General features: G+C 40.7%; 4 protein-coding genes and 1 long non-coding RNA gene across 8 annotated transcripts; 3 read left to right on the top strand and 2 right to left on the bottom strand.

Annotated features, from left to right (window-relative positions):
- Positions 1–10366: 10366 nt before the first annotated feature.
- On the top strand, positions 10367–12624 carry LOC125880780 (uncharacterized). The gene is made up of 5 exons (XR_007448161.1): positions 10367–10447; positions 10676–10774; positions 11879–11939; positions 12285–12350; positions 12486–12624. It is a non-coding gene; the product is annotated as an uncharacterized LOC125880780 (long non-coding RNA).
- Positions 12625–15104: 2480 nt separating this feature from the next.
- On the bottom strand, positions 15105–56602 carry LOC125880794 (ras-associating and dilute domain-containing protein-like). The gene is made up of 18 exons (XM_049563527.1): positions 55799–56602; positions 54655–54848; positions 52775–52949; positions 48992–49224; positions 47590–48050; positions 44444–44740; positions 43865–44278; positions 41433–41470; positions 41120–41346; positions 40818–40930; positions 27482–27746; positions 25317–25489; positions 20977–21121; positions 20652–20836; positions 19331–19772; positions 19032–19240; positions 18631–18770; positions 15105–15951 (listed from the first exon to the last, which is right to left on the bottom strand). The coding sequence occupies exons 1-18, from the start codon at positions 55924–55926 to the stop codon at positions 15858–15860; spliced, it is 3933 nt and encodes a 1310-aa protein (XP_049419484.1). The 5' UTR covers positions 55927–56602; the 3' UTR covers positions 15105–15857.
- An 11239-nt stretch (positions 56603–67841) lies between these two features.
- Positions 67842–156129, top strand: abcc3 (ATP-binding cassette, sub-family C (CFTR/MRP), member 3). Of its 4 annotated transcripts, none has more exons than XM_049563516.1 (31): positions 67844–68148; positions 95538–95714; positions 97120–97245; positions 100570–100707; positions 106474–106632; positions 106884–106945; positions 110947–111078; positions 117732–117974; positions 120798–120975; positions 121200–121361; positions 122760–122852; positions 123132–123335; positions 124568–124714; positions 124800–124887; positions 125701–125767; positions 125869–125995; positions 127556–127732; positions 127960–128127; positions 129449–129632; positions 129738–129846; positions 130064–130220; positions 130612–130819; positions 134526–134839; positions 141566–141765; positions 144332–144458; positions 149276–149377; positions 149940–150086; positions 150173–150331; positions 150861–151027; positions 151131–151325; positions 155478–156129. In XM_049563516.1, the coding sequence occupies exons 1-31, from the start codon at positions 68113–68115 to the stop codon at positions 155587–155589; spliced, it is 4665 nt and encodes a 1554-aa protein (XP_049419473.1). In that variant the 5' UTR covers positions 67844–68112; the 3' UTR covers positions 155590–156129. The 4 variants fall into 4 exon arrangements, with proteins under 4 accessions (XP_049419475.1, XP_049419473.1, XP_049419474.1 ...); XM_049563517.1 differs by lacking the exon at positions 134526–134839 and adding an exon at positions 131320–131630 and having other exon boundaries at positions 67846–68148; XM_049563518.1 differs by lacking the exons at positions 141566–141765; positions 144332–144458; positions 149276–149377; ... (3 more) ...; positions 151131–151325; positions 155478–156129 and adding an exon at positions 131320–131630 and having other exon boundaries at positions 67842–68148; positions 134526–134813.
- An 8398-nt stretch (positions 156130–164527) lies between these two features.
- On the top strand, positions 164528–167602 carry LOC125880796 (WAP, Kazal, immunoglobulin, Kunitz and NTR domain-containing protein 2-like). The gene is made up of 2 exons (XM_049563529.1): positions 164528–165075; positions 165304–167602. Exons 1-2 carry the CDS (start codon positions 164890–164892, stop codon positions 166852–166854), a joined length of 1737 nt encoding a protein of 578 aa, XP_049419486.1. The 5' UTR covers positions 164528–164889; the 3' UTR covers positions 166855–167602.
- Positions 167603–248744: 81142 nt separating this feature from the next.
- On the bottom strand, positions 248745–252228 carry LOC125880797 (protein Tob1-like). Its single transcript, XM_049563531.1, has 2 exons — positions 251993–252228; positions 248745–250901 (listed from the first exon to the last, which is right to left on the bottom strand). The coding sequence occupies exons 1-2, from the start codon at positions 252020–252022 to the stop codon at positions 249714–249716; spliced, it is 1218 nt and encodes a 405-aa protein (XP_049419488.1). The 5' UTR covers positions 252023–252228; the 3' UTR covers positions 248745–249713.
- Between the last annotated feature and the right edge of the window lie 36130 nt (positions 252229–288358).

The following is a 288358-nucleotide window of genomic DNA, read 5'->3' on the forward strand; positions in this document are numbered from 1 at the left end:
AACTTCCATTCCGATGGCATCAAGTAACATTTCGAAGTCATCAAGTTCCATTCCGAAGTCATCAAGTTCCATTCCGAAGTCAAGTTCTATTCCGAAGTCATCAAGTTCCATTCCGAAGTCATCAAGTTCCATTCCGAAGTTAAGTTCCATTCCGAAGTCAAGTTCCATTCCAAAGTCATCAAGTTCCATTCCGAAGTAATTACGTTCCATTCTGAAGTCATCAAGTACCAGTCCAAAGTCATCAAGTTCCATTCCGACGTCATCAAGTTCCATTCCGAAGTCATCAAGTTCCATTCTGAGGTCATCAAGTACCATTCTGAAGTCATCAAGTTCCATTCCGAAGTCGAGTTCCATTCCGAAGTCATTAAGTTCCATTCCAAAGTCATCAAGTTCCATTCCGAAGTCATTACGTTCCATTCTGAAGTCATCAAGTACCAGTCCAAAGTCATCAAGTTCCATTCCGTAGTCATCAAGTTCCATTCCGAAGTCATTAAGTTGCATTCTGAAGTCATCAAGTACCAGTCCGAAGTCATCAAGTTCCATTCCGAAGTCATCAAGTTCCATTCCGAAGTCATCAAGTTCCATTCTGAAGTCATCAAGTTCCATTCCGAAGTCATCTAGTTCAATTCCGAAGTCAAGTTCTATTCCGACGTCATCAAGTTCCATTCTGAAGTCATCAAGAACCTTTCTGAAGTCATCGAGTTCCATTACGAAGTCATCAAGTTCCATTCCGATGGCATCAAGTAACATTTCGAAGTCATCAAGTTCCATTCCGAAGTCATCAAGTTCCATTCTGAAGTTAAGTTCCTTTCCGAAGTCATCAAGTGCCATTCTGAAGTCAGCAAGTACCATTTCGAAATCATCAAGATCCATTCCGAAGTCATCAAGTACCATTCCGAAGTCATCGAGTTCCAGTCCAAAGTCATCAAGTTCCATTCTGAAGTCATTAAATTCCATTCCTAAGTCATCAAGTACCATTCTGAAGTCATCAAGTTCCACTCCAAAGTCATCAAGTTCCATTCTGAAGTCATTAAATTCCATTCCTAAGTCATCAAGTTGCATTTCGAAGTCATGAAGTTCCATTCTGAAGTCATCAAGTTCCATTCCGACGTCATCAAGAACCTTTCTGAAGTCATCAAGTTCCATTCCGAAGTCAAGTTCCATACCGAAATCATCAAGTTCTATTTTGAAGTCATCAAGTTTCATTCTGAAGTCATCAAGTGCCATTCCGAAGTCATCAACTTCCATTCCGAAGTCATAAAGTTCAATTCCGAAGTCAAGATCCATTCCGACGTCATCATGTTCCATTCAGACGTCATCACGTACTATTCTCAAGTCATCAAGATCCATTCTGAAGTCATCACGTTCCATTCCGAAGTTATTAAGTTCCATTCTGAAGTCATCAAGTACCAGTCCGAGGTCATCAAGTTCCATTCCGAAGTCATTAACTTCCATTCCGAAGTCATCAAGTTCAATTCCGAAGTCAAGTTCCATTACGACGTCATCAAGTTCCATTCTGAAGTCATCAAGTTCCATTCCGAAGTCATCACGTTCCATTTTGAAGTCATCAAGTACCATTCCGATGTCATCAAGTACCATTCCGATGTCATCAAGTCCAATGTCGAAGTCATCAAGTTCCATTCTGAGGTCATCAAGTACCATTCTGAAGTCAAATACCATTCTGACGTCATCAAGTTCCATTCTGAAGTCATCAAGTGCCATTCCGAAGTCATCAAGTTCTATTCTGAAGTCATTAAATTCCATTTCTAAGTCATTAAGTTGCATTTCGAAGTCATGAAGTTCCATTCTGAAGTCATCAAGTTCCATTCAGAAGTTATTAAATTCCATTCTAAAGTCATCAAGTACCAGTCCAAAGTCATCAAGTTCCATTCCGAAGTCATCAAGTTCCATTCTGAGGTCATCAAGTACCATTCTGAAGTCATCAAGTTCCATTCCGAACTCATCAAGTTTCATTCCGAACTCATCAAGTTCCATTCCGAAGTCGAGTTCCATTCCGAAGTCAAGTTCCATTCCAAAGTCATCAAGTTCCATTCCGAAGTCATTACGTTCCATTCTGAAGTCATCAAGTACCAGTCCAAAATCATCAAGTTCCATTCCGTAGTCATCAAGTTCCATTCCGAAGTCATCAAGTCCCATTTCGAAGTCATCAAGTTCCATTCTGAAGTCATCAAGTACCATTTCGACATCATCAAGATCCATTCCGAAGTCATCAAGTACCATTTGGAAGTCATCAAGTTCCACTCCGAAGTAATTAAGTTCCATTCTGAAGTCTTCAAGTACCAGTCCAAAGTCATCAGCTTCCATTCCGAAGTCATCAAGTTCCATTCCGAAGTCATTAAGTTCCATTCTGAAGTCATCAAGTTCCATTCCAAAGTCATCAAGTTCCATTCTGAAGTCATCGAGTTCCATTCCGAAGTCAAGTTCCATTCCGAAGTCATCGAGTTCCACTACGAAGTCATCAAGTTCCATTCCGATGGCATCAAGGAACATTTCGAAGTCATCAAGTACCAGTCCAAAGTCATCAAGTTCCATTCCGAAGTAATTAAGTTCCATTCTGAAGTCTTCAAGTACCAGTCCAAAGTTATCAAGTTCCATTCCGAAGTCATCAAGTTCCATTCCGAAGTCATTAAGTTCCATTCTGAAGTCATCAAGCACCATTCCAAAGTCATCAAGTTCCATTCCGAAGTCATCAAGTTCCATTCCGAAGTCAAGTTCCATTCCGAAGTCATCAAGTTCCATTCCGAAGTCATTAAGTTCCATTTTGAAGTCATCAAGTACCCGTCCGAAGTCATCAAGTTCCATTCAGAAGTTATTAAATTCCGTTCTAAAGTCATCAACCACCATTCCGATGTCATAAAGTTCCATTCCGAAGTCATCAAGTTCCATTCTGAGGTCATCAAGTACCATTCCGAAGTCATTAAGTTCCATTCTGAAGTCATCAAGAACCATTCTGAGGTCATCGAGTTCCATCACGAAGTCATCAAGTTCCATTCCGATGGCATCACCTACCATTTCGAAGTCATCAAGTTCCATTACGAAGTCATCAAGTTCCATTCCGAAGTCAAGTTCCTTTCCGAATTCATCAAGTTCCATTCTGAAGTCATAAAGTTCCATTCCGAAGTCATCAAGTTCCATTCCGAAGTCATTAACTTCCATTCCGAAGTCATCAAGTTCAATTCCGAAGTCAAGTTCCATTACGACGTCATCAAGTTCCATTCTGAAGTCATGAAGTTCCATTCTGAAGTCATCAAATTTCATTCCGACGTCATCAACTTCCATTCCGAAGTCATCAAGTTCCATTCCAAAGTCATCAAGAACCATTCCGACGTCATCAAGTTCCATTCTGACGTCATCGCGTACTATTCTCAAGTCATCAAGATCCATTCTGAAGTCATCACGTTCCATTCCGAAGTTATTAAATTCCATTCTGAAGTCATCAAGTACCAGTCCGAAGTCATCAAGTTCCATTCCGAAGTCATTAACTTCCATTCCGAAGTCATCAAGTTCAATTCCGAAGTCAAGTTCCATTACGACGTCATCAAGTTCCATTCTGAAGTCATCAAGTTCCATTCCGAAGTCATCAAGTGCCATTCCGAAGTCATCAAGTCCAATTCCGAAGTCAAGTTCCATTCCGACGTCATCAAGTTCCATTCTGAAGTCATCAAGAACCATTCTGAAGTCATCGACTTGTATTACAAAGTCATCGAGTTCCATTCCAATGGCATTACCTACCATTTCGAAGTTATCAAGTTCCATTCTGAAGTCATCAAGTTCCATTCCGAAGTCAAGTTCCTTTCCGACGTCATCAAGTTCCATTCTGAAGTCATACAGTTACATTCCGAAGTCATCAAGTTCCATTCTGAATTCATCAAGTTCCATTCTGAAGTCATCAAGTTCCATTCCGAAGTCAAGTTCCATTCCGAAGTCATCAAGTTCCATTCCGAAGTCATGAAGTTCCATTCCAAAGTCATTAAGTTCCATTCTGAAGTTATCGACTACCATTCCGAAGTCATCAAGTTCCATTCCGAAGTCATCAATTTCCATTCTGAAGTCATCAAGTACCATTCTGAAGTCATCAAGAACCATTATGAGCTTATCAAGTTCCATTTTGAAGTCATCAAGTTCCATTCTGAAGTCAGCAAGTTCCATTCTGACTTCATCAAGAGCCATTCCGAAGTCATCAAGTTCCATTCCGAAGTCATCAAGTTCCATTCCGAAGTCAAGTTCCATTCCGAAGTCATCAAGTTCCATTCTGAAGTCATCAAGTACCATTCTGAGGTCATCAAGTTCCATGCTGAAGTCATCAAGTTCCATTCTGAAGTTATCAAGTTCCATTCTGAAGTGTATCAAGTTGCATTCTGAAGTCCTGAAGTTCCATTCTGAAGTCATTAAATTCCATTCTAATGTTATCAAGTACCATTCCCAAGTCATCAATTTCCATTCTGAAGTCCTCCAGTACCATTCTGAACTCATGAAGTTCCATTCTGAAGTCATCAATTTCCATTCTGAAGTCATCAAGTACCATTCTGATATCATCAAGAACCATTATGAGCTTATCAAGTTACATTCTAAAGTCATCAAGTTCCATTCTGAATTCATCAAGTTCCATTTTGAAGTCATCAAGTACCATTCCGACATCATCAAGATCCATTCCGATGTCATCAAGTACCATTCTGAGGTTATCAAGTACCATTCTGAAGTCATTAAATACCATACTGACGTCATCAAGTACCATTCTGAGGTCATCAAGTACCAGACATATATTCCAACTTTCATTCTATCCATTCCAGCTTGCATTCTATATATTTTAATTTTCATTCTATATATTCCAACTTTCATTCCATGTATTCCTACTTTCATTCGATATCTTTCAACTGTCATTCTATATATTCCAACTTTCATTCCATTTATTCCAACTTTCATTCTATATATTCCAACTTTCAATCCATGTATTCCAACATTCATTCTATACATTCCAACTGTCATTTCATATATTCCAACTTTCATTCTATATATACCGACTTTCATTTTATATATACAAATTTTCATTCCATGTATTCCAACTTTCATTCCATATATTTCATCTTTCATTCTATATAGCCTATTACGACTTTCATTCCATACATTCCAACTTTCATACTCTTCATTCCAGTTTTATGTATTCCAACTTTCATTCTCTACATTCCAGCTTTCATTCTATATATACCAACTTTCATTCCACGTATTCCAAATTTCATTCCATGTATTCCATCTTTCATTCCATATATTCCATCTTTCATTGTATATATTCCAAGTTTCATTCCATATAATCCAACTTTACTTCTATATTTTCCAACTTTCATTCCATTTATTCCAACTTTCATTACATATATTCCAACTTTCATTCCATATATATTCCAATGTTCATTCTATATATTTCACCTATCATTCCATGTATTCCCACTTTCATTCTGTATATTCCATCTTTCATTCCATGTATTTCAACTTTCATTCCATGTATTCCAACTTTCATTACATATATTCCAACTTTCATTCTATGTATTCCAACTTTCATTACATATATTCCAACTTTCATTCCTTATATTCCAACTTTCATTCCATGTATTCCAACTTTCATTCTATCTATTCCAACTTTCATTCCATGTATTCCAACTTTCATTCTATGCATGTCAATTTTCATTCCATGTATTCCAACTTTCATTCTATATATTCCAACTTTCATTACATATATTCCAACTTCCATTCTAGATATTCCAACTTTCATTCCTTATATTCCAACTTTCATTCTATATATTCCAACTTTCATTCCATATATATTCCAGATTTCATTCCACGTATTCCAACTTTCATTCTATATATTCCAGCTATCATTCCATGTATTCCAACTTTCATTCCATGTATTCCAACTTTCATTACATATATTCCAACTTTCATTCCATATATTCCAATTTTCATTATACGTATTCCAACTTTCATTCTATATATTCCAACTTTCATTACATATATTCCAACTTCCATTCTATATATTCCAACTTTCATTCCATGTATTCCAACTTTCATTCTATCTATTCCAACTTTCATTCCATGTATTCCAACTTTCATTCTATGCATGTCAATTTTCATTCCATGTATTCCAACTTTCATTCTATATATTCCAACTTTCATTACATATATTCCAACTTCCATTCTAGATATTCCAACTTTCATTCAATGTATTCCAGTTTTCATTCCTTATATTCCAACTTTCATTCTATATTCCAACTTTCATTCCATATATATTCCAATTTTCATTCTACGTATTCCAACTTTCATTCTATATATTCCAACTTTCATTCCATGTATTCCAACTTTCATTCCATGTATTCCAACTTTCATTACATATATTCCAACTTTCATTCCATATATTCCAATTTTCATTCTATGTATTCCAACTTTCATTCTATATATTCCAACTTTCATTACATATATTCCAACTTCCATTCTATATATTCCAACTTTCATTCCATGTATTCCAACTTTCATTACATATATTCCAACTTCCATTCTAGATATTCCAACTTTCATTCAATGTATTCCAACTTTCATTCCTTATATTCCAACTTTCATTCTATATATTCCAACTTTCATTCCATATATATTCCAGATTTCATTCCACGTATTCCAACTTTCATTCTATATATTCCAGCTATCATTCCATGTATTCCAACTTTCATTCCATGTATTCCAACTTTCATTACATATATTCCAACTTTCATTCCATATATTCCAATTTTCATTCTATGTATTCCAACTTTCATTCTATATATTCCAACTTTCATTACATATATTCCAACTTCCATTCTATATATTCCAACTTTCATTCCATGTATTCCAACTTTCATTCTATGCATGTCAATTTTCATTCCATGTATTCCAACTTTCATTCTATATATTCCAACTTTCATTACATATATTCCAACTTCCATTCTAGATATTCCAACTTTCATTCAATGTATTCCAGCTTTCATTCCTTATATTCCAACTTTCATTCTATATATTCCAACTTTCATTCCATATATATTCCAGATTTCATTCCACGTATTCCAACTTTCATTCTATATATTCCAGCTATCATTCCATGTATTCCAACTTTCATTCCATGTATTCCAACTTTCATTACATATATTCCAACTTTCATTCCATATATTCCAATTTTCATTCTATGTATTCCAACTTTCATTCTATATATTCCAACTTTCATTACATATATTCCAACTTCCATTCTATATATTCCAACTTTCATTCCATGTTTTCCAACTTTCATTCCATATATTCCAACTTTCATTCCATGTATTCCAACTTTCATTACATATATTCCAACTTTCATTCCATGTATTCCAACTTTCATTCCATATATTCCAACTTTCATTCTATATATTCCAACTTTCATTCCATGTATTCCAACTTTCATTCCATATATTCCAACTTTCATTCCATGTATTCCAACTGTCATTCCATATATTCCAACTTTCATTCTATATATTCCAACTTTCATTCCATGTATTCCAACTTTCATTCCATATATTCCAACTTTCATTCCATGTATTCCAACTGTCATTACATATATTCCAACTTTCATTCCATGTATTCCAACTTTCATTCCATATATTCCAACTTTCATTCTATATATTCCAACTTTCATTCCATGTATTCCAACTTTCATTCCATATATTCCAACTTTCATTCCATGTATTCCAACTGTCATTCCATATATTCCAACTTTCATTCTATATATTCCAACTTTCATTCCATGTATTCCAACTTTCATTCCATATATTCCAACTTTCATTCCATGTATTCCAACTTTCATTCTATATATTCCAACTTTCATTCTATACATGGAACCAGTCCTCCACTGCAGGAACAATACCATCTGTTAGTTTGTGGCAATTTAATTGTTAAACACACTACGGCTATTTTTTTTTTTTTTTTTTTTTACACCTGTGTGTGTTTTTTCTTTTCTGTATTCATGTGGACAGTTTTTCTTATTCAGCAGCCTCACTGACAATCTGTTTACTCAGCAGGCTTTTGGTTCTTCTTGATGAGGATATCATCATGTGAATTAATTAAGGTGTTTTCATTCAACGCTTTCTAGTCAGCTCGAGACTGTAATCGTCTGAATCTCATATCATACTGGTTATGTGGCGTATAGACAGTGTCTCTAAACATGGTAAAAAATAAATGCAACTGAGTGAAAACAGCAGTTTTGGGTTCCACTGGGCGCTTCCTCACTCTTTCAGCACTTTTCAATAAAGGCGCACTGCGCTTTTACGCATGACTAGTGACACTGTGGAGGAGATCAGAGAGCCATGAAGACCGTCAGTGTGTGAGCGTTGTGCTGCCACCACTACAAGAATTTGATCCTGGTGCCTGGTCTGTTGTTCTCTGTCTGAGGAGAAGCGACTCGGTGCCTGGAGGAGAATGGTGGCTTCACTCTTGATGGAGACCTCCGCCACTTTGTCGTGGCCACCAACACGGTTGATATTGCTACAGAGGAGAGGCTGTACCAGCTGAGCCAGCACCTGACTCTGGTCCAGAGTCTGACCCAGAGAGAGTTTTACCAGGTTTCTGAGATGGATGAGTGAAACGCAACTTTCAGTGTCAACATATTTCTGCCGTTTGTTGCGACTGAACCTCTGAGCAGCTGCGCTGTGATGCAGGGCTGTAATCACCTATTTAACATTGGGGGGACCATTGTAAATCACCAGTAACCCCCTCAGGTGAGATTTTTAGAAATCTACCAGAAACTGAGCATTTTACAGAAATTTGAAAGCAAAATCTTGGATCAGGAGTTTTCAGAGTTTAGATGGCTGAATGTCATTTAAAGGAGCCAGCATATGATTGAGAGGCGCACAGGAAAAGCACACAGTGTGGGCTCTAGTTTCGCAGACCCAGGCCAGGCGGATTTTGCAAGTTTGGCACACCGTGCGCACTGGCGCAGCTACACCTCCGTCCCTCCTACCTGCGCAAGTCGGAAAGAGGGAAGAGAGAAGGCGTGGAGTGGGTTTCACACAGCCCATTCACATCACACCAATCAAATGAGCCCCTCTCCTCGCCCTTAAATGTGCCGTGCGAACTTCTTCCAGGAGGAAACTAATGTTTTGGTCCGGGAGGTCCAAGCTTGCAGTGTCCAAATATATGGAACTGCGAGCAGACCTCCACGGGCTGATGATGCAAAGGTAGCCTGGGAGGAGGTCACCACAATTGTAAATCAATGTTGTGTTTCTCTCATGCGCACGTGCACTCTCTCTTTCTCTCTCACAGTCTCACTCTGTTTCTTTTCTTTTGACTTTTCTAAGATGACAGATGCTGAATATATACTCCCTATCTGATGCTGTGGCTGTTTGTGGTTGGCTGAGAGGGATGTGAACTTATTAGTTTGCAGCTGCGTTAATCAAATCAGGTTGGGTTTCCATTATGCGTGCCAAACGTGCCAAACGTGCCAAACATGGCAAACGGTGCCAGTCCGCTTTGATCTGACATCAGATGTGACGGGACAGTCGATATAGAGATACATTTATGTGCTGATTGCAGATAGTTGCATTGAATAGTGTTTTTTTGGGTATTTATTGCATCGTTAATGTGCCTGATATTCTGGAAACCTGCCTGTGAGGTTTTGGTGACGTGTGCGCACTGTCCGCCGGTCAGCCAAACTTTGACTTACACTGGCTGCGCTCCGTCTGCACTAACAGTAGACCTGGTTTCAGCTGGCGAGCTTTTAGCGCACCTTCGGTGAAGCCTTTTGGCACGAAACTGTCACTGCGCCAAGCTGGATCTGTCGACACCTCCCCCTGCTGCGCCGCCACACCCATCTCAGTGCACCTCGGTCTGCCAAACTACCAAACTGAGCACACCTTGGGTTGTGCTGCTCGAAACTAGCTCTGCGCGGGGTTCGCCACCCTGCACCAGGAAACTAGAGCCCTGTGACTTTTTATGTTATTTTTAGGCATGACATAATGAACTATGCTTTTTTATGAATATGACTTTTTAAAATTACATACCAATACTTTACATATACAATCAAAATGGACACTGATAAATATACCCTCTGATTCATATATCTGTGTTACCATATAGATAAAACAAAGCGCTGTTCACTGAGCTCACCAGTGATGGAGGTCATCCTCTAGAGACCTGCTGTTGTCATTTTGTAGTAAGCAATAACTGCATGCATTGTAGATTCTATTATGTTCAGCTGTACATTTCTCTGTCACTGTTATCTTTATGAATAGTTATGTCCTATTGTTGTTTGTAATATTTATGATTATTCTGTTCACTTGAAGCATTAATATTCCTATTATTACAGGTCATCAGTCACAAAATAACCACAGAGGATACAAATCAACCTCAAAGAGAGTCAACACTGGTGTGCTCAATGAGCTCAATTGTAAGTAGTTGTGGTTACAATTTTTTTTTACCCAAAATGAATGACAGGAGGCGCTGTGTGGCTGTTTACCATTTTAATGTTGCAGGGAAATCTTCTCGTGGAAGTTCATAGTGTGCTGCGCAAAGATTTGAAACTTTATGTGCAAATGTGATACAGTTTATCAACGGTTTAATTATTAAAAAACGTTTTTAATTATTTATTAACTGTATGTGTTTTTTCCCCTGACAGGGATTGCTCAGCACTTCTGCTATGGAGAACAGGGGACGCTCATAAGTTCATGCAGTACACAGTGGATGCCATGCAAAAGTCCTGCTTACCTGGAACCAAGTAAGTTTAATACATTTCCAAAACAGAACACAGCTCAGGATAATTTAATAACAATATAGTGTTAGAAATATTACTGGATTCTGTGAACTCTGTTTTGTGCTGAACCCTTGTGCAAAGGCCTTCCAGTCTAAATGTTGCATAAAAGCTGCATGTTGATGCACTTAAGTATCATTTTTTTCTGCTGAAATATATGAATTCGGAGTAGAGCCTTTGCCAATATGTACACATATGCAGCCAACATGTATGTTTTATAGATACACTGGGTTGGCCATTGTGGTTCTTAAAAGTAGTTTAAAGTATCAAGTTGATTCTTGTTCTGGAGTAACAGGTGGCTTCTCTTTTGATTGCTCTAATTCCACCTTTTCTCACTCCTGCTGTTTTATACAGACATTCCCAAAAGTATGATGCAGAGTAATATTTATATGCTTGTAGATGTCCTCCCTACAGAGTTAGCTTGCCTCCTCATGAATGTGACAGGTGCTCTAAACATTAACACCACCACTGCCCAAGAGAGGACTCTGAACATGACGGTTTGGATCCCCACCACACTGAGTCACAGTCACAGGAGGTGGCAGCAGGAGAGCTGAGAATCTTGGCCAGTAAAGGACAAGACCAACGGCAGGGAAAGGGGCTGTTATCTGTCAAAAGACAAGACTTCCTCACCTGCCACAGAACCAGAAATGTCCACAAAGCCAAAGAACTCACCCCCTCGAACTCATCTCTCCACGTTTGGATCAGTTTCAAACAGGGAGAATCAGAAGTGCGAGAGGTCTGCCGATCATCTGAGCAGAGAGAGGGATGACAGCTGTGAGGCCCACTGTTCTAAAAAAGAAAACTCAAAGGATAAAGACAGCACCCTTGCTAGACGGCACCAGAAATATTTGTCAGTTAAACCTATTAGTGTTTTATTCACGTATAAGGCCACTTAACTGTCATGCAGCCGGCTGCCACTAGTGAGTGCTACAGAGCTGTCAGACAGCAGTCCCCCTCCCCATAATGCTCGAATAGACTGGAGTTTTACAGGAAGGTGGGAAATTGGAGAGATGTCCTCTTGCAAAACCAGCACAGTAGTCTAGTCTACTCTTAATTAAATTTTTCATTCAGTCGACAGGGAAATTAGTCACCCATTAGTCGAATACCTCTAAGACAGACACCATGTGACCGGGTGAGTAATGTTATATTTACCTCCATGCTGCATCACAGCTCTTTGTGTAAATGTTTATATATTTCTTAATCATTTAATTTAATATCACTGTCAATTGTACTATCTGCCACTGCAAAGGGAATTGTGTCATGTCATTTTATTATTTTATTGTTTGAATGATTAGTCAATTAATCAGTTAGAAAAGAAAAATAATCAGCTATTTTGCTAATAATTGTTATAGTAAAAATTTCAAAGCAAGGTTTCAGCCCCTTAAATGTAAGGATTTGCTGCTTTTCTTTTTGTTAAATGTTGAAATACATGCTGTTGTGGAGCTTTTCAGTTTTTAGAGTTGATCCTGGTTTGCAGGAAATGGATTCAGCTGAACCCGTGGTGACTCATATGGATTCCCCAGTGGCTGTAAACATTGACTCTGTGAGTGAGCACCCCTTTAATGATTCTCACAGTACTCTCTGCAGTCAACAGAAGGAACTGTTATTGCAGGTGTAAATATTTTAGCTCATAGCTCTGCAAACACACTGTATAAAGGCCTCTTTTTTCTCATTTCAGGCACAACCAGCCAGGAGATAACCACATCCCAGATCCACAGTGGGGCCTCTAAGCCAAGAGGTTCCCCCTTTTAGACCCAAAATTTGCTCAAGGAACATTGCATCATAACAATGATTAATCAATGTGTCCTACTTAACCCTCCATGTTGGTTGTAATTTTGAGTCTGTATATTTTATTTTTTCCTCAATTAAAGATTTTAAGTGTTCAGCAAACTTTATAGCATTAATTTATTTGCTGTAATTCTTCCAGCTATGGTTTAAAAAAAACTGTCACCCATTGAACATTTATGATGAAAAATATTAAAATATACTTGTATGAACACAAACAAACCCTGGAGCTTAAACATCTCAGCTGCTGCTCAGCGGCACTCAGGATTTGAAAACTTAACATTCATGGCAGATATCCACCTGCTTTAAATAAGACTGAAACTAAAGTGAAGCGTGTCACCTCGGAGAAGAACTGTAAGGCATCATGTCGAAGTTTAAGATGTCACCATATGTACAGAGCTGCCATGTTTCTGAGTTTTTTCTTTGAAACCACTGGGAGTGGACAAACTAACGGAGGGAGATACTTATGAATGAGACAGACGAGTGCAGTGGTGGGAACAAGGCTTCACTGACTGATACCTCCACATGAACCCTGGAAAGACTTGAGGACATTTCCCAGCTTTTAGTTTTTCTTTAGGTTTTAATTTTTGCTCTGAAACTGAAGATTCACTCTTTGATTTTTAAACTTTTTCACAGACGCAGAGGTTTTTCTCGCCATCATGCCTCTCTCCATAGGCATTTCTAGCCCATTTTGGGGGGTGCTGATGCACCCCTAAATTGAATCCCACCACCCCTAAAATTTGAGAGAGTTTTTAATTTTTTTTTTTTACTGTATGTCCTTTTTTTAACAAGCTAGAAAAGTGTCAAAACCATACAGGTTGAAACATAATATTTTAACAACAAAAATACAGCAGCACCCCCCTTACCTCAAAAATGGTTTGATCCACCCCATCCCTCCCACTTTTCCCCGACTCAGGCTCTGAGCGCTCTATCTGCACAGAGCAATGCACTGCCTAAACCATGCCAAATATTACACACTGGCCCGTTAATGTGTTAATGTTACATGTTGTGCATTACATTTCAAATAAAAGTCCAAAAAATAAGTCCAAGGTCCATTTTTTGGTATTTTTGGTACTCACTATAGGGGGCTGGTTTACTCCAGAAACATAATACTGTTTATGTGTATGTTGAGGAGCTGCTGTATCAAAATGAGTTGTCTTCCCCCAGAAATTAGGGTAACGATATGTTCCTTTTATGATTCCAGTCCATTCGTCTTTTGCTGTGGCTCAGCATTTAAATAACCTTTATCAGATTTGATGGTTTAGTCACAGACTTTCCTAAACAGTGTTGTGCTTTTCTTTCACAAATGTGGGAATGAAATTGAGTTAAAATGTACAAAACAGTGAAATTTATCTTGCTTGGCCGGGCAGCTGTCTGGGTGCTCAGCACCCCTAAACCTCTGATCCTAGAATCGCCCCTGCCTCTCTCTCTCCGTCTCCTCTTATCACATTCTTTTTCTTTTAAAACATTAAAAAATACATCGAAAATGTGTTATCATAGCTGTGTACCATCTGTGTTTGCTTTTTAATGACAAATACAGTTTCTGTCGTCAATACTGTGAATTTAATTTTGAACTGTACTCTCATTTATTTTCATACATAAAAATCCTGTATTCAGTGGATGTTTTGTTTTGGGTTAAACCCTGTACATACTCCAAGAAATGTCATACTTCATGAGAAACTCAAGTGCAGAACTCCTGGGAAGTCCTCATTGGCCTCTCCCATTGCCGCATACGTCACATGCGCTAAGCACTGTGGGAGTCTGACAGAACAACAACAACAACAATGGCGGAGATGGCGGTTTTTGAATTGATGGAGGAGAAGGAGGAGGAGGAGGAAAACAATGTGTTTGAAGCGGAGGAGGAGGAAGATTTATTACTGTTGGCGATTGCCGAGGAGGTAGAAAAAAGAACATAGGTGGCATGTTCAACCACTCAATACGACCAGAGTTTAAGTGAAAATGCTATTAATAAGCTGATGGCACACTAAAATGTAAGTGAATTCCACCAGAGATGCAAACTCATAATGATACCGTTCTCATTCGGACCAAATGACTGGCCGAGCGTCCTGTCTGTCTTCCTCACGTGGAGGCCTTTGACTGAAGTAACCACTCGTGTAACACCCCCCTACTGCTTTAAGGGGTCAGAAGAACAGAGCTAATCTGGAACATCGATAACACATAATTCTCAAAGAAGACTCAGCTCAGTCACAAAGAGGCATGTAATGCAGGCCAGGGGGTTTATATGTAGCAACCTCATCATGCAGAAACCTGCTTCAGGTCATGTGGGAAAGTGATTTTAGAAGGCCTTGAGAAAAAGCATATTGACACTAAAACAAACTTTAACCCAAATTTGAATGTTCATATTTGAATACATAAGGAACACTACTGGGATGCTACAGAGTGAAATTTAAAAATAAATGAATTGATAAATAATATTGGACTTGCCCTTTAAAAGTTTATCATTATTTAAAGAAACCATCTGGTTAATGAAGAAACACAAAAATTTGACGTTTTTATGGTTCATTTATCATTCAGACTGGCACTTATCAACAACATGTAACAACTATCGCACATCAAATCAAGAGCATGAATAAAAAAAATTGATTCAAGAATTGCAATTACATTACACCTCAGTTGGTGCTTGTTATTTTTTTAAAAGACAAATGACAAATGACAGCACTGCAGCAATGTAATTTCAACAGCAGACTGCTATATCAGACTAACTACATGGGGTTAGACTTCTAACGTTTCCTCACTGAAGCTTCCAGAATATCATAAGTGCTCTCTTATCTCTGCAGCTCTTCTAGTGGTGGCATTTAGGGTGACTGTATGGAAGTATTCTTCAGCCAGTGGCTTTAAAGTTTAAATATACTGCTTGAAATTAGGTGTGGACTAACGTTTTAGTGTTTCCAGAAAGCAAATGGCTGCAGTGATGTTTTAATCCAACCATACAGTACCAAACGAGTTTAGAATATTCAAGGCAAACTCTTCTCAGTTTGGAATCAAAATGCTGTATTCACTGGAACAAAGCCTAAAATATACACACCATTAATTACTGTCATGCTATTACAATGTGAAAGCTGCAAAAATACACTGAGCAGCTCGAACCTGGTACTCAGCTCAGCCGGGACACAGTTCATTTTATAGTGCATTTCTGTCTTCAAAACACCCAAATCCTTCCATTAAGGTCCATGTCTGGAACTTGAATGTTGAACAAGCTCTTGTGCGCTCATGGTGCATTAACAGTTTTGGTTAAAAGAAGCCATCAGCATTCAGTCTGTATAGCCTTAGCCATCCATTCAGATCTGGCCACCAGTAACCTCGGTTTGTCACCCGATGACTGGATCAGATCCTTCCCACTAACAGAGACAAAAAAGAGACACAGAGGTAAAAGAGCTGTTAATAAAAATCAGTCCTGACATCTACCTCCGCCAAAGAAGTTATGTTTATGGTTGTTTGTTTGTTTGTTTGTCAGCAGGATTATAGAAAAAACTACCAATTTACCCGATTTTCATGAAACTTGGAAAGAACCCATTCAATTTTAAACACTAATTTGGTAACGCTGCAAGATGAGGCATTTGTACAGTGGCTCTCAAGGGCAAACGCACTACGACAATCCAAAATAGTTCCATTAGGAGCAATGTGCTGCAATTTAAGAAACAATGCCAATGAAAATCCAAACAAATATAACTAAGGACATGTCCTGCAAATGAAAAAGCATGCTGCAGAAAGCAGAAACAAATACATTAACAGCAAACACGCTGCAAACAGTCAAAAACAAATACAACAGAAGAATGTGCATATCCAGGCAACAACATAAGTTCTGCAGGCCTCTGGGGAAAGCATGAGGTGGAACGGAGGACCAGAGGAGAGTGTTCACTTCTGAAGTGGGAAGAAAAGTGGATTTAAGAGGTGACATAAAGAAGTAGCAATTCTTTTTATGGCCAGAGGCATTGTGTTTTGTTCATCCATCTGTCTATCCAGTTCTCATGAATGTGATATTTCAAGTATGCCTAGAGGAAATTTCTTTAAATTTGGCACAAACGTCCACTTGGACTCAATGATGAACTGATTAGAATTTGGTGGTTAAAGGTCACTGTGACTTAACAAAACATAGTTTTCGCAAGCCAAGTGCTAATTAATTCAAACTTTTGTACAAATTTCTTAATGGTATAGAATTAAGTGATGACACTTTATATCCAAAAGTACAAAGGTCAGCTTCATTGTGACATCATAATGTTCTGCAAAAACACTGCTCTGGTCATTATTCAATACCTTAACTTAACACCTTAAATCCATGTTTTAAAATTTGTAGCTGCTTTGCAGACACATCCATATTTGAAACACTGTCTACTGTCATGGTTACATATGAGTCTGGACAGACATGGATGTAAACTTGTAGGAGATTCAAAACAAACTGTTCAGCTTCAGCTTATCAAAAGTGCAGCTGCTTGGGTCCTGTCAAAAACTAGGAAGTATGTCCACATTACTCCAGTTCTAAAATCCTGACAATGGTTACCTGTCACTCAGTGAATTGATTTCAAAATCTTGCTGCTTGTGCATAAATCACTGCGGCTCAGCGCCCAAATATATCCCTGATATGTTTGTAACATATGATCCTTCTAGGACCCTGAGGACATCTGGGGCTGGCCTAGGACCGTTCCAAGTGTCAGATCAAAAATGGTGAAGCAGCGTTTTGTTATCATGCAACACACACCTGGAATAACCTCCCACATGATGTTAGACAAGCCCTGACTCTGACCTTTTGTCTATTTTTTCATTATTTTTCATTGCTCATTAAAGCACTGTGAGGTGCCCTGGTGTATGAAATGTGCTATACAAATAATGCTGCCTTGCCCTGCCTAAACTGCAGCTTGGTTTGCAGAGGCATACAGGCAGAAGTTCTAAGCTGAATCCAAATGTCCACCCTTTGGACTTGCATATTGAGCCCTCATAGACTTCAGTCATTCATGCTGTCATCACAAGTTCACCTTCATCACGTAAAGTCTGTCCCCACAGATGACAAGATATAAATCTCATGTATAGGGTTGTTTTGTGAGTGAACAAAACACATTTCTGTACAACAGACATACATATATACATACATACAAGGACCGAGCTATGACTTAATAAATCAGGTAGGCCCATTAGTTACATCAGAAGTTCTTTTTGTATTGTATTTCCGACAATATTCTAGCCTTTATATTTGGCATTACACTGCGCAACCTTTAGAGTAGGCTGCAGTAATACAATGCATTTAGATTCCCCTCTATATCCCGTATTTCTACATATTTCTGTGTCATGATGTTGTTGAATATTATATCCGGCCTACACGACTCATGTACTGTTTTGACAGGCTACATTAACGTTTTACATATACATTAGTTTTGTTTTTTAGTTGGCTATTGGAGAAAAAAAGTTACACACAAAACAAACGTCCGTATTGCAATGAATTGTGGGCAATTAAATTGGTGAAGTCTGCTGTAGTCTACATCCCAAGTGGACTCTCTGGAAGTCTGCAGAAAGTCCACTTGAGGCCCCTTGTGGACTGGTTGAATTGTGGATTTGGACAGCCCTAAGCACTTGCAGACTTTCTGGGAACGGGCCCGCAAAGTCCGAAAGTCTGCAAGTGTAGTGAAGTCTGGACATTTGGATTCAGCCCTGGTTTACATTTGGCCTTAATCTTAAAATTATAAAAGAGCAGCAGCTCCCCCTAGAGGCCTTGGGAACTTCCATTGTTTTTACTGAATATGCAGCATTTTTCTGTTGCATTCATGTTGTTGAAAGCAAAAACAAATAGTTTTTGCTTTCTGCAGCATGTGTTTTCATTTGCAACACGCTTCCGTTGTTTTTATTTTGGATTTTCTGTGTTTTGAATTGGCATTGCTACTAATGCTACAGCACAGTTCTAATGGAAATGTTTTGGGCCGCTGTAGTGCGTTTGCTCTTGTCGGTACCTTTGGCCTTGGCCAAGGCCTGCGCCCTCAGAGTGCCCTTCTAGGTAAATATGAGTTGGCTCAGATTTGAATCATTCTTACCTCTGGTAGTCCAGTTCAAGGAGACTGACCCCATTAACAGCCAGGATCCTGTCTCCTGGTACCAGCTTCTTACACCGAGCTGCAGGAGAGTCTGGGACCACTGCACGGATAAAGATGCCTTTCACGCTCAAGGAAGTGTCCTGGAAGATGAGGTGAAAATGTCCTTACCCAACAAAAATCACTAATGAAGACATTGCAGAGAATCTTTTTGATTTCTTCTTCTGTTTATAGTAGCCTTAAACGAGCACCACTTCCCATAAGCCCTGGACTGTCACAGGATGACGGTCACAGTTTAACAAAAGAGGAGAGTCCATGAGGGAGTTGAGGGGTCGTGGTGTGCTCAGATGTGTCTTTAATAACAGCAGAACAAAAAAACAAGCTTAAACATCTCTTTCACTCACCCTTGTGTCAACTAGAGCAAGACCAAGTCCTCTTTCTCCTCGCTCCAGCTCCAAGCTAAAAACCTCATCATGATTGCCATCGTAATGCTCCCCCGCCTCTTCTGCCTCCTCCTCTTCCTCTTTCAGTTCAACAAATCTTTTCATACTTTGGTAATCGGACTTCAAACGGTCTACTTTCAGTGCAGCCAGACATTCAAACACCAGTCCACCTAAAGAGAAAATGAAGGACATGCTCAGTTTTCTTCTACTGCAGACAAACATAAGAATACCAAGAATGGTGCTGTATGTCTGCACTGTACCTTCAGTTTGTGCATCTACACCAGAGGACCAGGAGAGTGTCTCACTGTCACCCTTCATCCATTTATCCTGATACGCCTTCACCAGATCAACAGGATCCATGATGTGGGGGGTATTGGGCGGGGTGAGGAGACAGGAGGGGTCCAGAGCCGACCTCCTTGTGTCACTGCTCTCTCTGCTCTGCAGCTCCAGATTTCTGAGCTTCTGGGACAGAAGGAGGGCACCACAGGAGCTGAACTCATCCAGGTATTCGGTTGAGGAAGGAGAGGGAGGTGATGGGGGTGATGGAGGTAAGGCACATGGGGTAGCAGAAGGGGACTGGTGGCCATGAACAGTTGCCTGAGATAGGACGATCTCAACTGGCGATGTATGCAAGGTTTCCAGACTGGCTTTTGAAAGGATATCTGTCTTCAATAGTTTAGCCTCCATGGGAAGGGTACCACCCTGGATGACAGATAGAACAATTAAGAACAATTTAAAATAACACATTTGAGAACTGGCACACTATAGAGGGGAACACCATTCATTTGGCAATACTTGGGCAGTACGGCAAATGTAAAAGAAGGCCCCATTGTGTCTTCAGAAATTTTGTACTCTGTAGTCTGAGTATTATTGACCATTCGCGATTTTGTGGCAGGTAAACAGTCCCAGTGGAGAGGAAAAGAGGCGTAAACATTGGCCAAAATGCATTGGCTCACCAAAACTAAAACCATAACTGATTTTCAGGACATAAATTATGCTGTTCAGGTATATAGGCTAGCTAAAAAAACAACACAGTTACTGGGAACAAGCCTTCTTCTCAAGTTTCGGGAAGACTCGTGGGTACCCATAGAACCTATTTTTTTACTCAGATGTCTTAAAGTGAGAGTTCAAGGGACCCCTTTGAAAATGGCCATGCCTGTTGTTCCCTCACCAAAATTTAGCCTAACTTGGGGCATTTTTTATCCCCCTACCCAAGAAGCTAAACTGACATGGTTGGTATTAGTGGATGTCTTAGGTTGTCTAGTTTTACAAGATACCACTACCTTTGCACTAGCTTAAAAAATGAGTGCACCACAGCCTTTGACCCAGTAATTTCAGTCTCTGATGGGGACCAGATATATCAGGGGGCCATGGCCCCCCCATGAGGGGTGCCACTGGTCACCAAACCAGTAGCCAATGGGCTCTGAGACTGCCATCAACCTTTATGGCGCCTGCTCTTTGTGGATTTATCACCTTGGCCAAGTGCAAATTTTACAGTCATCCTATTTTCCAACTTTATTCAGTATTATTTATTTTTGTTCAGTATACCTCTGTAACAATCAAAAGGTATGAATGTTGTACCTTTTGCTCCTCAGTAGCTGTGACCTCATCTGGCTGTGAGTCAGAAAGGGTGGACATGAACTCTTTGAGCTTGTCCAGCTGTTCCCTCAAGGCTGAATCTGTCACCTGGCCGCTCAGTTGGAACTGGTAACCCCCATCAGGCAGCACCAGAGGATGGTGGGTGTCAAAACTCTCCAGGATATCAGCTGAGGGGAAAAAAAGGGCCATTATGCATTGAAAAAAGGAAAGAAAATATGTATACAAGAAACTTGCAGATTATCATATTCATAATTGGTACTGCGTAGGAAGGCAGGGATAATAGCTGACCAGTATGTAGACCTCTCACCAGTATGGTGTGCTGCAGCCTGGTCATGAACAGATGGAGTCCAGGTGTGTCTGCAGGGAGAGGCTGGGCTGTAAAGACTCAGCAGGTGGTTCAGCTGGGCCGGACTCAAGGCAGGGTAGTCAGACCGCAAGGACACCCAAGATGTCTACGCACACACACAGATACATGCGCACTGATTACAATAGAGTGTTATAGTTATAACGCCATGGGAAAGCTGAATTATCTTGCAGCTTTTTTTCTGTGCAGGCACCAGACTGATCCAATACTCTACCTCTTTACAGAGGGACTATTTATCCATTTCACCTGATCATGCAACGGTAGTGAACTAACATTTTCACTGATATGTACAGTACAGGCCAAAAGTTTGGACACACCTTCTCATTCAATGCGTTTTCTTTATTTTCATGACTATTTACATTGTAGATTCTCACTGAAGGCATCAAAACTATGAATGAACACATGTGGAGTTATGTACTTAACAAAAAAGGTGAAATAACTGAAAACATGTTTTATATTCTAGTTTCTTCAAAATAGCCACCCTTTGCTCTGATTACTGCTTTGCACACTCTTGGCATTCTCTCCATGAGCTTCAAGAGGTAGTCACCTGAAATGGTTTCCACTTCACAGGTGTGCCTTATCAGGGTTAATTAGTGGAATTTCTTGCTTTATCAATGGGGTTGGGACCATCAGTTGTGTTGTGCAGAAGTCAGGTTAATACACAGCCGACAGCCCTATTGGACAACTGTTAAAATTCATATTATGGCAAGAACCAATCAGCTAACTAAAGAAAAACGAGTGGCCATCATTACTTTAAGAAATGAAGGTCAGTCAGTCCGGAAAATTGCAAAAACTTTAAATGTGTCCCCAAGCGGAGTCGCAAAAACCATCAAGCGCTACCACGAAACTGGCACACATGAGGACCGACCCAGGAAAGGAAGACCAAGAGTCACCTCTGCTTCTGAGGATAAGTTCATCCGAGTCACCAGCCTCAGAAATCGCAAGTTAACAGCAGCTCAGATCAGAGACCAGATGAATGCCACACAGAGTTCTAGCAGCAGACCCATCTCTAGAACAACTGTTAAGAGGAGACTGCGCGAATCAGGCCTTCATGGTCAAATAGCTGCTAGGAAACCACTGCTAAGGAGAGGCAACAAGCAGAAGAGATTTGTTTGGGCCAAGAAACACAAGGAATGGACATTAGACCAGTGGAAATCTGTGCTTTGGTCTGATGAGTCCAAATTTGAGATCTTTGGTTCCAACCGCCGTGTCTTTGTGAGACGCAGAAAAGGTGACCGGATGGATTCCACATGCCTGGTTCCCACTGTGAAGCATGGAGGAGGAGGTGTGATGGTGGGGGGGTGTTTTGCTGGTGACACTGTTGGGGATTTATTCAAAATTGAAGGCACACTGAACCAGCATGGCTACCACAGCATCCTGCAGCGACATGCCATCCCATCCGCTGCGTTTAGTTGGACGATCATTTATTTTTCAACAGGACAATGACCCCAAACACACCTCCAGGCTGTGTAAGGGCTATTTGACCAAGAAGGAGAGTGATGGAGTGCTGCGGCAGATGACCTGGCCTCCACAGTCACCGGTCCTGAACCCAATCAAGATGGTTTGGGGTGAGCTGGACCGCAGAGTGAAGGCAAAGGGGCCAACAAGTGCTAAACACCTCTGGGAACTCCTTCAAGACTGTTGGAAAACCATTTCAGGTGACTACCTCTTGAAGCTCATGGAGAGAATGCCAAGAGTGTGCAAAGCAGTAATCAGAGCAAAGGGTGGCTATTTTGAAGAAACTAGAATATAAAACATGTTTTCAGTTATTTCACCTTTTTTTGTTAAGTACATAACTCCACATGTGTTCATTCATAGTTTTGATGCCTTCATTGAGAATCTACAATGTAAATAGTCATGAAAATAAAGAAAACGCATTGAATGAGAAGGTGTGTCCAAACTTTTGGCCTGTACTGTACATGAAATGGGCGGCACGGTGGTTAGCACTGTCGCCTCACAGCGGGAGGGTTGCCGGTTCGATCCCGGGTGTGGGAACCGTTCTGTGCGGAGTTTGCATGTTCTCCCCCTGTCAGCGTGGGTTCTCTCTGGGCACTCCGGCTTCCTCCCACAGTCCAAAGACTAGGTTAATTGATAACTCTAAATTGTCCGTAGCTGTGAATGTGAGCATGAATGGTCTGTCTCTATCTGTCAGCCCTGCGATACTCTGCCGACCTGTCCAGGGTGTACCCTGCCTCTCACCCGATGTCAGCTGGGATAGGCTCCCCCCCCCCGCGACCTTCAAGAGGATGAAGCGGTTAGAAAATGAATGAATGAATGTACATGAAATATTTAAGGAAATTCTTCAGTCAAAGAGAATTTTGGAATAGAACAAATCATATCAACACAACTGAAATTGTTCTCGGCTGGTTTTAGAATTACTCCACAGAGGAAAGAGTTTAATCTCCTAAAAATATTAACATTCATAGGCGCAGTTAGATCCTGACTTATCTCTTACAGGCATGACCTCTGTTTCATATAACTCTTACATCCAAGGGATATTATGCTGACTATGTTTTGGATTGTGGAAAGGGAACTGATTACCACCTTCATAGACAGTGCAACAGTCAGCAGTCAGAGTTTAACCCTTTGGAGACTCTGCAGCGTCCCCTTTCAACCCACAACCTCCCTCAGAACTCCCATCCTGACACCTGATTTGTGATAATGGACATGACTGAGGCTGAGCCAGACATTAGCTGGCAGTCTTCCTCATGTCAGACACCAAGATCAAGGAGCATTCCTAGGGCCCTGACACACCAAGCTGACTGCCAGCCGTTGACAGGGGCGGACTGGGACTAAAAAACAGCCCTGGACTTTGACTTGGCCCAGCCCACAACAACCGGTGCGCATACAGTATGCGCTTCCTTCTTCTTCAATTTGATTGGCGGCCGGCCAGCTCATAGATATCTATGGGCCAGCTGGCGTCCTATTTAAAGGCTGCCACCTAGCGGACTGGACGTGGAGCAGTAGATTATCAGGGAGAAAAAGAAAAAAAAAAACAAAACCAAAAAAAACGGTGATGACTGCGTGGCGGCCACCGGCCGTCCTGGAGTACGGGCCGTTCTGTGATTCTCCAGAACCTCCAGATGGCCAGTCCGCCCCTGGCCGTTGAGCAATGTTGGGCTGTCGGTGAGCATCTGTCGCCCTAGCTTTTGCAGTGTGTCCCACACCGTTGGCACTAGTTGGTACTTATTAGCTTTTTAAAGGCTGATTCAGCATGTTGAATCAGTGGAGCCCATTTGTGAACAAAATCACTCTGATTGGCAGTTGAACCCAGTCCATGAGAAGAGAAACGGAAGTGAGGAATGTAAACAGACGACTAAAGTCAAGACAGAGTATGATCTAAAACAAACTTGTTATATTAGGTACAATTATTATGTCTTAGCCAATGAGCTCTTTAGCAGAAATGGTTCGTAATATTATTTGTTCTTTCAACATCTGTGTTATAAATGTGCTAACTGGCTAACTAGTATCAAGACAGATCACTAATTTCTCCTTTTGGGTGACGTTTTCAGTCTACCACCACCTGCTGGCGTGGAGTGTTATTTCCTCTAACGCAGGCAGAGAACCTACATGCTGGTTGGCTGCAGCATTTGAAATGTGTTTATTTCCACTAAATGGCTGAGAAAAGGGTGACATGAGGCGACATAACAGTCAGCCTTTGCCAGCAGTTCATTGATATCGGTTTGGTGTGTCTTGGTCTTAAGATGTTGCAGGGTCACAGAAATCCCAGTAAGACAAAATAACACGGCCAGAGAACGTAAAGTCGTTAAGCCTGACGCCAATGGTAAGGCTTGTTAAGGTGTTCTTCAGAAGTATACAGGAGCCTTTCAGCATTTGTTCTCCCATGATGAAGAGGAAAGAAATGTATTAGTTACTACATTTTTTATATAAATAACTGGATTTAATTTAAACAAATTACTTAAGAATGCATTTATTGTTTTGTTTTTACTAATTTGTTTCAAATGCATTTCTTCAGTATTCATTAGTTCTAGGTTGTGATGATAGACTGTATATAAAGGTATGAAAGATTTATACAGTCTTAACCAATCATACCCGCACAGTCCTGATGAAGCTGCTTAGCTGAATTTTTGACCATTAAACTCTTAATAAATAAAGCTAAGAACATTTTTTCAGAATTTTAACTTTGATTTTTGTGTATCTGTATTTAATTTTTAATGTTATACAGAAATACTTGAAACCACAAGTAACACCACTAAATCCTCAGCCAGTCTGGTGATTATTTATGGGTGGGTAAACCCAACTAGTGTTTGTTTGAGTAATACCTGCTGTAAATTCTTTCCAGGTGTAGCCAGCAGATTGATAGCCGATGAGAGAGTGTGTGTGTGTTCCAAGGCCAGTTCTCCCAGTCCAGCTGCATGGGCCCAGTCCAGGATTAAGTCGAGGTTGGCCCGCATGCATACGCCTCTGGACCACTGGTAGAAACCTGGCTCAGAGCCTGTGTACACATCAGGAGAGAGTCATTTTTTCTCAGCTTTTTTTCCACAGCAGATTAATGCAACACTCACTTTATACTTTGTTACTGAATCTCATGAAAAGAGCAAAATCAACCATGAATCTAACAAGTATTTTGTGTTTATTCAGCCAGCCAAGTGTTTCCATTTTTGTTACCATGAACACAGGCCATGTAGATGAGTCGGTCCTAAATACACTGTCTTTCTGGTGCACAAAATAAAATGTATATTAATCATAGACTGTATATAAAGATGGATGGCTTGACAGCTCCGCAAAAGTGAAGCCAAAATAGCTTGATTGCCACCTGGTGGGTGGCTGCAGTATAGATCATAAAGCCTGTCCACTCTATGTTGTTGGAAGGGACATGGGCCAAACTATATAAAATACATTTTCCCAAAGATAATTTCACAGTGATGTATGTTCAAGTGTTCATTTTTCTAACAAGTTTGCTCTGGCTCCAAATAACATCACAGCAGCCGTATCCAGGATACGGTAGCTTCACTTCCATTCAGTGGTGATAAATTGAGACACATTGTCTATCTTTATATACAGTCTGTAGTATTAATCCATGGCTGAAAGTAGTCCCCCACAAATACACATTTGATAAAAACCACTGCTGTGTTTCTGTTTGCTGAAATTGCTTAAAAAAAAATCATATTTTTGTGACAAGTCTTTAACCCTTCCACACACAGTGGTAACTACAAACCGCTATATAAAATCCATTTTCTTGTACATGCATGGCCAAGATGGCCAATGAAATGTGAGAAATGCTTCCTGTCTATAATAGGAGACCCTTGAGGGTAGATAAAATTTGGCTACATAAAGTAACAACTAAGGAGTAATACAGTTGTTATATTTTCCAAGTCACCTACTGATTTTATGTTGGACATCATGCATTGTGGCTATATTTCAACAGTTAATACTATAACTGCCTTTGGTCTTGACAATACTTCATCTGCAGTCACCTTTTTGGCTGTATATTAATCGATTCATATTATTACTTTGTAGAACATAACTTACACTTTTTGTATTAAAAATATTTTGTCAATATTTTCGCAGGAAATGTTTATTGGAAAAACAAACAAACAAACAAAAACACACTGTTCTATAGGAGGAGGTGGAGGCAGCCGAGGAGGGAAAGCCAAGAGCTGAGTGAGGGCAGAGTAGAAGGAGAGAGGAGTCAGGAGCAAGACTCAACAGTTTTCACATTTCTTATTGTTTTATTAATTGGTTTATATTTCTTCAATTGAAAACTTAGTGTGTACTGTCCACCTGAGTGGACATGTGAAAAACTCTTTGAAAAATGCATGTCTTTAAAAAATGAAGGGTTTTTTTTCATGCCTACAGAGGAATAAAAACACTCAGGAAAAAAACTTGACTGAATTGGTCATACTCCATGCATGGAATTTATGTCTCCTGCAAGAACAAATTGGCTTGAGGCTGAGTGCCACAAACAGGTTAGAGTGGTCAGAGAGTGTTGAGAGCTGGGCTGACACATTGCTGGTGTTGGTCTTTTCATGGAGTAGCTACACAGCAAGAAAAAACACGAAAATTATGTTTTCAATATGCATTCCGCAGGGGTCAGTCCTCACAGCTGAGTATTCTTACAAAAGAGAGAAATAAAATTGAAATGAAATGAATGGGTTTTTGTAGCCACTGCTATGTCTCTTGACGGCCACTAGGGAGCAGTGTCATAATTCCATACTTAGTACAAAACCTGGAAACAGTCTACCCATCTACCTTCCTACCTAACTTATTATACAAAAAGGTTGATAGAGAGGTACTTGGTATATAAAAAGGTGGTCAGATGGTAACCTCCAGATGTATCACAAATATTATTTCAGAGCTATCAGCCAGAAAAGTGAGCAAGTCAGTGAGTTAAGAAGTATCTACCCTCCAGTGATTGTAAGCCTCCGTACTCCTTTGTATACTAAGCTAATAAGCCTTCTCTATGTGGACACTTGTGCACTGGTACCTCTCTCCATGAGTGAGTTGAAGAGTGATGCATTGATGAAGTAGAAGAGGTAGCCAATGAGCTGTGAGGAAATCTCTGGGTGGAGCTGACAGTCACACAGCAGTCTCCAGCTTTCCGTCAGAACATCCACAAGATGCTGGATCTCGCCAGGGACCTGCAGTCCACTGCTACCCAGGACCCGAGCACTCCCACCAGTCACCTTCAGGTCAGGACTCTCCCTGAACGGGTTGCAGTCCAGAAGGCCCGGCAGGACGGGGTAGAGAACCTGATAAGACAGAATCAGTTAAATAAAGTGAACTGAGCAGCTCAGTATGAGAGTGACTCACTCATCCATGTGGATCCAGAGACTGTTGACAATTCCTGTGGGTCAATTTGAGGTTGGAAAAGTTAACGTTGTGTGGTAGATGTTCTGATCGCTGGGATAAACTAAAACATGTAACCCTCTAACCCAGATTTCAGACCACCCATACTGGCTCTGCACGTCTGTCTTTTTGTGTTTCTCACACTGCAACATCCGTGATATAAGATTAGACAGAGAAATCAGTGGACAGTTTGAAACATAGCTTCCTTTTTAGTCAAAGGTCCTCGCTGCTCCTCAGGGCGAGCCCAGACAACGATATCTTTGTTCAAGCTAATTGTACACAGACATCCCCTTTCCCCTCCAATCTCACTCTTACACCCACCAAGCTTCCGAGGCCAGCGCCGGCCGTAGATCCACATTCCTAAAAAGCTGAATATGGCTCATGTGGGCTTGGCATGGCGCTGCAACAGAACTGCTGAGTGAAGAGTTCTGAAGGAATCCACCCTGAGCAGATCATTTTACATTTATTGTAAGGCCCCGCAGCCAGAGCAGGCTGAACACGAACAGTAGAACATAACAGCCACGGCTCCCATCTCACATGAGACAATGGAAATGGGCAAACATTAAGCCAAATAATCCTGCAGTGTTTCTGGTTGGAAAATGTCGCTCAGCGGAGCCAAGCCAGAGGGGATTCATTCATCCTGGGATCACCACATGCATCCATGGCACGCATTATTCCAGAGTCAAAACATAAAGTGTGTATTCTGTGTCGTCTGCTTATTTGTGCATTCACTGTGATGGACAAGTAAACAGACCGTCTGCCCACAAGCCTGTTAAAGAGCGTCTGTATTCATTGTGACATGTCTTCAGTTGGATTAACTGCTCACCAGTGGCGCCTTTTGTTTTCCATCCCGCTGCTATTATCCTCACATCGGATGGATGAGCATGAAATAACCCAAAATAAATAGAGGTTTAAGATAATATTACCATAAAGCATAGTGGGGTTAGTGTCACTTTATGTTTTATTGAATGACTTTAAAGGGACAGTTCACCCCAAAATAAAAATACATATTTTTCCTCTTACCTTTAGTGCTATTTATCAATCTGGATAGTTTTGGTGTGAGTTGCTGAGTGTTGAAGATATCAGCTGTAGAGATGCCTGCCTTCTCTCTAATATAATGGAACTAGATGGCACTCAGCTTGTGGTGCTCAAAGCACCAAAAAAAAAACATTTGGAAAAACTCAACAGCAATGTCTCTTTTCAGAAATCATGACCTGGTTATTCAAAATAATCCAGACCTTGCTGTAAGCAGTTACATGAAGGAACTATTTTTTTTCAACCAAACTACACCTGCCAACCATATCACTGCACTGAAGGAAGTGTGCATCTACTGCTAGCTCAACTAGCACCAGAGGTGGGACCAAGTCACTATTTTGCAAGTCATAAGTAAGTCTCAAATCCTAAACTTTGATTTCCGAGTCCTTAGCAAGTCATAATGTGCTCTTACATGGAGTAATAATGTATTAAATTTACAAATTTATGAATGCTTATTAAAAATTGTATTTATTTATCAAAACAAGTTTATTAAAACAAGTGTGACTAAACTTAATGATTAAAAAAAGTAGTGCTCATTTTGCACTTTCATAGTACTATTAACTAGTACCACAGCAGAGTACTTTTTTTGTCCTTTCTTGTTTTAAACTTATCTCATGTTTAAAAAAATCCATTTCCATTTTCATCTGCTTATCTGGGGCTGGGTCGCGGTGGCAGCAAGTCAAGCAAAGCACCCCAGACATCACTCTCCCCAGCAACACTTTCCAGCTCCTCCTGAGGGAGCCCAAGGCGATCCCAGGCCAGATGAGATATGTAGTCCCCCCAGCGTGTTCTGGGTCTGCCCTGGGGCCTCCTACCAGTGGGACGTGCCTGAAACAGGTGCCCAGGAGGCACCTCAACTGACCCTTTCCAACATGAAGGAGCAGCAGCTCTACTCCGAGTTCCCTCTGGATGTTCAAGCTCCTTACCCTATCTCTAAGGCTGAGCCCAGCCACCCCACGAAAGAAACTCATTTCAGCCGCTTGTCCACAATCCACAATCTCATTCGTCTCTTAAAAAAATGTCTATACAAAATGTCTATTCTTTTCCCAAACTTGGCTTGCAGGAAGGTTGACCCAAGTCAAGTCTGAGTAAAGTCCCAAGTCATTGGTGTTTAAGTTCAAGTTGTATTGCAAATCTTTTTTGATTTTGTCAAGTCAGTCTAAAGTTATCAAATATGGGACTTAAGTCTGACTTGAGTCCAAATCATGTGACTTCAGTCTACATCTCTGTCAAGCACAACTGAGCTAGCTAACGTTACAGCTCAGCCGAGGAGGACACCATTACATCTTGCTCTGTCACAAGCCTCTCATCCATGAGTTGATACATGCTTCATTCTGCAGAGTGATAGGGTAGGCAGGTGTAGTTTGGTATAAACAAAATAGTTCCTTCATGAAATTGCTCACAGCAAGGTCTCTGGATCATCTTGAGTCAGAGAGTCATGAATTTGCTTTTGAGTTTTTCAAGTGGAGTGCCATCTAGTTCCATTATATTTGAGAGAAGGTAGACATCAGCTGATATCTCCAACACTCAGAAGCTCACACCAAAATGATCCAGACTGATAGATAGTACTACAGGTAAGAGGAAGAATATGTATTCTTGATTTTGGGGTGAACTGTCCTTTTAATAAAACAGTGAGCTAGGGGAAAAAAGAGGTCCAGCTCAGTTTTGTCTGCCTTGTTTCCACCCTGGAACATTAAAATCTCCCCTCCACAAACTGGTCCCTGGTTCAGACACTGAAGTGAAAACTGACATAAATCACTATGTCAACTCACTGCACCAGTGAACGGAAAGGATATATACCAGAGTAAATCATTAGGCCTTAGCCAGATTACACCTCAGCATTCCTCACAAAATCTGGTCTGTCAGTCCAGGAAAGATGTTGAGGCGAGCTTGCTGAGAAGTGACAGTCATGATGGATGACACGACACGCCTGGATTAACTGGCAAGTCCAAGGAAAACTGAGACTATGTCCACACTAGGCCAGCTAAATCTGAAAATGCTTTTTTTACTGGGAAAGTGTTGTGCTAGCACCACAATGGCATTTTTGTAGAGATCTCAAGCCACACTGAAATGACACACTGAATTCATCCTCTTTTGTTCAGAAAGCAACAAAACTGTGCATCAAAGCCAACATCTGAACAGCCCAAGCTGCATCAAGCTGCATCAAGCTGCGATCTGTTCCCTGCCAACCATGATCACCAAGACTTTGTTCTACAGTCTGTAGGTATGGTAGTTAATGTATCAGTTCATCAGTCAGTCAATTCATATCTCACTTAAACACGTGTGTAAAATGGGTTGAAAACCGTTGAAAACAGTGACATCAGTGGTCAAATTCTAGATTGCAGGGCTCACTTGCTCACCCCTCCCGTCAGGAAAATGACAGTGGCCTCGTAGGGACAAAAAGCCTTGCGCACACACGAGTTTTTCAGGAGTAGGTCTATCTAGCGACGAGGTAAATGTTTATTTAGAAATCTAAACCGCGTTACGATATTGTAATGAATCACTCACGAGCAGGAGACCAGAGGAGCATTCGGGAAAAAGGCCAGTTTATTTGAGCACTCCAAAAACTCCGGTAACACTCCAGGGGGTAAAAGACTCCATCCCAAACTCTGACTCTTCTGGCATAACACACACACTCCATACACACATACTCGTTTACCATACCTAGCGGGCACCCCCTCCCCTCTCTGCTCCACCAATCTCCAGCCCGCACACTGGCTGACAGAGTAGCCGGTAAACAGTGCTCAGCTGTTTATTTAGCCTAGCAATATCTCCAAACTATAGTAGCTGCAATGGACGACTTTGAACATGATTTTGAAGAGTTTCTTGTAGCGGACACAGACCCAGAGCCATACCTGTTTGAGCCGGAGCATACAGATGAGGAACTTGGATACTGAGCGGGCGAGAAGAGAGGCTGAATCTTCCGAATGGGATTCGGTGCTACCATCGTTGGGGAGATATATCATCGGGAGGAAAAGCGCCACAGAGAGTGCATCACAAGGAGTGAAGTTGCGTCTTCTTTTCCTCGCAGATGACGGTTCGGGTTCATTCTCTCCTGTTGCTATCAACGAACTACTAACACTCTCTGCTGTTTCCTCCTCCTTCTTCCTTCCTTCCTTCTGCTGTCTTCGTTGGTTTATTTATACACGCGAAACACATTCTCTGGCTGGCTGGATTGTCCGCTCGGTCTGCCGTACATACATGGTGGCACAAGATGCCAACCTCTCTAAAGCAAGGCCCTTGAGAGATATATATATATATATATATATATATATAAATATATAAAAGCATAATTATAAGGCTACGAAAACCAAACAAATTTTATTTTATAGCGATTATACCCTTATATAGACATATTAATGGGTAGAAGATTCAGATTCAGATTCATATTTGACAATAAACCATGCCAAATATTACACACTGGCGCTTTAAGACACCATAAAATGAAATTAAGCTAGGAGTCCAGTGTACATGTTTTTGGACAACTTTAAAACTAAAGAAAATGGAGCAAAGCAACAAAAGCATCATACATAATCAGAACATAAACAGAATTCATGGATCACTCACAAAGGATTTACCATGTAGCACTAAGAAAGATTAAAAACAAGGACTAATTGAACAAACTTTCTTGCCTTCTCCTCCAGGCTCTTGTGACAAAATTGCCAAACTTAAACACATCCAAATTAAATAACCATTCTGGCTTTTGTAAAATGAGCATCAGAAGAAGTCAGGGTTTAGACGAGCCATTTCATGGAACATTAACTCTCTGAAGTCATCACAGTTTGTGCAGTATAAAAGAAAATGGAACTCACTTTCCACTTTACTGAAATCCCACAACTCACACATTCCGTTTTCCTCCTGAATATTGTTATATCGCCCAACCTCAATGGCCAGAGGAAGAATACCAGGTCTCAGCTGTGCAACCAAAGATCTTTGGCATCACGATAAACGAGATGTTACATAATGGTGCAGGGCCAACCTTCTGTTTTATATGCTCACATGTCCTTAATTAGGGCATTGACTGAATATTTTCGAACCACTTTCAATCTCAGTAACAGTTTTTTTGATGGAGTTAACATGCAGCATAAGTTATTCCTGTACGTATACACCATGTCCACCTCCTCAAAGGTTGAGCAGAGCTCTTTTGCCCATGGAGAAGTGTGTGATCTACTCAACATAAACACCTTCTTATTTATTCTGCCCGCTGCCATTTTGATTAGACGATTCCATAATTTGGATCACTGTACATTTTTGTTTCACTTCACCTGGTGCCCAGCCAAAGTCTTCCCGAATTGCTGGACATACACTACAGGCCAAAAGTTTGGACACACCTTCTCATTCAATGCGTTTTCTTTATTTTCATGACTATTTACATTGTAGATTCTCACTGAAGGCATCAAAACTATGAATGAACACATGTGGAGTTATGTACTTAACAAAAAAAGGTGAAATAACTGAAAACATGTTTTATATTCTAGTTTCTTCAAAATAGCCACCCTTTGCTCTGATTACTGCTTTGCACACTCTTGGCATTCTCTCGAATGCTTTTATTTATTTATTTATTCACTCATTTTCGAAACTCAGAAATTAGTTACTCTCTGACCTCCTCCTCACAGCGTGCGTGCACACACACACACACACGCACGCACACACACACACGCACACACACACACACACACACACACACATACACACACACTCAACAGAGTGAAGTCAGACAACAGCAGAGAGGCCGCGGTGCAGATGAAGGGAATATAACCTCAAGATTACTCTAGTTGACGACAGCTATGCTTGTTACTGTATGTAAGTGCTATAAAACCTCTGCCAGCCAAGCCAAAACTTTATCAATACATGTGATCAGTATGTAGAAAGCCATATTTCAATCTGCTCAGTCTCTCATTCATTATGATTTATGATCGCGGTTGACACAAACACATCGCGCCGCGAGCTAACAGCAAAGTGTTAAAGACAAACTAAAATGAAAGCTGTCTGTATGTAGGCTAACACTTTGGCCTCTAGTGTCCCGGCGCGGCGCAGGGTGGCGCAGGGTGGCGAACCCTGTTTCAAGCAGTGCAACCCGAGGCGCGCTCAGTTTGGTAGTTTGGCAGACCGAGGTGCGCTGAGATGGGTGTGGCGGCGCAGCAGGGGGAGATGTCGACAGATCCAGCTTGGCGCAGTGACAGTTTCGTGCCTCAAGGCTTCGCCGAAGGTGCGCTAAAAGCTCGCCAGCTGAAATCAGGTCTACTGTCAGCGCAGGCAGAGCGCAGCCGGTGTAAGTCGAAGTTTGGCTGACCGGCAGACAGTGCGCACACGACCCACCAAAACCTCACAGGCAGGTTTCCAGAATGTCAGGCACATTAACAATGCAATAAATACCCAAAAAAACACTATTCAATGCAACTATCTGCAATCAACACATAAATTTATCTCTATATCGACTGTCCCGTCACATCTGATGTCAGATCAAAGGGGATTGGCACCGTTTGGCACGTTTGGCACGCGTAATGGAAACCCACCCTGATTTGATTAACACAGCAGCAAACTAATGAGTTCACACCCCTCTCAGCCAACCACAAACAGCCACAGCATCAGATAGGGAGTATATATTCAGCATCTGTCATCATAGAAAAGTCAAAAGAAAAAAAACAGAGTGAGACTGCGAGAGAGAAAGAGAGAGCGCGCACGAGAGAAACGCAACATTGATTTACAATTGTGGTGACCTCCTCCCAGGCTACCTTTGCATCATCAGCTCATGGAGGTCTGCTTGCAGTTCCGTATATTCGGACACTGCGAGCTTGAAACTCCCGGACACAAAACATCAGTTTCCTCCTGGGAGAAGTTTGGCCGTCTGACACTGCTGCTCTCTTCTGCCATGGCAAATTCAGTAAACTCTCATTACGCCTTCGCGCGGCGTATTTAAGGGCAAGGAGAGGGGCTCATTTGATTGGTGTGATGTGTGTAAAACCCACTCCACGCCTTCTCTCCTCCCTCTTTCCGACTTGCGCAGGTAGGAGGGACGGAGGTGGGAAAGAGGAGTAGCTGCACCAGCGCGCACGGTGTGCCAAACTTGCAAAATCCGCCTGGCCACACCCAGTTGGCGAAGCGCAGGTGCGCTGCGCTTCCGCCTCGCCCGGTCTGCGAAACTAGAGGCCTATATCTTAAAATGTACCTGAGGCAGCCAACCTGCAGACAGTAAGTCTCCTAAGTAGAGGGTAACAGCAGTAATAGGGGCGCTTTGGGGTTGCATTTTTGATGTATAAAAGGCGCTATATAAATAAAGTTTGACTGATTGATTGAACAGCGCCAGGTCACCATTGTTCGGGTATCCCTTCTCCTCTTTCAGCTCTCTCCAGCGTGTGAAAGCCGGGCCAATATTAATCCTTGTTCAAGCTCTTGTTTTATCGCTCTCCCGTTTTCTTTTCTTTGTCTCCTCGGACGACACCTTCACCTTCTTCCTTTTCTTTGTTGCTTCAGCCATGACAACCACGTCTAACTTCGTTCACCTCGGTTCAGCTAAGCTACTCTAAAGAGAGGAGGGGGATCTGACATTTGCCGTAAAGCAGCCAAATTTTCTAGTCCTTTTTGTGTCCGGGTTCCTACCCGAACCCCGAAACCGCATAATGCCAGTGCAAGCGAAACAGATGCTCTCAAGCAATGACGGAGGTGTCATCCAACCTATTGTGAGTTGATGTACCATCACAAGGATCTCGGATATATATTAAACAAGCATTGTGTTGCTTTAATATGCATGAGTGTCTTTAGTAATGGTTTAGATAGTAATATCATTTTTCTGCAAGCTTTGAATAGAGTTAATATTACAAGTCAAACCTCATATCCGTCTCCTTGGGAGCAAACCTGTCAACTTGTAAGTTGTCACAACAAGGAAACAGACAGGGAGTCAGACTATAGTACAACATGTCAGTTACACATCAAATTTAAATTAGACCCTGCTTCATGAACATAGGTATTATATTTCTGGATTATTTCTGGATTTACCGACAAACCCCATCTGGAAGTCATTTGGTTCATCAGACGGACTTGCTGAGAGAAATCCATGCTGTCTGCGGCAGGTAGTTAGATAACCACATCCTCCTGCACTGAGCAAAAAATGTGCTGTCTAAAAGTTGCAGGACAGCAACTTTTCAGGAATTCCTATAGTTTCCTCTTTAGAGATGAATGTCATATTACTGACTTCCTTCCTGCGTGGGAAACTGATACAGAAGATGCATCAGACCTGGCCCAGCAGGCACAAAGTCTGAATCTGAATCCCAACTGGCTGGACATGTGAGACCTTGGCTTGGCTGTTGCTAAATGTCAGAGCACCACTGTGTTGATGTGATCTCTGATGTGGTTGATACTTGACATGGCTTCCTTTCCTTTGGTCATTGGAGGGTTTTGTGAGGAGAGAATCTGAGTGGACATGCAGCTCAGCTATCAGCTATGATTCTTTGGTCAGAGCTGACCGAGGAGGAGTAAGTTACATGTTGTTGTATGAACGTAAATAGGCCAATCTGCTCATTAGAGTGTTTTTGGATAGTGTTTTTGCCTACACCCACACAGCTCAACTGGAAATTTGTCTGAAACTTTCCCGGCACACTTCCATGTAATGGGTGTGGTGCTTCAGACAAACTGCACACAACTGAATTGTGGCTACAATGAAATACAATTTTCTCTTTTTCTAAGTAATACTCTGTGAGAATACAGCATGAAACAAACTTGCAAGATCAAATGCAATATTTAAAGCTATGCTATTTACACTCAAAGACAGGGAATAATTGGTAACAAGAGTAAAGTTTAGAGGACTTCATTAACCAGACATCCTGTGGTATCAATAAATGTCTCCTCAGAGGGGGGTTGATGATGTAATTTAAGAATGTAGGAGCTTTCAATGACGTTTAGGAGTGTTTTCAGCTACATTTTTCATCCATCACTTCTTTTTAAACAACTTTACATAAATCTATAATTAAAATAGAACCAATTAGTCCAATACTCACTGTCCTTTTATAACCCCAGTTCCAAAAAAAAGTCTGGATGTTGTGTAAGACATAAATGAAAACAGAATGCAATGATTTGCAAATCCTCTTTTGAGCTTTATCCAATTTAATACACTACAAAGACAACATTTTTATTGTTTAAACGAATAAACTTTATTGTTTTTTGTAAAATATACACTCATTTTGAATCTGATGCCTGAAATATGTTCCAAAAAAGTTGGCACAGGGGCAACAAAAGACTGGGGAAGTTGGGAAATGCTCAAAAACATCAGTTTGGAACATTTCAAAGTAAACTAATTGGTAACAGATTAAAGTATTATTACTAGGTTTGTAAGAGGCATCCTCATCAGGTTCAGTCATGGTCTCTTTGTGAAAAACTGTGGTCCAAACATTTAAGAACAATGTTTCTCAACAAATAATCGCCAGGAATTTAAAGGATTTTACCATCTACAATCAACAATATTATCAAAAGATTCAGAGAATCCAGAGAAATCTCTGCACGTAAGGGGCTAGGCTTGAAACCAACATTAAATGGTTGTGACCTTTGACCCCTCAAGCGACACTGCATTAAAAACCGACGAGATCATATAAAGGATATTACTACATGGGCTCTGGAACACTTTGGTTAACCACTGTTGGTAAACACAGTTTGTCACTGCATTTACAAGTGCCAGTTAAGACTCGACAGTGCAATTTGAAAGCAATATATTAGCAACATCCAGAAATACCGCCGACTTCTCTGGGCGTGAGCTCATCTTATATGGATTGGCACAAAGTGGAAAAGCATGCTGTGGTCTGACGAGTCCACATTTCAAATTGTTGTGTCCTCTGGGCAAAAGAGGAAAGGGACCATCCAGATTGTTACCAGCTCAAAGTTCAAAGCCAGCATCTGTGATGGTATGACAGTGTGTTAGTGCCCATGGCATCATGGGTAACTCTCACATTGTGAAGGCTTTGTTAATCCTGACAGGTACATACCAGTTTTGGGGCAATATATGCTGCCATCCAGGCAATGTCTTTTTCAGTGACATTCTTGCTTATTTCAGCAACACAATATGACATATTCTGCACCTATTATAACAATGTGGCTTTGTAGTAAAAGAGTGCAGGTATGGGCCTGTCTCCCATTGAAAATGTGTGGTGCATTATGGAGCACATGGAACATTCGTCAGTAGAGATCCTGGACTGCTGAACAAGAATGGGAGACAATGTCACTTTCAAAACTTAAACAATTGGTGTCCTCAGTTCCAAAAAACTTACTGAGTGTTGTTAAAAGGAAAGGTGAAGTAACACAGTGGTAAACATGCTCCTGTCCCAACCATTTTGGAACGTGTTGCAGGTGTTTATCAGTTTGAACATTAAAAATCTTTGTACTGTATTCAGTTAATTATAGCTCAAAAAGGATTTACAAATCATTGCATTCTGTTTTATTCATGTTTTGCACAGCTTCCCAACTTTTTTGGAGATGGGGTTGTGGCTCTATTTTGGTCTCCACCATCTCCTGAGACAAATATCTGTTTCTTTCACTGCTTAATGCTCCATTATGCTCACCAGCTATTCACTAACTTTGTTTGTCTGCTGTTTAGTGCTGGGTGGGTAGTGTACACTGGATATATCAGGGACTTGTTGCTAAAAACAGTGGGCTACATCAGGAAAAGAGGTTGATGCGAGCGGTGAGATGGAATCAAACCAGTAACGTGGCTAAAACACTCCAAAGAGCTGGAGGAAACTGCAGTCAAGAGATTTTTTTTCTAACCATAGGAGCCACCCCTCTCCAGTGTTGTGTGTAACGCGCTACAAAGTAACGCGTTACAGTAACGTAACTACTTTAATTGGGTAAAAAGTAGTGCAACACATTACTACTGAAAATATGGTAACGGAACGTAGTTACTTTGTCAGTTGGGCACAACATTACTTTTCCCGGGGACAGATTTGACGGTGACACTGCCTGTCCTGCCACTAGGCAGGAACTGTGACAGTTGCCATGTCAACAGTACAGTAGTAGACAGGAGCGCCAAAATCAAGAATCGTATGAGGAATATGGAAGATACACACGCCTCAGCGGATTATTTTAATGGTTTGTCAACCGAAGACAGGTTAGTTTATTGTAATAAGCTAACAATTAGCAACGGAGTGAGGTTTCCTGACCCGTACTTAATGTCGGGTCAGTGGGTCACCAACCTAACGAAATGGCCTAAGCTACAGTGGCCGGGCATTTTTTTATATCTTGTGGAGAAACCCAGCGTTTATACGCATGAAAAACTCAAGGCATATAAATCCCTTGATGTGTATAATTTTGTACTTTGCGGTCATGTCCAAGATATTGAATACCAGGATTTATCTGATGGTTTTTGTGCTCTACGGGCCGAAGTACTGCCGAGCCAGCAACAAGGACACAAAACAGTAACGTTAACTAATGTACAAGACCTGGGCGATTCTGAACAAGTCGACCAACTATATACTGACAGCGAACTGCACTTGTATGGCTGGGTAATTGTTGTTTAATGTAACGTTAACCTCGCTAGTCAGACCTCAGACATGGGCAACATACGACCCCGGAACCTCAAAGGAAATCAAAACGACCCCCAAAACATCAATAAAATGCAGCATTGTGTTAACAGAAAACAGAACAATCATAACCTGCCTACCTTCCTGGCGCTGTGTGAACGGCAGCCTGTTGCAGCAGCTCCTATTTTGTGTATTTTAAATTGCTGCTGTGACATTGAAATTTCCCCCCGAGGGGTTAATAAAGTACCTACCATACCATACCAGAAGAGAAAATGAATTAATTTATTCGTGCAGGTCTGTAGCTTACTGCAAAGTATGAGTCTGTTACACAAACACAGTCTTGCAGTTACACACGTAATAACAGAACAGAAAATGATTTATTCATGAATATGACACTATTTGTTCAAAGATAGTGTCTGTGAATATTAATATTTTCCTCATTCAGTGATGCAGCAGGTCTGGCAAATAGGCTATTAGTAGTAGTAATCTGTCATGTAACAAATTCATGTAGCCTAGTTAACACAAATTAACTCTCACTCTTTAATCTTTATTTTATCACCAAAGTGGTAAATACCAGTGGGAAACTCGGATTTTTTCACATTTAGGAAATGAGATGGGGTTCTACCCAAAGTCAAGCACCATAAAAGTAACGTAAAAGTAATGAGTAACGTAAAAAGTTACTTTTCACAGAGGGTAACTAAGTAAAGTAAGGGATTACTTTTTTAAGAAGTAACGAGTAACGAGCAAACACTACTTTTTAAAAGTAACTTCCCCAACACTGCCCCTCTCACATTAAACATAATCATGTGATCCATCATTACAGGTTATATGAATATTGATTAGTGTGACTTTGAGATCTTGCTTTGGACAGGTTTTACTCACAGAGAAGTGGTTCCTGGTTTGGGCAACACATTTCTTTGTCACAGTCTTTTGAAGGTTAAACATGACTTGTGCTGAAATATTATAGGTTGCAATGTAAAGCTTCCTTGGCAGTGCTTGGAGATCTCTGGCTTAATTCCTTCATCCTCCCCCAACACATACACACACACACACACACACACACACACACACACACACACACACACAAAGGCCCTTGGTGTCCTGTCTCTCTCCTATGTCATAATGCCCCCAGTGTGGTCTGGCAGTGTGACTGGTCGATCAATTAGTAAGCTGTCAGAGTTGCTAACTGGGCTCTTTATTCTCACCCCTTCTCTGATTATTTTCCTTTTCTTTAACAACACATCATAATCAGCTGAGGGAGGAACAGTTGGAACGCCTGCACAAGCCTGATCTCACTCTTCTTTAGCCAAGAAAAGGTCCTTGTTGATTAAGGGAAGGTAGATGTTTAGTTTCCCATGGAAGACAGTGGAGCGCTATGTAAGTACGTCTATTTAAATTCTGCATATGCTATAGTGGTGTGCTCGTTCATGCTCTCACCTTGGTGATGTAGTACACACACTGCTGGAAGGCGAGCATGATGACCTCCTCCAGGACAGCCATTGTCTCCTCAGTGGCTGAACGGATGCAAGACAGACGTAGCTCCAACAGGGCTGAAAATAACACACAAACATACACATTTCTATAATGTTACTACTTTAAGCAAGAAAAGCAAATCTGTGTTGTCACGATCATGATTTCAGCTGATAAGGCAGGAAACATTTGGCTTAAAAGTTGTACATAGTGCAACTTTAATTTTTCATATGGTCACATGATCATTGTATCAAAAATAGGCGACCCACCCAAGTTCTCCACCTCCTTGTTCTCGTCATCTTCCCTTCCTTCTTCATCATCCTGTCCCTGCTCTTTTCGGGTTCTCCACTCCAGAATAAGAGGCAGCTGGTACTGGATGAACTGCAGCAGCTCCAGACTGTTGGACATCCACACCACCAGGGGGCGAAGTCCTGAGATCTCCCCATGATGGCTGAGAACTTGGAGGTCTTCTGGGTTTGAGCCTTCACCATTGAGACTGCAATATAGAAGAACAGGTAAGCAGTGTCGTCTGTGAACTGTGATACAAGTGATTGCTGAAGAAATACAGTAATGTGTGCTTACACTTCAGGTTGAACTGCAGCTAAGTCCTGGGTGTGCTCCTGTGTGACAACAAAAGAAGGCTTTGCAATGAGTGCATCACATGGTACTGGTAATATTATAGCAACAAACCAAAGTGTTCTGGCTGCAGTCAGACTCAAATGGAGTTTAAAAAATGTTTCAAATTAACAGGGCTAGATCAGCCTGTTCAGGGGCCTTCACGTATTCGTATCAAACCATTCAGTACGAGGCTTCTGGTTCGGTATGCATTACGCATGATGCGAGACACTGAGCTATTGTATTACACTTGCAAAATAAAACACATAGCTTAAACTGTGTTTAATATAATGTTCCCAGTGCCACTCTACTCAACAAGGCAGCTCACACAACAGAACAGGGAACATGCTGTCTGTCCCTCCCACCCCCAAACCAAAACATTCTACTCTAGTGAGACCTATTATTAAAATCTATGAGTGAGACGCACTGGAAGGTACGCTACGCTAAGCTGGCTCTTTTGAAGATGGTTAGTAATGCCATTACTAGACAAGTATTTGAAGATCCTGCGATAACCTATAGGTCTGCTGTTTGGAGCCACTTCAGTTTTGCTGTGAATTATGAAGGCAATGGTGAGACAGAATGTTGGATAAAAACACATCAAGCCAAAGACTGAGCCACCGCACAGCTGCACTCTCTTCAGTAGCTAACCCAGTGGCACAGTTACATATACGACCGCGGTCGAAGCATGAGCCACTGCACTGCGACAAACTCTCTTTAGCAGCCAAACCAGCAGCACACACACACACATATGGCTGCACAGCATAATCCCCCCTGAACCAGGGTACGAGAGCTGCCGCAAGGCTATAGCCTCTTGTTAGCACAAAGCACACATCCACAGCAGTGAGCAGGGTAGCCAATCAGGCCAGAAAGACTAAAAGGTATGTTAGTGATGGCTGTTAGGCTTGTGACTGTATGATTGTGGCATATAACAGAGATGTTTATTCATGTATTTATTAGACTGAAAGAGCTCAGAGAGCTCGTGGGATGTAGCAAACTCACCGCTGACACACAGTGGGTGAAAAAAAACAACGCTGATACTACGCACTCTAATGTCAGTCGTAACATAGTATTGATCTAGTAGGACACAGAACTTCTGAAAAACAGCTGAACTGTCAAACTCCACAATTTAGTACTACACAGTTCCGTCTTTTCACCTTTTCAGCAAGTATTTTATGACACGTATATTGTGTTTAAAAAGAAATCACTGATTTTGCTTTACCCAGACTTTAACAAGCCCATTTTAGCCAGGCTGTAATTCCTACTTCCTAAAAATCGAGGAAATTTCTCTGGCATTCTCATTTTTTTTGCTGTACCAAAAACATACTGATCCGTGACACCACTGTATGGTATCAAACTGAACCATGAATTCTGTGCACAGTTACACCCCAAGCTATGAACTATGTCGACTGACGTGAAAATGCGAATGGCCCAATCTAGAGCCAGTGTTTGGTTTGTCTGTTCTGAGCCACTGTAGAAACATGGCAGTGCAACATGGCGATCTCAGAGGACAGGGACCCGCTCACTATGTAGATATAAAGGGCTCATTCTGAGATTGCAAAAACACGATTCTTATTTTCAGGTGATTATACGCTAAGGGAAACCTACTCATTATTTTATAGTCCATTTCTGCTGATATATCATCCTAAATCCCTAACATTAAACCTTAAATGTGTTAAAATTACATGGTGGCACCACAGAAACAATGCCAATAGAAAGTCTTACAGGATAATTTGTCGTGGTGAACACACAAATTCAACAATTTCACGCAATGAGTGGTGGTTAATGTTACAACCCCATAGGTAGCGTAAAGAGCTAGAAATTTTGTGTTGGAAGGTGGACAGGTCAAACAAACACAAGACTTTAATCTACAAGACTGCTGTTTGTGTCTTATGTGAAACTAAACTCAGCGTTAAGTTAATTTAATTTTACAGACTTAACATTACGTAGTTACGTGAAATTAAGTGATGTACTAACACCACGTTATAAGTACTTACGTTCTGTACACTACATACATACTAATTTTAAGGGAAACCCTGATCTTTTTCTCAACCTAGCTACTATATTAGCTACAACATTTTCTCCTAAACCTAACCAAATTTTTTTTTGGTGCAGTTTCACAACCTTTCTAGCACATAGTTTGAACACATTCCACCACCATGTAATGTGGTGATAAAAGCTTGTGTTTATATCACACATTTTTGTGAAATCTGGTTGTCTGTTGATAACATGACAGTAATTATGGTCACACTTAAAATGTCACCATTTCAAATGGCCGTGTAACCACGCCTATATCATTGTGGTTTGTATTGTGCGTTAGTGCTGCATGTTGCCCCAAAGAAAAAATCAATTCATTAATGTCTAGCAGATCTTCTGTAACATCTTCCTCCTCTACAACTCACCCACATGGCACTCTGAACTCCACTTGCAATAAGCAAAAGCAGCCTGCGCAGGTGTGAGGTATGAAGACATGTGGCTGAATACCGCACACACAGACACAGCAAAAATGCAACAGTCAGTGGGGGTCTGTCTTTGACGCCGGTCCTTCCCATAGCAACTATCTCCCTGACAATGCGATCCTCGTCCTCGCTGTCATACTCCAGAGTCAGGCTGTGGCCTTCAGGTGATTTTAAAAAGGGAAGACCTCTGTTTGAGGACTGTTTGCTGCTTGAGCTCTCGAAGTCAGTGCAAGCTGTGATGCAGGTGTTGCAGAGGATCATTTCTCTTGTATGGCTTGTTGTAGTGGCAGAAGTGGTGTGACCCAGCATCCAGGGGACAGCAGTCACACTGGTTTCAGGAGCAGCATCATTCACTTCCTTCATTTCCAAGACAGAAGCAAGAATTAGGATTTATATTTAAGTTTATTTGTTCTCAAGTAAGGAATTTGGAAAAAAAAAAGATTTTACCAGGTAGAAATAATACAGTAGATACTTCACACAATCTGCCCTCACCTTCCTGTCTCTCTTGTTTGCCACTCTTACCTTGTGTGTCAAAGCAAAGGGATCCTTGAAAAGAAACAGGTAGTGCTGTCCCAACCCGATGACATCACCAGGATTTAGCTGCACTTCTTTTCTCAGCACCTCGCCATTCCTCGTCACCATGGCGTTTTGACAAGGACTGAGCATGGTGGGGCTGCCAACACCATGGCGGTGGAAAAAGCAGTGTCTCTGAAGTATGTCAGTGGCAAAGAGAATGATGTCAGGCTTTGACCCGTCTTCATGAGCAGTTTGCCGACCAAAGACAATGTTTGGCGCAGCAAGTAGGTAGATGACAAAGTCCTGAGTGCAGAGAAAAATTCTAAGTTACCACAAATCTGCAACAATTGAGTGGATATTCTCCATTCTTTTGATTTCATCTCAAACTTATTGTGTCCATTGTTACATATTCTCCTTTTGATTTTCTATTGATATGTCAATATTGGTTGATATGAGTCATGTTTCTGGCCACCTGATGAATCTAAGTCCAATATTCACTCTCCTTTTAGCTGTGGTCTGTTAATATTAGTTCCACCAGCAGCTACGTTACAACAGTCTCTCCCAGTGAAAGCAGTCTGATCATGTGGAGGTATTAGAATTCTTGATCCAAGCCCGATTAGACAAACAATCTTTTATTAATCACAGTGAGTGGCAGGCACAATGTGCAGGGATTATTATGTTTGACATTCCCCTTGTGATGCCCGTCTATTCCAACAGGACAGATTTAACAAGCTGAATTAATTCACAGATAAACTCCCTAAACCTCGTTCACAATAGTATTTTTCGTGGTAGATGATTATATGCTCTTTTTGGGAAAACAACTGTGACGCAGAGTCAAAATCACATCATGTGAGAATTAGCCTCTGTGTGTGTGCATGCCGTTTAAACCATGTGTAATCAGCCAGGAAGCAGTGCCAGGGGTGTCTTTTTCTGTTTCCTGATCAGTGTTTTGACACACGGCTTTTTGACGTACTGTTCAGTGACCTTTCGCGTAATGATTCTCCCTCTGACTCTCTCTTTATCCCGAGATGCTGCAGCCCTGAAGTGTTTGACACCAGTAAAGGGCATAACACAGTACTCCACTGAGCTCTTTGAATGTAATACAATGCACATGTGAACATTTTGTAAAGAACCAAAATCAGCCTGCATGCATGTGAGTCGTTTCTGTAAGAGGTGGTGGAGGTGGAATTCACTGTTTGTTAAAGCTCACCTCTGTTAGCCTATTGTAGCTACACCTGTTGAACTTATCCAGTTTACAATAACAAGGACAGAATATTTGTAATATTTGAAACAATGGGTAAATAATTTTAGGCACAAGTAGTTAAAAACAGCCTCTCATTTCTAACTGACGACTGTTGACTTTAGTGGGGAAAATGATGACTGGCATATTTTTTTCAGCTTTAGTTAGCTAATTAAATTAATGTTAACATCATGAAATGGTTAAAAAGGCCATCTCTGGCTTACTTTTTTTAAAATTTCCACCTTTAAAAACAAGAATCCTGTAAAGTGATTGCATGTACAGTAGCCTACGTATGGCTACATACATGTAATCATGCTAAAAGACTTAAGCTAAAGCTAAAACTACATGTCCCAGGCAAAATATCAGCATCCTCACAGTTAATGATCCAGAAGAAAAAAAATCACAGTGAATCAAGATCACAGTTCTAACATATCCCTGTTTGGTCACATACTTGCATACTATTCAACCAGTACATTTTACTCAGTGTTACAAGAGAAAATGTCTTTTAGGATGACAGCTCTCTGATGTGTCAAATGTCGCGCTATCTCGGCTATCGTTGGCTATCGTTGGCTAGGGCTGCTCAAGTAACTTCCTAAATCTGATAAAGAACTGCTAACGTTAACTAACTAACAGCATCCAGGACAAGCTTTCAAAAAGTGAGAAGATACCATCTGATGAAAACTGAATATGCTGTTCTTGCTGACAATGAATGGGGCTTTTTTAAACATAATCTGTAAGCATTCAAACTAAATTGTATTTGGTTAATGATGCACTCTGTGCCCTGTGGAGAAATGCTGAGTTACTGCTATAACCTGAAGACCCAGCCTTAAAACTTCATCCCCCCATCCTTTCATCCCTCTACCTTCATCCATGCATCCCTAATCCTTCATCTCTTTATCACTTCATAACTCATCCTCTCATGCTTCATCCCTTGACCCTCATTCATTCATATATCATCCTTCATTCATTGACCAGCATCCTCTCATCTCTCACCTCTCATCCTTTTATCCCACATCCCATCATCCCATAATTCTCATCCCTTCATTCTTCCCTCCAGACCTTTACTCCATCATATGTAATAAACTATTTTAAATCTTTATCTTTATTGCCGTGGTCTTTGTTAGTAAAATCATCAGTTATAAAAAAACATGTAAACTGCATTGTTAAGACGGACAAGTGAAGCATTAGCTGGGTAATATCACGTGATTGATTTTACATGGAGCTAAAGTTAATACCAAAATATCTTAAATGTTCGCTGAATGTGCTTTTGTCTGTAAATGAGTCAAAAGAATTCATAAATAGTCTTTTAAAAGTGTAGATGTTTACAGTAAGCTAGCTCTGGCTCCATTAAATTTAATAACGCTAATGCTAACGAAGCACGGCAAGCTTATTGCTAATGTGCTTGGTTTAAAAGGAAAACAACTGATGCTTTGAGATGGCCATCAGAGATGGCAGAGGTATGATCATGTCATCCTATCTGAGTTGTAACAGGTGGTGTGTGTCACATGTTTTATTTCCTAGTTGCTCCAGGAAAGAGGATTAGCGTACTATCGCGCCCACAATTTACATAAGGTATCATGGTGGCTAGGAATAAGGTGGATAGAGAGAAGGCCAGCCAGAGGTAGACAAAACACTTTGTCGTTAGAGTTGACAACAGTTACTTAATTTGTCTACAGTTGACCCAGATTTTGAGAGTAAAATGATTTTAACTGCAGATTGTGTTTTCAGTTTTTTCAACACTGTTATCTTTAGTTGCCAGCTGCCAGCACACCTAACAGAATTTTAAGCTTGGTGACTTGACATTTCTTGCCCAGATGCACCTTGGGATTGTAGTTAACATAAGCTTCGACCAAAACAGCTCCCCCAACTTCCCAACTCTAATGCCGTGTGTGTGTGTGTGTGAATGAGATACCTGTGTGAGGCTGCAGCCTTGCAGCAGCAGCAGGTACGGACAGTCATGAGGAGGGTGAATGGAGTACTGTGTGGTGTTATCGTCGCTGCTTTCCGTCTCCTCCCTCTCTGACTCCTCTCCTTCGCGCTCGCCTCTTGGCCTTGACGGACAGAGGGTCTCTGTTTTGGCCTGCAACCTGCTGTCCCCCTCTGTGGGAACCACAAGGCTATGAATGTGATTCTGTCTGGGGCTTGTTTTCAGGCACTCGTAACTCTGCACTGGAGTTTGATTCAGACTCTCGCTTCGTTCCTTGTGACATGTATCACGATCTGTGTCCTGGTTGGTCTCTGTGTCTGAATCTAACAGGTCCATCTCGCTTTTGCTCCTCCACAGTTTGTGGCCTCGCCCCATGGTCCTCTCTAAGAGGGTGGAGGTCACTCTGGAGCGGCTCTTCTGCAGCTTTCGAGCCTGGGCATTGATTCCTAGTAGGGAGACGAATAAACAAAACAGTTAGAATTGATTAAAAACTGCTGTCAAAAAGCTGAGCTGCTATTTACATGAGTAATGGAACATAGTGATAGGGCAACACCCGTTTTTTTCCTGCAGTAAGGTGAGGTGTTGGTGAGCATGTGTGTGTTCGGTCATTTGTACATCGTGTGTTTGTGCCAGAGTCAACACAGAGAAGCCCCATACAGGAAACAGACCTCAGTGGAAAGACAGACACAGCTCATGGAAAAATAAAAAGTTCACCCACTCAGCAGGCATCCACAAGCTGACACCGATAGAAGGCTATCACAAGCTGCACCATTCATAAAAACAAAACACAAAACTGACACCATGACCACAGCTGTGTCAACCACAGCTGTGGCCTCCAGTAAAAATGACAGTGAGCGGTCCACCCTGCACATTTACAGTGCCATAAAGTGTTTGTGTCCAGCGTCTACAGAACGTTCTGTGTATTATTCTGACACATCATTCTTTGTAAAAATCACTGGATAAGATCATTTGCTGTGTAAAGCTTTTATGGCATTATGTTAAAACAGTAAAGAAAGGGTGTGTCACTGGTAGGAGTTTAATTGAATCACATGGTGTCTGTGATGTTCATCAAATTAAAACTTCTGACTTTTTTAATGGAAGCAAGAAAGAAAAATAGGTCCAAATTTGTAACAGAAATTGAAAAGAAAGGAAAAAAAGGAATCATAGACCTATTAAAATATAGTTTGGTCTGTGTGGCTTGGCTGATTTTCACTGGAAAACCGGCGTGCCAATAAACCACATTTTTACTGTGAGAACTCTAAAACTGGCTTTAATACTGACAATGCTTCATTTAATGGTGCAAACTTTTATTCCAGGACATGCAGACACCCTGAATAAGGACACTGTAAAATGCTGATGACCCCGCGGCTACTGTCAGACACTGTACCAGCAGTGATGGTGTCTTTGTCTTTGGATATCTTCTCCTCTACTGAGCTTCTCCTCTGGATTTCGAACCGTCTCGCCAGGCCTTCTCTAGGTTTCCATAGTGACTGCAGGAGGAGGGGCTTCTCATTGTCGCTCACCACTCGGAACCCTTCCGTCCTCCACCGATGTTCTCCAGTGGAGCCAATGGTGTCGCATAGAACATAGGACTCTGCTTCCTCCTTGCCCAGGCCATACCTAGAGATGAGATTGTCAACATATTATCATCATAATGATAAAACTAGCTGGATAAAATTATTTTAGCACTCCAAAGGTGTGCTTTTGGAAACTCTTGGTTTCTTGCATTGTAAATCACAATTGATAAGACTGTCTATTTAAAGCTCCTATATGTAGGACTTTAAAATTTCAGACATGTCTACTCTTCCATAACCCCAAAGCATCCAACGTAGTGATAATGAACTGGATCTCTTGAAAACAACAGAGAATCAACTACTTCTCACCAACTGGGTGCGGTTACATGATGGCTTCTCATTCAGAATGAAATAAATCTGAATGAAATCATTCGGAATTAAAGTTTTTCCAGGTAGTTTACGGGTCCATGTCATTGGTCCGACAGCCCATTGGTCCGACATCCCATTAGTCCGACGGTCCGCGGTGCTGAACAGCTCCAGGCGGGCGTATTTCTACCTTGATGGTGCGCCACGACACCGGCTCTGGGTCAGCTGGGAAAGGCTTGAGGCAAAGCAGGCTCATGGCTTGTCACTTTCTTTTTCATTTTAACCCACACCATGATCTTTTCCCTAACCCTAACCAAATAGTTTTTGTGCCTAAACCTAACCAGACCTTAACCACAGGGCATCATGATGATTTCGGAACAACAGGACTTCGGAACAATGGGTTTAATATGGTCGGAACAATGGGATGTCAGACCAATCGGCTGTCGGACCAATGGGTAGTTCCTGTAGTTTACATGGGAAATATTCATTCATTGAGGGTTTACATGGGAGATCAGTTTAACCGCCTTTATTTGGGTCTGCGCAAGGTTTGGGGCAGGGAAGGTTTCTGATTGGATAGGGGGCAGGGCAGATGGAAGAAAACACTGTAGTCCTCGCTCCGGATAACAAGATGCTTGACAACGCCATTCTTAGTGCCGTTTTCGGGCTTGTTTTGCTTATATTCTTGAAGCAGCAGTACAACAACAACCTTGTTCTGCTAATGCTTTGTTTATTGAGGAGGAGAAGGGAGGTAGAAGGTCAAACAAAGGAGATAGAGAACCGTGCTGTGGCGAATGGAAACTGGTGAGCACAACAAGTCCGACTGCTCTATCTCAGCCCGTTGCTATGCACGCTGTATACGTCATCGCGCCAGAAGGGCAAGGAAACGAGCAAATATGGCAGCTTGGTCAGTGGCACTATGCTTCGAACTGTAACACTCTAGAGACCTCTCTAGCATCAGTTTCGGACACTGAGGGATGGTGTGTCATTATATGCTTTTTAGATGCTACAGTGTCTTTTAAAAATAAACTTCTGTGTTCTTTGTTTCTGCTACTACTTTAGGTTTTAATACTTGATTAGGTGTAGAAAAAAAGATCATGGTTTGGGTTAAAACAAGTATATTTGTTACGTAAATTCATTACACAAGTAACTTAGCGAGTTTGTCTCGTGACATACTTGATGCGGCGTACGTGATGTGTGTCACGTGCCATTAACTACGTTATGCACCTAAAACAAAAACTTAGCATTGACATTTGGTTTCACAAGGGACACAAACAGCAGTCTCTTTGGTCAATGTTCTGTGTTTGCTTGACCCAACCACCATGGGTTTTCATTTGCGATAACTGAAAGCCTGGTCTGTCCGTTTAAGGATGCTGAAAGGGTGCCTTGTGTGTCTAAATCATGTGCAAAATGCCACTGACCAAGATGTCATATTTGATGCCCTGGGGATAAGAATGGGTTATACTGAGTTCATGACTCTTCTCACGGTGTTCTCACAAATTTCTTGTATGTTTTCCCATGAAAAGCAATGCACAAAATTTGTACATCCCATGTATTTTGAAAGGCTGGGATCATGTGAACCACACGCTAACCGGAGTAAATAAGGAGCAGTCTCGAGCACTTGTAAAGAGGCAGGCTGGGGTGGTGGATGGGTCACAAGAAAATTGACTCTCACCTGGGACTTTCCCCTGAGTTGTGTGTTCAGATCCGTGTAAACCTTGAGTCATTTTAATGTACGTCCTTACCATGTTAAACCTCCATAACTTTACTTGCCTAAAGCTAACCTCCATAACTTTATGTTAATTATGTAACTGTGCGTTAAGAACGTAACATCATTTGTGGGGTGCAAATTCATAGGATATGATACAAAATGTTGTGCACGCATTTTTTCGTAGGATATCACACAAAACATTCTGTGAGAATACGTTGCTCTTCTCTACTTGCACCACTCCTACATTATGTGTTGTCATTTACCATTATCCCATAATTGTGTTGCAGTTTAGTAAAAATGACAGAAAGTCACTTTAAACCTATATAAGTTTATTTTTAACCACTCAGGGGCAACACAACAAGCTGTAAACATAATGTATCAGCAGACAATTGACTATTTACATATCCAGCAGACATGCAGCAACGTTAGCATCATTTCTCTGGCCATCATATAAATATATTAATATTCACTTTTTTAAGCTCTGGTTTGCTCTTAACCAACACTAAATTGGAAATGTCTGGCTCTTTAGCTACAGTGTACTCAATTTTATTCACCGTCTGCTAACAATAGATTTATCAGTGTTTTTTGTTGCCTGCTGCTGCTGGAAGTGAGAGTGATGAGAGCTGTGAGAGTGAACCAAAACAGCAACGTTGTGGACTATTAATGAGCTCAAAAATGCTAAAGTGCTTCACAGAGCTGTGGGGGAACTGCAGAATCGGGTGATAGTCTTTGAGTTTATCACTACATGCAACCTCTCTCACATTATACATAATCATTTGATCCATTATTGATGTAAAATATTTATTATAGCAGCTTTAATATAAAACCCTCCAATATGCAAACATGCTGACTGATAGAGGGATGTTTTCACAGTTTCTTGGAATCGAAGTAACTTCTTATCACATTAGACCTGTACACAGTACAGAAATGAATTTACCCAGAGTTATAATGTTGCTATGTGCTCAATGTATTTGCTAACCCATTACTAAATATGAGATCTAGTAATGATTGAGCTAAATGTCACTGCCATAGCGTAAATTTTCACTGAAGGAAAAGAAAAATGATTTACTCTTTCCTCTACAAGCTGAATACCACTGGTATTAATCATTCCATTATGTTTTTGGCTGAAACATAAGCAACGACTGACAGACATTCACTCTCTGGAGAGGCCGCCTCAGAGCCCCGGCCGACACTGGCTGTCTTTCACACAAATCTGAGGTTTGCTTCAGACCTTTTCAGGCCTATTAAATAAACTATTTGGCACAGGCACACACTGTGTGAACTGTACTGCGATTATGAACGGGTCAGGTCAACTCTGTTCATCTGAAATATACTAATCACAACAACATGAACATGCCCTGCTTTTATCAGCGGCCAAAGTTTTGCGCATCAGGGACTGTTCTGACTGCTTTCATATACACATGATGTAGCACAGAGGTATATTAGAGCAGAGGAAGCATGTGGATGGACATATTTCAACTCACACTTTGTAGACACACAAGGTAATACAAAGCAGACACATATGGCTGGCAGACGCACACACACACACACACACACACACACAGATAGCACATGGCCTTACCGTTCAAGGGCCTCTTTGACAAGCTCTTTAGCACTAGAGTGTGTGGTGGCCAGGACGCTCTTATAGTGAGCTCCCTCACAGATTTCATTTCCAAAGATCTTCAGGATTCCTGGAGCTGTTATCTGATTGGAGAGCTCAGAAGGATCGTCCACTCTTAAAGCGTCTGCAGAGATCACTGCGTGACACGACACAAAAACATAGGGAGGAAGTTTTAGTGCTGGGTCTCAGATGTGGTTCATTAGCATTGTTGGCAGATTTACCATTTACCATAAACCCAGTGAGACAATCATAAAATATACACTATGCCTAAATATGTGCAGTGCACTACTTTGGTAGCTTGTATACAGTAAACCTATGGTCTGTACTAGTAGGAATTTATGGAATATGTACACTGACTGATGTCAGTTGAGCAGTTATCACACTATTATGCATTTGTAACTTGGGCTGGGCAATATATTCATATTATATCAGTACTGTAATATAAGGCTAGATATTATCTTAGAATTTAGATTTCATAATATCTTAAGTGTTGTGTTTTCCTGGGTTTAAAGGCTGCATTACAGTAAAGTGATGTAATTTTCTGAACTTACCAGATTGCTGTAGCTGTTGTATTATTTACCTTTACCCACGCAGTCATTATATCCACATTATGATTATATTTAAAAAATCTCAGTGTGTAAATATTTTGTGAAAGCAACAATAGTCAACCTTTCAATAATGGCTCAGTATTACATATTGAAGTATTTGGTCAAAAATATCACATTTGATTTTCTCGCCCTGCTTTGGGGTATGCAAAACATATTTGAGCTTTATAATGAAGGTAACACAGCCTATTCTGTCTAAATTAGCCTATCAACATTACTAATGAGTCTAAATATATATTAATATGTTCTACCATACGGTGGCTACTCTTTGGTGGGCTATTTATGATTATTTGGTTCTTAAACTTTGCAACACTAGTGATGAAAGTAAACAAATCTGTCCACAAACTACTTGACACTGAAATACAATTTAACACCTGTCACTTGTCTCAGTGATGGTTTTGTTTGTTTACCCTAATTAAAGCCCCAGTCAGATATGTAGCATTGCACTCTCATAAAGTTGGGGAACTCACAAGAGACATTTAAAAAAAAAAAAAAAAAAAGGTCATAATTGAAGCAGCAAAGGGTCTAGAAAGATTCAACTGATAGCATCTTTTGTTGGATTAGACTCTCTATGCCAGTTAGAAACCCACCTCCAAGCCCATGTCCTCACTTACTAATGGAGGCTTCTGTTTTAAATTTGTAGTCTGTACGACTAAACTGAGATCATCCTAATGACATCATCATGGTTATTCAGACAGCTCCTCCAAAACAACATAAGACATCATACAACTGTATTTAAAGACAACTCTTTGTGACCAACAAACAGACCTTAATGTGTAAAATCGGTGGCTTCTTTTAAAGTACACTATGCAGGAAGTGTCAGCTGTTTGTAAACAGTATTACCAGTGAAAGTGAAAGCCAACCCCAGCTTTGCCCACAGTTTTGTCTCATAGTTGCTTTTTTTATGTCACAATGCTTGCTGATTTTTGTAGCTTCCTCTTGGATGCCTGCAGTCTGGCATCTGGTCACTACCCTTTCATAAAGTCCTGCCCTAAACTGTGCCCAGGAACGTCCCGACCACAGTAAAATGAGAAGACAAAAAGAAATACAAGCAGAGAGCAGCATCTCTGCACACACTTCTTGTGGGTCATAATTGAAAATTGAAAGAAATTACTTTTGTCCTTTTATCCTGCATAGCATACCTTTAAAGTAATGTCTTAAAATGAAAGCAGAAATGATTTATTAAAGTTAAAATGACACAGAAATAGAGAGAAATATAAATTCTTTGTTACATACTGCTTTCCTTCCTGGACAGGGAGGACCTGATGCCTGCTGTCAGCGCCATGGAGCCTGAGGTGGAGGTGGGGCCGCGGAGGAAGACACCTGAGAGGCGGTTGGTCTGGCGACGGATGCGGCTCTTGCTGGGCTGTCTGATGGCTGCACCCTCTACTGACCTGCTAGTGGATGAACTGCAAGTGGATGGAGCTGATCTGGTGAACAGAGGACAAGGATGGGGTCCTTGATCAAGACACTGAATCACCTCTGACTTAGACCCCTTGTGAAAAGAGCAGTAAGACAGATAGGAGGGACCAACAGAGCCTCTTCCCATCATGTGAACAAAGGATAGCAGAAGAAGATAGAACACAGTGAGGAACTACAACCGATGCAACAGCAAAGGACAAACTATAAATAAGAAAAGACAAGAAAAAGAAAGTCCTAAGCAGAGGGAGAAAAGTCACACAAAATGAGCAAAACAAATTCTACAAACATGCACTTAAACACCAATGAAGATCACGCCCATAAACCTACATCACGAAGTCCTATCACCACGCTACAATGCAGCTTATATACATACATGTCTGTCTGGAGCACAATGCCGTCCAGTCTCCTTCACCTCTCTCAGCTCTCTCAGAACATTAATGAAATAATGAAGTGTTGTTTTACTTCTGACCAAGCCTGTAAGCTTCTTATCACCGCGGTTCAAAGGTTCTCTGCTGTTACACCACCACTTGGGTAAAAGAGATTTAAGATTTCAGATAATAGTGTTGGTTCAACAGTCTGACGTCTGGTGGTAGGAGTGAAAGTGCCATGATGGAATGTGATGGCACACGTGCACATTACACAGCTGTATTTAGAGGTCAGTGAGTATTTAATAATATTTCCTGTTGTGCTGAAAAAAAAGTGCATTCATTCAGTAATGTATGACTTCAAATGTGCTATGAGGTCAGGTCATTCCATCAAATCATTCTCTGCTCCCCCTTGACTAAATAAAACATTCAACTGTCTGATTTACCCTTAAAACTAGACTGTGTAAGAAGAGAATGGCACATTCTCTTAAAATGAGAAGCAGCAAGGGTGACAAAGATTTTTCCAGTCAACATAGTCCTCATAAATGTCTTAGAATTCATGTCTACAAAGTGTTAAAGCTGCTCATACTCACTGCTGAGAGCCATCACTTGTCTTCCTCCCCAACTTGACAAACCGCCTCTTAGCTGAGGCTGCAGGTAACCCCGGTGGTCTCGGTGGGAGAGAACGCAGCTCCTCAGAGGAAAACTTCATCTGATTCATTCCTGACTGATGGCCTTGGCTGTTCCTGCTCGACTTAAACTGTTCCAGATAATTTGAAACGAACACAACTGGTTCCTATCACGTCCCATGAGCCTGCGATGCACATAGATCGCTCTGCTTCATTCCTGGGATGTTTCATCCAGGACAGGCGTCACAAAGCCGTTCAGCTGCCGCTTCATTTTAGGCACTCCGGAACAGGCGCTGCAGATGTTTCCAGCCCTCATCCAGCTGTTGGGACTGCCGCAGCAGCTGGGCTGTGCAGTCCAACGACGAGTTGCAGCTTTTCTTCACAATGTTTCTGTGACGCTCCACGTTGGATGGGTAAAAGTAGTTGACTGAGAGCAGGTCAGAAAGTGGACAGATCTGAACACTTAACGGGCAGCTGGAGGAGGCAGCTTGTTTCAAATTCACATCGAACCCGCTCTCCAGATGTGCGTCGACAGCGCAACTGTTCGAAGATGCCAAGTGCGCACACCCGCCCACCCACACCAAAACTTTCAAAATAAAATCCTCACAGCAGAACGCATTTCATCATTTCTTTCCAACTCCAAAGCCAATAATCTAATATTTCAACACTGCTCTATTTAATCAAAACTCTTGGTAGAGTTTGCACTTCAGCTCTAATACAAATCAGCCCATGGCAGAGAAACGGTCCTCCTGTGCGACGTGAACCGAGTGAACCAGAGGCGCACACATTGCTGCGCTCATGACTCCATCTTCTGGCTGCGCTGCGCCCAGCTCTGAACTGAGATTACAGGATTTCTGTAAGTAAGGAGCTTACTGTATTATATGCAAGTGACAGAAATGTGTGATCACATATGTCTGACGTCACCGTGTACAATATCAACAGGCTTAAAAAAAGAAAATGAACTGTAGCTGCTGGTTATAAAGCTGTAAATTTACTGTTTTTCTCTAACCTTATTAACATCAGTACTATCAAAAAGCTCCTGCAAAGCCAGCCCAGATACACATAAGCCTACAAATAGCTACTAATGTAAATGTCAGGAATGCCGTAAGTAGGGGAGACTGGGGGAGACCGGGGGCCAGGGGCGCAAATATAGACAGTGCAGCCAGTGTAGTTGCACTGGGGCCCATAAGGGGGGCACTCTCTTCAGAGCACAGAATACTCCCTTACAAGTGATTCAACTTGCCACTTCAGAAATATGCAGGTGTTCAAAAAAGAACTCATGTTAAAGTACAAATATTAGCTGCTATCAAGCATGTGCACACAGACCTCAAAGGGTGCTTGAGCCGCTGTCCTTTTTGCCTCGCAAAGAAAAATGCCGGTTTTTTCCCCCTGTCACGCACAGCCTGCTCTCCCTGCCCTGCCAAACAGATGCTGATTGAAACAAAATATCAGACAGGGAGATGCCCCTCCCATAGCACATCTAACATTACAAGCATTTCTGTTGGTGATAATTGCTTTGCACAAAGATTTAAAAAGCTACATACCAGAGTATGCAGCTAGGTTGTTAGCTAGCTATTTATGACTAGTAGCCTACTTTATCGATTTATATTACATACTGTATTGTGCTAGACCCACTGCCCTTTTCTGCCTTTGAGTCCCGGCCCCTCTATTAGCCTGTGCACGGCCCTGTCTACTATATATGCCCTCGGCAAACCCATCTCTGTCAGTGTTTTTTTTTTGTTTGTTTGTGTAAAGTAGTCAGTAGCAATATATAACATGTTTATATTTTTATTTTATATAACTATAAACTATAAATAAACTCTGAAAAATCTGTTTATGAATAATTTCTTATTTCATTTGTGTGACCTTACTTTCCTTAAGCGAAATCTGTTTAAAAGATATGGACTGTCAAATATTGTATATCTTGGGCACTTGTGGTAACTATGTCCCATTGTGGGGTTGGTTGTCACATACAAGGAGGTTGTCTCTTTGTCAGTTTAATTGGGAAAATAAATAAAGGAAGCAATCTTAAAAATGAACTAGGTTAATTGATAACTCTAAATTGTCCATAGGTGTGAATGTGAGCGTGAATGGTTGTTTGTCTCTATGTGTCAGCCCTGCGATAGTCTGGCGACCTGTCCAGGGTGTACCCTGCCTCTCGCCCAATGTAGCTGGGATAGGCTTCAGCCCCCCCACGACCCTCAAGAGGATGAAGCGGTTAGAAGATGAATGAATGAATGAATGAATCTTAAAAATGAACTTGAAAATTTTCATTGAAAAACAACAACCATTTTTAACAGTGCCCTCTAGGAAGCAAGATCAAACTAATGTGACCACCAACCCCATTCTCACTGCATCCAATAAGTAACTTTCATACCTCAAAATCATTTCTTTGTCAAAAACTTATGCCGAAGTGATCCTGCTCCTTTTCCACAGGCAGAGAGACAATCACACTGAGCGTGTGCAGAGTAGAGCTTGTTTCTGATTGGAGGACTTGAGTGTGTTACAATTGCCCCCCTAACTGTACCCAGTCTCCCCCACACATATTAAATTAAGTTGGACTTTTTGTTCCATTTATCTGGTGGCCACACTCGGCCTAAGTTAGAGAACAAGTTATACATACAAAATTTATGATAAACGCTTAATATAAACGACACTACACTAAAATTTGGACCACCTAGATATTAATCACTTAATATAGGATTTAACAGGTCTTGTAGGTTCATGCAAACTCCACGACTTGTAACTCAGGCTCTCTGCTATCAAATTTTAGTTTCCAAGCCTGAACAAAAATGATGATGATTATCAAGAACCCTAATGACAACATCAGGGATTATCTTACCTTGACAAAGCTTCCTGCAGAGCCACAGGAGACATTATAAAACTGCTTGCACAAGCAGAGTAAGTCAAGTGAGACAAGTAAATAGAGCTTGATGTCTAAAATTGGTAGATTGCCCCAGTAAGTCAAAGTTCGCTCATAGGACTTTTAATTTTTAGCATGTTTTTTTTTATGATGGTGGTGCTACTTTCCTTGATTAAGTAAAGGATAAATACTTATTAGAACTAAGTAGGTAATGCCAATCTTATTGATCTTAATCTTGGCTGTATTATGGTACATCTGCTGCTAACAGGCTTATCAATGCCAACATACAGTATGTACTTATAGTAATACTTGTGCTAATATGGGGCTACTAATGCTACTATGGACAATAGTGGCAATGCTGATACTAAATCTGATGCTAATACTTGAACAAATATTGAGGTAACTTTGACACCTTCCACAGGTTCCCCTACCACTAAAGCTTAAGAGTGTTAATGCCAATAGTAAACACAATCCTGATCCTAAAGCCATATATTGTGTGTGTGCCACAGTTCTCCCAGTTGGCCACTAGATGGTGTTTTTAGCCCTGCAAACACCTGAACCACCTGTGACACACTAAACAGTTTAACAGGAGATGATCTGCTTGCATGCTGTCATTGTTTACAGGAATAATGAAATAAAAAGATTAAAAATGAAACATTAAGTAAAAAGAAAAAGTAAATATAGATCACAGTTTTTTGTAATGATTTTGTTATATTTTAAAGAGCCAGTGTTTTCTATTAAATCATCCTCAAAACTTCTCAGGGCTTTTTTGACTTAAAATGTCAAACTTTCATCCACTTTTTTATTTTATTCCTTTACTTTCTGTGACACGAGTTATTCGAACTCAGCTTTGGGTCACCTGTACAAATCAAACAACAGCCAGTGAGCCACAGGGAAATCCCTCTTGGCCTGCATGGAAAGACAAATGGGATTACAGGTCCTGGGCACTACTTGCATAACGTGACACTGCTGATACCTGAGGACTTGTGACAGCTCCTGCAGTGTAAATACAACACAGGGCTTCCCTCACATGTCATGGCAAGTTCACACTCTGCAGGTCCTCTGCTGGGTGGCTTCATTTATCTGCGCCGCATCGTAGAGGATATCCAGCTAATTACAGAAGCATCTGCCTGTGGGCCAAGGTCAGCTCTTCTTGGAACATAAGAGAACAGAAGGGCTTAACGTCTGGTAATCAGATCCCCTGTTGGACGAGGAGGAGTGGCACCTGCAGCAGGAGGCCCGGAGGCTAATCAAAGCCTTCTCCGTTTCTTTACAGCCCATAGCGCAGGAATTCCAGCACAACAGAATTTCAAGTCAGAGCTGCCTAGGTTGGCTCTGAGAATGTCTCTGTATACAAAGACCTCTTTTACGGCTTGCAGTAAAATGCATTTGTTGTAGATCGGATGACAATTGTATAGTGCTTGACCACATGAAAGTATAGTTGTAAATGGCATTCGTAATTCATGGGAAATGGCGTCCCACAAATGATGTGACGTACTTCATGTTAAGTTATGGAGGCTAGGTTTAGGAAAAGAAACATGATGACAACGTACCTTAAAATAACTCAAAGTTCACCTGGTTTCAGATGGTTCTGAAAACTGGTCTCATGGGAACAAGTCCTGTATTGTTTGACCCATCTACCACTCCAGTGTGCCTGCTTACTGGGAAATTTTTGGCCTTTTTAGTACCTCCTGCTCTACTCCCATCAGTGCATTAGTCACATGATTGCAGCCTTCCCAATTACCTGGGTTAAACATGAGTTACTGGTTCATGATTAAGTGGATTGTATATGAATTGCGGTGAATTAATTTTAGCAGCTATACATACAAACAGTGCTTTAGAACATGCTGAAATGCACCCAAAATTTATTGAAGACAACTTGTGATCTGATTGGCCTGGAGGTGGTCAGGGACGCATTGTGACCACACTGAACACAATTACATTTTCCAATCCACATACAACAACTACATGGGCAGATATATAATTCTGCACAACTATTCCAATTCAGCACGGAAGCAGCAACTGGCCAGTTAGCAAGCTAAGCTGCTAGCAGGAAAACAGGGAGAAAGCTTATTGGATATTCAAGACACTCATGAATGGAGTCATGACGAGACCAAGTCTGCTTTCAGTTTGGTCCGAAGAAAGGATTCAAGCGAAATTTTGCAATTCATATCTCCAAAAGTAGATCAGGAGCCAGAGCCTTCAGCTATCAGGCTCCTCTCCTGTGGAATCATCTTCCTGTTACGGTCCGGGAGGCAGACACCGTCTCCACATTTAAGACTAGACTTAAGACTTTCCTCTTTGATAAAGCTTATAGTTAGGGCTGGCTCAGGCTTGTCCTGTACCAGCCCTTAGTTAGGCTGACTTAGGCCTAGTCTGCCGGAGGACCCCTCTATAATACACCGGGCCCCTTCTCTCCTTCTCTCTCTCTCTCTCTCTCTCTCGTATCCTATTACTGCATCTAGCTAACCCGGCCATTCTGGATGTCACTAACTCGGCTTCTTCTCCGGAGCCTTTGTGCTCCACTGTCTCTCAGATTAACTCATATCACAGCGGTGCCTGGACAGCGTGACGTGTGTGGTTGTGCTGCTGCCGTGGTCCTGCCAGATGCCTCCTGCTGTTGCTGCCATCATTAGTCATTAGTCATACTTCTTCTGTTATTATACACATATGATTATTGTCACACATGTATACTGCCAGGTATTAATACATACTTTCAACATATTGTACCGCAGTAACCAGAACTATAACTATAATATTATTACTTTCAACAATGTTGTTGTAAGATACTGTCATTACCTGCATATCTCTCTCTCGCTCTCTCTCTCTCTCTCCCTCTCTCTCTCTCTCTCTCTCTCTCTCTCTCTCTCTCTCTATGGATTACTGTTAATTTATCATGTTGATCTGTTCTGTACGACATCTATTGCACGTCTGTCCGTCCTGGAAGAGGGATCCCTCCTCAGTTGCTCTTCCTGAGGTTTCTACCGTTTTTTTTCCCCCGTTAAAGGGGTTTTTTTGGGGAGTTTTTCCTTATCCGCTGTGAGGGTCTTAAGGACAGAGGGATGTCGTATGCTGTAAAGCCCTGTGAGGCAAATTGTGATTTGTGATATTGGGCTTTATAAATAAAATTGATTGATTGATTGATTGATATCACAACTGAGCAATTTATTAAGCAATAGCTGAGCAAATGGTGAAAAACTGTGACAACTGTTTGGTTGATTGAGCTTGATAGAGCAATTAAATCTCATTGTGGACATTGGAGGCACATATTAATACCAGGTGTACATGTAAACAGGTTAAATCATATCGAGATACTAGCTGGATATGAAACGCATTTCAATGCAAGGTGTAAAGGGGCTCTCTCCACCAACAGTAGACAAAAGAAATGACATTTCGCCAGAATTGTACTTTATATGATTTCATTTGACAAATAAATAAATCGATGGATTGCTTTATTAAAAACACATCATCTGTTTTGCATTTAAAACCAAAAACAAAGCAATGCACTGTGTATTTCTTACTGCTTCTTCTGTGATTGTCCTGAACTGACTTGTTTGCAGTACAGCACATGGCCTTGGTATTTTGTGTTTATCTAAGAAATCTAATCTGAGGAAGCACTCACACAAGTTAAATATTACTGAGAACTTCAATGCTTAGTATGGCAGATCTACTGTATGTGTTTCAGGCAGATATAACCTTACATAACCTAACATTTCTAAGGGAAAACAAGGACAGCAGAAACTAAATCAGAAGGGCTCTGTTGCTCTCAGTATGCACTCTGGCATCCTCTGTAATATGTTTTAGGTAACATCAAACTGCAGAGACTTTGGTCAAAAAAGGTACATATTTTTTATTTGCAGGGAAATGTGCATCATATTAATATGAGCAGGCAGCGTACATTCAAAGTACCTTTAAAATCAGTTTCATTAGGGCTTTTCAGACAAGGCCTAGTTTGGAATAAATATAACAATCACAATACTACTAGGCTACTACTAATACTACTATTACCACTGCTCCTACTACTATTATTATTACTACTGCTATTACTGCTACTACTACCACTACTATTACTACTTCTACTGCTACTACTAATACTACTACTACTGCTAAGCATACTACATAGTGCCTTGGACACCAAATGTGCTCAGTCTGGCACTGAACAAAGCACTTCATTTGGAGTGTACTGACAGCTTAAGCCAGAGCTTTCAGCTTCATTAGTGCTGGGCAATCAGCTGTTTTACACTTGTATCCTTAAACGTGGGATATCCCAGCCTGATCCCAGGGCTTACTAAATGCCACTGCAAAGCAGGGTTATCCCTGACCTTTCGCTGTGGTCCCTGACAAGGAAAAGTTTAGATGACTACCGTGAATCAAGGTTCTAAGAGGTTTAATTAATGATCCCTGTGGAGACATCTGCCCTTTGCATTTGACCCTCCCTAACTACTCAGAAGGAGCCGGTAGCCACAGGGCAACAAAGTAAAGTCAGTGCCTCCAAACAGAGATGTGCATCTGTTTTACTGTGGGAGGCAACAAGTGCTTTAAAGATCATAAGTCTGGCCTCTGATTTCTTAGCGTGATACTGGACCTAAGATTTACTGCAGGTAAGCTGAAATATCTGCTCAGAAGTTCAGGAACAGTAAAAAAAAAAAAAAAAAAAAGTAGGGTTGGTCGGTACCACCCGGGCGGAATAATTCTCATAGTGATTTTTAGCAAGGTATACATCTCTAGTGTTAGAAAAAATGTGACAGCCTTGCACTGGTGGTAGCTTTCTGTGTGCTATCACTTGATTTATAACCCCATAGGAAAACTGAAAAAGAGCTAAAAAAAAAAAAAAAAGCCTGGCGGAATGGAGGTTAAGTCATATAAATCCATGTAAATTAACAGTGCAAGCTCTGAGAGCTACCAAACTTGTCATGCCTGACGACAGGATATCCCTCTACATAACAGAAAAAAACAGAATGCAAATATCTCAATGCAAATAGGAGATACAGACTTATAAACACATACCTAAAATAGGTGGAAATGTAAAAGATGGTTTATTTTTTGGCAGATTTTAAATAAGATGTAAAATAAAGTGGTTTTGATGAAATATCACTATCTAAAGTTCAGATTTGATTCGTTTTTTTCACTGATAGAAGCCTTCATAACACATAAGTGTCCAAGGGCCACTGGAAAGTTGAAATCCATAGATAAATTCTGTTTTTACAGTTTCTGGCTGTCATGTGAATTGTCCTGTGGATTTTATCCTTTTTATGTTTTAAAACATCTTGCCAAAGGATGGCAGCTGAAAATTAGCCAGCTGGCTAACACTGGCACATTTACAGAAATGTTGATTAATGTGCGTTGTCCTTATAAATAAAATAAATGATAAATGTTGAAATGTTGTTTTGTTTTGGGGACACTGAACACCACCAAGTGTTCAGTGTCCTCTTCTTTCTCTATCTTCCATCCTCTGCCAGCAGGGCTTGGGACTTGGGGGTCGTTCTCCAACCTTTGCCAGCAAAGACAAGATTGATGCCCCATTATTCCTGAAGTGTGGCACTAGAACCCATACAAGGCTTGTGGATAATAGGAGGGTGGCTGCCACAGTTGGCATATTACATCCTATTACACTCCTAGAGTTGGGCCAGGCTCCAAAACCATTAACCACCAAGGTCAATGAGCTCAGGTATCACCTTTTCTGTACCCAAAAAGGTGAAATCGAAAGCCATCAACTCCCACCGTGTAAGGACTGCTTAAGAAAACATGCACAGTGAGCCAACTATCAAGCTCGTATATGGAGAAGGTGCTTGGAAATCGACCCCCAAGTCCCAAGCCCTGTTGGCAGAGGATGGAAGATGGAGAAAGAAGAGGACACTGAATACTTGGTGGTAGATTGGATGGAAGGCCAGCCAGCACTGGAGGCCATCCTGGATCTACTGGCCTGTAACTGTACAAAAAACCCCACACTTCCAAGATGTACGTGTGTTGCAAATGGCCTTAGATGTACAGACGTGTAGACTGGCACAATGTGAGACCCAGGCATCTACCAATGATAGTGTGGAAAGTTCAGTTGAAGATGTGGAAAACGAGGATGACTGTTGTGATTATTAGGTAATGTAAAAGAAATAAACAGTATGGGGCGTCGGTAGCGTAGTGGATAGTGCCGGCGCCCCATGTACAGAGGCAATGCCTCGCTGCAGCGGTCGCAGGCTCGACTCCAGCTTGCAACCCTTTGCTGCATGTCAATCCCCACTCTCTCTCTCACCCCATTTCAATCTGTCCTGTCCATTAAAGGCAAAAAGTCCAAAAAATAATCTTTAAAAAAAAAAGAAAAAGAAATAAATAGTACAGTAACAATAATAGTGTTTGCCCGCATCACTTGTTTGGTGTGCCCTGCCTTACCTTGTCTCTGTCTCTGCCTCAGGATTATCTTTTCCTCCGGTCACCTCAACTTTTATTCCCTCATGGAGTGCTCAGCCTGACTCACCGTCCTCTCCCTGGTCACAGTTTAAAGCCTACTACTGTTGGTCAGTTGCGAGCTCTTGAGTTTCATATATTCATGTACACTTGTAGTTAGAATTAATCCTCCTTACCACTTTGTTCTGCTCTAACCAGCTGTCTCCTCTACTTCTTCCAGGCCTCCTCCACTGAAACTCCATTGTCTCCTCACCCTCCAATGCTCCACCCTCACTGCCTCTGGACTCCTTCCTTCCACTGTCCCACCATCCTGGACCCAAACCCATTTTCAGAACCACCAATCCCTCCCTACATCACCCTGGATCACTCTGTTCTCTCAGACAGATCCCCCCCAATGTTTTCAACCCCAAAACCCCTCTCGGTTGGTCCATATTGGTCTCTGATTGTACAACGTACAGCACCCTCTACGTTAGGATTCACAATATTATTATTAAAATCCATGTGATTACATGTGCCTTAGGGTTTTTATTGACTTCTCCAACATAAACAACAGGCCAATAATTGTTAAATAATACCATAAGGGATCTCTACAAATTAACTGAAGTCAAAAGCTACCGTTTTGTTTTCTTTCATTTGGGACACCTCATATGTTTAGTGGACTGACTCCCTGAATCTGCAAGCTATCTTTACAGTTTTGGTATCGCTGGATTCAGTACAACCATACCTTTCCAACAAGCCCTCATATGTGTTGCTATGACAATCCATGGCTGAGATATTGCAAAGTAATTGAGAGCATTCTACATAGATGCCCATCTTTTACATTTCCGCCTATTTTAGGTATGTGTTTATAAGTCTGTATCTCCTATTTGTATTGAGATATTTGCATTCTGTTTTTTTCTATTCTGTAGAGGGATATCCTGTCACTCTTTTTCAGTTTTCCTATGAGGTTATAAATCAAGTGATAGCACACAGAAAGCTACCACCAGTGCAAGGCTATCACATTTTTTCTAACACTAGAGATGTAGGCCTATACCTTGCTAAAAATCACTATGAGAATTATTCCCCCCAGGTGGTACCGGTGGGCCAAATTTGGGGTCCTGGCTCATGGTCTATTATGAATATTTGGTCAGTCAGTCATTATTTTGAGATGGTTTCTCATTTCTTTGAGATATGTTGGTCATTATTTTGAAGTTTCTCATTATTATGAGATTTCTCAATATTTTGAGAGACTTAGTCATTGTTTTGAGATAGGTAAATCATTATTGTAAGAACTAATCTCATTGTTTTGAGATACTAACTCATAATTCCAAGAAACTCTCTTATTATGTTGAGATACTAAGTCATTATTTTGCGATCAGTCATTTTTCTAAATAGACCAGTAGCTCATTAAATCAGAAATGTTCTCATTATAATGACTTACAGGCTCTTTTGTTTTTCATCACTCTGGTGAAAATGGGCTTCCACAGTATGTGCTCAGCTAGAGTTGGGGAGGAGCAGGTAGCCTCTGAATGGGTGGGGCTGAGCAGTGAGTATGTGCATCTGTGAGGGTGTGTATGTGAGGACTATGTGTCATGAAATCCAGACTCCCGCTTTCCCTTTGCCCTCATTTAGCCCTGAGAAGTTGCACAATGGACTTGTCTACACTCTGCCATTTACCTTGTTGCGCATATTTACACAACCACCCACCTGTCATCTCTCACACACATACATTTGTTTGTAACAGCTTTAACCCCAAACCTCTCCTCTTGCATGAAACTGATATTGAATTTATTTGGCCATAGTGAGGATCATTAATGTTTCACTTAGGGACTGTTCAGCTTTTTTGAGGGGGGAGGGATGGTGCAAAATTTGGGGGGGACTTATGTTTTATTTTTTATTTATTATTTTTTTGTACTTTGGTTTAAGGAACGGGCATACGGATTTAAATGGTTGTATTTTGTATTTATTTTACTGCAGTCTTTTTTTTTTTTAAAAAAAAAAATACAACATTTATCATTTATTTTATTTATAAGGACAACGCACATTAATCAACATTTCTGTAAACGCGCCAGTGTTAGCCAGCTGGCTAATTTTCAACTGCCATCCTTTGGCAAGATGTTTTAAAACATAAAAAGGATAAAGTTCACAGGACAATTCACATGACAGCCAGAAACTGTAAAAACAGAAATTATCTATGGATTTCAACTTTCCAGTGGCCCTCGAACACTTATGTGTTATGAAGGCTTCTATCAGGAAAAAAACAAATCAAATCTGAGCTTTAGATAGTGATATTTCATCAACACCACTTTATTATACATCTTATTTAAAATTTGCCAAAAAATAAACCTTTTCCACTGACTAACCAGCATGCACAGCCAGAGTGAAAAACCAATGCTTTTTTCAAATCCAGGATTTTGTCTTCAGTTTTTCACTTTTACCTTTCAAACATCAAAGAGTAAGAGGCTCAATGAAAAATACCTGTAGCTCTGGAGAGGATCAAAATAAAAATCAAACACAAAAAGTCACACCCCAGCCACCAGTACAGAACAGTCCCTCAGTGCCAATTTCACTTGTAAATGTGTAAAGCTCACTTTCCCTCACCTCTAAAGGTTGACAACATGAGTCGGCAAAAACGAGTGATTACATGTTGTTGAGTCATGTTGTGTGTGGGTGTGTGGGTGTGTGTATGAGAGGAGAGAAGAGAGATAGAGAGAGTGGAGGGGGCGGGGCATCATAAGCTGACGCCCTGCCTTCTCTGCCATCACGACAACCTCCCATTGAAATAATTCTTCGCTGGCTCCGGATGACTTTTCTTTTCCGTTTCTCGGCAGAGCGGAAGAAGTGGAGCGTTTCTGACGCAGGTCGGTCCATGCTGTCCGAGGCGCCTCCGTAACAGATACCTGTCTGTGTGGCATGTGACAGCTAGCGAGCGTCTTTACACGCCGAGGAATACATAAGCCGGTCGGCAAGAAGGGGCTCGACCGGTCGAGTGGTTAAAGAGCTCCCCGGTGGTTCCAGGTCTCCCGCCGCGACGGAGATGGAGCGGCTGTGCGGACCAGACAACCCTTTCTGGGTGAGTACGTTTCGTTACCGGTGTCAGCGCCGGTGGGTTGTTATGACTGCCGTGTATGTCACAACATACACCAACTCCATTGGCCTTGTATATATACTTCGCGTACTACCTGACAAGGTTGTGCAATGTTATGTCATGCTTTTGTTTTCTTTCCGGGCAGCCATTCAGAAGTAGCCTACACCACCGGCCATAGCTAACTATAAATAACCCACTTAATAGCATTTACTGTGTTAACGAGCTCCTGAATGTCACGCTGAATTACCTGCTTTCGTTTGTTGAAAAAGTCACACACTGTCCTCTTCTTTCCTCGAGGACCAGCACTCCTGGCAAGTACAGCTAAATGTTATTGTTATTTTAGTATGTGTGATACACCTCTGACATGATAAGGCTCATAACTTATCTCAGGCTCAGCATACAGTAGCTACGTCCCTCCAATAATATTAAAGTGAAAAAACAGCAGAGATAACACTGTAGCCTGTTACAGATACACAAGGGTCACTGGGAATATTTCTCCATGGTGATAAAATCACATACAAGACCAAAGGCACTGTATCTAGGATAGTGACTCCCAACCCGTCTCCTCAAGGGACACTTTTCTATCACTAAGTTAAGTGACAACCCCTAAAAAAGTGACATACTTTATGGATTGTTCGTTTTTTATTCAATGCATAACAATAACAGTACACAACCGATTAGCTGCTTAATTTAGCCAAATAGTGAAGGCAATAACTGCAGGAAGCTTGTGTAAAATGAGCAATTTGGATAATAATGATAATCTTATCTTTTAAAATAATTTTATTTTGTTTTCATCATAGAAATAAATGAACAGCTGAGATTAAAGTCCCCCCCCCCCCCCTTAAAATCAAGAAGGCTTTGCAAGCTTTGGCAGGGTCGTGACCTTCAGGTTGGGAACCAGTGTCCCAGGAGACCAAATTGTCTGAAACAAGAAATCGTCACATTGATGGAATACTTCACTTCCCAAATAACCATTTGTATGCCAATTACTCGCCCTGTGTTCTTTTTAATATGGGAAAGAAACTTTGTTAGTCACGCATGCCTCCACAGTGAATGAATTATCCCCTCCTCCAAAAAACAGGGAAAATTCTTCATGATAAAGTCTTAGGGGTCCATGCAAAGCTATATCAAAACATCCATCTACAAACTCTGTCTGGTTAAAAAACTTTAGGTTTAATTTCAAAATGCATAGAAATATAAATGAATGTTCAAACTTTTTATTTATTTTTTTTGGTAAGTGACCATGGTATCAGCGGGACGAGGTGTCCATTATCAGTTTTTAATGGTCTTCACAGAGGCCTCTGCTGCACGTCTGATGGTTCACGCCTCCACGATGGGCATTCAAAACTGATAATGGAGCACCAATGTTAGGCATTATCCTTTACTTTAAAAGTATAGGTATCATAAATATTACAGGAAATGAGAAATACCATAGGCTATAAAGTAGGATAAGGTCACTGCTTAGTAGTACCACAAACACATTAAATTCCAATGGGAATATTGTGGAAACTTTCAATTTCTTACACTGCGTAGTTTTCTTTAAAGACCCACCTGGACAGAGACTACGTGGATGTTGACTCTGTGTTAGAGGTAACTGGAGTCATGCTCAGTGTCTTTCTTTCCTCAGAAATAGGAATGCAGGTTTTGTCTTGCAACAGTACAACCTTTTCTACAGCCATAACAAAACATACCACAAGCTCGTGCTTGTACACAGATATTGATGTCTGACACATTTGGTGCTTAAATTGATCCTGAACATTTGTAGATTTTGAGAATGAAAATTCTCGAGAGGACGTTGATAATTCTTGAATTTAATATTGGTGTCAGTGTGACAATGGGGAAGTCTGTTTATACATCTGCTGCTGTGATAAATCAGTGTTCCCTTCTAGGCCTGGGCGATAAAGAGAAAATGTGTGATGTGTAATTGGTGACAAGGATGTGAAAAGTGAACACAGACGTGTGTTTCAGATTATTTTGTTCTTCAAATCTACATTTTGTTTTCTGTGTAATGACAGAATCAGAACAAGCATAACTTTGAACTTTAACATGTAACATTTCCAACAATGTTCAGTATGTTCAATACATTAATGAGCGAAAAACACCCTCAGTTACCAACTTCACACATGGATGTGTTTCACGTCTGCAGCTACTTTACAGTAAACCTGTGGTGCCTCCTAGGCAGTTTTTTGGAGGTTGGGTCTCAGGGTTCATCACTATGAATGACCCGTTTCACATTGAAACTGCTGCTGTTATTATGAAAATATGACACCAACTGTTGTGTTTGCTGGAGCACCAGGGGCCTGTATCACGAAGCGAGATCAACCTTTCCTGGGTTACCCAGACCTATCCTGGGTTGACTAACCCTAACAATGGCAATCAGGATAATCGGTATCATGACGCTGGATATCAACTCGGTAACTCAACCCAGGGTTGCTTTATCAAGAGCTGTGAACACGCACGCAGCGGACAAATCACAATCATGAGAGAAGCGCGGCGTCACTGAGCGTCCTCACAGAGTGCCGTATGTGAGGATAAAAAAAGTATTTCTCATGAGGATCAGAGATTAATTCTACTAAAATATGAGGAGGAGAAAAGCAACATTACAGAAAAGGCCAACACCGTGGCAGCTGCAGGAGGAGGAAACATGCGTGGCAACGCATAGCGGGATGAATAATGTTTAGTTTTAGTTTAGATTAGTTTATTTGCACATAATGTTAAAAACAGACAATATAAAATTTACAAGATTAAAAAAAAGAAAAGTACCGGAGAGGTTAGAAGCCACTAAAAGCTTATCAAAGAAATTCCCCTGTCAAAACATCAATGAAATCACATAATAGAGAAGAAAAAAAAACAGGTCAAGAAAAAAGAAATAGAGGAGGAGAGAGGGAAAAATCAAGACAAAACAAGGTAGCAAATAAAATGATGTATAGGTTAAATTACTCATCACTGGTTCAAGTAGCTACAGTACCTGTACCTGTACATCTGACACTGATCACACCCTTGAATCCCATGAAATCAAGGCTGCGCAGATGAATTGCGTGTATTACAATTATCATCTAACATTGTTGCGTCTGATAAATTGGTCTTCTTTGTCATAACATTATATATGTTACAATAAAGCTTAAAGCTGACGCCACAGTTAAATCATATCAACACCAAATTGATAGTCTGAATAAAATCATCCTGATACTGAGCTGTGTTAGAAATTAACAGCTGTGCAAAAATATACCTAGTCTCCCTCTTTAAAAAACAAAAAGGAAAATCCCTCAAACACCATGAAGTGTAGACATGATAGGCTACTTTCCACATTTCCAGCAGCAAAGCTGTCAGTTAGGCCCAGTATCTTGAACAGGGATCATTTCCTCCAACAAAACAAGTGTTGGCACTAATTAATGGTGCTATTAAGTGTCCGCAAATGATCAGTTTCTTTCTTATGAAGGGGTGGGATGAAATTTTGACTTCTTTCCACTCCTTTTTGAACAGTCTTTTCATTGTCTGTTGTTGTTGCTTTCTTTTCTTTTTTAATGTTCAAAATAAACTTTCAAATCAAAATCAATCAAATTAATTAAACTTCCCGTCATGACTGGGCTGCATTTCTGTCAGCGGAGTCATTTTTTTCCGAACAGCTGATTGGCCAGTGGGTGGTGCTTTTTATAGGATCAGATTCAACCCTGAACTTACCCTGCTCCGGAGCAGGATAGCCGTTCAGAGTAAGTTACCATGGTGATCTACCCCGATAAGAACTGAACCGGCTTCGTGAGACCGAAAACCCAAGGTTAACCCTGAAGTTACCTCACTAAGACATTAATCCTGCTTCGTGATACAGGCCCCAGGCTGAGGTACCACTACAGCTTTGTTTTGCTTTTTTATGCCAATCAGATGTCCTCATGCTTGGGGCAGATCTCATTTGTCTGTGTCAGGCTGTATCCATTAAAGGAACACTTCACCTCCAAAATGATTATTTGTATATCAATTTCTCACCATGTGTTACACTGAATTTATGAAGAAAAACTACGTTTTTCTCACGACTCCACAGTGAACCAAGAAACCCAAAATCGAAAAAATTCTAGGTGAACTGAAACAAATGGGGACCGTGTTTAACAACAGCATTTAGCTTGTAAAGTGTCATTTATCCGGTTGTATGCTTGTTCATTGCTCAGAAAGCAACAGGTGTGGATGAGTGACATCAGAACTCTTGGCCAATGAACAAACTGGGAGGCGAGATTTCAATGGAATGTATGAACAGAGTTCAAATGCATGTCTTTGCCCAGGTGCACTACTTGTGCATTCATTAGACTGTTTATGCAGAAGTGTTTTCAATAGTACTAAAACTAAAAAGTTTTAGTGAAAATACATGTGTTAAGGAAGTACTGAGCATTCAATTGGATAAATGAGACCTGGATTATACTGCATGATTTGTGCTAGAGTTTGTAAAGGTAAAATAAAATAAGGTCCCCTGTGACTTCAATTCATCAAGAATTTTCTCAGTTCTTGGATTCTTTGTTCACTGCAGAGGCATTTGAGAAAAACACATTTTTCATCACAAAAATAATGTAACACAGAGTGAGTAATTGACATAACAAATTATTATGTTGGGGTGAAGTATTCCTTTAAGAAACACCTCTGTGCAACAAACTCAAGAGCTTTGAGGGTTGTTTCAAAGAGGGTTAAGACTGTGCGCCACAGGGCTGTCTTGTTTTTGAGGCCATCTGAGGTGACCTAAACTAGTTGCTGCTGTTTACTTCCACTTCAAACAAACTGGACGCAGTTGTAATCCCCCATCACTCAACAATGCAAGTTCAGTGCCAGTCAGGTTAAACACTATGAGGCTTGACCAAGGATTTGATTTGCAATCTCTTTGTTTGTGAAAATGTGTCATATTTAACCTGCATCTTTACCTCTACTTTATAGGTCAAAAAAGGTTTACGCTTTTAAAATCAGCACTCGCACTGGTCATTGCTTTGCTGGTAGATTTTTAAATAAGCTTTTCAAAGAATGCCTGGTCACAGTTTTAAGTGAAAAGGAGGTGTGAATGTCTAGGTACGCTTAATGGTAGGCTTTCACTTTCGTGCTTTACAAGAGAAGATTGAAAAATGCGATTGATTCAGATCTGATTTTTTTATTCCAAAACACATCAACGTTGAGACCCAAACTGTTGCTGGACAAGAACTTTAAAATCATTGAAAACCCCTTGAGTTTGACATTTGTGTCAGTCTAACTGCGGGGAAGTGTGTTTATAGTTGGCAGTGGTAAATCACTGTTTCCCACATGAAGGCTGTGTGATGAAGAGAAAACTTGCAGTGTGTAAATATTATGGGGTGCAGCAGTATCAGTTTGTAATTATGATACAATTATGCTGTTCTCCTTTTCACTTTAATATCCCAGTATTTTGCAATGTCTTGTGAAAATCCAGAGTATAATTGGGATGAAACTGAAATTGTATTATTTTTGCAGTAGTCCCCTGAATGTCGAAGATTTGAATCCTCAGTCAGGAAGAGAAGCTTTCACTAGTTAGGCTCCGAGATAATGTTATTTTCTGCCTTCTGTTTAAACATTGTGAATTTACAGCTCAGAGCAACTTAACGTGATACAATCTCTGGCTTTTGTTTGATATCTAGTGTGGACGAAAGTTGTTGTTGCACATTTCCGATCTATCATAAGTGTAGTGTTTACCGACAGTGCAGATGCATTTGTTGTACTGGGTGGGATAATGTGTCACTCATCAGGAGCATGTAGCTGGATGCTGTGGCTGGAAAAATGATTTGCATGTTGCATGATCTTTGCTTCCTGCCTGACTCTGCTGGGTCATGAAGGTCCAAGATATTGAGACTGAAAGTTCATTATTGAGCTAGCAAACAGCAAGAAGTGTAACATTCTCAAAACAAATACCATTAGTAAGTGTTGTAACTTTATTTTTAGTGCTTCTCATCTTTGTTGGAATAAAAAATTGTGATTGAAAGTTAACCAATAACCCTTGAAACAGCAGTTGGCAACTTTGAAGCCAACATTGTGGTTCACAACCCGTTGCTTTAACTTATCACTTCACTGTGACTGCTTCTTCTTGTTTCAACACTCCCTTGCAAAATCAAAAACACCCACTAATGTTGAAAATTACATGATCTTGTTTTGTAGCCTCATATTTGATAAATGATTGCAGTAAGTTCAAACCACAGTGACAAATACAGTGTTTCCTGTCGCTGCTGTGCAGAAAAGCCACCCCCTGTTACGCCAATTGAATGCTGAAGCAGCAGCAGGATGTTCTGTTTGCATTAACCTAATACAGCTCTGATACAGCATTAGGAGAATGGACAGTCAACAGTCAGCTGGTATCAATGGGCAATAAAAGCTACTATATATAGAGGTAATTACTGAATACATTGAATGGCTATTGCTGAAAAGATGTTGACCATAAATAGCATCATCAACTGGATTAGATTTCATTTAAAAAAAAAAAGCTTAAAAATGGAACTTCATCTGTTGAGGAAGATCATGTGATACAATCAAACGCTCCTGATCAGCCTCTGATGGACCTTTGGGTGAGATTGTTTTCCCAAGTCCTCAATATGTTAAATGACAAAAAAATACCAGCACCTGTTCAGCCGTGGCACCAATAACTTACTCAATAAGGAGAAAATCTCTGCTTTTCCAATATGCTCTCTGATATTTTTGACAACACTGCACCATATATCAAATATCAGTTTATCAATACATATTGATTGTGAATATTCGAAATTATTTCTGTACTCATTTTCTGCAGTATTGATACACCGGTACCAGCTGCACTTCTTATTGTTCTTAACAACAATCATTCTGCTGCTCTCCACTGCTTACCAAGAAAAGAAAAGTCATCATAGTCATGTCATAGCCTTGTTATGTTCATGTTTTAATAATAATAAAAAAAAATTAAGCCCTCAATGTCAATGTTTCCCCATGTTATCGCAAATAGTATTGAATATCAATATTTTTCAAGGTATTGAACAGCTGTCCTTTTTACAAAAAGATTGCACTATGTGGCTGCTGCAAAGTCCCTTATTTATTCTGCCTTGTCATTGTTACACAGAAACAAACAGCTGTTACATCATGCCGCTCCAGTGTGTGATTTATGACATTCTGGCATCGTGGAAGCAAAAGAGGCGTGACGGCTGGGCGTGACATGTAGCACATCATTGTTGGCCTTTATGTGTGACATAAAACATTCACGTTAGCAGCACTCTCTAAACAATAACAATGGCATTAACGTGTCAATAATAATAACTTACCATCCCTGTTCAATGGCAGCTGATCTTGTCCTCTGCTCAGAGGGCATTCAGAGGGCCAGATCTCATTGTTTTCCCAATTTGCGGACATTTTCAGCTGCTGTTCTTCTTTGAGTTAGCTGCTAACTGTTATTAGCTACTTTTTAAATCTGCTGTGGTGGGTCGTAGTGACACTCATGCTGCCCATGATCCCATCCTGATGGCTGTTCCTTTTATACAGATGTCTCTTCAGGGCTGTTACTACAGCCCCTTTCACACTGCCAGATTTTCTGTGAATGTTGGGCTGTTTTGCCGGCAAGCTTACAGCGTTTAGACACAGAGTGCCGGATTGGCGAGTTGATCCGAGGTGCCCAATTTTCTGCCTTTTAGGGTAGTGCTATTGGCGGAACCCTTTTAGTTTAAAAAGACTGAGGCAGCCTTCCGCCACGGGAGGGGCTGTTGAAGACTTGTGGGAGGAGCTGTTGATGACGCCGCACGTGCGACCCACTGGCGGTGGATAAACAGGAAACAGCTGATAGCAGGAATTAGCGATCAGCTAGTAGCAAGAGGGAAACGCAAACCTGACTTACACTGTAAAGATGAGCAACTGAAGAGACAAGGAATTGCGCGCCCTCCTTGCCCTTGCAAACGAAGAGGCCATTAATCGTCAAGTGACGGGGACAGTGAAGAACGGGCCGACTTACGAGAGAATCGTCAAAGGACTGACTAGCCGCAGCTTCCCTCTCACGTCACTGTTTACGTCATACGCTGAGCTACACGTTTTGCTCACGCCCCCCATTGCCCTGAAAAAGGCGCATTCTACAAAAGTAGGCAGGCGGGATTTGAAAGAAGAGTGATTGGGCTTTCTCCTGCAAGTTTGCACAATTCCTATCTAAAAGGGGCTTACCTCTGATGTCACCTTAAAGGAGTGACAACTCTGCCCCCCCCATTCTGCAGTTGTACCTTTTGTACCGAAGCAGAATAACAGCATGAAATTCCTGCCTTGAGGAGGCAGTATAAAAGGGGCTAATAATTCAGTGACTACTGGTGTCATTGAAGTGTGTTGAGACAGGGAAAAAATAACACCTAGCAAGCGCAAAAGTGCAAGTAAATTTTCCATTAGGTGGTAGAATCCTAGAAGGCTATCTGCCACACTGGTGGGTAGATGTTTGTACCAAAATAGTCACAGTCATAAAAAGCTGCTCTGCTGCTCCTCTTGTCAGCGTCACAGTTTAACTCACACACAAACACTACAGATGTGTTTTTATGCAAAATGTACTGTGTGTACTGCGAAACTAACTGTCTTGAATGCACCTAGTTTTGTAGCACTGTTTACCGTACTAGACATCAACTGATCTGCTAAAATATCACTTGCTGCCAGTCTGCTGCTAGCTTCAGTTAGGCTAATGTAAATCTGAGGCTCAGCAGTTGCACCCAAACTTATGACAGTGATAAAATAATAACAGGCACTGTAGTTTGAAGCAAACTTTTTATTGCCTCCCGCATTGTTAATGACAGCACATCAGATTTTCTGCTTCCATTCTTACCTTTCCCAATAAAAGTCCTTGACATATACACCGCATCGCTGCTTACCAGAGGGAACTTATTCACATGCTGAGGCTGTGGTGATGAGTTGTTTAATCTATTGAAAATATTTTTCTTAAAATTTTGCTTTGTCCTCCACTTAAGCTTGTATTCATGTAATGCCTTATTATCATAATGGAATGTACTGAAACAAATATATGACAGAAAAAGGCAATATATTATTTCGGTTGGTAAAATATGCTCGACCAGTGGATTTTACCATCTATCAGTCGCCTTGGTCGGCAAGTCAAAAAGTTAATTTTGGACACTGCTATTAGTAGTGTACAAGAAGATGTAGCAGATGCGGACAGCATGTCTGGCATGTAGTACACATGAAACAAGCTAGTCCAAAACCTATTTATCAGCAGCAGTAAATACCAACAATTCAGTCTGTCAGCAGCAGCTTTGATTACAGTTGTGTTGATAGAAACGCAAACAGAGTTTACTTCGAATGCACTGTGTTCTGACAGACTGTGTAAACTATAAGGGATTGCATAAGTCCGGAATAATTTATGTCTTTGATAGTTAGGTTGGGTGCTGTTGGCTGAGGCTGGATGGAAACTGAAAAAGAGGAAGCTGTTGTAATTGAAGAAGTCAGAGTCATGATTGACAGGATATTTGGTGGGAAATGCTCACCAGTAGTTAGTGTGCATTTGTTATGTTGTGTTTCCTTTTACTTAAAATGAGAGAAAGAAACATACTGTAGCTAAAGGTCACACTTTCCACACTTTAAATGGACAGTCTGACTGTAGTCTGATTGTAGGTAAACAATAGTAGTATTGATAATGACTGCATAATGAAATGTAGACGGAGATTAGCCAATTGTTTTCTACTTTTGGCTTGTCATTTCTTAGCTCTCAAATTTTGTCTAAAAATCACCTCCAACTTTTCATTTTTATTTCTATATGTAATTGTGTCCCATTAAAACCAACTCCCAGAACTTATTTTTTTTCTTAGACAGTTGAATAACAATTGTGACTCCATAAAAATAGAAAATGTTACAACATCAGATCCTGGGAAGGATCAAGAGCTTTGACAGTTTCTGACTTTTGCATTAAAAGTTCTTTGATGATTAGACAGATGCTCATTCATTTATGACCAAATCTGTGCCGGGCCACGGCTTTCCTTAGCAACACAATCGCTCCCTACTGGTCAATTGTGAAATCAGTTTGGGGACATGTTTTAATAGCTTAATGAAAAATATCAACTAAGTTTAGTGACGTTTGGTCTTTGATTTGTTGACAAATTTTCCATCAGGCAAGTGCACTTGTTCTGAACTGGTAGCGCCCTTTATTGAATGATTACAAAATAATTTTACATACAAGGTCCAACATTGTTATGAAACATATCCTGTTTGTAATGATTTGACAAAGAATTTATGATTTATAGTCTGATTTATGTTACGCCACACACATTTTCTTTCATTTGTATCCCCCACCAGTGGTCAATTTCAATGAAACTTTCAGGTTATGTCTTAGGTACTCATGTGAACCTATTTTGCAAGTTGTGATGACGGGCCCAAGTGTTGTAGAGTTATGTTTACTTGTTTGCATATACAGTACAGGCCAAAAGTTTGGACACACCTTCTCATTCAATGCATTTTCTTTATTTTCATGACTATTTACATTGTAGATTCTCACTGAAGGCATCAAAACTATGAATGAACACATGTGGAGTTATGTACTTAACAAAAAAAGGTGAAATAACTGAAAACATGTTTTATATTCTAGTTTCTTCATAATAGCCACCCTTTGCTCTGATTACTGCTTTGCACACTCTTGGCATTCTCTCGATGAACTTCAAGAGGTTGTCACCTGAAATGGTTTCCACTTCACAGGTGTGCCTTATCAGGGTTAATTAGTGGAATTTCTTGCTTTATCAATGGGGTTGGGACCATCAGTTGTGTTGTGCAGAAGTCAGGTTAATACACAGCCGACAGCCCTATTGGACAACTGTTAAAATTCATATTATGGCAAGAACCAATCAGCTAACTAAAGAAAAACGAGTGGCCATCATTACTTTAAGAAATGAAGGTCAGTCAGTCCGGAAAATTGCAAAAACTTTAAATGTGTCCCCAAGTGGAGTCGCAAAAACTATCAAGCGCTACCACGAAACTGGCACACATGAGAACCGACCCAGGAAAGGAAGACCAAGAGTCACCTCTGCTTCTGAGGATAAGTTCATCCGAGTCACCAGCCTCAGAAATCGCAAGTTAACAGCAGCTCAGATCAGAGACCAGATGAATGCCACACAGAGTTCTAGCAGCAGACCCATCTCTAGAACAACTGTTAAGAGGAGACTGCGAATCAGGCCTTCATGGTCAAATAGCTGCTAGGAAACCACTGCTAAGGAGAGGCAACAAGCAGAAGAGATTTGTTTGGGCCAAGAAACACAAGGAATGGACATTAGACCAGTGGAAATCTGTGCTTTGGTCTGATGAGTCCAAATTTGAGATCTTTGGTTCCAACCGCCGTGTCTTTGTGAGACGCAGAAAAGGTGAACGGATGGATTCCACATGCCTGGTTCCCACTGTGAAGCATGGAGGAGGAGGTGTGATGGTGTGGGGGTGTTTAGCTGGTGACACTGTTGGGGATTTATTCAAAATTGAAGACACACTGAACCAGCATAGCTACCACAGCATCCTGCAGCGACATGCCATCCCATCCGGTTTGCGTTTAGTTGGACGATCATTTATTTTTCAACAGGACAATGACCCCAAACACACCTCCAGGCTGTGTAAGGGCTATTTGACCAAGAAGGAGAGTGATGCAGTGCTGCGGCAGATGACCTGGCCTCCACAGTCACCGGACCTGAACCCAATCGAGATGGTTTGGGGTGAGCTGGACCGCAGAGTGAAGGCAAAGGGGCCAACAAGTGCTAAACACCTCTGGGAACTCCTTCAAGACTGTTGGAAAACCATTTCAGGTGACTACCTCTTGAAGCTCATGGAGAGAATGCCAAGAGTGTGCAAAGCAGTAATCAGAGCAAAGGGTGGCTATTATGAAGAAACTAGAATATAAAACATGTTTTCAGTTATTTCACCTTTTTTTGTTAAGTACGTAACTCCACATGTGTTCATTCATAGTTTTGATGCCTTCAGTGAGAATCTACAATGTAAATAGTCATGAAAATAAAGAAAACGCATTGAATGAGAAGGTGTGTCCAAACTTTTGGCCTGTACTGTATGCTGAGCAAAGCCCTTTTTTCTGTTCATTGGTCAGTATCTTCAAAACACAGTAAGATATCAACAAGCTTTAGCCTAACATTTGATAAGTTTGGTTCAATAATGACAGGAAATTTGGTTGCAATCTGACCTACAGTTTAGTAGATGTCAAAAATGTGTTATTCAAGAAATCTTGTCAGGTGGACTTCAGTGGTTCTTCAGGCTTTAAGGAGAGGACACTGAGCTTGACTTCTTTGCTGAATTTCAAGTCAGTTGGACTTATGGAGTGAGGAACGTGGCCTTTCCACAGTTGCACTTTTGGGCCTTAATTATAGCGCCGCCATTAGGTTGATTGTGGTCATGTTTGTTGAACAGCATATTTGCACTCACCTTCAATCATTTGTGAGAATTTCATGTGTCTTTGATCTACCATCTCATAGGACTTAGCAAAAATGTTAGGGAAAAAGAGTAATAATAATAATGATAAATTGGCATAAAAACAAGGGTTTCACCTTGAACCTCTAAGTAAGTCCTACTTAACTTAGCTGACTGGTGTACAGCCTGTGGAACTGCAGTGTCATGAATAGAGAGGGGGATGGGGATCAGTGGTAGGTTGTTGGGTCCACACATTCGCAGCTCAGTCAAGCTCCTGTTTGTAACATGTAATAATGTCAAAGAAAAGCCTCCTCTGTTACAGCTATTTCCTGAACTGAAAGCTTGCCAACCCAGCAAAAAAATCAGGAATTGAGAATGGTCAAGTGGTGTCTTTTGAGTCTTAGAATGAAAGGGATTTCCCAGCCTTGTGACCAAAAAAAAAGTGCTAGTGGCAATATGCCAAATTGCTTTTCAAAAATGTAATTTACATTTATACAAATAAAAACACAAATAAGTCCTTTCAGAACATCAAAGCTAATTATTTCATGTTATCCATGTCCTCCTACAGGCTGGTCTGTGATTTATTATCCTTACAGTCTGGGTCACTTCCAGTGTGTTCTGCAGCTGTTTTTATTGGTTTTCATTCCTAAGTAAGACATCAAAATCCCTCTAATCAATCAAATCATAACCATTGCGTTGCGAATAGGAATGTCTATCCTGTAATCAGCATTTCAGGAATATGGTAGTGTCCAGTAAACTATGAGGAACACAGATCCATGAATAACATTGCAAATGTTTTCCATGTTGGGAGTGTAAATGAAAATGGCCAGCAGCAATTCCTGTCCTCCTGCGGTCTTTATTGTCGTCAGCCTTCCATTCACACTACTCAACAGCTTTTCAGTGTAACACAGAACAGATGGACAGCATGCTGCAGTTTTAATAGTCCACCCTCTAAATTCACTAGAAAGCATAAGTGCGTCACCCCCACACCACCTGCACTACTTTAGAAGTGTGTTAAATGTAACTGATCAGTATAACAACACTAATACAAATACCTTGTTTTTTTAAATGATCTTCCTGGGTACATAATATTGCTATTAATGCTTTGAGCAACAGTAGGAAAGCTCATGTGATTCACTAGATCCACAAAATGATACAGTAATTTAAACCAAAATGACATAGAGGTGAAATAATAAGATAATTAAGGAAACTGTATCACACTATCACACTCTCCTGGTTAAGCATGCTTTAGCCTCTGCAGCCTCATACCCAGGCATAGTGATATTAAAGAAACTAATCTATGGCCAGCCATCTATGGCCTCTGAGAGACAGGCGGCTGTGAAAATAGCAGCACGCAATTAACCGTAATCGCATCACGATTATTGCACCAATGCTGGCAGCACTAATATCAACATTTCAGGAAATATGCCAAGCAATAGATGAGAAGATTGATATCATTCTCTGTGGTAAATATAGAACTTCCATCAGCTGCTGGTTAGCTAAGCTCAGCATGAAGACCGGAAATGGGGAAATAGCAAGTCATCTAAGGGTGAAAAAAAAAATCCAGATATGACTCAAAATGTTATCATGATAAAGCTTTCAGACAGTTTTAATAATTAACACAATACATGTCTAATTATCATTTCTTTCAAGTTTAAAGGCTGATTTTTGCCCCTGAATGAAAGTTGAAGACACCAGACAGTTAATTGTGGTTTAAACTATTATTTATTGTCTGAACAGTCACTTCACATCATGACATACACTCGCTAAACAGTGGACATTGAACAAATCTGAGGTAGATTCGGCAGCATGTCAAACTCTTTGGGCAGATGGTTTAAACATTTTGTCAGTGTTTTAGCTGACAAAATGAAAGGAATGAATAGACAAAAGAAAAATCTCAACTGTGGTCAGTGTTCTCTGTGCAAGTTTTACACCTTGTATTTGCATTAGACTGAAATCCAGCTGGGGAGATAGCCAACAGCCAATTGGGGAGACCCAAGTCAAATATTCACTATCTATCTAACTTAGAATATGCCGCATAGTAAATGTGCTGTAAAACCAAAACAATGAGCTAAAACGGGCTTAAAAGCTCAGCAGAATTGCAGAGCAGGATAAAGCTCTAAAATGAAAGAAAAAAATCTGGAGATGTGGAGTACCAGACTTCCTACTCCTCCTCTCTGCCTGAAGCTAGATGCTTGAGGCTACATTAGCTGCTACACCTGAATCTCCAAACAAACTCTTGCCAGTCAAGTTGCATTGTTGGAAATGTAGGCTCAGGTTTCGACATGGAAGAATGTGTGTAATAAAAACAACAATGTCTCTGGTTCTGGTGCATCAATTTTAATCATTTTTGAAAACCTGTCTCATTGTGAGCCTGACAGTGTTCCTGGAGTGCAATGCTAAATGGGTGGAGTACAAATCAGCTCTGACTGTCTCAGTGTGGAATCATTTAATGTTTCCTGACCGAGTCCTGTAGAAATGTATCAATCACTGAGTTATGTATAAATGTTCAATTTAATTTTTGTCTGTGTGATTTACCAAATAGTTTTTGACCTGGCGCCAGCTTGCTGCCAAAGGCTTTACCACTAATGTTGTCTCAGTCAATTATTCTTCATAATGGCCACTTACTGTATAGTTCTGTGTCATTTTCTGACATGACATGAATCGAAAATGGTTCACTGCACATGTTTTGGATTTCATCCAGGAAATCTGTGCCGGCCATATGGCGAGTCCATATTGTGGGGCTCACACATGTGACATCTGGAATAGGCTTGGGGATCACAGAGAAATTCATTGGCAGTATTTTCACAGCTTCATTTTTCTGTCAGACAGCGTGTTCTGACGGGGAAGCCGTTAGCAACTTCAGTTCCCCATCTATGCTCTTGTCAAAACCATTAGACACCATTGATAAAAACAGTCATGTTAGCTTACTGAACATGAGCTGCTGGTCTATTGCTGCTATAGTCAATTAGTTCGTTTGTGTTGTTGTGGGACTTTGGAGAGTCCTGACTAACCCTTTTAAAATGGCTGACAGCAAAGTACACATTAAAAATATTCTAAATATAGGTTAAATGTAAAGTAACAATTATAAACCATAAGTAACTACTGTAACATTTTTACTGACCTCTATGCTGCTTTCTACTGTTTACTGATGTTGAATGTGACAACCCAGGAAAAAAACAAAAACAGAAAGGCATACTACAGACAATGGGAAAGGAGTCTATTGCATATTCACAATGGGTGTTCCTATGTTTAAAAACCCTGTATGCACTAATCTTAAAGGAACCTTGCAACCTTGCTCACCATTTTAACATGCTTTTCAAATTTTAGATGGGAATCTAATACAAGGCTGATATACTTAATTTCTGAAACCTGTTAAGTACGTTTCCCGTTAATCTTTAAATTTAAACCATTAGTTTCTTTTAAAGGGCCAGTGTGTAATATTTGGCATGGTTTACTGTCAAATCTGAATCTGAATCTGAATCTTCTACCCATTAATATGTTTATATAGGTGTATAATCGCTATAAAATAAAATTCGTTTGGTTTTCGTAGCCTTATAATTATGCTTTTATATATATATATATATATATATATATATATATAGCAAGGGCGTTGCTTTAGAGAGGTCGCCATCTTGCGCCGCCATGTATGTACGGCAGCCCGAGCGGACAATCCAGCCAGCCAGAGATTCCCGTGTATAAATAAACCAACGAAGACAGTGGGAGGAAGGAAGAAGGAGGGGGAAACAGCAGAAAGTATTATTAGTTCGTTGATAGAGAGTAGTGAAAAGTTTTTTTAGTTATAAAGTTTGCGAATGGACCACAATGGCCAAATGAACAGCTGAGGTCTGTTTACCGGCTACGCTGTCAGTCAGTGTGCGGGCTGGAGATTGGTGGAGCAGAGAGGGGAGGGGGTACCCGCTAGGTACTATAAACGAGTATGTGTGTGAACTGTGTGTGTTACGCTAGAAGAGTCAGAGTTTGGGATGGAGTGGAGTGTTACCGGAGTTTTGGAGTGCTCAAATAAACTGGCCTTTTTCCCGAACGCTCCTCTGGTCTCCTGCTCGTGAGGGATCCATTACAATGTCGTAACATGGTTTAGATTTCTAAATAAACATTTAACTCGTCGCTAGATAGACCTACTCCTGAAAAACTCGTGTCTGCACAAGGCTTTTTGTCCCTACGAGGCCACCGTCATTTACCCGACGGGAGGGGTGAGCAAGTGAGCCCTGCAATCTAGAATTTGACCACTGATGTCACTGTTTTCAACCCATTTTACACAGTGGCCCTTTAAGGGCCTAACCCTAGAAGAAAAGCAAACTGACAGCTTTTAAGCGTCTGTGCTGACAATAGCCATGGCCAGAGGCATTGTATTTTTGGTGGTCTGTTCACTGTGACCTCACAAAACCCATTTTTGGGCATACCTCAAGCATTCATATGCTAATTATGACAAAGTTTCACACAATGTCTACTAGAATAAAACAGTGAAGTACTGACATTTTAAATCCAAAAGGTCAAAGTACTGTGACATCAAGTTGTTCTGCAAAAACTCTGGCCAAACTCTCTGGCCATTATTCAATGTCATATTTTAGTAACTTTGGTGGGATACTGAACTTGTGACACTAATCTTGGGTGTCAGCCTTGAAACTGTGCTGATTGTTTGGATCTTCTATGCTGTCTGGTTGAGGATGTGTGTGAAGCATCCATGCATTAGAATTTGTAGGTTCTTTGCAGCAACATTGATATTTGAAGCATAGTCAACTGTCATGGCTACATGAGTCTGGACAGACATGGATGTACACTTAAAATGCAACCTGACTGGTTTGCGGAGGCATACAACCACAGGGCTCTCAAACCACGCTGCTATGGACTGTAAATGATATGACAGCTGTGTGGAAACTCTCTTCTGTTAACATTGATTCAGTTCATGCTCATTAGCACTGATAATTAATGTAACTTTGTGTTTATGAAATCAGATCCCTGCAGCTCTAAAAACATCCTTCGATAATAACTAGGTGCTATGCAACAATCCCAGTGAGTGATGAGAGTCACAGGGGTGGGAAATGCCTGACATGCAGGTTAGCTCTCTCTGCTTCATCTTCTAAAGTTGATTTGTTTTGGACTCCCTGCTCTGTTAGTATTAGGTTTTAACTTACTCACTCTGTCTGTGTAAGCCTCTGCTGGCTGGCTGGTACTGCAAAGTGCCGCACCCTTTTCATGTCACTTTTTGTTTAAGTTTCAGGTGTCAGGTTTCAATGTAGTGAAAACTGCCTGAACCAAGTCTGTGAAATGGAATAAAGGCCGACCATTCTGGATTTAGCAAGTGCTGCAGTCTGTTCAGAGCAGTTTTCCTCATCTTTTCCATGATAAACATCTGTAAAAGTTTACTTTGTGATAAAATCATTGTAATTTCTGATGCCTTTTTATAACTGCTAATTGTCATTTTTAATTTTGTTTATATGCTTCTTGCAGTCAGCTATTGACTATTATGGTTTGTGTGTTTGGATTACAAATACTCATTATCAATTGGCTTGTTTAACAATATTAATCGTTTCAGATTCTGTGTCAGATTGTTTCGGTAAGCTTAATCATGTTCAGGCCACGGCTTTGATAAGCCCTGATGGAGAAACCAGCCTCCGTATCAGATGAAATATTTTCAAAAGGGAGTGAGTTTATGCAAGAACCACATGCTTTCATAGCAACCAAATAGCTAACAAATCATAGCCTTTTTTCTCCTTTCATCCATGAAAACAATCTCTTCTTTTACTTTCAAAAGAAAACGATTGTTAGTATCTATTAACAAACATTAAAACATTTTCCACAATCTCTTATATGCTCACATGAATGTTTTATTTGAAAGGCGAGCTAGCAGCTAGCAGAAACTAATTAAACCACGTTTTATGTACATTCACTGCCTTTGTTACCAAGATAAGTATTAATGTGATGTGTATGAGCAAAGAAAAACTCCTTGTCTGGTATGGTTGGTTATTAAACATGGTATTTGCTCACTGCCTTTTCCCCAGTGTGCATTGGAGATACCTGAATGCTTTTAAATTTGACATTTACTTTTCAGCACTCGGTTCCAGGCCCACTGAGATAGGGATGTGTGTTACATGCGGTATGAAAACAAACAATGTGCTGTTTGCTGCTCAGGCTGGCATGAGGGAAGGAGAAATGTGGGAATGGTGGACATATTAGTTGTCCTGAGGGCACATTTGCAATGCAAACACTGCAGAAGCCATTACTTCTAACAGATATTATAGCAGAGGAAAAAGCCAGTAATAAGAATAGACCATCAGTATGCTCTGTTTGGCTCCACTGTTGTTTCTCAGGTTAAACTGAAGCCACCAAAACTTTGACATTTTGTAAAACAATAAATCAATTATCAAAATAGTTCACTCCCTATTATATCTTGTGTTTGTAATCTGTATAAAAATCAAAGTGTAAAAATAACAACTTGGCTTTTACATGCGGTTATGTGAGGGGTTGAAGCTATGACTTTGTTTTATTTATATCTGCATACATGGAGAAATAAGTGTTTTTAGAATCAGTAGTATTTATATTGTTTAGAATGAGTAGAAAATATCTGATTATTTTAACCTAGCTGACGTTATTTGGTCATTTAGTCAAACATTAGCATAATGTTTTGTAATTTGAGGTCTGTTGTGTTATTTTTGTAAAGGATATTTTAAAATCTTCCCAGTTGATTGCATTATTAAGCATTATTTTATCTAGTTCAAAACTAGCTAAAATGTGTCGACCATTAACTGCCATTACTCCTGACTATATACTGGTACCCATACTGTATAAGTTAGACATTAGCAAGCTAACAGTCAGATAGCTATGCAACACTTACATGTAGCAGTTACTCTGTGTTAATATTTACTTACCACTCATCTTTACATTGGAACAAGTTTGTGTGGTGCAGCCTGATATAATTTAGTGATAGGTAGATCTTCACTTAGTAGGTACTTGTGTTATAATTAGGCAAAAATTGAACTGAAGCTGAGAGTTCAGTTGAGAGGCTAAACTGACTCGCTGGGCACACCTACCCAGTATGCCTTGTGGAAATACCCGCCCCTACTCTGCCTCTAATTGGCTATAGACTGAATCACAATATATATTTTCAAAAACTTAAGAGTTTACAAAAAAAACCAAACACGAATCACGTTCATAAAATGGAACAGGGTTGAACATACTCAGTAGGCTGCATGATATATCGTTTGAACATCGCCATCACGATGTGTGCATGTGCGATAGTCACATCGCAGGACATGTGATGTTGTCTCTTTTTTTAGAACACGTATACTTTTGCTGTAGTGTGCTCACCTGTGTGTGTGTATGTGTGTGTGTGTGTGTGCACACGTGTCTGTGTGAGTGTGTGTGTGTGCGCGTATACAGAGAGCAGAGGAGAGACAGAAATGACATAATATAAATAACATAAGGCTATTTAGTTTGTTTAATAAAAGGACAAGGTATAGACATGTTCAATAGGACAGGTAACCTTAAAGGACTGATGATGAATCTGTTGTGATCTGGCGCTATATAGAAAATAAAATTAAATAAAATTAACTTGCCTGGATTAATAGAAGGGTATTATATACAACAGTGTCATGGTGAGTCAACCTAATTCTTTCCAAATAGAGCTATTCAAGTCATCTGGTGGAAATTCTTGTATTTTTTAATATCGCAATATATATTGCAAAAAAAATAAAATAAAATGGCAGTGTCAGTTTTTTCCAATATCGTTCAAACCTAGTACTCAGTATTAATTGATTAGTTTTTATGCCCCTGTGCTGGCAATAGTGGCCAGAGGCATTATGTTTTTGGATTGTCCGTCAGTCTGTCCCATTCTCGTGAAGGCGATATCTTAAAAATGCCTTGAGGGAATTTCTTCAAATGTAGCACAAACGTCCACTTGGACTCAAGGGTGAACTGATTAGATTTTGTGGTCATAGGTCAAAGGTCAAGTTAACTGTGAACTTGCATCCATCTCACTCTCTTGAACAGGATATCTGAAGAACACCTTGAAAGAATTTTTCTCAGATTTGCCCCAAATTTTAATTGGACTCAAGGATGAACTGATTAGTTTTTCGTGGTCAGAGTTCAAGGTTACCGTGACCTTGTGTTCATCTCATTCTCGTGAATGCAATATCTCAAGAAGTCCTTGAGGGAGTTTCTCAAATTTGGCACAAACGTCCAGTGGGACTCAAGCATGAACTGATTAGAATTTGGTGGTCAAAGGTCACTGTGACCTCACAGAACAAGTGTTTGGCCATCACTCAAGTATTCATACGTACAAAGGTCAACTTCACTGTGACATCATAAATGTTCTACGAAAACTCTTTTCCGGCCATTACTCAACATTGTATCTCAGACACTGAGGGGGGAGATATTTAGGGGCATACTGAATTGGTGACACTAATCTTGGGTGTGAAACTGTGCTGATTGTATAGATCTTTTGTGCTGCTTGGAGGAAGATGTATGTTAAGCGTATATGCTTTCAAAGACATGGATGTAGACTGCAAGTTCAACTTGACTGGTGCATTGAGGTATACAACTGTGTGGCCGTAATTCTAGTTAGCCACCTTTACAAAAAAAAAAGACTGACCTATAAAGATCAATATCAGTGTAAAAGTATACTATTTTTAAGATATTTTAACTACTTTAAAAACAATGAATTTACTCAACAGAAAACAGGAGTTGCTGGCCTACCGCTGTCTTGATTGGTTAGTGTGTGTACAGTGATGAAAACATTCCAAATATAGCTTATACTTCAACTGATACTGATTTCTTTGAAGTGGGTCTTTTTAGGTGGCTAAAATATTGTTTTGCTGCAGCCCTCATCCACAGCAGTAAATTGCTTAGCTTCAGTGCTTGTAGATTTGGTTTATGAAATAGTAAGGCAACCCAATACATTAAAAAAAAAGCACAGCAGAAATGTCAGATATGTCGGACTATCGTGTTTAACTATATGTTTCAGAAAATGTTGAAAGTATGTATTAATATCTGGTAGTATACACGTGTGACAATAGTCATATGTGTATAATAACAGTAGAAGTATGACTAATGACTAATGATGGCAGCAGCAGCAGGAGGCATCTGGCAGGACCACGGCAGCAGCACAACCACACACGTCACGCTGTCCGGGCACCGCTGCGATATGAGTTAATCTGAGAGACAGTGGAGCACAAAGGCTCTGGAGAAGAAGCCGAGTTAGTGACATCCAGAATGGCCGAGTTAGCTAGATGCAGTAATAGGATACGAGAGAGAGAGAGAGAAGGAGAGAAGGGGCCCGGTGTATTATAGAGGGGTCCTCCGGCAGACTAGGCCTAAGTCAGCCTAACTAGGGGCTGGAACAGGGCAAGCCTGAGCCAGCCCTAACTATAAGCTTTATCAAAGAGGAAAGTCTTAAGTCTAGTCTTAAATGTGGAGACGGTGTCTGCCTCCCGGACCGTAACAGGAAGATGACTCCACAGGAGAGGAGCCTGATAGCTGAAGGCTCTGGCTCCTGATCTACTTTTGGAGACTTTAGGGACCACGAGTAACCCTGCGTGCTCAGAGTGCAGTGTTCTGGTGGGATGATATGGCACTATGAGCTCTCTAAGATATGACGGAGCATGACCATTTAGAGCTTTATAAGTTAACAGTAGGATTTTAAGTTCAATTCTGGATTTTACAGGGAGCCAGTGCAGAGAAGCTAAAACAGGAGAAATATGGTCTCGTTTCTTAGTTCCTGTTAGTACATGTGCTGCTGCATTCTGAATTAGCTGGAGAGTTTTTAAGGACTTACTAGAGCTACCTGATAATAGAGAGTTACAGTAATCCAGCCTTGAGGTAACAAAAGCGTGGACCAATTTTTCTGCATCTTTTCGGGTCAGGATAGGCCTGATTTTCGCAATATTACGCAGATGAAAAAATGCAGTCCCTGAGGTTTGTTTTAAATGAGAATTAAAAGACAAATCTTGATCAAATATTACTTCGAGGTTTCTTACGGTAGTGGTAGAGGCCAGAGCAATGCCATCTAGAGAAACTATGTCATCAGATAAAGAGTCTCTGAGTTGTTTGGGGCCAAGAACAATAACTTCAGTTTTGTCTGAATTTAACATCAGGAAATTGGTGCTCATCCAAGTTTTTATGTCTTTAAGGCAGTTACGGAGTTTAGTTAATTGATTACTTTCTTCTGGCTTCATCGATAAATACAACTGTGTATCATCCGCATAACAATGGAAATTTATAGAGTGATTTCTAATGATGTTACCTAAAGGAAGCATATATAGAGTAAATAGGATTGGTCCGAGCACAGAACCTTGTGGAACTCCAAAACAAACTTTTGGTACATAAGGATGATTCATTATGAACGTCAACAAACTGAAACAAACTGAAAACGATCAGATAAATAAGATTTAAACCAGTGCACCAATTAAGTGATCCAGTCTCTGCAGTAGAATTTGATGGTCAATTGTGTCAAACGCCGCACTAGGATCTAATAAAACAAGTACAGAGACAAGTCCTTTGTCTGAAGCAATCAGAAGGTCATTTGTAATTTTAACTAGTGCTGTCTCAGTGCTATGATGCACTCTAAATCCTGACTGAAATTCCTCAAATAAATTACTATCATGGAGAAAATCACACAGCTGGTTTATGATTCGGTCTGTACCTGTCCAGGCATTTGCTAAATGCTAATATTATGCAAACTGGTGCTACGTTCGTAAAACTGCTAATATTTCCTCCCAGATCTGTTTAGTTCATAGCGCCAGTTAGCATCATAGCTAGGCCAACGTTTGTCAAACACCTGGAAGACTATAGAGTTGTGCAGGAATGAGTCCTAAAACACGGAGATTAGTTAGCATTTACTGTATCACTCCTGGTTCCCTTGTCTTGAGTGGGTCAGTGGGTTTTTTGAATTGTTTTTTGGTTAGATGCCTGAGATAAGGTCTGTAATGAACACAAGCTTAAGAGACTTTCACGTTTGTCCTACAACACGGAATGCGTCAGTTAACAACCCCACTTGTGAAATGTGAAGCCTTAGGTGTCTTAAAACTGGTGTCTGCTAATAAATTACTAAATAAGACTACTGCACCTGGACAAAAGATAACCCCTCACATAAATACTAATAAAACCAGAATTTGTAGCCCTAATACTAGGGTTTTTCTAGGGACTAAACCTTTAGAGGAGCTAACAGGTGGATTTTGTTACTCTGTAACAGAGCGAGGCTAGCTGTTTCCTCATTTCCATTGTTTATGCTAGCTACCCAGCTGCTGGTGGTAACCTCCTGTTTACTGCATGGACATTAGAGTGGTAAAAGTGCATCAAACTATTCCTTTAAAAGAATACTAAAGAGTTCCATTGTTAAATGAACAACAAACCCTACTTTATAGACTTAATTATGTTGTATTTCCTCCCTGGCATTTTAGTTAGATGTACCATTTGGAAGCACAGACACTTGCTAAAATGGAAAAGTCCAATAGAATAACAATATGTTTATATCTGCTGCAAGTGTTTATTCAGTTTTTTGTTGAGTCATTATAGGAACTAGAGTGCATTTTTGTGGTAAAGCTTAAAGATGTGTTCTGGGTGTGTGACAGACATGAGGAAAATATCTAGAAGATTTTTAAAAGATGTAAAATTCAAAGGTCATAAATAACAGAAGCTTTTTGCCTGTGGTCTGTGAAACCCTTCCTGTCAAGAAGAGTGATGATACCAGCAGCTCAACACACTATGTGTTTAGAGCCCATGTGCCAGAATGACAGAACTTATGAAACAGAGATGGACACTTTACAGCTGCCCTCCACACACAGCAGCTTGAGCAATTACCCGTCACCTCTTTACCACCGCAACACTTTTCTCACACACACTTAGCCGTGCACGCATGCTTCAGCAGATGGGTGTGGTGGTGTGTGGAGAGTCGGAGGCTGGCAGCTGTGTTTATCTTGGTTCCATCTGTGGGTGGGCCTTCAACTGTGTTTGACAAGGGGAGCACGATAACCGCTGTGTCAGGGCTGTATCTCACTAGGATTCATGTTTACTTTACCTTTCTCCTGCGGATGTCCCCTGGATTACTCAGTTATTGTTCTTCGGTAGCAAAATAAATGAATCATATTGTTTAAATACAATGATGTGGAAAAATTTAACGTTCACACATCATCACATGCAGACCTTGTCTTAGAGAAGTTCCTTAACCTTTAAAAACCTATGGCCATGTTTTCAGGTCCCTCCATGCTTTTGTTACTATTTTTAAGAGTGTGTAAGCAACAGAAGTGGCCTAAAAAGTTAGGGCATGTTCGCACTTTGCTTGTGTCACAGATAAACCTGTGCTTGATGCAGGACACTGCTTGCTGTTGCTTTAAATATTGTTGTGTAAAGCCCTTCTCTGGGCATTGATTAACCCTTAAAAACTAATCTCTATTCCCAAAATTGCCTGTTAGCATTTTTTCATGTGATAGCTGTTGGCAAAGGCATTATGTTTTCTGGTTGTCCATATATCCGTCTCATTCTTGGAAATGCAGTATCACAAAAATGCCTTAAGGATTTCAATCAAATTTGGCAGAACGTCCACTTGGACTCAGCAATTGAGTAATTAGATTATATTGGTTGTAGGTCAAAGGTCAAGGTCACTGTGAGCTTGTCTCATTTTTGTGAATGAAATATCCCATGAAACCCTTAAGAGAATTTTTGTCAAATTTGGCACAACGTCCACTTGGACCTAAGGAAGAACTGATCAGCTTTTGGTGGTCATTGGTTGAAGGTCATGGTCACTGTGACCTTGCATCTGTTTTATTCTCGCGAATGCGATACCTCAAGAACACAGTGAGGGATTTTTTTTTTTTTTTTTTCAGATTTGGCACAAATGTGCAGTTGGACTCAAAAATGAACTGATTAGAATTTGATCGTCAAAGTTCAAGGTCACTGTGACGACACCAATTTTTTTTGTCCTTAACTTCAGAATTTATATGGAAATTATAACAGTATTTCACACAAATTGAGAAAATGATGAAGGTATGAAGTGCTGACATTGTATATCCAAAAGGTCAAAGGTCACCTTCGCTGTCACATTATAATGTTCTGCAAAAACACTTTTCTGGCAATTATTCAACGCCATATCTCACAAACAAAAGGGAACACCGATACTGAGCTGATGACTCTAATCTTGGGTGTCCACCTTGAAACTGTGCTGATTGTATAGATCTTCTGTGCTGCTGGGTTGAAGATGTGTGTGAAGCATCCATGTTTTCACAGACATGGATGTAAACTGATCTGATCTGTGTGGGTGCATGAGTCCCATGGAAAGAGGAGAAATCACAGTGAGGACCACTGGCTGGTCCAGAGGCTTTGCCTGGATGATGGTCGGTTCAAGGCTTATTTTGAGATGAGTCAGGGACAATTTGACAATCTGCTTTGAATTGTCAGGCCTAATTATTTTTGGTGAAATGTTAGAAAGCAATTGAGGCAACAGTTTCAGATATGTTTTGCAGCTTGCCTCGGATGTCGCTGAAAGCGAGCAATGTCAGCTTTGCACACACTATGTACAGTACCGCTTGTTGTCATTGCATCTACAGAAGGCCGGCCTTTCGATTCATCTGATTGGACAATGGGAAAAAGAGCAATGATGTTGGGTGCTTTTTCCACTCTGATTTGAAGATTTCTCAACTTGGGGAATTCAGGGCGCTCTTGCAAAAAATGCGGGGCACATAAGTCGTAAAAATGTGAGGCACTTAACAGTAAGCAAAACACTTCACTCTCATTGAAAACCATTACAAAAGCTGCCACAGGCTGCTAAAATACGTCTGATTCGGGCCTTAAAATGGCTTTGATGTAACTCTACACCTTTGCCTAATTAACCACGCCCCTCAACAGCTAATAATGTCTTGTTAATGTTAGATAAACTTTGGTCCCGATCGTCAGCTCTGGCGAGTTGAAGTGAAAGTGAAACTTAGCTTGCAAAATACCAATATCGTAGCTACACCTCCTCTTATAGCCCTCATTACACTATAGCATTATGGAAAGTTCAACCCCACCTTGGTTCCTTAGGTTTGTGTTTAACAAACTCATGAAGTCTGTGTTCTTGAGATTATCACTGGTACCAGTGTTGTCCAAAATATCCATAGATGGATAGATATGGATAGATAATGATTCTGAATATTTTTATATTCAGAATCAATGTCAATACTGTCTAAAAAACAAGACAGCGGTCATTTTCGACATCTTTTGACAATGAGCAGTTAGATAAATTGCTGCAGGCGACAGGCTGAATACCTCCTGTTTACGCTCAATCCTAATACACCCCTTGCCACTCCCACTTAGTATTTACCCCTCTGTTTTTTGCGTTCACGTATCTGGGTAGATTGTCCCAAATCTTGTAAGAGGCCACCATACAAGATGCCACCTGCTCATCAGTTAAACAATGACATGCGCAGCCTTCAGGAACAATCAGGGGTTCAGTATTTTGCCCACAGATATTTCAACATGCAGACTGGAGAAGCAAGGGATCAAACTGCCAATCTTCAGATTAGTGGGTGACCTGCTCTATCTCCTGAGCCACAGCTGCCACACACTTACATTCCTGCTTAATAAATATTCTGCAGTTAGAGGAATTTGGCCAGGCTGCTGTGGCTCTGACCTTTAACTTGCTAGTCATTGAGGTTGGTTGTAAAGCTGCTAATCTTGGAATGTAAAGTAAGTATGTTTGTGCACTGAGAGGTGTCAGCCAAGTTTCTTATGTGAAGAACTCTTTCACATCATGTTTCGTGCCCTCTGACCATGGAGACTTGTAAATATTGTCAAAGTGTTTACAGATTTCACTTCAGGAAAACATCTGGTCGGATGAAGTTTTGGTGGTGTGTTTGTGTGGGTGTTGGAGGTGTGAAGATGCATGTGTACACTGTTTAAAGTGTGTGTCTGAGTCACGATCTCAGCTGGTCAGTGAGAAAGTGTAGATAGCAATCTTTGGGGTTGTTTGATAAGAGATTAAGGAGTGTAAACTAAAGTGCCATTTTCCATGTTGTGTGTCTCCACAGGACGCCAGTCAGACGCTCAACACAGATCAGCCTGACCTCTCAGACTGTTTTCAGCTTACTGTCCTGGCATGGCTGCCGTGCATCTACCTTTGGGTTGTCAGCCCCATCTACCTCTTCTATCTCAAGAGGAACAACAGAGGCTACATCATGATGTCCATTATGAACAGAATCAAAACGGTGAGATGGGACTTCATAATAGTTTATTTCACAGTGTACTCCAAAGCACAGTTAGAAAGATACTGCTGGCTATTGGTCACTCAGCACTGTCCACTTGTTTTATGAGTACAGTTGGTCAATTAGTACTTCATTGGCTGGCTCTAAAACAGTTATTGAAACCTTAAAGTTGACCTGAAATTGGGATTTTCCTCACTTAAAATTATAACAAAGCTGCAGCCATACATGATTAACAATTCAAAAGAAGATTTTTTTTGGCATTTTTGCTTGTTTGTAAAAACAGAGTCAAGCTTCAGACTTGATGGTGGGCAGCTGATTGACATTTGAGATGCAACATTGCACGGACACACGCTGTAAACTTTGATATTTGTGTTGCACTTCTGCTCATTACTTTTAGTCACATTTTAGTTGTATTTATCCTACATAGTTTTAGTCGATGACAATTTAAAACTTTTAAGTCCAGTTTTAGCTGACGAAAAGTCATTACATTTTAGTCACCCTTTAGTCATTAATTAAGGTCAAAATGTTTTTCCTCTTTAAACTAATTTAGTTAGGCTAATATAAGTGACTGCCTTATTAAGCTCACTGTAAAGACGCAGAAAAATAAGTTTAACCTGAATTCTTTCTAAATCTACAACATGTTAGTCTGGAGGTTTTAACTCATGTCCTTTCACAGAGTCTGTGGCTAAAACTGGACTTCGTCTGTCGGTTGGTGGCTGCTCTCTGTGCTGCTGTTCAGCAGCTAATAAGCGGAGCTAGCGGCTAACAGCCACCGCAGCAACCAACAAACTCTACAAATCCACAGTTGCACATGGCAGGTGTTGCTCCGGTATGAGTGTTTCACAGGCTCGCAAGGTGTCCTGGCACTGACTATTTACCGGTGTTTCTCAACCCATTGGCACTCCGAGCTCATACCAATCACATGGCATTAGACAGTAATTGCAAGCTTGGCCATTCTTGGCTTCCTTATCTAATACATTTCATAATATTTCTCCTCATCTCATTTTGAATGTCCAGTAGCCCACCAATAACATTTTAGTGCCGTCTCATTTTGTCAATGAAAACAAGACATTCTGTACATCAATCATTAATCATAGTTTTTATTATCAAAGATCTATATGTATAGTTTTGTTCATGAAATTATAGCTGCTACAAACTTTAAGTACAAAAGTCAGAAAAAAAACACCCAGGATAAATATACTGACTTAGCACAATTTGATTTTATTTTCAATCAAATCGTAAGTCATTAACTCTGAACAATGAGCACAGAACTAGCCACTGGCGTTCCCCCACCCTCTAATGTTTACATAGGTTACCAGCCAGTTATTCATTTCCCTTACTTCCCTCTGTTTTTTAAGTATTTAATGTCTTCACTTTTTCTAATATCTGTCTCTCTGTCTGCTCTCAGGTGTTGGGCTTGTTGTTATGGATAGTGTGTTGGACAGATCTCTTCTACACATTCCACGAGCTGCGGCAGGGCCACACTCAGCCGCCCATTTACTTTGTCACCCCGCTGGTTCTCGGCATGACCATGGTGAGGAAATGTCCATCCAAAAACAGGCAACTGCAGGCTTCTATTTTGAAATGTGCTTTATCATCTATGCTGCACTGTTAACGTTTTTTTAAAAAGCTGTTTGCCTCTGCAGTGTCGTGAATGTCCGACAAATTACACCATCAGACAGTTGATGCTATTTTAAATTTAGCAGAAGTAGCATACACAAAGTTCTGTTTCCTTTTGGTATTAATTACCTGTTGCAAGATCCTATTTGGTTTTTTTTTTGGTGCAAATTATTTTAAACAGTCCTAACTCAATAGCAAGTGACTTAGGTTAGTATGAATCAATCCTTCCTCTCAACTCTACTGCTGTGTGTGGAAACTGAAGCAGTTGTCGAAGGCTACTTCCATCAGCTCTCATCTGATTCATTTTAGTCATAAGTGCATGTGACATTTAAAGCAATGCATAGCCTGCATCTCTAAGAAACCATTTGCACTACCTGGGGTTGATGGGGATGTAAATGGATAGATATTTAGGTATAGCAATTGATTTTTATATTCATACGTGGAGGTATGTTTCTGACAATGTTGGTATTTTAATATTTTTTGTTTATACATTTACAGACAGGAAAGGCAATTGTGCAAACGGCAATAATTTGTCTTGGTTACAGGAAAAAAATACTCTTTCCCTGAAAAATCCTCATCTCAATCCTTGCAAAAAAAATAAATGTGATTCTTGTTTTATCAAGAACTGTGCATGCATTAGTGTTGTCATTGTGAGCAATTAGCTGGCACTGCTGTGTCTTAGTGAGCTGTAGCCTCTTATGGTGTGTCCCAAATCCATACTACATACTAATTCTCTGCAGCGCTGCATACTCATCATCATGTTTTACTGTTTTAACAGTTACTAAAATACAATAAAATAAAACATCAACATACTTTACGATTATATACTAACAGGAAATCACTCTATGTGCAACATCAGTTATCAGTTAAACAGGACCTTTGTAATGTCACTGCCAATTAAACTTTGCAAAGAGATTTTTCTTGATCTTTGTGGAGCCGTCTCACCACCAGCCACAATTTATTTTTTCCAGCTGTTGGCACCCCCTCCATTTCCTCTTTACATTGTATATTCATAAGCATATGGAAGAAGAATGTCCATCAAAACCACATGAAGAAATCATGCATATTTAGTACACAGTCTGTTTGGTTTGAGTATACCTGGTTTTGACACTCTTCCAGGGTGAACACACCACGCACACCTGCTTACAGTCAGTATATAGTACGAATTTAGGACACACAGTTTGTCTTGTCAATAGACTGCCATCATTTCCTGTCAGAGATATGCCAGCGTTTTTAGTCACCCTGTGTATGGCTGAAATAAGGTCTGTCACAATATATTGTCCCATAAGTAATTGTGATAAACAATAACATTGTGATTCTTAGACTATTTTAAGTCACTGATATATTGATAACAGAATAGCATAGTAATGCAAGAAAGCCCTTTTAAAGAGCAATGAACTTTTAATTAGGAATTCCAATATGTTATTTCCATGGCCTTGGAAAGTTCAATGAGTATTTGTGAACATGAGCTCCCCTCTCTCAAAGCCAGAAACCAGACAGGTAAGTTTCAAACTTGTGATGTCATCGGTTGTAAAGTCTGGAGCTGTTCCATAGACAATGAATGGGAGACTAATTTTGTGGACCCACTGAATGTCTGTTTTGTTTTTTATAGCCAAAGGGGCTTTATTCTTTTGTAGTGTTCTCAGTTGTGAAAATGTACACATATACACAGAAAATTCCTTGGGTGCTCTCACTGTCATCTAGAACAACTGTCTGTCTCTGGAGCAGCTCCAGACTCTATACTTGATGACATCACACATTTGAGTTATAGCATTCTAGCTGGATTTGGTAGATTTTATCAGTTGTCTTAGACCATACTCATAACAGGTATACATTTTTTTGAATGAGCTTAATTCCCTTTAAAGAATATTTAGACACTGGAATTAGACTATGAATTAATATCAAATTAATATCTGGTAATATGTACTTGAAAGTATATATAAAACTGTAGTACATGCATAGGAGTTATCCAAAAAATTACTTTGAGACTTAATACAAACTTTGGCCAACAAAAACAAAACCAGGTGATGCCTCTTGCCAGTAAAGGCTCAGACACACCAAACCAACTTCAGAGAACTAGCGACAAAGAAGGCCCCCTGCTGCGCTGCCTGACATCACCGTGTCTAGGCCAAAAATGTTGCACATGAAGACACCCTGGACTACAGTCAATGGCCAACCAGCACATACATTCTGCTCCTGTGTGAGAGGAAATAACTCTCCACATCAGCACACAGTGGCTGTCTAGTCCTTATTCAAAAAGGGAAACCTGGAGGGCATCTTGAAGATAGTTAGCCAGTTAGCATATTAACAACACAACCTGATTGAAAGAACAGAGCACATAAACCATCAGGAAATGCTTCTGCTATAAAGCTTAGTGAGTAAAGAAAAATCTGTATGTTATATTACAAGTTTGTTTTGGTCTCACTCCCTCAGGACTTAAGCTGTTTGTTAATTTTCCTCACCTCTGTTGTTGTGCACTGAGCTGAAGTGCCAATCTGCAGCACACTGACATGGGTGGCAGACGCTCGCCAATGGTTTAGCTTTGGATGATGGCCAACTGTTGGCTCGGTGTGTCAGGGCCTTAATAGACAAGCTTAATGAAGCTCCAGGAACACTGCAGTTACCTATATAATCTGGTCGGTATGCTGCCGTCGGCTCCTGGGGATAGACAGCCTGGGAGCTGGGTGGTTTGCTGGTGGATTTATGGAGAGTACGAAGAAGTTATTGGGGGTAAAACTATAAACATATACTTTTTTGGCTCATTGCCAGGGGTTGCGAGCCAATGACTATCAGGACTGTGTGTCTTCCACTTACAACCTTCATAATATAATAACTTAGAATTAGTCATAACTTATTTTGTTGGTAACATTCTTATGTTAACAAACACAACGGGCAATATCGAGGTCAGCAAAAAGATCATGTCATGTCCATATTTGGTACGATAAGTCAATAACATAATTATCATGATAGGCCAAGCCGAAAGCATTCAGTTAGAGCAGTGTACCCATTGTTCAAAGTTCTCCTGAGGGAAAAGCCAGAAAAGTCGTGTTTCAGCCTGTCTAACCCGTTGTTTGATGGGGGAGCAGTCAGCATGAAAAACTGACCCAGTCAGCCTGTGGTTTACCTTACATGCCCTCAGTGATTCTGTCCTGGCTAATCTAACTCTCTCTCTCCAACCCCCCCCCGCCCCCCATTCCTTTCCTTTCTCCGTGTAATATCGGCCTCCCTCCACTCTCAGCTGTTGGCCACGTTTCTGATCCAGTTTGAGAGGTTACGTGGGGTTCAGTCCTCAGGGGTCCTCTTCATCTTCTGGTTCCTGTCTGTGCTGTGTGCCATTGTGCCTTTCCGCTCCAAGATCCTGAAGGCCTCCAACCAGGTGAGAACACACCATCGCCCTCAAATGCCTCTTACATGTCTGTAATCATCTTCTCTGCCTGGTGCCCTTTCATCGGCCCCCTTTCACTGTCTCCCTCTGATTCTTTCCCCAATTTTCTTGTCTCCTTACCTACTTGTACCTCATGTTATCTTTGATCCTTCTCAGTGCTCTCATTTAGGACTACTGTCTCAGGAGTTGGTTTGGAGCTTTCAGTGTGTGGATGTTTTGAAGGGGTCAGCCCAGGGCACAACTAAGCGGAGAGGGAATAGTAGGCCTGTTGTTCCTAGCATACTTGTCTCACCTCAAGTGATTGCAGATTAGTGGCTGTTGTGCCACATGATGCATGGTACTTGGCATTTTTTCTAAAAGCTTTTATCTTAGCATATACTTATTTCACCGCTAGTGTTGCACAGCTGGCCAACATAGCTGCAGTGACAAAACAAAACAGTCTGTAATGTAAGCCTGGAGAAAAGATCCACAGAAGCATGCACCATAGATAAACAAGGTAGAAAATGTAAAATATGTGTCAGAAGCAGCCCCAAAGGCACAGATTTATCCTAACATATCCATTGGGCTTGATACAGTACAGTTGTTGATGAATACCACTAACCTAGGTGATTACTTGGCTATGTGTTGAGAAAGCCAGCTACTAGAACTAAAGGGCTATAATCTATTGGAATTACAAGACTCCTAATAATTAGTGACCTATTGAACATTTTTACTACAAGGCAGAAAAGTGTTGTTTTCAAGGTTGACTTACTGCTGCTATGATCATTGTGTTGGCGACGGCCATGGCCTGAGACATTATGTTTTTGGGTTGTCCGTCCGTCAGTCTGTCCCATTCTCTTGAATGAAATATTTTAAAAACTCCTCAAGGGATTCTCTTCAAATTTGGCACAGATGTCCATTTGGACTCAAGGATGAACTGATTAGATTTGGTGTTTAAAAGGGCAAGATCACTGTGACCTTGAGAAGCGAGGTAGTGGTGTGCTCAAGGACTGATTGTTATTGTCCAAAAATGCAGGTGCTCTTGAAGAAAAGGGCTCAAAATCTTACCAAAGACAAAAAACAAACTTCAGGCACTCTTGCATGGAGCAGGGAAAGACGCGAAGATCACTGTGACCTTGTTTTTGCCCCATTCTTATGAACAAGATATCTTAGGAACGTCTTGATTAATTCTTTCAATTTTGGCACAAATGTGTACTTGGACTGACGAATCAACTGTTAAGAATTTGGTTGTCAAATGTCAAGATCACTGTGACCTTGCATCCATCATATTCTTGTTAATACAGTGTCTCAAAGACACCTTGAGGGAATTCTCTAAATTTTGGCACAAACGTCCACTTGGACTGAAGGATGAACTGATTAATATTTGGTGGTCAAAGGTCAATTTCACAATGATCTTGCATCTGTCTCATTCACGTGAATGGGATATCTTAAGAAGGTCTTGAAAGTATTTCCTCAAATTTAGCGCAAACCTCTACATGGACTCAACAATAAACTGATCAGAATTTGGTGGTTAAAGGTCACTGTGACATTACAAAACATGTTTCTGGCCATAACTTAAGTATTTGTAAGCTAATTTGGCAATATTTTCCACAAATGTCTAACAGAATAAAATGATGAGGTGATGATATTTTATATCCGAAAGGTCAAAGGTCAGGTTCACTGTGACATCATAATGTTCTGCAAAAACACTTTTCTGGTGATTATTCAATGTCATAACTCAGGAACAGCCCGGGAGACATTTGTTCAGATACTGAATTGGTGACACTAATCTTGGGTGTCCACCTTGAAACTGTGCTGATTGCATAGATCTTTTGTGCTGCCTGGGGAAGATGTATGTGAAACATCCATGTTTTCACAGACATTAATATAAAGAGTAAATTCATCAGTTTTTATTCATTCACCAACTCATTAATTTCATGGTATTGTGTGACACCTATGCTGGATGGAAACTCAACCTGTCAGTTTTTATAAAATGTATTCCCGTCTTCTTAAAAGCTTTCCATAAGAAACAGGGAATCTTCTTTCCACGACATCTTAAATTTGCTTGAGTATTCCTTTCTTGCAGCTTTCTTCAGCATCATGTGCATGCCATGAAACAACATTTTGGGTAGTTGTACTGTTGTCCAGGTGAAAACAGCAGACTTTTAGAGTCTTAGTGTTAATACACTGTACAGTGCCATGTACAGGTTGTGATAATGAAAAGGAAAAATAGGTATGTTATAAATCAGGAGAAGTACAGGACAGTTGTGACCCTGGGAGGAAACTGTGGGAGGGCAATGAAAATTGGGAGTCTACCCAGGATGCTAATGTTTCTCCAGTTCTGCTGCATGTGTAAATATGCAATTGTTAAATATGCTGTGACAACTTGTGTTGTGTTAAAAAAAAATCTGAACAATCCCTTTAATACAGGTTAAAGTTTTTGCGTCATTATTTGTTACGTCTTAACGGGAACTTCTGTTGGATCTCTGCTGTTATTAGCATAGTTGCTCATCTGTATTGTGAGATTGCCGGTAGCTGTGTTAACATTCATGTAATAATTGCATTATGATCAATAATCACAGTAATGCTTACTCCGATTAAAATGTGGGATAATCTGATTTATGGCAGCAGTCATCATAAATTTTTAAGGTGGCCTCAACATAGTAAAGCATGTAAAAAAGTGGTAAATAAAATCAACTAGACTGGACAAATGTATGTATGATAGCACTAAAAAAAGGGCTAAAATGTCAGCTGCCTGTCGGATAATTGTTAAACAAATACTCTCTGTGTGGGCGAAACCTCTTTTATATCAGTGCATAGCAAACAACACCTATCCTGCCTGCAGATGTATGCCAGAGAGCAAAAGGTGTGTCCAGCTGCTGCCACAGACTAGTGGCCACAAATGGATGGCATTTGGGATTTTTCCTCAACACTTTTAGCGTTCTTTGTTTATGCCAAAAATATTGCAAATGAAATTAATTCAAACTGAAACTAAAACTAAATTTTAAAGTCTTTTTTTTTTTTTTTTTGTAGCTGCTTTAGTGATTAAAATCAGACCAACCCCAGGACATGCAGCAGCATGGACGTCGGAACTATTTTCTGAGAGGGGGTGTGGGATTTTTGTTGGGAGGGGCGGGGGAAGCACGCACACTTATCAGTGATTAAAGATTTGATTTGAAGTTATTTTATAATAACATGCAGTTATAAGAGAACTAGAATGGATGAACACGGCATCTTTATTGTTAAGAAAATTAAACTTTGATAACTAAATCAAGCCATTTAAGGAACATAACATTATTTGTAACCTTGAATGAAAAAAAGAAAAGTCTGCACTCCTGACTCAGGGCTTTCATGCATTTCCAAAAGTGGACCTTCTCTCAGTTGACCTACTGATGAAGATTTTAAGCAGGGTTGAGACATCGCTTTCATCCATAAGGTCACTGTGAGCATTCATAATGGCCAAATGTGTTAGTCTCTCCTGCGTCATGGTGTTGCGCAGCCAGGTTTTCAGCCTGCGCAAGGCTGAGAAAGAGCACTCGGATGGAGCGACAGATATGGGCAGGGCCAGACAGAGCTTAATGAGCTTCTCCACCTCTGACAGCATGGAGTGGGTTCGGGGCTGCAAGGGTTGCAGGAGTAACGCAGTGGGTAGGGAGGCTGGGGTGCAGGGGTGCGGATGGGAGGGGGTGCGGCCGCAACCCCGCACCCCTAGTTCCAACGTCTATGTGCAGCAGGCAGACAGACGTGAGAGCAGAGCCTCAAGCAGTTAGTCAGTCAGAGTGTAAGGAAGGCAGCCATGTGCTGAGGTCAGCCCAGGCTACTGCCAACCTGTGCCGCTATAATCACATTGACCCAGAAAAACAGCCCATGGACAAATATGATTCAGAAAAAGTAAAGTGATTTTGTACTGTCAAAGGTGACTCCTTGATTTAAAATCGCTTTGCCAGCTGATTTAGATGTTTGTAAAGTAAAGTGAGTAGTCTCCCACTGTGTGAGTGTGTGTGTTGGGAGTATTATTGTAGTGAGAACTCAAATGGATGGATGGCTGAAGTTGACCTCTACTTCACTTGCATGTACGCAGCACATCTCGACAACATCTTGATTATTGTGAATGCACAGAATAAAGTAATATAGCTTGGTTAAGGTGTTTACACAGTAACTTCATTTCCCCAATAGACCTAAATGACAGCGACGCAACTCAAGTTCTTTTCCTAGTTTAAATGCAAGCTGTGTTGTTGTTGTGGCCCCAAAAATGAGCTATATTGTTAGTCATCGGTAGTGTCACTTTGGCAAAAGATTTTGTACAGAAAGTCATGTTTGGCACAGGATGCAGAAAGCACTGTAGATCCTCTGACTTTTCTATCTACCACCATCATCAGGTCAAAATGTTTTGTCCAGCACTTGTTTAGTGCATTCCCATCAGCCTCAGCAGTACTTTGTGTTTAGAAACAAAGTGTGTTGTTATTTAGCAGATTTTTGTGTGCTAACATGCTAACCTAAGATGTTAACATCTGCTTAACATCTGCATTAACATTGTCATTGTGAGCATGTTAGCATGGTGGTATTAGTATTTAGTTCAAAGTACAGTATTGTGTAGAGTGGCACAGAGCTGCTAGCATGGCTGTACACTCTACTTATTTCTTATTTCACTGTGCTGCTGTTTGTTGATGCCACATTGCATCTAGCTAGTGGCATGGCTTTAGGGATGGCAATGTTGGCTTTTAGGTCAGTCCATCAGTCTAGTTCAGACTGAAATATTTCAACAAGTATTTTTAAAAAATTTTGTACAGACCTCTATGGTCCACAGAGGAAGAACCCTGCTGACTTTATGACTTTGGTGATCCTGTGACTTTTCATCTAGAGTCACAGTGATATTGATGTTTGTTGGGAAAAACATTTTCCCCATCTAATGAATTATAACAATCCAGGTTGTCCTCTGACTTTCATCTAGTAACATCATCGGGTCAAAATTTTAAAAACTTTGACAGAAGTCACACAGATTACTGAATACCTGCAGAAAGTATTCCCATCAGCCTCCGCTGGATTTTGTATTTGGTACCACTTAGCAGTTGTTAGCATGCTAACATGCTAAACTAAGATGGGGACCATAGTTAAACATCAGCATATTATGCTTCAATAAAGACAAGTCTAATAATACCACAAGGAGGAAAGTAAAAGCAGAAACAGCCACAGTGAGATATTAGATGAGGAGCTGCAGACAACAGGCTCTTACTGCACCTTTACATTTTTTTTTTCTTTTTTCTCACAACTTGTCTGCATTGGTCTTCATAGCTTAGCGCCACAAAAGGGTGTAAGCTTCTTGTGAAGATTGATGCACTGTTAATCTTGTAGTCAAGTATTTTATACCCATAATGCGTGGTTGTGACCGTCACCCACCCTCCCTGGAGACTAGCCTAACAGCCGTTATTGGAAAAACTTCCTAATATGAGTCAGAGAGGGCCGTGATACACCAAAGTGTGTCAAGGGGAAAGTAAGGAAACAAGCAAGGGGGAGGGGGCTTAAGTCCTGAGTTGTATAGTGACAGTGCATGCAGAGAAGAAGGAGGAAAAACAAACAAACAAATAAACAAACAAACAAAAAAACAGAGGAGAAACAGGCAGTGTAGCTGATGTATTGTGGCCTTGAGGTGGTTGTGCTCCATGCAGATTATCAAAAATAAACATATACATGTCTTACTGCACCTTTACAAACGACTCACCCCTCACAGGTTACCACTTAATGTCTGAACCCATCTGTGCGTGTTGGTCTTTGTTTTAGACTACATTTCCGAGCAAAGATGACGAAGTGACAGGCAAAGTGACCGACACGCTGCGATTCACCACGTTCTACATCTACTTCTCCCTGGTGGTCTGTGAGCTGATCCTCTGCTGCTTCAATGAGAAACCTCCTCTCTTCTCCAATGTTGTCACAGACCCTGTGAGTTATGTGTCATGCTGCAGTGCCTGCTCATTACATGAATTCTGTGTGTGTCAGTATGTTTTATGTAAAAACATCTTATATTCCTGCTAACATTATACATATAGTGTCCTGAGTGGTTGAAAGTCTTGAATGTGTGCTTTGGGGCCACTCCCTGCTTGTTAAAACAGGTTACACACTTCCGCACACACTATGACCCTATGATTGTGTAACCTTGTGTGTTTGTCTGCATATTTTCCTTTTTTTTCCAGAATCCCTGCCCTGAAACCACAGCAGGTTTTCTCTCCACCATGACATTCTGGTGGTTCACAAGGTGGGTTCACACTGCTCTCAGCTACTGCATCATCTGTAGACCCACACTTGGTGTGTGTATATATAGGGATTGGCTTTAGTAAGTAATAAATACAAAATAAGTTCAATATTATATTTAAGATATAACATGATGAAATTAACATTAATATGTATTTTTATTTCAAAATGCCTTTTTTGGTGTTTTGTGTCACTGTTGTAACAGTTTTGTTGTCACCAGTCACCGTCCCCTCACCTCTCAGCCAATCTTGTACCCCTGCAGCTCATAAGCAATCAAGCTCAACATTACCAACATTCAAGGAATGTATAAAAATCCATTTTCTAGAGTAAAGGTGAATGGCACACTGTCTAGAAGGTTCTCAATCCATAAAGGGACAAGGCAAGGGGATCCCCTGTCACCAATTATATTTGCTATATGCATAGAGGCACTCGCAGAAAGTATAAGAAAAAATAATAACATCAAAGGTATAAATATAAAGGAACAACAACATAAATTGGCATTATATGCAGATGATGTGATCATTTACTTAACATCCCCAGATCAATCGTTACCAAACTTGATGAAAACAATCTTAGAATATGGTAAATACTCAGGATATAAACTAAATGAAAATAAAAGTGAAGTATCACCAGAACTCAAAGAGAAATACAAATTGAAATGGCATTCAAAGAAAATTAAATATTTGGGAAGATACCTTACTGGAGACATAAAAACTCTGTATATAGACAACTACCAAGCTTTAGAAAATAAGTTGAAAGGAGACTTCAATAGATGGAAATCAATACCAGAGTCAATACTGAATAGAATAGATATCGTGAAAATGATGGTCCTTCCACAATTTTTGTTTTTATTTCAAACCCTACCAATAACCATCTCACGTAGTACCTTTAAAAGATGGAATACAATACTTTCAAATTATATCTGGAATTATAAAAGGAAAATGAAAAAACTTAGTATGCTAACCCAACCTAAGAAAAAGGCAGGCTTAGCTTTCCAGACTTAATGACCTACTTTTATGCTAGTCAAGTAGATATAATAATGAAATGGATGAATAATAGAGTAAGAACTAAATGGAAACTAATGGAACAACAGTCAATATCTAATGGTATATCAATATCTAATATCAATATCTAAGAGATTAAAGAAATGGAAAGAATCACTTTTAAGTTAAGAAATAGAGAAGAAGAATATAAAAGAAACTGGAGTAAATGGGTCAAAAAAAATAGATGGAATGGAAAGAAAAACTGGGTATTGAGGTTGAGGGTGCCCCCACCCCCCCACACACACATACACACGCATGCACACACACACACACACACACACACATTATTGTTTTATTATCATTATTTTTTATTAATGTCTACCCCTCCTTATTTTCCTCTTTCTTTTATTATTCACTTTATTGTTTTTTCTTTTTCTTACAATGTTTAAAAAATTATAAATATAGCAGGATGAATAAACCAATTGATGAAATCATTCTGTAATCTCCAAAACCTGCAATAAAGTAATAAAAAAACATTACCAACAAAATTAGCCTGTTAGCTTCTATTAGCTGGAGTAACAACAATGCCAAAGTAATTCCTAAACAGAGCGCTGCAGAGATGACGTTTTTCTGTAGGCAGAGGCAGAAATTAGCCCTGCTTCCCTCATCAAAAAAACAATGGGTTTTTTCCATTGAATTTTGGATTATTGCCAAAAATATGCCCTCTGGCACACAATGATAAAACATTTTGTTCAGCAAGATAATCTTAAACTTGTGTTAACCACAGACCTTGTTTCAGGCATCTAACCAAAAACCCATTCAAAAAAATCCATTGACTTTGAGACGTGGGAACTGGGAGTGCTAAAATGCTAACTCAGCTCTGTGTTTAGAGGTACTTTCTGTACCAGTCTGTAGAGGCTTACCATGGTTGTATTTTTTGATCTGGATACCCCAGATGCTAAAAAAGTTTCTAGTTTCCAGGTTTACTTCCAAGGTATGCAGCCCACTGAATATGCGTAGTAGTGCTTCCCTCGCTGGCCCCACCTGCAAGTTCCTCTTCAGGCCATAGACTTTACACTGTGGTGACATCACAGATTTTTCGATAGCTCCTCTTGGCTTTTATAAATATGAAACCTTCATGAATCAAAAAATCATGATAGAAAGAGTCATAATTGACCTTGTTTGCAGTTTGGGGTGTCCTGTCAACAGTTTTACAGACATCTGTTTTACAGTGGTGGTCTATAGGAAAATGTTTTTTTGGGCACAGGGATTTTTTTGCAGCAATCCTGCGATTAGCCACTGGGAAAAATTAGAAGCAAGGCTAAACAGTTGCTGTATCCAGTCCTCTAATACATCCATGGAGCTAACTGGCTAAATTTGGTAGCAGTTGGTAGAAGTTGTTAAGCTTGCCAAGAGGCTAGGAGCATGTGATTGGCTTAAAGATAAGGGGACAGTGACTAGTGACATTAGCTCTGTCTTGGAAAGGGATATTTAAGCAATATCACACAAGAGGGAGTGATGTTGTACTGTGATATAATATCACAGTACAACATCACTCCCTTTCGTGTGATATTGCTTTTATACAAGCAGTTCAACAGTTAAATAAGCAAGGCTGATTAAGAATTGTTGAAAAATGAGGACAAAATAGATAATTTAAGCATTTTATTTGTCTTTCACCAACAAAAATAGTTCCCTCAGGACTCCGCTGTCACCGTTGCTATGTAACGCAGACATGGTGCGCCAGGCACTTACTCTTTATACACATTTATCTGCACGTTTCTGGTGACTGCACGGTGGACTGTCGCTTTACAGGCACAGCCGACTCTGCCTTCTGATCTGACAGTATGTTGCTTTTCTCCAAGTCATTGAGCTCCGCTGATGAAACACTGACAAACCTGGATGTGTGCTCAGGTGGATTCAGCTTCTCCTCTCCCTCATCTTCCTCTGATGACTATTCATAGTTCAATTCAAAACTTATTTTAGGAAATAAAACCATATTTTTGGCTGTTTGACAGTGGATGAATTAATTAGCCTACAACGCAACTGCTGACCTAACTGACACTAACCGTCAGTTTTGATTTGATTGTTGATTGCAATCAGCTGTGAGGCGGAGTGATACATACACAGTGAAATAACCGTGATGTTGTACTCCAATATCATCACGGTTTTACTGTCTCTCGACCAATCAGATTGCAGGGCCGGAACTAACTGTTGTATAATATGAAATATATGGTGACTCTATGAAATGAAAAGTGTCAAGAAATAATAGTATCATTGGGAAAGATGCCATAATGATAAATTAACTTTGAATTATTTCTAGAACTATTTCACTTGTTAATGGTTAATTTCTATCTTTTACAAAGTGTATTCATAATCATATGATTATTTATTTTAAAAGTTTTTTTATTTATTTGTTAAAGAAAACTGAATGTTGATGCTCTTTGACGTTTTTTTGTTGGTCTTTTAATTTTCAGTATCAAATTATTACAATATTAAGCCATGATAATTACTGTAAACAAATGAGACTGTGTTTGAGATGATTGGTAGCTCCAGTCTCACACCAGCTGTTCTGTAATTATATTTTTTTGTTACTTTTGATTTCTGCAACAAATAAGACATTGCTCTTTCTAGATGGAAGTACAGTATCTTCTTTCTGTTGTCTTCTGTAAGCCAATCTCTCCTCAGGCCGTAAAATGCATCAAGCCAATATCCGGTGAAATTCGATCCATGAGAACATAATGATGATTAGCAAATTGAGGAAACTCAATTAAAGATTTTTGTGGAGAGTGTTCTTACTGAGTTGCCTCTGAAATAAAGGATTTTAGTTTAAGAATCATACTTTGTCTAAAGAATGAAACACACATCAGGGGACAGAGGAAAACTTGCTGGCAAAGACTGAAAAGTAAAACAGGTGGAGGCTGATGACCCTTGAATGTCTCATTTGTTTACAGCACTTACACTTGTTAGTGTTGAATTGCTTAATGTACCAGATTGAATTAACCTGCTGTTTCTCTCTCTTTAGGATGGCTATTAAAGGCTACAAAATGCCTCTGCAGGCCAAAGACCTTTGGTCTCTGAATCAGCGTGACACCTCCAAGGTGACAGTGCCCAAACTTCTCAAAGAATGGGAAAAGGAGCAGGTCAAAGCCAAGAGGTACGTTTGTAAAAGTACATTAAAGTACAAGCTTTAACATTTCCCACTATGTCTGTGTTACTCATATGTCAGCTTCACTTGGTCGCACAGTGCATGAAAACAATCACTATGTTGACTCACAAAGACAGCAGGGGCCTGTATCACGAAGCAGGATTAATATCTTAGCGAGGTAACTTCAGGGTTACCCCTGGGTTTTCGGTCTCACAAAGCTGGTTCAGTTCTTATCGGGGTAGATCACCATGGTAACTTACTCTGAACGGCTGTCCTGCTCCAGAGCAGGGTAAGTTCAGGGCCTGATCCTATAAAAAGCACCACCCACTGGCCAATCAGCTGTTCGGAAAAAACTGACTCCGCTGACAGAAATGCAGCCCAGTCATGACGGGAAGTTTAATTAATTTGATTGATTTTGATTTGAAAGTTTATTTTGAACATTAAAAAAGAAAAGAAAGCAACAACAACAGACAATGAAAAGACTGTTCAAAAAGGAGTGGAAAGAAGTCAAAATTTCATCCCACCCCTTCATAACAAAGAAACTGATCATTTGCGGACACTTAATAGCACCATTAATTAGTGCCAACATTTTGTTTTGTTGGAGGAAATGATCCCTGTTAAAGAGAATGGGCCTAACTGACAGCTTTGCTGCTGGAAATGTGGAAAGTAGCCTATCATGTCTACACTTCATGGTGTTTGAGGGATTTTCCTTTTTGTTTTTTAAAGAGGGAGACTAGGAATATTTTTGTGCAGCTGTTAATTTCTAACACAGCTCAGTATCAGGATGACTTTATTCAGACTATCAGTTTGGTGTTGATATGATTTAATTGTGACATCAGCTTTAAGCTTTATTGTAGCATGTATAATGTTATGACAAAGAAGACCAATTTATCAGACGCAATGATGTTAGACGATAATTGTAATACACGCAATTCATCTGCGCAGCATTGATTTCATGGGATTCAAGGGTGTGATCAGTGTCAGATGTACAGGCACAGGTACTGTAGCTACTTGAACCAGTGATGAGTAATTTAACCTACACATCATTTTATTTGCTACCTTGTTTTGTCTTGATTTTTCCCTCTCTCCTCCTCTATTTCTTCTTTCCTGACTCATTTTTTTTTTCTTTTCTATCATGTGATTTCATTGATGTTTTGACAGGGGAATTTCTTTGATAAGCTTTTAGTGGCTTCTAACCTCTCCGGTACTTTTCGTTTTTTAATCTTGTAAATTTTATACTGTCTGTTTTTAACATTATGTGCAAATAAACTAATCTAAACTAAAACTAAACATTATTCATCCCGTTATGCGTTGCCACGCATGTTTCCTCCTCCTGCAGCTGCCACGGTGTTGGCCTTTTCTGTAATGTTGCTTTTCTCCTCCTCATATTTTAGTAGAATTAATCTCTGATTCCTCACGAGAAATACTTTTTTTTCCTCACATACGGCGCTCTGTGAGGACACTCAATGACGCTCAGTGACGCTGCGCTTCTCTCATGATTGTTATTTGTCCGCTGCGTGCGCGATCACAGCTCTTGATAAAGCAACCCTGGGTTGAGTTACCAAGTTGATATCCAGCGTCGTGATACCGATTATCCTGATTGCCATTGTTAGGGTTAGTCAGCCCAAGATAGGTCTGGGTAACCCAGGAAAGGTTGATCTCACTTTGTGATACAGGCCCCAGGTTATTGGGAGAGATCAAGTGAAAGCAGGAAACCTGAGAACTTCTGTGACCTGAATACTTCAAAATGCACAGCTGGTCATTTATCAGATTTGTCCGCTACCATATTTTTGAACCAAGGCTGGTCTATTGTAAGTGCATTACTGACATATGATGCTGAGCTTCAAGTGCTGTTTATTACCTCTGCCAAGGAGGTAATGTTTTTGGTTTAGTTTGTTTGTTGGTGTGGAAACCTGGTGGGAGGGTATAGTATGGGCGAATGAAGAACCCATTACATTCTTTTGACTGGAATCTGAATCACAGGACAGATACACAAGTCGTTTTTCAATTTGGTTAACAGTACAAGATCGATCAGGCCTTGGCGGAGGTCTGTGTCCATGCGCCCTTGTAGTCATGTGTTGTTTTTTGTGGTTGGAGCGTCTGTACGATGCAGTGCAGTGAGAGACCAGGCTTTGTGGTGGGCACACAGCTTTTCCTTTACTGTGATAAGGTTTGTGTGTTCAGCTGCTCTGCTGTAGAAACATATTGTACTTATTTATTCTCATTTTAGTAGGATTCTGGATTAAATTATCTTGGATATAGCTATGGATAATGATGTTTCCTCTCAACTCTCAGCATTCCCGCCACACCCTGTCTGAAGTCTGTCAGCCCCAAGTTCACGGGTTCCCACTGAAGATATAAATCTTTTAAAATGGGTCATAATGAAAATGTTTAATGAAAACAACTGGTCACTGTAGTTTTCTGTCAATATTACTTATTGGCTTATTGATTAAGGGAACACCCCCCCCCCCCCCCCCCCCCCACCCACCCACGCCTCCTGTGAACAAAGAATCCCCAAAGCTGCAAACTTTCTTGATGAATTGAAATTGTTGTTAAACAACAGCAAAACTACATCAAAGCATCCGTTTCAAACTCTCACACAACTCATGGAGTACAGTCCAAGTCTCATTTATCCAGTTGTATGCTCAGTACTTCTCAAAGATATGCACTTTCGCTAAAACACTTAACCAGGGTTTCCTACACATTAATTTGTTTGTGGTGGCCCCCCGAGATTAAAACAACTGCTGCCACAGATAGATTTTCTATTTTTGGAGATGGACCGTTCATTGGGAGCGCTGTTGGAATATATATATTTCCCACTCTGTTATTTGTAGCACCACACTGTGGGACACAGTTTGACTGGGTCTAAAAGTTTGCTTTCACTCACAAATAGCTGCTCTTCTCTCGTACTGCAAGAGCAGAACTCAAAATCCTGTGTTTGTGTTTTCGAGTGTTTAAGATAGTAAGGTTTCAGTGAAAATGCATGTGTTTGGGAAGTATTGAGCTGACTGGATAATAAAGCACGAGTTGTGTGGGAGTTTGTTACATGGATGTTTTGATACTGTTTAGCTGTTGTTTAACACGGACCCCTGATATTTCAAATTCATCAAGACTTTTCTCAGTTTTTGGATTCTTCATTCACCATTGAGACACTTTTTTTTTTTTTTTTTTGACAAATTCAGTGTAACATGGGGTGAGTAACTGATATACAAATAATGATTTTGTAGGTTAAATATTCCTTTAAATCACAATAATCTACAGTGTGTTTGTCCATGATAATGGAGGAACATGTAACCTACTGCAAAGCTCACTGCTGTGTTTTTAGTAGTTTTCGGAAAACAGTGGAGCTCTCAGATGAAGAAGATATATCAGACTTTGGATGCATATGCAGTACTTGTTAGCACAGTGGGATCTATTATTTGGTTGTTTTTACATTAAGAAAAATAGAAAATCACTGGATCTTTCAAGGTATAGATAAATGCTGATTTCTCCAGCAGAATATTATTCATGTTAACATGGTTTCTTGTTTTAAGGACGTTGACATCAGCTTCATGCAGAAACCGGACACTAACCAGGTTACTTGAGTGCATGTAAACACTACATGAGACTTGAGATTTGTGGTCTCAACAAACTGTAAGCTAATTCTAATTCCCAGAGAGAAATGTTGGCTCTGATTTACGTGCTCTGAAAAAGGCAGTGCTAGCCGCACCTTCATCCTCTTTGTCAGAGCATTGAGGGGAGAGCATGTTGTGTTTGAGGGCAAGGCTCTTTGAGTGTGTGTGTGTGTGTGTGTGTGTGTGTGTGTGTGTGTGTGTGTGTGTCTTTTTGCACAAGTGAAACCATGAGCATGCTTTTTGTAACCCTAGGAGCAGGGTAGCAAGATCTAATATCTGAAACTGGTACCACTGCTGCCACTTATCAACTAAAAAGAAAAAAAGAACATATAGATTGCATTGCATTCTGTTGATAGAGCACACATCACAGTGAACATATTTTTTGGAGCATTGTAGCCCTGATGGATTCTGTATGTTCATGATGTGTTTTTTCATTTTGGTTTTAAATATCAGAGCCTTGAATGATTAAATCCACCCCCACTGCTCTGTATAATCTGATGCAGAATGAATTACTTTTCTCATGTCTGCAGTATTGCATTCCACGGTTTAACCATATTCAGCTACATGCTGGAGAAATTAGTTAAGTTGCTTGGTCATTGAGAACAGGATTTAGCTCTCCATTTTGCTATTGCAGTAAAAATCCAATGTCAGGGAAAAACACACTCAGCAGGACAGGTGAACTCTGACCTCCATGAGGCTGCTTCCTCTCTCTGTTTTCCTGTCACAGTTTCATTGTGCTTTCTCACTGAGAAACTTGTAAAATAATATGGTAAAGCTCCATTAGGCCTTTTCACTTGACGTCTGGAAACCTGTTTGGTGTTAAGCTGAATTCCATCACAGTCGTCCTGTTGAACTGTAGCTGCCAACAAATTCACTGCTGGAATCCGACTCCTGCGCTTTAAGCTGGTATTAGAATAGATTTTGTTTGCAAAACATTCCTTTCACTGAAAACTTAGAGTGTGTCTTACATTATATCTTACTGCCTGAGATCTTTCTGAACAAATGAACATTCTTGTGGACAAACAGGTTAAGGGACGCTCTGCAATATTTAACGTATTTTGTTTTTGTTTTGCACTATTTGTATTAGTACTTGCTATTGTACTAAATTGATCCAGCTTTGCCGAAAGAATCTATCATATCTTATAATGGTATGTGTTCCAAACTAGGGGTGTAAATCACCAACTTCATCACGATACGATATTATATCGATTTGTTTGGTTGATGATACAATGTTTGCCGATATCACAAAGTCTGTCACGATTCGATTTTGATTCGATTCGATTCAGGAGCCTGCGATCGATATGACACGATATCATATGCCCATCTAACACAATCATTTATATCAACTCACAAAAACAACTAGAATATGATTTGACTGTTTTATTTCTGAGCTCTGTTTGTTGTTTGAGCGGAGGCGCGCTTGCCCAGAAATGGTGACACAGACGTGCTATGTGAATTTCAAAATAAATGTGTATCTTTAAGATGATGATATGGATCGATGTTTTCATTTTGCATCGATATAATCGGATTGTTAATCAATGAATGGATGTATTGATGTGGATCGATGTATTGTTACACCCCTATTCCAAACCACATTTGTGGGGAGTTTGAAGTCTGACTCCAATCAGGTTTCTACAGATGCATCTCAGTGTGGCTGCTCTGGCTACTGAAATCGGATTTCAAAGTGTCTTTTGCGCTGAGACACAAAGCACAACAATGATGTTAAACTAGAGTAACAGAGGTGCTGAGCAGAATCCATGTTGTTAGGAACAGAGATCTATGAAGGACTAAATGGAGAATAATAGTCCATCGACAGATGCTAAAAAAAATGTCTGTTGGCATTTAAGGGGGATACTTCTGTAGAGGTGATTGTTTGCAAGGCTATATAATGGACCCTCATTTTTCATGCTTCTGAGTTGGAAAGCCACATCACTAGTGCAGCTATGGAGATACTGACACCTATGGTGTTTACGCAGCAACCCACGCAGATAGGCTGGTGATGTCTGGACACACAAATCCAGTCTGATCATTTGGAAATAACAATGCAGATGGTCTGTCTTGATGATCTGATTTGAGAAACCAATCTGATTAGCCTGCTCTCCGAATGTAGCCCAAAAACTCATTTATACTTCCTTTACATATGAAAATATATGTCAGTTTCAAATGTTGTACCGTAACAACCCTCACTCTTCCATGCGTCCATAATGTTGGCATAGATACAGTCAATGGATAGCTCTAGAGGGCAGGGTCAAAAGTTTCACACAACAACAAATGATGCAGCGGTGGCAGAGGTCATAATATTGTACTTTTTAATGGAGGCAGCATTGTAGATGGCGTTGGTCTACATCCCCACTTGTGGACAGAGAATTCTTTTTACTATTTTCACTATATATCACTACATATTATAATATTATTACAGATTTGTTCCATTTCACCATTATTTATAAAATGTCTTTGTTGTCTCTTATGGTCGTATTTGGCTTGAACTATGCTACACTGCTTCCACAGTCTCCGGTGGTACTGCTCTGTTTCATCCATATCCGTAAGCTTTCAGAAAACACTCACACATAAATGAGCCCTAAGATGTGAGGAAAAAATGTCAGTGAGGGAAACATCTATTCAGTTTAAGGAATTGCGATAAATCCAATAAATAGCAGCTTATTGCTGCACCAGCTTTTGAGATTGTATGTGTGAACAGCCTGTTATGCAAATCTAGCCATAAAACTCAGATCTCCCCAATCCTCATTTCACTTCCCTGGTTGCCAGTAAGATACAGGATAGATGTATTTTTCTAATCACCTACAAGGCCTTCAAAAACGCCTTTCATTGAGGTTGTCTGTTGTTGTAGTGTGTTGTTATTATTGGTTTTATACACTGTCTTTCATATAGGACTGCCCTTTATGACATCACTCTAGAGAGATGCTATATGGATATATTTTCCTCTCTTACTTACTTACGATGAGAATTCCACATCCTCACATAGCTATTATTCTCTCCATCTCTCTGTCTCTTTCCTATCAAACAACCTCCCAAATTCCAAATTCTCAGTGAACACAGTCTGTCCAGCCAGGCTGTGTACTCAAAGCCCCCGCCATCGACCACCAACCACATAGGAGAAGGTGAAAGCAGCCCGGAGGAAGTAGAGGTGCTGCTGTCCAATCAGAAAGCTGCTCCCTACCAGCCGTCTTTCCTACGTGCCCTCATCAAAGCCTTTGGACCCTACTTTCTGATTGGCTCAGCCTACAAGCTCCTGCAGGACATCATCACCTTCGTCAACCCTCAGCTGCTCAGGTAGACAGAGAGGTCACGTTACTACCATGTGCTGTCTTTACTACACCCTATTTGCAAGATTGGGACACCAAACAAGCTCCCATTGTTCCAGTGTTGCCAAATACTATTTCCAGGATGTCTTTTTGAATGTATTTTTGCATGCTGGGTGGTTTTATCCAAAGTATGGTAGCTGTCTTTATTTAAACTGCATACTGTCCTTGTTAAACATGCAAAGTTATTATGTAAACACTGTGTATGTTTCATTAACGCATCTTGGCCAGGGTGGATATGTGGTGATAGCTGTTCTGTGAAAACCTTATCTTGATATAGAGATAAGGTTTCAGAGCTAGCTGACCACATAGTTTTCGTGCATGTATTTTGTTACGGTCGGTTGGTTAATTCTGATACCTGCTTTTTTCACTGCTGCCATGGGAAACAGTCACCCTCAGCTACTCCACCTTAGCAAACAACAATGCATACACTCCCCTCACATATCACATTAGGCTAACTGCAGTCCTAACAACATGCTAGGTTAGCTAGAATCCTGCCTGAGCTACCAAATAAACCAAACAACAAGCAATTATGTTAAGCCAGTTCGCATGGTAAGTTAATTAGCATGCTGCGTGACCCATCAAATACACTAAATACACTAAATATTCCTCCTCAGCTACTTTACCTTAGCAAGCGACCTAATATACACTCTCCTCACATTTCACATTAGGTTAACTAACAGACTAACAATATGCTAGGTTAGCTAGAATTCTGTCTGAGCCACCAAATAAACCAAACAACAAGCAACATGTTAAGCTAGCTAGCATGGTTAGCTAATTAGTATGCTGCGTGAGCCACCAAAAACACTAAATATTTCCCCTTAGCTACTTTACCTTAGCAAGCAACCTAATGTACACTCTCCTCACATTTCACATTAGGTTAACTAACATGCTAACAACATGCTAGGTTAGCTAGAATTCTGCCTGAGCCACCAAATAAACCAAGCAAGTGATATGGTATGCTAGCTAGTATGCTAAGCTAACTAGTATGCTGCCTCAGCTAGTAAATAAACCAAACATAAAAATACACACACACACACACACACACACACACACACACACACACACACACACAAACCCATTTCTCCTCAGTTAACACACCTGAGCAGGTAATACACTATAAGCTGTGTTCAAAGAAACCTATGAGCTTCTGTTGTGCTAACTAGCATGCTAACAAACCAAACAGGCAATATGTTAAGCTAGCTAGTATGCTAGGCTAACTAGTATGCTGTCTGAGGTACTAAACAAACCAAACATAAAAAAACACAACCAAAAAGAAAAACATTTCTCCTCAGTTAACACACCCGAGCAAGTAATTAATTATAAGCTGTGTTCAATGAAACCCTTTAGCTTGTGTTTACAACATGGGAAAGTTGTGAACATGAAGTTGTGCTAACTAGCATGCTAACAAATCAAACAGGCAATATGGTTAGCTAGCATGCTAAGCTAACCAGTGTGCTGTCTGAAACACCAGATAAACCATTCCTACCTCACCCTAGCAATCAGCAAAGCATACACCTATTTTTATAGGCATGAAGAGCTTTGAAAAAGAGCAGACAGCTAAGTAAACAGGGCATAAAAAAATATAAAATATTAAAATGTTATCAAAGACAAGTGTGTTTGGTTTCCTTGTGACTTTGAAGAGAGGCCACAGAAGACATTTTTTCATTTCCTGAATGTAATTTCTGTTTTGCCAGCACAATGTCAACAAACTGTCACACGCAAGGAGATGGGTTATGAAAATACAGGGCATGTTTGTTACTGATAACAGTCTGTATGTTTCATAGAAGCCACAGATAAGATGAAGTGGATCTGAGGACGGTATGCAAATTTATTGAAATGAATCGAATTTTTTTTTTTGTGCAGGATATAAATCTTCCACATCAGACTGTCAACAAACCATACAGCAAAACAAAATTACAATATACATGTTCAAGACAGCAGTCATTTTCCCAAATAATCACCAATCAGCTAAAATGGATGTGTGCCAAATCCTCTGACAGCATGGCGGCAATACAGCTGCTAATACCTCTGCTGATGTGACAATTCTAAATAATGAGTCTGTGACTATGCAATATTGACTTGCACTGTCTAGTGAAAGATTGTTACAACTTTAAGGTGGTATTAGGGGTCAGCAGTTTCCTATGAGTGCAGTGAGGCCAGACTGTCTCATAGTCAGAAGTCATATTTTAAGATCTTGCTGAAAATTTATAGGTAGACCAAGAAAAGACTAGAAAATGCATCATCTGGTATCTGTTTCTTGTTTCTTTGTAAAGCCTCACTGCAGTGTTCTCCAGGTTAATACCAGGCTGTGCAGACTGTCTGAGGCAGGTGTACACCGTGTTCTTAGTTAAGTAGTTGAGGCGTAATTTAGTAGAAGAATGGAAGAAACTGTCCATGCAGAGTTTTAGTGACTAACTGCTTTGTAGGTAAATAATGAAGACCTGAATTCACTTTCAAGTTTTAGTTGTCCAAGGAGGATAATATTATATTACCATCACTTCAAACTAACATTGTGTCTATACACTACACCCTTGGTCTGCTGCTAAAACAGTAAACTCATTATAATGCCAAAAGGTTTATAAACTCCATGGATAAATAGTGTGTTTCTGCTAACTCATGTTAATATTTTGCATGCAAAGAATGTGTGTGTTTGTATTCACAGACCATGTGAAGGAAAAGGAGCGGTTACATAAAAAGTTAGCTGTGTGCCATTATCAACACAGCTCTTTCCAGATTAGTTGGATGTTGTGTGTTTAATCTAAAAGAATTGTTCTTTTCTTCACTCTTCTAGGATGCTGATCTCATTCACAAAACAAAAGGGTGCTCCTGATTGGTGGGGTTACTCGCTGGCCTTCCTCATGTTTTTCACAGCCTTCCTGCAGACTCTCATCCTCCACCATCACTTTCAGTACTGTTTTGTCACCGGCATGAATGTACGAACCGCTATCATAGGAGCAATCTACAGGAAGGTATGCTGAAATTCTCACATCTTCGATTTAGGACTGTTAAGCTTTAAGCATAAATGCACACGCTTTAAAAAAGCCCTAAAAACTTCACTTCCATCAATAAAGTGAGCGAAACTTTAGTCTTAAAACACATTTTATGCTCGAGGAGAAAATGGTATGCTTCACAGAAAAGAAATGTATTACATTATTAAGTACAGTTGTTTCTCTACTCCATCAATGTCCTGCAGGCGCTGGTGATAACTAATGCTGCCAAGCGTTCATCTACAGTGGGAGAGGTTGTCAACCTGATGTCTGTGGACGCACAGAGGTTCATGGACCTCACCACTTTCCTCAATATGCTGTGGTCTGCTCCTCTTCAGATTATGCTGGCACTGTATTTCCTCTGGCAGGTAATTGCAGAAATTATGCATGGGTTACTTTAGATCAGGCTTATTAAGCTGTCAGCCTGTGGGTCAACTCTGGCCCAACGATCAGTTCTGTGAAAAAAATAGAATAAAATTAAAACCTAAAAAAGAAAAAAAATCATGCATTAACGTACATTTGCTACAGTGAGTCCTTCAAATGAGCAGAGTGCTCCTGTCCACTTTGCCTGTTTTCCTTCCCTACAACCAGCTAGCAGGTTTGAAAGGCATGTATTCTGTAAAGAATCCCAAAAATTACACCATTTATCACAGCCAGAAACTGTAAAAACAGAAATTTTTAAAATTATGGATTAGGGCTGGTATCACCACTGATTTCCTGTATTGAATAGATTTCGATTCACAAAGTCCCGATTCAAAGTTATCTTCACTTCTTTGTCTCTGCCGCAGAATCTGTGTTTGTGTGCCCAAAAGCACAAACCGGAGGAGGAGAGGCTGCTGCAACATGATAATAAATTACACCAAAACATACAAATAGTAAGCTATCAGTTACAGATAAAAGATCCGGTAACATTTGTGACTCTCATACTACAGTTGTTAATAATTTAGCGCTGGGGACCGTTTACTACTGTGAGATTATTGGGATAAAAGCTTCACACATCCGTGGGAAAATGTGCATATTATAAGATAGATCTTGGATTTTATGAATCAATATTGGGTCATTCAAATGAAGATCAATTTGAATTGGATGAATGGATTATTTTTACTCAGCCCTATTACAGATGGTCCTTGAACAAATAATGTGAGACAAATGCTTTCATCAGGAAACGTAAGCAAATCCAAGTTTAAAATTTAATTAAAATTACTATATTCTACGTCTTATTTAATTTTTTACCAAAAATAAATTATTTGCACTAACCAGATCCTGTAAAAAAGAAAAAAAACCCATCAAGTTCTGCACTCCTCAGCACAACTGGTAAGCCACACATGACTCAGCTGTGACCAACAGTCATGTGACAGAAACTCTATGAAACTTTCACTGAACTGCAGGCTGTACGCACAGCAGAGAGAACAAGCGAGGTTTTGAGTAGAGATTGTAAAAATGCAAATAGTACATGTAAATTGCAGTCTCATGAAATGAAAGTTTTGAAAATGTGCTGCCCTGCTGTGCCAGGTTTACATACATACTGAAAATAAAAGCTTAGGGAAATGTTTGGCTCCAGGGCCCTTTAGCTTTCTGGAAATTTGGCACCACTGAACAGTATAGGTAAAAAGCCCTCTTGTAGAAAGGTATGACAAGGCATTTCCCTCCATATTTTGTTACATGTACACTTGATTTATTGAACACAGGCAACTTTTGTCTTTATCTCTGTATTGGTTTTGAATTATATATTCAGTAATTTACTGACTGTGTGTGGTATTTTCCAGAACCTCGGTCCATCAGTGCTGGCTGGGGTGGCTGTCATGATCATGCTGATCCCTTTTAATGCTGTCATTGCCATGAAGACGCGAGCTTACCAGGTATAAGCAGTCAGTTAGAATTTGGCAATAACTCAGTTTTTTGTCTGTTGACTTTCAGTGGGAACACATCAGTGATACAAATATATTTGGTTTTCGCATGTTCTTTCTGATGAATTATCCCGAGCAAACTGGGTTGCCAATGTTAGTTTTTTTCACATGGGAAGAGAAAAATTATGACGCTGACCTTTGATATTATGGTATCAGACAGTATGTCAAGCTACACTTGGTCAAACACTGTCTGGTCTTGTCTTCATGTTTGTCCTCTTCCTCTCTCTTCAGGTGGAGCAGATGCAGTATAAGGACTCTCGTATCAAGCTGATGAGCGAGATCCTGAACGGCATCAAAGTCCTTAAGCTGTACGCGTGGGAGAACTCCTTCAAAGAAAAGGTCCTGGCCATTAGGCAGAAGGAGCTCAACGTGCTGCGTAAGACAGCCTACCTGGGAGCTCTGTCCACCATGGCCTGGACCAGTGCCCCTTTCCTGGTAAGCTCAGTCCACATGTCTGGGTGCTGGCTTTCTTTCAAGAGCCTGCGATGTGAAACTGATGATTGTCAGGATCAACTGAGCCCTTTTCTATTTCACTTTGTTGTGTGAACTAAAAGTTAAAACAAATCCAAACAGGCTTCATGAGTCTCAACCAAAATGTCTTCATGTTTGATATTTTCTGAAGATGACAACATGAGTACCTGCGCTGTTGTTTTCTGTTAGGGCTTGTTGAATGAAGTCTTGTTGCCTCCAGGCAGCCGACATAAGCCCATAAGTCATGTTTGACAGCTGTACAGTAAATCCAATCCAGCAAGTGTTAAGATTACATAGTTTGTGGTCAGATATTACAAATGAGCTTTATTGGAAACATTTTAGAATCCTGGGGATAAAGAGCTCATTTCTTTAGAAACTGAATTCACTGTATATTAACAAATCAGCTAATATGAGAATGTTCTTGGGACCATGGTCATTAACAGGTAAGTTCATTTTTTTCCAACCTTTACCCTGTTTTCCCTTTTTTCCCCATGTTTTTTGTCTGAGTTCCTTTCTGGAACTTTTATGTAACATTTAACAAAATTACCTGCTTATATAAAGGGTGGTTAAATAATCTTACAATTGGCTTCCCTCTCAGCCTACTAGCAACACCAGAGACAAATCAGGAATCATTTACTGCATAGCAAAAGTGGACACGCTCAAGTGCAAACACCCAAGCAACATAACACACCACTTTTTATCAGCTGACTGCCTGTTTGCTGACCCTAAACAAAACCTTTGAGAAAAGCATGACCTGATCCAAGAGGTCTGCTAGTTTTGTTTAAATAAACAGAGAAGATGTCTGTGGCTACGGCATGACAGCCAATGAAATAATATGGCTGTAGTGTAAATGTACAACTTTTTTTTTTGGTTGGTGTCTACATCAAGTTTGTCTATATCAGGTTTTATAGGTGACAGCATTTAATAAAAAAAATTCTTGATCGATTTTGTATGCCTTATTTTTAAGATTGATATGCACTGTACCAGCCAAAAGCCTGTGTATATCAGTTGTTACAAACTCTGCAGACTATAATGTGCTGAATATCACCAGCTGTTGATAATGAGGTCATTGCTGAGTCACAGGTTGACTCAGATTGCAAGTGTGTGCAGCATCACAGCAGTGACTGCTGCACATCTCTACAGTAAATTGATGGATGTTGATGTCTAAGCAGCCTGTTTGCCCGATGTGTTTCCAGGTTGCCTTGACAACATTTGCTGTGTATGTGACTGTGGATGAGAATAACATCCTGGATGCGGAGAAGGCCTTTGTGTCGCTCTCACTCTTTAACATCCTCAGGTTTCCACTCAACATGCTCCCCCAAGTTATCAGCAGTATAGTTCAGGTAGGATTTCTTTTTTCTCTTCATTTTTTGTGTGTGTTTGTTTACAGGTTTCATTGAGTGCTTGTGTGTTTATTCTGCGTCACAGGCCAGCGTCTCACTGAAGCGAATTCAAGGTTTCCTTAGTCACGATGAGCTGGACCCAGATTCCGTGGACAGAAAGAACACAGCCACAGGTGAAATTAAACACTGCTACTCCTTTGATTAAAGGGACGCTTCACCCAAAAAATTATTTTGTATAATAATCACCCCATTTTACTTTAAATTTATGAAGAAGACTTTGTTTTTTCTCGCATGACGCCTCAGTGAATGAGGAATCCAAAAACTGAAAAAAACAACTTTTTGAAATTGAAAGTCCTGGGCATCTGTGTTTAACAACATTAAAACTATTTCCAAAATCCACTTTAAAACTCTCACACAGGTCGTGCAGTATAATGCAAGTCTTATTTATCCAGTCCTATGTGCTAAAACCTCACTATTTAAAACAATCCTGCAGCCTTATGTGTTTTAAATAATTCTAGTAAAATTGCGTGTGTTTTGGAAGCACTGGGCATTCGATTGAATCAATGAGACTTGGATTATACTGCATGAGCTGTGTGAGAGCTTTTAAATGGATGTTTAGATATAGTTTTGCTGTTAAACACGGACCCCTACAACTGCAACTCATCAAGAATTTTCTCTTTATAAATTCTTTGTTTACCGTTGAGGCATCCAAGAAAAACAGGTGTCTTCACCATTATCTCATTGCATATGTTTCGACAGACTTTAATGATCGCAGTCAGTTGCCATTTCCTGTCATCATTCCATTGTGTACACTCAATAGGCTCTTTAGATAAAAGACTTGTACCTTTCACCCAGTGACTCAGAGCCTGAAGAGCTTTTCGATGACTAATACTTAAGAAATGCCTTCCAGTCTTTGGTCTCATCAGAGTACATCTCGCCCACTGATTCCAAAGCTGCTGAAAATAAGTTCACGACTTTTTTTGCAGACTTTTCAGTGACAGTTATCAACGGGAAGTTCACCTGGGCTAAAGAAGATCCTCCTATTCTGCACAAGTATGTCTTGGAAATTCACACGCTGTATGTTTGCACTTGTTATGTGTTTGTGTCGTCATACCTGAGGCTTTAACATGTGACTGTTGACTGTGTGTCTGCAGTATTAACATGATGGTGCCCCAGGGCTCCTTGATGGCAGTGGTGGGCCACGTTGGCTGCGGGAAATCCTCCCTCATCTCTGCGCTGCTTGGTGAAGTAGAGAAACTAGAGGGAGAGGTTTCTATCCGGGTAGGACTTCATTTCATATTCTTTACAAAAAAAAAACAAAAACAAGCAAGCAGCAGGTTATGTTAACTTCTTCATCTTCCCTTTCTTTCCTTTAAAGCTGCTCTAGTCTTCCAACTCCTTGTTTATTCACAACTTTAGATGTGTTGCCAACATTCATGTTTTAAAAAAAATATTATTATTATAATATATTATTGCACCATTTGCACATATATTACCAAAAGAAGGGGAAAAAAGAGGAGAATCAGTCAGTTGGACTTTGTTTATAAAGCACTGTATGCACAAGTTAGCACATAAGTGGTGTAGAAGAGTCATGTAAGTTCAGAGTACTTAACAAGTAAATGCAGTGTCATTGGCAAAACAAACTAGACACTCAAAAAGGAATGAAAAAGACAGTAAAGCACAAAAAGTTTCTTGCAGAGAGTAAGATGAGAAGATTGATACCACTCTCATTAGCTAGCTATTAACTAGTTAGCCTAGCACAAAGTTTGGAAGTAGTGGAAAACAGCTAGCCTGGTTTGTCTTTCCTACAATTTGGTTTTTACATTAATCTAACAAAGAACACTGTGTCAGGGAGCTTTATGGGTCCTGGGATTTTTTTTTAACTTTGGACAGCTGTTTCTGCTGCTTACTGTTAAGCTAAGCCCGAACCTGTTGACTTTAGCTTCATATTTAACAGACTCACATTAGATTGGTGTTGATCTTGGCTGTTCCATTAACTGAGCCTTATTACCACACTGTACCAAAAACAAATGCCACTGACCCTCTTTGGTTATTAAAGTAAAGTGAAGTGATGCATTGAAATAAATGTTAATGTGTGTGCAGTCTACAGATTGTATAACATACCTTTAATATTAACAAATTATAACACAGTATTTCAAAGGTTATGAATTTGGTAAACTGCAGCCCGAACTTTATATTATGATGCTTTAAGGGACAGTTCACCCTAAAAATCAATATACATATTTTTTCTCTTACCTGTTGTGCTGTTAATCAGTCTAAATTGTTTTGGTCTAAGTCACAGAGTGTTGGAGATATTGGGCATGGAGGTGTTTGCCCTCTCTTCAATATAATGGGACTAGATGGCACTTGGCTTGTGGTGCTCAAAGCGCCAAAAAATAAATTTGAGAAACCCAACAGCAATGTCTCTTTTCAGAAATCACCACCCAGTTACTCAAAACAATACACAGAACTTGTTGTGAGCAGTTTTGTGTAGGAACTATTTTCTTTCCCACCAACTGTGTCACTGTGCAGAAGGAAGCGTGTATCTGCTGTACGGCTGATATCTCCAACACTCAGAAACCCACACTAAAACTGTCTAGACTGATAAATTGCACTACAGGTAAAAGGAAAAATATGCATTTTTAATTTTGGGGCAAGCTTCCCCTTTCATTATATGTCTTCAGACAAAATCAGTTGAAAATCTCTTGAGAGTGTAAGGATACCCTTGGAACTCTGGGATAAGATTTTGATTTGGTAGGATATAGTTTTATGTGTATTTAGGAGACAAAATACTTATTAAAGGTCGCTAAATTCCAGTTTTTCTGCCTCTCCTTTCCTCAGGGATCAGTGGCATACGTACCCCAGCAGGCCTGGATACAGAATGCCACCCTGCGGGACAATATCCTGTTTGGGAATCCCTACAATGAGCAGAAGTACCGCTGCGTTCTTGAAGCCTGTGCCTTAACTCCTGACTTGGAAGTGCTGCCTGGTGGAGATATGACTGAGATAGGCGAAAAGGTACAACAGAGAAACACTGAAATTTTCCACTTTCTTACTGGGTAACTGCTTTTGTTTTAGTTTCTTTAGTTATTGTTTTCTTTCAGGCTTCAGACATTTAATCAGTTCAGTTTCATAAACCCTCCCCTCCTCTTCCATCTGTTATATTACTGAATAAATTCACATGTTAGATTGGCAAATAACCACAATGATTAAAGCGATTCTGCTAATGAGTCTCAATTCTGCAGGGCATCAACCTCTCTGGTGGGCAGAGACAGAGGGTGAGTCTGGCCCGAGCTCTGTACAGTGACGCTGACATCTACCTCCTGGATGATCCGCTGTCTGCTGTGGACGCCCACGTGGCCAAACACATCTTTGACAACCTCATTGGTCCAGAAGGAGTGCTAAAGGGCAAGGTGAGGAGTGCCTAAATCCAGGTTTTCATCTTTTTATACCTCTTTGCCGGCTGTAGCTGTAGCTGTGGCTGGAGGAATTTCTTTTTCGTTTGAGGTGTCCGTACGTCCGTAAGTCTGTCCATCCCACTCTTATGATTGTGATATCTCAAGGATGCCTTGCAAGGTTTTTTTTTTTTTTTTTCAAATTTAGCACAAACGTCCACCTGGACTCAAACATGACTGATAGGAATTTGATGGTCATAGGTCATCACTGTGAATCCCTGTGAGAATTCCCTGTCTTATTCTTGTGAATATCACAACGTCCACTTGGACTCAGTGATGACTAATTAGGGTTTTGGTGGTCAAAGGTCACAGTAACTATGACCTTGCATCCATCTCATTCTCATGAACACAATATCTGAGGAACACTGAGGGAATTTCTTCAAATATGGCACAAATGTCCCGTTGGACCCAAAAGTTAAACTTGTAAGAATTAGGTGGTCAAAGGTCACTGTGACCCCATAAAACTTATTTTTGGCCATACCTCAAGAGTTTATATGTTAGTTATGACAAAATTCCCGCAGTGTGTATTAGAATAAAATGATGAAGTGATGACATTAATATATCCAAAAGGTCAAAGGTCAACTTCACTGTGACATCATAATGGTCTGCAAAAACACTTTTCTGGTCATTACTCAACATCATATCTCAGGAACAGAAGGGGAGACATTTGGTCAGATACTGAACTGGTGACACTAATCTTGGGTGTCCACCTTGACACTGTGCTGATTGCATAGATCTTTGCTGCTGGGGGGAGGATGTCTATAAATGTTATCACAGACATGGATGTAAACTGTAAGCGCATCTTGACTTGTTTGCAGAGGCATACAACTGCAAGGCGGTAATTATAGTTTTACTAAAAAATGTACCTTCATTAGTTTGTGATACGTAAACAACACTGCCGAGGTAAATGAACCATTACTACTACTATAGCTCAGAGCATTGCTGTGACTGAGTACAGCCTCACAGAACAGCTAGCTTGTCAGTAGTTTTAGTATTGCTACAGTAGAGGAAGTTGTATCTTTTATTTTACCAGAAAGGAAATTGTATGTTGCATCAGTTTATTACCCTTGGCTTTTCATATTTATGATGCCATTTTCTGATAAGAGGTGGTTGAGTTCCTGTTTGACTGGATCCTGGTGGGAAGATGAATATATTATATTACTGAATATGTCACTGAAGTTGAGCTCGTAGTAAAAGGTTTTTGTCCGTTGGTTTGCTCTGATACTGTCAAGTGTGTAGTTTATGACGTAACAAAGTTTCTTTTGTTGTCTAACTACAGACCCGTATTCTAGTGACGCATGGCATCAGCTTCCTGCCTCAGGCGGATAACATAATGGTGATGGTGGAGGGCAGGGTGTCAGAGATGGGCTCCTACCAGGAGCTGCTCAAACAGAATGGAGCCTTCGCAGAGTTTCTCAGGAACTATGCACTGGAGGACATCATAGAGGAGGAAGAGGCCACAGGTGGAGCATCACTTCCGTTACTCTTATATAACCTCATGTCTCATATTTTATGGTTGAACTTGTTTGAAAAAGCTGTGTAACACACTGTAAACAATGCTTTTACAGAGGACTTGATCGAAGATGAGGAACTGTATCCTGACGATGCCCTTAGCAACCACACAGACATGGTGGACAATGAGCCAGTGATCAACGAGGCCAAGAGAAATTTCATAAGGTAGAGGAAATATTTCTAGCCACCTACAAGATGTGATATTTTTGTCATACATTCTGCCCTTTTCTGATAGCTAAGATTAAAGAATAAAATTTGGTCATGGGAGCATTGTCATCTGTTATCCAACACAGACAGGAGACACATTCTTGAATTATCTTCTGGTGGAATTTTTACATCTTCCAAAAATCGTACCAAACACGGACATAATGTCCCTTTACAGGCAGATCAGCATCATCTCAGCAGATGGAGAGAACCCCAGATCCCGCTCAGTGAGGAGACACGGCTGCAGCCAGAGGAAACACTCAGAGCAACTAGACAAAAAAAAACCACATGAGATGCAGAAACTCATCCAGTCTGAGACCACGGAAACAGGCAGGGTCAGTCTTTTCTCATTCACATTTCTCTTATTGTCCATTTTCTATTTGACTAACAGACTAAAAAGATGGGTCCAATTGAAATGCTAAGATGTGGTGGCTTGTTGGGAGTAAATATTCATCCTTTTTATCCATTTTGGGAGGCATTACACTTAACAACATAGATAAAATAAAGGCAGAAGCTATTAACACCCAGGTGTCCATGGCCAACAATACTATTTACACCAGGGTGTCTTAGCGATGTTGGAATTTGACATAAACACAAACGCATCTACTCAGCTATTCTGCTACCGTTTATGCACATTGTTTATGTAATAGTTTTAATTTATTTTTTATTGTCGTCATTGAGGCTGTCTGAGCTGACCTCGGCTAAACTCTTGTCACTCCCAACCAGGTGAAAACAAAGGTATACCTGGAGTACGCCAAGGCGGTGGGACCTCTGCTGTCAGTGCTCATCTGTTTGCTGTACGGCTGCCAGAGCGCAGCGGCCATCGGAGCGAACATCTGGCTCAGCCAGTGGACCAACGACGCCTCAAGAAATCAGACAAAGGAGAATGTTAATATGAGGGTGGGGGTGTATGCAGCACTGGGCATTGCACAAGGTAAGAAACACTGAGTGTCTTAATAAAAACTATATTGTCATTTTTAAGTCAAGCTCCATTCATGCATTTATTGTGACATATAAACATTTTTATAGAAACAGCCTTTTGCAAAGAGGTGTTTTCAGGTTTCATGTGCACATGTGATATTAACATTGTCTTTGAACCTGAACAGCTACTTAAAACTCTAAATGTCGCTTCCTCCCACACAGCTTCTGGTTGCAGACTTGGTGGAAATAAACTAAATGTCTTTGCTTTGCAGCCAGTTGAAAGGTTTTTCTCCAGTGAGCTCAGTGAAGAGATGCTTTGGCCGAGAGGACCTTCAAGTGGCTGTGGATGTGTATTTTGTTATTGTGATGTTCTTTTTACAGTGAGCTGTAAATGGACAGATGCTGACTGTGTCTACTAGGAACTCCATTACTTTCTCATTCCACAATGAAACCTTCATTTCTCCAATATCTTTTTCCTCCACTCCTGCTCCTCCTGATTCACCCCCATCCTAGGTATCCTGGTCATGATCTCCTCCTTCACATTAGCCATGGGGAACATCGGTGCAGCCAAGAAGCTGCACCATAACCTGCTCACCAACAAACTTCACACGCCCCAGTCTTTCTTTGACACCACGCCTATAGGACGCGTCATCAACCGCTTCTCCAAGGACATCTACATTATCGACGAGGCTCTTCCAGCCACTGTACTCATGTTCCTGGGCACCTTCTTCGTTTCTCTCTCCACCATGATAGTTATCGTTTCCAGCACACCCATCTTTGCCATTGTCATAGTGCCCTTGGCTTTCATATACATCTTTGTCCAGGTACTAAGAGATGCAGATCCTCTTTTTCCTTTCATCTTTCCTAATGCCCCCTTCCTGGGATGGCATGCCGCATGCATGTTGGAGCAGCAGCTTGATTAACCTTCCAGTTTCAGCTTTTGTTTCTCCGTAGCCTGTGATGTTGTCCGTGATGAGCCTGCTTCCACACTCTTCCATGCAATCACAAAGACATATACACTGTCAGGTTGTTAAATACAGCCAGGCCCGAGAATGCACACAATGTACTGACTTTAGTGATCTAGCACCTCCCTCTAGTGGTAGACCAGTGTTAATACAATTTGATCTACTTTATTTATAATGTGTCTGTATTGTAGGCCAGTGTGCCTGGATTTGTTTAAGGGATTTAGGGTGTGTAATGTGCAGCCTATGCATGTAAGGGTAGGGAATTATGCTGTTATGGAAAAATAGAGCAGGTCTGAACTGAGTTGAAATAGTTGGTGGTTTAGATAAAAGACAGTTTGTGTATGTAACAGAGTATCTGTGTGTCTTAACAAGAGCCTAAGAATTCCTCACCTTTGTTTTAAATAGAATTTAAATACAGAATGATATTTAGCAAGATATAGGGTTAAATTTAATGCAAACTATAAAGAAGTCAGTGACACAAATTCTTCACATCGGGTTATATTTCATTCAGGCAGAGATAGCAAGTACTACAAATGCTTGGTGTCTGCATAGGTAATTGTAAATAAGTAATGATTCATTGGAAGTGAGATTATTTTCTATTACATTTAGGTAAAATACTAATACACATGATTAAAAAGGTTTTAAACCACTTTGTCACACACTGCTTTTAGCTGCATTCTTTCATTAAAGGTGAACAGCACCTAATTTTAAAATTCATACATGTTTTCCTATGGTCTAAGACTATCCAAAAATATCAGTAAATATAAACACCTCTCTCCCAAATCCCAGACCAGAGTGGTAAAACTCAAATCCTGGGGAATGTTTTAAGCATAGTCTAAATCACAGTGTGTGTTTATAATAACTTCCAGATAGAAAATGTTTGCATCATGTACATGAAATGAAACAAGCAAACGCTGCCTCAGTTGGTTAGATTTAGTTGGTTAGTTTGAGATAATGGCTTTAGTTCTCCATCAGAATAGGGCTGTATGATGGCATGGTAAAGCAGTGAAAATATTCTAAAAATGGAGTACACTTACACTGCTAATCATATTTGGCTAAAATCTGTTTTGCTGTGGCCCCATCATAGCAGTACACCACTTAGCTTCAGTGCAATGAGATTTGGTTTATCCCTGCTGCTAGCAGAGCAACACAGTACACAACATAAGCACAGCAGAAACGTCATATAGATTGGGCCACAGTGTTTAACTCTTTAAATGTTCCCCTTACAGCTGAACACATCAACAGGACAAATGTTAGAGTGACATTACAGTAATTTGGTCTTTTCTGGTACATCTTTGGTTTTGGAACTTAGAAAACTAAAATAGAATAGAGCTCATTTAGGTGTAAAAAACAAAACAAACATTCTGTGGTTCCACAAAATCAGACACTCATTGGAACAGCTTCAGACTTTAGACCCCATGACATCACAAATTTGGGACTACTTCTCTGGGTTCTGGCTTTAAGAGAGAGGAGCTCATGTTCACAAATGTTGATTAAACTTTTCTAGGCCATGGAAATAACATATTGGAATTCATAATGTCGGTGGTGTTCCCCTTTAAAGAGACATTTGCTGTACTAAACATGTGGGACACTCAGTGCAAGCTTGACTTGCCGATGTTTGTCAGTGTCCTGCACAGACGCACAGCTCTGATGTATCAAAAGTGCATTTTTATCTTGGATCAAGATGCACTGATTTAGTCCACTGGACACTTATCAGCAATGATGTGACCAGGTCACTAGATGCAGTTTCTTCAGTTTAATGTCATTCTACATAGCAATCCTTGGCATCATGTTACCATATACGACATTATAATGATTTTAAGAGTACTGGTATTGTGTAAGTACTCTGCTTCGACATATAGTTGATGTACTGGAATCAGTAGGAGTTGGGAATTTTTAAGCACCTCACAATCCAATTCCAATTCAGAGGGCCACAATGCGACTATAAAATGATTATTGATGCATCTTTGTATTGTATTAATGAAGCAGACTCAGAGGCAGCATCCATTCACTTTACTAGGCCATCACTCTCAATGCAGATCAATGCCCAGAGCACCACAACACCTTAACACAGGCCCCAGTTCACAGAGGTCCGGAAAGCAATAATACACCTTTTTGCACGTTTATGTCAGTTGTATTGCACCGTCCAATTGGTTCAGCTATAAGGAATGCACAGCCCAGTCTTACAAAACTGTTAAAAGTGATCATAATGTAGAGATTTGGGCTTAAAATTTCCAATTACTGACTTTTCTGCGTCGAGACATTGATGCTTTCCCTCTGTCCTAGGAATCCAATTCAGGACAGAAAACTGGCATATCTGTAATTAGGACAAATACATTATGTGAAGGTAAAATGGTAGCACTACTCTCATCAACGTTAAAAGCAGTGTAGTTTTTAGTACGGAGTCACAAGGTGCAAATGTATGGAATGGCACCCACAGGAGGCAGATGACAACTTCACACTTCTGGAGATACTAAAATATTTGTGGGTGGCCATGTGAAGTCACAATTGATCAGGCATGTAGTGGTGGAAGATAGATGGAAGTTTATTTTCTGATACCAAAGTTGTGTTGTACCATTGACACTAACCTCCACTTTTAGGGCATTGTGCTGGCACACGAGAAGTGATGCATCTTCTGTTTTCTGTTTGTCTGGTGCACACATTTTTAATAGGAACGGGCCCTAATCCATTTAACACAGGTGTTGTTGTGCTGTCACACTTGACCCCTCCCCTTCCCCTCCCCCCTTCTCGCAGGTTTGCTGTTGTTGGTTAACTGCCTGCTGTGCCGGGCCTACAGTATGCTGCGGGCAGCCAAGGTCACACACAGCAACATGCTTCAGGGGGTCTTGCGTGCTCCGCAGGCCTTCTTCGAGAGCAACCCCACTGGGCGGTTACTAAACCGCTTCAGCAAAGACATGGATGCTATAGACTCCCACATCCCAGATAATATTGACATATGGATGCGCACTTTCTGGTACACACTGAATGTGCTGCTCATATGCTCTGCCCTCACCCCAATGTTCCTCATAGTCATAGCCCCATTAATGGTGTTCTATTGGTGGGTTCAGGTAAATAGGAAACAAGTCTGCTAACTCATTAATACAACATGCATGTCTGAGAGTGTGTGTGCTGGTAGACTGTTGCATGTGGTTGAAGCGGTCACTGTTTTACTAGCGCTGTAGGTAGAGTGTAGTTTGGTCTCTGACAGTCCAGTAGTCATAGCTGACCGGGGCCTTAAAGGGACTGTTCACCCCAAAATGAAAAAGAAAAGTTTCCTCTTAACTGTAGTGCTATTTATCAATCTAGATTGTTTTGGTTGCTGAGTGTTAGAGATATCGACCGTTGCAATGTCTGCCTTCTCTCCAATGAAATGGAACTAGATGGCACTCAACTTGTGGTGCTCAAAAGAAAATAAATATGAAAAACTTAACAGAAATGTCTTATTCCAGAAATCACGATTTTCTTTCTACTCAACTACAAACACCAACCAAATCACTGCGCAGAGGAAAGCATGCATCTACTCATGGGCAAGAGGTTCATGGTCATGACAGCGCGAGTTGTAAATATTTATTAAACTCCTTGGCTGAGCTGTAATGTCAGCTAGATCAGGTGAGGTTACAGTAGATGCATGCTTCCTTTTGGGCAGTGATACAGTTGGTGGGTGTAAATAACAAGTTCCTGCATGGAACTGCTCACAACATCTGTGGATTATCTTGAGCAACTGAGTCATGATTTCTGGAAAGAGACATTGCTGTTGAGATTTTCAAGTGTATTTTTTTGGCGCTTTGAGCAGTCCCCAAACCTGAGTGCCATCCAATTCCATTATATTGGAGAGAAGACAGACACCTATACTGCCGATATCTCCAACACTCAACAACTCACACCAAAACTATCTAGATTTCTAAATAGCACTACAGGTAAGAGGAAAAATATGTATTTTGATTTTGAGGGCAAACCCTTGAATGGCTCAGTGGCCAGTTGTAGTGTAAGGCCCCGATCACACAGACAGCATTTTAGCAGTGGGAGGTGACTTTTTGTAATTGTTTTCAATGAGAATGAAGCTTTTTACTCGCTGTTTTTGCGTTGCTATGCGAATTGCATGTCTGCACTCTAGGTGTCTGGCATTTTTGCCAGTGCTATCTGAACTCCCCGAGATTAACAAACTTCAGCTGAAAGCAGAAAAGTGCCTCACGTCATCTCCATTTTTTCCCCCATTGTCCAATCAGATGATTTGAGAGGCGGTCCTTCTGTGGTGGTCACGACAACAAGTTTACAGTTGATAAACAATGGAGGAGAAAGTGGTGGTAGTGGTTGCTAGATACCCAGAGCTATACGGCCCAACAAAATACAGCAGGTTATCAAACTGTCTCAGAGTCATCCCAAAATATGCCTGGAAACAGCCATCATGGAGGTGAAGCTCCTAGACCAACTGGTGGTACTGTGATCCACCCTCTTTTTTAGGATCTCATGTACCCACACAGATCTCCGTTTATCTGTGCCCAACAAACTGTTTGCTGACAGCCTCTCATCCTTAATCAGAGCTACAGCAAGTACCCTCCGTCTGTCCATTTTAGTAACTAGATACTAATTACTAGTGGCATTTAATTTTTTTTTAAAAAGTTAGTGCAGTGCGCCTCGCCTTTGAAACTTGAAAAACACTTTCTGTGTGATCAGGGCCTAAGACTGTGGAAGATGTAGTCAGCAGCAATTTTTTTGGCAGATTAAAATTCTAGTTATATCACATTTATTCTCAGAGACAGGGCTACTCTGGAGGCGGAAATAATCTCACTAGTTATGCTCAACGTGTATATTTATTAAATTCATACAGGAAGTGCAATGTCCAGTGGTGACTACACTTGGGTTTTGCTACTCAGCTTTTTACTAACTGAAAGAAGCTGCCCACAGTAGGTTGTAATACAACCCAAATTCAAAAAAAGTTGGGATGCTGCGTAAAACATAAATAAAAGCAGAATGCAATGATATCCAAGTCCAAGTCCAAGTTGTTTTTTGTAAATATACACTCATCTTGAGTTTGATGCCTGCAACACATTCCAAAAAAGTTGGGACAGGGGCAACAAAAGATTGGAAAAGTTGTGGAATGCTCTAAAAACACCTGTTGGAACAATCGACAGGTAAACAGGTTAATTGATAACAGGGTAGTATAATGATTGGGTATGAAAAGGGCTTCCTCATAAGGCTCAATCCTTCACAAGTAAGGGCAGCGCAGGTTTCACCAATTTGTGAAAAGAAATGCATGAGCAAATAGTCCAACAGTTTAAAAACATTTCTTAATGCACAACTGTAAGTAATTAAGAATTTCACCATCTACATTCATAACATCATCGAAAGATTCAGAAAATCTGGAGAAATCTCTGCATGTCAGGGGCAAAGCTGAAAACCAACACTGCTCATGACCTTTAGCTCCTCAGGTAGCACTGCATTAATAACTGTCATGATTATATAAAGGATATTACTACTTGGTCTCAAGAACGCTCTAGTAAACCATTGTCCGTAAACACAGTTCGTCGCTTTGTCTACAAATCCAACTTCTGACTCTACCATGCAAAGTAAAAGCCATTTATCAACAACATCCAGAAACGTTGTTGACTTCTCTGGGCCTGAGCTCATCTGACATGGACTGACACAAAGTGGAAAAGCGTGCTGTGGTCTGACGAGTCCACATTTCAAATTGTTTTTGGAAATCATGGACATCAGGTCCTCCAGGCTAAAGAGGAAAAGGAACATCCAGATTGTTACCAGCTCAAAGTTCAAAGCCAGCATCTGTGATGGTATGGGGGAGTGTTGGTGCCCATGGCATCATGGGTAACTCACATCTGTGGCACCATGAATGTTGAAAGGTACAACCAGGTTTTGGAGCAACATATGCTGCCATCCAGATGACCTTTTTTCAGGGATGTCTCTGCTTTTTCCAGCAAGATGATGCAAAGCCACATTCTGCACGTGTTCCAGCAGCATGGCTTCATAGTAAGAGTTCTGGTACTAGACCGGCCTGCCTGCAGTCCAGACCTGTTTCTCACTGACCATTTGTAGTGCATTATGAAGGACAACATACAACAATAAAGACCCTGGACTGTTGAATGGGAAAGAATTTAACTTTCAAAACGTTAACAATTAGTGTCCTCAGTTCCCAAACACTTACTGAGTGCTAATTATGCCCTCAGCCCAACTTTTTTGGAACGTGTTACAGGCATCAAATTCAGAATGAGTGTGTATTTACAAAAAAGTCAGTGAGGTTTATCAGTTTGAGCATTAAATCTTTGCACTGCATTCAATTAAATATAGGTTAAAAAAATAATTTGTAAATCATTACATTCTGTTTTATTGATATTTTACACAGCTTCCCACATTTTTTAGAGTTGGGGTTGTACATCTAGGTGAGCTCAAGTCTTTTCCCAAACATACTTGCTGGTCTTCATAGACCTCTGGTGCCAGGAGAGACCTCTATGCCAGTCAGGCTTGCCAGATAGCTACAGTAACTTGTGCCCCCTGAGGTTTCATGAGGTTATTTCTGCCACAGGAGCTGCTCTGTCTGTTGGGAGACTGTGGTGTCAGAGCTGGGTGAACTGTGGTAGCTGGAGAACAGCAGTTGTTATTGTGGTGTGTGTAGTGTTCATTGCTGCAGTACTGATGAATTTTTAACAATAACAAGGCAAACTCTAAATCATCCAACACTAATTTTTGCAAAATAACTGCTCGTGGTTTGCATAATGAAGAATTATTAATGTGACTAGAATGTTAGATTTTACTAACTTAAAGACAAATAGATCATCGTCCTTCTTTGTGTTTATTTTGGACACTGTTGTGATTAAGAACTAACAAGTGTAGGTGGTCACATAAAAAGTTTTCATTAGTGTTTCACTGGCCATTTTAAATTTGAGAATACGATATGTGGTGATCAAAACAAACAATCCTGTACCTGACCTCAAGATGGCACAGTTTGGCATATTTCTGCTATTACATCTGGTTAAAGGAGCTCAATTTTACACATGAGCCCAGTTAACTTGTCACAATGAGTACTAATCGGCCTTTGAAAACAGCTGTATAATGTTTTCTGTGGGGCTCTGGGGGGAGCTTCCCTACATAATGTCATCAGCTCGGGCTTGAGACCTTAATAGAAAGAACGTAAGAAGTAACTGCAGGTGCTGAGTTTGAAAGTATCTGGTGCTTTAGGAGCTTGACCCATACCAGGGAATAAAAGTCACATTCAGCCTCTGCTGCTTTGGTTTTGACTGTTCTTTTTTTAACCTTGTGATTGCCCAAAACTTTATTGAAGTGACATACTAAATCATTTGAGCCTTTTTAACCAGGTAGAGATCACACAATGTTAGCTGTTTCGTAAACCAGACTATCTCATAATCAAGCCTTCAGGTATTAAGTTAAACAATCATTAATCACTCAGTCAGTAGCACATTTCATATGAGTCTGTGCAATGTACGGTGCCTATTCACTATACATACAGTACAGGCCAAAAGTTTGGACACACCTTCTCATTCAATACGTTTTCTTTATTTTCATGACTATTTACATTGTAGATTCTCACTGAAGGCATCAAAACTATGAATGAACACATGTGGAGTTATGTACTTAACAAAAAAAGGTGAAATAACTGAAAACATGTTTTATATTCTAGTTTCTTCAAAATAGCCACCCTTTGCTCTGATTACTGCTTTGCACACTCTTGGCATTCTCTCGATGAGCTTCAAGAGGTAGTCACCTGAAATGGTTTTCCAACAGTCTTGAAGGAGTTCCCAGAGGTGTTTAGCACTTGTTGGCCCCTTTGCCTTCACTCTGCGGTCCAGCTCACCCCAAACCATCTCGATTGGGTTCAGGTCCGGTGCCTCAGAAATCGCAAGTTAACAGCAGCTCAGATCAGAGACCAGATGAATGCCACACAGAGTTCTAGCAGCAGACCCATCTCTAGAACAACTGTTAAGAGGAGACTGCGCGAATCAGGCCTTCATGGTCAAATAGCTGCTAGGAAACCACTGCTAAGGAGAGGCAACAAGCAGAAGAGATTTGTTTGGGCCAAGAAACACAAGGAATGGACATTAGACCAGTGGAAATCTGTGCTTTGGTCTGATGAGTCCAAATTTGAGATCTTTGGTTCCAACCGCCGTGTCTTTGTGAGACGCAGAAAAGGTGAACGGATGGATTCCACATGCCTGGTTCCCACTGTGAAGCATGGAGGAGGAGGTGTGATGGTGTGGGGGTGTTTTGCTGGTGACACTGTTGGGGATTTATTCAAAATTGAAGGCACACTGAACCAGCATGGCTACCACAGCATCCTGCAGCGACATGCCATCCCATCCGGTTTGCGTTTAGTTGGACGATCATTTATTTTTCAACAGGACAATGACCCCAAACACACCTCCAGGCTGTGTAAGGGCTATTTGACCAAGAAGGAGAGTGATGGAGTGCTGCGGCAGATGACCTGGCCTCCACAGTCACCGGACCTGAACCCAATCGAGATGGTTTGGGGTGAGCTGGACCGCAGAGTGAAGGCAAAGGGGCCAACAAGTGCTAAATACCTCTGGGAACTCCTTCAAGACTGTTGGAAAACCATTTCAGGTGACAACCTCTTGAAGCTCATGGAGAGAATGCCAAGAGTGTGCAAAGCAGTAATCAGAGCAAAGGGTGGCTATTATGAAGAAACTAGAATATAAAACATGTTTTCAGTTATTTCACCTTTTTTTGTTAAGTACATAACTCCACATGTGTTCATTCATAGTTTTGATGCCTTCAGTGAGAATCTACAATGTAAATAGTCATGAAAATAAAGAAAACGCATTGAATGAGAAGGTGTGTCCAAACTTTTGGCCTGTACTGTAGGGTTTTGTCTAACCTTAATAGGACAGTTTAGCCCTCAAATGACTATTTGAATATCAGTTACCCACCCCATGTTTCATTGAATTCAGGAACCCTCTGAGGTGAATGAAGAATCCAAAAACAATGAAAATCCTTGATAAATTGATGTTAGTTGGAGTATACCTTTAAGGATCATGCAGACTTTGAGGATAAGAAAAAGTCAATTAAGCTTATAAGCATTTCCTAAATGTGCTTACACTTATAAATCTGTTACACTGTATATGATCAGTCACAATCAGCTGTACTAACACAAACCTCATATTATTTCTATAGCTTTGTCTTGGCATCCATCATGCATGGCCTGTGTCTTTGCTGCATCATTCGTCTATAACCTTAGCTTCTGTTTGAATGATATATGTCGAACTTCTGCAAATGAAAGCCAAACCGCTTCTAAATCAGTATAATGGCACATAGAGATACTAAGCTAAACTAAACTTCTAACATTTTCAAAGTAATTGCAGCTTTCATTAGACTAAATTCATCATTGAGAAATCTTTGAGATGAAAAACAAAACACCTGCAGTTTGAAATAGCACACATTTTATTTGCTGTATAAAAATTGACAAGGTTTTTGTGCAACAAGTGATTACTTGTTCTTCTGGCTTCACATGCAGTATAAAGACATTCCTGAGGAGAGCTGATTTATATTTAGACTTGTATTCGTCACCTCTGTGGAGCTTATGTAACCTTTGCTGGCTTCCTATCAAAAATGTGTAAATTGGAATATCAGATGAGCTCTGCAGGTGTTTTGTTTACACAGGCTTTCTTTATTATCCTGCATGCGTGCGAGTGTGTATGCGTGTGGGCTCGTTTGTGTGCATCATAATTGTTTTTGAATATCTGGGCATCTGTGACACCATGTTCAGTTGTAATGTTGTGTTTTGTTTCTCTCCAACTCAACCCCTGTAGAGATTTTATGTTGCCACGTCTCGGCAGCTAAAGCGTCTGGAGTCAGTCAGCCGCTCTCCCATATACTCCCATTTCTCTGAGACCGTCACTGGATCTAGTGTAATCCGAGCCTATGGCAGACACTCTGCCTTTGTTCTGATGAGTGATATGAAAGTGGATGAAAACCAAAAGAGTTACTACCCTGGTATAGTGTCCAACAGGTAAGTGTCCTGTTTCAGCTCAGCAGAACAGCAGCTGTGTTCCAGTATTATTGTCTCCTCTTTTATCCTTCTGTACACAGACACTGGTGTGATGGATGACGCCTTTAGAGGAATAGTTAGTATTTTTTCAGGGAGAACAGTTATTTACTTTCTTGAGTTAAATGGACATATTGACACCACTATCACATATGCACAGTAAATATGAAGCCAAAGTGCAGCCAGCAGCCGGTTGTCTTAGCACAATGACTGGAAACGGTCTAAGGGTAAAAATGACTATTTGTTATTTTACAGGCGGTTATGTGAAGGCCTGCTTCTTGTCTGGTCACAGAAATATTGTACCCCCATAAAACCACAATTTCACATTTACACTTATGCGTCAGTGAGGATGAAACAAACAACATTAAACATTTAAATAGTCACCTTTAGATGCTGGTTTGTGGATAATACACTGTAAAATGTGACAAGTTGATCAAACTAAAAAAAAAAAAAAAATATCTAGGGCACTGGTAGCCTTGAAAAAGGCAAAAAAATAGCTAACACTCTGAAAGAACACGTTAATTTCACTTGTTATTTTTACATTGCAACAACTTCATCTAATTAAGTAAATACAACTAAACTTTACGTAAAATTAACAATAAGAAATAAATTTAACATAATTTAAAATCTGGGTAAGGCAAAAATAAATATTTGGCCTGAGTTTGTCACATTACAGGAAAGTGTGTTATTAACCACCCAACCAGATTTGGATGATTAAAAAACTTTTCCAAGTATATAAATTGGGTTTCAGTATTGCTAATAATAATAATAATAATAAAAAAAAAAAAGAGCAGTATTCTCTGCTCTGAAACACTAGGGGCGTTTCTGCTGAAGGCGCTGCATAGAAACAGACTCTTGTTAGCATCTAACCCAGGGGTGCCCAAATACTTCTCAGTGGAGGGCCAAAAATGAATCAGGGTGGAGGGTCACGGGCCAAAACTAAACATTCATGTTGCAGTGCATTTAATTAAATGACTATGATATAACTATGCAAAATAAACAGTCATACAAAGTAATTTAGAAAATGAATAACATTTCTGTTTATTGAAAGCAGAAAAATAATAAGTACCAGGCCTATGTCTCTAAAAACATGGGACACAACATGTCCCTACAAGACCAATATATTATAGTCTCCACTGTCTTGAACAATCATTTTCAAATAGGAATATAATTGAACAACAGCTTTAGCTTTTTAGCCTTTTCTTGTAAATCACTGAACTGTGTTTACATTAATTTCAGCTGAAACATTAACCATACAGAGCAGAACATGCTCCAAAGTACCAGACATTTCACGCCTAGGCCTCCAATACATTCATCACTGCTGACGGGAGCTAAACAGCGCCACCCTACCCTCAATGTAACACAATGCTGATTTGTGGTCAGTAGAGGAAGTGCAACAATAAATAAATATTTAAAGAGATATTCCGACTGCTGGCAGCGGGAAAATAATAATTATTTAATTATTGAAAATTTGAGCATGGGCCGCGGGCCAAAACTAATCGGTTGGCCCGCGGGCCCCAAATTGGCCAGCCCTGATCTAACCAGTAGAACACAACACGTACATTTGTGATGGCTCTTTCTTGTGTTTTTATGATAGTGAGATTTAAAACAGAGTTATTTATTAATTTAATTATTAGATTAAGAGAGCTAAGACAGCATGTAGAACGTAGCGGACTTGTTGGATTTTACAGTGTAGAGATGAGAGGTATCAATCTTCTCATCCAACTCTCAACAAAAAATCTGGTATTTTTTAAAAGCAACAATGTGCATGTTTTTACCTAGCTTCCACATTATGTGTAGGTTCATTTAATTGTAAAAGGGAGAAAGGCACCTCTTCCTTCAAGCAGCTGTTTTTGCACTAAGTAAGTTTGGTAAGTGGATAGGATCTCCTTGGATCCACATTTTTTTACTAGGATGGCGAAGACATGACCCACCCTACTCTCCCTGTAATTGGTTGGTACTCGTTGCCTTTGTTGTTGGTTGGATTGCTTAGATTTAGAGATTGGGAAGGGTAAGAATGTCAGGGCAATCTAACCAGAGGGTAGGGTCAGTCATGCCTTCCACAAAACTCATCAAAGCTAGCTCAGCTCTTTGGCACTGCTTTCCCTTTGTTTTCTCAATGCTTCATCTGCATGTGCATACTTATTATGTTTTATGTTGTTACAATGTATGTTGACAATTTGAAGAAAAGATCAGAAACAGAAACTAGCTCACTAATCTCAGTAGCCTACAGACATCATGGCAGAGGTGAAGAGAGTGAAGAGAATGTTGACGGAGGATGCAAAGAAAAGTAAAACAAGAGAATCGCTGAACAAGAGGCCCGACATGACTGAACTAAAACAAACTCATGCAGGGAGTTTTGTCGTTTTTCCAGATGCTAAAAATCACATTCAAATGCTAGCAAACTATGTAAAATTACATTGGCTGAAAACACTTGTCGTATTTCCTGTCATACCAAAGGCTCAGTTCCAGAGTTCTCCATTCGGTCTAAATCAAGACTGTAACCCGTCTGTAACACTCTGTCCTGCAGGTGGCTTGGAGTGCGTATTGAATTCATTGGGAACTGCATAGTGTTGTTTGCTGCTCTGTTTGCTGTGACTGGAAAGGAGAACCTGAACCCAGGCCTCGTGGGTCTGTCAGTGTCCTACGCTCTACAGGTACACTACAAACTAACCACTGTAATATGATCTATCCATAGCATTTAACTGTTAATACAATAGCTTATGTAAATTAGAAGCTGAGTTCAGTTTTGTGTATAAGCAAGTTAGCTCCATATATGGTGTCTATGTTACCAGATGTGACTTCAGTATTATAATGGATAGCATTAAATCAATAGTACCCATGTCTAAACTTTGACGATGTTACAAAATAACGTAGGGAACCTATTTAGGTCATACTGTGTTTAAGGTTTCTGCTAGAACATGTTTCCATGCTTTAATCAAACTAAATGGTCATAAAATTTTTATTATTTTCCTCATACTGTCTGTGCTGGAACACCTGTATTCACTCTTTGTCTGAAACACTCTGTTTCAGCACCTGCCTCTTTAACCCACCTCCCAAAAAAGCCCAGTCTGCCTCGATTGGTCAGCAGTTCTGCGTCTTCCCTATCTCTGTGTTGCCGCAACTTTTTCTCATTAAAAATCACCAATAAATTCTAACCACAACTGAATATGTTTCAGCAGGAATACGATGGGAAATTGGGGAGAAAGTAACAACATCAACAACCAAATTTATATGTTTCCCTGACATTTGCATGGCGCTACATGTAGCAGTGTGCTTGCAGCCTGACAATGACAGTGTATAGCTGCACTTTCTCCCTTTAAAAATCACCAAAAAGCTTCTGAACACAACCGGACATGTTTCAGATGGAATTTGATCCGAAATTGGGATAAATTTACAACAATGGCAACCAAGTTTACATGTTTTCCTGACGTTAACGTGAGCAGCAGCCCTGAGCAGCTCTGAAAAATAGTCTTTTAAGCCAATTTAATCATTTTATAAATGGTTTTATCCCTAAGCCTTGCTTCTTAAATGGCTCCTCATTCGATCAGATTGTAGTTTTAATCATCCGACAAACCGATCGTTTGAATTTTTCTACGAAATGGTCAACCTGAGCTCACCGGATCGTCTTGGCTAGCTATACCAGCTTGTTTTTAGCACCTGAAGCTAACCACTCGTCTGCTCACCTGCCCTGCTTACCGGACGCCTAAACTTCTCATCGGGCCCAGTTTCTGGGCCCTCGCCGGTAAGTTTCCATTCTACTGGGAGATTCTAAATGGACTGAATTGTGCTACTATCATCTCAACGCTGCAGACTCCTTTTTGGAGTCCTCGCGTGTAAGTTTGCTGCCGCAGTTGTGATTTGTCTCTCCAGCCACATCCATGACCACAGCCGTGTCACCTGGGGATAACAGCCTGCTCATCAAAGCCAACAAAAAAATTGCTTACCTGTCTGATGAAAACCGTCGACTCGCAGCAGAACTTAAAACCAATGAGACCTTACTGTCCCAATTTTTGGATTTGGCCCATGAACAGTCCCGGAAAATCTCCTCACTCTCTGCTGCCTTCCACGACACAGTCCCTTGGAATTCCTCCACCTGTCCGCAGCCGTCTGACCGCTCAACACCCTCTCCTCCGGCGACTGCTCACGCGCACCCCGACGATGAATGGATCAAGGCTGGGGATAAACCAATGGTCATGGTTGGAGCAAAATCAAAAGTCCTGCCGCTCCTCTGTTCCACCCCAAACCGACCTGCACTTTCGCCACTCTGGACGGACGCGACTCGAGGTACCAAAACAAACGTTCCTCCCACTGGATCCAAGTCTTGCCTCGAGCTTTCAAATTGTTATGGTCTCCTGTCAGCTGCTACTCCATCTGTGCCTGTCTCGCCGCCAGGGGCACCATCGGCATCCTCGGCCAAGGCCTTGACCTCCTCCTCCCGGCAGACCTCCTCCTCCCAGCGGATGATAGTAAAAGAGGCTGCTCTCAGAGCGAGACTCTCCGGTGTGTCTCCCCGCACAGCCATCATTTACCGCCCCCCAAAACTACATCCCTCCTTCCTTCCTGATTTTGCTGACTTTTTGACCCAGTTATCCACCATCTCACCATCTGTTCTTCTCCTGGGCGATTTCAATCTACATATTGACAGTACTGACGATAAACCGGCCACAGAATTTTTAGAACTGCTGCAATGCTTCAGTTTCACTCAACACATAACCTTCCCAAACACACAGCCGTGGTCACATTGTGGACTTGGTTTGCTCCACTAATCTAAACATTCAACAGCTATCCAGTCACAATCTGCACATCTCCGACCACCTGGTAATCACAATGAACATTGAAATCCCTACCCCCTCACCTATTGAGAGCCGGACAATAACCTTCATAAAATTTAACTCCCTCACACCTGCAGCTCTCTCAGCCTCTCTCATCTACTGTCTGTCTGCCTCACCTCCCCCGCCCTCTGATGACCCTGCTGACTTGGTAAACTATTACAACAGCACACTCTCCTCCTGCTTGGATCAGCTTGTCCCCACCAAAACAAAACTGTCTCATTCACTCACTCTGCCCCCTGGTACACCCCCGCACTCCGCCAAATGAAATCCCGGAAACGACAACTGGAAAGACTCTGCAAGAAAACTGGATTATCTGTTCACCTTCTCGCTTACACAGACCATCTACAACAATACAAAGATGCACTCAACGCAGCCCGGACCACCCACTACTCCCACCTTATCCACTCAGGCTCCAACAACCCCAAGGCTCTGTTTTCCACCATAAACTCACTCCTTAAACCCCTGGACAACACTCCCTCATCATTCACAACTGAAAAATGCCAATCATTCCTCTCGTACTTCCAAACAAAAATAGACACAATTTACAGTAACCTCAACACCCCTGGAACCCCCCCCATCTCTCCACCAGCCTCACCACCTGCCACCATCCAGCCCCTGTCACAGTTCTCTCCAATATCTCCAGCCCAGCTAACAACCCTCATGACCGGGATAAAAACCTCCACCTGCACCCTGGACCCCATACCGTCCAAACTCATTAAGGACTGCCTTTCTGCCATCTCCCCACTCATCACCGACATCATTAACACCTCCCTCAATTCTGGTTCTGTTCCCCAAACCCTCAAACTGGCTGCCATCACACCCATCCTCAAAAAACCTGGTCTCAACACTGACAATCCAAATAACTTCCGCCCTATTTCCAATCTCCCCTTCCTATCTAAAATCCTGGAATGTGCTGTAGCCTCCCAACTCAGGACCCACCTCACCTCCAATAATCTCTTTGAATTCTCCCAATCTGGTTTCCGATCAAAACACAGCACCGAGACAGCCCTCCTCAAAATTACAAATGACCTCCTCCTCTCCTCAGACTCCGGACACCTCAACATCCTCATCCTTGTCGACCTCACAGCAGCCTTTGATACCATCAACCACTCCATCTTGCTCTCCCGACTGAAATCTTCAGCTCACATCACGGGCACAGCACTCACCTGGATCCGCTCCTACCTCACCAACCGACACCAGTTTATCAGCACTAACAACTGCACCTCCACCACCGCTCCTCTGTCACAAGGCGTCCCCCAGGGATCGGTGCTTGGTCCCCTCCTCTTCATTCTATACATGCTCCCTCTTGGCAAAATCATCCATCTCTACGGACTACAGTTCCATTACTATGCCGACGACATCCAATTGTACATTTCCACCAGAGCCATCACCAACACCACCCTCTCCACACTCAGTAACTGTCTCTCTGAAATCAAAAACTGGATGCAAAGAAACTATGTTCAACTAAACAGTGACAAATCAGACATTATCATCATTGGTCCCACATCCCACACCAGAACCACCCAAAACTTAAGCCTCACCTTCAACAACAGCACTCTGTCCTCATCCCCGCACATCCGGAACCTTGGTATCATTTTTGACAGCCAACTTAAGTTTGACCACCATATTAACTACATCACCAGGACCGCCTTCTTTCACCTCAAAAACATTGCCCGTCTCCGCCCCTCACTCACCTACTCTGCTGCCGAAACCCTCATCCATGCTTTCATAACATCCAGACTAGATTACTGCAACAGCATCCTATACGGTTCATCATCGAAAGTCCTCAATAAACTCCAACACATCCAGAACTCCGCTGCCTGCCTGCTCACCCACACCCGCTCCCGAGAACACATCACCCCTGTCCTCCAAAAACTACACTGGCTCCCCATTTCACACCGCATACAATACAAAATCCTCCTACTCACCTACAAATCACCTAACATTTTAAACTGTTATTATTTTTATGTAAGCGTCTTTGAGCACTTGTAAAAGCGCGTTATAAATAAAATTTATTATTATTATTATATTGTAGACACTTGCAGTGGTATGCCTGGAGCAGATGACCATTTAAAGAAATCTGACGTCAGCTTGTAGCCAAAGTAGGAAAAACATTTTAGAACAGTTTGAGGCCTGAGGTTTTTCTCACAGGGATAATTTTTAGTTTATGTTAGCAATGAGTACAATTATTGTGGGTAATGTGTAATTCTGAATTGGTCGTACGCACTGAGAATTACCGCCCAGTGCTGCAACAGTTACACTCAGTAAGGAGTCTGTAAGCCATTCATCTACCTTTTAACTATTTCAACCATTGATCCACCACTTGTAGCTACTCATTTCCTATGGTTGGCTAATTATTTCAACCCTTACATGACTAATAGCTAACTGTTAAGACCTCTCTGTTCTGCCCTGCTCTGCTTTTCGGACACTCTAAATTGCAATACATGGTGGTCTGGAGTTACAGTTGATTTAATATGTGGATGTTTTTTTAACCAAAACATAATTTATGATTTTTCAAAATAGTTGAACTACTTCATAATCTTTCCATGTACCCTCAGTAAGAGCAGAAGTACCCACTATGGAACACTGAAATACGTTGTATGGCATTGTAATAACACTTGGCGGTGTTGTTTTCATAGGTGACCATGTCTCTGAACTGGATGGTGCGAATGACTTCAGATCTGGAGAACAACATAGTAGCAGTGGAGAGAGTGAAGGAGTACTGTGAGACCAAGACAGAGGTATCTGATATTGTGTGTGTGTGTGTGTGTGTGTGTGTGTGTGTGTTTCCCTTACTAATATCCTACGGAAGCTAAAAGCTGAAGTTGGATTGTGCGTGTTTTCTTTGAAAAGTAAAATAGTGTTGGCTTTGTGCTGCAGTTAAAAAGTAGGAATTTACCCACATTCCAAAAAACTGTCCTGCTGCCAAGTCATGTTCTCAAACAACACAAGACCTATAAACTATAACTAGATCCAGAAATGTTAGATTACCTAACAAGGGCCCTTGTGTTACAAGACAAACAGGGCATTTGTACTGTACACAGTGTACTTTTTCAGCAGCCATCACAGAAAGTGCCCCATCTATAGCTGGTAGAGTTGTTAGTGAAAGCTTTTGTTTGGAGCATCCCGTGTGTCTCAGAGGTGAAATAAATGTTTGGCAGCTCTGAGTGACTCTGAACACACACAGTTCCAACTCTCTGAGTTTTTCGAGTGATAAACAAATCAGTTCTGCTAAAAGCCAAGCAGGCTGATGAGTTGTTCAGAAAGTTTTCCTAGTCAGAAATGCTGTGTTTGTGTTCACAGGCCCCTTGGGAGGTGGAGGACAAGAAGCCCCCACCTGAATGGCCCACGAAGGGGAACGTGGAGTTCCACGACTACAGTGTTCGGTACCGAGAGGGACTGGACCTCGTCCTGAAGAACCTCACTCTGAATGTCAAAGGAGGAGAGAAGGTGGGGAGGATGTGATGAGGTGATCAATAAACAGTAATGGGTCAACAGGGTTCACTGATCACAGCTCTGTGTATGTTTCTGTACAGATTGGTATTGTAGGTCGTACAGGGGCCGGCAAGTCCTCCATGACACTCTGCCTCTTCAGATTGCTGGAAGCTGCAGCAGGAGAGATCACCATTGACGAGGTGAAGATAGCTGAGATAGGCTTGCACGACCTGAGGTCCAAACTCACCATCATTCCGCAGGTACACAACACATTCACACGCACATTCCTCACAAGATGGGTGAGAGTTAAAAGTTTGGTTTGACAGATGTCAAATTTTAAAGCCCAGTACATTTGTTTTGACCTAGAGCCCCTGAAAGCACCATTTACTTCTATTAATTAATCACAGTTCTCCACATAATATAATTCTTAACAGCAGCATTGCTGACATTGTGTCTCAGGTGGTGGTTGTTCCACTTGTCTGAGACTCTAGCACATAACATAAAAATCTTAAATATGTTCAGTCTGTACAAGAAGCTCAATGTCAGAACTACAAGTTGTGGTTTCCCTGGGCTGTAAATGGTGCTGTCTCTTGGTTTGGAGTAACTTCCTGTTGTCCTGTTCTCATCGTGAGGTTTTTTAAGCAACCACTGACAACCAGGAAGTCACTTCTGTGGCCATAAAGTGAGAAGTGTAAATACTCTTGGTTTTTACTGCGCATTACTAAAAGCTACTAAAACTACTATCAAGACACTGAAAATTACACAATTTCTCTCATTTCTGTGCCACAGGAGCCTGTGCTATTTTCAGGCACACTGAGAATGAACCTGGACCCATTTGATAAGTACAGTGATGAGGAGGTGTGGGCAGCTCTGGAACATTCTCACCTCCACAAGTTTGTCAGCAACCAGCAGGCAAAGCTGGAGCTGGAGTGTTCAGAGGGAGGAGAGAATCTCAGGTTGGTTCAGAGGGAGAGAGATGCAGTAAAGCAGCATTTAAATGAACAGGTGTAGTTCTCTGTGGTGCTGTGTTTCATGTGTTGTGTGCTGGTGTATCTGCAGTGTGGGCCAGAGGCAGCTGGTGTGTTTGGCTCGAGCACTCCTTAGGAAGACGAGGATCCTCATCCTGGATGAAGCTACAGCTGCTATCGACCTGGAGACGGATGATCTCATCCAGTCCACCATTCGCACTCAGTTTGAAGACTGCACCGTCTTCACCATCGCTCACAGACTCAACACAATCATGGATTACACAAGGTTCAATATATATATGAATATTTGCTTTAAACTTTAAACACCATAATTTTAACTATCTGAACTAATTTCTTTAACAGCAGTCAGCTACAAGACAAACAGTTTTCTGTTTCTCCATATTCATGGATATGGAGGATATCACAAACATTTAGTGTTTATCACCAGAAGTCACTGTGTGTATTCTTTGGCTCTAACAAACACACAGAGTGCATTTCCTCTTTATAAAACATTTGCAAAGCAGATTTTTCATGGGGTATCTTAAAAGCTGTATCTTTAACATCCATTTTTACTAGTTTGTATTCTTCTTCACTGCTTTTGTTGGCCAAGTTTCTTGGCGTGTTACTGTCACCTATCAATCACTGAAATAGTGTGAAACCATTGGCAGTAATGTATAATATGTCACTTGCATGTTAATCTCACATTGACAGGCGCACCACTCGCAGTTTGTTTTAGCGCTATGCCAGCGCTGGAGATAGGTCTGGCTCAACCCATCATATTTCTGCACTCTGGGCTGTTTGTTTTTCTTTAACCCAATCATAATCATCTTGAGCAACGCTACACTCAGGATGCAGCGATTGTGCTCTTGCAAAAATAGTTTTGGGAAGGATTTTATTTTAGTGAAACATTTGCACTTGGTTAGGTGAGCTGTGGCATTAATCCTCTGAACTTTTTTGATCCTGTCACATTTTGCATGCTGTGGCCTCATTTTTCAGGGCAGTATAGAAGTCCTGCATCTCTATGGAAACCGTACAATCATGGCATGAATAAGGAAGATCTCAGTGCTTTTAAACACAGTTGTAATGCCAGAAATCAGGAAAAAAAATTAGAATTACCACCTCACAGTTGTAAGTCTCCACAAACCAGTCAAGTTGCAGCTACAGTTTACATCCATGTCTGTCCAGACTCATATGTAGCCATGATGTGTTATGGCATTGATTAATGGCCAGAAAAGTGTTTTTTCAGAACACAATGATGTCACAATGAATTTGACCTTTTGGATATTTAATGTCATCACTTTATCATTTATCCTGTTTGACATTTGTGAGAAAATTTGTCATAATTAGTGCATTAATTCTTGAGTTATGGCCATACTTTGACCTTAGACCACCAAATTCTAATCAGTTCATCGTTGAGTCCAGGTGGATGTTTGTGCTAAATTTGAAGAAGTGGTGTTTTTGATTCTCATACTCACAAGTATAAGACCGACGGGGTCACAGTGAGCTTGACCTTTGATGAACTGTGCTTGCTAAAATCTAATCAGTTCTGTGTTGAGGCCAACTGGAGGTTTGTGCTTAATTTTGTTCTTGAAATATCACATTCAAGAGAATGAGACAGCATTATGTTTTTGGGCGGACAGCCTGAAGACATAATGCCAGCTGTCGCCGTTTAGAAGCATAAAAAAGAAAAATATGCCATTGAACTTTTTTTGCTAATTCATTTTACAAAAGTTGTGGAAATATTCAACTTTTTTTTTCCAAGTGTTACAAATATTAGAATATAAAACAGGGATGCTACAATCTATACATATTGATCTATTTACATTTTTACAACCTTTACTTAAACCCTCTCTTGCCCTCTCCTGTCTGCTCGGTATAAACAGCCTGCAGATCAGCCCAAGTTTCGCTTTCATTCTTGTCTAGTGACTGTTGGTCCCAGTCAAGTCATTTATGGCTTCCCAGTTGCCAGAGGAACACAGAATTTATTGTTTTCTCCAGGATCTGGTTAGTGCAACTGGTTTATGTTTGGCAACATTTTAAATGAGACATGTAGAATAAAGTGATTGTGATGAATTATCACTATTTTTAGCCCTTAACTGGGGCATTCAACACACATTATGTGTCAAGGGCCATCGGAAACTTGAATCCAATGATAATTTGTTTGTAAAGTTTCTGGTTATGATAAATCCTCCTCTCCCTTTCAGATAGCTAATTTTATAAATAAGCAGCAACCTCAGAAAAATGAAGCCTAAGTGGATGTGTCAAAAACCTGCAGTTCATCTAATGACCACCTGAGGCTGGATCCAAAACAGAGTATATCCCATTCCCCATAGACCCCCATGTTAAAATGCCCAACTCTCCAGCAGCAATATACATGTTCACAGTCTGGTACAAGAAACAGTTTTGGTTTCTATAGTTAATATCAACATTTATGACAACTGTACAGGGGGTGAATTTTTTCATAGCTCATCCATTTGCATTTTATTAAGGCCCAAAGTTACGCATATATAAGGGCGGGTCCGCTTTTTAGTGACAGGCTGTCTGTGAGGCGTCGCTATAGGCCCAATTCCAATCCAATCCAGTCCCTAAAGACTCAAGCCCTGAACCCTCACTGTCTTAACTGACGTCAGCTGTAAGTGATTGAGTGTGAGAGTCTGAAAGGGCTCCGGATGCTACAAATAGGAATGGGACAGCACTTATCCCCCTCTCTACAAAATGTTGTTAACATTGGCGGCTCTGGGCGTGATCGTTTATCTGTTATTGTCAGCATATATTCCACACACAAAGAATAGATAGATAGATAGATAGATAGATAGATAGATAGATCTATATCTATATATAGGCTATATATAGATAGATATATAGATATATATTCTTTGTGTGTGGAATATAACCACTGGTATTCCTCTGACTTCATGTGTGTTTATATACCATCTTAAATCCTTGTTAATGTAATGTTTCATTGTTTATCTATCTGTTTTTTCGCTCTCCTTCCATAACGTTACCGTTTGCATATCTGCCGACCGTGTTTTCAGGGTTTTTTTCCGGTGTTCCGAGGGCAACCTCTGTATTTGACGTCACAACGCTATGAACTGTGGGTAATTTCCTTACCGTAAGTTCGCATTGATGCTGACCTACGGTAAGGGGGCATTAAGGGCTCACTCACTGACTCACTGACTTGAAGATTTGACAGTGGGACAGCCCTCACACACTCACACACTTAACATGAACGCGCCTCTAAGTCAGTGAGTCTGTAAGGGATCGGATTGGAATTGGGCCGTAGTCTATGTGTCAACTCCACCCCTCATTCCTCCACAGCTCCACCCTCTCATCCAAATATGGTCACTTCTGGCTTAAAAAAAAACAACCAATATGGCGAAAGCTGAAATACTGACCTCGAGGCATCAAAATGGCAGATCACAAACTAATAGGTGATGTCACGGTAGCTACATCCAATATCTTTATACAGCTTATAGTTCTGTACATATTCTCTGTATGTCTTTACAACCATTTACTGAAAGAACCAAGCAGCCCTGCCTTATTCTCCAAATTTTAGTCAAAACTTGACATTTTTCAGTGTCAGCTGCTAACTGGGAGGTTGTTGTTTCACGTGCCAACCGTGATTTTTAAACACGGTAACGCACTGATAGTGTCTAATGGCAGGCATATACTCACAGTCTAAATCCTGTTTGTCAGACTACTCTCATGTGCGTCTTGAAACCACCTGCCAGCCACATGAAAATATGAACATCTTGCAAACTTAACATCCCAACTAAACATCTTGTCATTCTGTTTGTGCACTGCTGGACAAGTTAGAATAGGCAGTAGAATATGCTGTGTTCTAAATGATTAACTGAGGTGAGTGTTCCTCGCAGTCAAAATAGTCATTAATTAATGTGTCAGCTGCAAGGTAAGTTTTAGAATCCATCAGTGACGAAGGCTGTGTGAGGAAGGAGGATGCTGTTTTTCCTTTTAATCATAACTTTTCTGCTCACAGCTGTTCTAGCAGTGACACAGCTCCCTCAGGCACACCAGGTGCCAAATATTGTGTAACCATCGTGGCTCTTTTCCAGTCCTGTCATGTCTGAATGAAGTCATGAGTGTTATTTATGTAGTGGACACCTCTGCCTGAATAACAGAAAGAGCCATTACTTCAACAGATAAATGACAAAGACAGCAATGTTACATACTTCATGTCTGAAAAATATAAAACATATATAAATGTACATATCATGTTTTATTTTATTTAAACATTACATAAATTATTAAACCTTGTGAACCTCATAAAACAATACTAATGCCATGCCAATAAGGAAAAAATAATTTGATGATAATAAGAAGGTGAAATTTATCCATGTGTATATAGATGCATGTGTCATTGTTCTGAAAGGTATCCAGGCTTTGTAAATGACTTGTTCTCTCCTCTCTCTTCTTGCAGAGTGCTGGTGTTGGACAAGGGAAAGATAGCAGAGTTTGACACTCCGACAAACCTCATATCACAGAGAGGAATCTTCTACGGCATGGCTAAAGATGCAGGACTGACACAGTAGAACCGCCTTTTCTCCTGATGTTACAAACAGGGTTGAGGATGAGCTCAGTTCGCTCCGACTCTGGGTTTCAAACCTGCCAGTGGAACTGAAGAGTACTGTTTATGTGCACTTGGTATTTTTTCAGGGCACTCACTGCTGGTTTTGAATTAAGCCTGAACTCTGTTGCAAACTTGGATCAATTAGCAGTTTCAAACATTTATAGTGTTTGCCTGAACCCACATCAGGACATCAACATACCCTTCTGTGATTGTCTTAAGTTCCTGGCGCTGACTCTACTGTCCTGGGTGGCAAATGTCCCTTTGGAATATAAATTGGAAAAAACAAGCCATATGTATAGACACTAGTTGATCCAAGTCTGCCCTTTAGTGCCTTCTGCCAGTGGGATGAAGAAAGCCAGTGAATGTATCATTTTCTATTCGGCTGTCTGCTGCAAAATTAAATAAAAAGGAGGAACTTTTTTATTTTATTTTTTTCTACAAAGAAAAATACTGTGCCACTGTACTTTCCTCATAAGAAAAATACACTTTTGTGATAAACCCACTTATTTTTGTACTGTACCATTATTTAAGCTACTTTATAAAGAATTGTCTCAACTAGGGAAGTTTGCTCAGTTAATTATGTGATTCTTTTGTGAACCAAATCTATTAAAACTTGAATTCTGTACCACCAAAATATGAAATATGATAATGCCTTTATTAAAAAAAAAGGAAGAACAATGATTGTGTGCTGTCTTGGTGTGATATTCCAGCTCAGGGTAATCAAATCTATTGTCCTAATGATCAAAGTGTAGAACGCACATAATCAAGTAGAGCAACAACTCCCATAATACAGCAGAATTTTAGAAAAGTTACACTTTTATCAAAAGGTGTTTTTACGTGTAATATTTTTTTAGATAAAATTGTCTTTATTAAAGTGGGATGTTGCCAGTTTATTAGGTACAGCTAGAGTGTGCTCACAGTCAGTGTTTCTTAAACGTTTTGCACCACGAACCACCTTAAAAAATATTTGTCTCTCCCAGTACCACCATCATGACTGACATTTAAACACACTAGCATAGACCTACCCTGTTCAGCTACGGACAGTTCAAACAGGAGGTTTATTTCTAATAAGATTATTTATTGAGGCAATCTCAAAACCCATCAGGTATTATGTGATTACAATATAGCCTCTGGGGGCAATGGCCAGCACGGCCAGACTTGGGCAAGACTTCCTCTTCCTTGCGTCAGTCATGGTTTACAGTCCAATTAGCAACTTGAGAAAGGTGCAGACAACATTTCAGCTGATCTCCATAAACAGACATCTGCATATAAATGCAGGTATTTCAGGAAAAAAAAGAAAGCTAATAAAAATCTAAATCATTGACAGACAATAGCCCATGGGTTCTGAGATTGCATTTCAGCCAATTTGTTCCTCCTCTTTTGCTCTCCACCCTAGCTGTTTGCTTGCAAGCCATCAAGGATTTATTTGAGTCTGAAAAGTTAAACGGCTAATGTGTAATATTTGGCATGGTTTATTGTTAAATTTGAATCTGAATCTTCTACCCATTAATATGTTTATATAAGAGTATAATCGCTATAAAATAAAATTCGTTTGGTTTTCGTAGCCTTTTAATTATGCTATGATATATATATTTATATAGCAAGGGCCTTGCTTTAGAGAAGTCGCCATCTTGCGCCGCCATGTATGTAAGGCAGCCCGAGCGGACAATCCAGCCAGCCAGAGAACGCGTTTCGCGTGTATAAATAAACCAACGAAGACAGAGGGAGGAAGGAAGAAGGAGGAGGAAACAGCAGAGAGTGTTAGTAGTTCCTCGATAGAGAGTAGTGAAAAGTTTTTTTAGTTATAAAGTTTGCGAATGGACCACACTTACCACGCAACAGGAGAGAATGAACCCGAACCGTCATCTGCGAAGAAAAGAAGATGCAACTTCACTCCTTGTGATTCACTCTCTGCGGCGCTTTTCCTCCTGATGATATATCTCCCCAACGACGGTAGCACCGAATCCCATTCTGTGCAGCAAAATGGGAGCGGAGGATTCAGCCTCTCTTCTCGCCGCTCAGTGTACTCCGGGTCTCATCTGTGTATTCGGGCTCAAACAACTCCAGTCTCCTGCTCGTGAGGGATCCATTACAATATCGTAACATGGTTTAGATTTCTAAATAAACATTTGCCTCGTCGCTAAATAGACCTACTCCTGAAAAACTTGTGTCTGCGAAAGGCTTTTTGTCCCTACGAGGCCACCGTCATTTACCCAACGGGAGAGGTGAGCGAGTGAGCCCTGCAATCTAGAATTTGACTTCTGATGTCACTGTTTTCAACCCATTTTACACACTGGCCCTTTAAGCCAATGCCGAAGTGTCTTAAACCTGCATTCTCTCCAATGGCCAGCAGGGGACACTGCACTGGTTGCAAAAATAAGTCCGTTGTATAAACGACAAAGAAGATATCACCCTGTTTCACACCTCAGTTAACTTTTTCTAATGAGTTTATGGTCTTAATCGCTGGTGTCAAGTCAGTGTTAGTACAGCATGACATTCATTTTGAAAATTAGTGTCCCATTTAGAGTAAAACAGAATAAAGCAGGGTCGGCTACTGTAGAGGATATGGCTACTTTGTTGTTGACACCAAGATGGCTACAGCTAAAATGCCAAACTCAGGGCTTCAAAAGGGTCAACAAACCAATGGGTGACGTAACATTGTGTCCACTTCTTTTATACAATGTGCAACCAAAGCCTGCTCAAATGTGATTGCTCAATACTACCTGGACTACAAACTGAGTCTAGAACACTTCTGTCAGGCTGCTCAAATCTTGTCCTATTGCCCACAGATTCTACATACATATGCAGATATGTGATTATAGAGATAACGTATTGAGGTAACGTGTGTCATATCTTACTGATTAACACTGTTTGCTGCTAACAGGTGCTTTGGAGACTCTAATAACCACTAGCACTTGTCCACTTAAGTTTCAACAGGACTGCTTGAAATATTCTCCTCCTGATCCACTCTTCCCCTTCCAATACTTCTTAGTTTTGATCCATTCATTTGACCTCTGCTTACTATCCTGCCATCACAGTCTAATTTGTAACTTGTCATGGACACACTTGAGCACTATGTTTGTGACATGACTATATAGCAAGCTGGTACCAGAACAAAGCATTCAGTAAAAGCAAAAGTTATTTTAAATTACACTGAGTGATCCTAAAGTTTGAGTATTTGTATTCAAAATTCTGTAGTATTTTGAAAGTGTTTATGTTTTAAAATCAATGTCTAATTTTTTTTTTATATATTTATATTCTGGGTGTTCCTCTGTCTACCACTAGAGGGAGCTCACATACCACTAGTGCACTAGAGGCACCTTTGTCTCCAGTCCCTTCACTAAAATGTGACTAAGTACCTCTATCACTGAGTCAGATCTTGTGATCTCCATTAATGAGGATACCATCAGAGTTTTTTTACCCCTAGTTTCCCAGTTAGACTGACATCACAGAGTACAGCACCATGACAGGACTCAGACTATGAGTTCACCTCAGATCTCTGCTGCAAGACGTCTCTTGCCCCACACACAGACACACTCTGTGGCTTGATACAGAGAAGCTGTGGTTTTCATTTCTCAATGTTTTTTCCTCCAGTTACTGTACCGATGCCATACACATTCTCTTTGCCTCAACAACATGCCAAAACTGACAGATGCTGATAACCCAATATGAATGTGCTCGGCTCCCAGCTTGTTCAGTAATGTCCCTGCCTATAGGCACATTGAGATGAAATGGCAGAGGTTTGGCTCTGGCCGTCTGCTGACTTGCCCCATCAGTTTGTGCTGCAGGCGCAGGAACCAGGAGTGAGAGGCAGATTGAAAACAGCCTCAGCAAAGTGGTGACAAAGCAAGACACTTGTTTTTCTTCCATGATATTGCTCAATGTTTGTCTGCCGATACCAACCTGGTCTGTCTTCTGGATGTTCTTTTGCTACATTCAGACCACCCACAGCTGTGTAAAAGGATAAAGGAGTAGCTCAACATTGTGGAAATACACAAATGAGAGAGTTCAACGGGAAGGTTGGTGTCATTCTCATCCATGTTAAATGTGAAGCTATACCACTATACCACCGCCACCAAAGGCGCAAAAGTTTATAGCGCCACTGCACAGCGTCAGTTTGAAACACCCTTTGTAACAACTAACATAAGGAGCAGATGTAAATACGAGGTGTTTTACTGATGTTGTAAGTTTAATTTGTAAAGGACTACATGTGTCTAACGAGCAAAAACTGCACATTTCCTGTAAAAACAGAGGTGTATTTTGAAAAGACACGATGCATTTACCAAGTGTTCATTGACCCATTTTTGCTATTGGCTGTTCTGGTGACAAATGGTGTATATGGAGGCAGCTTTCGTCACTAATCAAGCCCCTATGATGCTGCCCCATCAAATAAAAACAATGTCGTCTGACTCTGCAGACTGGGGGAGTAGTGGATTGAGCAAATTACATGGATTGAAAGGAGTGCTCGTGATTATGGATTTAGCATCAACGTTAGTTTGATTTGGTGATTAGTTTGGTGGTTACTTGCATAGTTAGTTAATCAGTCAGCCAGTCAGTCAGTCAGTTAGTTTCGGTATTTATTATTTAGTTTTGCAAAATGGGTCGTCACTGCTGCTTTCCCGTGTGTAGAAACATCACTGGACTGCACAGCTTTCCAGCAGACCTAGCATTTAGGCGCCAGTGGTTGCATGTACTGGGGCTACCGGACTGTTATCTCCTGCCTAGAGCCAGAGTTTACAATGATCATTTTTCCCAGGACTGCTTCTCCAATCTCATGGAGGTAGACATCCATGCTGAAAAGCAATGCAGTGCCAAATGTGGCTCTCCCAGTGCCGACAGCAGCACATGGTCACAGCTGCATGTTGTGCTGAGTGCACAAGTGGGTGTGTATAAAGTATGTGAGTAGTACGCATTGTATTGTCAGTGACTAACGTTATAGGGTAAGAAACGGCTCAGGCAAGGTTAGCTTACGCTGCCAAACTTAGGCTAATGTTACCTTGACAGCTAACCTCGGGTGCTGTTGTGTCACTGTATAGCGGAGAACTGGATACAGCCTTAAACACGGGGCTCCGTTCATTCCTATGAGAGTTGCTCAGTGGCCCATGAAGCCAAAATGGTTCAACTGCCAGGTATAAAATGATCTGATGATCGGCACTACTTTGGCACTGTGTGGCCCATAGAGCAGGTGCACAAGAGACTAACAGCAAAATTCAGTTGGCCAGATGGCTAACTTCCGATATAAAATTATTCAACTGTACAGCTCTTCTAGACTTTTGAAATTTCAGTCATGTCAAGGGGGTTGTGATGGTAACAAAAAAAAAGAATCACTAATTTACAGACATCTCTTTTGCCATGTAATTCAATGGGGAAAAAAGTCTTTTTAGGCCACAGGGTATCATGTGACAGTGTAATTCCACTGTTTGGCCACTACAACAACAGCCTACAAAGCCTGGTGCACTTCCTTGGGGCCTGCAAAAAACCCACAAAACCAAACCATCCAACCATTAGCAGATGCTTAATGTTGTGATGTGAGCCAAGCTGTGTTTCTGGAGCTCTTCGGTTGGATAATGCATTCACAGAGCTGGTGAACTTGCACCTTACATTGATCTTATATCTCATCTAAATTGACTGGTGTGGGCTTCATCCCCCAAATTACCAAATAATTTAGTTAAAGAAAGTTTCTGCTAGCTGTTACTTTTGATTAAGTTCGAATCCTCAAATAACCTCCCACCTGAGGGCGTGCAATTGGATGATTTTGTGTTTTTCAGGTTTCCTATTGTTTTATTGATGTTTTCCTGAGTACAAAAAATTAAGCCTATAATTTCCTACGAATTTGTAGCCCCGAGATGTATCCATCTTCACTGGGTTTGACAGGAGTTTATTAATTCCGCCCCCATGTGAAACATTTGTACATAACAGGTTCAGACTGTGTGAGGGCTGTGTAAGGTGTGCCGATGTCTTCCTGTCCAGGGGATGTGACGAGATATATTTTGTCTTTAATTATTTAGTAGTATTGAGCTCTTCAGATATACCTGGTGAAAAGTTTGTATATGTCATCAAGGATGTTTGCAGTCACATATAACAGAAAGTGACAAGATAAGCGAGAGCGAGAGGAATGTTGGGTTTGAAGTCAGTCCATAAATCACAGCAAGGACCAAGATACACACACACACACAGTAAGTAGCCGCTCAAATAAGCTGATATAGTTAATCATACATGCAGAATGTGTGCAGTTGTTTGTCATTGGCAGTGAAATGGAGCAAATATAATCCTTCTTACAGGATTGAGACCTGCAGCTCTGGAAGCTCTGAAGGCTCGAGATAAACAGCCTTTATTTATTTTCTTGTCTTGCAAATACACACATACACAAAAATCACCACGTCTGCATCATGAACAAACAATCTCCTGCACAAACACTTTGACGCAGCATGAGTCCACCGTTATTGCACTGGAAGGCTGTCTAATAGCTGCGTTGTCCTCAGCTGAACTGTGGAGGAAACCAATCAAAGACGTTTACACAGGAAAGGAATGAGCAGTGCAAATCATAATTACACCTTCATTCATTAAATGCTCTGCCAACGCACACGCCCAGTGTGGAGCACATCACCTGATCTTCAGAGTATCGTTTTTTCTTAGTTGCATTGTCCTCATCTCACCTCTGCGAGACAGATCTGAAAAGGGGTGTATTCAAAGTTATGTTTGCTACTTTAAGTCCAAGACATGAAGCCAAACTCGTAAATTAAAACCTGTGTCAGGTGATAACCTGTTATAATGTTGCAATGAAGTTTTGTCAGTGTAATGTCTTCCTGCTTGTATTGGCAGCGGTCTCAGTCAGTTTATTTTTCTGGAATTTGTGTGTCTGTAGATTTGCATAAATCCACACAAAGTGCTTGTACTGACACAACTAATCCTGTGTACAAAGACACGCTTTGTAGAATGTAGAACATGCATACTGTTGAGTTTAAGTCCACGGCTGAATCTCAGGGAAAGAATGGATATAGTTGTGCAGCAGCAGTCACGTATCACTGGTCACATGTACTATAGAGACGGGAAAAACAAATTTAATATAATCTTTACTGTACATGCAATGAATCAGTTACAAGGTTATGAACATGTCTTTGCACATCTTTCAGTTTGCAGTGTAACATTTACTGTGAGCTGATTTTCAACAGTTGATATCAGACTTTTAATTAACAGTAACTCAAAACAAGTTGAACAAGCATGAAGAAAAACTGTGTGGCAGCTGTAGTTCTTAATGTAGCCTATGTGATAGTCCCTTAGTCATCTGTGACCTATACTTTTATTGTTGTCCTCCTGAAAACAGGACCACAGTGGATATGTTATCTTTTACTTTTACTGTGTTATCCTCAGCATTTGTGACAGTGTAAAACTTGTCACATTTATATGTTATTTGATATTTAATAAATCACATTAAATCCAAAAATCAAATGAAATCAGTGTGTTCATAACAAATGCTCAAATAAGTCAGTCTATTACAGTGAGGCTTCCTACAGTATAGAGCAACATGCATCAGCTCCTTCAGTGTTGCAGTGTGTTCTCTAAAGCTGCATGCAGTTAGATTTAATTAGGTTATATTTATTTTTGCTCCTAAAATATCTCAGGTTGTATTGTTTATTTTAGCAAGTCTTTTTGTAATATTCCCTTCTTTTTCTTTTGTTTTCATCATTTATGACTCAACAAAGATGTATAAAAACTATTTTTTAAGATGCTTTGCACAGACCAGGGGATTCTATAATTGCACCTGCATGAGTCAGTGTGATCATTTAGAAAACTGATGCCTTAAGATGTGAAGGTGGATGGATTTACAGTTGCAACATGAGCAGGGTGAAATTAATCTGTATTGGTGTTTAATGATTTTAACTTACTCCAATTTATATTATATTCAGACTATGGCAAAATGTACATGCATTTATGATCACAGTTCAAAGAAGACCATTTCCCCACTTCCTGTCTTTATGATTCATAATAAAGTTCAACTTAAGTTTTACAAAAAAAATTACAATAATGTGCAGGAAAACACACACATACATTAAAAAACAAAAACAAAACAAAACAACAACAACAACAACAACAACAATCTCATTGTTAAACACATCTTCATACATTTCCTGTGGGACAGCACATAAAATAATAATAATAATAATAATAATAATAATAATAATAAATAATAATAATAAAATAATAATATGACAAAAGACAATAAAATTAAATATAATCTCTCTGCAGGTCTTGGTACAAAGCACCTACAGACTCTACCATGTAAGTTGATCCTGGAACCTCTGAAGGGTTTATTAACAAATGTATTTTGCTGCAGCAAAATAAATGTGTTGAAATTATCAGACCTCAGAATATTAAGGAAACTGTCTCTTATTACTTTATGATTTAAAACAGGAATTTTGTTCTAAGTGTTTATATTCTTTCAACAGATGATAAAATATATTAATATAAATATATATATATATAAAATAATATATATAATATATAAAAACATTTTAATTTACATATGTAAATATAGAAAATACTCAAACGTTTCGATATAGAAATTATATACCGCCATATTTAAATCAACATACACTTAAGTACAGCGTCATTTCTAAGTTTTAATACTATAAAATGAAAACGTGGTGTCGTCGTTTGACCTACTTTTATATTCAGAGTGGAGTTTGATACATAGTTGATATTTAGCTATTCTCAGTTTATGTTAACTGAACATAAACATGTTTGGAAAATCGTTTTTAAAGCCACAGATTGCCTGAGTCTTTCTTCTCTCCGTGCGTCTTTACGCACACTGCGCTCTGGCGCCGCTTGATCCTACAAAGGGTTAAACGGGGTTACAGCAATCTTTTAACAGGCAGGTGCCCCGTCAGTTCCAGCCCAAAGCTTACCGCTGACTTCTTCAAAAGCTTCTTTCATCAACTCAGCACCAACTCCTAACTGTCATGATGCGAGGAACTTGGCGAGTCACGTTAACGGTGATGGCTGCGCATCGTTGGTATAAATAGAGCATCACCGCTGCACGAGAGGGACATCAAACTGGATAAATCAGCTGACGCACATCGTGCTGACCCGCGGACTCACACGCGTGTGATGCGATATTAAGTTGCGTCGTCTTTTCACCATATTTCCTATTTAGAGAAGCAGAGTTTGCTCACTGCTGCTGGGTCTCACAGAAATCTGCAACTTTAAAAGAAAAGGAGAAAAAAAGTCTTCAGCACTTGTTGAGTTGTGTTCCGCTCTGGAGATGTGGTGGATGCTGTTTCCACGGTGGATCTGGTTCCTGGCGTGTGTGTCAGTGTGGATGGAGCACCAGGTCGGAGTTTTGCCCCATATCACCTACTCACACCCGGGCATCTGCCCCAATGACATGAACCCCAACCTGTGGGTGGATGCCATGAGCACCTGTACACGAGAGTGTGAATCTGACCAGGTAATTAAAGTAACCTTATAAAATCAAGTCTTTTAAACCGCTAGTTGAAGTTATTTTGCATGCAGTTTCTGTATTATATAAATGATTTATGTTTTCATTCACTTGCTGCTGTCAGTTTTAATAAATATCAATTTTTATTTTCTGATTTTATTTTTGTTGACTGTGTGACAATGCCTTCCAGATGTCTGCAGCCTCCTGCATCTGTAACTCGCTCTTCTCTTCTTACAGGAGTGTGAGTCCTTTGAGAAGTGTTGCCAAAATGTGTGCGGGAATCGGAGTTGTGTGGCAGCCCGTTACTTGGACGGGACGAAAGGCCCCATGGGAATGCCCAAGGAAGCCACCTGCACCAGTTTCATGTGCACCCAGCAGGGCTCTGAGTGTGACATCTGGGATGGCCAGCCGGTGTGTAAGTGCCGGGACCGCTGCGAGAGAGAGCCGCACTTCACCTGCGCGTCTGACGGCATGACCTACTACAACAAGTGCTACATGGATGCGGAGGCGTGCTCCAAGGGCATCACCCTGGCTGTTGTCACCTGCCGCTTCCACCTCACCTGGCCCAACACCAGCCCCTCACTGCCCCAGGCCACCACTCTTCGCCCTACCACTGCTCCTCTTCAGGCGACCATCCCACCTCCCACCGAGCCTCAGACGCCCGTCATGGTCAGCAGCCCTGCTCAGCAGACTGTAAATATGGGTGACACAGCCAGCTTCCTGTGTGATGTAATAGGTCGCCCACGGCCTGAGATCACCTGGGAGAAGCAGCAGCCAGAGGGGGTGGAGAGGGTGGCCATGAAGCCTAATCATGTGCGAGGGAATATGGTGGTCACTAACATCGGTCAGCTGGTCATCTACAACGCCCAGCCGCATGATTCAGGTGTCTACACCTGCACTGCTCAGAACCCATCTGGCTCAGTGAAAGCTAACCACCCACTTACTGTGCTGCCCACAGAGCCGCCCAAGACCCCCGAGCCCAAGAATGTGACCCGCTGCCTGCCTGAAGAGTGTCTGAAACCCCCAGATAACCCAGAGGACTGTGGGAGTGAGATGGAGAAAGTCAGCTGGTACTACGAGCCCAAAACCAACAACTGCTTCTCCTTCACCCACTGTAACATCAACAACAACAGCCCGCAGCCCAGGAAGGTGTTCGAGACATACGAGGAGTGTATGCAGTGCTGCGGCCCTGAGCTCTCCGGCCCCTGCGGGCTCCCCAGCCTGCAGGGCCCCTGTAAGGCCTACGAGCCACGCTGGGCCTACAGCAGCACCCTGCGGCAGTGCCAGTCTTTCATCTACGGAGGGTGTGACGGCAACGACAACAACTTTGAATCCAAAGAAGCCTGCGAGGAGATGTGCCCCTACCCCAAAAACCACCACTGCAAGGCCTGCAAGCCGAGAGGCAAGATGGTGACCAGCTTCTGCCGGAGCGACTTTGTCATCTTGGGCCGCATGACGGAGCTCACAGAGGAGAAGGACTCGGGCCACGCTCTTGTGACTGTGGAAGAGATCCTAAAGGACGAGAAGATGGGGCTGCGCTTCTTTGGCAAGGAGCCTCTGGAGGTCACCTTCCTCAACATGGACTGGAACTGCCCCTGCCCGAACATCACGGGCGCCGCTGCTGAGGGACAGGTCATCATCATGGGCAACGTGAATGACGGCATGGCCGTCCTTCAGCCAGAGAGCTACGTGGGCTCTTCCAGCCCTCGCCGTGTACGGAAGCTGAGAGAGGTCATCTCTAAAAACACATGTGACATTCTCAAAGCGATCACCAACAGCCCTCAGTAGCCTTAATGTGGACAGAAAGTTTAGACTCAACTGCAACAAGCTGTTCTCCTCTGAACATTAACTGCAGTCATGTTTTGAAATTTAGGACCTTTCTTCCATTTACTAGGTTTCTTTCTGTTGTTGAAAGTTTGCAGGAGTTCCTGATGAGGAACCCTGTCACATGACATCTCATCTGTTCTCTCATGTGGTCTCACAGTGGAGCTTCCATGCAGTCATTGGTGTTGTTGATTGAAATACCATGTTTGTGAACACAAGAGACATCCATCATGATCCTCGTGTTGCCTTAATCCCCCAGACTCCGACTCCCCTCATGCCCTCTCTCGCCTCCAGCAGAAATGGAGGTTGCAGACTTGCATTGAAGCACAAAACAGACACGATTGAGTTTGACTCTCATGTACATACTTTAGAAAGTGTCACGATCTTTTAATGCTTTTATTTGCCAGCTGTATTCTCACCTGGCGCTTGATATCATACATTTACTTCAGTTTTTTTATGTTGTATAAAAACATCCAGATACCTGTGCTTGTTAATGCACATACAGTAGGTAGATTTGGTTCATCCAGATGAATGAGTTGTAATATATTTTATTAACCACCACATTTTCTCACAGTCAGACATTTATTTTTTATCTACTTGCTATTACTTTTTGGCTATTTATTATCATGTATGTAAGCTTGTCTTTGTTTTTTTTTCTCTGAAATTTAAGTTTTGTATAATTTTGCAAAGAAAATAAAGATTTTGGATTTTTCATCAGCTTCCATTTATTGATCTTTGTGCATATTTATGTACCTTTGAATTATAAACTGAATAATTTTATCTTTTAGAGCTCACATGATGAGGTACACACAGGATGAGGTGTGTGACCATATGAAATTGAATTTTAGCTTGGTTTTGGTGCCTGCGTGCCTGATGGAGGACAGAGAGCAGCTGCTCTGTGGCTCTGTGTGGTTACTCTGACAGGCTGTGATAAAAGAGACTTGGGAATAGTATATCCCCAGCCCCCCCTGCCCGCCCACCCCATCCTCAAACCCCCCAAAACAGAACCCATCCATTCTACAGACTCCTGTGGCGTTGTAAAAACTTCACCCTAGTTTGCTTTGCCTCCATGATCCAGTCTAATTGGGTAACGAGCCCAAGCTGTAAACCTCAGATCCAATCCCATACGAGAGTTATGTGTTTCATGCCGTGCCAGCAGGCGTCTCTGGGTTACTAGGAACAGGCCTTGGTGGGCTTCGACGAGGGTGTTCTACTTCCCAGATGAGATTCTGTTTCTCCCATCCAGAGCGGCGAGGGAGGCGGGAGATCAGCCCATGTTCGGTGTTCCTTTACTGGCAAAACCACCAGGGAACACAGACCTGCACTTCAGCAGCTGTTGAGACTCCGGAGCAGAGAAATATTAGATCTGCAGCACCTTGGATCACATCAGCAAACAAAATAAACAAAGTTCATATCAACAACACAAACACACCAACAGACGTTTTGTCACTTTTTGATACATCACACACGTCTTATTTTTCCCCTACAGTGATGTGTCAACAGTTTAGCTCCTGTGCACATCCTGAGGTCAATGAGTTGGACGGGTTCATTCATATGTACATTTATTAGTGATTATCTACAGCTGATATGGTGAGTACATTATTGTGACTTTTACAGAATTTGACTCAGCTAGCATGATCCTCAGGATAGGGTTAGGGTTATTCAGAGGTTGGAGCAGTGATACCCAGTGATGTAAGGTGGTTACTAGTTACAAAGTGCACACAGACACACACACACACACACACACATGCACACACACACACACACACACACACACACACACACACATATACACGCACACACCCTTAGGCGAGCTTTGCTGCTATCTCCTCCTGTACTTTTCTCTCTCTTCCTCTCTTACTGATGGCTCACTCAGCTTGTCAGTCTTTCAGCTCGACAGATTTGACTCTAAACTAGTTGCCATATACGGTCTCATTTCATCAAATGATTAGTCACTTGACCTCGGACAAAATTACCTTACATATATCCCGCAGTCATCACTGCATATCTGTGTATGACAACAACCCCAAAGAAGAAAAGAAAATAGCCGTTTAATTCAATTATTTTTTATATTTATTTACAGTTTTTGTATAATAAGCATACTGATATAGATCGCTACTGACTATTTTATCTTTTAAAAAGAAAAAAAAAAGACAGAGATTGATTTGTCTTTTCATAGGCATATATAGCAAAAAAAAAAAGTGACTCATAAAATGGCAAATCCGAATCATTCAGAAGGGTCCATTTTCCACCCAACACACCCTTGGAGGACCTGCTCTCCCATCCCACAGACCCTGCACAACCACACACCCCACATGGTATACAGATAGATGTAGATCTATAGATGCACACGTATGGGACATATGTAGATTCTCATTGTATACTGGTGAATGCTTGTGTGCATGTAGGTTTGTGTGTGTGGATCCTGTGAAAGCTCATTTCTGTCAGGAAAAGAAAGATGGATGAAAATGTATAGTATGCATGTTAAAAATCAAAGTACTAGTACAGATCGTGTCTTAAGTCCAAATTTTGAATCCAGAATCATGTGATAAAAAATTTTGAGATCAAATTTTGACCTCCCTCATCTAAATTGTATAAATTTGAAATAAATTTGACTTACTGTCTCATAACTTTAATTTACAAGGAATATTTTTTATTTGATCAAGCTTAAAGCCACAGTGTGTAGGAATTTCTCCCATCTAATCTTGAAATCATATATTGCAATCAAACGGATAGCGCACTCTAGCGCCTCACTGTTTAAAACGCATATTGCAACTACGGTAGCCGCTGTGTACCAAAAAGCTATGATAACACTGATGGAACCATGTCATCCGATACTACATGGAGTGTTCTTTAAGGCTCCTACACAGACACACGCGACGCAATCATGTCTTGTCTTTTGACTCAACCTCACACACCTCATCCCTCTCCTTGCATCACTGTGGCTAACAGCTGGTAGCTGCCAGCGTAGCTGTCAGCGCTGTTAGCTGTGATTGCATTACCTTTCTCCTTCAGCAGCTCTCTCCACCTGGGAAAGACTACCCCGATGTTGACCCTTGTTTTTTTAATTCGCCGGTCACGTTGCCTTTCTGATTCCCTTTTGCGCTTTCTTGGTGACGAGGATTCCATCTTCCGTGATGCTGCATTATGCTCAAACAGTGGGACTTTGTTATGCTGCAGGAGTGCCGGGGTAGTAGTGAAGCACCTCTTGCTCCTCTCCTTCGGCTTCTCAGGCATGCAGCGCCGGCCTGCCTCTCGACGAAACGCCAAAAGCGGGGCTGTATGTCCCTTGATGGCGGATGTATTCTCAAGATGGCGAAACGTTATGGAACCCCCCCAGACAACTTACCCGCACAACGTACAAACAAATCCAAAATTCTCCTTTTACGAGGATAGTCAGATTATTGGTGGAGGTAATAGTACACCAATGATGACATATTTATGAATGCAGACATCGATTTTTGCCAATAAACATCTGAAAATGTTACACAATGTCCCTTTGAACTTTTATGTATTTTTCCTTAACTGCAAGAATGACTTGTATTTTCATTTACAGTATGATGTAATGTAGTTTATCAACACTTACATATGTGGTGTATCAACAATAGAAAAGAAAAGAATATTTTTGTTACACCCCTTTGACAAAAACAGTAATTTTACCTGGCTGATCCACAGGAGCTGTTGGTCTACCACTGCCTCGATCTGTGGTCTGTTTGTGTTATTGTGTGACTTTGGTGTTTTAAAGGATCAGTTTCTGATTTGCCAGTCACACAATAACACAAACAAACAAATTGATTGAAGCAGTGGTAGACCAGTAGCCCCAGTGTTTAGCGAGGTAAAATTACTTTTTTTTCCCAATGGAGTCTGGCTTTAAAGGGAGCATAGATCCATTTTACTTTTGGTGTAGTTCCCTGCTGGACAGGGCTGTTGGTCTGGAAAGTACTGAGCATGCGACTAGATAACTGAGACTTGGACCCCTATGACTTCAATTCATCAAGAATTTTTTTCATTTTTGGATTCTTCGTTGACTGCAGGCATGCGAGCAGAACATGTTTTTCTTCATAAAGTCAAAGTAACACACAGTGAGCAACTGATAAACAAATGGTTGTTTAGGAGGTTAACTATTCCTTTAAACCACAGACTAGTGCTTACTGGGAAACTTTTGGTTTTCTAATGGTTGTCGGTGGTACAGTTTAAATTCTATTGTCCCTCTAACGTAGCTTGGATTGAGTCCAGCTGGTGGTTTCATAATCACAGGTGCAACCTACAGTTCAACTGAGGGAACTAGTTCAACTATCAAACTAAAACCCCTCAAAAACAACCTCAATTATTTTTCTTCTCCTCTGATTTTATATCCATTTAAAAAACACCTTTAACCACTTAAATGCGTAGTGTAGGGTCTACAAAAGCACAATTTATTATCAATTAAAATTCAGCACATTCAAAACATGTGTGATCCTTATTTTTCGAGCACTTTTATGCTTTTCTAATTTGAGTTGGGCCAAGGAAAAGGGTACAAGAGTTATGCTTTGATATGCTGTGCAGAATTTTTGCTCCCATATTTTTTTTCCTCTCCTTCCTCTCAGGCTTTGTTGACTTGATGGGGTCATTGCGTTCACAAGCTCAGTTCACACAAGGCAGGAATAGTCAGTGTGGTCCACGAGAGGCTAAGATGTAGACCTGCAGCAGGTAGAGAGGACACAGCAGGCAGCAGAGACTGGGACAGTGGAGACAGTTATACTCTGTGTGTATTTCTGTGTGGAGCCTCCATGTTATGTATCCAGAGGAGATCGGACAATAGCACCTGCTGAACAGATCAGCTAGCCGGGTGGTTTAGGACCTTTGATTCATGACCTGCATCTGTTATGGCCATATCATTTGGAACATCTATTGAAAAGATACAGTAGCCACTCACACGCATTGAATGGAGATGAACAGCATCCCATGGCAGTATATCATCCTGGGGCAGCAGCAGCTGAAAGGTTTGAAGCTGGTAGGTGGTAGCTGGTCTGCTCTGGATGGGGAAATGATTGAGAGACACCTTGAATCACACTCAGAGGAGGCCTTAAGCAAGGCACTTCACTAATAAATACTGCTTTGACAAAAGTGACAGACTCTCTGACTCTCTCTCTGAAAAGTCAACCAGTGCATGATTGAGTAAGAGCCAGGAAAAGATTCATCCATATAAAAGCACTGATAGAGTCATCGTTCCAGTGTTTAGTCCCAGGATTTTATTTTTCCCTCATAATCAAATCTGATGCCTTTTGCTTGGTTTTCACAAACATGCAAACGTGGAAATGTATCAGTTAAAGGAATATCATCAGGAAGATGTATATCAGTTACTCACCCTGTGTTACGTTAAATTTGTAAATGTAACCTGATAGAAATAACGAATAAAGTATTCAAAAATGGAGAAAATTGTCAATAAATATACGTAAAAGGGGTATGGGTTTAACGACTGCAAAACTATATTAAAATATTTAAAAACAAACTCTCACACAACTTGTGCAGTATAATCCAAGTCTCATTTAGCCAGTGGTATGCTCAGTACTTCCCAAATAGACAGTGCTTTCAGAAGGGGAACTGAACTAAAGGTGAAACTTGTATGCTCTCTTCACAGCCAGACTCCATTGACAAAAACAGTAATTTTACCTCACTGAACACAGGAGCTGCTGGTCTACCACTGCCTTTATTGGTAGTTTGTGTCATTGTGTCACTTTGGTGTTTTAAAGGGTTACTTTGCAAAGTCACACAATAAGACAAACAAACTAAATGGTGGAGGCAGTGGTAGATCAGAAGCTCCCATGTTCAGCGAGGAAAAATGAGAGCATAGATATGTTTTAGTTCCACATTGGAAAGAGCTGTCTGTTCAGGAAGTACTGAGCATATGACTGGAAAAATAAGACTTGGATTATACTGCACGAGTTGTGTGAGACTTTGTAAACAGATGTTTGATATAGTTTTGCTGTTGTTAAACACGGACCCATATGACTTTGATTCATCAAGATTTTTCTCAGTTTTTGGATTCCTTCTTTACTGTGGAGGGGTGTGAGAAAAACAGTGTTTTCTTCCCGAATTCAGTATATCACGAGATGAGTAACTGCTATGTAAATGATCATTTGGAGAGTGAAGTATTCCTTTAAGTAACTTTTAGCTGAAGGCTTCTTCCCCATTTCAACACTTATGTAAAGCTTTCGTTTGATCTCATCAGTGCAGAGCAGTGCATTTGCCCCTGTTCCTGCAGTGCAGGTAAGGTTGCTCTGTATTTGACAAGGTTGTGTGAGCCACAGCATCCTCTGGTGTTGGCTGAAGCTTGTTTACATAAGGCTGTTTGGGCTGCTGCAAATGTTCAGCACATACATCCATTGATAGGAGGCTGGAAATACTGAGTAAGACCAAAGTGTCAGTGTGAGTATTGGTTGGTTGTGTCATGAACTATTCTGTACTGTAAGTGTACTGTAAATGTGCTGCCCACAAACACAACAGGATATATCAGTCCCAAAAACCCCTCCACTGTAGGAAATATCTGATTAAGATGTCCGTTATATCTTTAACTATGCTTATCAGCCATGGCACTGCAGGAATATCACAAATATTGAGTATTTTTTAAAGAGTTTGCACTATATCAATAATTATCTCCACCAAACGTAGGCCTTGATGGGACCATGTGTTTGGTCGTGTGTGTGTGCCCCCGTGTGTGAGTGTGTGTATCTGTCTGCAGCTTATCTTGAATACTACTGGACCAGTCAGCCTAATGATTTATGTGCACATTTATGCCTGTATGCTTAAGGACCTCGCATGGTTGCAGTGATTTACAGTCATTGAAAAACCTGTTTTATTGCGTGTTTCATTCTGTCATTGACTGCTGACTCCTCACTCCTCTTAACAGCTCTGTTCCGTCCTCAGCATGGCGTCATGCTGAGGATTGCTTAGCTTCTGGAAGCTTCTGAAATGCATCTGCTAGATTTTCAAGAATTGTCTAGAGTTGCTGCAATCAGTGCGGGTGTCCACTGGTGGCCTGGTAGAGATCTGCACTGTACTGAGTGCACTTCTCTCGTTACTGTAGCTCTTGTCCATTGTGTTTGCTGCTTGAAATGTTGAATACATATGTAATATACGTATGAGAGGAATGTTCTGGAAATGTTCTGGAATCAAAAAATAATTTCTATATATACAGATAAAATGACAGAGCAATGCTAGTGTTGCTCAGTACTTGCTGGATGTGTAAACAATTGTCTTCTAACACCTTTGCCATTACAACACTTTTTCAGCCTGTTCAGTTGCCCCAAAATGACCAAAAACCCAAAACAAAACAAATATAAGCTTAGACACAACACGAAGCTGAGATCTCATTTAATACAAATAGGGGATGTCCACTTTACAACTCTGTGATTTTACCTTCACGCTCATATTGCCCATAATCACTTACTGGGACTTTCAGGGTGCTTCCCAGTGCATACTGGGATATGCTCCTACCTCTTGTGACCCTAATAAGAGCAAAACAAAATGAATGAATGAAATTTCTGTATGTCTCAGCCTCTAGGGATCATGTGACCAACTGAAGCAGTAAACCTTCAGCTCCACTAGAGAGCAGCACAGTCTCACATAATGTGACTCACATCCACACTGAAGCTCAGTGACACAGGACTGTGTGCTTGCTGCATCCTTTCACTTTACATCCTATCTCTTAATGTATTTTCTCATAAACTCATGAAGCATTCAGACTACTTCAGAGCCCAATGGCCCGTTGTCAGAACCTTATTACCCGCAATGCAGGAACACGTTCAGGAAAAGCAGTTCTGGTGCTGCTTGAGTTTTACTGTCCTCTGGTGGAAAAATGCTGTTATGTAAGGCCCAGATAATTGACCATGTAATGAAGACACTAAAGGGAGCCATTCAAATGGACTGCAGGCTTCTGTCTCTCATCCAGCTGCTAGATTACGCTTTTTACAACCTCACACTGTGAACCAGTTACTGAGCCTGCGGTCACGTCCGTTCCACTGCTGCTGCTGTCCTTATGTAATAAAATGGCTGGGACAACATATAAGCACACACACACTGACACACAATGCACACTCAGCAAGTTTCACCGCTCGGAGCAAAACAATGAGTGACTGGTGGAAAATGAGGGGGGAAGGTGCATCCTTCCTTCATTTATTTCCATGCCATGTGGTGATGAGATAACCGAGTGACACTTTCAGAAGCAGTTTGCTGGCCTTGATTGACTGCTCCTGAATATTTCATTGGTGTCATTAGTTTTTTCATGCATAATGAGATCCCATGCTGACTGTGTCATATGGAGATCCTCAGAACACTAAATATCAGCGAAGATTATTTAATAGCAGAGTGTATTTCACATTAAACATTTAACTGTGAAAGTTCCTGAGATGAATGTCATGTGCTTGATTACTAGAGGTATAAGGAGATTAGTGTTACACATGTGATATAAACAGAGGAAGGACTTGTGCATGTGTGCACTGATGTTTGTGGTCAAGGGTATACGTAGGCTACAGTAAATTCAGGCCAAGCTTTCAACTAAAGGTAGCGAAGAAACCTTTAGCTGCAACTACAAGTTTGGCCTCTGTTGTTAAAGTAAAACTGTTTCACATTTAACACCTTGATACACAGTTTCCCCTTAATTTTCCACTCCAGAAGCTTTAAAGAACATTTTGGGAAATGCACTTAGCCTATTTACATTCTTTTAAAGAGTGTCTTTGCAGTCAGTATGGAGCTGGAGTCAGGACATAAAGTAACCTTAAAGGGACAGTTCACCCAAAAATCACAACTACATATTTTTCCTCTTCCCTGTAGTGCTGTTTATCGGTCTAGATTGTTTTGGTGTGAGTTGCAGAGTGTTGGAGATATTGGCCATAGAGATGTCTGCTTTCTCCCCAATATAATGGAACTAGATGGCACTCGGCTTGTGGTGCTCAAAGCGCCAAGAAAAATACTCTGAAAAACTCAACAGCAACATGTCTCTTTCCAGAAATCATGACCTGGTTACTCAAGATAATCCACAGACCTTGTTGTGAGCAGTCTCATGTAGGAACTATTTTCTTTCAACTGAATTTCTTCTGCCAACCATATCATTACAAAAAAAAGGAAGAGTGCATCTACTCATGGCTCTCAAGGCTCTCACTTGTGACAGCGCAGATGTGAACGTTAATGGCGCCCTCGTTGGCTGAGCTGTCATGTTAGCTAGCTCAGAGGTGCTTGGTGAGCTAGCAGTAGTTGCACACTTCCTTTTGTGCGGTGATAGAGTTTTTGGGTGTTGTTCAGGAGAAACAAAATAGTTTCTACAGGAAACTGCTCACAGCAAGGTCTTTGGTCTAGATCCATTATATTAGAGAGAAGGCAGACGTCTCTTTGGCTGATATCTACAACTCAGCTCAAGCAACTCACACCAAATCTATCTAGATTGATAAATATCACAACAGGTAAAAAGGAAAAGGAAAAATGTGTATTTTTGATTTGGGGGCCTGAGGATATTTGGCTACCAACCCCTCGCACCTAAAAATCACAAAATACCATTGTTACATTTTGTTCATTTACTGGTTAAGCTAACAAGACAGGCTAGCTTATGAGTTAAGCCCTTTGCACAATGAGTCAGTTTTTCATTAAAAATTGACGCACATTTAAAAATTAATACATCCTCACATTGTCTCAATTATGTTTGCACACTCCAAAATGTTTGTCCATCATAAAATTTTAGGAACAGGTTTAATTGTCTGCATTTTTTGCACCCATAAAAACCTTTAGAGAGTTGTTTGGCCAAAAACGCAGTGAAGAAAATATGGCATAACCTGCAGGATTCATACATCCACAACAAGAGAAAGAATCATTTATAACTCAGATAGCCTACTTTCAACAGATAATAATAATCAAGTGGACAATGATGGCAAGGAGGAGGATGTAGTAGAGGATGTGCACTGCACACAGACAGAGGGAGAGAGTGAAAGTGTGGAAACAGAGAGGGAGGACAGCTCAGCCCCTTCAGGTAGCCACGGTGCCAAATGTAAGACTGTAAGAGAGTGCTGACAACTGAGAAGTAACTCAAGTGGAGAGAAGCAAGGAAGCAAATATGTATTTACATTTTGTTTTGTATCACAATGCAACAGATAGAACAGTCTTTAGCCACAGCTAAGCTAATCCTGTATCCAGCTATAGACACACAGAGTGGTATCAATCATTTGAACTCAGTCTTGGAAAGACAGTAAACATACTTTCCAGAATATTGTACTATTCATTTTTGGATGTGAAAATATAATCTCATTCCATACTGTGACAGTATTAAATATTCTACCCAGCTGGAAATATACAAACCCAAGAGGTCCACATTTCCTCAAAATTCAGACTCATGTATCTTGGAAAACTTTTTATCCCGGTTACAATTTAGAATACATTTTGGTGGGCCGATTGGACCCACCATCTAATCAGTGAAGTTGTAAAGTAAAAAGAAAAAAGACTGTCCACTATCAACGTTGCTATATGACACACAGGAGAATAAGTCCCTTGTTTGAATTTCTATGTATAAAACATCCAAGCAGTCTAGAACAGACCAACTTGTGCAACCAGTGACAACAATGTGGGAAAACTAAAACTCTGAGGAGAAGTCTGATGTTGTTGTTTTACCTTACAAAAGAATTTTAACAAGTTCCTATTCTCTTTTTACAATTTTTCCTGACAAATCCGTCCCTTTGGAGAGACATCTGTTTGAGTTATCCATCTTACCACCTGAGAGGGGCAGCCTGGGTGACACAACTGATACTTGTTCTAAATGTAAGTAGTGAGTGTGCATATGAGTGTGTTAAGGGGAGGAGGGGGAGCTGCATGTGCAAGCGCTCGCCCACTCCTTCATAGTGTTTTATTTTTGGAACAGCACACAGGCCGGTCAGGAATAGAACAGCAGTCAAGTGGAATGGGTTGACAGGCTGGAAGGCCGCTCTCTGTCTGTCTCTTCTTCACTATCCTCCATCCCTCCTCTCCAGACAGGGAGCGAGCTTGCGTTGCCTGAGTGTGTCTGGTCTAATCACTCACACTGGCTCCCAGAGCCACCATGACCTGAATCCATCCTTTCTCCTTCCTTATGCAATCCCTTCATCAGAGAGAGAGAGAGAGAGAGAGAGAGAGAGGGAGAGAGAGAGGGAGAGAGACTGCTGTTCTAAATCTCCACTGCCCCGCTTCTGTTGCACATATTATGCAATCTGCTTTAGAAGTTTAATCAGGGTGCTGGCACACCAAAAAGGCACAGTGTGTGTGTGTGTGTGTGTGTGTAAGAGAGAGTGTTCAATACATGATCTATCAGGGGCGTTACACACTCAGCCATGTAACTGCAGTGTAAACACCAGCGTCATAAGTAAGAGGCCTGATTTAGCTCCAGATTAGAGCTGTATGGAGGGTACACTCCACTAAACTCCAACAAACCATCTATTTTTGGCACCGTTGATCCACCTCAATCTAAATCTGTGTGACATAATTTCTGATGTAAATTGGTGCCAGGGCTGGGACAAAACTTTCTTTCTTTCCTTTTTTTTTTTTTTTTTTCTTGTCTGACCGGCCCATAATCAGATCAGCCCATTGTTGTTTTTCTTAATCGACTCGTTACTGATCAAAATATTGGTGATTACAAAGGGTTTACATCCAAATATATTATTTTCAGTGACACATTTATACAGTATATAGAATATAACAATCAATCTGTTGCTTTCTTCTCTTGACACGGCCTATTTCTCAACATTTTTCAGCTTTATTACCGAGTTTTAAAAGTAATCAAATGTAATAAATTGCATGATTTTGATGACTTAATTAAAATAGTAACATTACTTACTACATTTTCAACATGTTAACTACTAATTTCTTCAAAACCTTCCCAACACTGTGTACATATTTATACATATTTGAGCAATATCACTCTGGAGGTCATGCTGTTGTACTGTATGTCAGCATAGCTACGATTAGGTTGTAGGCACAAGGCTGCAGGCCGAGTGACGAAGGTTATCACAGCAGTGCTGATATTCAGTAAAACAGCACGACCTCCAGTGTTATATTGCTTTTATACAAAGTGTTTATTAACGGTAAAAAGCGGCAACAGGTTATGATTTGTTTGTTTATTTGATGATTTATTTGGCTCTGCTAATATGAATAGTTTGGCAACTGGACAGAAATGTTGCCAAGCAACAAAGTAAACACTCCTGCACACTGGCTTAGTACTTTTTGTTAGTCCACACCTTACCACAGGCCAGCTGTGTGTTTCCATACAGTATGTTTTTCGACCAGTAAAGTTGACAGTGGTTGACAATTGCTTTGATGGAATACGCGTGATGCCGATGAGTTAGCAGCTTTATCAGTACGTTGTGTCATCTTCTGATGTCATATGAGCTTCCCTGAAGATTAGCAGTGAAGTATTCAGGCTTCTTTACGTCCCTTTGTCCTTTTCTGACCATTCATGATTTAACAAAAATGTTATTTGTGGTTATATGTTTCATTTTGTGGTGCAAAGTTTGTTAGAATGACCCTTAATGTTGGCTAATTAACAGCTAAGTTAATTAATGGCTTATAACACCTGTAAAGCGGAGTGATACATGCAGAGTGCTGTATATCAGCACTCACTGAATGCCTCTAGTCCAATCAAATTGCATGCTCAGAACTTACTGTTGTATACATTTATACATTCATATAGATTTATATGTGTTACTCTGCTTTAGTGGTGCTCTGGGCCGTTAATTTACGTTACCCATTAAATAACCAACATTAAGGGCCATCATAACATTGCAGCACAAAGAGGAACATATTTCCACAAATAACATTTCAGTTAAATGGTGAATGGTCAAAGAAGAAAGGATGGAAAGAAGTCTGGATACTTCACTGCTAATCTCCCAGTATGCTCATATGAGTCCCTTTAAGTAAAGGGTATGAGTACTTATAACTGTTGTTATTGCTGGTGATAGCTAAGTCACCTTTATCACTGTTTATGATGACAACCAATTTTGGCACAGTTCTTGTTGTTTCCTCCTTAAAAGGAGGAAAGTGTCTCGCCTGTTGCTGGAATATTTATATGCAAATTTTCTGTCTGTTTCATCTTCATCAGATGTAGTTGCCATTGCAAAAACTAAGTAGAATAACAACAGCCGTTTAGTACAAATTGATGTAAATGGTGGTCTCTGCAAACAAAAGTTTTTACTCAACTTTTGTTAATTGTATGACAAATCACCAAAACAGACTAAAATCATCCTGTCTTAATCAGTGCAGCAGTTGTAATTGGAAAATGAAGTATGAGACATTTCTGTTTTATCAAAACACAATTAGGAGAGTGTCTCCAGCCTCCAGACCGTCAAATCTCTCTGCTGTGTGTTGGCGAAGAACTTCATTAATTCCTACATGGTGTTGATCTCAGCTGAGTCCTCTTCCTCTCTTGGCTCCATTGTTTGCAGGCTCTGAATAATTTGCTCGTGTTAAAGCGGAGCAAAGCTCTTAAACCCAGATTTCCCTCGCTCATCCCGTTGGTTCCCTCATTTCCTCCTTCATCTCCCTCTCTTGCTCTATCCACCCATCCCTCTGTCTCTATCAGTGTTTCTCTATCTCATTGGACGCGCCTCCCTCCTCCCTGATCTGGGAGAGTGTCATCCCGAAGAGCCGCTACTGCAAAAGAAAAAAAATCCATCCTAACAAGTAATTTAATCTTGTATTGACGCTTCAAATCTCCTGCAAGTTTAACTTGAAACAATAATAACCCTTTTTACTGGTGTTAGAATTTTCTTTAATCAACTTTGATTTTCTTGACACATGACATGCCTTAAAGGGTACTTTTTCCAACCTGGACTCTATTTTCTCATGTTTTTGTGTTTAAGTGACTAATAGGAACAACAGATTTTAAAATTGCTCCAGTATTGAGCGAGAGGGCTGCAGCCTGTGCCCTTGATTTACGTCCACTAAGAGTGCTTGTGCTTGCCACTGACAGACTCAGCTTGTTATTTTAAGTATCTGACAACATTATGGACATGATCCCTACAGAGACAGAGCTTTTTGTTAAAGAGTAAAATCCTTTTTGTTTAACCAGAAACAGCCCTTAAATCACCATTGCAGGACACACCAAACTCTATTTAAATAAACAACAATTTTGTCAGCGTAAAACACACTTTATTCAAAGTTGACAGAAACAAAATAAAACAAAAGTCATCTTGGTTCGTCTTTTTGTTGTTACAGCCAGGGCCGTGCACAGACGTTTTGTAGGTCAGGTGCTCAAGCTGAAAAAAGGGCACACCTGCGCGTGTGCAAGAGACAAAAAAAACCTGTGTGCTGGCAAAGCATGCCCTGCTGTGACGTTTCTATGTGTCTGCCAACACCAGAAGGTCTCTTGGGGACTGAGTAAATACAGTACATTTGTGCACAGTAATGAGAGGAGGATGTCTGTCGAGCTTACATATGAGGTGTCTCTAGATCTGTATGCACCTCGCAGCTGCTACACATAAACTTTCACTTTCTTCATTTATCATTTATTTATAACAGGCAACAAACAAAGAAAACAATGCCACATTGTGCACACTTTAGTGGAATATAAAATAACCATTCAAAATCCACATAAATAACACAATAAAGCAACCAGTCCACCATTCAAACTTTAAAGCAGGCCTGTGTTCAATTGCACCAGACAGGCTAAGTGAGTTCTGCTCTCCTCTTCTACTCTCCTCACTCTATTCTCCACTCGTTTCCTTTGCTCTCCTCTTCTCAATCTGTTCTTCTCATCTCATTTTCTTCTCTCCCTCTTTCTTTTTAAATACTCATTCTTGTAATTATCTTCTAAATAAGCTTTGAATATTCTTAAAAAATCCCAGAGAACAGACTCATGCAGCAGCTGAGGCTCTGTGCTCCCCTTCTCCTCCTTTGCATCTTTGCGCACAACATTAAATATTGTAAACAATATTTCAAGTAGGGTTTTGGTTTATAAAGACACGTGGAAGTGAGAGAGTAATTCGGCGTCTGTCTCTGCTTGCACCGGGCAGTTGATGAACCCGAACCTGCCAGAGAGTTGGAGGGAGACGCTACACCAGACTAGCTTACTTGGTGTTAAGCGTAATGGTGGGAAGTTGTCTAATTAGACCGGCTGTATAAGATGTTTTAATAGTGGTTTAATTTCACAACAGTGACAAATAATGCAGAGGCTTAGAGCAAACACTATCGTTACCTGGCTGTTCATTGAAGAAGGAGACATTTATGGTGCTCTGCAGGGCACTTAAATTGCATGAGTAAACTGTGGTGACTGTTACAAAGGAAGTTAAAGAGGGAGGGCAAGATGCTTGAGTCAGAGTAGTCGGGCATACAGCATGCTTTTAATTGAGAACTGATGCCATTGGCCACATTTAAAAACTAAAATGTAAAATAAAAAAAATAAAATAGAAATCAATGTCTGGCCACTTGGCACTTATCTAGTCAGAGGCCAAAAGGTCTCTGTTTGCCTGATTTGGTTGAAATTATCCCTTCATTCACCCAGTTAGATTTGAAAATAATCTCTGGCTGTTTCTGGTTACACAAAAAAAATCTTAGGTTTTAATGAAAATCTCTATCTCTGTAGGGATCATTTCCATAATGTTGACAGACACTTAAAATAACAATGTGAGCCTGTCAGTGACTATCAGTACACTTTTAGTGGACATAAATTAATGGTGCACACATGCCCTGAGTGGTTACTTTGCAGCCTGTTTTGCTGTGGCCAGCTGCAGGCCTCTTGCTCAGTACTGGACCAATTAAAAAAAATGTTAAGCCCATTAGTCACTTAGACACAAAGACATGGGAAAATAGGGTCTGGTTGAAAAATACTGAAATTAACCTTTACTCTGCTTCGCTTGTTCCAACATGCTGACACTTGTCTCTTGGAAAATCATTATAGAATCACTTAGGACATAATGTTCCTTTCTGTAGGTGATATTTTGCTGCTCTTTTGTTAATTGATATAGGAAAATAGTGTTTAAGGGCTCAGGACAACAAAAGGGGCACCTCCACCTCAGGCAGGGACAAGGGTTCGGTGGATTTTTTGTTCCAGTACTACATTTGACTACTGGGACAAATTGGTAGCAAGGCTGACACTGCCACACCATACCAACTGGTCCCTCATGGGAGAAATACTCTGGCACATAAGAGTGCTTTTTTTGGAATAAATAGAGGAACTGTAGTTAGAAACTTCATCAACAGAAAGGTCCGGGCCACAGAGCCAAACCCCTCCGTAATGACCGCTTAGCGCCAGACGTGTTGCCAAAATAAAAACAAGAGGATCTCAAGGATTACCACTTTAAATTCTCAGTGCACGTGTTGGTGTAGCGCTTAAGAGAGAGAGTGAGAGTGTGTGTGTGTGCGTCAGTGTGTATTTTAGGGGTTCTTTTTTGTATTTATGCCACTGGCGCCAGCCTGCAGGCTTGGCACAGGAGACAGTGTTCACCTCACATGACAAAACCCTCTACTCCACTAAGCTTCCAGAGGACAAGTGAAAGGTAGGGAGGGACGAAAGACGAGGAGGGAGAGAGCGGGGACTGTATGGGTGGAGGGGAGTTGAGGGGTGTAGTACAGAAACCATTAAAGGACTGCCGAAACCCATGAAAGGACTCAGGTCAGGTTTAGAGTAAAAGGGCTGGAAATGAGGAAAGAAATGAGACAAGACAGGACGTCAAGGGCATTGGAGGGGTATCAGTGGCAGTTTGTGTTTGGGGGGTGGGGGTAAAGAAAGGTCACAAGGGCAGATCAAGTTAGGACGAGAACAGAGAATGGGGGGATGTGTTGGGAGGTGTCCCCAAAGTACATAGCTGCAAGCAGACACTTGGACATGGCCCAGGAAAACTGTGCCTGGGTACATCGTGTTCACTCTCCCATTTCTCTCCCTCACACACTCAGCACACACACACACACACACACACACACACACACACACACACACACACACATACTGAGCACACACAAGCCAGCACACCAACACTCCCACGCTTAAATTTGTTCGGCATTGCTGAGACATATTGACACAAATAACAGCCTAAACACTGAAAACAATCTGCTCAGCCACACATACTGATGTACACACACACACACACACACACACACACACACACACACACACACACACACACACACACTGTGACTGTTTACTTCATGTAAACTGTAATCAGGAACAAAATCCATAGCAGATTCCAAATTGAGCGAGTATTTCTGAAGCTAATCCTCTAATTGGTCATAAACATTGCGGGATTTGATTGGAAGGTAACACAACAGATCACTGTGGGAAATATTCCTTTAATCCTGCCTGTTATAGGAGGCACCTAAAGTGTGTGCGGCATGTGAAAGATTGTTTCTTTTATTTAGCCTGCCCACGCTGATACACATGGGGTGAAGAAAATTAGAGAAACACCTGTCAGTATAATGCGATACAACTCAACAGCACTGTGAACTACATCTTCCAAAACTATCAGACATATGAATCAACTTCTCTCTAAAACTGTCTCAACAAAAACTGAACATTATAACTTCCATAAACTGAGGGTTTATTGCATTACTGATGCATTAGACTGTATTATTATTGGCATTTTTGCTGTCACCATTGTGGATTTTTGGAGCCAGAAGTGACCATATTTGGACAAGAGGGTGGAGCTGGGGAGGAGTGAGGGCTGGATTTGATCAATTGACGCCACACAAATAACTTGTTGTCACGTAAAACAGCCACACCCTTAACTTAAAGGGAAATTTCGGTTTATTTCAACCCGTCTCCTATCGTCCTAAATTTGTTTCAAGTCACTAGTCTAAACATGGCACCACACCGGTAAGGTAAGACAACACATTTACATGTCGTTTTCTGTATGTTCTCTGACATTTATCCTAATGATATGAGGCGGTCTTTGTGGAGAAAAAGCTTGTTTAGTGGACTAACTTTGCACTGGAAAGGATGCCCGTTCAATTAAGTTTCAACAGGTCTGACGCTACGGCTGTATCTAGGCTAACAGCTAACATGCTAACTGTTATTTCTATGTCACTAGTGACTTGAAACAAATTTAAGACTTTTTGGTCTTGTAGCTAATTTCCTCGTTCATGACAAATGTTCGGGGGTAAATTTTTATGTAGCTCACCTGTTTAAATTTTATTAAGGCTTAAAGTTCTGCATAATTACGGTGGTAGCCACTTTGAATGACAGGTAGGTGCAATTCATTAACAAGTCGCGACAACATTGGTTGGGTAACCTTGGCGTAACCCTAGATTTACACAGCATAGGCATAGCTATTGTTTTGCTACCAAAAATTAGCATGAGCAATAGTAGTAGTACAGTAAACCAGTTGTAAATACACAATGCATACCAAGCTAGCAGCTAGCGTTAGAGTTACCTCCTCTCTCCCCTCCAAATATGGTCACTACTGTTTCCAAAACTCTAAGATAATGACAGCCAAAATGTCAAACTCGAGGCCTCAAAATGAGAGTCCACAAAGCAGTGGGTGATGTCACAGAAACTATGACTACTATTTTATGCAGTGTATGATTTAACATGGGGGTCTATGGGGTTTGACTTGCTTTTTTAACGAGCAGGGAACGGCAGTTTTTGGCACCTCATACTGGCTTAATTTTTCAGCCTCCGAGGTTGCCACTTGGGTTCCTCCGGTCCTTCTGCAGGAGTAAGGAAAACACACCGCTAAAAATACTCTCTACACTGGTACTAATGTGATGAAGTGAAGTGCAGACGGACGGTAGATGAAGAGAGGCTCCACTCTGTTAGATTTGGCCTGAGCTGATGCCACAGCAGCTCCTCTCCTCCCCGCCGGCTGGAGTCGACTCCCTCCCTCAGCCCCTCAGGAGCAGCCTGATGAAACTTAAATGAGTCTGTCTTAAAAAAAATCCCCACTCCGCTCCATTAGAGATTTGCAGTGACGCAGCACATACACTTGACAGGGAAAGCCTCAGCAGCGACTGTTCTGTGTGAACTCACCAAGGAGTGGCATTGTGGATCCACAGACAGACTTGCTCCAGGACAGCTGCTCTGCATGAATACAGATGGAGACAGTGTTAAACCAAGATGAGATGAGTCACTGCCTTTTCATGTTTCTTATCTTGTCTTCTCAAGGTTTAAGGTTCGTCTCCAGGGAAGCCGCCAATATGAATCTCTTCTTTTTCTATCAAGCTAACCTCGGGCCAAACTCTTGTTCACAAGTCTTCTGACTATGTATGCAATTCTCCAGTGCATTCATTCCAGCTTCACGACAGCTGATGCTAATGGCTCAGTAATCATACAGGCTTTGGTACATTATGTTCTTGTGTGTGTGTCTGTGCATGTTTCCTGATGATAGTTGCAATAATCTGCTCAGTCAACCCAAACATCTAGTAAATGCTGGCATTGTATGTTTCTGCAAACCACAGATAAGTTAATGTGTCGAAGAAAAATTATGTTTCATTTTTCAATTTTATGTCGTGACATCATTATGGTTAACATGTGGTTAGGTTTAGGCACAAAAACCACTTGGTTAGAGTTAGGAAAACATTATGTTTTGTCCCCACAAACACATCTGGAAGTATCCCAAACTCTAGTTAAAAAACATCCACTTTTGTTGCCACCAACATGGCTGGAAATGTCCTGAACTTTACTTTAAATACCTGCTGTTTTCACCACAAACACGGCTGGAAATGTACCGAACTCTTGTTAAAAAATACCTGCTTTTGTTGGTCTCAAACCGTGCTCTAGTGCTGTCTGCTGCTGTTCTCTTCCTGATGAAACACTTATCTCTTTATATGTAATCTGAACAACATCATATGTATGAAACATACAAATGTAACATATAGTTTGCAGAACATTTTATCCTGGTGCCTGGGCTGGCTCAGTCCTTAAAGGGGTCAGTTCACCCAAATTACAGAAAACATATTTTCTCACACCATAAATCTGGCCAGAAAGGCTCAGAGTACAAAGGAGAGGTATTTATACCAGTTCCAGATGATCATACTCAAAAGCAGGCTGCTATCATAGTCTCATCCTGGCTGCCTTGACAGTCTCTCTCCAAAATTTTGGTGTGTTTTACGTGTCTTTGTAATCTTGACTTGATAACTCTTATGGGGATAGAGTGCAGACATTCAGAAAGTCTCTCCTCAAAGGCATTTATGTTGTTGCACAAATGTAGCTGTGTAAAGAATGAAAAAAGGAGCTTGAGAAAGAAGCACAAATCCTGTATTCTTTCACATCTTCATTCAACCATTGGAATTGTTTTTGGCACTGTTAGACAATCAGGTAACACTTTGTTTTTATGCATACTGAGCTATTGTTCCATACTGTGAGCACCACAAACAAAATCCCATTTACTGGCATTGTTTTGGGGTGGAGGCAGAAGCCTCAGAGATGAGTATCTCTAAATCCAGACAAATAAATCCAAAATATCTGCATAGATGAATAAATGTATAAATAGTATAAATAGTATATAATAATAGTACATTACACAGTACATCATTTATTTGAATACTGATTACTTTTCAGATTAAGCTTTAATTAAAGTGTAAAATCCAATGCATTATTGAAGATTAAAGCAGTCCACAACCTCTTTATTCTTGAGACCCTTTACATAGATGCAGTGTGTATAAATTCAGACAGTGTTCAGACAAACTGTGTATCAGGCTGTTGAATTGCTGCTTCTGCGCTGATGTTTTGGTATTAAAAATCAAGTAATATATTATGTAAGCTTATATCTCAGTCACAGGTGCAGACAAAGTACTTTACTTTTTTTTACTAATTCAAGAACATTTTGCTGACAATACTTCTGGCATTTGCATTTTATATACAAATGATCTCAGTTCTCCCAACCACTAAAGATATAAGTGAGAAAATCTGTTTTTAAGCCTCTGCGTGGGTTATGGCTGTGGCTGGAAACATTATGTTTTCGGGTTGTCATTCTTCTTCTCAAGAGCACGCTGAGGGAATTTCTTCAAATTTGGCACAAACATCCACTTGAACTCAACAATGAACTGATGAAATTTCAGTCATCACAGGTCAAAGGTCAGTGTCACTGTGACCATACTCTTTATTCTGGTGAAAGCAATATCTCAAGGACAGCGTGAGGGAATTTCTTCAAATTTGGCACCAACATCCACTTGAACTCAACAATGAACTGATGACATTTCAGTCATCACAGGTCAAAGGTCAGTGTCACTGTGACCATACTCTTTATTCTGGTGAAAGCAATATCTCAAGGACAGCGTGAGGGAATTTCTTCAAATTTGGCACCAACATCCACTTGAACTCAACAGTGAACTGATGAAATTTCAGTCATCACAGGTCAAAGGTCAGTGTCAGAAATGTTTAATAGGATAAAATTATGGCATGTTAAATCCAAATGGTCAAAGGTCAGCTTCACTGTGACATCATAATGTTCTACAAAAACAACTTTCTGGCCATTATTCAACGCCATAACTAGTTCAGACATTTGGTTAGATTCTGAATTGGTGACACTGATCACACTGATGTTCTGTGCTGCCAGGTTGAAGATGTGTGTGAAGTATCTATCTTTTTGGATTTTGTAGCTTCTTTGCAACATATCTGAAGCATAGTCAACTGTCATGGCTACATATGAGTCTGGACTAGGCATGTAACAGTATGTCGAATTTCGCGGTGTCGCGATAAAATAAATTCTCGATACTGTCATGGGAATGCCACGGTAGTTATATAGCTGCGTTCTCCTACAGAGCCGGTAATATGACTGTGTGACTACATTCCCCATAATCCTTTGCATGCAACTGCACCGCAGGTGAGAGCAGACTCGTGCAGCTCAGCCTCTGACTCTGACCCGTGCGTGACCGGAGGAAACAGCGAATAAAAGTAAGGAGACTGATTGTTCTTCTCTGTGGATTTTCTCCGCGACTGTTCGTCATAGCGAGACGCCACACATATCACGTGAAACAGCGTAATCGTGGCTTTCCGACAAGACCAAGACCACTTGTCGGTAGTCCAATGTTTTCACAGCGAAAAAAATGTTTAAAAAATTACACTAAAATAATGTATAACAAAGCTTTCATACGGCTTTGCACACACATTACTTTTGGATGGATTACTCGCAAATACAGGGTCGCACAGAAATGCCACGCATATCACATGAAAGCGCAGGACCAGAGCTTTCCTCTCCTCATCTCCTGTTCTGAGAAAGTGTTAGGGTCTCCTTGATGTCAAGATTGTCAACCTGGCGTGAACAAACTGAGTGAATGTGTGTTTTTGAGTTTTTCTATGACTTCCAGGGAAATGGCTGGGCTTTATTTATTTCGGTTTTCTTTTACACACATCTCTACCCACCTCTCTCTCTCTCTCTCTGTCTCTCGCTCTCCCTCTCTTTCTCTCTCTCTCTCTCTCTCTCTCTCTCTCTGTGTATCTGTGAGTGAGGGATTGTGTGTTATTGAGTTTACATTATTTCTAATTTGTTAATTGTGTTGTTGTTGCAGGGTCTGATTGTTCTAAGTTCTGTATATTTGATGAATATTAAGACTACTCTATCCTCATAATTTGATGTCATTCAGATGACTTTCTAGTAATAGTACTACACTACTTTTGTTCAGAGTAGGTTAAAAAATACTGAATGTTTCCATTTTCATATTCTGTCACTATAGTTTTAATTGACATGACTTTAATGTCTGCCTGCCTAGCAGTAATAGGGGGGAAATGAAAGCACATGTTCAACTGTGTGATGATTTGTTTATGATACGCTTCCAAGTTAAAAATAACATGCTGTACAGTGTACACGCACTATTTTTGAATAAAATAGCTATTTTTAACAATAAATTTTGTCTTTTTTTTCCCCTTGTATAAATATCGTGATATATATCGTTTCGTGGACTCTTTATCGTGATAATATTGTATCGTGAGTTTCTGGTATCGTTACATCCCTAGTCTGGACAGACATGATATAAACTGTATCTGCAACGTGACTCGTTCACATTAGCATACAACTGGTAATTTTAATTTTTATATAATTTTGGTGAAGTTTATTCTGCTAACATTCATATAATTACTTTAAAAATACTCTATGACATTTAAAAAAATACAAATTTAGTATCCTACAGCATGTTAAGTAACTCAGAACAACATAAGTAGATACATCTGACGTTTACTGCAGTTACATTCTATGTGTGTAAATTTAGCAGTGCTTTTTTGATTCAGACACTTAATGTTTCTCCACCTGTAAATATACTGAGTATACACACACACACACACACACACACGCATCTGTTCAGTTGATCCTGATGACTCACTCACCCCCCTCTCCCTCTTCTGCTATATTTGGACTTATCTCCAGGCCTCAGCTAAACATTGAAAAGTGAAAAGAGGCAAGCGGAGGAAGAGGAATACATCTTGTGTGTGTGTATGGGGGTGGGTGAGGGGGACAGACGGGACATGATTACATTCACAACTGAGAACAATTCCTGCTGTGCACACCGTGTAAACTGCGTGACGTCAATGCGAACACGTCAGAGCTGGGGAGACACTGGTTATTTGCAAAGTGGTGCTCTCCCCTGGCGTTTCTAATTCTTCAAGTAATGGAGTATTTACACAATCCATCGTGACGCTTTAAGTTTGGACTCCAGCTGCAGCGTGGCAACAGAGCTCTGCTAGTGCCAGGTCCAGATATGGGCCTGCTGTCTGGCTTAATTGGAAGCAATAAAAAAGGCAACACTTTGAGAATTTAAAGGGACAGTTCACCCCAAAATAAATAAATGTATGTTTCCTCTCTTACCAGTAGTGCTGTTTATCAGTGTAGATTGTTTTGGTGTGAGTTGGATATATCAGTCATAAATGTATGCCTTCTCTTGAATATAATGTAACTTCAATTCAATTCAGTTTTATTTATAAAGCCCAATATCAAAAATAACAATTTGCCTCAGAGGGCTTTACAGCATACGACATTCCTCTGTCCTTATGACCCTCACAGCGGATAAAGAAAAACTCCCCAAATGTGTTCAACTAGCTCAAAAAAATACATTAGAAAAAGTGTATCAACCCACCAAGTATATCACTACGCAGAAGGAAGCATGCATCTACTCATGGACAAGAGGCTCAGGCTCATGACAGAGCGAGATGTAATCATTAACTGTGTCCTCCTCAGCTGAGCTGTAACATGAGCTATTGCAGTGGTGTGAGGTAAATTAGCAGTAGATGCACACTTCTTGCTGCATGGTAATTTGGTTGGTGGGTATAGTTCAGTAGAAAGAAAATAGTTCCACGCAAAAGTGCTCACAACATCTTGAGTAACCTGGTCATGATTTCTGGAAAGAGACATTGCTGTTGGGTTTTTTTAATGTATTTTTTTTTTTGGCACTTAGAGAAACACAAGCAGCGTGTTATCTAATTCCATTATATTGGAGAAAAGGCAGACATCTTTACAGGCGATATCTCAAACACTCTGCAATTCAGACCAAAATCACTCCAAGTAAGACAAAAAATTGGATTTTTCTTAGCCGTCCCTTTAAGTTTACAGCAGTGTTGTAGTGTGTTAACACCCAAATTTATTATTTATTTAAGCTGTCTGTCACAATACGAAACACAAAAAGTAATCTTAAGTTGAGGGTGGAGGCACGGAGGCAGAAAATACATTCCAATGTTTCATTTTAAACACCTTCTTCAGCTTATTAGACTGTTGGTTAACTCAGACTCTCCATAGCTCTGAACAATAGAGGCCTCGGTATCTACTTCCCCCTCCTGCTGTGTTCCAGCGCTTACACTCATTATTTCTGCGATCCTACGCGGTAATTAGATGGCTATTTCTGCAAATCAGCATGCTCGCTCCTTTTTAATGTGACCAAAATACATTGATGTTGCCACCCTTGATCTCTCTCAGAGTGCGATGATTGTATGAGGGTTTAAAGGAACTGCAGGGGGGGATACATTGTGTGTATGCGTGTGGGTTTTTTGCTTAAAGACCTGTTTATCAGTTTGTTTTTAAGCTGTAAACCTGATGACCGAGCAATTGAGGTTGTCTTGAGAGGCGGTTACTGTACCAACACATTGTGATCTGCGCTGCCTTGTGACTTTTACTGCACTGTGATTTCATTACTGCTGCACTTATCACTCTATCAAGTAAAATGCCAACGCACAGAGATAAAGTAACACTTCAGCACTTACTGTAGGTGGGTATGTGGATTCACAGCATTTTAATGGAACAGGGGTCTTAATATTCTTGCATTTCTAACACCAGGCCAACTAATTTTTATAACCTCTGAGAATCTATTAGGACATGTTCCTGTTTGTGACTCATTTTTCAATTTATTTCCAAGGATCAGATTAAACTATTTTCTTCTCCTTTAAGGTTTGGTGTGTAGGATTTAGTGCAATAAATTGATGGAATGGAATATAACATAATAAGTATGTTTTTCTTTAGTGTATTACATTTTTGTTATCTTAGAATGAGCTGTTTATATCTACAAAGGGAGGGGGCCCTCATTCCCAGAGATCTCCATATTGCACCACCATGTTTCTACAGTAGCCCAGAACGGATAACACCAGCTCTGGATAGGGCCATTCGTGCTTTTGCATTGGTCACTGTAGTAAGCAGCCCCTCTGCGACGACAGTGTCAGTAAAACACAATTGTTGTTTTTTTTAATGTGAAACTGTTTTATTCTGTGTTTTTTGGGTTTAAGTAACTGAGTCCATTTGTTATGGAGAGGTCGAGACCTCTTGTGATAATTTGGCTCCCAAAAAACATCTTGTACATCGGATGTTTGTTGAAGTTATCAGGGAAAAAATATGAGCACACATTAGCAGGTGCTGGGCTAGTGACCTGTTTGCGACATGCCAAACAGCATAGGAAAAACACTGATTTGTGAGAAGAAACTGCTTTACTCAGTGCTTTTACTGGTTTAAATCACCAGGTTTGCTTGTTTTGGAGAGGAGAAGACCTCTGCAGATAATTCGTCTGAAAGTAAAAACCTCCTGAATGTCTGGATCACAGTATGATGAGCACACATTAAGTTATCAGAGAGTATAGGTTAGCACACATTAGCAAGTACTAATGTGCTTCAAGCCGATCAGTGTAGGAGAAACTCTGATTTGTAGAATGAAACTGCTTTATTTTGTGTTTTTAGTGGTTTTAATCACCTGGTCTGCTTGTTTTTAAAAGGGAGAGACTCTGTGGATAATTCAGCTTGCAATAAAAACATCCTGAACAAAGAACACTGGAGGCTTTCTAACTATGAAAAGTTTGAGCTAGTTACAATCTGCAGTTCTCACTCCTAGATGCCACTAAATCCCCCTAAATCGTACACACTGTTCCTTTAAATGATCAAGTGGCTTGTGAATAACAGGGAAACTGTGCATCTTTGGGAAAATTCCTCTGCCAACATGCAGATCCAGTCTAATTGGTAACTCTAATCAACCAGAACTGGGACTCAAACTTCCTCCTACTGGTACTCTGAAGACTTGGTGAGCATGCCACATAACAGCATGTTTGGCCCCATAAAAAACAGTGAAAAGAAATCAAAAACTTAACACAGAGAGACTCATAATCCAGTTTCTCTGCAAGTGTCAAGTGAATCTCAATGTAAAAAACAAAATTCAAATTAGCTGAGCTGAAGGAAATAATAAGCTTCCTGAAAGCATATCCATTAGAAAAGTGGAAAGAATCCTTTAGGGGTTGATTAGCAGCAAGCCAGATGTTATTGTTCTTTCTGTCAAGACTAATGTTGGCAATATTTCATGCTGTCTGCCAATGGAACAAAGCCATGTCTTCATGCATCAACTCTAGACTGTGCAGTCATGATAGGTATCTTATATAAGGTTTAAACAGCAGGTATGACATCAGAGGGAGGTGGACAGATTGAACACTGCTAGAAAAAATCCAGCTTCATTCTTCAACTTTATATATCCACTGTCCAAACATCTCTGAAAATATAAGCTTTCTTTTATATTCACTTCAAATGTTTTTCTTTCTTATATAAACCTGTCATGTCCTGTTGTGTATGTAATGGTCGCAGTGCATTGATTGTTCTATATAACTAATCTTCAGCTGTTACACAATCAGACTGAGCATTGCTGTCAAATTGATCACACAAGCACAATTAAATTAAATACATAAATTAAATACAATGACTTTTTAAATTCTATTATTATTCTTTTCATTGCGCATCTGTCTAGAAAACATTATCTGCTTCTAATGATTATAACAGTGTTTTTGACATTTTAATTAGATTTTCTGCTGTTTTCTGAAGCTGAAACAGTGTAATTAAAGCTTGATAATCAATATTTTTTACATGAACAAAGGATCAAATACTAAGTGTAATGTCTTGGCCAAAGCCAAACATTGAATGAAGGTAGAGGATAAATCATTTAAGCTACAATCTCCTTGTTTGATTTTGACATTAGCTTTCATTTTCTGGTGTTGAAAGCTGCACTAATCAATATTTTTGCATTAAAAATTAATCAAATAACTACTTGCATTTTGAAATGAGCCACTTTTAGCAACTAATCCACAAAGAATTCTCATCCAACTCTGCAATCACCCTTAGCTTTTTAACCACATTTAGCTCATTATTTTGGTTTGTCCCACAAAATCTACTACCTGCGCGACATAAAACAGCAGACAAAGTTAGCAACTTGCTGGTGAACATAGTGTAGCATTTAGCTGCCAAAGAACTATTTTTCTCTGGTGCTGCTTTAGATTAAAACAAAGCTAAAAGGAGATCCAATATTGCTCATTTTTGTAGGCAAACTCACTACTCCAAATGAATGCTGGTGATGCTTGGTGTCCATTCTGAAGCCTTCGAAATCCGGCACTTGGGCAGTGACTTGTGGCATCAGAAACCAACAAAAAAAGGTGTCCTTTAATGGTGGCATAATACGTGGGAGAATCAGGGGGAAACGCAGCTGGGACAAGGATGAAAGTTAAGGTGGCAAAAGTTTGACTGGGGCAGGTGGGAGGGGTGGTGTATGGGTCCAACAAACACTGACTTTCACCCAAGAGAGAAGTGTTCGTGTCCTGTAAGATTTTAAAGCCAAACTCTGTATTTTTTTTCCTAAACCTAAACATTTCCTTTTGTTGTCTAAACCCGACCATGTGTGTTTGTTGTTGTCAATTTGTGGTCTTATACTGATGTAGTGTGTTTATTTTGAAAAAGAGACTGTATGTTAAAGTTAAATTTCTTGTGAAAATGAAAGTGTATTTTGAAGGCATGTAACAGGCAGAACTTAACACGGTGTCCCAGAATGTCAACAACCAACACACCCAGGGTACCTTGCACATTATGTGGACGTGGGAAGTCCATGACCAAACATCAATATGTGACAAGGTTGGAGTGAGAATGTGTTGGCAAAAACTGATACTCGATCACTGTGGGCAGACACAATCAATGCCAAACACCGTCATCTCTCTCTGTTTCATTACTTTTAAATGTAATAAAAAGTCAAAAACTAGAATGTAGGCAAATATCAGTGCTGTGTAGGCTATAGGTTATATTTTTTGTAGTGTTAGTATGTCATAAAAAAGTATTTAATAAAAAAGTATTTTAAGGTCATACTATAGTATGGCATAAAATAGGTCATTAAAAATGCCGTAGTCAAAAAACAAAGTCATTAAAAAATAATAAAAGAGCCATAGTGTGTACATTGTACAACCCTGATTCATAAGATGGCTTCCTAAAATGATACTCAAGTCATCAAATCTTTGAAAACCCCTGAGATAAGATTTTTGTTTCAAAAAGCTCTAAAAAAAACCTATTAAATTTAGCTTTGAAAAGCATGTATATTAAAAAAATGGATGTAGTTTCAGATCTGTCAACACAATTTAATACACCTGCTTCTATGAAAGAAAAAAAAACCCTGAATTTTTAATTTACATTGCGTCACAGCTAATAACAAGGTCCCTTCGGCCAAGAAATCCATAACTGTCTTGTGACCTTCATCAACAGGACGTGCTTCTTTTTCATGCCCTCCTCAACTGACAGAAATCCACCGGAGGATCAGAAGTGTGTGCTTGTGACATGACAGTATACACGTACGTGGTGACAAACACACCAATTAAGAGTATTAATGTTCCTGTGTAGTGCAACTGCTCACATGCACAAGAGACATGCAGAGACAGACTAGAGTTCCCTAGTGACAGAGGGGGGATGAGAAACAGGCCAGGGGGACATGTGTTTATGAATAACTGCGCTGCAGTGGTGAAGAGCCAAGCAAGTGAGCAACCGTTTGAGATTAATGAGCGAAGATGATCTCAGCTAACAGCGGATACTGAAGCACCATGACCGCAAATGAATCTGGCAAAGCAGATAATCAACACTGTCAGTCAGCTGTGAAGGTGGTGCAGCCCACCATGTTAGAAACCTCCACCTTTTCACTCCAGTCTTGATTCAAAGGTGACTCTTGTGCGGGAGCCAAACCTGCAATGTGACATCAGCACTTCAGTGCTTGAGTAATTTTGCTGTATACCACTTTATTCATGTACTCCACTGCATTTCAAGGGGAAATATTGTGCTTTTCTTCTGCACTATAGTTGTGATAGCTGTAGTTGTTAGTCACTGCAGATTCAGATTTTACATCAAAAACCTGTGATGACTTTATAAAACATGATGCATGATTATAGATCAAAACACCCAAAAGTCAGGGCCAGATTAATCTGCTAGGGGGCCCCTCATCACACCCCCCTATCCTCTCCATTTCCAGATTACTTTGGTAATAACTTGATTAAATGTAAAATCATTTAAGAATATGCACCATGTAATCATAACAGGGAGTTTGAAAGGTATGACCACGTAATGCCAGGGCCACACTGCCAACGAAGTGCTGCAAAGCGAAGCGCGTCACATTTGGGGCTGTTTTGCCATCATGGGTATCTCTCTCTGTTTGCGTGTGTGTGTCCCAACCCCCACTCCCTATAGCCGGCCCACACTCTCTCTCTCTCTCTCTCTCTCTCTCTCTCTCTCTCTATTGTGTGTGTGTGTGTGTGTGTGTGTGTGTGTGTGTGTGTGTGTGTGAGTGTGTGTGTGTGTTCATCTCTCTTGCACTCTGTTTAGATAACACTGACTAATATGTATATAAACACACACACATATATACATCGCATTTGTCAAATGTGTTGTTTTATTCTGAAAATTGTCCATCCAATAGTCCATCTTCCTTTTTTTGTTTGCTTTGCGGTGAACGGTTGCTAACGCTGGTATGGTAACTTCCTCTTCAGGATTCTCCGCCATTGAATCAGGCTTTCAATGCAGGGACATGCACAGGCATCTACATTTGTAGACCAGTAGGAACACCATCTCTCTGAAATGACCTATGATCAGCCAAAGTCACTCATCGTCACAGGCTAGATTTTCTAAAGCCTGAAAACAGAGTGAAGAGGGGGTGCAGAAATCCAGTGTTCTTTCAGTCCACTTGCATTATAATATGCTTAGAATAAGTTAATTGGGATTTTTCCTGGATGACGCAAAAGTAAACCTGCCTACCCCAGCTTTGGTTTAACATTATGAATGCGGAACTTTTAATTGGACAGTAACTGAGTATTTCTACTTTGTGTTAGATACCTCTTGCATCACTGCGGTGAACTGCACATGGCGTGCTTTATGCTTGGCAAGTGACACTTTACGCCAGCAGATACCAAAGGGCTGAGAGAAGTCAAATATTCTGCTGTCACTAACTGACTGCTGTTCTAAAATATATTTTGCTCTTAATTCTGAGTGATCATTTCATGTGGGAGGAGAATTGTCTGTAACCAACAGCAGAATGTAATTTGGGTAAACAGAATGTACAGCTTTCCAGTCAGCGTTGATGGGATGCTGCTCTATGTTGCAGTGTCACTTTGTGATTTAAGCTGATGAATGTGTTTTGACGTTAAAATCTTACTTACTGCAGCTTTGACTTTCTCCCCTTTATGTTCTTGCCACTCTGTGCTTTTCCTCTCGTTTACATCTGCCTCAGTCACCCCGCCGTTCCTCGCCTCTGTTGCCCGTCAGCGTCACTTGTTACCGTGGGAAGAACAATGCTGACATCACACTCATTATGCAATTCCATCAACTCGGAGCAGGGAGAGATGCTTTTTTTAGTAACCGCTCAGAAGCAACGGGTCATTCAAGCTTGCACATCTGCCCTGAGAGGGTGTGTATGTGCGTGTGTGTGTGTGTAAGTGTGTGTGTGTGTGTGACTGCAGTGGCGTGTGCATGCGCTAGTAAGCACGTCTGCATGTTTATGTCTGATACAATTACCCAGAAGATCGTGAGAGAGAGAGAGAGAGAGAGAGAGAGAGAGAGAGAGAGAGAGAGAGAGAGAGAGAGAGAGTAACAAAGGGCCAAAGAGAGTGAGAGAGAAATACTGCAGTAACCCAAGGGCAGCTTGCTGCTCAAGTGGAGGGATGATGTACCTCCTCCTGACACACACTCACGCAGAAGATAGCCCAAAACAAACAGCTCCACTGACTAGCCAAGGTTAGCTGTGGCGCATTGAAACATATGTTTCTCATAAGGGAGTTCGACTCTCCCCTTGCTATAGTGCTACAGGCTCTCAGATGCCGTGTCACTTTGAAATATTGCACCAGCATGCACTTTCACTAAAAGCACACCAAAGCTAATTTAAATTCTCAAATATCAGGCTGTTTTGAATGTGCACATACAGAGGAGAAGCTTTCCATGTGATGGAGAAACTGTTGGCAACTTGTGTCTGCCTGCCATGCAGCCCCTGGAGTGCTGATACAGAGAACAGTCTATCTCTCCTGCTCTCCCTGCTTCACACAGACAGAATAGAAAACAGAGGAAGAGGACTGGAGCTGAATCTCAATATTGCTCCTAAGCCAGCTCCTTCCTGTGCTGAGGTACTGGCCCTTAGTGCTCCAGACAAAACAAAGAATTTCTAGTTTCCCTCTCCTCATTCTCTTTATTTATCTCTCATTTGGTCTGTCTGCCCAATTATTCCTCCAAGGTTGTATTTCCTCCCACATCCACCTCTTTGTTGCTTTTTAGGCATGCTAGCTCAGTGAATAGCAATGTTGGCCACTTCAGTCCAGACTGAAAAATATCAAAACTATTCGATGGATTGCAATGAAATTTGATTCAGACATTTATGTTCCCCTCAAGATTAAACTTAACGACTCCGATGATCCCCTGACTTTTCCTCTAGCTCCACCATCATGTCAGTAATTAGACTTGTACAACACTTTGGTTTATGACCAAAAAGCTATGAAACCAGTGACTTTCCTTTTGGCCTCAGCTGTACTTTCGTTGTAGTGCTAGTTAGCAGTTCATAGCATGCTAATACACTAAACTAAGATGGTGAACATGGTAAAAACCATGCCTGCTTAACATCAGCTTTGCCATTGTTAGCATGTTACAGTAACATCATGTCAGTTTTTAGTGGGCTCATCTCTGTGTTCCCAAGGTCCTCCAGCCTTGTAGCAGGTTTTGAGTCTGCATCTTTTGATATAACTGTTCAAATTGGAAAAAAAGAAAAGAAAGAAAAAAGGAAATGAAGGGAGATGTAGCCTAGGTTTCAAATGTAATCTGAACTGTAAAAATCCATTAAGCCACTATGGAGATATTGATGTCTAAAGTCAAGAAAAGAGTTTCAAGGTTTCAAAGAGTATAACATCCGCAGGCTTTAAGCTGTGGGTGAGTGCTTTCAACCTATTGACCCAGGGAAGCATACACTGTACATTTGACTATGGGCAAGAACAGTGTTGAGAGCATAAAACCCTTTGAAAGTGCTGAATGGATTTTCATTTGTATGGCGCCTTTTCAGTCTTTCAACCTCTTCAAGCACTTTTACACTACATGCCACATTCACCCATATACACACTACTGGCTGAGGCTAACATACAAGGTGCCACCCGCTCATCAGTTTAACATTCACACGCACTGACACACAGTTTGGCTTTTGGGCTTCAGTATCTTGCCCTATGGACCATTTTCACAGCAGACATTTTGACTTGTCATAGTAGAAAAGCACAGGTGAAACTGATAACATTAACAATAGCTCTGTTCCATTAAGTGCCCCAGTAAGCTATTCCAGCTAGCCAGCATACACAAAACCAGGACCTGCTCTAAATGGAATACAGCTAGCACTAATGTTATTGAACACACCTGTGCTTTTGCTACTATGAAATGTCAAAAATTCTGCTGTAAAATAAAGGTATGTTGGTGAATGACCAGCTCTATCTATTGAGCCACAGCTGCCCTCTGAAAGGTCATCTTACTGTGTCATGTTAAGATATTGAGCTGGGGAACACAGGACCCTTGGACCACAGATATACTTCCATTTTAGCTTAAAGCACCACTGTGCCTTGTACAGCCTAACATGGCTGCTGACTCTTAGTCTTGCATCATTATATTGTACATCTTAGTTTTTCAGTTGCTGTTGATAATATGCTCTATTATCTGAAACACCACTGAAAAAGTAGTTTATGGCATCTCATATCTTTCCATGCAGATGACATTCAATTATACATCTAAATGTAACATCAAAATTCAGTAAAATTTTCAATTTACATAACTGATGTGATGCCTGCCAAGCTGCAAATCAATGTTTGAGGGCAACAAAAGACAAAATCGGTTGTTTTTTAGCAAGTCATTCCTGTTTTCATTGGCTTTTTAGCTACTAGACATGGGTGGTTATTAGTAACCCATCACTGTGTTTCCACCAGGGATAGAGCCACAAAAAGTGGTTTGTTTTTAATCAGAGGCATCGCTGCAGGACTTCTCAAGATGGCAGCTATCTGGTTAAGTATTCAGATGACACTGCACTGCTGTCTCTTCTGCATGACTCATGATCAGAACATGACTGGGCTTTACCTACCTTTGTCATGTGGTACAATAACTTCCTTGACTTTAACATTACAAATATTAAGGAATTAATCACTGACTTCAGGAAAAACAACGGTAAACCTAAAGCTAGCATCATATGTGGTGAAGAAGTACAAATTGTGGACACACAGAAGTACCTAAAAACAGCACTTGACTCCCAACTTAAACTTGATGCAAACACAGTTGATTGCCAAGCAATGACAACAAAGAATCCACTTGATGTGGAAGCTGAGCTCTTTTAGTTTCTCTGAAAAATATTTCATGTAACTTGTATCAGTCTTTTATGGAAAACTGGGAAGGGTGTCAAACTAAATTGCCCATTTGGGATAAATAAAGTTTTCTAAACTGAACTGAACTGCACTGCACTGCATTTCCAGCCATGATTGTGCCATCAACACTGGGTGTTTTCAGCCAAAACATGATCTTTTCCTAACCATAACCAAGTGATTATTGTGTTTAAACCTAACCACATGTTACCCACAGTGGTGTATAAATGTCAAGAGACATAAAGGTTCAGCATATCTGTTTCATAATAATGTACAAATGTAACCTTTCTGTGGTTTGCGGAAATGTGCAATGCTGACATTTATTCTGGCAATTGGGTTGTGTGATTCCTTGAAATGAAAGTTTTGTTGGCTTGTGACATTTTGTCACCGATGGCTTCGTACTTTGTCAAGACAATTGTCACCATCTTCACCTGCCTTAGCAAGACATCCCTGGATTGTAATGTTGCAGGTTTTTCACACTGACTTCCCATCAAACCCAGAATCCAATCCAAGAGTCTTGTGATCACCTGTAAAGGTCTGCAGGTATAAGTACCTGCTTACATTAGAGAGTCACTGAGCTCTGACATCAGCAGTAGGTCTCAGGTCCTCCGATCAGGGATTGCTGTTTTTCCGCACCTTGGAGAAAGACAGCAGATACAGGCTGATTCAGCAAAAGTTGACCTGGTTATTGATACCTTTTGCTCAGCTGCTCCAAATCAATTAATTGGACATGAAATAGATCCACTCTCTCATATTTAGGGAAGACAACGCACACACACACACACACACACACACACACACACACACACACACACACACACATATATGTCCTTGGGGTGAATTGACTTGTAGAGGAGACTGCTCTGTTTTGCAGCCTCTGTTAATGAAAGCTATAATTATCACACAGCAAAATCAATACTCTCAGTTCCTTTTAGGGAAAGTGGTGGGGGGTTGTCTTGTTTGAGGTAAGATTGGAATGAGCCGTGGGACTCACAGCCCGAAAATAAGATTTATGGAAAGGCTGTGTTCATAGCTGATTGGCTCTAATTGTCTCCCAGCTAAGCAAGAATCCCATTCTGCTAAATGAGCCAGCGATCAAATTCAAATTCATTTATTGGCTGGCAAGCACGCAGAATATCTTCACTGTTCAGCAGAGATAGTTTCTAGCATTTTTGTGTGTTTTTAGGGGGATAAATAAAAACAGTCACTGTAACAGCTGTGTGGCTGAAGATTAAGGAAGAGCAATTAACAAGTCTGGTCAGGGCTTCTGATGCCAGGAAGCACTCTTCCAACATACACTGGGGACTTAAACCACTGAGGCACAACAGCAACTTATCTATTTGGCCCACTGGTCACTGCACACAATATGTGGCGAGGGGATCAGCAACAAATCATCCATGTATCTGCAGATTAAAATGATTTCCAATAAGTCACCCTTTATAAAGGGGCATACAAGTTGCAACTTAATTATTTAACTAGTAGATCATTTAGATAAATAACAATAACTTTTGGGTTGTTGGAGTGCGAAAAATTCCCTTGACTGGTTGCACCACTGGACCAAAATCTATTCATTAGCACCCATCAGCTATTGGTCCAACGATGATGAAACCTTTGGGGGCAACGGCCAATATTTCAGGGATTCCCAGCGTAGCCAGTGGGCCTCCTATTCAGTACAGACATAATTTTGTGCATCCATATCTCAATATATTTTAGCACTGTTTAGTTGTACATATTTTTCAGTATAACATTTTGATGGTCAGTTTGAGAATTTATCAGCGTTAACAGTCATTTGAAAATATGCAGGAAAAGTCTAATTTTAATCACGGTTGCAGCAGTACCAGCAGTACAAGGAGCAAAACTTTAAATGTATCTTTGTAAATCAATGATCACAAAATATTTAAAAATCCACACTGTTTTGACAATGAGGCATCATGTCTTCTGTGGGTTTAATCTTGGGGTTAAGGCAAAGATTAGCTAATAAACAACTTTTTCGGCTATGGTTTTGCTAGTTTATATGACAACTGATGAGACTACCAACAACCCAATGTGAGTCGATGAGAATGGGCATCAGGCATACAACACTCTGTTTGACGAAGGACATAAGGTAGTGCCCTTGAGTAAAACCACGTTTTTAGGGAGTCCTGAAGCTCTTGAAGTGTGTCCCAATGTGCTCAACTCCTTGTTTTTCCAAATCTCTACAACAGAGGTGGCAAGTACAAAGTTAGCATGATCAATAGAGACACAATGGCTACATATGTGGGAAATACATTTGGATGGGAACCTACCAGAATTGTTCTTTAACATTTACAACATTTAATTAGAAAGTGAGAATCCCTTATCATTTATGGAATGCTAACATTGAGAAGATGCTGTTATTAATATTTTATAACTAATTAAGTATTTTTGAACAATACGTTAACATAACACTGTAACGTAATAAAGCCAGTAGTTATATTTTATTAACCCATTATAAAGGATGACATTAGAAAGTGGTACCATCATTTATTTCAGTAACTATTTGACTTGCTGAAGTGAACCCAGATTTATTCTGCCAGTCCAGTTTGCTTGAATGTGTGTCTAATAGATACATGAACGGATGTATCTACGAGACAAAATTAGAGAAATCTCACAATAAAGCCACTGATCAGCAAGTTTGTCCCGGCTTTGCCAATCATATAAAACACACTTAGCATGTAGCGTTAAAGTTGCTGTGTTCTAGTTCTAGTTGTTACTTTTATGCTCAAGTTACATAGCAACAGTTCCCAAGTGCTACATTCTGCATCAGTGCACAAAAACGACTGCCAGTTTGACATGATTTTCTTTGAAGCAGGAACTAAATATCCATTGGTGCCAAATATTTCTGCCATACTGGGTGTGGTGTTTCTGATATGGGTGTGTTACTACTCTGTGTTAGTGTTATATTACACTGTTAAGCTTTGCCACTTGTGACACCCAAATAGCAAACAAATCTCTTTCCTTTTATGTGGCCAAGATACACACACTGAGCTGTCAGTTTAAAATATACTGCAATAAAAACCAGCAGGATATGTGATACCATTTAAATAGTAATGTGTATTATCACACTACGTGTCTTGGGTCATAAAATCAAATTCAGTAAAGAGCAGGATGAAGCTGCTATATTAAAATCTCTGATAGCATTCAGGACTGGCTTCCACACAGTGAGGACACACGGCACTGTGGAAATGCTGTTAGTTAATGGGGCTTTTATTTTTAACGTAACATTCAGCTCAACCTCACCAAGAAAACGCCACATAGGTCGACGGTGCATGCATTTTGTTATGACCTATATTTAAGTTTATTGTGAGGCTGTCATGTGTATGTGCATGTGGCTGTAGTAATTATTATGGGAGCAGAATAAGAAGTGATGTGATGTATATGAAAAGCAAAAAAGACCACATCATGGTGTATAAAGAAGTCCCTGTTGGATGGGCAGTAGGGTGGCAGATTGATCAAACAAGCACAGGACTTTCACTTAGGAGACTAGTGTTTGGGCCCACAGTCAACGTTGACTACTTTAAATAAAAATGTAGTGTAGTATGATGGTCTGTGTAGCATAATATGCTAGTGATGTATGTGACGTGATATATGTGACATTTGTCATGTGTCTTGTATCATGTCACATTAGTAACACCTAATTAGTAAACCTAACCACCTAGTTTTGTTACCAAACCTTACCACAAAGTTTTGTTGCGTAACTGCGAGTGTTTCAACGTTAAGAGCATGTTTAAAACTGTGAATATTAGCAATCATAATATGTCATTTTGGGGATAGTGATATTGTTTTGGAAATTAGTAAAAATTGACCTATTCTGTCGTTTGGGTATGAGAGAGTGTTGAACCCTTAACCATGCTAACATAGCTAGTAAACAACATGCTCATTGGCCTTACAGGTAACAGTTATTTACTACTGTAGGTAGTACACTAGTTAGCGAGGTATGCTAATGATTGATTAGAAAAGTGCAGATAAACACAGTTAAACCCATTCCTTCCTTTTGCTCTTGTTTTTTTTAGGTTGAGGCTACAGAAAGACACCACCCTCAAAACTCTTTAAATGCAGAGTATCACAACAGCCCCATGCACACCACTCCAACATGTTACTATTGCTTGGATTAGGTTGTAGCTGATGGAAAATTTCCATTTCATTTTCATAAAATGCTGAAAAAAATGAAAATCTGGCAAACAATTTAGACGTGTAGAAGCAGACTACCACTTTCCAGAGACGCAGAGAAGGGTTTGGTGTCAATCCACTTCACAGTGACCGGAAGATGTAGTTCACCATTAATACTGTGAGCGTGTGTTTGTGTTGTCTGTTTCAATGAGATTTAAAAGAAGAAACCCACCAAATATGTCACTTGAGTGCAAGTGAGAAAACAAGTGACAGAAAGGTGTGTGACAGTACTGGAGATTAATAGGGGATGATAGGAAGTACAGGCTTGTGGGTATTTCACAGACATCAGTGTTTTCACTGTGCTTGAGGCTCATTGCATCGACTCTTGTCCATGCTAAGTATCATGTTAGTTTGTAGGGTTTTAAACACAACCCAGTAGAGACATTTTAACCCCTAAATACAGTTTTAAATTTCAAATCAAGTTTAAGCGGCTTACATTTGCTCATGTGCAGCACAAAGCATTGGGAGTAATTATTTGTCAGGCACAGGAGTTGAGTTATCGTATCCCTCCCAATGACATGGCACTCTCAGGGCTGTGTGTGTATTTGTTTAGTGATGTGTCATGTATGTCTGAGTGTCCTCCACCACTGTGAGAGAGCACTCAGGATTTATGACCTTTACAGTTGCTGCATGTGGAGATAAAGCCAACAAAAGGGTAGAATGGAGAGGCAGGCTGAGGTCAGGATGTCATATTGGATATTCGTGGATGGGGGCTGGTGCATGAGGTGGACAGTCCTCCACTTTCTCTTCTAGCCTAGTGATAAGCTCCATACACAATACAGAACTGTGGAAATATACTACTACTCCTTGATAGTGTGAAAAGCTAAATTGCTGTGTTGGGAAATTCACTTTTTATTTCAACATCTCCACATCTGAGATTAGAGGGTTTTCCTTATAAACAAAGCTTAATTAAGATGGGACTGAATTTGTGTTTTTATGGGACATTTGAGCATTAGGAACCTCCCTGCAGAACTGCACAATAGTTTTGCTGATACAATCATCCACACCTATAGAAGGACTCTCCAGGCACCAATAGAGTTGCAGCATATGGGTGAATATGAGCTTGAGAGGACACATACATTTAGATATACATTTTCACACATTCACATGTCTCTGTCCTGTTGGTGTGCAGACTAAGTGGGGTTATGTTCTTGTCATCAGCTCCCACTCGAGGAAGACAGAATTAGCTCCTGAGTCTGACATATCAGTAGCGTCATACTCTTGCATGCCACTCACATGCAGTGTGGGCATGCATATTTGTGGCCTGTAGCTCAGCAGGTGTGTTTCTTTGCGTGCATGTTTGTGTTTGTGTGAAGTCACTATGCCTATCAAGTTAACACCAATAAAATATTACAGCTTATATTTTCAGATATTAATGTTATCTCTGTCAACACATAAGACTATTAGGCTACATTGACATGTTGTAGCTGCTACCGTATACGTTGGCAGCACAAGCTACTCAGTAGGGTGTTAACTCAATTTGAGGTCTTCACAGCTCTACCTGGACCCTAGGACCAAGACGCGGGACCCCTGTGGGTTCAAGTCCACATTTTATTGTCAACCAGGTCCAAGTCAGGTCCCATTCTGTTACCATTAGAGTCTGTTTATCATTATGACGTGTAACACAGGAGTGAATCTGAGAAGACTTGTGATAAGCGTTAAGGATCAGATTACAAGAGCACAAGTAATGTGAAAAAATCACCAGCAGCTAGCACCGCAAAGCAGAGAAAAGGTGCAAAGTGAGCCCAACAATATTCACAACTTTGATTAATTTTATGGTAACCCTTTTCATTCATTTTATTAGTGGATCATTATGGACTAAACGTGTATAAATAATTGAGCAATGGACAGGTATTAATATTTGTTAACTGCTTCAAAGGGAGGGAATCACCATTTTTTTAACATCACTTTTGTTTACAATGCCCATAAATCTGAATGAATTATACTTTGGTGCTCTCAGTTTCCGTAAAATAAACTTAATAAAAATGAATTACAAAAAAGACAACTGATCCAACCAAGTGTAGCATGTCCATATTGGTGAAACTTTAAACATTTATATTTGTATGCATAATCTAAGCTGTTTACAATTATTGTAGACTGGTTGCCAGCTGGGTTTACAGGGGGCTCACAACACTACAACAACAAAATAAGTGACAATAGAATAAATTAAAATAAAAATAGGCAGTGTTAAACATATACAATAAGATGGATAAGAACAGAATGTTGTATCTGAATGCCATTTTTTTTTCATGATTTTAATTTCCTGCTTTGTTGGGTACATAAAATACATTCTAGACCCGAGATCCATCCTTGGTTTCGAGTGTCTCTCCTCTCAGTTATGCACCAGGTCAGGTCTCTAATATCATGGGGGAAATAGGTTGGGTTAATATATTTTTGAAAATGATCGGGTCCAATTGAATCGAGTCCATTTGGGTCTTAGTGTGTCATTTTGGAATCATGAAGACCTCTGCTTTTGAGTACTTTAAGAAAATTGCGTATTTGCCTTCTTGCAGAAAGTTAGATGAGAAGAACAATACCGTACTCAAATCTGTCCATTAAATATGAAGTTACAGCCTGGAGGCAGTTAGGTTTGCTTACCATGACAGTGAAAAATGTTTTTATCGATACACCAACAGTCCCACTTCAGCCATGCATAAAAAATGTTTTGTGATATTTCAACTTAATTAAAAAAAAATCTTGTGTTTCTACTCCACTAAAAAAAAATCATTATGTTGTTCATTTGATTTTGATGACTGAATTTAATTTTACTGCTTCACTTTAGGATCCTGGTATTGTGCATGCTGGCTCACTGTCATACTACCGGGACACTTGAATAAAACGGAGCCATTGTTCAATGAGCCAATGCATTTTTTTCATCACTGGCACTCAAGAATAAATGAAAAGGAAAATGTGAGATTTTCTAGGAAGGGAGGACTTTGCTACAAATGCTTTCACCAGTTTCTTTATAGAACCCACCACTGTCTCCATTTTTTGACAGGCTAAACATAAAAATCATGTGTCCAGGAAAAAAAAAGAGGAAGTTCAAACCCACAAATCTCATCAGAAAATTTCCAGAGTTTCACTCTAGTTAATTTTATCAGGAGACCACCGTTTTCTCAATATTCTGGTAAGTATTGTTTGAGCAATTTCACAGACGATGTCAGTAATTACCACAAGTCACTGGACATATGCCAGGACATTTTCACCAATGCAGAGACGCTGAGCTTGTTATTATCTCACACATTCATATTATGCAGTGTATCTGAAGCCCCCTTGGTCTACCTAATCTCACTATTGCCCCATAGTTTTAACCCCAGCTTGTGCCAGAACTCCCTCCCAGGCTGATGGCTTTTCACTCTATGTGTGCGAGTACTGGTTATTTTTTCCACTGGGTCAGGGGAAGGGGCAGCTGGATTGCTGGCTATTTCCCATCATCATGTGATGGGTTAGTGGTGTCATGGGTGCTGTTTCCAAGGCGCAGACTTACTGACAAGTGAAGTGACGTTAGAGAGGCAGTGGGCCTCGCTGGATCTATTAATAGGTGAGTGCTAAAAGTGAATGTATGTGTGGTCGTGTGTGTGTGTCTGTGTAGGAAAGAGTTTGTCCATTTGCGTGTGTGTGTGTGTGTGTGTGTGTGTGTGTGTGTGTGTACAGTGAGAATTTTAGTCTTTTAGAAGCAGAGGTTGGGATAAACAGAGACAGAAAACAACTAAAGGAAAGAGTAGAAATCTTGAGTGACAGATGTATGTGGGATTATTATATTCTTGTATACATTTTTCACATTAATACACCACCACTAATGTACACTGCGTGCCAGTTCATTGGCCTCAGAGCTAATTTCAGGTAACCATTATATGCTCCTCTGTCTCCCTCCCCACACTGTGTTCTTACACATACTTGAATGCACACACTGGACAGAGCAGACACTCACCTCTTTCCCACTTCAGGCTCCAGAGGAGAGCTGCTGTGTGTTGTGTCTACAAAAGCATGACGGAGGAGGTGGAAGAGAGGCCTGACAACCTAAAATACTCACCAAGCAACTTCGACTGAGCTGCCACCTTTCCATGAGACAGAATCTGATGTCCTTTCTGCTAAAAACACACTGAAAATTATGCTAAAAATAGAGTTAATTGTTAAAACAGGATAATTATGATAACAGCATGTTATGAAAGCTGGTAGTTAATGGGCTACTCCAACCAACAGCAGTAAGGGCCAATAATTATCAGCCTAATGCTAACAGTATGCTATTCAGAGAGACAGATATCAAAATCTGGATAAATGAAATGAAAACTATCTCTATGATTAAAGGAAAAGGCATGGTTTATCTCATCTGTAGCTGATCGCCATTGTAGCCATTTGTAATGAACAGTTTAAGTGGCTTTTTGGTTGAAAGTATGAGAAGATTGCTAAAACTCTCCATAGTAAATATGAAGCTACCATTAGAAGCCAGTTAGCTTAGCAGCGAGACTGGAAACTGCAAACTTGGCCTCCACGTGCTGTCACCATAAAGCTCATTAACTAACAAACATAATATTCTGTTTCTTCAATCTGTACAAAAACTAAAGAACAACACATTCTGGTTTTACAGAGGGTTAGATTGCACAACACTTGTTTCTAGTCTTTATGCTAAGCTAACTAGCTGCTGGCAGTAGTTTTACATTTAGCGTACAGACACAAGAGTGTGTAACTCTTATACACGTTTTCCAAAATGTCAGACTATCCCTTTAACTGTTCAGGTGATCAGTTCATCTGCAGGGGTATGAAGCAGTATCTCGTTTTTGCTAGGTCTTAATAAATATATTTATTATATTTTGATTGCATGACTACGCACGAGGACTCCATTGTCATATATTGGAGAAATGTAGCTTACTTTACTGAGCACCTGTTTTTTTCTTGTGTAATCTTATGTTTTACATGTGAACATTTTGCATTAAGGATTTGAATCACATTTCTATTGCTCTGTCATCAATTTTCTCTCGTGAAGTGCATTTTGGTGAGAAACATCCAATTACCTAGCCTCTCGTCCATGAGTAGATGCACAATTCCTCCTGTGCAGTGATACAGTTGGTGAGGGCAGTCTGATAGGAAGAAATCAGACTAATGCAGATATTTCCAACACTCAGCAACTCACACCAAAACAATCTAGATTGATAAATAGCACTACAGGGAAGAGGAAAAATATGTATTTTTGTTTTGCTGTGAACTGTCCCATTATAGAAGATTCACAATCCTTTGCTTTGGAGTATAGTTAGACTACATTTGGCTGCCACCATCAGTGACCTCCAAGTGGTTGTTCTTCTGGGCACTGATGGCAACCTGCCGATGGACAGTAGGACTAATGTTACATCTGCTGTGGATTGTGTTATTGTGATCTGCCCTTCTTCGACTGGGATGATGAAATTGTTGTAAACATTTAGGACTATGACTCAGAAGCAGTATCTTGGGCCTTTTGATTACTGCATAAGTTATGTGGTTACAGTATGGCACAGGCAAAAATACATTCATGTGCATTGCTCACATCTCTGTATATTTAACTTGCAGTCACATGCTTCCAGTCTGTCATCAGAAACACACACACACACACACACACACACACACACACAGAGACAAACACACACACACACGAGGAAACACAGGCAACTGTATTTGTGCGCTATTCGTGTTAACCCTGGGCTTTCTAGCACCTGCTGTGTTTCATATTCAGTGTGTATTCTAATCAGCTGCGTGGACTCCTAACTGGAGAAAACAACCATGAGAATAGAACATCTATTTACAACCTGAGCCCCGTCGTCCAATTAATCACCAGGCAGCAAACAGGCCCACTAAAATTAAAAAGAGCAACAGCTGCCACAGCAAATACGAGACAGACGAGACAGGAAATGTAAAGAGGGGAACAGAGTGTATTAAAGTTAATGTAAGGCTGAAGAGGAAGAGCAGAGGAGGAGGAGCACACGCAGAGAAACGTGATACACACTGCTGACACAATGGTGACCTTTACCCTCAGATGAATTCATCAACAAGGGGTCAACACAAGTGCCCATTTATTTTTGGACACTGGCAGAGATGCACAGGGACGTGTGTGATGTCCTCTACCTCCACTAAGCTCAGACGCACTCTCTTTTACATGCATTGCTCTGCACTAAGGCACACACACACACACACACACACACACACACACACACACACACACACACACACACACACACAGCCCCTGAGGCTGGCATTGACTCAGCCCTCAGGGTGCAAACTAATTTGCTCACAATCTAACACAGTAACTCCCTGCAAACTCCTCCGAACAACTGTCTAAATACTCACCCTGCTGCAGGGCACAACTGAGATATAATGAGATACTGTTTGTTTCTGTAGGTGTGAATGTGTGTGCATGCACTTTCAAGCACGGTTTAAAAAAAAGCATATGTGTATTTGCCTTTGCACTTGTTGCAATCGGCCTGTTTGCCCGTGAGCTCAGAACTTTTACGGTAACAAAGTGTAAATGAAGTCGTAACTGCCTCTCATGAATCTCTTGTGCAAATGTTTATTTCATGAGGTGAACAGGTGAAAGTTTACTTCCTTATGGTTTGAAAAACAAAACAAATTATTTTTTTTATCATGACACAATTTGTAGAGAGGTATTGAACAGGTATGCCTAGGATAAAAATAATTTAGTTATCAATAAATAAATGAATAAATACATTATTCTAATCAATAAATAATAAGGGTACTAAGTCACTAATAATAAACAGCTGAAATGGTACATGAATAATTAAATGCATAGTTAATTAAAAATAGATGTTTTTACTAAATAATATGTTTCAAAATAAATAAATGACTATTTTATTTTTTTATTTCTTCAAATCCATATTTCTCTATTTATATGTGCATTTCTATTTCTATTTATTTCTGTATTTGTTCACTTATTTTTGTATTCCTCTGTATGTTAATAAGGTAGGTAGAATCTTGCAGTCAGTGAACATCAATAGTAGGTAGCTGTCAGCTTGGTTTAATAACTCTAATAACATGAAAGAAATTGAGCTGAATTTATGTTTTGACCAATCATGTGTCACAGTGAGATTTTCACTGCAGATGCAGAAATACAGACATAAATGAAAGTAGAAAAGGAAGGGTGTTTATTTTTATTATTATTATTTGTGTTTATTTCCTTGTTAATTCCGGTGTTTTATTTCTGTATTAATTTCAGAATTTCTTACGTATTTTGCTGATACTGATTTTTGGTATCCCTATTAGAAAAACACATTTTTTTTATTTTACTTCATTTTAATTTTTGTCTCACTTACTTAAAACCAAAAGCAGCATACAAAAATGAAATGATGGATCAGTCATTATTTTCATTATATAAAAAGTGTCCTTTTATGTGAGGTTTTCATTATATTCTTTTTGTCCCTGAGCCAAATTTTGGACATTCAACCCTGCTTTTTGAATGTAATGTCAAATATTAACCTAAATTCGTATGACACATAAATACCCATTTTAATGACATGCATCATGTGTTGTCCATCCATCCATCCATCCATCCATCCATCTGGGGCCGGGTCGCGGGGGCAGCAGGTTGAGCAAAGCACCCCAGACATCCCTCTCTCCGGCAACACTTTCCAGCTCCTCCTGGGGGACCCTAAGGCGTTTCTAGGCCAGATGAGATATGTAATCCCTCCAGCGTATTCTGGGTCTGCTCCGGGGCCTCCTACCAGTGGCAAATGCCTGGGACACCTCCAGCAGGAGGCGCCCAGGAGGCATCCTAGTCAGATGTCCAAACCACCTCAACTGACCCCTTTTGACGCAAAGTAGCAGCGGCTCTACTCCGAGCTCCCTCCGGACGTCCGAGCTCCTCACCCTATCTCTAAGGCTGAGCCCAGCCACCTCACGGAGGAAACTCATTTCCACCACTTGTATCCGCGATCTCATTCTTTCAGTCACTACCCAGAGTTCATGACCATAGGTGAGAGTTGGGACGTAGATTGACCAGTAAATCGAAAGCTTTGCTTTCTGGTTAAATGTGAAAGTTTCTTTTTGGTGCCAAAGGCATCACGAGACAGACTGGCATAATTTTAGTTTTTGCCACTATGTAAAATTGGTTTCAAAGCCTGGCTCTGTTCCTGGAGGGTTGCTATTTATCCACTGGTGATTACATCATTTTCAGTCCTCCTTATTTTTTCCACAAACTTGGCTGCGTATGTAATAATGGAGACAAAATATATAAATGATCATAAAGCATTTTAATTAAGCCAAATAAGGAAAAGATTTGTGTTTTATATATCAAATGGGTGTTGCATGAACAAATATAATATTATGTCCCTCTGTTTTTACAAAAGGGAGGTAGTGTGTGAATCATATTGGATGTGCTTCTCAAGATACATAATCATTTATTTTCTTTGCTGTTCACTGTTGGTTTTCTTATTCTTCTACATTGCAACCAGTTTGAACTATAATCACAACTGTTTTATTTTTATTTTCCACAGGTTTTCAAAATTTGCTTTGGCAACACAAATGTCTTTGCTGGTCATCGATTCAAATGATTCAAACCAAGGTTCCCATGGGTCTGCAGATGCACCTGTGTGGGGAAGTGCAACACACACATACACATTCACACATGTGAATATCTGTGTGTATGTATACACGGGGTAGAGCTACAGAGGGCTACAAAGTACTATAAACAGCAATCACAAGTAGAGCATCACTTCCCTGAACCAAATGACAGCTGTTTTTGACAGTGATGGAATCCATTGCATTTCACTGTTTTACAAGACACCAGAAGTAATGCATCATTTTCTGAAGCAAACTTCTCTGACTTGTCTTCAGTCAAAATCATCTCATAAAATCAATAATTATCAAGCTTATAAAATATTTTTTAAGCTGTTAAGGAGGGCCTTTAGGGTTATGTGTGGGAAAAGGTAGGAATAACTAAAAAACACTACGGAAAAGAAGGAGTAAAAACAAAGCAGTAAGTATGTCAGATATGACCTGTGGGTGTCTCTCACTGTGTCTAACTGTCACGTCTCAGTTTGTTTACTGCTGCTGCCCTGGGCTTCTTGTCCCAGCTAAAGTAACTTCCTCCCCAGGATCCTGTATCCTCATCCTCGACTGCTGAGCGAGAACACATTTGCATAATCCTTGTGAATGCATCCCTGTAAAGACGCCGCGTAATCATCGCAGCCGTGTAGGTATCAGTTTCTATACGAATTCTTTCAGTAAGCCGGGTATCATGGGATAATGGCACAAAGAGGTAAACAAACCCTCTATGGAGCCTATAGGCTGCCACTGCACCACACAAAATGTCTATTATGTCATTTAGGTGTATTTTACTTCTATGAAATGAAGATATAAGCTGAAGTTGGAACAAGCTGTGTGGCAGATTTGCTCTCCTCTCTACCACCCTGTGGACTAATTGACTTGTTCAGATGGGTGTTTTTTAGCAGCGAAGTCTGTCGAGGGATGGTGTGAGGTGTGAGTGGAAACACTGACCCAATCAACCTGAGCCAGTGAGCCCAGTGTCTGTTGACCTCCTCGTCTCTGGTTTCCCCCCTTGTTCACTTGAAACCGGCTGTCAGTCACTGCACAACGGGAGCACACACACATGCGTGATCCCCATACGTCCTGCTGGTAACGAGGCCGCTCTCATTCATTCCACTTGGTCTGTAACCTTTACCTCCGTCACATCCTCCTTCCTCCAAAACAAGAGATCAGCTTACGTTTTGTTTTTCTGGCCCATATTATCCTTTATCACAGATGTATACGACCTCCACGGGTTGGATAACCTGGGAGGGAAATTGAAATATGAGCTCTGGAAGTGATAGGGAAAAAATGAACTGTGCAGTATTTACATCTCAGGCTTTAAGCTGACAATGTTCCTGAGAACAGCTTACAATAAGTGAGCAGATAGAGAGTTAGTGTTTTTGTTCAAGGTTACTTTTACAAGACTGCTGATGGACACGTTTGTTATTGCTGCAAGTAGTGGACCTTTCGCTGCCGTGTAGTTGCCCTGACAACGAGCCCAGCATGTAATCCATTGCATTCACTGTTTATGCATTAGGTGATAATTTTATTCAGAATGACTTACTGTTAGTGAGGAGAGAGGTTTAGATTCCTGCTTACTGACAGTTTTGATAAATTCATTTTGGAGATGGAAGAGTTTCCACTTGCAACATTTCAGCTTCTGCTTTTCCCCAACTTCAGAGGCTATTAGCCTCTGAAAGTACCCTAAAATTGCATCTGTTTTTATCAACCAGTCATTACAAATGCATGCCATGCAGCCAAATGACGCACACAAGTTGTTGTTTTTTTTTTGGTATCTGCTGAATTCAGATACAGCAGGAAAAATGTCATTGTCAGGATGACACGATAAAGCCCAGGACTTAATTCCATCGTGGTCTCTGATGTTCCATCAGACCGTCCACTACATAACAAGATGGAGACAGCCATTCAACTGCCAAAGTGGAAAACACTCAACCACTCACGTAACATCCCAACACAGCAACTCACCCACTAATATATGCCAATGGTAAACAACAACAACAAACATATAGACAGGGTGCCCAGTAGCTCAGTGGGTAGAGCAGGCACCCCATGTACAAAGGCAGTGTCCTTGCTGCAGCAGCCACAGACTCAACTCCAGCCCTTGGCCCCCTGTTGCATGTTGTCTCCTCATAAAACAATAAATATTTTTTAGAGACCCAATTTCAATGTGCAAAATGAAGAAATCTGTAATATGTCTATTCAATGGAATAATGTAGCCATCAATACATTGACTCATGGTTTGACAAAAAAACAAACAAAAGAGTTTATGAGATAGCTTTTTGTAGAGCTTTCAGCGGCATCTAATGCTGAAAGAATAATATTTCAATATTCATATGTCGTCAATGCAGAGCTGGAGTAAGCTGATACAAAATGTACACGACACTAAAAGACAAAGCAATGAGATGAACTCTAAAAACCTTAGCAATGGTAATTAAGGTAAAAACAAAAGGACAAAACTGGATGTTAAAAAGTAACCTTTGTAGCTTTTGACTTGGACCCTATTTTCCCATGTTTTTGGTTCTAAGTGACTAATGGCACCAAACATTTTTGAAACTGGTTCAGTATTGAGCGAGGGGCTGCAGGTGGCTGCCACAAAACAGGCTGTAATATAACCACTCGGGGCAATTTATCTCCACCAAAAGTGCTTGTTTTTGCCACTGACAGACTCAGATTGTTATGATTAGTTACTATCAACATCCACAAAGGATTCCTACAGAGACAGACCTTTTTGACAAAGAGTAAGATCCCAGAAACAGCCCTAAAATATCACCCAAACCCACCAGATTCCATTTAAATAAACACAGATTTTAGTGTGTATAAAGCCAGCATATATTCACATCTAACTAGGTGAGTTAAGGGTTAATTTCAACCAAACCAGGGATAATGATTGTTGGAACAGTGGAAAGACAAACCAAGACAGTTTTTTTTGTTTTATTTTGTTTCTGTCAATTTAGAATGAGGTGTGTTTTATGATTCTTAAATTACTGTTTTTTTAAATGGAGTCTGGTGGGTTTGGGCTGTTTCTGGCTAAACAAAAAAGGGTCTTACACTAAGGGGTTATTAAGGGGTTAAATGAATCAGAATTACCATTACTAAATCAGAGACCACTGCTGAGGATGCTTCTAGCAGTCTCTGCATTTTAAATATTGGCCACGTTGGATGTCAAAAACAAAATAATTGTACAAAGTCTCCAGAATGATCACAATTCAGGCCGAACTGTTACATATTAGAGGCTGTGACCTAGTTCACAATACCCTCAGGCCTTCACAAAGTTGACTGCAATGGGCTCCGACTACAAGCCAATGTTTTTTGTATTTTTTTACAGGACACGCAGTCCATCCTATCAGTAACAGGTTACAGGTTCATCATTTTAGCACCATGGTGAATGGAGGCGGAGGCGGACTCCGGGTTTTTTTCGGACCTAATTGTATTGCAGAGTTTTGCACAGCGGCGACTGGATCTTTGCTCTCAAACCACAAAAAATGTGATGGCACAACAGTCTCCTTCAGTTGTGTTCTGTTTAATTTGTCTTCTGACTAAATTGGAACCGTTGAAACAAGTTGTAGGAAGCCTCTGCAAGTAATTGGTTGCTGGCAAACACTCTGTGCTGCAATAAAATGGTTAATCAGCAGTGCCGTGCACTGTAGAGCCGATACGCTGCTGGTTCTGCCGGCCTGAACAGAATATAATATCTATAGCCTTACTGTTGTGTGCAGCCTTTATAGACTGAGCTGAGTAGTGATGGGAGGGTTGACCCGTAACCCGCGGGACCCGCAAATGGGCCTGCGCTCAAGCGTGGTGTGTGCACAAGCTCAGTTGGTAGGCTATACTATATTTTCACATTTTTAACAACGCAATTTAAAAGTTTGGATTTTTATTGATAACCTACATTTACCAACAACAAAAAGACTACATTTAGCACCAAAAAAATATGTAAAAAAAAAAAAAAAAAAGTAAATTAAAAAAACGAATATCGAATACCAAATTTTCATAAGGAATACCTACCCATAGAAACAAATATTCGAGTATCCTAATATGTGGGTACAGCCCTAAAATTATCTTATCTTTTAGGGGTTTAGAAATACTGCTCATACATTGTACAAGAAGCTGTTGTTATTGCTATTATTGTTCAGACAAGCTAATAACTGACTAACTGTACCATTAGGTTGAATACGTTTGGAAATCTGATGGATAAGCTGCTACAGAGATTGCTTTACGTCACAAAACAGGTTAGGAAGCTTTTCAGTAAACAAAACAAAAGCTTATTCTAGAAACATTGCTTGTTGGAAGGAACCAGTAACAAAAATCACAAATATGTTCATTGTCTTCTACATTACATAAGGTGCATTATATAAGACTGGAATGTGGATGACGTTGAATCCAACCACCAACAATAAGTTCAAAGTCTAAATAATTCTGAATCAAATTTAAATCCTCCAAAAGATTATCGGCTTTTAACATCAATTATTTTTGTTTGCTGGTTTAGTTCCATCCACATTCCAACCATACATATTGTACCTTGAAGACAAAGAGAAACAAACTCACGTAGAGTTACAATGGGGAGGAGGAGCAAGTAAGCAGTGAAGTTTCTGAGGATTTGCTTTGTTACTTTGAGAATGACACGAGCATTTTGCTGGTGACAATTAACAGTAAAATGTTAGCGGAGTGTAAACACCTCCTGGTAGTGTGTTAGCAGTAAGTGGTGAAGTGTGTGAGTAGTTTACTCCAGGCTGAGCTCAGCAGAAGGATTGAATTAGGAGCAGCGAGAGGCTGAGCGGGGCTAATTGGGAGCGACAGGGCCTGGTCAGTGTATTAGGGTCCAGCTGACTGGAGGAGCTCAGGTCAGCTACACAACCAATCTCTAAAGTTCACCTTAGTCACAGTAGAGAACATTTCACTGCAGCAGGGGTTACTGATGTTCTAGTTGGGGTGCCCACCTTCACTTTTATGTCATTCAGTTATCTCTACTTTCACATGGACACATCATTTAAATTTTAAAACATTAAGCTCATCTGTGCATTAATTCAGATTCTTGCTATTATATTCAGTTTTTTACTGCATATTCCTCAGTGTTCAAATGAACATCTTTAACCTTTGCACATTCTCTTTGACCTCTTCATACTTTCATTTAGAAATGTCATTCTAACTTTAAATCAGTCAACACCCTTTGTACTTTATCGTATTAGTTCAGCTTTTTCATACCTTTTATTTTTCTGTAATTGCAGTTCTGGTTTCTTGCTTCAGCTCCTCAGCTTCATACTGCAGGAGATTTAAGTGTCTTATTGACTTACAAGTGTTTACACTCACTGTTAAGCTCACTGACACTTCGACTGCTCTGACGCATTACATATCAGTGTCACTCTTCAGCTGACACTTCAACTACTTTCAACTGAAATAAAATTTCGGGCTCTAGTTTCCCGGCGCAGCGCAGGGTGGCGCAGGGTGGTGAACCCCGTGCAGAGCTAGTTTCGAGCAGCGCAACCCGAGGCGCGCTCAGTTTGGTAGTTTGGCAGACCGAGGTGCGCTGAGATGGGTGTGGCGGCGCAGCACAGGGAGGTGTCGACAGATCCAGCTTGGCGCAGTGACAGTTTTGTGCCAAAAGGCTTTGCCGAAGGTGCGCTAAATGTTCACCAGCTGAAACCACGTCTACTGTCAGCGCAGGTGGAGCGCAGCCGGTGTAAGCTGAAGTTTGGCTGACCAGCGGACAGCGTGCACACGTCACCAAAACCTCACAGGCAGGTTTCCAGAATATCAGGCACATTAACGATGCAATAAATACCCAAAAAACACTATTCAATGCAACTATCTGCAATCAGCACATAAATGTATCTCTATATCGACTGTCCCGTCACATCTGATGTCAGATCAAAGGGGATTGGCACCATTTGGCACGTTTGGCACGCGTAATGGAAACCCAACCTGATTTGATTAACACAGCTGCAAACTAATGAGTTCACATCCCTCTCAGCCAACCACAAACAGCCACAGCATCAGATAGGGAGTATATATTCAGCATCTGCCATCTTAGAAAAGTCAAAAGAAAAGAAAGAGAGTGAGACTGCGAGAGAGAAAGAGAGGGCGCACGTGCGCATGAGAGAAACGCAACATTGATTTACAATTGTGGTGACCTCCTCCCAGGATCATCAGCTCATGGAGGTCTGCTTGCAGTTCTGTATATTCGGACACTGCGAGCTTGGACCTCCCGGACCAAAACATCAGTTTCCTCCTGGGAGAAGTTTGGCTGTCTGACGCTGCTGCTCTCTTCTGCCATGGCGAATTGAGTAAACTCTCATTACACCTTTGCGCGGCACATTTAAGGGCGAGGAGAGGGGCTCATTTGATTGGTGTGATGTGTGTAAAACCCACCCCACGCCTTCTCTCCTCCCTCTTTCCGACTTGCGCAGGTAGGAGGGACGGAGGTGGGACAGACGAGTAGCTGCACCAGGCGCACGGTGTACCAAACTTGCAAAATCCGCCTGGCCACACCCAGTTGGCGAAGCGCAGGTGCGCTGCGCCCCCGCCTCGCCCGGTCTGCGAAACTAGAGCCCTACAACTCAATACAGTGCACACAAACTGTCTTCGTCACTTCCCGTTCAGCTAAAACGTCCACTACTGCTTACATGTCACCTGACATTTCAACTGCATTCATTTTTTACTCTTCAACTGCTTTCATTACTTACCCTTCAAATTAAATGAATTGGCTTCTTTCAGGGGTTACACTTGAACTGGCATTTCAACTGCTCATGTTTTTAGCCTTCAACTGATATTTCAACAGCTACCATTGCACAGGCCTCAGGCAAAATACTTGCCTGCAAATATATTGCATTAAAACTATTCATACTGGCAGTGCTGCAAATTTGCAACAACCACCAGGATCCTGTTGATCTGTTAACTATTTTACAGCAAAATGCTCAGTGAATTTGAGTTTCCCTGAACATATTGCAATACATAGCTTATATATTGGGCTTTTATTGTGAAAGATAAGGATGGGATCTCATATGAGCTGCCCTTGTCAAGGTTAAAAGGAGAAAAGAGTTTGCTGTGTAGGTTCAGACTACAGAGCCTCCCTGTTCATGTATAATCCTCATAAGTATGGTCACAACATGATTGGTTGATGTCTTTATTCATGGTGCAAATGCTCCTATAATTGACCTCATTCTGAATTTATTTTTTATTTTTTCACCTTTTCAGAGTATTATGTTCGCATTCTATGCACATACTCTATGCCCTCAGTGTGTACATCTTAACTGCTATTTCAGCTGTGATCATGTCCAACAACAGTTTGTATGATATTGAGTAATGAATATTAACAGATTTTGTGGGGCACTAATTCAAATAACGCGCCCCGCAAATGGCATTAGTACTTTACATAAAGTTATGTAGGTTAGGTTTAGGAAAAGAAATATTGTTGGTGTTGTCGTGATATGTACTTACCAAAAAGTTTCGTAGGTTAGGTTTATGAAAGTCAAGGATTAGACTTTGGTTTAGGAAAAGAATCATGGTGACCACATACCTTAAAATAACTTAAAGGTCACTTGGTTTGTACACAGGACATGAACACCAGCCTCCTGGGCGAATGTCCTGTGTTTGCTTGATCTGTCCACCACCCCAACCTGTGTACTTACACAGACTTTCACACTTTATACTCTTTTCTTCTTTGCTCCCATAAGTGCATTGGTCATGTGATCACAGTCTTCCCAATTACGTGGGTTATATACGAATTGATTACTTTTAGTAGGTACATGTACAAACAGTGCATGAGAACAGCTTAATTTTTTTATTCTACAGCTGACATTTCAACTGCATTCTTCTCTTTCTCTTCATTTATCCTTTCAAAGCCTGTTTGATACCTCAAGTTCTTTCAGGTCTCCAGTCAACCGCAACAAAAACTCTGCTTTCAGAATTTGTATAACAACTGACACATCACACTTGTCACGACTTCTATTTCACTGCTATTTGAACCACTTTTGGTATTTGTATTATGACTGCCACTTAAACTACAATATCTTAACTCTTTCAATGTTTTAACTAAACAGAAAGAATTTCAGCAACAAGCAAGTCTTTTTCAGATACTCAGTCCTTTATAAGATTTGTCTGCTACCAGCCATTGAAAACATGACAAAAGGCAGTCCATATGTACAGCATAAAGGATGATCAGTATTACATTGAGCTAAAACATAAAGAAGAAGACTAGTGATCAATACTGAAAATGCTTTTTGGCTCCAGGCTATTATGAAGCAGAGCTTAGTATTCACTGTGTTCACACAGGGCATTTGGTCCATTAAGTGACTCATATATCCATTTAAGGTCAGGCTGCTCAACTGGCCTAACAGGACCTATTCAGACCTTGTTAGCTCATGCTGTTAATTGAGCTAAGAATAACCACAGCGACAGAGAGCTATATAAACACTCACAACCCAACAGCACAAAGGTTTGTTCACATATTTAGATAACTTCCTTTTCCTACATTTGACCATGCTCACTACCTGTAACCCCTCTGCTCCACTGGCTACATGTTGGGGCTGAATGCTAATGTGCTGCTGTTCAGTGTGAGAAAGCGGAAGTGGAGCTGAATGCGATCATTAATTGCGAGCCACAATGACGTCCATATGGAGAGGGCATGGCTGTGCATAAAGAACCTCAGTGCACAATGGGCTAAACATCTCTCACAATCAAAGCCTGTCAGGGGGGAGCACTTTCTACTGTAATGTGCAACATGACAGATTAGGCAACAAATCACACATTAACAAAATAACATTGTGTGGACTAAGAAGGGGAGGAAGAGGGGGAGGGAGCGGAGAATTTGACCTGGAGAAGGGAAGGGGGCAGTCCAGTTTAGTGTGTAAATCATCCAGATTGAATGGCTGCCAGGTAGCAGGGCAGCTTCTCACACTCTGGAATACACGAGGACAGAGACAGACACCGGCAGAAGGATCTTAAAATCCTCAAGGAAGATGCAAACCGTCCACTTTCTTACCACAAACGGGATTGAAACACTGACCCCAACCTTTTTTTTGTGGTCTAGAGGAGCTCTTGTCAGTGAGAAGCAACCCTCCAAGGATCAGACTTTAGAGTCAGCATGGAAACAAATCATTCCGTGGCTAACGGGTAGAGGTTCAATTAGATGCACTGCCTCGAACGGACTAGAATTCAATTATGTAAAGAACGAGTTACGGTTGAAGGATGGAAATAAACAAGGTGCTCTGATGTTTTATTCATCCCACACCCCAAAATACCTCCTGCATTAAACAACAGCAGCAGCCAGCTTTAGCTTCAGAGTCTGGAGCCTTTTTTTCCACTGCTGTTTGCCTTTAAGGCCTCTAATTAGAGGGGTAGCAATTTTCATATTTGCAAAGATTGGTGTGATTTTAATTATTTTGGTGCAAGAAGCTAATAGAGCTACACAGTGGCTGCAGCATTCTGATAAATGAAAGTGCTCTTTAGAAAGATTAACCTGGACAATGATTCAATACAGTGACAGCTTTGAGTAAAGGGATTCTCCCTGAAGTATTTATCACTCTAATGACCAAGGTATACATCCAAAATGGAACTCATGTCAGGTGTGTAGCACAACACTTTATTTTAATGCAACACTTAGCATTTGTAAACAGTAAATAGACAATTCATAAATAGTTTACAGCACACTGTAATGTAAGCAAATAACAGTAAGATCATTTAAAGTTTTAGTTAAAGGTGCTGTATGTAAGAATGTGGCCAAAACGGTTACTACACTCAAATTCAAAATACTGCCGTGAGCCCCTCCCCTACAGATTCGAAGTTGCTGGACAACGGCACGCTGGAGACTGATTTGTTTGCCCACGGACAGCTGCTGTGGCAGGGCCACGTCGCCGCGTCCTTGATCTTCGGTTTTCCAGCGGACCGTTCGAGCAAGTCCAGCTTCTCTGCTGCTAACGCTGCTGCCAGGATACAGCTGAGGAGGAGCCGGCTGCTAATGCTATGTACTGGGACACTGCTAATGCTGCTGCCAGGATACAGCTGAGGAGGAGTGGGCTGCTAATGCTATGTACTGGGACACTGCTAACGCTGCTGCCAGGATACAGCTGAGGAGGAGCCGGCTGCTAATGCTATGTACCGGGACACTGCTAATGCTGCTTGCCGTGCTGCTGTAGCTCAATCGTAACTGTAACTGATGCTGAGACTCTACTGACTGCGTGACTGGTAGACGGCGGTGGGTGGCGCAACAGGCCAAAACACAAATTCAAAACATAAACATGATTTGTGGACTGTAAAAATGTTTTTTAAATGCGAATATTCTGGCTGTACTATTGCTGTCGGTGAGATCAGTACGTTATATGAACATTATTCCTTAGTCTCTGTGACATATTAGGAGGATTTTATGACTATTTGCTTTAGATTTCTTACATATAGCTCCTTTAAGGTCATAGTCAGTAACTTACAATCAAGACTTTAGTCTAATTTGCTTCATTTACTGTGACTGCTTGGCAATAAAAGCCATGTTCCATGTTTCAAGTGATCATTTTATCCTAAACCATTAGAGATTTTCCTAATTCTAACAAAGTGCTTTTAGCACCAAAACCCAACCAGACCTATCATTAAACAACAAGACAAGAATATATTTAAGTGGTTTGCAAGAGTTCCACATATCTAGAGTTACCATCTAGCCACAACTGGTCAGGATAGGTTGACCAGGTATAAGTTGGCTAGCCTGGTGATTAGAGGGGCGGTGGAGGAGTGGCCCTGCTCCTGAACCTTATTTTACAGATTAACAGAGGTGGGTAGTAACTAGTTACATTTACTCAGTTACATTTACTTGAGTAACTTTTGGATAAATTGTACTTTTCAGAGTAGTTTTAATGCAAAATACTTTTAACTTTTACTTGAGTTATATTGTTTTAAAGCAACAATACTTTTACTTGAGTACAATATTTGGCTACTCTACCCACCTCCCACCTCCCACCTCTGAGTACATAATTACATATATATATATATATATATACAGTACAGGCCAAAAGTTTGGACACACCTTCTCATTCAATGCGTTTTCTTTATTTTCATGACTATTTACATTGTAGATTCTCACTGAAGGCATCAAAACTATGAATGAACACATGTGGAGTTATGTACTTAACAAAAACAGGTGAAATAACTGAAAACATGTTTTATATTCTAGTTTCTTCAAAATAGCCACCCTTTGCTCTGATTACTGCTTTGCACACTCTTGGCATTCTCTCCATGAGCTTCAAGAGGTAGTCACCTGAAATGGTTTTCCAACAGTCTTGAAGGAGTTCCCAGAGGTGTTTAGCACTTGTTGGCCTTTGCCTTCACTCTGCGGTCCAGCTCACCCCAAACCATCTCGATTGGGTTCAGGTCCGGTGACTGTGGAGGCCAGGTCATCTGCCGCAGCACTCCATCACTCTCCTTCTTGGTCAAATAGCCCTTACACAGCCTGGAGGTGTGTTTGGGGTCATTGTCCTGTTGAAAAATAAATGATCGTCCAACTAAACGCAAACCGGATGGGATGGCATGTCGCTGCAGGATGCTGTGGTAGCCATGCTGGTTCAGCGTGCCTTCAATTTTGAATAAATCCCCAACAGTGTCACCAGCAAAACACCCCCACACCATCACACCTCCTCCTCCATGCTTCACAGTGGGAACCAGGCATGTGGAATCCATCCGTTCACCTTTTCTGCGTCTCACAAAGACACGGCGGTTGGAACCAAAGATCTCAAATTTGGACTCATCAGACCAAAGCACAGATTTCCACTGGTCTAATGTCCATTCCTTGTGTTTCTTGGCCCAAACAAATCTCTTCTGCTTGTTGCCTCTCCTTAGCAGTGGTTTCCTAGCAGCTATTTGACCATGAAGGCCTGATTCGCGCAGTCTCCTCTTAACAGTTGTTCTAGAGATGGGTCTGCTGCTAGAAGTCTGTGTGGTATTCATCTGGTCTCTGATCTGAGCTGCTGTTAACTTGCCATTTCTGAGGCTGGTGACTCGGATGAACTTATCCTCAGAAGCAGAGGTGACTCTTGGTCTTCCTTTCCTGGGTCGGTCCTCATGTGTGCCAGTTTCGTGGTAGCGCGTGATGGTTTTTGTGACTCCACTTGGGACACATTTAAAGTTTTGCAATTTTCGGACTGACTGACCTTCATTTCTTAAAGTAATGATGGCCACTCGTTTTCTTTAGTTAGCTGATTGGTTCTTGCCATAATATGAATTTTAACAGTTGTCCAATAGGGCTGTCGGCTGTGTATTAACCTGACTTCTGCACAACACAACTGATGGTCCCAACCCCATTGATAAAGCAAGAAATTCCACTAATTAACCCTGATAAGGCACACCTGTGAAGTGGAAACCATTTCAGGTGACTACCTCTTGAAGCTCATGGAGAGAATGCCAAGAGTGTGCAAAGCAGTAATCAGAGCAAAGGGTGACTATTTTGAAGAAACTAGAATATAAAACATGTTTTCAGTTATTTCACCTTTTTTTGTTAAGTACATAACTCCACATGTGTTCATTCATAGTTTTGATGCCTTCAGTGAGAATCTACAATGTAAATAGTCATGAAAATAAAGAAAACGCATTGAATGAGAAGGTGTGTCCAAACTTTTGGCCTGTGCTGTATGTATATATATATATATATATATATATATATATATATATATATATATATTTATGTTGTTTGTAAAGATTTAATTTATTTTTGTTTTAGTGTTTTTTGATTGATTGATTACGTTCATGTTTTTATTTTACAAATAAATCAGATGTTACTCAACAGTTACTGAGTACTTGAGTAGTTTTTTCACCAAATAGTCTTTTACTCTTACTCAAGTAATTATTTGGATGACTACTTTTTACTTGTACTTGAGTAATATTGTTCTAAAGTATCAGTACTTTTATTTGAGTACAATATTTGGCTACTCTACCTACCTCTGCAGATTAACTTAATTTTATAGAAGAAGGAATAAACACTTAAAAATGAAATGATATATGTTTACAGCTACATCTTTAATATGTTGTTTATAAATGTGGGGGTGAGGGGGACGGTCTTGATATAAGTGCATGGCTCTGGGTGTTCTTGTCGACCAGAGGGACTGTGGTCCAGCTTCTCCTCTTGACCACTGTGTCCTTCTCCTGAGCTCGGTGCACGCTGACCCCTCACAGCCTGTGGCGTCAGTTTAACATGCAGAGAAGCAGCTCTCCAAACGCCCACCACCAATGAATCATGCACACTCTTACACACACACACACACACACACACACAAACACACACACACAACATTTAATCTCATCCACATAGCCGACAGCTCGTTAATTTTACACTCCATAAAAGCGTGAAGAGCATTGCATCAATATCTAACACAATCACTTTGCTGAGACCAGCAGATAAAAACACACACACACAGAAGTAAATACAATAGTTAATCATCATGAATGGTGTGTGCTGCGTGTTTTAAATTCTCACTTTTGTAAGTACGTACAGTACGTATAGTACACCTGCAGTCCGGTTAGGCTGGAACCTTAATAATGTAGTATTAGCAGTATTGTAGCACACATTTAACCCTTTCCTCTTTGTAAATGTCACGCAGGTGAGGTGATTCCCAGAACAATCGGAGCGAACATACGATAACAGTCAAACACTTCCTGCTCAGACACTCAGCAGGCTCATCAGGTCCTGACAGTGAGCACAACCTGTAAAAATAAAGAGATGTTCCAACTATGAGGAAATGAAAAAGCACACACACCCTTCTCCAGGACTACTGCAGGAGTAATCCATCTGTGACATTTTCACCTGCTAAACATCTATTTACTCTTAATACTAAAAGGTACAACACCATAGTGGTATTTGGTACTTCATACACTTGGTGACTGTCTTTTTACTGGGTATAAACCAATCACAACACATATGGTTGACAAATTAAAAAAGAAAAAAACAACAATATAATGTCTTACTTTGTTTCACCACAGACCTCCAGAACAGCTTGAATGCTTTTTAAGCAGATTCCCCAAGTCGCTGGACTCTGCTGGGGGGATAAACAGCATTCTTATAAAAGATTTTCCTTCATTTGGTGTTTTTACGATGGTGGTGAAGAGCACTATCATATACTCCAAAATCTCAGCTGTTCATTTGGGTTGAAACCTGGTAACTATTGATGCCATAGCATATAATTCACATCATTTTTATAGTCATTAAACCTTTCAGTGACCTTTTGCGCCCTGTATGTTTAACGCTCAAAGCTCAGTGTCTGATACTGATGCACAAGGCACCCTTTAGATTCTGTATGTGACGCACCGGGATTACAACTAACTTTGACGTAAACCAATCCGCACCAATATTAGACGCTCAGAGCAACTGATGTAGTATAAAGAGTGAGAAAGTCCATGTAGTCCATTTGCATACTTGCATACAGCTCCTCCAAGTAATGTCTAGATAAGTTTAGGGTTGCAGTGCGTGTATGAAAAGGCTATAGTTTGAAGTGTAGGGCCATTGACCAAGCATCGGGGTTTGATAAACTGAGAACATGTTGTATGGTAGATAAAGAAAGGGGATAGATAGGTCGAGAGATCTAGGAGCTGTTTTTTGATAAATGTCTAGACATCTTTAGGATTTCACTTTCAGCCCTGGCAATCCAGCAATACCATTTAAGGTAGCTGTTTTTTAGTATGAAGTGAGGGAAGTGTTACTGTTAACATCCACCTTTGGTTTCATCTCTCTGTTAGAAGTTTGAGAGCTAGATAGATGGACCTTGGATCTTGATTGAAAACCTGCAGTTGACAGAATCATGAGAGAACTGACCTTCTCTTGGTGCTCTCTGTACCTCAAAGGCATCTTAGCAGCCATCACTGCAAATGATTCATTGGTTCACAAAATGAGGACAATACATACACACACACACACACACACACACACACATAGAGCCAAGCCAAGCTGAGCGCGTCACCTCAGAAGGTCAGTGTATGGAAAGATGGAAGGTGACACCCTCTGACACAGACCCCACCCTCTCGCTACAGCTCTGTATCCCTTGTTCACAAAGGAGCCGGACTAAGAGGACAATGATGAGGTACACATACACACTCACAACCGAGTATGAGTACCAATCAGTAGCCACGTCTCATCTCTCACGTCTCAGGTTGATGTAGAGCTGAAATCCCATCCACTCCATTACATAGTCAGGCAGATGTCAGCAGCTGTGCACAGAGCTGCTTGTTTCCCCACTGATAGCCACGCAAGCAGAATGTAACTCTATTGATTTGCTATAGCAGGAACTGTAGGCTATTAAAAAGAGAAAATATCTCTGGCCCTGTGAAAAGGCCAGCACATGTGAGGAGGAGAGGAAATAACACCAATTTGATGAAAACACTTGATATGCAACGTGATCTCACCAAGTTGCTGATGAAAAGCTCGCAAGTGAGAGAGAGGCTGAGCTGCCTGAGTGCTCAAAGCAGGCGCTAACACTCTTCCACCACCGAGTATAATAGAGTCATACTGTGTTTTATTTTAAATGTCTCCCAGTTTGTGTCTGGTACTCTGTTCTTTACCGGACGACGACTTAGCAATCTGCAGGGGAGCATAAACGCAGACTCAGGCTCTCATCCCTGCCACTGTGGTTACATAATCCAGAAACTAGTCCTCACCCAATGCTCTGCCCCTTGTTCAACTTCCTCTTTTACCCTCTCTTGTACCCTCCACAGGGTTTCCCTCTTTCTCCTCACCTCATACCCCTCCCTCATCTCTCATTCCACTCTGCCGTGTCCCTCCGTTCCCCTCTGATCTCCTGCTCTCCTCCCCCTCCTCTCCCTCCATCAAATGGTAGTATGTATCTGCTCGCCCACTGCCGTTGGCTAGGGCGGCGCTTTGAACCCAAGGATGAAAGAGCTGATCCTGTAATGAGAATCTTAATGCCGAGAAACTGTTTGGTTCTAACACACACACACACGCGAGGAGACACAGACACACACTCGCAGGCTTTGAAAAAGTGAATTTTACAGTGCTCCTCTGCTCGCAGCTCGGCTGCATGTCTAATGCGAGCTATTTTGAAATTCTGCTGCCGCATGAAAGTTGAGTTAAAGTGGTTATGCAATTTCAGAGTATCACTCTCGCTTGTTGCGGATGGATTGCATGCATATGTTCAGAGCACAGAACTGGTCTTTTTACAGGAGTAAACAACTGACATGGATGTTAGCGGTGCTTGCAAACCAGTAAACACTTACTCCACACTCATTAGGCATGACAAAATCCACTCGCATCACAGATTCTATGAATTTGACCTCGAGCACATACTCAAGTGACTAAAGGTAAGAGGTGCATGAGGATTTTGGTTGTGGTAACATTTTCCATAAATGAAGTGTGTTTTCTCAACAAGAAGGACTCTGTGTTTTCCAGACTGTGAAACCTTAAAGCAGCAGTAGGCAGTTTGATTTTGCTGTCATTTGGCAGCAATACCATTAAAACATTCAAGCATATTGTAATTTAAGGGGTCTGAGAGACAACCAAACTTCTGCACCTCCTCTTGGCTCTGTTTTCAGGCTGTAGAAAAATCTAGCCTGTGACAGGAGACTTTGGCCAATCACAGGCCATGTCAGAATGAGGGCTTTCCTGTTGGCTGTTCTACAAATGAGGGGCACATGCACATCCCTGACAGTGAAAGCCCGATTCAGTGGTGGAAAATCATACTGAAAAAGTTGCTACAGTATATCAGCATTGGCAACAACTGCCGACAGTGCAAAGCAATCCAAAACAGGGAGACAGAGTCTAAAAGTCTGACAATAAATGACAAAAAAATGTCAGCAACGCATTTGAGAGATGGAGAAAATGTTGGTAATAGTTTTTAGCCCTCTGCTAACAAGTGCCAAAATCTGATGGCTGCAGCTAATTGGATTTCATGTGGATATTTTTAACACCTTCATACCTTATGCATCAGTATGTTTATATTTTTAATGCTCATGAAATGAGTGGCACAGATGAAGTACTTTTTACAAGTACGAGTATCATCCGAGTAAAATGTGTCAATATCCTGTGATGAAGAAAAATCCTCATTTGGGTTCAGCTCTGGTGATCACAAATGATCTGAAGTTAAATTGATATTGTTCTGTAAATAATTTAATAATAAATAATAAATCTAACGACTTCTGATCAACCCATATCAGTTTCAGGCTTAAAATGACAACTTGTGGTTAGGCAACATCCATTTTCAATTTAAGCCGCACCCACTCCCGCCCTCTCTAAGTACAGATACAGATAATTTAGTTGGTTGAACAGATACAAATGAAGATACAGACAATGGTGTAGCCACTCGCTCATTCCTAATGTTTATGTAACGTTAGCTAGCTACAATCTCAAATCACAGCATTTCCCTTGCCTCACTTGCCAGTGCTACCGACCACCTCACCAGCAGAAGAGGGAGCTGAAGCAACCTGAATCCCACCAGCACAAACCCCAGTGCCAGAGTACCAGAGAGCTCTGACTTCCTGCCAGATCAGTAAACTTTCTGTTGCTGCCATCACACAGGTTACCCTGGTGCTAGGAGATTTGCTCTGGCTGTATTTGAGCCTCTACAGCTGCCAGCTGAAGGTCTGCCTCTAAGCTGCAGCCGGCTCCCCTCCCAGGGTAGCAGTTCAACGCTGCTGAGAGTGAAGTGGAAGGATCATGAGCTGACATAGCTAGCTAATTCTTGTCTCATCAAGGTTTGGAAAACACAAGGTTATTGTATGAAGCATGTGCCCAAGGTTGTCTGGTGGGAGGGGCTTAGGACAGAGAACTGCAGGATGAGGGTGTATTTTCAAGTTCTGCCATTTCTGGCCTTTTACAGACAACTGCCTACCCCAGCTTTAAAGGCCAATTCTGCTGTATAAGAACCTGGATCTGGTTTTTGTAGGCTTGGCCATCCCTCGTGTTGGTAATAGTGAGATTGTACCCACACCAAGGTAATTGCTGAGATCCAGGAACATGGTGGCAGTATCTCTTAAAGAAGTCTGAGGAAAGAATCATGAACAGTAAATAAACCCCTAGGTTAGCCAGACTGTGTTAGTTCCAATGTCCCTGTTCAACTTTGACTTAATGTATTGCCATAGTTGTACATGCACAGTTTTCCAGAGCAGTGAGAGACTATTTCCAACATTTTTTACTTAAACTTTTAAGTCCAACTAAACTAAAGCATTGTTAATTATATACAATAATGGCAGTAATTAATTCTTCTCAAAGCATAACTGACAAAACAAATTAGTAGCGTACAAAGATTATTTCTAGGAGACATGGTTGTTTGTGGTGATGAGGTGGTTGAATGATAAACTCATTGACCTAAAACAACATGATAATATGCTGGTGTCTGTGTAGTTTATAAGCTTTAAATACTTAATGTATGTTTGTGACACAGCCCAGAAAAAAAATGAATTCACCATCTACAGTATGATGATCTCACTGTGTTGCCAAATGTCAGCAATTACTTTACACAATGTTATCCTAACCGATTATTATGAAAATGAGATCTAAGTTGTAATGGACTGGAATTAGCCTTTGAATAAGCACACAGCTACACTTGTTGCACATCACACTAGCATTTCTACACAGTGGTATCACTTTAGTCATCCTCTCTCTCTCTCTCTTCTCTATAATAATGTCCCGTGTGGTTTCCAGCAGCAGTCAAACATTGTGTGGTTGCTATAAAGGTTCTAATCCAAACCACGTGGGAGGAGAAGTGAGTGTTGGCCTTGAATGTGTGTCATCCTTTGAGTGTGTCAAACAATCGCCTTTCAGGAATCAGAAGAATGCAGGAGTACAATATAGGATGTCAGTAGCTGTAACCCGTGTGCTTAAAGTCAAGGAGTGCACGTCATTGTCAGGCCAACAAAAGGATAAGGTGGGGAGGACATTCTTTGTATCTGAGTTTCTGTATGTTTCTATGCTCAGATATGATACACTGAAACTCTTAAAAGCCCGTGCAGTTGTCAGCACTAGCAGCTAACAACACAATGATGTATTGAATGTGACAACAATTTTAAATATAAGAAATCATATTACAAAGTTAAAAGCTAAATAGCAGGATTTTTTGTTCATCCTCAGGGCCACAAGTCTAAGAAGACATCAGATGGGTCGATATTACTGAAAGGCTTGGAGATGGAGTAGTGGAATGAAAGCTGTATCGACCCGCAGAGCAATGATCTGAGGCTGATGTTACTCCAGCCGACAGATTTCCCAGCAGCACTTGCTCTTGAGGAGTCCTAAAAACGGCACAGATGTGAATCTTTCCATTCCACCTTGACCTTTCCCTGAATATCGTGTAGCGCATCAGAATGCCATTTACTCTCTCAGCTAGTGAAATATTTAAACCGTGGGAGAGGGCTGCTTAAAGTGCAGCGCCGACTCCTCGCTCTTCTCTTTTCTGAGAGAAATATGACAGAGGCAGGAGCCAACTGCACCGCATGCATCTATTTTGATGTGAGCCATAAATCAAACATGGAGTTAGGGTGATGGAGCCTCAACATGGATAAACAAAGAGCATTTTGGTAAAGTGTTTACATTTATGATTTACTGCCTCTGCAATCAAAACTCAAACAGCCTCACCTGCTCTATTCCATGAGCAAACTGAATATGTTTAGAAGCAGGCAACTTTCACATCTGTTCCCAGCTTATCTGCTGTCCTAATCACTTCTCATTCCATCAGTCGTTAAAATCATAAGGAGGAACAGGAGAAGCTCAGGCAGAGGAGCATTGATGGATGGTTTTCTTAATACTCCTCGGAGCAACTGACTGACTGGCCTCCGTGTATCGGACAGAGTTCTTCAGTGATGAGTCATCTTGGGGTGGTTCCCTTTCTGTCTATACATACGTCACATACAGAAACACATGGCAACAGCAAACAGTACTGAAATTCATCCACCCCTTTCATTTGGCACATGCAGGAGGTGATCTGGAAGCTTATAAACTGCTGATAACTGAACCTTGCCCCACTTAGTTACTGTTGCTATGCCTAAAGCTATACATACTAGTGCTGCATTGTACAAAGTTCACACTGATAATAGGGACAGATTTAGTTAGTTTAAAAAAAATTGGTCCGTAATTTCATAAGTAGACAAAAACAGGCTTCTCATTTCAAGCCAATGTTCTCACTTGTCATTTGATAGCCTATGACAACTGTAACTAGCAGATTTTAGGTGCCATGATAATTGTTCCAATGGCCCAAAATTCTAAAGCCAGATTAGTACAAAAAATGTCCCATTGGAACAGAAGCACATTTCAATCAGAAAAACAGACACCCACTGCGAAAACAAACGCCAAGGTCCCGCAGTTAGCTCAATTTTCCCAGCAGCATTTGAGCCACCAATCGTGGGTGTTTTTACTGGCCCTTCCCAGAGTTAGCCACTGAACCCAGGTACTTTTCACCAACCCATACCAGCTTTTCAAGTGACTTTTGTGCCATCAAACATAGGTGTTTTGAGCCAAAACATTTTCCAACTATTCTTTTTTTTCCTTAAGCTAACCAAACACCAGAGTTGTTGACAATTGTAACATATCCATGGTTTACATAAACATACAAATTGAATATTATTTTCTGGTGATTGTCTTACTGCAGGGAGTGTGTATTTTCTGACAAGCCTGATTTCAGGATAGGCATTTGTTTTTGGGATAATGAGCTTTGAGAGAAATCGGCATTTAGTTCAGTGGGACATTTTTCGGACTTTGGAATTTTGGACCATCGGAACAATGGGCAGTCCCACAGATTTTATTGGCTAAAGCTAGCTAATAACTCAATACGTTGATTGAAAACTGTCCTCATTACAGAACCCTGTAAAAGGATCTTGAATGTGCACTTGATGGCTGCTTAAATGATATAATGCTGAAAGGTTTAGGCTAAAGCTACCTACCTGTCCTAAGTAAGCACACTCCCCACCTAATGATCCATGCAGAAGACTTGTTGTTCTTGTAGCTTGTTAGAGCTATGATTATAGTGCAGTATTGTCAAAATGTAATGAAAGTGTTATTTTGGTTCAAATACAACCATGTTTGGATGCTTGCTATAGGCAAACATACTTGAACAGCAACACAAAAGCTGGACTTGTGCTTTGTTCCCCGACATTTTATGTGTGTAAGAGAAAAGTATTTGAGACTGGAAACTAACAGATACATTTGAAAAATGCACCTGTATCCCCCAAAACAACTCTTGCCTTGTTGCTGAAGTATTTAATTCTCAAACCCAGTAAAGAGTGGGACATATTAGCCTAACATTAGGCCAAACTCTCATGTAGCATCTTGGCTCTCAGATGTTGAATGTGCCCATGTTGGAGGGGCCTTATTCTTACATAACCTGTAACCCCACGAAATAGTGTAAGTGCTGTCTGGCCTTGGAAGTAAAGCTTACTGTAAATTTTAAGCTAGTTAAATAGCCAGTAAGCTAATGTTCGCAGTTTATGGCACAACAGAGAAAAACACTGTTAGCTTAGTTTTAGCTTTGTTTGCTCTTTTGATTTACATTTTAGAAAGGCAATAAGATGCCACCCAATCCCCCAAAAATCATTTGAGAGCCCAGCACACACAGCTTGGGCATGTGGCTGAATCCAAAGCTTCACAGGCAGACAATCTCTGTTCAGGGTAGGGGTTTAACATCAAGTAAGAGAGCAGGATATTCAAACCTTCCAAACTCCCAATGTGATGATGCCTTCATCAAATGCTGGCCTACAGCTCATCATGGATGCTGTTTATCCAAAGAGATGTATCGGTTTTAAGTTCCATGTAACTAGAAAAAAGCATGAGAAAACTTTGTTTGGAAGACACATTTTAATTCTTACCCAGCTGAGTGTGGGAAGCAGGCCTCTCCGGACACATATGACAGAGCTTTGAAAGCCAACAGAACCATTACTTAACGGTTTAATCAGTTAACTTAAATTCCTCTCTCATGCCTTAATGCTGCACCTAACACTGGTGCCATGTACTTATGCTGTGTCCGTTTCCTGAAAGCACACACAATAGAGAGTTTGCACAGCAACAGCACTACACATGAATAGTTCAAGGGTCTGGTATTCCTTATATTAACCACCCGTTCCTACCTTGCTCCGTCTTTCCTGATTCTGCATCACTGTTGCAATTTGTGAGTGAAAGTTAGCCTGGCCAAAACAAATGCAGCCTTATCTCTATGGTGCAGAGGCAAGAGCAGTTACACACAAACATCCACACAGAGAGGCAGAGATTAGAAAGGAGACTGTGCCTGGGCTTCCTATTATTAGAGCAGAGGTTTATGGTCGGAGAGAGCTGCAGGGAATCACTGAGATTAAATTACACAGACGGAGAACATCAAATACAGGAGAAACTTCCCAGGCTCTGGAGAGAATGATGGGGTTTGGATGAGTCGGGAATAGAGAGGGAGAGATATCGGAGTGGTGTGAAAGAGAGATGTATTACACCAAACCAATCTCCATTAACTCCTACTCTCAGTCTCCAACACACCATCAAGCAAGGCCCTATAACTGGAGTTATAAGTCTTGACAGGTCTACCCGAACCCTTGGACCAAAGACCCAATCCAGGATCTGAAGAGGTTTGGGTCCACATTTTATTATGGTCAAATGGGTCATGGTATGGTCCCACTCTATTGTTTGTCATTACGTGTGACACCCAAATAGATCCGAGAATACCCATGATCTGCGCTGATCATAACCTCACGTACTTTGTTGATCCAAGCTGGGTAAATTAAGGCGTTACAGCACAACAACAACAACAACAACATAAGTGACAATAAAATAAAGTAAAATAAATATTAAATATTATTTAACACTATTTACAGTAAGATGGGAAAGAAAAATATGTTGTGTCTGACATGATGAACGTTTTTAGCATTAGAACGGCATTTTTTGGTAGCAGTTTTAATAACTGGGATTGTTGGGTCCATAAAATACCTGAAATCCAACACATCTTCCAAAACATCGACATCATCGGCACCCATCTTTCTCCTCTTGGATATGCACTGGACAAAAATGGGTAGAGCATATATATTAGATTTTGTAATGACTTTCCTGGGTCCATTGTGGTTCGGGTACAACATTTTGGACCAAGGATGAAGACCTCTCATTGGATTGTGGCTGCCATAGAAACCATACAAATGCACCTCAGCTCAAGAAGACCTCAGTGAATATTTAATGTTATAGACACCATCCTGTGGCTGAAATGTCACAGAAGCAGAACACATCATCTGAAAATGTTACACTGTATTACTTTCATATGTGTACATCATATTGAAAGTGTGTTACAACTGGGGCTGCAACTGAGTTACTTTTCATTATTGACTTACTTATTCTTTTTCATGAATCAATCTCTAAAATTTCCAAAAAGGTTTTTTTGTCCAATCTGTGATGTAAATCAGATGTAAATTAATGGTGAAAATGTGTTTTTGAATAATGATCTGTTGACTACATAATTGAATCATCAACTGAAAATATCAGTGCTAGACTTTTTGTATCCTCGGTCCCTGACTTGGACTTTCCCAATATGTCAGTGTTTGATATCAAATTCATGTAAAGGTACTATTAATGCCACCTGACAGGAGCATCAAGTCTTTTTTTTTCAGATTAGAAGAGATCCATTATGTTAATTTTCAGGTTCATACTTGTATTCTGTCTGTCTTCTGTGGTCAAAAAACAATTCATTTTCTTCAAGCAGTCTGTACTGAAACACCTGTATTCACAAATTGACCAAAACGCTCTGTTTTTGCGCCCGTCTCTTTAACCTAGTCTCCCAAAAAAGCCCAGTCTGCTCTGATTGGTCAGTACTTTGGGGTCTTCCATATCTTGCCATCTCTGCTCCTTTATTGCAGCTGGAGAAATGACTGTAGCGGAGAATACCAGCACTTTCTGTCATAAAAAATCTCCAGTGTCAGCTTCTGAACATAACCAAGCATGTTCCAACAGGAATATGATCCAAAATCATTAAGAATCAGCAACTGAGGTAACATGTTTCCCTGATGTTAGCATGTAGCTACATGAATAAAAGAAAGTGATGTCTCACAGCTCAAACATCTAGCTGCAGTAGAGAGATCAGTGGAAACTCCTGAAACTGCCACTTTCCCACTAATTATCTTTATATATAATATATAAACTATTTAATAATAATAATAGGAGCCAATACCTGAGAGACCCTTAAGTGCTTGCAAAACCCCTCTACACAATAAACAAGGTTATACCTGTGAAGGCAAAACATTTTCAGTGCATTTATTTGCCTTTGGTGAATTGCCCAGACCTAATTCAACAGCTAGTGCACTCCTTTCTGCTTCAGCAAGCCATTATCAGAATGAAAAGGTGAAGGAAATGTGTTGTCATGGCTACATGGTCTGCCATCAGTGTAGTCGGCAAAAAACATCTGTGTATCTCACTCCTTTGTCTTTTTTATTTTCACACTTTTCTTCCTGCAGACATGCCTGCTTTTCCAGCTTCTCTTCATGCCTCTGACTTGAGAGGGCAGGGTACCTACATAACTCTAGAGCAGGACCCACCCAGGTTCCTCAAAAGGGTAATCGTTCCTCTTTAGGCGTTACGTCAGCGCAGGTTATGATGCAGGTGCTAGAGGAAAGAATTCTTCCATGCCTTATTTGCATAGTCGTAGTCCCTGCTGTGAAGTCAGGCATGGTTGGCTGGTGGGAGGAGGAGGGAGGAGGGGTAGTATGAGCGGCAAGGATTCTCCTACGATGACGCAGAAACCCTGCAAGGTCTATTTTTAAACCTATTGAAGTGTGCAACACCCTTTCGGTACTGTAACCTTCAACTGCGCCTTCAAACCAAAACAAACAGAGACAGAGAGGCAGAGGAGGAGAGAGAGAGAGAGAGAGAGAGAGAGAGAGACAGAGACAGAGAGAGAGAGACCGAGAGAGAGCGCAACAGCAACAATACATCCAGCTCTTTCTTTTCTTTTCAAGCTTATAGAGCCACAATGAAATATGGATTATGACTCCATATTGCTGAGATGTGGTGCTTTTAGGTTGAATGATTGTCTGGCTTGGAATAAGAATAGGGTCGAATGGATGATCCCCACTAAAATGACTTGGCAGCACTTGAAAGCAGCGACTGACTGAGGTTCTGCTCTGGCCAAACACAGCACAGCCTGTATTCATTAAAGTCTCAGCTCCGGGTTTATCAGCGAATAACACAGACTGGATGGGGCTTTTTTTTTATCCTCTTTATCTTTCCCCTCTCTCTGGTCCTCTTTTTTTCTCTTTCAATCAAGTGAAATGTTGAGCTTCCTTAAATTGCAGATGTGCTTCCTGCTCGTGTGGCAGTATCTCAGGCCCACGAGCTTCAGAAATGTCACTGGCCATACTGTACATGCCAAACTCAATAACCAGGAACAGGTGCTAACCTCACTTCCTAACGTTCAGCTCTGATCAGAGGCTTAATATAGAAGTGTGAGTGTTGATCAAGGTCAAAACCTATACCAGCACCTTTTGACATTTTACGACAAGATGGAAAACGCGTCATTTTCTTCCACGATTCTATGCTATACTACGTGTTTCACCTCTGGCCTACTGATCCAAAATCCTCATCTGGTATCAACTACAATCCAAAACATGCTGGATTTCCCTCCCAGCTCTTCTGTGTTCCCTGGCATCATGCTGAAATACTTGGACCCATCTGTCCTTGCTGAAAGCCTTGTGATATGCAGCACTGTGTTAAAACACAATTGAAATGTATCATCTGCACTTTAGGATGACTCACTCTGGCCTGCCCTTTGCCTTGTAAACACTGTGTTTACAGCATATCAGCCATTTGGATCTTCAAATTGAGGCTTAAAATGTGCGCTTGTTTGAACAAGTGAAAAAAAAAAGTCTGCCAATGAGGCAACAGGATTCTTTCCACTGCAGTTTGCCTCAGTAATTATATGCAGCTTCATATTTAGGGTTCAGATATGAGCATGATATCAATCTTCTCTCCAAGAAAGGAAATAAGTGTATTTCTAAAATGTTGGACTAGGCCTATACCTGCTGAGATTTAAATTATACTAAAGTTATTTCATTAACCCATAAGTTAAAACAAATATCATGAAAATTTGAAAGGAACTGGTGATTAACCAAACTGGAAGAATCTCGTTTAATCTGGACAGACAGTCTCAAAACTTATATGAGGGGCCTCCGCAATGCCAGAGCAAACTATTACTCAGCATTAATAGAAGAAAACAAGAGTAACCCCAGGTTTCTTTTCAGCACTGTAGCCAGGCTGACTGAGAGTCACAGCTCTATTGAGCCTTGTATTCCCTTAGCCCTTAGCAGTAATGTTTTTATGAGCTTTTTTAATGACAAAATTCTAACTATTAGAGGCAAAATTCATGACCTCCTGTCCTCAGATAATAGGCCTACCTAGCTAACCTCAAACACAGCTGTAAGACCTAATATATATTTAGATTGCTTCTCCCCAATTTCTCTTCAAGAATTGACCGCAGTGATTTCCTTATTAACAGGCTATGTACCACAGTCTTTTAAGGTAGCTGTAATTAAACCTCTACTAAAAAAGCCCACCCTGGATCCAGAGGTGTTAGCCAACTATAGACCAATATCTAATCTTCCCTTTCTGTCAAAGATCCTTGAGAAAGTAGTCGCAGACCAGCTGTGTGATAATTTATTTGAGGAATTTCAGTCAGGATTTAGAGTGCATCATAGCACTGAGACAGCACTAGTTAAAATTACAAATTACCTTCTGATTGCTTCAGACAAAGGACTCGTCTCTGTACTTGTTTTATTAGATCTTAGTGCAGCGTTTGACACTATTGACCATCAAATTCTGCTGCAGAGACTGGATCACTTAATTGGCCTAAAAGGTTCTGCACTAAGCTGGTTTAAATCTTACTTATCTGATCGTTTTCAGTTTGTTGACGTTCATAATGAATCATCCTTATGTACTAAAGCTTGTTTTGGAGTTCCGCAAGGCTCAGACCAATCCTATTTATTCTATATATGCTTCCTTTAGGCAACATCATTAGAAATCACTCTATAAATTTCCATTGTTATGCAGATGATACACAGTTGTATTTATTGATGAAGCCAGAAGAAATTAATCAATTAACTAAACTCCATAGCTGCCTTAAAGACATAAAAACCTGGATGAGCACCAATTTCCTGATGTTAAATTCATAAGTTATTGTTCTTGGCCCCAAACAACACAGGGAGTCTTTATCTGATGACATAGTTTCTCTAGATGGCATTGCTCTGGCCTCTAGCACTACCGTAAGAAACCTCAGAGTAACATTTGATCAAGATTTGTCTTTTAATTCTCATTTAAAACAAACCTCACGGACTGCATTTTTTCATCTGCGTAATATTGTGAAAATTAGGCCTATCCTGACCCGAAAAGATGCAGAAAAATTGGTCCACACTTTTGTTACCTCTAGGCTGGATTACTGTAACTCTTACTCTTATTATCAGGTAGCTCTAGTAAGTCCTTAAAAACTCTGCAGCTAATTCAGAATGCAACAGCACGTGTACTAACAGGAACTAAGAAACCAGATCATATTTTTCCTGTTTTAGCTTCTCTGCACTGGCTTCCTGTAAAATCCAGAATTGAATTTAAAATCCTACTGCTAACTTATAAAGCTCTAAATGGTCAGGCTCCGTCATATCTTAGAGAGTTCATAGTGCCATATTATCCCACCAGAACACTGCGCTCTGAGTAGAAAAGTAGATCAGGAGCCAGAGCCTTCAGCTATCAGGCTCCTCTCCTGTGGAATCATCTTCCTGTTACGGTCCGGGAGGCAGACACCGTCTCCACATTTAAGACTAGACTTAAGACTTTCCTCTTTGATAAAGCTTATAGTTAGGGCTGGCTCAGGCTTGCCCTGTACCAGCCTCTAGTTAGGCTGACCTAGGCCTAGTCTGCCGGAGGACCCCCCTATAATACACCGGACACCTTCTCTCCTTCTCTCTCTCTCTCTCTCTCTCTGTCTCTCTCGTATTCTATTACTGCATCTTGCTAACTCGGCCATTCTGCATGTCACTAACTCGGCTTCTTCTCCGGAGCCTTTGTGCTCCACTGTCTCTCAGATTAACTCATATCGCAACGGTGCCTGGACAGCGTGACGTGTGTGGTTGTGCTGTTGCCGTGGTCCTGCCAGATGCCTCCTGCTGCTGCTGCCATCATTAGTCATTAGTCATACTTCTACTGTTATTATACACATGATTATTGTCACACATGTATACTGCCAAATATTAATATATACTTTCAACATACTGTATCACAGAACTGTAATATTATTACTTTCATTAATGTTGTTGTAAGCTAATGTCATTACCGTCTGTCCTGCATCTCTCTCTCTCTCTCTCTCTCTCTCTCTCTCTCTTTCTGTCTCATTGTGTCATACAGATTACTGTTAATTTATTATGCTGATCTGTTCTGTACGACATCTATTACACGTCTGTCTGTCCTGGAAGAGGGATCCCTCCTCAGTTGCTCTTCCTAGGTTTCTACCGTTTTTTTCTCCCGTTAAAGGGGTTTTTTTTGGGGAGTTTTTCCTTATCTGCTGTGAGGGTCCAAAGGACAGAGGGATGTCGTATGCTGTAAAGCCCTGTGAGGCAAATTGTGATTTGTGATATTGGGCTTTATAAATAAAATTGAATTGAATTGAATTAAAATATTTCTTTTAGTGAACAATCGAAATTCATGAGGTTTAAATTACTTTTTCTTTAATTTCCAGTAGGTAATTATGCAACTTTAAAAAAACAAGATCTGAATTAGTGAGCTTTAGAGGTACTGATAAATAAATTTTGTTACCTTCAGACAATGCCAGCATGTTTCTCCCTGTTTCCAATCTTTATGCTAAGCTAGTCCTGGTCGATGTGGAGAAAATCAAAAACAACATTTTTTGACTAAATACCTCAATAATGATATTGCAAAAAATATATATGGGGTTTACTACTGGTATTTTCACAAAATATTTACACAATTTTTTGATTTATAATCGTCAGTAATGTGAATATAATGACTGAGTGGGTAAAGGAAAATAATTGAACAGCTAGAACAGTCTGGTAAGTTCAGAAAATTACATCACTTTACTGTAATGCAGCCATTAATACCAGGAAAAGAGAACACTTAGAATCTAAGACAATACCTAGTCTCATATCATGATTTCAATATGCTCTGCCCTATGCTACGCTAAACTAACCGGCTGCTCACTCTTATTTCTTTTTCAGAAATGAGAGTGGCATTGTTCTTCTCATCCATTTCTTGGCAAGAAAGTGATGAAGCATACTTTCCAAAAATGATTCCTTTAAATGGAAACACTGTTGTTAAATTCTGCAATTAAATATTCATTTATTTTTAAAATTCTAATAATTACTGTCTTTCCTTGCTCTAGATGTGCTGGTGCGAGAATTCTGTAACCTCTAAACAGAGCCAGGCTAGGCCCGTTTTTTTAAGCTAAGCTAAGCTAACTGGATGCTAACTGAAGCTTCATATTTATCATACAGACCCACCCATTCTCACTCCCAACAAGCCATATACTGATGCTTGTTGCAGTGGACCTTGGTGTCAAAATATGACGCTCTAGGTACCCTCCTGGGTCAGTTTTGGATGCACAGGAACAGCGTGTCCATTTACACTTGTTAAATGCATTGTGTCTTTTCAAAATAAACTTCTGTATTCACAGGAAATGTACAGTTTCTGCTCGTTAAATGCATAAAGTCTATTTTCAAAATAAACACAGAAAGTAAAAAAAATACTCACTAAGCTATCACGTTTAAGCAACAAGCTTGGTTAGGTTTAGAACTTGTTACTAACACAATGTATGTCATTAGCATAGCATGCTACACATACTAGTACACTATATTGTTATTAAAATAATTCCATTTACTTTTGGTTTCACATGAGAGACTTACTACAGTCTAATGATTGAAAGAGTGTGTTTGACCTGTCCAACTTCCCTCCCACCCACCCCATACAGACTATCTTGTTCCTTATGCTTTAGTTGTTGCCTTAAATGTCAAAAAATGCCACCGCGCGGTGCATGTTTTACCACCTCTAAAGGGTACCTTTGTGCCTGTGTGTCTGATGCCGAAGGCCACTGACCAAGTGTTGGTATTTAACAGGTTGGGAGAGAGACCAGGCTGTACAGACATAAGAGTGGAATCTTCTCATCTAACTCTCGAAGAATGTTTAACTTGAATCTTAGCACTGTGATTAAATTTCACAATGAGCTATCTATAAAATTCAAGTTATTATGGCATGTCTTTGCTTCCATAGGTATTCTTTGCAGCTTTAAACGGAACACTTGCCTTGGCTGAGAAACACCCTTCAGAACAAACACAAGTCCTGCCTGTTTAGCACACTAACACTACTGGGCGTATGAGAGACACGGTATGATAAGGTCCTGTGTGTAATACGTGAAGCTCATGTCAGGAATGTATCTCTCTGAAGCAAGGGGAGAGCACACTCTGGAACAGACAAGATGGAGTCACAGCAAGGCAACACCCCACACCCTGGGAGTCTCCCAGCTGGTGTGACACCAGACCATCTGTGGGCCTGTTTATCCCAGAGAGCTGAGGTGGTCATGTGGAACTGTGTGTGTCAGTGTGTGAATATGTGTGAGTGCTTCTAATATAGTTTTCCACTCAGACTGCAAGGCTTGCAAGACTTCTATTGAAAAGTGACAATTTGGGATGAGGACTAAAATAGTTTTATCTGGTACAGACCGACCCAGTTAATTACAGCAGTGCACACAATGTGAAATGGACTTTGGTTTGGGAAGTTAAGTTCCAGAAATAGCAACTGCCTGGATATGCACCTTAGTACCACCATACCATACTGACATTACATTGACTTTAATACATCCAAAGTAAATCTGCACAGGTCTAGGCTGTGGACAATTAACTACAAAGGGTGTGCTACCTGACAAGAAACCAGTTATGAAAGCAAAGACTGGTGTCCTTATGCACAAAGGCATTGGCATTATTCACAGCATCAACTAGGAATCTTTTAAATGCAACCGTGTCTTACAAGGGTGGAACGCAACTCGCAAAAATCGCTTTTCCATCTAATCCTCTGCCAGCTACTCCCCTGAGCACCAGAGGAATTCATTTGCAACGTCTGGGATTCTGAGCAATTTATTTGCCACACCAATCTAAACTGAGATTTAGATTACCGCAAACAGAATTCAGAAGTAGATGTATACTTCCAGGCCATATTAAGTGTTTTAACTTCTACAGGCTGCAACACACACACTTCTAAGGCCTTAGCCATGACTGTCTACACCTACATGATGATACAGAAATGCACTGGTGCTAAATAACTAAATACATTTACTCCAGCACTGTATTTCATACTGTACGTCCACACTATTGCTAGCTGCTCTGTAGCATGCTTGCTCACATTAGCAGTAATGTGTGCAACAGGAGATCTTCCTGTCAGCAGAATTCAACATGTCTCCTTCCATTGAGCAAAACGATGGATGGTCACACAACACTTCATCCTCGCATTAGTGTTTACACTACAAGAGATATGTGGTCACATGCGTCCCAGATCACATCACCTTGGCAAGTGGTTTGAGTGATCGGATCACAATGCGTCTTAGTGGTTGTTTACACTTGTCCTTAGTGCTGTCCACTTGTTATCAGGTCTAAACAGGACCTAGGAATTGTTTACAGGTTCACCAAAAAGGCATTTCCCCTCTAAACCAATTACATGGCTTCATTTAAATGACAGTTTATAGCCCAAATATTAAAGAAAAAAAGAGAGATACCTTTCATCACATCTGTTGAGTTTGTACAAAAACTCAAACTCAAACACATGGTATAACTTTTGTGCATCTAAAAAAAACCAAAATTTCAAGAGTGTGCCAGTAAACCTGGAATTTGGTAAAATGCCTCAAATAAGTTCTTTGGTTAACAAAAGCTTAAGCGAGTTTCAGGTTTTGTTTTATGACATAAAACACGTCAGTAAATACCCTACTTGTGAATTTTGAAGTTTTTACGTGTCGTAAAAAAGGCGGTTGCTAACAAGTTGCTCTATACGACTACAAACCCTGTCGGGGACATTAAACGTCATCACCCCCGAACAGGCGAGAGTGCTGCCAGTCCGCCCTTACAGCTTATTATTTAGCTTAAACAGTCCGATTTCTCCATTATACAATGTTTTTAAAATAAAGCAGCCGAAATCAGTTGAAAGCTTAGTGGCGGTGACATCAAGAGTCATGCAACCATGGAGCAGTCATGTAGTCCGTTAAAGCTTAACGTTAGCTTTTTACTTCTGGCGATCGCATTTAAGCTTCAAATGCAGTATGAAAGGTGTTCATATGTGAAGATTATCTCACTGAACAAAACCTGTAAGTATCATAAACTTGTGTTGGCCACAGAGCTTATTTTCTAACATAATCCAAAACGCAATGCAAAAATCACATTCACTTTCTCTTCCGGGAACCAGCGCGATGCTAAACTTCCGGATTTTGTCGTCAGCCCTGGCACTCTATTACCGAGCTTTAGAGGTGCTGTTACCTTCGGACAGAGCCAGCCAACTGTTTCTCCTGTTTCCCCTCATTATGCTAAGCTAAGATAACCTGCTGCCAATCTGGAAATCCATCGGTTAAAAAAAAAAAAAAAAAAAAGGCACAGCCCGGAGTTTTTTGACTAACCGGAAGTGAAGGGGCCTCATGCCCTTCACTTCTGGCGGTGCCCCCAGGGAATCGCCGTGTTGTTTACAAATACTTTGGGTAGAAAACCAGCAGAGTTTAGCTATATATCTAACATTTATCACGTCACTATATCACCGTGTAGACTAATCTGATGTTTGTTAAGTCTATAAACACAATGACTGAACAAACGTTACTATTTCTGTGTGCACATAATTAATATGGTTATCATAGATTAGCTGGGCTAACAGCTGACAGGGACAATTAGCAAAGCTAACATCAAGACGTCATCTGTTAAAAGCCTCCCGTTGCCGGATACGACATGAAACTACTCCAGTTAGCTCAACCATGTTGTAACTAAGACATCAGCTGGAAAAAAAAAAAAAATTCACGTTGACGAGATGGCATTACTGGAGCGGTCGCTATGGACGCGGAGCTTGCTGTTTCTGTAGGTACACATTTCCTGGGGACACCTGCACGTCTTGGCCGCGCCCCCTCCATTGTGATTGGCTAAAGCACAGCATCGTTCAGACTCAAAGCCCTGCCCCCCCCTCTAGTTGTCTTTCACACAGGGATGCTGACAGATTCTACGATGTAGATTGCAGAATCTGTCTTGAGAGATTAACCTGCTGCTGACTCCAACTCCATTTCTTGGCAGGAGCGTATCTATGTTTCCAGGGTTCTATGTTTCCCGGGTTCTATGTTGCCCGCTCAACCATACAGGAAACATAGAACCCTTTTTGTGTAAGCAGGAAACATAGAACCTTTTTTGTGTAAGCGGGGAATATAGAAGCTTTTTTGCAGGGTTAAGTGGGGAACATAGAACCCGGGAAACATAGTATCCTGGAAAACATGGAAACCCCTTTCTGGGCAAGCAAGCAACTGAGAATCCTGTCCAAAATGTTGAAATATTCCTTTAAATGGCAACACAGGTTGCCTGCATACAGTTCTCAACATGGAGGCAGCTAGCAGCTAACAGTGCTAACAGCGCAAACAACAGCAACAGTGCTGACAGAGCTGATGATGTTAATGTGGGAGGAACCGAAGGATTGGCTCCGTTTCTGTGACGATGCTGTGGGTCAGGACAGCGCTATTGGCAGTGACCGCCGTACGAGCACATTGAAGAGCGGCGATTAGCCAGCCAGTGGGATATACTCGGATTGAAACACACACACAGGGAACGTGACTTCAAAATCTGCTCAGGATGCCATTACTCCACTATATTGTCACATCGCAAATAGTGTTTTGCAGCTGTATTAATGACCTGAATGTTGTATACCGCTCCTTTAAATATTCAGCTTTTTTCAGATTTAATTATGTCACATTAATAATCTCTCAAACCCTCAGATTCATTGTAGCTGGCTAACTGTATAAAACATTAAATCTATCTCCATGTCAACCAGCTACAACATCAAAATGTCTCTTATGCGTTGATGCATCAGTATTATTACCTCATAGTAATATAAAATCTATCAGCTACACAGGCAGTTTGAGTACATTTGCTATTTTAAACTCATAGAACTCTGTATTCTGTTTAAGTGTGACTTTGAATGGAGTATTTTTTACATTTTTGTATTGTTGTATTGCCAGTTTTACTCAAATACAAGTCATTCTGTCACCACTGCAGAAATGTAACTACACTGTTCTTAATTTAGATTTTTTTTTTCATAAAGTGGTAAACCAAAAAACAGCATTAGAAAATGTACAGAATAAAAGTAAAAACACAACAATGACAAGGGCACAGTGTTTGTCATTAGATCAGGCATTTAAGAAAATTCACATGTGCATTTCTTGACAGGCTCTAGGTGTGTTTAGCTGGCTGGGTTTGTTTAGTCATAATGACACTTCTGTGTGCATAACAAGTCTTTGACAAAGAAGGGAGGAGGAATTGTTTGAGCATAAGAAAACACAAGCCATTTCCTCCTCAGACCTTTGAGCCGTAAAGAATTGCAAATGCGATGATGTGTTTGGCAAGTTCCACTGTTGGAAGTCTAAGCCTTGGTGAATGTTTGGCTTGTTCTTTACTCCACTCTTTCCTTCACATGACATCCAAGCCCATAATAGCCAACCAGTGTGATTACAACACTTTCCCGTACTATTACTGTAATTGATGTTTTCAAGCCTGTAAACATAAAAGCACACCAACACAAACCTGCCCTGAAATAAACAAAGACAGGCTGAATGAGCTGTGATGGTTCATGCTGCTACAGTGACACATCATAAATAGCTCTCCACCTGTCTTCACAGCCATCATGTCACGTGGCTTACTGAGACTGTAACCTCCACCTTCCAACCCTGAACAGAGCCAAAGTTTACAGTGCATAAGCTGCGAGCCTTATGTTGCCACATAGATAGATTGCAGAGTCAAGTCTTCATTTTAACAAGTTGCCTGCATGACACAGAGCGGATACTCCTAGCATGTGACCATCAATACTATTATCTAATCAGGCAGAGGACTGTCCAATGGCAAAGTCTGCTACTGGTTAAATATTTAAAAAAAAAAAAAAAAAAAAAGTCACAGTTGTGTTTAAACACGCAATAAATAAGTCCGCTTCCAACAGATCATGTTCAACTGTAGTTTATTTTATTAAAAAGACCAGGGTGCAAATATGAAATTAAAAAAAATAAAGACAAGCATATAATTTTTAAGCATTTAATACAAACTTAACAATATAAACTATTTCAGTCCCTCTTGACATGTAAGACACTGACTCAAAATACTTTGTTATACCGTATTTTTTATCAAGTATTGCACAATGTAGGTACAAAATTAATATTCATACGATTACATTTTGTCCATTGTATAGCAAAATCTTTTTTACCTCTTAACAGAAAATACAATTCATCTTTCAGAAAAAAAGCAAATATTCCTACACTTGAATTCCACCACTAAGGAATACTCTGTACACAATCTTTAGAATATTTGATGTATTTTTTTTTTTTTAAAGATGGTTTTCTTTAACAATTATCTTTAAAAAAAGAAAAAAAAAATAAGGAAAAGCTGCTGCAGCCATCACAGATCACTGGAGTAGTAAAAAGATATAAATGCAACACCATGTCATAGAAACAATATATACTCTGATATCTTACAAACTCTGTACTAAATTAAATTATACAATTAGAAAAAGACCAAGTAACCCCACGTAGTAGTGCCAATTCATAAAAATCAGCCTTGTCTTACCACCTGTAAAATACTGTAAGAGGCCAAAACTTGAAGCTTGTATTTTTTTTTTCCTTTTACATTTTTTTGGAGTATTTTCTCAACATGGTAAAAAATTTTGTGCTTGGTTGGCATAAAGGAAAAAGAAAAACAATGATGCATGTTGAATTGAAGTAACCAAGCTTGGATGTGTTTGTACAACAAGCTTTTAGTAGAAACAAACTCAAGGGGGCACGGTAAAAACACCCTTGGGCACATGCGCTTGACTGACTAGACACTATATCCTTGAAAGTCCAGTTTCTAAGTGTGCGTTTTTGTTTTTCCTTCTCTTTGAGCCACCATCATTCATAAATAACATCTTGATGATGAGTTTAGTTAGCCATGACTGGCTGGAATTGCTGGTTAGAATACTGCATGTTGCTCAGACTGAAATTGAGGCCATCCATAAGGGACTTGTCGTTGAGGCTTCCATAGGCCGCAAATACGTCAAAGGCATTGTTGTACTGCAGGGGACCGAGACCCAGGGAGCCCTCCCCGGGGAACACGGCTCCAGGACTGGCCTGTCCCTGGAGGCTAGGGAACACAAACTCCTTGGCATTAGGGGAGAGAGCAGAGGCCTTCTGTTGTTGCTGCTGCTGCTGCTGCTGCTGCTGACCCAGACCCAGCCCGTACAGTGAGTGCATGGAGGTGGAGATGGCTTTCTGCTTCAGTAGGGTGTTGACATTCAGACCCAAGTTACTGGTAGGGGAGGTGCGGGCCACCTTGCTGCTACTGCCGCTGTTGGCGTTGTTGTTGCCTCGGCCGCTGCTCTTCATCTTAGTGGAGCCGAATTTGGTGGCAGCAAAGGTGGCAGTGGTGAAGGTTAAGGGCTGGGTGGAGCGTGGCATGAACGAGGGGCTCACGGCAGCTGACTGCCCGAAAGGAGGGGATGGGGAGCTGGACTCTGAGGAAGCCCCAACAGGGTCGCTGATTGGCATGAAGACCTGGGCCTCAGGATTAAAGCTGTTCTTGATCTCTTTGTCCAGCTCTGACCCGTTCTCATTGTTATCATCCACATATAGCACCTTGACCGGTCCTTTCTCCCCAATCTGGTAGGAAACCTCAAATGGGTCGATCCACACACTAAGGTCCTGAGGGAGATTATTCCGGACGTCTTCAATGTCCAGCCCGCTCTCTTTGGCTGCCTGCTCCACCACAGGGTCCACCTTCTCCCCTACATGGATGCACCTGAACCCTGAACCTTTGTATGGCTTATCCGGATACCAGTGGCCTTCATATTTTTTCTTCAGCTGCCTCTCGAGCTCTTCGCCGAAGATATTCACACGTCGTCGAGGGAGTTTGTTGTATAAATAAGAAATAATAAAGTTGAGTGCTACTTGAATTTCAAGCTGCATAGCTGCTTCAGTGGCAAGGGTGATTCTTTTTCTGTCACAGAGTTGCTTTTTCCAAGCCTTGCAAAAACCTCCACGGCAGCAGCGATCAGTTTGATGAAAAAACTCTGATTGAGTGCTTGTTGCCAAAATGAATATCCTTCCTGCAACAGGGTGAGGTTTAGGATCCTGAAAGGGAGCAAAAACAGAAAAGCATTAAGTATATGAAGCTGTTTGTATAAACCAAAATCAAATTACATATCAAATTAAGCACCATTATGATCAATGACATTTCATCTGTATTCGCTCCTATTACTCCCTATTCACCATCCACTCCCTCCTCCCCACAGCAGTGCTGTATCTCAGCTGTACAATATAAACAGCTATAAATAAACAGAGGCCACTGACTCAGAGACAGTGTCAGCAGTGTGTGTTCCCCAGCGGTCTAGTGTGACAGAAATACACAAGCACGGTTGACCTCTGCGGAGGGCGGTGGATCTGATGGCAGGTGTCAAATCAGAATGATTTTAGATTGCCTCATTTTGGCACACGGACATGTTCAGGCAAAACTCCTGCCTCGTGCGTCGATGTGAGAGAATGTTTATTAACCTAACAAGGCTATTCTTGTGCTTTCCCCGTGCACCGACGGAGCTACAGTGGGTGAGAGGAGCACGTAGAGCTCGCGACAAGAACTGCTGTTACATAATCAACATTCAAAGTCTAGCCACGACCATAAAGCCCCTTTCTGCAACAGAGAAAAAGACACTCGTTCAATTGCGTGACGACAGTGACAATAACTAATTAACGCTACAACCACGACTTGCTTTCTGGTCACGTTCGGTTCTGATATAGCCGAGCAACTAGCATTAGCTGGCCAACTTAATGAAGGGTGTGAACAGAAATGTAGCCTGCTAGCTATCTTGAAGCCAGATACTGTTAATGTTTAGCTCGACCGGCTGGTTATCAGTGTTACCTCACGGTGACAGAGTGTTAAGCAAGTCAAAGATATAACGTACGGACACGGACAGAATACGGCAACGTTGCTGTTAACAGACGGAAGGGCAGAAAATTCGCTTTTAATCAGGACTAACGACCGTGTTGAAGGATAGCAAGCTACGTAGCATTTGAATTAGCTAAAGCTACAGCCTGAATATTCGACTGTAAGACTAATGTTCAAAAACACCACTGATTGACAGCGTGACGTATCAACAAAATAATGCACACCTATTTCAGAAAACAAAAAATAATGTAATGTTGACATTAAGTTAATATTTACTTACATGGAAATTCACAGCAGATCCTCCTTGCATTAGCCAGAGTCCGCTCCAGCAAACGCTTTGCTCGTTACAGCCTAGTGTTTCTTTCTAAAGGAGATACAAAATGAAGTTGTGTCGCTGTGTCTTTATAATGCTCCAGGCGATTTTTCTTCTGTGGGGTTTAGAAATTCCGTTTCACAGGCTTGCAAGCGAACTCCCCACAGCCTGGGAGTTTTTACAACTCTGCCCTTTAAAACTTGGGCTGATTTGTATATATAGTAGTCCTCCGCCACGGACATGGAGGAGGTGGTGATGCGGCTCACAGAGGTCAACACCCAGTAACGTGTTTCTATTGGCCAAGAGCGGCGGCGTCATCGACAACCACCGCCACCACCGCTGTGATTGGAGGACTTTGTGCTCAATCAACCGCAGGGTTCTATTTACGGTAGTGGTTTGCCTTTCATGTGCTCCGGACTATTTTTTGCGAGCAGGTTTTGTCTAAAATATCATTTGAAAACCCAATTTGGGGCAAAATATAATTCTTGTAGCACCACTGAAAAAATTCTAACGCTAACATGGTTGAAGGGTAAAAGACTGTCATGTCTGGACATGTCTGTTTATGTGATGCCAAGCCTTAAAAGGTCCTCTGTGCTCAGAGGTTGTGCTCAGTCATGCATGAAGCCTATGGCTGAACAAGGAGTCTATTGTGATGATAACGCTCAGTAGTCTGTATTATTACTGTTGCCAGCCAGAGTCAACATTGAAATGAAACCTCATTTGCCTCTGCTCTTCCCACTACAGGGTTAAACAGAGCTAGATAGTCACTGTGGCGGAGGGACACACCTGTCACTGGTTGTGTTCCTGCTCCTCACCAATGACATTTTGATGTTCCCTGAGCCAGCTGTAGCTGTGGATCTAAACCTAAAAGCCTCCCCTTACTGAGAGAGAGCAGTGTTCTATGATACAGCACAATTTCCACCTCTTTTAAACAGAACAGATGGAATCTCATAATTGCCATCTGCGTAAATATTGACATTATTTTCCCACTGTGTACCTGTGATAAAATTCTCTCCATTATAAGGTCTGTGGGCTGTGAAAATGCATTGTTACACAATGGATCCAGGCATCTCTCCGGTGCCTGCATGCTGGCCTCTTGTTTTCAGCAGCTGTACAGTGCGAGGCTTAAGCTCTTCCCTGTCAGGCCTAAGGTGTTTGACGCCACAGCCTGCTCTTACCTAACATGGGCTCCCGCACTGTGTGTTTGCACAATAAATACAATGCCATATGAATTGTACTGTTGGAAGGGAGGTGGCAGGGCAAGGGAGGAGGAGAGAAGACAGGCTGTTCTTTGGAGGGGGGAGCTGAGACATAAAGTATATCCTGACTCAAAAAAACCCACTCGAATGGTGTTTGTCATATCTGTAAATGTTGCATTTGAAGGCTGATTTTAAAGAGAGCTGCTTGCTACTTACAGGCTCTCTAGAGGAAACAGCAGGGGAGTCAATATAATTTCAGAGGCGTATATGATTGGTCTGAATCAATAATAATTCATTTAAATAGTCTGTTGTCCAAGTCATGTTCCTCACTAGATCTTCATGGCAGAAATGAAAAAAAATGGACACATTCCTCTCCTCCTTCTTCGCTGAGCTAAAATGAACATATATGCTTCAAAGTACATTATACATTACGGCAACATCAGAGTGGCCTTGAACAGCCTGCTATATCCCCAGTGAGAACATTTGCTCTAAGAGGATGTATAGAGTACAAAGAGAAGAGGAGCAGAGCGGGAGTGTTTCATCAGCCTCTTATAGTCATTCTTGTCTTAAAGTTTCTTTTTTGTATTCATAGCATCATCTCTTTCCCCAATTAACTCTGCAGGTGTCTAAAGAAAATAGTTAATGTATACATTAAAGGGACAGTTCACGCCAAAATCAAAAATACCCTTTTTGTCTCCTGACTATAGTGCTGTTTAGATTGTTTTGGTGTGAGTTGCTGAATGTTGGAGTGGCCATAGAGATGTCTGCCTTCTCTTGAATGTTATGGAACTAGACGGTACACGGCTTGTGTGGCTTAAAGCGCCAAAAAAATACATTTGAGAAAGTCAGTAGCAATGTTTTTTTTAAAGATATTTTTGGGGGCATTTTTGGCCTTTATTTGATAGGACAGACAAGCGTGAAGGGGGGAGAGAGAGAGGGAGTGACATGCAGCAAAGGGCCACGGGCTAGAGTCGAACCCGGGCTGCTGCAGCAACAGCCTTGTACATGGGGCGCCTGCTCTACCACTAAGCCACAGCAATGTTATTCAAGATAATCCACAGACCTCATTGCGAGCAGTTTTGTGTAGGAACTATTTCCTTCTAACAAACCACACCCGCTAACCGTATCACCACATGACAGGAAGCATGCATCTTCTGCTAGCCCAGCTGAGCTAGCTGAGGTGAACACCATTCATTCCAAAGATTACTTTGTTCGCATACAAAAACTATGCGGTGGTCAAAAAATAACAAAACAAAAACAAGAATAACAGTACGCAAAAAGTGTGGGTCGAAAACTACAAAGACCGACGATTTCCACCTTCGTTCAACATTTGAAGCTTCATGAAGTATGCAAAGTCAAGACCAACAGCCTATTAACGTAGTTAACGAGCTAATGTTTAGCTAACATTAGCTTAATAGCTAAGTAGGTTTTAACAAACATGTTTCAGCAAATAAGATTTAAATAGCATTCATGTTTTTTGTAATGTAATATATTGTCTTGTCTCGATTTTGGACTTGAGTACAAAGATTTGAAACATACTTGATTTGCAAAACAATGACTTGGTCCCACCCCTGGCACACTGAGGACCACAAGCTGAGTACCATCTAGTTCCATTATATTGGAGATAAGGCAGACATCTCTACAGCCAATATCTCAGACACTCAGCAACTCACACCAAAACAATCTACACTGACAAATAACACTACAGGTAAGAGGAAATATGTGTTTAGTTTATTCTGGGGTGAGCTGTTCCTTTAACCCTGTATGTATAGATATTGAGGTTAATTGTGTTAATCACAATGCTACAGTCGATGTTTAGCTCAGTACCACGTCCCAGTGCCATAAACAAAGTGCTATAAAATGCAGTCAGATCATAGCTGGAGGGCTGCAGGACGCTGCAGGCGCAATGGAGAGTTCTTCCAGCCTCCAGATTGAGTCTCAGCAGGTGTAAGAAATGAGTCCCTCCACCACCGACGATCTCGTGTGATGGATGACCTGAGCACAAACTTAACACACCATGGGGGCCTTGGAGACACACCAAGGCCACCAGAGCATGGCTTGTTTTTCTTTTTTTTTCCTCACAGCACAGGAAATGTGTGACTATGACCAAATGTTCAAATATGTTTCAATTTTCACCAGGCTGCATCACTATTCAACAGAAAAAAAGTTTTTTTTCCCAGTACTGTAAGAAATACCATGAGCAGGTCCAGAATCCCTCATTCTCCCACTGTGTCTGCTCAGTAAGTAAGTGTTAGTTTTGGCTGTGGGGAGGTGGTGTTTAACAATGACCTATTTGTTATTCTCCACCAGAGTATGGATCTGGTGAGTGGTGAAAGTTTCTTCCTGTTGTTGTGAGTCTGTCTGTCTGTCTGAGACCTGGAGGTAAACACAGCTAATGAAACGAGATGTTTTAGCATGACTCATGCAAATTTTTTAGTGAAGTCAGTTCACGTCGACATTTTACCCCCTTCTCTTCACAAAGCTGTGAGATCCTTTTCTCTTCTCTCTGGCTTTGTAGCCGCACACAAGCTCTGTTAAAGTCCCAGATGTGGTCATTGGATATTAACCTGATATGTGTAACATCACATGCTCAGTACTGGGGGGGATTAAATGTAAGAGGAGATGAATATGTGCCACTCTTTGTTTGCTTACTACCAAGAAAAGAATGAAAAAACAGTGGTTTTATAAGGGAAGAAATTGGGTTCTTGCATACTGAACTGACAGAAGTGGCGAAAAAGCGTTGCTCATGTGAGCCTGCCGTATAATGAAAGCTGCCACAGACAGCATTCATTTTCTTTTGGTTATTTGACTTACACTAAAAGAGCTCGGGTAGATTTATTAGATCTTGTTCTTTGCGGCGGACTTCAAAGCTCAGACAGCATTCGGAGAGGTGACTTCACTCTTTCACACTCGTCATGTGGGCTTTGTTCATATCTTGAGCTGAGAATTTCCACCTGCAGGACAAAGCAGAGACTTCTTTATTACCCTTTTCAATTTTATGTTATGGCAACTCACGTAGCACTTTCTCATCTGGTTGTTTCTTTCCTTAGAAGATGAACAAGTATAATTCAAAGTTCAAGCCAAAATAAATAGATTGCTGTAACAATCTACAGGCTCTTAGCTTTCCTGCAGTGTTTTATTAAACCATGTACCCCTTTGAAGACGGGTTCACTTATCTTCATTTCTTTTTATTCCAACATTTTGTGACCTCTAACCAAGTGCAGCTGCATAAATCTTTATATATATACTGCAGAAAGTAACAACTAAAACATGTTGGATATTTTCTGCTTTTTAAATTAACAATTAACAATTATATGACGATGTGTAATGTGAATGGTTGGAAGAGACGTCAAACCAACACAATGTTGTTTTTTTTTTGTTTGTTTTGTTTTTACAGATTTATGACTAGAAAAACTTGAAACAAAGGGCTGAGCTCATCTCAAATTAATCTTCAGGCTCCCAGCTTTCACATGATGTATGCTACTTGTATGGGGCATATACTGTTGACCTGCTATCTCACCCCGAACATCCCCAGTCCCCACCTAAAAACACAAAAGTGTGTCTATGCTGGGCTTCAGAGGGTTAAGAGCTGATAATATGTCAGTGTTGTGTTTACAGCTTGTTGTGCTGACCAAATAATCAATTGGTTTAAGGTTAAAGTATTCTCGGGGCATTTTTGCCTTTTAATCTACGCTTGGCCCTAATTGGAAATCGAATCGGGGTCGACACAATCACAGTAGATCATCGCAATGCTACTTTTTTGCCCTTTAAAGTGAGACTATCCTTTGTTGACCGAAGGCTACAGAAGCCATATTTAGCAGTTAAGGGTTAATTATAAAGGGTAAAACTGTGTAACAGTAGCACAAGTAGAGAGGAGTCGTGAAGACTTAGGCTTGTAACAACAGTCACATAGCACATTGCTCTTAGGTTTGCTAACTTGGCTAGTTTACATTAGCAACCATAAGCTACTGGCCATAGCAAGTATGGCTGTAAGAGCAAAACCTCTGAATTATTAAAGTGAATAAAAGCCATTGTACATCAATATATTTTTTAGAATTACTATTTTTGTCATTAGTGCTTTAATACAGAACACAAATATAACAGGGTGAAAAAAGGACACATTTTTTTCCCCCAAATGAGGTAGACTTTCCTGAGCTTTCATACTGCAATTACAGGCATTAATTAAACCCGTTGGGAGAGCGGATGTCACATCACAATGTCACGACCATAGACTAAAGGTGGGCGACATGACCGCTCCTCAAAGGTGAAGCCAAAATATCTTGACTGCCCCCTGGTGACTGCCTAAACCCAGCCCTTTCCATGTCAGCGAATTGGACATGGGCCAAGCTAAACCCTCAACCCGATGTGTGTTCAAGTGTTCATTTTTCTGATAATTTTGGTTATAACTAGCAATTTTATGTTTAAAAAAAGGGGGATTGAAGTTATGATTGACAGCTATGTGCCAATGGGTATGCTCGCTGGTATGGACAGTTTTGATGCCAAATATTTGTGTTGTTCGTGCGTCACACCCCCAGTGTATAAAGGCCTTACAGGTGTGTTTTATTGCTCAGGAACTCAGATTTCCAGAGGAAGACTTTGTTGTGTCACATTTTCAGATTTTAAAGTGTAAAGGATGTTTGTTAGTGAAATGAGAAGTTTGACAGTGTGACCATGTCAGGGTTTTGAGGATTATATTGACTTATTCTATCAATATCCTGCCTTTGCTAAAATGAAATTATCTCAGCAACAACATGACAGCCACTATATGTGATATTTCATCATGATCTCTCAAATGAGCCCAGTCACCAGAAGAAAATGTTGGCATTGTGCATTTCTGCAAAACACGGATACATAACATTTGTACATTTCATAAATATCACATCAAGGTTTCTAAAATGACATAGCTCTGATTACATGTACATGAGCTGACTTTGTCATCAGGGAGGAAGAGGGGATGGTGGATGGTGTGACACCTAGGCAAGATGGCTGCCAATCTACAGACTACCATTCAAGAACAACAACCAGCTGTTTTTAGTGATACATCGGCAGCATTTCCAGCTGTGACTGTGGCACCAAAACCTGGTATTTTAAGCCAAATCATTATCTTTTCCTAATCATAACCAAGTGTTTTTTGTACCAAAACATAACCATACGTTAACCAAACATTTCAATGTATATGCTACATATTAACATACAAATATTACATGTCCATAATTTGCGGAAAAATATAATGGCAACATTTATTCTGGCAACTGCGTTGCTCCAAAATGTTAACAACTCAAAAAATAGCCTTTATTTTGTATTTATAAGAAAATACTGAAAATATACTTTTTTTGTAAGACAACCTGACTCAGGGCATAATATTATGTTAACATTCCATTTAAGTGCAGTTTTGGCAGCATTGTGGATCAGTACTGTTTGTTATAATCCTCTCTCTAAACACAAGGCTCTCTTCAGCAGGTATCTTCAACCTGTAAAGAAGTTCTCTGTGCATATATATCATTTACCCACTGAATAAATGTGATCCTGTGTGGAACAGAAGTTTAACTGCTCTGTTATTGAAATACAGTCTTAGCCGTGGAAGAGGAGGTGGTGCTCAATTAGTATTCATAGCGGATCTGTGGCGATAGCAATCTAAGATTACGCTGCTCACTGGAATTTATAGCTTCATGCACACATGCACAAGCACCTGCTTTATTCTTCCCTTAAATTCAAAGGAACGACCGTCTTTAAACACTCTGACTGTGATGATGAAAGTGGGCAGATATCTGCAGCACGTATGAGCTGTTTACACTGGAAAATCATTTAAAAGTTTGGAAAATGAGTCTTTACTCTGCTACATGACAGCCCTCTTGAGTGTGGTGTGCGTGCTGCTTCCTCTTGAGTTGTTTACAAATGCTGTGGCAGGCAGGGGGAGGCCAGAGAGCTCTTTTTCACACCAGTGCCAGGAATGTCATTAATAATATAAGCAGTGGTAATATTTGCCACCACAGCCCCCCTGGAACACACATACCTGCATGCATGGACAAACACAGACATTTCTCGGGAAGTCTGAGCTTGAGCGTACTCGCCATACATCTGGAGAGGGAGATGAAGTGGTGTTTATGTGGAATAATGAGCGTATTCATGCCATGTAGTACCCAGCGGTTACACATTTGAGCCTGGTCACAGTGTTTTGACCCCTGGACAGATTCATATCAAGCCATCTGGAGGAGAAGGAAGGTTACACAATAGGGGATCAGCTGTGCTCCTCCTATTTAAATACCATTCTGCTCTACTATTTGGTTTCATGTCAGGGGATTATGTTTAGCATGCCGGGTGCTGTGTCATGAATCAGCCAACAGAACAGAACAGAGTTGCATTAAGCTTAATAACACAAGCATGGCACGAAGACAAGATCGCTCCGTGCTTTCGCTGCCGTCCTCCCTCAGACGGCACACTACATGGCAAAGATGTGCCCTTGCAGTCAGATCGACTTTTTGAGAAATTCAATTACGCTCTGAAATGAACAGCCAGTGCTTGTGGATAGAATGGGTTTTAGAGTGAGAGCCATCCATTGCAGTGGGAATGTGCCACATTTCCATGAATACTGAATGGAGTATGCTACAGTAGGCAGGCTGTCCCTGTCATTGTGATTTGTATTTTTACCCCCCCCCCCCCTCCCCCTCTTCCATTTGGACTGTAACCTTCTCCCCCGCACCCACTGCACGCTCCTTAAAACAGATTTCTGTCTTCTCCCTTCGTCTATGTGGGTGAGATCCATCCCTGGGCCAGCCATTGCAATGGATGATGTCAGATTATGCGAACGACATGCATCATCATTGCAAGATATTAACAGAAAACATGTGCATATACAAGCTTGAATGCATCCTCAAAACATGGCCTTTTCACATGAACTCCCATCAAAGTGTATGCACAGCCAGAATTTGCACAGACCCTCTATTGAGAAGTCCTCAATCCTGTTTGCCAGAAATGATGTCAATGTAGTCATGGCAACTATTCTTACACATTACCCCATGCTCTTCCACAGTTAGAGTAGCACTCAAGTGCTATTTTTCTGACAAATGTCAGATCTCATCTCTTAAATGGCAATGAGGATTTTTTTTTTTTTTTTTTTTTTTTTTTTTTTTTTACAGTTGGTAGTTGAAAATGTAGAAGAGGGAGAGTATTGTATGGGCTGTAGAGACAAATGTGATGGGGAGGAGAACGAGGAAACAGCTCTGTTAAAAGGGACCTATTATGCTTTTCCTTATTTTCATATATATTATTACAATGATGGGTGTTCATATTCAGCCTGGCCAAAGCTTCACATAATGAGGCAAACATGTGTAAACGTAATCAAGACAAGCTGACGTCAGATTGTGACAGATTTCTTTATATGGTCATCTGCTACAGGCACACTACTGCAGATGTTACTAAATATATATTTTTGTCAATAATCATGTTAGATTTTCTTATATTTTCACTTCAAATTGCCCTATATGATATGTCTTGTAAGGAGCACCTGTAACGCCAACAATTTCACCCCGGGGATCAATAAAGTATCTCCGATTCTGATTATGATTCACACTACATAGCTTACATGAAGCTACATGCTGACACCGGAGAAACGCAATCTTGGTAGCCAGCGTTGTTATTTTTCCCAGATTTCGGATCATATTCCTGCTGAAACATGTCCAGACTTGTTTAGAAACTTTTATTGGTGATTTTTCCCCAAACAAAGTGCCACTATACACAGTTTACTCACAGTTTACTCACAGGTTTACATAAAAATGTAAACAGGTGAGTTTAAAAAAAATTGGATATGTTTACTTCTGCCGTAAAGTTGGGCATTTTAAAATAGGTGTATATAAGGATTTATCCTGTTTTGGAGCCAGCCTAGAGGGGCTATTTAAAGAATTGCAGTGTTTGGCACTTTGCACTGGCTTCATTTTTCAGCCTTGAAGCTCACTACTTGGAAATATACAGGTGTTACCAGCTAAGGAATTATGAAGAAAATAATGCGTGAAAAAAGTGGGGTTTTTTTAACCATTGAAGCATGTTCTAGTAGAAACCCAAAATACAAGTATGAACCTGAAAATAAGCATAATAGGTCCCCTTTAAGGTTGGTCCTTTGCTTCATTCTGCCTACATGAACAGATGACCAGGATAGGGGAACAGGATGATAAAGAATAATTAGCCAGATATCATGATCAGTCACATGTGGAGAGGGTAACGATGAGTGCTGCTCACAAATGTACTCCTATACAGTATGTATCATATTGTAAATATCCTAGTGGGAACTCACGAGGCACTTGCTTGATATGTAAAATATTCAGTGAATTACTCAGAAAAGCGGCATATAATTTTGATGGCGTCAAATGTGCGTTGTCTGTAACATCCCCTTCACCAGCAGCCGCAGCAGCAGTCAGTGCTCTCTGGTTCAGAGAGCTGACACAGTGCTGTATGGGTAACAAGAGAAGGTGGAGCCATATTTCGCTGATAGATGTCCTTTGATAGAAATGGAGAAAGGTGATAGGCTGGGCAAAAAAGAGCGTGAGAACACAAAAAAGAGCCGCGGTGCAGAAAAACGAGTGTTTCAGGGGCCGCTGTACTGTATGCAACTGCATCAGCAGCTCAGTGCTGTAATCTCCGGGGAGGGGAGAAGGAGAGTAATTGTGACATTGCTCTTTGGCTGCGAATTGCTACTCAGTGCAATTCAGCCCAGTAATCAGAAAGCATTGGGGTGAATACTCAACACGGTCAATTCGGTCAATTCAGTCGGTTTAGATGATAAATGGAAATGGCAACACCTAACTGCAGTACACCTGAATGATAAAGGAAAGGCTTTCCTTATAGGCTCCCTCCTGATGTTATTGATGGCAGAGAACACTTACTCTTATTGTTTAGCCTGGATTCTCTAGCAGACCTTGTGTTCTATACACAGACTGTATAAAATAATGGATATAGCCACTGTGACGTCACCCATTGGTTTGTGGACTTCTCTTTGAAGCCTCAGTTCTGACTTTTTTTGATTTTTGGAGCCAAAGGTAACTACATTTGGACCAGAGGGTGGAGCTAACCGTAACGCAACACGCTAGCTTGGTTAGCATGATGCGTTTGCTGCTGTAGTTACAGTAAGTATGATTTTTGCAGGTGAAAAAAAGGCATAACACTATTGAAACACATGCATTTAACAGAAAACCTGCACGTTCAACTCTTGTCAATAGATAGTACCCACCTGTCACTCAAAGCAACCACGCCCTTAATTATGCTTAACTTGCATAAACCCCCACCCATCAAGACCCACACTGTTTTCGTACCAGGCTGGAAACATGTTTACCTCTGCTGTAAAATTTGGGATTATAATATGGGGGTCTGTGTGATTGACTCGCTTTTTAAACCAGCCTCAAGTGGCCATTAAAGGAACTGCAGTTTTTTGCACTTCTGCTGGCTTCATTTTTCAGCCTCAGAAATTTCCACTTGGTTATATTAACTTATATTCTATGAGTAGCATTTGAACTAATTATATGTTCATATTGCAAACACATTGTAGTATGTCTCACTTCATTCTGAGGCTTTGGCTCATTGGTGCTTGCTTTTCATGATGTTAAAAGTTTGTAAAGGGTCAATTTTTTCATATTACAGAAAAACATACATTCATAACTAGTGGTATCTAGCCATGCAGATAGTTTTGGGTTATTATCATTGGGATTATATGCCAAGGTTTTGAAACAGAGTTTTTATTGGAACTACTTTCTGCTTAAGAAAAAGTTCCTGGAAACTGGTGACAGTCATTTGTCAATGTTGTGAGCACTGAAAAATGACATTCACCTCAGCATTACCGGGGTGGTGGCAGAAGTGTCAGAGACTGATAGCTCAAACCTGGGTGCACAAAACTGAAACTATCTTAAAGTAATCACCAGCCTACTAGTCTAAAATAAACAGAAACAGAAATGATAATGCTAATCACCATCTGAATAACAGATGCTGCTATCAACATGTCTTTTCAGCTGTCCTCTAGCACTAAACTTCTATCTCTCTCTCTCTCTTTCTTCACCATAAATTCTCTTAGGAGTAAAGCCACTGAGGAACAAATGCCTTACTGTATAGACTACTTTTCTTTTTCTTACAGTTTTCAGATGGGTGGATTCTACCTCTGTTCAAACATAAAATAAGGACTCTGGGTCGGTGACTTCTTGGCCATGTTGCTTGCAGTTTGTCAGTAGATAAGCCCCTACATAATCTGAAGTTTGACCTTTGTGGGTCAGCTCCCCTCCTCCTATCTCTCAGCATCCAAAACCAACGTCATGTGTCCCTTTGTTACGCCACCTCCTATAAGTACAATACAAAAGGCCACACAAGGCCTCTCCAGTGCTCGCCACAATAAAGCTGAGCTGTGTCAATCCCACAAAGCTGCTGGTGTTGGGAAATATCCACTGCCTGGTTGGACACAGAGACTCAGTCTCCACACCAACAGATTAGCTTACAATGTGTGATAAGGAAATTCCTACATCCTGGTTAATGATGTAATGTGATTTGTAGTAAATATTGCTGTAGACACACCACAGAGTTGAACTCTCTGTTGTTCTTCACATTCATGGCATAACTGAACATTTGGATCCTGTCATCCTATGTAAAATCAGCTACTGTCACCGCTTAATGTAGTCTTTGTATTAATCCTACTGACTTTGCTGATCCCCGAATTTTGCCATCAGCTGGTTTCATAAGTCCTCTCAAATATCTCAATAAAAGGATTGGGCCTTTTCAAAAATTTTCAAACCAGTTTGATATTGACCCAAAAACACCAGATCAGACCGGTATACCACATTCTACTAGAAAGAACTATTTTTGACTCAGCAGCCACTCCCGAGTGGAACTTAATGACACCATATCCCAACAGCCAATGAAAGTCTGAATATTACAGTACAGGCCAAAAGTTTGGACACACCTTCTCATTCAATGCATTTTCTTTATTTTCATGACTATTTACATTGTAGATTCTCACTGAAGGCATCAAAACTATGAATGAACACATGTGGAGTTATGTACTTAACAAAAAAAGATGAAATAACTGAAAACATGTTTTATATTCTAGTTTCTTCAAAATAGCCACCCTTTGCTCTGATTACTGCTTTGCACACTCTTGGCATTCTCTCCATGAGCTTCAAGAGGTAGTCACCTGAAATGGTTTTCCAGCAGTCTTGAAGGAGTTCCCAGAGGTGTTTAGCACTTGTTGGCCCCTTTGCCTTCACTCTGCGGTCCAGCTCACCCCAAACCATCTCGACTGGGTTCAGGTCCGGTGACTGTGGAGGCCAGGTCATCTGCCGCAGCACTCCATCACTCTCCTTCTTGGTCAAATAGCCCTTACACAGCCTGGAGGTGTGTTTGGGGTCATTGGGATGGCATGTCGCTGCAGGATGCTGTGGTAGCCATGCTGGTTCAGTGTGCCTTCAATTTTGAATAAATCCCCAACAGTGTCACCAGCAAAACACCCCCACACCATCACACCTCCTCCTCCATGCTTCACAGTGGGAACCAGGCATGTGGAATCCATCCGTTCACCTTTTCTCGTCTCACAAAGACACGGTTGGAACCAAAGATCTCAAATTTGGACTCATCAGACCAAAGCACAGATTTCCACTGGTCTAATGTCCATTCCTTGTGTTTCTTGGCCCAAACAAATCTCTTCTGCTTGTTGCCTCTCCTTAGCAGTGGTTTCCTAGCAGCTATTTGACCATGAAGGCCTGATTCGCGCAGTCTCCTCTTAACAGTTGTTCTAGAGATGGGTCTGCTGCTAGAACTCTGTGTGGCATTCATCTGGTCTCTGATCTGAGCTGCTGTTAACTTGCGATTTCTGAGGCTGGTGACTCGGATGAACTTATCCTCAGAAGCAGAGGTGACTCTTGGTCTTCCTTTCCTGGGTCGGTCCTCATGTGTGCCAGTTTAGTTGTAGCGCTTGATGGTTTTTGCGACTCCACTTGGGGACACATTTAAAGTTTTTGCAATTTTCCGGACTGACTGACCTTCATTTCTTAAAGTAATGATGGCCACTCGTTTTTCTTTAGTTAGCTGATTGGTTCTTGCCATAATATGAATTTTAAGAGTTGTCCAATAGGGCTGTCGGATGTGTATTAACCTGACTTCTGCACAACACAACTGATGGTCCCAACCCCATTGATAAAGCAAGAAATTCCACTAATTAACCCTGATAAGGCACACCTGTGAAGTGGAAACCATTTCAGGTGACAACCTCTTGAAGCTCATCGAGAGAATGCCAAGAGTGTGCAAAGCAGTAATCAGAGCAAAGGGTGGCTATTTTGAAGAAACTAGAATATAAAACATGTTTTCAGTTATTTCACCATTTTTTGTTAAGTACATAACTCCACGTGTTCATTCATAGTTTTGATGCCTTCAGTGAGAATCTACAATGTAAATAGTCATGAAAATAAAGAAAACGCATTGAATGAGAAGGTGTGTCCAAACTTTTGGCCTGTACTGTACGTAGCATAACATCGAAACTGTCCACAGTGAATCTATTAAATACACACTTCTGTTACCTCATATTAAAAAAATGTAATTCAGTCAGAAACACTTTAGTCAAAGAAAACTTTATTTCCATCTGCAGTATTATATTTGAAGGTATGGCTCTGTTCTGGGGCCTCTGCCTTTCCAATACAAGTTGGATTTTGCGCTGACCGGCAAAACCAGAAATCAACACAACATATTTGGATTGGCACAAAAATTTGTATGGCCATTCATGCCCTCCAGAGGATGAATCCTACTGATTTTGATGATCCCCTGGCATTTCCTCCAGCATAATTATCAGGTTGACCTTTTTTTTTTTTTTTTGGAAAAATCTCAACAACTGTTGGATAGATTGACATGAAATTTTATACACACATTGATGTCCCTGGATTGTAATAACTATAGTGATCCCGTGGTGACTTTTTATCAAGTGCCATCAGGTTAAAGTGAATAACATTCCCGTCTGCCTCAGGTGTATTTGTGTTTAGTGCTATTTAGCTAATGTTAGCATGCTAACATGCCAATCTAAAATGTGTTGGCTCAAAACATCAACATACACAAGTATAGCCTCACAGTGCTGCTAGCATGGCTGTACACTCTCAGTCTTGTTTGTGTATATTCACCAAAAACTGGCTTGGCCTTAGATTTTTTCACACTCCAACCTGCAAAGCATGTGTTTACCATATGTGTGTGTGTAATAAGCATTTAGTGTGTGCCTCGGCTTACAAGGGTGGGAATAAATAAGCTTCTGTATGTAGAGCCCAGTGTATCTAACCTTCTCTTTCTGAGCTGAGTCCTGTCAGCCATTTACTTAGCACAGTGTTTACTGTCTGCCATGACCCGCGGTGTGGGCGGAGAGACACCCACAGCCCTGAGCTTGGATCAGGCCTGGTTAGAGCCAACAGATTGGAAAGAATGTCACAGGGAAGTGGTGAGTGATTCCATGTCCATGTGAAAATCCATTAATCACAGATTTACCCTGATGGAAATGAGAGGTCAAAGAATGAACCCAAACCTGCCTCGCCACACTTCCTCCCCCACCTTCAACCATTTCTTCCTCTATTCTTTCCCATTTCTCCACTCTGTTGTGTAAGTGTATTCTCCTTTTCACTTAGCACTGCAATATTTGCCCTCTTTCCCTGAGACAGTTTGCTCTCCTTATCTGTACTTCTTTCCATAAAATGTTCTATATTTTTCCCCTCTCAGTGTGAGTGGCTAAAGTCTGGAGCGATGCCAGAACAAACAGCTTGGGCAAACCTGCTTTCAGAACAGGGTCCATAAGAGCACAAGAGTGTGTGTGTTTGTGTATGCGTGAGGCACTCACATGACTAAGTCCAGGACACGGTGCCTTGTGTCTACGAGGTCAACATGTGCATCCTCAGTCTGATTTGAATAGGCAGCATCAATTAACCACGCAAACACATATATGTATGCTCTCCCTTCTAACTGGGTTGGTAGAGCATGATGTCTGCTTAATCTAACATCAGGACACATTGTACACACATGCTGCATTAATCATCTGTGGTATTGATAATTGCTCTGAGGTATGCTCATTACTGTACCTGCCAATATGGCAGAGTGGTGATAAGACAGCTGTACCAGCAGCACAAAACAACTCATTTATCTATAGGGAGAACACTTTCTAGGCTAAGCTTACATAGTATACTGATAAACAATGAGGGTAATAATCTTATATTTAAAATTTGCTTGATTGTTTTAAGAATCTAGTGCTGACTTAATTCATTTAAATGGCACATGCATTAAATTGATTAAAAACAACAACAAACAACATGTCTGCTAGTGATCCACCTCGAGCCCATGATGCAAATAAATCATCTTTAATCCATCTTTACAAGTTTTATTAAGTCCCACAAATCTTTTGCTTTGGTCTGCCACTACAGTAAGCTTATTTCAGCCTGTTTCCAAAACAAATCTTACGTACTTATTAACATAATTTATTTTAAGTATTTTCTGGAAATTAGTTTCTTGGAACATGAGGGAATATGGCTGTTTGCACAATGAAGGTCTGTAAATCAATCAATGTGCTCCAGTCCCTTTCTTTTCCTACTGAATATGATGGATTGCTTCTTTCAGAAAAATCTTAAAAGAGGTGGACTGTGGCTTATTTTGAAGCTGCATTGATTGATTTTTGGTGCAACAAGAAGCTGTAAAACACAGCAATGACATATATCACCTTATAATGCCAATATGATGTCATAGAGCAATATTTACATTCATTTGGACTCATCATTTTAGCTCTGTTTTGGTCTCCACCAACTCTGGAGGGAAATAGCTGGTTCTTTAGCACAGACTGTATAAAAAAAAATATGAATGAATGAATGAATGAATTAATTAATTAATTAATGCATTTTTTTATTATTGTGTTATGCAAACAGTTATGCCACCATAAGATCAAAACAAGGCAGGACCAGAGTCCATTGTACATATTTTAGTCATCAATAAAAAGAAAGAAAATGGAGCAAAGCAACAGAAGCACCCATCACAGTCAGATCATCATTGTGTAAGAGCTCATGGGTCACCCACAAAGACATTTACTGTGTAACACTGAAGAATCAAAGAAAGTACTAATTCAACAGTCTATCTTGTCTTCTTTTCCAGGCTTTTGCAACAAAATTGGCAAACTTAAACACATCAAAATTAAACAACTCTCACAACTCACAATTCTAGCTCAATAAAATAATAGACAAAGCCACAGAGAAGTAGCCTGGAGTTTGACATTCTTGCCTCACCATGTTAGAGTTTTGGAGCCAGAGATGACCAAATTCGGACAAGAGGGAACTGTGGAGGAGCAAGGGGTGGATCTGACTCAGACTTTGGTGATGTCTGGCAGACAGTCAGAGTAGCCACGCCCCTAATTATATGTAACTTTAAGCCTTGATAAAAATTTAAACGGCGGAATTCTAAAGACATTCAAGCCCAACAGTTGTCAAGAATGGGGATATTAGCTTTAGAAATCAAAACTTTTTTTGTTCCAGGCTGTAGTTGGGCATTTAAACATGGGGGTCTATAGGGATTGACTCACTTTTGGAGCCAGCCTCAAGTGGCCATTAGGGGTACTGCAGTTTTTGGCTCTTCCACATTGGCTTCATTTTTCAACCTAGGTTAACAGCTGAATACTCCACTAGGAGCAGCTAGTTGCTACCGTTGTCTGCTGTTTAGACCTGGGTAGGTCTAGGTCTACTGCTACTGAACCAAAACAGTAAACTTATTGAAATGTTTCGTAGAGCTGAGGGTAATGGTAACTTTCTCATTACACATAGCCAATTTTTTATTGTCAGCATAAACAAGTTGATTAATGCAGCTTTGAAGGTCCAGTGTGTAGGATTTAGGGGAGTATATTGGCAGGGATGGATTATAATGTTATATTCATAACTGTTTTCATTAGTGTATAGTAACTTTAAATTAGAATCACTGTGTCTTCTTAATTTAGAAAGGGGTATTTATATTTACATATTGAGCAGGTCCTCCCCCACAGAGTCTACATGTTGTTTCTACGGTAGCCCATAATGGACACACCAAACGCTGGCTCTTGATAGGACCATGCCTGTTTTTGCGTCGGCTACTGTAGTTCTTCTACATGCTTGGCAATCAGGAGAAGTTTCAGTTGGTTTCAATCTACAACGCTATTACTAGACGAAACTATATCGTACACACTAGACCTTTAAAGTTCCACTTAAAAGAATAAGCTGTGTTTATCGGTGGGAAGCTAGTGAGGGATCATGCGCTTGTTACACTAATCTGACTTCTACTGGTTGGGGAGGTGTCAGCATGGAACCTAGTGGTATTTAAAAGATGAACATGAAATTATCTGTACATAGAACTTCTTAACTGAGCTGAGTTAAAAGACGAATGTAATTAAAAGCACCTTTACCATGAATTTTTGACATTTCGTTGCTCACTTTGACCAAAAAAGTTGTATTTTGTTGTTTGTTTGCTTTGCTTGTTTTACTGTAGATTGAGATTGTTGTAGTGGTTACATATTTCTGAAAGTCTCAATAATTCTTTACATTTTTATTTTTGCACACTTCATTAGTCAATCTCTTACTTAATATTAGCAAATATTACTAAACTGTAAAATATTTTGATTGCATCTACAAGGGGATTTTTTGCTCCTATAGAAGCTCAGATGTTGGCACTCTCATCTTTCCCCAAGAGATAATTTTGCCTCTCAATCAACCTGTTCTGTGTATTGTAGAAATAATGATCGAAATACACAAATGTGTCGCCAGAGAGTACTAATCACACTGAGCAATCTGCAGCTCGCCTCCAAATCCAAACCTGCATCTGTGCTCCTCGACAAGACAGATTGCTGTCGTTAATGCAAATCGCAAAAAAAAAAGATGCATGGATGTCACTCAAGCGGCTTAAAAAACCACCTCCAACCACGGTGAGTCATCACGTCAAACTCCAAAAGAAGAGCGCCAGAGACGAGGGGAGAGAGAAAGACGAAGCGAGACGTATTGTCACAACATCATCCACACCCTCCAACACAAGATTTTGATTATTTTTTCTAATAAAACACTCAGAGCTACTTTCCCCTGCTTTGAAGTTAGAGCTTGAGTTGTGAATTCTAGAGCTGAGTGGAAGTTTTCCTGACGTGCCAGCCCCGGAGGCAAAAGCAACCCACGAGCTGGGAGATGAAGCTTTAGTCCTCTGGAGATGTTACATCTTGTTTCATGCTGCTAGAGCCAACACTCGCCATATTTTCAACATTCATTTAGGCGAAACTAGCCTGACGAACACAACAACCGCTGCCTAACAGTGGAGCCACACACTTTCTCAGCAGGACAGTGGGCAGCTTATGCAAGCAGAGCTTCATTTTCAACAGCAGCTGTTATCGAATGCTAATTCACAGTCCCATCTTGTGTTTGTGTATCCATGTATTCATTATTGGCACAGGGCAGACTGAGCACAGGATCATAATTGTGTGTAGCCACTGGTGCTGTGAATGATTTCAGGAGGACTTGTCCTCTTCAGTGGAGTGGAGCTGAGTTGCCACAATGCAGTATTGTTCAGCTACGTGCTGATATGAGCTTTCCTGTTATCCATTTTCACCTTAGCAATAATAAAATACGGAGGAGTCGCAGAGAGGAATCGATAATTTGTTTCTAGTGGGAATCAGAGCCTGTGATGAGAGAGGTTTGTATTTCACCAGCCCAGACCGGGGTGAAACTCCAGCCTAGGCCTAGTCTCTGTGGGGAATGAGGCAGAGGCCGGGCTGAATGCTCCCTATTCATGGATGATGCCCTCTCTCTTTCTCTCTCTCTCTGACTCCCTGTAACATGTTAACTGTCTGTTGCCTGGGGCAGAACTGCTGGAGTTGTTGTCTTTTTGCAGAGAGTTTGGGGGGGGGGGGGGGGGGGGGTTCAGAGCATGAAAATAGTTGGCCATACTTGGAAACTTTTGGACCATCATACATGGAAGTGAAGTTTGAGGGCTTTGATTAAGATTTGGCACAGACACAAGAGCAGGAAGAGATGGAGTGATAGATGAAATAGATGAGAGCTCACTGTAAAACTCATATTAAGAGTCTTGTTCAAACTCAAATGTACATGTTGTTTATAACAGATGTTTGCTTGTGTAATGAGATCATTTCTCATGTTAAACACATCGGAACAGACTGTAACACAAACACTAAACCTCACACAAAAGTATGGTCACTATCTTGAAACAAGACAGAATGAATCATTACATGCTTTCAAGGAAGACTTGAAAATGTTTGAGAGCAGAAATAACACATATTTCTGATTATATATATAAAAATATCATTTCATAAGCAACAAGCAAGCTCCCACCTCCTCAGTTCATTCCTTGCAGACATTTTGCTGTTACAGCCTTATTGAGTCTGGCATGACCAGTCGCTTGTGGCTAATGGTAGCTAATATTATGTAAGATGTAATTCATTTTATATTCTTCTCTTTCTTCATGTATGTATTGTATTTTATGGTAGCACTTTATAATACAGCCCGTGTCTTACGGCGTAACTCCCCGTGTCTTACGACGTAACTCCCCGTGTCTTACCATATACTTATTGGGACTTTCATGGTAACTCTCTGACATCTACATGGCATTTTAGAGGAACCTGTTGTGTAGTTTCGCTTGTCTTACAGTAGACCTGCCGGGGTCTTACAGTGGAACTGCTACTGTCTTATGCTGTCACTCCCAGTGTCTTATAATGGAACTTCATGCGTCTTACCTTGCACTTACTGGGACTTCCCGGGTGACTCTCTGACATCTACCATGACATTTTGGGGGAGCCTATATGGTTTAGTTTCACTTATGACTTACAGTGTAACTCGCTATGTCTTACAGTAAAACGTCTTACAGTCCAACTCCTGATGTCTTACCATGTAGGCCTACTTATTAAAACTTATAACTATAAAATCAGATATGATTTACAGTTTTAAAATACACGAAAATCATACTGCAATATGTAACCTGTTTAATCACACAATGACAACTTCAGAGTTATAAAATATCTTTATTCTTTACCACGCAGACACCTGGTACTTACATGCTAAGTGCCCAAGACTTCCCCTGTAAGTACCAGGGACCGGGCTGTATTGTAAAGTGCACACTGTTCGCCCTTCCTTACCATGCAGGTACCTGGTACTTACACTCTAAGCACCCGAGACTTCTGCTGTACCTACCAGGGACTTTCCCTGTAATTACCCGAGACCTACACTGTACTTATCAGGGAGCGGGCTGTATTGTAAAGTGCACACTGTTCGCCCTTCCTTACCATGCAGGTACCTGGTACTTACACTCTAAGCACCCGAGACTGTTTATTTACCAGTATGCACCTTGCCTGGTACCAGGTACCTGCATGGTAAGGAAGGGTGAACAGTGTGCAATTTATAATACAGCCCGCTCCCTGATAAGTACAGTGTAGGTCTCTGGTAATTACAGGGAAAGTCCCTGGTAGGTACAGCAGAAGTCTCGGGTGCTTAGAGTGTAAGTACTAGGTACCTGCATGGTAAGGAAGGGTGAACAGTGTGCACTTTACAATACAACCCGGTCCCTGGTACTTACAGGGGAAGTCTTGGGCACTTAGCATGTAAGTACCAGGTGTCTGCGTGGTAAAGAATAAAGATATTTTATAACTCTGAAGTTGTCATTGTGTGATTAAACAGGTTACATATTGCAGTATTTTAAAACTGTAAATCATATCTGATTTTATAGTTATAAGTTTTAATAAGTAGGCCTACATGGTAAGACAAAAGGAGTTGGACTGTAAGACGTTTTACTGTAAGACATAGCGAGTTACACTGTAAGTCATAAGTGAAACTAAACCATATAGGCTCCCCCAAAATGTCATGGTAGATGTCAGAGAGTCACCCGGGAAGTCCCAGTAAGTGCAAGGTAAGACGCATGAAGTTCCATTATAAGACACTGGGAGTGACAGCATAAGACAGTAGCAGTTCCACTGTAAGACCCCGGCAGGTCTTAGAGGAGTTACGCCGTAAGACACGGGAAGTTACGCCGTAAGACACGGGGAGTTACGTCGTAAAACACGGGCTGTATTATAAAGTGCTACCTATTTTATTTCTATTATTGTGTAATATGTACATAATTTATTATTAAATGTATATGTCAGAGTTTAAATGTCCCTATTTTAATGTTTTGAGGAGAACTACATACCGTTTTACTTTTTTTGTTGCGTTAATGATACATTGATTTGGAGTGATACATCTATATACTGATCAACGATCCAATATCACTGATGCAAAGCAAAAACATCAATGCATATTGTCATCTTTAGGACATGCCTTTATTTTGAAATTCCCATGGCACTTCTGTGTTTCCATTTCCATTCAAGCACACCTCCTTTCTAAACATTCAAACAGTACTAGAGATCTAGTGCCTCGCAGACAATGGCATCAGCAAAGACAAGACAAACAATATCGATGACAGGCACCTGAACTGAATCGATTAAATTGTTATTGTGTCAGACTTTGTGATATCAGAAATATCATATCATTGTCCAAAGAATCAATACAATATCGTGCCATGATGAAACCTGTGAGTTACACCCCCATGCATTTGTTGTGTTGTAGGCAGAGTGATAAGATGTGGAGGGCAAGAGAGTGATGCGATGAATTATGCAACTCTTTTCCAAAAGTAATGTTATTTCTTCACGTTTTACTCCCTTCCAACAGTAATTCGTTACAATACTGATGATATTACTTTTCCTTTTCACCCCATAAAATTGTGTAGGGCTACAGCCACTCTCCGTGGCCGCAGAGGGCTCACCTTTCCACAGCTTCATGTTGCCATCGGTCGTAGTAGTTGTTTCAGAAGGTTTGAGGACATGTTCCTCTCAGTGGAAAGAGTCTTTGTACCACTACCTGAAAAAAACATGTTTAGGTCATCTTTCCTTCTGTCAAAATTGGGAACATTTACAGCTGCTGGATGTAAGCATTTCCATTTTTAAAGCTAGCTTGATGCTTTGTGATGTGCATGCACAGTGCAACAATTACGAAAATGAATGCAGGGATGTGATTAATAGTTTGATTTCAATTCAAGTTCAGTTCAAGTTATTTGATTTTGGGGTAACTGTAAAATTCTTACTAAAATTTTATTAGTAATTTGTTACATCACTTGAAAAAGTGCCAATGCCCAACACTGATCTTAGTTTTAATAGTTTTAATGTACTAACCAGCTAACTTTGAAATGCAACATTACATTAGCAAACTATAAACAGTCTACTGTACCTAACCAGGAGACGTGTGTTGTTTCCCACTTAAAGAACAGTTCAAGAATGTATTATGAGAAGTGGCTACTAGACTTTAAGATGTCACCAATTTCTTCCAATTAAAGGTGCCCATCCAGTGTATATTGTTGTCAAAATGGTTTCCCATTTTATGGCTTGCTTCCATGTTGTGCAGCAGCCCACTACACATGTAGATTAGTGACTCATTCAGTGTTGAATTTATCCCACAGACAAAGACAAATATTAGCATTTTATATGATCTTCTTATATAGCTCTGTTTTTGGTCTCCACCACCCCCTAAAAAAACAGTTGTCTGTTAAGCTGCTAAATGCTCCACTGTGTTCCCCAGCTAGCTAACTTTGTCTGTCTGCAGTTTGGTACTGAGCAGATAGCATGCAGTGGGTTTATCAAAGCTTTTTTGACTGAAAACAGCTGCGTCTACAAATTACAGTAGGTTGATGAGATTGGAGGAGAGAGTGAACAAAAACAGGAAAGTTGTCGGCCATAAAACCAAAACAATGAGCTCAAAGCTAAAATGTTCTGTAGAGCTGAGGGGAACTGCAGAGTTCGGTGATAATTCCCTGCGTCTTTGTCACCATGAATGACCTCTTTCACGTACACAGTCATTTTTTTTTTATTGTTAATAGAAAATATTCATTGGGGCAGCTTGTGCAGAATGCTCTGAGTCCTGTGCTATGTTTAATTTAGTCCCCAAGAGTTTCACAAAGAGCAAATGACAAAAACAGAACAATCTAGAAAATAAGACACAGTGTACGCATATCTAGGCATACACACACTCCTGTGTGTGTGAGAGTGTGTGTGTGTGTGTGTGTGTGTGTGCAGGCCTCTGTATGAGACTGTGGCTACCTACTGAGTCCCTCTTTAGTTTCCACCCTGTGCTCAGTTTCACTCTATTTCAGAGTTGGCTAATTAATCATGCATTATTGAGAGACAGAACCAGGGAGTGTAATAGCCTTCACTGCAGTCCCAGCACTATACAGAACCAGGTCTTAATGACTGTGTGTGTGTGTGTGTGTGTGTGTGTGTGTGTGTGTGTGTGTGTGTGTGTGTGTGTGTGTGTATGAGGGGTGCTCAGGGTCAGGCAGACAGTAACTTTGACTGCCATTGTTTTTCCTGGTTGTGTTTAAAGACAAATTTCCCCAAACTCCATTTAGATTTGGCAGCTGATATATTTATCCTATGCTATTGTATCAGGGGTATTGTGATGCTGCTCTGCATCTCCCTGCAAAGTGTACACAGTCTTCTGCTCGTACAAATTTGCTTGTGATTGGTTGTCGGAGGTGAACAAACCAGATCGAGGTGACTGGATGCAGAGTTGTCTAATCCCTCTTCCTCGTCTTCCAGACAGACGCTGGTTAGCAGCAGTTAGATAGTAAGCTGTCTGTGACGAGCAGCCTGGCAGCACCACAGGTCACCTGCACTTTCCGTTTCATATGCCTCCTTCATCTCTCTCTTTCTCTCTCATCAGACAGCAGGACAGGCTGACAGACTGCATGCCAATGTCCTGCTGCGGCCGCCCCCCCCACACACACATACACCTCCACCCATAGCCCTTTTCCTCCTCCCCTTTTTCCTCCCCTCACCCCCGGTAGATAACGTGGGCTGGCGTACACGTGCAGACAGAGCTACGCCGCTGCCTCCTCTCCCCCTGCTGCACACACAGACATGTTCTCTCTCTCTCTCTCTTCCGATCACACACACATAAGCACACATGGGTTCTTGCCAGGACGAAGCCCTTGCTTCAAGGGTTTAATCAGAGGCAAAGGGACTCTCGTCTGCAGGCAGCCGCTCTGAGAAATAACACATAAACCGAGCGGCGGTGAGGTGCAGCAGCCCACTTTGCAATCAGACAACATTTCGAATACTAATCAAATATGAGGCAGAAATTTTTAAGGAGCCATCTGCCCATTGATTAGCAGGACACCGCAGAGATCCCTCTCCTCTTGGACGGTGCACATGACATGCATGTTAGACACAATATTGATTCCACTGTACGAATGTCAGTCTTAATGAGGAGGGGGTCATCCTTTTATTGTGGCAGATTAGTATGAAGTCTGCATGTGTAAGAAGCACAGTGGTGATATTTTACACTGATTGGCTGCCAGTGTTGCTGACTTCAGTAATCCCTTAATATAGTAAAAGACTAATTCAGACTTGAGTTAGAATGATTCAGAGATGCATCGTACAATGTGCTGGGACATTTCATCAATGATGTTACCTGAGGGTATTGTTGTTTCAGGACTTTCAGCATCATACACCCCCCCTCAGTCGACCCAGCCAGGGTTGATCTGACCCTGACCCACAGATAACCTCTCCTGATCCACAGCCATCAAGCAGCCTCTGTGGTGAACTTGATGTCTTTCTTCTTCATAGCTCCAGAGGTGTCAAGTTGGATTTAGACTCTGCAGAGCGAACAGCCAATAAAGTCTTTGCAGCATACCTCGACAAGCTAACAGCGAGCCTTCCAGCATTACCTCACCACCACTAGTGCTTGGTCCACTTCCATTTATTTACCTTTTTGATACAGTCCTCTCAGTGCAGTGTTGGCTCAATTAATAGAACCTGCTTAGAGGAGACTGATGTAAGGACCACATAAGGCCTCAATTAAGTTGATGTTATGTGGCTCAAGAACTTAAAAAGTTACTAGTTTTTGTGTCAAGGTGACTAATGGTAACAACAAATTTTGAAATTGGTCCAGTTTTGAGTAAGGGTGCAGCAGCTGGAAACAGCAAAACAGGCTGCAATGTAACCACCCGGGACATCTTTGCATCATCAATGTATGTACACGAAAAGTGCTTGTTTTTGCCACTGACAGGCTCTGATTGTTATTCTAAGTCTAAGTCTTTTTGTGTCTCGGTGACTAATGGAAACAACAGTTTTTAATATTGGTCCAATACTGAATGACAGTGCTGCAGCTGGCCATTTAAGGCATGTTTGCACTGTCAATTTACATCCACTAAAAGTGCCTGTTTTTGCTACTGACAGGCTCAGATTATTATTCCAAGTGTTTGACAAAATTATGGAAGTGATCCCTACAGAGAAAGACCTTTTTGTTAAAAAGTAAAATCGATTTTTTAAACCAAAAAACAGGCCCGAAATCACCATCAACAAACCCACCAGACTGCATTTAAATAAACAATCATTTTATCATCTTAAAACAAACTTTATTCAAAGAAAACAAAATAAAACTCACAAAAACGTCTTGGTTCATCTTTCCACCGTTCCAACATTCACCAACTCTGGTTTGGTTGAAATGAACCCTTAATTCACCCAGTTAGATGTAAAAATATGCTGACTCTATACACACTAAAATGACTACTTATTTAAATGCAGTCTGGTGGGTTTGGTGATGGCAATTTCGAGGCTGTTTCTGGTTAAACTTAAAGGATCTCACTCTTAAACGAAAAGCTCTATCTCTGTAGGGATCCTTTTGATAAACTGTCAGACACTTAGAATAATAATCTGAGCCCGTCAGTAGCAAAAACTAGCACTTTTAGTGGACGTAAATTGACGGTACGAACATGCTCCAAATGGTTAGATTACACCTTGTTTCACTGCGGCCAGCTGCAGCACTTTCACTCAGTATTGGATCAATATTAAAAACTGTTTTTCCATTTGTCACTTAGACACTAAATGTGGGAAAATGGAGACACAATAGTGAGCAGGCCTGATGTTCATGGCTGCGGTCGGGGCTGCTCACTGCATAGTAAGCTGTAGTAACATCATCTTAAGTGAATGCACATTTGTTAAAATGATTAAATTATAAAATTGTTTTATCACATTTAAAGACATCAATATGCTGTGCAAAGTGCTTTTTATGATGGCAAGGTGACAAACTGTACCAAAGGCTCCCTGTCAGATGACATCACAGCTCCTCCTCCTCATCTGGTTGCAGGCGTACTCACAACTTTTCCAGCTAGTCTTCAGTAGTGATAAATTGTGTCCAGAGTTACATGTTAATTGTTTAAGAGCCCTGCTTGAAGCACCAGTGGTGTGTTGTGTGCTCAAATGTGTGCATCCCTGAGGATAAACCACACTACCCTATACACATACACGAATACACTCAACTGTACTACATGCTCACTGGAAAATAAAGAAGGCTTAAAGACAGAAAGAAGAAACCGCTTCCTGGGTGTTCATACTGACACCACCTGAACAACACTCATCCAAACCCAGCACTTTCGTTTCAATCTAGTTCTCAACAACACACATCCAAAAAGGTTTGATGTGGCAAACAACACCAGTGTTGAGATGACAGGTTATAAACAAACCACCAAGTTAGAAAAAGAAGACTAACAATAAAATGATCATACTGCTTATTTCCTGTTATTTTCCAGGCAAAATCAGTTGACCTTTGACCCCAACACACATGATCCTTCACATCTAGGCTACAGCCCAAGTTCTATATTGAGGTCAGGATAGCATTTAGAGAAATGTTGTGAAAGCCTCACCTGACCTTACAGCACGCTGAAGGCACACAGCCCTGCTCGGCCCAGGATATTATGTGGTCAGGAGCAAAAAGGAACAAGTCAAACCGAGAGAGAGAGAGAGAGAGAGAGAGAGCGAAGCAGCTCATCTATATGTCAGGCTCCAGTTACATGAGAGGTGAGCTCACTTGACAGTATTTCTGCCTCGCTGCTCTTCATCACAGGAAGTGGTCAAACAGATCACTGACAGAGGGAGTGACCCGGAAAACGTGACTCGCTAATAAACACGCTGGAGTGTTTGGCACAGTGATAACCTTAGTGTGTAATGCAATATGCTCGGGGTTTTTTGCAGTGACTAATTATGACCTCTGTTCTCCAGATGAGGAAACCTGTCATTTGATGAGAGCTCATGGAGGAACCAACAGATTGCTAAATTTCAGAGCATGATGGAGGTGTTTTTCTGTCTTTTAATAGCACAGGACAGTGATGGGGAATCCTGGTGATCAGCAGAAGAGTATTCTTGCCAGTTATCTCTTAGGTTACAGCACGAGATAGCACCAACTGACATGCAAACACAGGGCAGCGTCCATGGGCAGACTACAAGACAATGTGTCCCTGGGCCCAGATATGCAAAAGCCTCCGTCACCTCTCCTACACAGGAGCAAGACACACAGATTGTTGTTGCTTTGTGTCTTTCTTTAGTTGTTATGTAATTTTTTTTTCTCTCTCTGAGGTAATTTTGCCTTTTTTGTCTCTTTGACGCTTCTTTGCCTGTTTCTGTCTTTATTTTGTGTCTCTTTTGTAGTTCCTTTGCATTTCTTTGTGGTCTTTTTGTGTCTCTTTGCTGTCATTTTGAGTCTCCTACTGGTTGATAATTCAAGTGACAGGGGGGCCCCTGACACTTTGGGCCCCTTGGCTTGTGCCCGGTAGGTGCTTTCAGTAATCTATTCATGGCAGCGTCTCTGTCAACCAGCCGCTTGAGCTTCTTACAAGACTGTAAAAAGATATTTTACAAGGATTTGAGCAATAAAGCTGTTCAAGTTGGAAGGCTGAGTGGTAATCAGCCCCGTACAGCTGTGGGCAGACATTAATGAGAATATGATTGATCACATGGGGAGTAATTGAAATTGATTAATCATTTGAGAGTTGGAACTTAATCTCTGCAGTCTCCAGGAGTTATAGAGGTTATGAGCAGACAGCAGTGAGATTCTGCATTATCATGCGTGCCGTAGGCAGACCAACAGGCCAACACAGCCGACCCTGATCAATACTAGTAGAGACAGACCTGAGAGGCCGGGCCCTGACAGCTGATTTCCATTCCCCAGAGGATTGAGAAGTAGCGAGCGCTGAGGTATTTGTTGACATCCTTGAGTTGTACCTACGGGGTGATTCGATGGATAACATGCTTGGTATGGACAGCGTGATGGCTGTTATCAAAAGTTAAAAGTTGCGTAATTTGATGTTGTGTGCCAGAACTTGAAGATTTGACTGATAAACATTCACAGGCGGATATGTATGCACTCCCACCACATCTGGCTCATCTGGCTCAGGCTACACACTCTGACAGGAAGTGGATTAGAGCGCCGGTTGGCCCGACAAGGACAAGCCCACTGAGAATATCTATAATCTGCACATCCACATATCTAATGGAGATGGTGGCAGCGGCCTCCAGTCACACTAAGAGATCTGAATGAGGCAGCCAGCTGTTGTAGAGGCGCAGCCAGATAGCAGAGCTTTGCTGAAGACCTGAGTCTATTTGGCACAGTGAGTCTGTCAGAAGGACGGGACTCCAATGCAGCAGTCATCTCTTCACAGCAATTAGCTCTGAGTTCATGATGTTATGTCATAGCACACTATGACCATATGTTACCTGTGTGCAAACTATAATAGCAGGCGGCAATGTTCAGTGATTGTTTGAGCATCCATTTGCATTTTAGAGTTGCCGTGTTTTCTCAGTCCCAGTCTCCTGGCACACGATTGCACCATGGCTAAAATAAACCATCTGAAAGCTCTGAGGCTTATACCCCTTCTGTCGCTCACATATTAGGTGGGCAGAGGAAGCTTGACTTATAAAGATAATTCCTCTCATATCTGACTGCAGCAAAACCTCCAACCTTAATGAAAAATATGTTGAGGGGGAATAAGATAGTGAAAGAAAGTATAGACAGAGAGGTTCTGCAGTCTGTGATTAGCACAGTTGATGTTCAACATGTTGTTTTGCACTGTCACTTTTACAGAGCATAGTCACTATAAGGCCTCCATCAGATGGAGCTGCAGACGCGAGGTGGGCTGCACCGCACCACCTTTTTTTTTTTTTGCCAGACAGAGCGCTTTTGGCAGCTTGCTGCATATGGTTTTTATATACATTGTTGCTAGGTAACCACCAAATCACCTGTCCTCAGATTAGCCACTATTTCACTGCAAGTAAACTCACAGATCTGTACTTAAAAATCTGCATACAGGGCTCCTACCGCTTCAGGCAAGTTAGAATGAAGACTTTTTTAGACTTTTTAATGCCATTTAAGACCAAATTTACAGTAACCAAAATTAAAGAAAACAGCAGTTATGTAGGGTATGAGGAAAAATAAAAAAAAATATCAAATATTTATTGTGACAAATAAATATGACCAATAAATATCTGGCAATTGTTGGCAGTTTTCTTGGCAATTTTTTGTTTCTCATACTGCCTGTGGGATTCCACTACCTTGATTCCCATCGTGCTGAGTATGGAAACGCCATGAAGCAAAATCTTAGTTGAATGGCTGATTTTCGTTGTATTTGTGCCTCCCTATGTAGTCCTGGGAACAGTGCATTCACAGATAGCACTGAACGCTCTGAACGTCTTGGCCAGAAACAAAATAGGAATGTAACTGGTTCTGCTATCCTGATTTGCGTAACGAGGCATTCTGTAAGTTATTTATTTATTTATTTTTAAAAAAAGATGTTTCAAGGCATTTGAAAGATTGATTTCAGACATTTTAATCCCAATTAAGGGTCATTGTTTAAGGATCTGCAGGAGCCCTTTGGCTCTGATTGAGGGTCATAGGCTCCTCACAAATAGTACATTGGACACAGGGAAACAGAGATCAGCAGGTTGCATGAGACCCTCAGAAAGAGGAGAAGTCACAGGGAGCACCACCAGCTGGTCCAGGAGCTTTGCCTAAATGATAGTCTTTTCAAGGCTTAATTACGGATGGTAAAATGTAAGAACGTAGTTGAGGCTGCGGTTTGATTAGATATGTCTTGCAGCTAGTGGGTGACGCTGACAGTGAGCTAACATTAGTTTAACACAAACCATGTATGCTACCACTTGTTGTTATCGCCACTAAAAAAGGCCTGCCTTTCGATTCACCTGATTAGACAATAGGGAAAAACACCAGAGATGTCTGACGCTTTTCTGCTCTGAGTTGTTTTTATATTATTGGCAGAAATGGAATATATTCATTACTACATTTTCATTAGTGCTTAATCTCCTAAAAATAAAATACTGTTGCGTTTTTGTTTCCTTAGAATGAGCTATTTATATCTACATAACAAGGTGGTCCTCTTCCTCTGCATCCATCATGTTGTTTCTACAGTAGCCCAGAACAGACAAACCAAACACTGGCTCTAAACACTGGCTTTTTAATGTCTGCCTCCGAACTTCGCCTGCATGCTAGGAATACTGAAGAAGTTTCACTTCTGCAACCTCACTGCTAAGGGGCCGATCACACCTACAGGTGGCACGAGAAACGCGGCCGCTTCAAAGACGCTTGAAATGCCTGAAGCACCCTTTCAGTGAGCGCTCCATACGAGGAGTGCCTGTGGAGCGGGGGTGCGTGCGCAACCAGGACGGAGGGACCCAAGACGGAGGAGGGCACTTGCCATTGATCTGCTTTTAGACGATGAAGAACCCTGCAAAAAGTACACACACACACACACCTCCTGTCATCTCAACTTCAAGTCAATACGTTGCTCTCCACAACACTGCAACAAGTTAGCTAACTAGCTAGCTAACCTAGCTAGCTAACGTTAGCATGTTTATCATCATAGTAACGTTTAATGACATTGTACTCACCAGACAAATTCACTTGGCTACTCACACAGCTCCAAGCGTGTGCTCTCCGGTGCTTATTGCTATACTGAGGTATTGAGGGATTGTTGAGCTCCTCATAATTATTAACAGTCAGGATGAACCGTTCGTCGTCGCACTGCATTTCCCATTGCGTTTATACAATTCACCTCAGCTATTCTCAACAACAAAACATGAATGAAGTTGATGTGATAGCAAAGCCCGTCTCTTGCTTGATTCCATGGATTTGATTGGCTGCCTGGGCCAAGTATGACGATGACGAAATGGTGCTACTGGTGCCTGACGCCTAAAAGTTAAGATTATTTCAACTTTCAGTGTCTACAAACGCGTGTCTAAAAAGATGCCAGAAAAAGAATGCGCGTCTAAAAAGACGCCAGAAAGACGCTCAGCATAAAAAATGTTTGAAAATCAGTCAGATGCGCTGTATCATAGGGAATCAACTGTTTTACTGGTGTCTCATTTCTAGCACTCCTTGTAGGTGTGATCGCCCCCTAAATGCTTCTAAATCCTACATACCAGGCCTATAATCCCAGTTTAGACCACAGACTTGCGACGAGACAAAACCGTTGTAGATTGTGACATGGAAAAGTTGCACGGGTGTGAAGTGGACCGTCTCCGCTTGACTCAAGCTGGTTGATGGTGTCACCTGTGACTCAGCTTGTCAAATTACCAGTGGCTGGTTTAAGAACATATGGCACGCCACCTGTTTCAACAGCCAATCATGTTGTTGTATAGTTAGCTGGCCAAGTCAGTTTCAGACTGTCAGCAAATGGTGTGTTTACTTGCTGTGGTTGACAACAGATTTTCTTCCCTGCCAAGCATCCTCACTGTTTACACGTCCGTCTCGGTCCACACAGTGTGTCAGTGACATACAGTGGGTTACTGATGCTCAAAGAAACATTTACTCTTATAGTTGTTACTTGTTCTTGAAAAGCTGGACGTTAGAATGGAAATACAGAGAGCTGTTGCTAAGGAGAGGAAACACCTTTGTCGAGTCACATTGCTTTAAACTGGCAGGTTTTAGAACATTGTAGACTGGCGCATTGCAAGAACTTGAATGTTTCCACTCCTTCTCATCACAAATCTTTTGTCTGAAGTGGACTTTACGATTACATTGGGACTACCCTGTATGAAGGTCCAGACAGGCCTGGGGGACATCTCCACGGTCAGGGAAAGAGTCAGATCACAAAAAACATAGCTGTGTTCCTGTTTTTCTTCCACTCACATGCTTTTTACATAACCGCAATAGTGCCCAAATTTTAGAAATCATCCCCTGTCACTTCCTCCAGTAAGTCAGAGTGACACTTCTCTTCGTCATTTTCCCTACAGCATGTTCCTCAAAAAAGGATCCCTTCCCCACATTTTAATGTTTGCTGTTCTGCTGCGTTTAAGCCCCAAACCTCAACTTCACACTCCCATCTCCCACTAACATGCAAAATCCATCAGATGTAAATAACCCCCGAAATACTGCAACCAAAATGTATCAAATAAAGGGTTTTTTGTTGTTGTTGTTGTTGTTGTTTTTTTTTTAAAAAAATAGATGCAGTAAAATAGATGTCCAAGCTAGGGCACATTAGCTGAGTGATTTTCAAACCTCCACACCATGTATTTGATCTTCTCTTCCACACTTAGCCCCAAGATTATCAAGCTTTTATCAGATGAGTAAGGTCTGCTGAAGCAGGAACAAATCAAATGTGTTGCAGGGGTCCCAAGGACAGGAAATTACTTTGAAAACAAGCATTTTCAAATAACAATACGTCCAGTTATGCCCCTTTCAACAGGTTTCATTTGAATGCAATATACTGCCATCCCTATTAAAAAGCTCCTGCTATCAAACAGCATGAGCAGCCAGGCATGTGGCTCATTAGCCCTTCAGCTTTGTAACATAAGCTGGTATGATTATTGTTTCCAGCTATTTCAAGTTTACAGTCCCTTAGAGACAGGCTTAATGTATGTTAGTTGTATTACTTTACCACAGGTTAGTTTTGGTAGTTTAGTATTTTGTGTTCTTATTTGCTATTGAAAGCTTAAAGGAACCAGTATGCTTCATACTGATTGCTTGTTGTATTGTCCAACGCTTTCTGAAACCTTTTCCTTACACTTTCTAGCATTGGAATCAAGAGGGTGACAATTTCTATAACTTTCCAAAACCAACAATCCAACAATCATGACCACAGTTTGAACTTCCCTCTCAAGTTCTTCTGAGACAATTCCTTTGTCATTTTACATGTCAACTTATCCTCATACAACGGTTCAAACAATATCCAACAAATTAGCGCCCCATGAATAGCATCATCACATAATGTACTTGATATAAAGTTACATACTTAACATAAAGTTACATAGGTTAGGTAAAGGAAAGGAAAGTTGATTAAGTTTGGGAAAAGAATCACAGTTGGGCAATGTCCCATTACGTACTTTACATGAACGTACACACTTAAATTAAAGTTACATACTTTACGTAAATTTATACAGCTTAGGTTTCAGTAAAGTTGTGAAGGTCAGGTTTAGTAAAAGAAACATGGTGATGATATGCCTTAAAAATAACTGAAAGTTCACTCACACAAGAATGTAGGTCGGTCTCCTGGAGGAAAGTCCCATGTTTCTTTGACCTATCCACCACCCCAACCTGCCTCCTTACACAGAGTTTTGGTCTTTATATTACTTCCTTTCTTCCTTCCTTCCTTCCTTCCTAGCTGTCCTGCTTACATGGGATGTATCATATGAATTCTGAAGCACTGCTTTTTTATATGGATAGGTACGAAAAGTGCATAAAAACAGCCTGATGTACAACTGAGTGCAACAACATAAATGCCTTTAATAAGAGACTGCTGATAAGTGTGCGCTATCATCCCCATTTGAATGATTGCTGTGTCTCGTCCATCTCAACAGCCATGTTTCCATTAAATTCTAAAGCAAATTTTAAGCAAATTTTTGGAATGTCAAAAAAGAAGAAATGCCAGTTAGACAGGTTTCCATGTGGAGTGAATAAACTAGGCTCTGCAAAGTGTAATTTTGTCAGAAACTGACATTTTACACATGGCTGTAATCCTCTAGTGAATAGAGTGGAAGAAGTCGAGGTTGCAAACCAGAAACAAAGCAAGTCACTTTGGCAATCTAACCCATCTACAAGAGAAAAAGTGAGAGAGGTCCCCAGGAATTTGTTTTATTTGGCAAGTTTTCATTTTTAACACTGAATGAAAAGACAAATTGTTGCAGTGATTCTAGTGCAAGGGAAGACACAGACAGCAAAACATCAACTTTTTTTCAATAACGGTTAAAACCTCCCCAAGCAAGCTTAAAAACCGCTTTGCACAATTACAGAAGTTTTATTGAATTTTGCCAAAGTTTTTTTAAGGTGGTCAGTGTCTGGGAACCATGAACCATGCTCTGTTAGAGCATTTTAAAGCAAGCCACCCAATAGTTTTTGAGATATTGCAATCTGGTCAAAGTGGTGGACCAACAGACCAACCAACTAATCAACATTGCTGTTCCTAAAGCCACACCAATAGCATCTAGCTAGCATGAAAATGCAGCTCATTAGCACAAAGTGTAAAGCTAATTAATGAGGGACATTACCTACCATGTAATTTTATTTAAAATCCCCACAATTTATCACATTCTGCTCTTAAAGTTCCTGTAAAACAGAAGTTAGAGTTGTTTTTAATTTCTATATCCTGACGCATTTCCCAGTGAAACAGAATTTTTAAGCGGTGTACAGTTACAAGATCAGTTTAAATCAAATATTTTGCATTTGACTGGACCACTAAAAAGCGGGCAGGCTCAGAGTTTAGCGCACTATGAAGCTAGAGCAGAGTCCGCTGCTGAGCAAAATGTTGATTCCATATACACCTCACTCACCATTAGATAGGAAGAGATGAATGACTAAGACCTTCGGCACATTGTTTTGGAAGTGAAAACAAAGATTTTGGCCTCTAACATCCAATCACACATATCTCTCTCCTTACGACCCTGAGTGCAGGATGAGTCATCAAACACTTGAAACTTTCTTATCTGGTTTTACAAAAAGAGAAAAGACATGGAATTATGATGTAAAAGTACTGTAATACTTATTTACTTACTTATCTAAGACACTGTTGGCATCTAACTAGAGATAAATTATCAACTATCACAGAATTTAAACTGAGAACATGTATTTTTCATTTCATGGGGAGTTTATTACTTTAGTTTTAGTTGGAATATTCCCTTAAGTTTCTTCAGAGTTTCTCCCAGTTGTGAGTCAAGAGGAGTCTGGAAGTGCTGTGGCAGAGAAGTTTGGACTGACTGTTGGGTGTATGCCTGAATACTTCAAAGATGTTGAAGGTAGCCTCTGGTGACTCAGTTTTCATCAATAATTTTCAGGTTTTCAAGTTCAAGTTTTATCCATCGGTACTGAAAATGTAGACGGGTGAGGCAGGCACAGAGAGGGATGAGAAAGAAGAGGCAGAAATCCAATTGTAGAGATACAGGCTGGGGTAAGTTTTGCTCAATATTCTTAACTTTAAAGGGCCAGTTCAACCTAAAACCACAGTTTATCAGTCTCGACTGTTTTGGTGTGAGTTGCTGAGTGCTGGAGATATCAACCACAGAGAACTCTGCCCTCTCTTCAACATAGGCTAATGCTTGGGATGCTCAAAGTGCCAAAAAAGTATATTTGGAAAAAAAAAAACTTCAAAGGCACTAGTTAGCATTACAGCTTAGCCAAGGAGGAATGCCATTAACAGTTACAGCTATGGTTAGGGTGAAACTGCTCACAACAAGGTCTGTGGATTAATATGAGTAACCAGGTCATGATTTCTGGAAAGAGACATTGCTGTTGAGGTTTTTAAATGCATTTTCTGGCACTTTGAGCACCACAAGCTGAGCGCCATCTAGTTCCATTGTATTGGAGAGAAGGCAGACATCTCTATGACCAATATCTCCAACAGTCAGCAGCTCACACTGAAATAAGCTAGACTGATAAATAGCACTACAGGGAAGAGGGAAAATATGTATTTATTTTTTTCATTTTGGGCTGAACTGGCCCTTTTAGGCTTACATCACGTTTCCCATATTGTAGAACTGCTTTGTGACCAATATAATTTGTCAGCTGACAGCCAAAGATGTCGGAGGTTTGTTGTTTGAAGTTGTAGAAATATTACACAATATAAGAAGAGGCAGCATGCAGCAGGTGTATTTCAAGCAGAGCTATCAGAAGTAGTTCCCCCCCTTCTGTGGTTTTGCTTACAGTGTCACTAATTAATTTAGGTCAGTCTCCCAGTGCCACCTCCAAATACCAGAAATAAATATCTGCAGGCTCATGGTTTAATAAGCAAAATAGCACTGGGCTCCCTGGAGGCTGTGAGTGAAGCTCTGTCTCGTCCCAGAGGCTTA

The sequence above is a fragment of the Epinephelus fuscoguttatus genome, linkage group LG20, assembly GCF_011397635.1.
Source record: "Epinephelus fuscoguttatus linkage group LG20, E.fuscoguttatus.final_Chr_v1".
Taxonomy (NCBI): Eukaryota; Metazoa; Chordata; class Actinopteri; order Perciformes; family Serranidae; genus Epinephelus; species Epinephelus fuscoguttatus.

Excerpts from the sequence above, each read along its gene's own strand:
- LOC125880794 (XM_049563527.1), bottom strand. The coding sequence starts at position 55,926 with ATGAATCAGATGAAGTTTTCCTCTGAGGAGCTGCGTTCTCTCCCACCG. Across the intron at positions 49,225-52,774 it reads GTCAAAGAGGCCCTTGAACG|GTATGGCCTGGGCAAGGAGG; the intron begins GTAAGGCCATGT and ends TCTCATCTCTAG. Across the intron at positions 25,490-27,481 it reads CAACTCACTCATGGAGAGAG|GCTCTGAGCCAGGTTTCTAC; the intron begins GTACCAGTGCAC and ends ATGTGTACACAG.
- abcc3 (XM_049563516.1), top strand. The coding sequence starts at position 68,113 with ATGGAGCGGCTGTGCGGACCAGACAACCCTTTCTGG. Across the intron at positions 95,715-97,119 it reads TTATGAACAGAATCAAAACG|GTGTTGGGCTTGTTGTTATG; the intron begins GTGAGATGGGAC and ends GTCTGCTCTCAG. Across the intron at positions 100,708-106,473 it reads TCCTGAAGGCCTCCAACCAG|ACTACATTTCCGAGCAAAGA; the intron begins GTGAGAACACAC and ends TCTTTGTTTTAG.
- LOC125880796 (XM_049563529.1), top strand. The coding sequence starts at position 164,890 with ATGTGGTGGATGCTGTTTCCACGGTGGATCTGGTTCCTGGCGTGTGTG. Across the intron at positions 165,076-165,303 it reads GAGAGTGTGAATCTGACCAG|GAGTGTGAGTCCTTTGAGAA; the intron begins GTAATTAAAGTA and ends CTCTTCTTACAG.
- LOC125880797 (XM_049563531.1), bottom strand. The coding sequence starts at position 252,022 with ATGCAAGGAGGATCTGCTGTGAATTTCCAT. Across the intron at positions 250,902-251,992 it reads GATCTGCTGTGAATTTCCAT|GATCCTAAACCTCACCCTGT; the intron begins GTAAGTAAATAT and ends GCTCCCTTTCAG.